Here is a 240,731-nt window from a genome sequence, read left to right as displayed (position 1 = left end):
TGCACCTGTGGGGGTCACTAAATGATCACAGTGGACAAAATGTTTTCAAGAAAACAAAGCATCAAGAAGCTGCATGTATAAAGTGCTGTGAAATCTGAAGCAGTCGAACAAAACAGTGTGAAACACATTTTGCTTTGCTAAACTGCTGCAATAGACTACACAAGTTTTTTTCTGCTAACATTGTTACCATAATAAGTTTCTCATCTGTGTTACACCAATTAAAAAATATGCAAACTAAAATGACAGAAAAGCTCCTGTGTGTGGTTACATATTAATTTATTTTCTTAATGAACAACAGCAAAAGAGTTTAAAAGTGAAACTCTTCTGGACCATTTCAAAGTAGTTTTGAAGAAATGTTAGTCAAAACTCTCACTGTCCTCTTCATCAGACAGACCTTATTAGTAGCAGATTTGCATGTCAACATAAAGTTGTTATCTTGCACATCCATTATGTGAAGCTCAAGTTTCACCAAACCTCAAAGCTGCTTTATTAGATTTAGGTCTAATAACTGTGAAGGCCATTAGAGTACAGTGAACTATTTGCTCTGTGCAAGAAACCAACTTTTAAGATTTTAGCACAGAAGCTACAATTGGAGCCACACTGTGATCACTAAAGGGTGATTACTGTCAGGGAGGACCAACAGAGCTCTCCAGTTCAGCAACACCTGCATTTGTGCTCATAATTTACATACTTATCACAACTCTGTTTTTTTTGTTTGTTTTTTTTTGTTTCATATGTGCACAAGCTATGAAAAAGGCTATGAAAGGTAACCATCCTCACCTGTGATCTGTCTGCTAGTAATCAGTGTGTATAAATAAACAGTCAGTGAGTTTCTGGACTCCTGACAGACGCTCGTGTTACTCATCCAGTGCTGACTGACGTCTTATGTTTTCAAGTCATAGAGAAAGCAAAGGAATTGTCTTACGATCTTCAAGAAAAGGTAACCGAATTACTTAAAACCGGTAAGGGACGTAAAAAATATTCCCCAAGGAACTGACAATGGTCAACAAAGTGCTTTGTTTCTCACCCTTTGGGGGAGTCTGAACTACAAGGCACCAAAAGCTTGTTTTACTGCTTGTCCGCTGTGCCTGGTACGTACCTGGATGTTCCAATTCAAAACACAAGGCCGAGTCGACCTGTCAGACCTGCAGCAAGTCAAGGTTCTGGTGTGACTATCTTGATTTCCTGACCTCTAAAACGCATAGGAGGTAATGCAATCATTTGAATCAGCAGCAGCAGGACAGTGGAACCGCTGGATCAGATGCACAAAGGTTATTTCCAATAATCAAATAAATTTCTATATTTTAGTTAAGGTTCAACTGGTAATGCAACAGAGATAATACCAAAGATAATCTCTTAGTGTCGTCAGTAGTGGTTACATCGTGGAGTGACTTCCTCTTCTAGATCACAAAAGAGCCATTTATTGTGTGTGTGTGTGTGTGTGTGTGTGTGTGTGTGTGTGTGTGTGTGTGTGTGGGGGGGGGGGTGTGGTGTGTGTGTGTGTGTGCGTGTTTGTGTGCGTGTGCGTGTGTGTGTGTGCGTGTGTGTGTGTGTGTGTGTGTGTGTGTGTGGGGGTGGGTGTGTGCGTGCGTGCGTGTGTGTGTGGGTGTGTGTGTGTGTGTGTGTGTGTGTGGTTGGGGCTGTTTTGCTTTTAAAATTCTGCACTGACTCCACCTATTCAGCATTACTGGTCAAATGGTGCAGAGCAACTCCTTTCTGACTTTGCAGGTATTTGTTCTACAACAAATGTAATCGTAGCAGGCACACCAAACTTCCAAACTAACTTTTAAGTAGCTTTTTAGTGAATCCTCAGAAGAAAGAAAGTGGCTGGAAAGGGAGTGTTTTCCGGTTATGTTTTCCCGCCTAACTCCTCATACACTCAGTTCATGTTTTTCTCTTGGTGAGGTAAAGCCAGAATGACTGACAGGACTGGACATGCCTGGCAGACTTTACTCAGGAATGTGTGGTGCATTGATCACTGCAGGAAGTGAGGCAAAGGCCGTTGAGTGGAAAACACAACAAAATAAAAAACACTGGCTCATCAGCTCCTCCTCCTCTTCATTTTGAGTTTCTAGTAACTGGAAAGCATGACTATGACTACACATTTAGTCACATGTCTTATATGCATTTAAAGAAGAAAAACCTGAACCAGTAATTGTACAAGAACTACGATCCTGAAACAGTAAATTTAAAATGAGGGAAAGCCCTGAAGGGCTTGTGTGAAACTCTCTAGTGTGTAATTTCTTTTTTTCCTAGAGTCAGAACACACTACTGATAATTTATACTATGACTAACTGTTTTGGTGAACTAAATGTTCAGAATCATTTTCTGTGCATGGGAGACTTAAACTTAAGCATCACCAAACTGTTAAAGACACAGACGAATAACAGGACGGTTTTGAAACTGGGAAGAAGAAAGAGGCTACAGACAAGCACACTAAATAGGGTGACTTGCAAAAAGACTCAGACAAAGGTCATCAGATTTTGTCACAATGTCAAACATTGATTTTTTGTGTACTCAAATATGCAGTCAAATTGAATGAATTAGATCTGTGGTTTAGATTAAAAGTATCTTTTGATAATAACAACCTTTAAGTATTGAACATATTTCTCTTTAAAAGCACATTTCTGGATTAAATACGTTTTTGTCTGTGGTCTGATGTAATCGTCATATTTTAAATGTCATGTTTCTGTTGCCTGTAAGTCACTAGTCATCATATTTATCAGAAATAAAAGCTTTCAAACATCCATTAGCAGATGTAATCTGTTCGGTAAAGATTTTAACATATCAGACATCTCAGGGATGACGATGTGGAGGAGCTCATTTATTATAAATAGAATAACTACAGACAAACAATTACAAAAAAAGCTAAATCAGAACACAAGGACATTTAACTTATACCATGTTGACATTTTCCTGGACTCATCATTGACAGGAACTGCAATTTCACATTTTTGCCTCTCTTTTACTTCTTATGCAAAAGTTTTCTGTCTCTTTAGTCTCTTAGTTTGTGGAGCTCACCTTGCTGTTTCTGCAGCCTCACATTAGGAATCTCATTGATTTTTTTAATACCTAGCATCAGAGAGCATCTATCAGCAAAGCGAGGCATTGCGTCTTGCATTGATGGCTGACATCAGCATTTAGCCTTGCTGTAAGAACACGGCACTAACTAATCTGTCTGAGTCTGCTACATTTACCCAGCAGAAGAAGATCCCCATGCTGAGGTGAGGGGTAGTGCTGGCAGGCTGAACTGTACCTGTGTGATTACAGGGTGGAGTAATGATGGCTCTGGGGAAAAGTCAACTTAAGGGACAGAACCTCGCTTGTTTCACGCAGACAGGTTGGCTGTAGTTGCTTCATTGGCCAATAAAGCTCGACGATTAAATTGCATTTGCAGTTTACTGTCATTACAAAGGGTAATGATTTATATTTTGATCTAAATTTGTTTATGAAGGAATTTGAATCAGTTTGTTTGTAAAGTACAGATGGCCTCTTACTAGGGGCTTCTGAGCACCACCTTAGATTTAAATGCTTGCGTCTTAAAAATTAATGGAGCGAGAGATGAAAGTGATATTGATTTTTCCAGCTAATTTCCAGGAATAAAAAAAGAGAAAGAGATGTCGAGCTTCCTTCTTAAGTTGTTTTGATTGAGGAATTGATTGATTTTTCATTCCCTGGCTTTCTTGTCAACAATCTTTTTTCTACTTGTACAAAACACAAACACACAAAAAGAATCAAGCACACATCCAAAGAAATATCCTGTACTTCCTTTTATGAATGCACTTCAGAAGTCCTGACATATTTGGTCTACTTCTCCTCTTCCTCTGTTTTTTCTGTTTCAGCCTCTATCACTTCGTTTTTGTCTTTGGCAGTCTCCTCAATCAGATCACCGCACTCACTTATCATAGCTCAGCTTACAAAACAACTGAAGTATATTTACACATTCTAGACTTGTCTTCATCAGATTGGAAAGTCTGTCAAGTTGATGTCTGATTTTTGCACCTGCCTCAGCTTTAAATCAAACATACTGACCTTTTCAGGGCATAAATAAAGCTTCGTCACCTTGGAACGCTCCCTGAAATCCAGATCAGAGTGTAGATATGATTATATGAACTAAAAGACAAAGGGGAAGTTTTACGTAATACTTTTAGGGTTATTTTTGTGACATCCCTTCCCTTTAAAAGCATTAGAGTCCCTTTGAATTTAAAACTGTGACCTTTCAGTCAGTTACAACTCTGTCACAAATGAAACTATTTGATCAGGAAACGAGTGTAATTTCCCCTTTTGACTGAATTTTGCATCTGTGACGTAAACATGAATATCTTTAAGGAGTCAGGCTCTGTGGAAGATACTGGCTACAAACTGGAACTCCAAATTGTATTGCATTTTAGGAAAAATTAGTTTTCTCTGTAGCTCTGCTTCCTGGGCAGATGGACTTCACCTTTGTACTCATATCTATAGGGCAAACGCAAACAGGTGAAGAAACATGCTTGACAGGGTTTTAGGGGGAACACAAAGAACTGTTTAGTCTGAAAATCCCTCCAGGAAAAAAAACCAAAAACAACAAACTCAGCAGCTGCTAATAGTCACAGGAGTGAAACACTTTCTGTATACAGTTAAAACTAGATATTTATATGCAATGTAGTAATTAACAAATGACTTTTTTTTTCTCTCACTTTGACATTAAATCACACTAATGGTTTTATGTGTAGGTCAGTTTTTCCCCATTTGCAGATTTTCACAATACTTTTATCTTTCTTCAAATTCAAGAAGGTTATGTGAATCTCCTTAGTTTTGGTAGAACTTTGTCTCATACTGAATGGCCTGAGCGAAACACATTGCCGTTCCTTCTAGTTTCTTACAATAGTTTGCTTAAATGGTGGCTGAAAGAAAATTTTGTTTAATTTGATGCAAGATAGTGATAATTTTATTGTGTTTCAAAACATTTGGATTCAACGACAGTGTCACCATGTGTGAGGTAAATCAAGAGTTAAAAAAACTCCAGAGCTCTCCAAAGACAATAACCCCGTTTCCTCCATTTCCATTTCAGGAATTGGTTGACATGGGGTACAGTTCACATGTAAGCTGCATTACTTTGAATTTAAAATAAAATATTTTTTACGACAGAAATTCTATTAGCTCAATCAAAACTTCTAGGCATATTGTTTTAAGCAGTTATTGTAAGACGTTTATAATTACGGATCCAATCATAACATGAAGAAAATACAAAAATACCCAATGATACAATTTATATGATGCACAACAGGCCATTGTTGCTATGGTGCAGATAAACAGAGTTGAACAAAACATCATCAAAACAACAAGAAGCAGTATAAAAGCTCCATCTACAGGGTTATTAAAGATTATTATTGAAGAAAAAGGGACATTGCTGAGTTCTATTTTTAGTTTGGGTGCATTTTATTAGTTATTGACAGGTTTTTATTGTTTCCTAGCATGGAATAATACATAGTGTTCCCACATTCCTCCCTCATTTTGACACTCGGTTTCATTTTCCTTTAATCGGGTAAGTCGGGGTCTGAGGAATTTCTAATTCTTTGCATGTTCCAACAAAATCAGATTCAAACACTGTATTTAAGAGATAAAGAGAAGAATTGAGAAAATTCATGTAATCTGCAGGGTGTGCAATTACTGGAATAATCCAACTGATTTGTCTGGACATGTCAGCTAAGAAGTCACAATCACATTAGTCAACGAGCCTCAGCAGAAACAAATGCTGATCTTTTGAATGAATTATCTTTGAGTGAAGTAGCTGAAGGTTTCAGGACAGAGAGAAAATGACAAATCAAACATAAACATAAAAGGAGCCGAGGTGTTTGATTTAGGAGCTTTCTGAAGGATTGAGTGGAAAAAGACTGTGGTTTAGGTGCGACTCCTGGGCATATTTGTGGTGTGATTCACCTTTTTAATGTCCTCTGTGTTAGAGGAGAAATACATGCTGCAGAAAATTTGAAGAAATGTTCTTCAGCACCCACAGTGATTAGCACAGAATAGAAACTGCAGAGTAAATATAGCTTCATAAAGACTAGGGAGCTTTCACTTTATTTTCATAAGAAATTGCCATAAACCATCATAATTATTAGTTTTAGTCAAACATCAGAGTTACAGGGGGGCTCTTCAAAACTGACGTTTCTTCATCCAGCACGTTTTCTTTTGCTCGTCAGACAACAGCTGCCTAATGTGGAAAAGAAGAATCACACATTTACTGGAATGTTGCAACACACAGACATCCAAAAATAAGACTGTCATTCATTGCACATTTCAAGAACATTTTGTGGATTCCACAGAAACCCACAAAATGGAAGAAAAAAAAAAGTCACATTTCTCAATATGATGCTTATGTGTTTTTGAACCGTTTAGACTTGGAAATCAATATTTTGGACCAAATATGTAATTTAAAACAATATTTCTTATGTCGTCTATAGAACAGATAATCTAAAAATAAGTGAATCTGTGAGAAAAATATGAAAAAAGCCCATCTGAAGGCTGTGGAGCTCTGCAAGTTAGTTTATTCTTCACATGCATGAACTCTTCATATTTGTTTGGTCATGAAAAGAAAAGAGGAAAAAGAGAATTATTACACTGTTGATCAGAATACTAGACACTGCTGATATGCTTGAATTTTTACATCAAAGCATTTAATAAGTTTACAGAGAATGACCAGATAAAGAGCAAAAACCTTGTTTATGTCAGAGGAGCAAACTGGGAAAACTGGTTTGAGGTGCAGGAAAGCAACTGTTACTCAAATAACCACTGGTTACAACTGCAGTGTGCACAACGCCAGCTCTAATTTCACAATGCATCAAACCACAAAGTAGATGGACCTCAGCAGAAGAAACCCACAATAGGTGGCACTCCTGTCAGTTTGAAACAGGAAACTGTACTTTGCACAGACTCACAAAAATTGGGCCAGAATTGGGTGTACACACAATGAATAATAAAACTGGCATTTGACTGTGTCATAGCACATTAGTCAAGCCATTTAGAGGGGAATTATAGAAAATTATAATCACACATTTTCACACTCACTTAAAAAAAACCTAAGAGACTGGGCCTTTACAGCAGCTGCACAAAAACAATGATGGTTTATTTACACACCGCAGTCAGGGAATTTCACATGAGCCACCAGATTTTTCCTACAAATACAAACAAAGTGCAAAGAAGTTCTTCCCCTTAAATTTGATTGCTTTGAAGACAACAATTTGTAAACAAAAAAACAAAAAGATGGGTAAAAAGCATAAAAAAACAACTAGTTCCACTTCTGAAACACATAATCAAAAACTGTGCTTATAATAAACACAAGCCTGGGAATGGATGAAGGGAGGACCTCTCCATAAATAGCAACAATGAAGGAGCAAATATTTGCAAGGCAATGTTTTGCTCCTCACCACTCATCACCACAGACAGGCTAGTGGTAATTGAAATCAAAGTATCAAACTATAAAAAGTTGTTGTAACTTTTCAATAGGGTTAGGTGACAGAAACAAGTAAATCGGCAGTACACTGATAAACAACCACTAAAATACAAAAAAAGTATAAAATATTAAAGTTCTACTAACTAAATGTCACTGCTCTGTCAATATACTCAGCCAAAATGAGCTTTTCATGCCAACATGAGCTACTTTATCATAAAATCCAGTTCCACCACAATGTAATCAACTTACAGTTAATAGATTGTGATAAATCAGCTTCTATGGAATTAGAAACGTGAGGCCCGTCAGTTGCTGGTGTGATTTCCACTCACTAGAAATTGAAATGTAATTATTTTCCTTAAACATTTTTGCAGAAACGGTTCAGTAAAATGCTATAAGGGAGACTTTTCTGGATCAAGAAGTGTTTCTCTGGTGTGATGAATAATATATGTCTTATGGAAGTGAGCTGAAGTGCAGAGGGAATGAAAAGCAGCCAGCTAATCTTTGAAGAATGTAAAAAAAAACCTTCATGGTAGCAAAAACTGAATATTTAAAACACATCTTTAATGTGGCGACTATTTTCTGTTCTGTGACACCTTCAGTTTTTGTTTAGTAGTTCAGTTTTGGGTGTTTGTGGTTAAAACTGCTTAGAGAGGAAGGATGTTGTTGCGTTTGGTTCTTAGGAAGTGCAGTGTGTCCAGAGGTGAATAGAGTAAGCAGAAAGCTGACGCACTGCTTCTCAAGCAGACCAATGAAGTCTTACAATGACATTAACGTCAACAAAAGTAAAGATCGGGAAGGGAATGACTCAGAAAATATTGTCAGTGACTCCTCCAGATGTTTCTAATGCAATCCTGTAAAAATAGTAAGAAAATAGTGTTTCTGGAAAAAGCTTCATGCATGACGTGTGAAAGAAGGAGCAGAGTGATCAATTTCAATGCAGTGATTCCAGTAAAGTCACAACTCCCAAGAAGATCACATGAATAGTTTTTAACAAAACTCCTTTGAAAATGTTAAGGCCACTTTAAATATATGTTTAAGTTTCTACCCATTTTTATTTGTTCTTATTAATGTTAGAAATTGAAAAATATATGTAATTTATTGGAAAGTGAAATAAAAATGAGAAAATTAGTCCAGAAAATTGCCTGAGGCAGCCTGTGTTTTACTGTCTTCTCCTGAATTAGACAAGTGCTCTACATCTGTTTGCAGAAATTTATCATTTTAGAACAGAAAACAGGTGAGGAATATAATCATAAGGGGGGGGGGGAAAAACTTTTTTGGATTAATTTTTTTTATTTTTCTTAGTTAAATGACAGAAAAAGAGTTTTTAAATCTGTGCTATTTTGACAAAATTATATAATTAAACCACTGACTCATTCTCACCATGCTGCTATTTGTGTCATTCATGCAGTGATGAATTTCCTTGAGTGACTTCAATGTGTCGAAACATTTTTTTATTGGGTAATTGCAACAGTGTCCAAATATTTTCTAATATTTGACATCTTGGTGTTAAGTTTCATTTTCAGTCATCTCACCTAATATTTTTTTTGGCTGCTGCCAGGTGCTGCTGTCTAAAAAGCTCAGATAAGTGCTGCAAAAACTGAAACCGTAACCATGTGGTTGTGCTGATCAAAGTAAGCAACAGATCAATTATATAAAAATTTTTTCACTCTCTAAGCATATTAGTTAGTTGGTTTTTGACATCAATTATTTTGTGCTGATTTGATTACAAGAAACATGGGGAAAATGGTCTTCTAATCAGAAGAAAATTGTTTTCCTCACTTTTAAATGTTATGAGCTGGAAAATGAGTTTGCCAATTAGTTAAAGGGAGATCCTGATGTCTTTCAGGTATCAGTTTTCCTTTAGCAAGAATCAATAATATCCTCTGATGTCCTCTTTGTCAAATATGGGGCCTTTCAGATGTTTCATTTTCACCATTTATTCGGAAAATCAGTGGATTCAATTTTGCTCCTACTGGTCGATTTTCTGTTGATCCGCACTGCCCTCTGCTGGCGGCTTTTTGCTATTAACGTTTGAGCAATTGATTTTGTTTTATAAATAAATCATGTTTTCTTTTTTTTGGGTCAATAATAGCTAAACTCATGAAAAAAACATTTATAATTGTTTTAATTATAAATTTAAAATCAACATATGGAAAGATGTAGGTGGAAAGATTATCTTTTCAAAATACTCCCAGTAACATCAAAGGTCTGATGTCATTTTTAAGGCTGGTGTTGAATTTAAATGATTAATTTCTTTTTGCAGATTTTTTTTCTTTTCTGCCTTCAGGCTTTCTAGTAAAGACAGGTATTGATTCTAACAAAGAAAGATGACACGTGTTGTGAATTGGCGCTAAAGAAGTTGCACTGAACTCTTAAAATTCCAAAAATCAATTTTAGGCGATTTGTTTGCTTTCGATCCCCTTTTTGAAGGAAACTTCTAAATATACCCTGGGGCGTTTCAGATGTTTCATGTTTTTGATTTTTAACTCCCATTTACAGAATACAGAGTGCAGATTTCCCTTTCTGATCTTCTTGCCTAAGCAAAATTTGTAACATCACAGCCAGTTTGGACCAACCCTGCTTACTCTGAAATAAACAGATTTAAAGGTTTTTAACTCCATGTGTTTGTATTGTTTTGTTTGTTTGTTTGTTTTTTTCCAGTACTGCCTTTGTTTTGCTTTTGTGTTCTGGATATTAGCCCGGTTTGTGTTTGTTGACACCTAAAATCCATCTGAGAGGAAAATAAAGTTTGAATAACTGCCAGAAAATCCTTAGAATGGTCTGATTTTAAACTAAGAGGTTAAATCTAAAACCATAAAAAATTCCAGTTTGCATTAAAGTCTGCATGTTTGATAATAAACCCAGAATTCATTGTGGATATGAAAGGTAATTGTTTTATAGTTCCTGGTATTTTTTACATTCTGGCACTAGGTTTTCATGTTTACAGAAAAAAAAAATCATGCAGCTGCACAGAATATGCATAATATAAACTAGGAGCAAGTTGGATGACACAGAGATCAAACAAACCCACAATCTGTGAAATTATAGTTTGTTGAAATAACAATTTGTGGACCTTTTCTATTTTAAGTAATTTACAATTTCTGCGTCCGTAGATTTTCAGTAAAGTAGCAGCCAGGTGCTGCCAGCTTGTTTCTGGGTCTCAGTAAATTAGAATATTATTGGCAAGTTTATTCGTTTTAGTAACTCAATTCACTAAGTGAAACACATTATATAGATTAATTACACACAGAGTGGTGTTTTAAGCCTTTCTTTATGATGCATTTCCTCTTTAAGCAAATAAAAGCATTTAATTTATTGAAAAACATTTTTAACCAGACTAATAAAATATAATATTCTTTAAAGGATGTTAATCCTAAAAGGTTCTAAAAATAAACCTTATTGAAACAGCATAGTCAATTTTACTGTCACGTTCGTGTAAACCTTAGTCTTTTAGGGTTTGGTTTGTGAAAAACATCTTTCTTGATTAGAAAATTATATTCAATTTATTTCTGTTTGATACAAAGTGTTTATTTAGGTTTTCTTTCTTATTTGTTCTATTTGTTTCTGTATTTATTCTCTCAGGTTCCCTAATTTGTAACTTGATTTTATCAAGTTTTTTCCCTCTATCTTAACTATTATAATCTCCTGTGTCCCTGTTTTTGTTCTGTTCCACAGCTGTTCCAAATGCCACTGATTCGCTCTCCTGTATCCAAATTACGTTCTTCCTCACTATGCTCTCTGAGTTCATGTCTTCATTTTTGTTCTTCTAAAAACATAGCAGCAAAATGAAAATGCACAGAAATAACTGATTAGCAGCAGGTCTGACCACTTTTATGAAAGCAAAATAATTCACAGTTTACATACGTGTTCAAATCAGCTGAAAAATAAACGTCCAGCTTTTTTTTCTTTGCTCTCTTGAAACATAGAGGATGAATCATGAAACTTCTCGAACAAGGCTGAGATGTTCTGCAAAGCTTCGTAACGCCACAACAAATCAAAACATCCAAGCTAGCTGCCAAGCTAGCAAGGCCGTCCAATCAGAATCAACTTCAGTTTGTAAATTCAGATGTGAAGATATTTGACTGACAGCTAAACCCTTTGTGAAAATGGTTAATTAACAAGACAATAGTCCCAAACAGCTAATCTTGAGCAGAATGGTTGAAAAAGAAAAGAACCCAGGTTTTGCAGTGGTCTAGTCAAAGTAAAAAAACATGTAGCAGAACCTTTAAAGAATTGTGTAGTAACAAAAGCTCACAAACCTTTATGAAGATCTGGTTAAATTATTCCCCAGTGATAAAGACAAACAGTAAACAACTACCAACTAAAAAATAAAAACATCGTAGTCAAATGCATTTTCAATACAATGACTTTTTAAAAGTTGTTTTTTATTCCAAATATGTGTCTATATATTGAACATCAGCGGGAGGAACCCCTCGTAGAGTCACCCGACACATCAATATTGATAATAATCATGATCACATCAGAATCATCAGAATAATGTCCTTCTGTCGTCCCTGTTCTGGTGTGAACAGCTGAAATCTGCTGGTACAAATCTGAGGGAGCAAAACAAAAACCCAAACATAGTCAAATGTGCAACAGACCAATGTTCACTCTTGCATAGCTGAGTTTGTGAGGACATGCATTATCCCAATGACTTAAGCCCCATTCAGACCCTGATCTGAAACTTTCAGCGCCTGAACTCACCTTAGTTCTCACAAAGATAGCCAAGCACACAGTCTTACACACACATACACACGCAAGCATGAACATACCTTAATTAGTCAGTGACATTTAGGTTTTCATCAACATTCTCCACATTTGCTGCTGCCTTGATGTTACAGTTTGTATGAAAAAGTGAAATAAGATCACAAAATGAATAAAAACGTACAGGCACTGCTCTTCAAAACAATGTTTCATTTTTCTCTAATCACAGTTACACAACCGTAAGCCTTTACATGTGGAACTGCTATTCATAACCGACATGTCGATGATGATCCAGGGTCGGGGAATTTGATTATAAATGAATCTTCAAGAAAAATTTCTATTATATAAAAAAATATAATAATATTGCAAGAAACACTCCAATTGGACACAATGAAAATACAATCACAAATTTAGTGTGTTGTTTTGCTTCAGTTTGTCCACCAAGTTTACAGTCAAATGTGTTTTTGCTTGTGTGTTTGTATGTATGGGTGTTCTTAGGTGTGTGTACAGTACAAAGTTTCCTAGCTCTTTTGAGCCACAAAAACAGCCTAAAAACAGCATAAACGGAATAAACTGACCTAAAACAGACGGAACTGCACTGAGGTAGTTCTTCACTCACTGTATGTTCAGTAAATTTATTTTTCAAGCATCTTTATAAGAAGTAAAAGGGTCCATATAGTCTTAATTAACACAACTTTGAATGTTTTATTAGGTTTGCAAAAGTTTCTGCAACGTTAAGAAATAAAAATCCCCAAACATTACAGTGCATCCTCGGTATTTGCTGGGGTTCAGGACCATACCTGCTTGGCAAAAGCTGAAATTTGCAAGTACTTGAGATCCCCGCCAAATGCTTACAAATGCCTAATTTAAGAGTTTAAACAACAAATACCTTACTACTATTATGAAACTGGACAACTTAACATCCATGGTCTTCCTTATCTTCATTCTTGGGGAACAGCAGCAAAGAAAATGAACGCCAAAAGAAGATGACAGCCCTAGATTGTTGCTTTGCAAACACCAGTCAATGGCATGTTAAGTATTGTTGCAGCCGGGCTTTTCTTCTTCCCGAGCTGCAATTTCTTTTTAATATCTGAGATATGCTCCACAAAAACTAAAAAAATCCACATATCCTGCACTGTGAATAGACAGCGTTCCAAGTTTCAAACTTGACACAACAATGCAGTTTTTATAATTGAACATCATTTGAAAGATCACAGTTTTCAGTTTTTTCTTCATTCATAAAACAAACAAAAAAAATATGACATTAGAAATTTAAATCGTAACAAGCTGCATTAGCTTGGTCACGTCTACACCTTAAAACATTGACTGAGCTGACCAGTTCGAATTGGTAAGTTTAATAACACGAACATTTTATGTGCAGTCAAACAGAAAACACTCGACAAGACCGGAGGATCAAATTGCGGTCCTCGAGGGCATCCAATTTGAGGCATTTCATTACTGTACGTTTTGTGGTTTTATTTTGATTGACATGTGCAAAAACACATGACAAACTTGTACAGGCATGCATTGCAAAACTGCATTGCATGCCAAGTACATAATTTAACTATTTCTGTCTTCCCTTGACAGTGATACTCGGAGTGAAAGATAATCTGCAAGCAGTTCCCATTTGTGTCATGTGACCCACTCCGCACTTTGTGTTCAGATGCTTCTCCATTTAGCTAGGAGATCTGACAATGTTCAAAGAACTTTCTCTGTAAGGTTTGTCTGCACAAGAATTACTGAAATTATACAAAAATGTTTTATGAGCTGAGTTACCAAGTCATAACCAGAGAGAGGAAACATGCAAGTGTTATGCTATCGTAAAAGAAAGACAAATAGGAAATATTATCGCATCTAAAATCTCTTTGGTGATACACAGTTACACTATGCCAATACATATTGGTTTTTGCAGAATTACCGATCTTAAATGACTTGGATCAGTATTAGGGGATAAAAATCTGGTACAACTCTGGTTACTGTATCTTCTGATTATTATCTGAAATAATATTCTCCAGTTTTAATGCACTTTAATATTATATTTTGTATTCCAATTGTGGCCATTTATTCATCCTTTTTTTAAAAACAGCCTAGTTAGCTTTAAGCTATGGGTAACGTTGTGGAAATAACCCTGCTATTTCCCTAATTAAGCAGCTTGGTTTTACATAAAATTATATAAAACTGATATTTTTTGGCTGGATCAAAAATATATTTTCTAAATAAGCTCTGAAGATGTTTCCCCATTTGCCTGCTAACTGGAACATCTTGAAATTAGTTTTCCATTCTTGTTAGCCTCACTTAGCCTAGCATGCTAAGAAAGAGTTTCAAACTGCTAACTTGACTCAGTATAAATTGTATACATCTGAATTTTACATTAACTTAATGTGTATAAAAATATATGTTAAAGTGACATCTTGAGGTGTATTTTTAATTCACCTGCTCATCCATTTTGTGACATCAGTGTCATTCGGTAATAGAAATAGCCTTATATGCTAAATTAAAAACTACAAACCAAAAGGCCTTTGCACAAGTATACATATATTATATTATCTTAACCCATCATCTAACAAATTTGAAAGTGTCAAAAGCTAGCAAATGTTGTCCCAACGGTTTAATTAATCAAACCTTTGTGGAAATTCTGCAATACAAGGCAGAATAGAAATGCTATATTGTCAAGGCGGTTTTGCTGTCATTTACAGTAGAAAAATAAGTAAAAAGTTGGTCCATCCAACCAACCATGAAGAAGACTTCAGCTGAAAAAACATATGTGACCACTGATTGATTCATGCATGCTGCTGATAATACTGGATCAGCACATCTAAAAGGAGACTGCACACTTCTATAAACAGTTACTGTTCTTTTTATCTGAATGGTTGATGCACATCAGAATTAATTTTAGACAATAACATTCATGTGCATGATTACTCTGCTGACATAAACTGAAGCACTGAGACATGGTGTGCAAAGGCCTTTAGTGATGTTCTTCTCCCCAAACAACGCTAAAAATAATACTTTTTTTTTTTTTTACCGAAAAACATTGCTATGCAACTGGTTGTCACATCTTGAAGTTGTGTAACATGACATCTCAAAGATTTCAAAAGTTTTTCTTTGATTTTTCTTTTCTTTATAAAAATAATGAACTCTTGTTGCTTCACAGCTCTTTACCATCAGATGCCTCACAGTGCATTTTTCTGACTTGATACATTTTCTATGTAACAGAAGAACTACCTCAGCACAGTTTTGAACACTTTAGGCAAGTAATAACTATTTTGTTTATCTGCTCTGTGGATCACAGCACCAGCCAGCAGGAATCTTTACAAACAGCAAAACAGTATGAGGAAAAAAAGCTACATCCTCCTTCCACAAACGTTCAAAAGAGTGACATAAGACCATGATTACTGTACAACTGATCTGCTACCACTTTTCTGCAGGAAGGTTTCCTCTTACTCAAACACCTACTTCAGTATTCAAATGGGGAAAAAAGAAAACAAAAAGAGAACAAAAACAACCGTGACCTCTAAGTGTTTGTGTCTCAAAGTCGTCTATTCTTGCAGTGGGAGGATTTGCCGAGGTAAGAGATGGTGGACTGAATCAAAAGTTGTTCCCTAATTCTCTGTTTGCCTATTCATGTAACTGCTTCAAGTTGCAAATTCCAGAGTTCAATTTATTTAATCCTCTCCGCTAAGGTTAGAGCTTAGAATCAATCATCACTCAGTAAAGGTTTATAGTATGAACTGAGCCAAAGGCTCCACTTTGAGGGTTCCGCCCAACAAATGGGTCCAAATAGCTTCTCCTCTCCTCTTCCTCAGGAGTTTGGACAGGTACAGCTGTGCTGCTTGGGCCAAAGGAAAAGTTTGAATGTTTTAAAATGTATCTTTTGAGTCTTTACTCAATGTTTTTAAGCACAACTGTGTCCCCCAAGTAAGTCCGTTGGTGGGTATGTTGGTCCTTTGGCAGGCGGCGGCCTGGGTGGAGGTGCGGGTCTGTTTTTTGCCCGTAGTGGGCTTGCTGTTCCCCCATCACTGTCGGCTCTGTCTGTCGAGATTGGGGGAGGAGGTGGAGGGAGGCGGGGTAAAGACATGGATCCGTGGTGGTAGTGGAGGTGGTGGTGGGGATTATGGCGATGGTGATGTCCCGACATCGCCAGCGAAGGAGGGATTCGGGAGCAGGACGAGGCAGAGGAGGAGGAAGAAGGTGGAGGAGGTGGGGGAGGGGTGAGTGTGGCCGGCCGCAGACTTTGGATCCGCCGGCACTCCTGGCAGATGCGGACATGGCTGCAGCTCTGCAGGAAGCTGCGTGGCGGGGCGGGCGGAGCCTCAAAGGCTGGCATGGGGGGAGGTGGAGGAGGGTTACTAGAGGCAGAGTTGACACCTAATGGATCGTCCAAGAGCCTCTGTGGCCCTGGGCCCAAATCAGGTCCGGTCGCCATACCTGCCCCCAGCCCTGCCAAGCCCCCAGTCAGGGGCCCAGTGCCACTGTAGAGTTTCCCATTGCTGAGTCGCATCTCTCGGACTAGCCGAATCGGCCTAGGGCCTGCTAAGGCTAGTCGGGAGGGGTGACGCAGAACTCCACCCCCAGCACTGCTCAGGGGGCGTCGCCGACGAGCCCGGGAACTTTTCTTACAAGAAACTGCATTTCGAAACTCTGTCAACATCTCCTGACAAACAGAGACCTGAGAGACAAAAGGAAGATAAAAAAAGATGAAAAAAACCCCCGAGAAGGATCGCTAAGAAACTGCAGCACGAACATCTTTTTTTCTGATTGCCACAGAACAATAAATAAATCTTAAAACATTCTCTCTCCATCTGCACATCTTCTTTTTTACTTGAATTGACTATGGCCTAAAATTTTACTTATGCATTTGACACGTCATGGTGACAGAACTCATATTAGTGACCCTGATACAATAATAATAATAATAATAATAATAATAATAATAATAATAATAATAATAATAATCATGTTTTTTTATTTCTATAATGTTATTTCAAGAACAAAACATACAAATTAAATTAGAAACTAATTTGTTATGTATCGACATATACAGTGTGCGTTCTGAAAATGTACAAAGTCAGAAGATTTTTTTTTTAAAAAAAAGAGCATATTTAAACAGAAAAAAAACTGTATTTTTATCAGTGTATGTCTGTGCAGCAGCTTCCTCTGAATCCACAGCCAACCAGTGCTATCTCTGCACACTAAAACATCCAAAAGAGAAAGTCAAATCAATAACAGATAAATTCAAGAGAACAGAAGCCAAAACAACAAACCCTGACTGCAGAGGACAAACAAGTGAAAGACAGCAGAATATAAATATGACTCTGCCTCAATCCATGTTTTGGATTTTTCTTGTCATATTTTTGAGTCACTTTCTTTTATTCAAAACCTTAAAATATAACTGTACTCTGTTTCTATGACTTCTAAAGTACGCTAATGTTATCCTCCAACTTGTGCAATCGTGAGTTGCATGGAGATGTAAAATAATACTGAATATCTTCAAGTGGTCAGCGTTTGAAAATGAATTACAGGCATATTTTGTAATTATATTGCTTTAATTAAAACGATGGCTAGGAAACTGAAGAGTTAAACATGTTAAACAAAGTAACTAATCATACCTCTCTTCTGACTCTGGAAGTGAACAAAAACATGGTTGTCCTTACAGCTCAGGTAGATGCTCTGCCTTCCCAGTTAATTTTATTCTAAGGATTTGTTTGAGCTTATGCAAATGGTAAAGGCACAACTTGAATTAAAAGGCAGCCTGTTGCGCTGCCATTTACATGGACTCTTACATTACCTACATAATAAAATTCAGGTAATATGCAGCCCTAGGAACAAAACATTCATGAAATTATTTTTGCATTTTGTTTCAAGAAAAGCAGAAGACAAATCTATGGAACATATTTAATTTTGGATGGACATGCAGAGCTGCATGATATTAGAAAACCTGCGACTGTGATAATATTAATAAAGATTGCGCTGACAATATCAGCTGTGATATATATGCCTAATTTGTTCCTTCTTATCTGTGCCTTCATCACTCTTGTGTTACACTTGGAATATATTAGCCAACAATTATTGCACTCCAAACAGTCCTTTGTAATATTGGTCCTGCAGATATTGCAATGAGGATATATTAGCTTTGCATTGTGTAGCCTTGCTGCTGAACACACAGCATTCATTAATGTCTCTGAGTTCTCTTAAGGGACCATGGTGAGATGTATGGTTGATTTGGTTGAGCACCTCATTGTGATGCGATTTGATCCCAATAATTTTGACCATGCAATGAAGCTACATGTGTGTCTGCTTTGCTCACCTGGCCCCAGATCTAACCGATCTAACGGACTCTGCATTGGCAGAAGCATAATCTCAACAGAGCAGGATAAGAATTGGTGACAAAAGGTCCTAATCCTGACAGTAACAATTACTTTATTTTCTCATATTTTCCTTGCTGCAAGAATGTAGCTTGTATCTTTTCTACCCATGTGCTTCTGTTTGTGACTGTGTAAATGGTCATAGGATATATTTATAGAAGTGAAGTTAGAGTCTGTAGTAAAAGGATGGCTGTTTGTGAACAAAAGCTGCCATTTCCAGTTCGATGTTTGTTTTTTAAAATAGAATGCGGCCTGACTGAGAATGAGGACAGACATGTTTATGCTTTTCTTTCAGTGCAAGAGAACAGAAGTTTATCAGTGCTCCCCAGCTTTCCTCTATGTTTACCAGACTTGAATCTCCCTGTTCACTTCCAAAGCTGCAAACTTACAACTTCTTGACTGTTTTCATTTGATTTAATGTCCTTGTTTGCACAAAACAGCCCTAAACATTTACTAAAGCTTAAATTGACTGGAAAGACAACAAAATAAAGACTTCGAACTGCTTTGATGTTTTTGTAACCCTTTTATTACAAGCCAGATGACAAATTCACATCACAAATTTATAGATAGTTTTTCTTTGTAAGGTTATGAAGTCTTTATGTGGCTATGTTGCAGAAACTGTGCTCAAAGCTCAGGAATGGTGCAGTAGGAGGAAAATGCAAGAGGAAGATGAGGATGCAGTTTTACCTCGCCTGTCTCAGCGGTGCGGCGAGTTGACCACACAAACTCCATGATGGCCACAAACACAGCTACGATGAGGCCACAGATCAGAACTACAAAGATCCCGCCAATATTCTCCATGCCGAGACCTAAAAAACACAAAAACAAAGGGATCTTTATGAATATTTTTTTTAATTTTGTTTTTGATCAGATGAAGATGACCCAAACTACACCAAATTAAAACGGAAAATTTGGAAAGGTCAGTTTCATGAGCCACACTTTGGTCTAATATTTTGAATTTTACAATCAAAAAAATTATATGAAATAAATAAGAAAAAAAAATCTCAAAACAACTTTTTATCCACGCCTTGATCCAAAGGAAGAAAGGAATCCAAGAATTACTCCAAAACAAGGCAGTTGATTATTCAATGTTTTGAGACTTTATCAAACCACAGCAAGATGCAAAATATAAGAAAAGATGGAAATGGTCCACAATAAGTACAGTGGTACATTGAGGACTCATTCATTAGGTCGCTGTGATGGACAATTACAGAACTTCAGGCAATTCAAATATTTCTGATGGAAAAAGGCATGACATTTCTTTCAATACCTTAAACTCAAGCACGTTTGGGTGATGGAGCAGTATAATGACTGAAAGCGCACAAGTACCACATCAGAAAGTCAAAAAATTACAGAGAAAGCTTTCGAGAGGCCTAGTTAAAGCCTAGGCTTTTGTTTGAGATGCGTTGGCATGACCTTTAAACCACCGTATTTGATGAAAAACGCTGCTGAATATGAACAATTCGGTTATACTGCTCTAACCATGTGAATCGCACACCGGTGGTAGTTCTTGGCACCAAGAATTAAACTAACAGCTCTGAGTTTAGTGGCCAGTCGCTGTTCACATAGGGCCCAGTGGTTCTGGGTAGCTTTTCTCTTCAGAATATGAACATCCTATGGGATGTGTGACTCTCTTGTATGCATAACAAGCCAGTGTTTAAATGCTGTGAGGTCCTGTTTCTGAATGTAGTTCATGTCAAGAACTGAGTGGAAAACTCAGGAGAGAAGCTGCCAGAGGAGATTTTACAGTATGAAGGCTCCTTTATGTTCCTTTTTTTTCTCTGCTTTCTCCTCAGTGATTCAAGTTTGGTGTCTTTAATCCCTCTACAGAAAGAAGGGATTGTACAGCTCTTCTTTGCTGGAAGCAGTCTTTTTGGGTTAGTCCTGCTAGAAATGTATTGTGGTATTTTTTCCTTTATGCCTTCGTTGTCCACATTTTTCTTTTTGCACAGTTCCAGTTTGCCAAAAGTGTGTTAAAAGAGGAAATAACTGAATATTTCTCAATAGATTTTATCAAATCGAAATTAAATCAAATCTTATTTGTATAGCACATTTCAGCAGCAAGGTATTTCAAAGTGCTTTACATCATAAACACAAAAACACAAAGTCATGCAACATAGAATAAACAATACATTGTTACGTATTACGTTTCAAATACAATTCTAAACAGGTGTGTTTTTAGTTGCGATTTAAAGAAAGTCAAGATTTCCGCTGTTTTACAGTTTTCTGGAAGTTTGTTCCAAATTTTTGGTCCATAGATGCTGAAAGCTGCTTCTCCTCTCTTGGTTCTGGTTCTGGGAGTGCAGAGCAGACCAGAACCAGAAGACCTGAGAGGTCTGGAAGGTTGATACAACAACAGATCTTTGATATATTGTGGTGCTAAACCGTTCAGTGATTTATAAACTAACAACAATATTTTAAAATCTATTCTTTGAGCTAGAGGGAGCCAGTGGAGGGACTTTAAAACTGGTGTTATGTCTCTATCTTCCTGGTTTTAGTGAGAACACGTGCAGCAGGTTCTGGATTATCGTCACTACCACTAACATCCCTAAATATTCAGTGAATAACTAATCAGATTTTGAAGTCCTGGAGTATTTTATCTTGTGTGCTCAGATTTAATTAAGGTTTTCTTTTTTATGTGCAGAAAGACGAGCTTTCGTGGAACTGTCAGCAGCATTTCTGGCTGCTCAACTTGACTATGGATGGATTCTGTCCTTAGATGCTCTCCTTTGACTACTGCAGGTGGTGGATGTTAGAATCAGTACCTTTCAACCTATCAATGAATCTATGACAGCAGTAAAAAGGTTTTCAAAGACAGACTATGGCATCCAAAACGGGTCAAGAAGTGAAATTGCAGTTCTTTCTTCCCAGCCACTAGAAGACTCTATAAACTAGCTACCGAGAAAACAAAGTCCTGCAATTGCCCGGTATGATAACAGCAACTGCAGGCGACTCTTTACTGAAATTGTTCGGCTGACTTCAAAACCACAAACGAAAAGTGTAAAAAAAAAAAAAAAACCTTCAAAGAAACCACTTCTTAGAAACTTATTCTACTATTTTCACAAGTTCACATCCTTGAGCTTCTCACTGAAGCTCTCCACAGATTGTCAGAAAATGTGTTCTTTTTTTGTTGCAGGATTTACCTGCCAGCTATTTCCTTTCTTTGTGAGCACAGAGAAGGGGAAACACACACATTCAGCTCCCTGTGTGATCATCCTCAAAGCGACATTTGACCATTCATAATGGACCTTTAATAGATTTATTTTGTCAGACTTCACACACAAACACAAAAACAAGCTTCCATCTCTTCCAAGGTCAATGCTTGATTTAAACAGTTTAACCAATATCACTATAACATCAATTTCTGAATTGACAGATTAACGCCATTGTGACTTGTCCTTTTTTCAGAAAAGGCAAAATCTGTGAGTCTATTTACAGTACAAGCCAAAACTATTGTGTCCACACTGCACAGAAAATCTAGGTGAAAATACGCATTTGGATTATTATCAAGATCTCATTCTTTTTCTGTTTTGGAAATAAAGAAAGCTACACAAGCAGATGACAGAGAGCTACTGATCGATTCAGCGGCTGGTCTCATGATTCCATTAAGATTGGCTGCTGAAGCCGTAATAAGAGGGAAAAAGTCAATGAAGACGAGCAATGTTGTCTTGTTGCAGCGAGATGTGCCAGAAGTAAATATTAGTTTACTGATGCTGGGGGAAATTTGAGTCTGTACAATCGATAAACGACAAACAACAAGCAAGATGTAAATGAATAAAATAGCAGGCGGTAATTCTTTTTAATGACGTGTTTCATCTCAGGAAAAATACAGCAAAGACAGGGTGAAAAATGAAAGAAACACATCCTATCACACTTTTTTGTTCCAGAAACATGACTGTCAGGCTAATTGGTCTCTCTAGATTCTCCATAGGTGTGTGTGCGTGCGTGCGTGCGTGCGTGTGTGTGTGCGTGCGTGCGTGCGTGCGTGTGTGTGTGGGGGGGTGTGTGTGTGGGTGTGCATGTCTGTCTCTGTGTTGCCCTGGGACAGACTGGCGACCTGTCCAGGGTGACCCCGCCTCTCGTCAGGAACGTTAGTTGGAGATCGGCAACCGCCTGACCCCACTAAGGACAAAGGTGTTAGAAAACAGATGCATGGATAGAAAAGACCTTAAAGAAAATCCTACAAATGCATTTTTCTTTTTAGCTACTAAAAAAATCCCTCTTTTAATTTGAGTTCACTTATGTAAGAGGGGAAATAGACCAAAAGGGAACAATTTATTTATTTATTTTTTAAACAAATTTCTCACAGAAAATTTTTTGACACACCTAACAATTATTATAAAATAAATATGTGAATTTCCTATGAATAGTCATCCAGATATAGGAAAAGAGTGTTTTTAGATAATTAAAAAAAAGAAATCCATGTGAGCTGAGGAGCATACAAACCACGAAGTGAGAGGAAGACACTACTAGGGAAAATTTAAGATTTTTAACAACATCTAAACCCAACAAACTTGCTCTCAAACCTTGTTGTTTAATCCCCCTCTTTCATCTCCACATCGTCTCCATCTGTTTGTGATGCATTTAACTGTCAAACATATCTGAAACTCCAAGATTTCCCCCAGAAAACCTCTGCAGGAACACGCAGTAACACTGCTCTGCAGAACATCTGGTGATATCCATCTTCCTGCAAAGTGTCGACTCCGGTGTTACTGGGACACATTCTGACCACTTAAAACGCTAATTGTTCCACATTTTTAATGACTGCACCATCTGTCACGGCAGAGAGTCTCTGCTTTATTCGAGTTTGTGACTGCACCTTGAATCATGGCGCCTGGCTGGTTTCATCTTGTGTATAAAAGACTAATCCATTGATCTGTCAGTCAATGACAGCTTTGATAACACAGCAAAGTACAAGTGTGACTGCAGTGGAATTAATCAATCAGTCAACAGACGACAAACGAACAGAAATTTTTGATGATCAGTGTCATTTAAAAAAATTTGAATGGCATTTCAAGTCATTTAGAATGGCGTCTTTGAAATGATTTCTTACTTGGATGCAAAATGTATTGGCTCTTTATTAAAATTAAGGTGACAGTGAATGAATTGCATTTCTATTTATATAGTCACATAAAGTTGACACTGAACTGTTTATCCATGCAAACTACAGCTGTTGTAATTTAGCACATAGTTCAAATGGACAGTGGGTAATAATACTAGCACTGTGGATAGAAAGGTAACGGTCTGCTGACCCAACCTTTGGCTCGGTGGTCCTCCTCTTTAGGACACTGGCCTCCCTCCCACCAGCGTCTCTTCAGAATCTCCAGCCTGTTGCTCTCCTGCAACTGCAGGATCCCCAGCGTGATCTCATCTCGGTATGGAGAGCCTGCAGGATGGGAAACCAGAAGAATACATGATTACTGTGAAATTACTCCAAAACAAATTCCAGGATATTTTATTTTATTTTAATTCCCTTTTCATCACTGACTGCAGCCTTTTTCAGAATTCTTAGTTCTTTTGATATGATAAAGATATTTTGCTAAAAAGCTCAAAACCGGTGAAAACACAAATGAAACATTTTTGGTGCTGTTTTAAAATTTGTGTTTACATACTTCATGTTCCAGATGACTGAACTAAATATTGATATCTAAAAAAAAACATTTATTTTGAGCACAAGTTATTATGAAGCCATACTTCACATCAGCAGCAGCAGTCTTCGCTCTGGCACAGTAAAAGGAAATATTCCCTCTGCATTAAAATTGAAACCTAGTTTGGCTACAAACAGCAAAATTTATATCGTTCCGACATACCATTCCTACACTCTGGGTTCCTTATAATGAGATGTCAGTGAGATATCACCATTTTCTTCAGCTGTATGGGGCACAGCAAGACCCCACACTTGAGTACTGCTGTGGACTGCTGGTCAGCTAGCTGAAAGTGGACTACAACATTTTTCCTTCATATCAGAAATGCCACTGATAATATTTAAAATGGAATAACAAAGGTTTTATTTTAAAAGTTGGATGGTTCAATGAAGCTCTTCTTTTGCAAACAAAAGCAACAAGAACATGCTTTAATTTATTGTAATTTTAGCCGAAGTTGTCATCCTGAAAAATGCACAGGATGAAAATATACAAAAATAATAATAATTTTAATTAACTTTTTCAATTAGTAATAGCTCAATTTTCTCATCAGAACTCTTCTACTTTTAAAAACGTTAATTTGTGTCTCAGGTTTTGGGTTTTTTTCCACTTGCCCAAGGGAAATATAGTTAATGAGGACCAAATGGCACCTTTTCACTAAACAGAAAAATAAAAATTTCATTCATAACCAATCACAGAGACAGGTCTTGGATGATGAAGAAAAAAAAACTGGTACTACACTGACAGGAGGAAGTGTAAATTAAGCTCTTTTTATGTAAAGCATCTGTTTTTATTTTTTTGCATCACCCCGTCAGCACAGACCGTCACAAACTAACAAACAGAATGTGGGATTTGAAAGAAGATATTAATGGATCCACCTTTTTACATTTTTTAGATAAACTTGTGTATTTACTTTCTCTAAAATCTAATTTTCATTTGGAACCCAATATCGAGTTAGGCAAAGAATGACTGAATAAAATCTTTTCATCATCGAAACAGATAACTATTCAAATCTCAAATCATCTACTTTATGAGGTACAAATGCGATACAGATTTAGTACTTCTAAAGGTGCCAGGATTATTTTTTTCTGTGATTAAAGAAGAACAAGAAACAAAGGGATTTGCAGAAGGACAAAATAATCCTATCTGGAGAAAATCTTCCCAGGTTTTTATAAAACTAGTGTAACATTTTTAAATAATATATTTTGGAAGAATTTTTTGCAAAAATAATTCCCCCATGAAAGGTCTTGGTTTTCCACCCTCACGTAACATTGCAAATTATCCATCTTATGCAGGCGGGATAATGGTAAATAAAGAATTTACTTAAATCCAGACTCGAAGGAAGTTATTCAGGATGTTGTGCAAAGATGGGATTGAACAGACAGTTGAAATGTATCTATTGTCCGTCACACCTGAACAAATCAGCCTTGTTGAGATTTTTGAATCTGAAATCTTAATACATTTTGCTGCACTGTGACTCATGTGCATGTAAATATCTAGACACTTTATTCTACTTCCCCAGCTGCCTCTTATTACCAACTTCATGATAAAATGTCTTGAAACTCTTCATCATCATAGTTACACTGATGCTGATAATAATGAGAAACATCTAAAGATGAAATGTGGGAACCCAAATGACTTTTCCTTTTAATTCTTAAGCTGATGGTAATTGCTTGCTGTCAGTTAGAGCGGTGAGCACGAGAGACGACATCCGTTGGGGTCACACCAGAGATCGTGCTGCTTATATTTTCATTGCTTAAAATGTAGGTTGATTGACAGACCAGTCTCCTGCAAATATGTTTTTTTTTTCCTTCCTTTGTTGTTTTTCCTGCTGTTCTCTCTTCTCTGGCTGCATCTGTTCCTGCAGCAGGTATTTCATAACTCATGCATGTCTATAGAGCAACACTTATCAGGAACAAGATGATGAGGTCAGGCCAGACTCTGGCAGGACTGACCAAAGTCTAATTGGAATCACTATGGATTTAATTTGCCAAGAAGAACAGATGCACAAATAATCTGGCCTGATTAATGGCCAAAGAAGACTTGGCACTCTATGCCTCCATGACAAGGTCTCCTTACAATAAAATACGTAATGCAGTTATAAACATACTGTAATGTTGCAGAAAAATCATAGTTACCAAATTCAGCTGAAAATAATTTTACTCCAAAAAGAAATAGATCAAAACTGAGAGGGATAGCAGAAGCTTTGCATGAGTTGTAAGGTTTCATTTTTTCATGATAGTTGGTGTAACCTGCTTCTTCAGCATCAAATCAAGGTGCCAGCCTGCCTGAGGAGCCATTTTTCTGTCAGTTAATGATCAACATGACAGGGAAGGACCCTAGTCTACATGTTCTCATACTGTGTAAAAAACCCTGGTGTCTTACCAATCACAGTCCACTCACCCAGCGGCATGCCGATGCCATATCCCTTTGTGTCCAGCAGTCCTCCGATCTGCGTGAGGTTGCAGTTTAGGCTGCGGTAATACTCGTTCATGGTGCTCTCCATCAGGAAGGCGTACTTGGAATTGAGGACACGGGCGATACCTTCTTCTGTGCTCTTCACAAACACACTGGGCTGCTTGGACTTCATGTAGTTCCACATTCGCTGGTACGTCTGGTACCGCGAGTTCTGAAGGAGAAATTGCAAAATGGATTATTGGATTAGTCACACAAGTCTGAATACTTTTTTCTATGAAATTTCTCTCTGTCTCACCATGAAGAAGGTCATAGTGGACCCTCCATGTATGGTGCCATATTGGATGTTGGTTTGGTCTGCCAGGTCATCGGGAGACTCGATCGGCACCTCCATTCTCTGTACGGTGAGAAACGCTGCCAGGTTGGCCGTGTAGGAAGAGATTATGATGAGAGTGAACGCCCACCTGAATGATGAGAAAGTAAAAGTTATAACCTTTATTTACCCTGGTGCCTGCACCACTCTCACAGTAACATCTCCCTCATGTTATTTCCTCTCCCTGATTTTATTAAGAGCAGAAAGAGGAAGGCAGTATGGGGAAGCAGATGGAAGGCACTGCAGGAAATGTCAGGAGTTTTAGGTAAAAATCATCAACCTAAACATGAACTCGCACTGCAGCAGAGATGAGCAGGATGCCTCTGCTGCACAGAAAATGAAAGCAAAGTTATGAAGAAATATATTAAAGATGGAGCCAAATTTCTGAAAGAAAAATGGAGGGAGTTGGGGAAAGTAGAAGCAAAGCAAGTGCCACATGCAAATATTCCCAGAAATTTATGTAGAAAAATGCTACACACCAACATAATTACAATAATTATACACATACAACTCTCAGAATAATGTTAGGAAGATTTAATTACTTTTTGTTCAACATGCATTTATTATTAAATAAATTTAACATAATGCTGAGTTTAAATTGGGCTAATTTGCAACTATGACTCTGCCATTTGTGAGAATAAACATTTAAATAGAAGCTAAACCAACGTGGATTTCTGAATTATTGGTTGCTGCAGCTCAGATGAACAGCTGAATGACAATTCTCAGCACATATTTCCTTTATATATTATTGTTTGTGGCAGCAATATAAATGGCAAGATATAAAATATTAATCGGTAACCTTTTGAGCTGTTTTTCTGTGTTTTCCAGCTGGGACTATTAGGCTGACAGGCAGACGTGAGCGTGATCTAAATGATTTTATCTCTCTGTCAGAAAGGAAAAGCTAATAAGTCTTGAATTATTTGTGCCACCAATATACTGTGGAGGGATTTCTGCACTGATCTGTTGATATGATGAATTAGAGCTGCTGTTTATTCAACTCATCATTATTCCTTAAGTTTGGGTTGTCATCACTGGTAAGCTTTAGTTTGGCCTTGAGGTTTTTCATAGAGAACAATGGTTTTCTCTTTCTGTGCCTCCTAAAAATGATTTAAAAAGTTATTTCTTTCCACATGACATATACATGGTTGCTATAAACACAATAGAGAAATTTTTGCCAACCGGCATTACCTGACTTTACCATATTATAGCTTTGGACTATCAAAACTGAATATAAATTTGTACAATTGGATAAATTGAATCAATTTATTCAATTGAATCAATTTATCCAATTGGGACTCATAAGTCATGAGTCTCCAATCTCATGACAACAGCCACTGAATCAAGCACCCTTAAGATAATTAACAATACACAAGTGAGTTAACAATTCTGGTTCATGCAGACCAGGTGAATCGTTCATAATTTAGTGCATTTGCTTCATTGTTCTGTGCAGTCAGTGGTTTTTGTCACTGTGGAGAACAGATTACATGTATTCATCTGGTTTATGTATGATGTCACGATGTGGTTTCTCTGTTCAGATGTTTGGACTTGAATATTAACTATAGTAAATGAGAATGAAATACTATTGTCTCTGTCATTATTATCATTTTGAAAACTGACAACAAAAAAGTCGTGCGCAATCTCAGCTACAGACTCCACTGCAGGTCAACTCCCAATAAAATATGAACAGTGTTTTTTTATTGATTTGCTTTATTTCTAAAGCCAGAACAAACCAGTTCTATACCATCTTAAGGTAAATGGACAAACATTTACAAAAGCAGCTTAATTAGAGTCAGACAGAAGGACGAGTTCAACCAAAGTCAACATGTGCAGAATTGAACCCTTTGAAGCGCAAGGTGAAACTAAATGAATGAAAGCGAAGATACACTGAACAGCTGGGGAGAAACTCGCACAGCAGGTCCAAAAGTTATTTACTGGGACTCTCAAAGTGAGCCTTTCCTGGAAAAGACAAAACCAGCTTATGGCCCTTTTGAAGTCAGAACTAAACTAGAAGACTCATCAACCAAATGGCCCTCTTCTAATTTACTGCTTTTATAAGACAGTTTTGAAGGGTTAGGAAATTTACAAGCATCAGTTTTGTTTTCTTTCCGTTTACAGCCTGGATATGACTGAATTTGTCCATTGTTCCATCTCTTTTAATTGTTATGCAACGTGGACATGGCAGCCAACAAGCCACTCAGACATACAGAGACAGACCTAAGGATGTTGCAACTTGTGCCACGGCTATCATTAGCTTTTATGAGACTAAGTGCCAGACTAGGCAGAGAGCTGTCAGGGAAAATCCGTCGATGGACCCTCCAGCCCCTCCAGTATTGCTCTACCATCTGTCAAGCTGCAGCTACTGGGACTGAGGGAGGAGAGATATGAAAGTCAACGCTACTCAGTCCAAAATGCAAATTACAAACTGAAACCCAATTTTTTAACTGACTGAAAACTCTGAAAAACAATTCTGCACTGTCCCTTAAAAATAAGATAAACCCTTATTAGAAGACAAAAGGCTTCTAATAACATAAAATCAGAAAACCCATATTTAATTTTTTTTCCCAACAATTTTGAGAAAATGAAACAATTCTACAAAAGAATGCAGTAATTTTTTTTCAGATTAAAAGTTTTAAAAGTAGAAACCGAAACGTTTTCAAACACAAAGAAGTAAAACTAGCGTCTGCATTATATCATCTACTAAGAGATCATTAATAATCTGTCAGCAAATTATTTTGCTAAAAGTTTGGAATAGAAACTAGGTTGAATTAGAGAGAGGACAGAGAGTCAGAGGAGTGGAAATAAAAACCTGAGGAAAAACTGACATCATCATTTTCACATTAGAGTCGATACCATCTGTTCACCTTCAGCTAATGTTGCTGAAGAGGAAGGAATGGGCAGATGGGAGGAGGGAGAAGGAAGAGCAATATCGAGGTCCGCTCTGGCGTTTCTTCTTGTCAGTTATTCTTCTTTCCTTGCTTTCTGAGGCAACCTTGTGTCTTTAATTCCTCCTTGACTCATGTTATAACGGCAATGACCACTAGGAGATGCTGTTCATTATCACCACTTTGTTCCGGCACATCGACAAATATTACTGCAAATGTTAGACATTACTTAGTATTTTTCTGGATTTTTACTCCCCGAAACAGTTATTTGTGATTCATTACGAGCAATGACATTTTAGTGATCTTACATGATGGCATAATTTTGCCAGTTCACTTGTTTCAAGAGGTGAGGCAGTCAAAGTGGTTTTCAGCTCCAGAGGACACACAGCAAACATGACAAATGCTCTCTGTGTAATAATTGCAAGCTGTTGCGACATGTTTGTGTGTCAACCTTTCATGCCTAGAGAAAACACACATCTCTCAATATAATTTCCAAGACACAAAGAATACTTGATATCTGCTTCGTATTCCATGTGTTGTGAGCATTTTACAAAAAAGGGAGAGTGTTACTCTCCCTTTCATGTTTAGAAGCTGGTGAGTAAAATTAATAACTTTCTGTGCCAAATGGAAGCAGGGACTGATCAAATACTGATCCAATGACACTTATTATCCTCTAGACCTCTAGAAAAAATGTGCAAACACCTTAGAAGACAATCTTTTATTAAGATTAATTTTCTATTGTGGTAGCATAATCTCAGAATTATAAGTATGGACATTCGAGTGTTGGATGAATTATATACCTTACAAAATTAACATTTCCAAACTCAATGTGACAAGTGGGTTCAGAATCACAGTTTCCATACCAACTGTTCCTGCTTCGGAGGCAAAATGGAAAAATATTCTTTTGCTCCTACCAACACAAATGTAAAGATATTGTGCTTGCCATACATTAGAAGAACTTTAATGTGAAACCATGCACTTATTTAGTTGGAATAACATAAAAGATTTTGCAATACTTCAGGGTAGTCCATAAAAAAAAGAATCAAGAATGAGAGAGGTTCTGTAGAGAGGATTGGTCAAAGACCCGTCTCTGTTTGCTCCAGTCTTGACAAAAGATTGTTCAAAGAACAGTCTTCTTCCTTAACTTTAAAGCAGAAATTTGGGACAATTTATTGCTACTGTAATTGCACATTAACATGAGACTAGATGTCAAAAATGCTTGCAGAGCAAAAAAAATAGGTGTGACTAATTAAAGGTTTCATTTTTGAAAAGCATAATTGCAAATGTGTCAGTAAAGTTGCTGAAAATTTGAAAAGCATAAAAGTGACATCTCACTAAAATAAACTTCTTAATTTCTTTTTTGTTTTCAGACCAGATAGTGCTTGGGACTATTAAATGATTGCATCAGTAACGTGGAGATCAAATTAGTCAAAATGCCAATGCAGGTTTACTTAAGTGTTACATCAGCCAAAAATATTCTTAAATTTAAGTAGAGCGGACCATGTGAGGTTTGAGCCCCGACTGAGACTTTTGCTGCATGTCTTCTCCAATTCGCTCTCTGGCCATTTCCTGTCTAGTGCCTGTCAAGAAAAGCTAATAGTGCTACAGAAATATAACTTGCACCTTTAGGTCAATAAGTTGCTGTAATGAATGCCAACCATGAAAAATGTTACAGTCTTGGTACCAACCAGACTCCGCTGACGCAGCGGGTGGACAGGGCCCGCGGCATAATCTCTGAGCCTTGCTGCATGAAGCCTCCAACTGGGAACCACAGGCTGTTTCCCAGTGTGTACTGGTTCTCCAGGATGTCCCGCCGCTCCCGTAAACATGGGTGAGGGTTGTACCACTCATAAGGACTGAGCCTTAAAGAAAAAAGAGCAAACATGCAAAACTATGTTAAAAGGTATGCATTACTTTGTAAAAAGGGATACATTGGTGATCAGTTTAGGAATTTTTTCCCAAAATGTTTGTAGTCAAATGATAGGGTGACTTAAAAACATTCAAACCATAGAAAACAGAAAGAAGTTGCTCTTTTGTCTTATTTAAATGTTTATCTAACACATTTTGACATTAGACAGAAAAAAGACTGTCATGTATTAATCTTTTAAGGGTAGTCATATAAAATTAATTGTTTGATTAAAAAAAAATCTACCAAAAAACAAAGAATATATCAGAAAAGAAGTTTTCATAAAATAGTAAAGGCTTAACACAAAATACTAGAGATTAAGCTCACAAGCTGATGTTCACTTCCAACCCAAAACCTTTAGAGTTTTGATCAGGATTAATTCTTCAACTTGTTATAGTGATTTTTTGAGGCACTGAAGCAGCAAAGCATTGCCTATAAGTGTACTAAAACTCACATTTGAATTTCAGCATGGTGTGCTTTTTCTCTGCAGTCTACAGAAATTTTTTCCTGAAGTCTGAGATCATTTATGTTGTTTTGCCTTTCAGCTCTCAAATGGATTATATTTTTCCCATCTCAGCTTTTATTGTTTAATTATAAGCTATCAAGTGAAGGAAGTGAGGCCTTCATTGCTGTAGATGTTGCTCTGGGTCCTGTGGTGACCAAGTCGTTCACATGCTCTACAGTACGTTCTGTGGCGCTGCCACTGGGAAAGTTCACCTCTGTTACTATTTAGTGGCTTCATTGTAGTTCACTGGATTCCCAAAGCCTTAGAAAGGGCTTTTATATTTATCTTTAACTTTGTATTTCTCTTTATATGCATTATTTATTTCTTTTTCTAATTGGGGCATTTTAGATCACTTCATATTGTGGTAATTTCTTCATTCTGTAGGTCTGGTGCTCATCAGGTGTGGCTGATGGCACTGAAACAAAAAAATTGGTTTTGCAGTTATTTCACAAAATAACATGGGAACAATCAATTACTCAGACCAAGATGTTTTAGATATTCATTTCCCAAATAAAAGTAATCATTATTCCGCTTATTATATAAAAGGGCCATTAAAATTTTAAACATCTCAGTACATCAAAAAAGCAGAAGCAGAAGGACTAATGCTGATTCACAGAAGAGTACAAAAATGAAAAACTTGAAGCGTCATTAAACAGCTACCAAACTCTCATTATATTCTTTGGCTTAATGGGTGCAATTCTAAAATTTTTAGGCACAAATACATGAAAGCATTTCTTTTTCCGAGTGGAATGTGGTTCACTTTTTGATATTCAAGATATTTGATATTTCTCATTTTAGGCTTCTTTTTGTGATCGTGATTAGCAATGAACCCTCAAGAACCCAGTAAGACAAGCCCATTGACAAGTTCTTCCGAAACAGGCAAAACTCAAAATGTGCAACGTATCATGTTTTCTGATGTGAAATTATTAGAAAGGTGTCATACCTGGCGGCGAGGAAGAGAACACAGCTAACAGCAAGGTAGGCCAGCAGCATGAAAAGCCAAACAGCAGGAGAAAACGGGTCGAGAAAGGAAAAGTAACCTGGTTTTCGAGCCTGAAAGAGAAGCACAAAGAAACGCTCTGAGGATTGACAGCATTTTTTCCCTCTCACTTTGCCTTCATGTGCTTAGCCTCAAAGAAAGCAGTGTTGGGGCCAAGTCTCAAAATGTCGTTTTCTCTGACTGAAGTCTGCCTTGATTATGACCGACAATCATTTAAAATAAAAAGCAGTACAATAAAATTTAATTCCACTGGATGGAAGGGAAAAATGTAAGGACAGGTTAAAGACAGAACCTTTAATGAGATCTTTACAATTTGTTTCCACCTTAGTAATTTCTAAACTTTATCTTCCTTATCTAATAACATCAAAATAACTTGGAGACAGTGTAAGACAATGTCGTCCCTCAGGTTCTTTGAATAGGAGAGCAGCAACACAATGAGTGCTGATGGAAGCAGCAGTAAAAATTAACTCAGGCTGTTCAGCACCAGGGGGCAAGGGTGCTGATAAACATGGAGATGTCTTCACTAATGTGTGTGCCAGTCAAGAGCTTAGCCAATTAAAAAGATTACAATCTTTAATGTGCTCATAAGCTTTGTAGACACATGCAGCATGTTTCTAATGTGTTTAAATCAGATTATTTGCTGCCAGACACAAATGTATTGTATTGATTGCTTTGCAAATCAAAAAGCTAATCTAACATTAAATTACTCGCTTTTGTTTGTTTGTTCTTTTTAGCTTAGAAACTTGCTGAATTTACAGTGAGTTCATTGAAATGTTACACGTAGAAAAAAAATAACATTTCTTTTTTGCTTTTTAAACAATACACAAAAAACTACATATCTGAAAAAGGTATAATTTATTGTGAAGATAAAAGAGTGGAACTTAAAATAGAGAGATGGCATTTAATTTTATTAAAACATGAGTTACAACGTTTAACTTTAAAAGGTAAACTTTATTTATTGCCGCAAATTGAATTCAAATTTTAGCTTAAATTAAATTGCAGGGTTGGAAATCAATCAAAACAAATCACAATTTAATCACCATGAACTGACAAAATAAACATTTTTAACAATTAAGCACTTTTGATGCTTAATCGTTTAATAAATATGCATATAAGCTCATCAAAAGAGATATTCATTGTTTTTAATGTTATTTAGGCTATTCAACCAGGAGGCTGGTGCAATGTGCTGCTGTATCTCTTCAGCTTCCAAGCATTTCAGGAACAACTGATCATTGATATAGCTTAGAAAAAATACTTATTCAGAACTGTGAACTGTGGATGCTGACATGAGGACTGGAAGCATCTGTGTTTCTTTCTCAAGGTAGGAAACCAGACCTTACCGATTCTTTCCCCTGCAAATAAATAAATAAATAAAATAAAATAGAAATCTGATCAGTCAGAGCCCACATATCAGCGGCATTCTACAGTAGCAGCCCCAACAAGCAGACAGCTGTGGGCCCTCCACTTCAAGAGCTTAAAGAGTCCCAGCTGCTCGGCAGCCATATGAAATATCAGAAATCTGTTTGCAGCTGACAGACGTTGGCGTTGCCATCAATAGAAAAATAAAATTCTGAAATCAGCCCAACAGTAAACTGCTGTTATTCTCCACCTCAGGGTGTGCTTTTCAGGCGAAGATTACTTCAGCTTATCTGTGAGATGTGATATAAAGCCTTTAATGTCTCTGTCGAGCTTTAACTGTGTGAAGTCTGCTAAATGCTTCCAACGAGTGTCAGTAAAGTCAGCACCAGTCCTAAAAAGCTCCAGGCTAAATAGTATACAAAAAGATTCAAGGCCCCAGTTTCTCCCATTTTGTTTTGGGTGAGTAATATAGGGCTTAGATATTGGCAAGAGACGCAAGGCTATGAAGTAAAAAAAATAAATTAATTAATTTAAAAAATGCTGTTCAGGAGACCTGATTCTAGTCCAGTAAAATTCTTCACTGCAAGTGTTACAGTGCTGGAACAAACAGTGTGCAAAAAAAGATTATATTAGGGTTCTGTCTGTTATTGAGTCCACACAAGACAGATGTGGGTATTTTTAAGCTTTTGTACTTCTATACATAACTTTCTAGAAGAGGAATATTTTATGTGAAGCACTGAATCCACAAGCAGCTTCAGAGTACAGCTTTATAGGCTATTCTGTTGCTTAATCTTTTAATTTAAACTCATAAAACAAAAACACATGCCGGATGACTTTGTGATGTTATGATCACATCAATAAATCATCACTTTTACAACATGCTGCATGCTGTAGTCCTCAAGTCCAAGAAAAAAAACCCTTAAAGGCGTTTCAACAGAAATCTTTTGTTGTGGAAAAAAATAGAAGAAAGGCTCTGGTTGTGGGGGTAAATCACTGGTTTGTGGTTATTCAGGATGACAGACGCACTGATTGGCAATTTAGCACTCTTCAAAGTTGAGCGATGAAAAAATATTAAGCAGTGACAAATATCAAGCGGTGTCAGACATTTTGTGAGGAAATCATGCAGTGTGACTGATATTTTTTGCCCAGCTATGAGATTTTCTGCACTGTCTCTTGTTCCTCGTCCTTCTCTCTCTTCTACAAGCATCTGGTTTTAAAAATAGGCAAATTAATGTGTAACTAGCTGCCAATGTGTTGCTGGACTGATTCCTTTACCAGTTTATCTGAGATGATACTGCTATAGCAACAGATTCTGCAGTCTGGCATCTTTCCATACACAATACCCTTAGAATTGGTTACAGTAAAGATGTTATCATTTTGAGCTTACAATGTGTAACATGTTCCAGTGTTTTAGGGATTTAGAAATCAGTGAGTATTAAGGCAAATAAGCAACAGGATGAAAAAAGATGTATGGAAACTGGAGGAAAAGTAGCATTTGTTGTCAAAACAAAATTATATTAATTCTGCAAATTGTTACTTCAACAACTTTCACATGAATTTGGATGAAGGTAATAGTTTGATACACAGTATTGGATTTGTGGTGGCAAAACACGATTTAAACAACATTGTTGAAAATAACTGAATGGTCTCTGTTTTGTTATTCTTAACAGGTTAAATATGTAAAACAAAATAACTGTATTAAAAAATATGAATAATGTAAATCAATCCAGTTCAAGTCTGCTAGTCTCTATATTCTAATTTATTTAACTTGAATCTAAAGAGTTAATGGTAATACCAAACAAATAAAGAAACCTAAGGAAAACAAGTTTACATAAAAATCATGATTGTATTTTAAGCAATCCCTTCTTCATTCAGGTTTGAAAAATTAAACTAAGCTAGATTTTGAATTAAAAAGAATCAAAACCATTTCAGATTACTTAAAACAAACTGTTCATTGGCCTCGAAACAAATCCAAAGCTCTTAAACTCATGGAAACTTTAGCAGCAATAGGTACTCAGAGGGCTGAGAAACGTTTTGAGTCTGTCACTCAAAATGTTTTGTCCCTGTGCAACGAACCTAATGCACACCAAATATATATGACAGCTTGGACATGGTTTGCTAAGCAACAGAGGTGCTTGTCATTTTTCACACCTTTTATAATGCTGTATTGATTAAAAAGCTCTGTGCCGATGATTCAAAATAAAGTATGATTAAGCCCTTTCAATAGTGAGGATCATTTAGCCTTTAGTTTATCATCAGTCCAAACAGCTGGGAAAGGAAATTCAACTTCTCAACTTTAGTAGACACTGAAAAATTGAAAACGCAAAACATCTTAACATAATCAAGAAGGTTCAATAGAAATCTTGAGGTTACTATTGCCTTGTGGTCCATTAGCAGACGACCCTGCCAATATGTGTGCCAAGATCAACATGGCCTGTCACCTCATCTGCTCAGGGTTGTGCAGTCAGAAGGTGTTTAACAAAGTGAATTTATGGTTCAAATCATCCAGTCCAGACTCATCCTGGAGGCAGGAGTTCCTGCCTTGGATTGAGACGATGGATCTCTCACAGCACATCAGTGTGAGAGCATAAATTGCCGCTGCAGGCCGTAACTGTGAGTAAAAACGTGCTCTCTGTCAACTTAATCTCTAAATAAACACTTAAGAAAATGCAGCTGGGACACTACTGTGTGAGCTGGGCTTTGCTGTACACACATTAAGCAGCTGACTGATCACTGAGTCAATAAACTGATGCTGTCACTGTGGACTGGATCAAACATGGAGGACAGATGGTGGAGGTGCATACTAATGAGCTGCAGATGTACATTATCTGCAGACAGGGACCATGCAGCCATTATAGTTCTTCCCGCAAGGAGACAGAAGTGAATCTTTTAATGATAATTGTAACTAAAAGAATGACTATCATCATTAATTGTTGCTAGACAAAAGCTTTGTTTTTCCATTTAGTTTCCATTTCCCAGGTCCGAAAGATGCAGAATTTTGAAAGGTACACAATGTGATTTTCCACAGTTCCAACTGATTAAGGTTCCCTTTTATACTTAACACTAAAAAGGTGAAAAAAGTTATCTTTTCCTTGAATATGATAAAAACTATAGTAATCAGTGATGATGATCTGGATTTCCTGTTTTCATTGGAGACATTGTTTGAATAATTGTTTTTAAAATTGCATGATTTTCCCTGTGCATCGTTGGGTTTTCTCCTGGTACTCCAAAAAACTGTTAAATTAATTGTCCTAAGGTCTAAGTGTTGCATGTGCGTGGTTGCCTGTCTCGAGTGTCCATGTGTTTGCCTGTAATTGGCTGGTATGGGCTTAATTAGTGCACATTACATTTTTCATCTAAAAAACCTGGGTTTTCTAAACATCTTTCACCTTTTTTGTGCAGAACTTCCATTTTAAGGAAGTTAAAGACTTCACTTGCTACGACTCGGTGGTTTTGCTCACATATCTCCATTATCACTCTGTGGAAAAGGGAGTGACGCAGTTATTACATTCTACGATGTTCAAATCAAATTAAGTTCACGAAACAAGAAAGTAACTTTTTCTGCAAGATTTGTCTTTACACATTTAAGTGTAACCTTATGGAGATGTGCTATGAGAATTATTAACAACTTATATTAAAATTGATAGTCTTTATTATCCCATGGGGATACTCTTTTTCACATGTCATTACAATCCGTGGATACAAATAACTTAGGCATATCAGAAAAAGTGGAACATTACATGCATATACAGCAACATTAATATTTCCCAACATGTCCCATATAGACTCCGTCGCAGACCTCTAAAATATGAAATTCATCCCTCTTTCTGTTTTTCTACCTCCCCATCTGCATAACATCACAAGAAAGACAAGGAAATAAATGATTGCCACAGGATGATAACTGATAAAGTCAATCTGATGATAGCTGAGGGGACAAAACTTTTCTTAAAATGATCCTTTTTCCAGCTCAGAGTTCTGTATTGTTTGCAATGCGTGGTGAACTTATGGTGAGTGTGTGATTTGTGTGAGTCAGACTTGGAGGGAGAAGGTGTACAATCCTGGATGCAATGGGTGAGATTTTGATGTTTTGTTTCTTGGTGGTGACAGTATCCTGAAAGAGCAGGGAGAGCAGCAGAGTAGAATGGGCTGAACAGGGTAACAGAGTGATTTCAGTTTATGTGCAACTACAATCTATAATGTTGTGCATGTTTTTGTGTGAAGGTGATCACTAAAGGTTAATTCTTTGTCCACGGTGAACCTCAATATTTGAAAGGGTGGATCTGTTTGACCTCTTCAGGATTATGCAACATGTGATAAAAGGCACAATATTTGGATGAAGACAGAGGCTTTATTATGTCTGATGAGATACAATTGTGATGAAACAAATGGCCTACTGCCTAAGTGTGGTCAGACTGCGAAAAAAAAAAAAAATGCATTAAGAAAGCCCAACAGAAGAAACTTAATAACTGATGAAATGTAGAGCGTTATGTTACTGTGCTTTAAGGACATTGAGTTTTAAAACTTATATATAACATTTATTTCATGATGATTTGTGATCAGATTGGGACTGATAATCATGACAATCATGACATCACAACTCCGTTCTGAAGGCAAATAAAGGAAACATAAACGTGTCTTTATATACCAGTTCTTTGTATACCAGCACTTAAATTAATGTTTAAATTAACATCACTTTAAGATGCTTATCAGTTTGTAGGAAGCTGTTAAAACAAAAATAGTAAATGCTTTTTTTTCTTGTTTTCCTTTTCAAACAAATTCAACCGTTCATTGTTCTAAACTCAAGCATACGGTTTACTTTAATTAAGGAAATAATTAAGTTAATGTGATAAATAGTCAAAGAAAGTTGATGAACAAAGTTAACATATGTTACAGATATAAATAAGGTATTGCAGGATAGTTGTAGAAACTCTATATCCAGTACACTTTTAATGTGATTAGGCATAAACCCTTTTTCTGCATCTGCTTTTTAGTCCAATCCTTCTTTTCAAGGAATTCGGCATCTTGACCAGGGAGTGATTAGAGGAATCTTACATGACTTTTGATTATGGTCTTCTCAGAAAATCCCCCTTTCAGCCTTTTATGTTAAAAGCTCTAAGAAATAAGAAGACAGGAGCCCATCTACAAAGCAGCTTGCAGCCTTATTGTTTTGTATTGCATCAGCCTCTTCGGTAGAGACGCTTCAAAAAGAACCTTTTTCATTTTTGCACCTGATTTTTGCTTGCTTTAGGCCTAAATTGAGCCAAGTGGGTTTTATTTGTTTTTGCTTTTTCCTGTTTCTTGCTGAAAAAAAAAGAAAATAAGAAAAACATACTTTTATTTTAAAATGTACTACGGATATTTTTTTCAGAATATGGAGTGTAGAAAATCTGAGCTGATTGAATTCACTTTAGCTTAAAAAGGCATGTGCTTGAAAATGTAACAAATTGTAGCACTTATGAAGTTCAAAAGCTTTCTGTAAAACTCAACTGTAGCTAGAATCAGACGAAGAGCACAAAACCCGTCACTAATGATTTGAGTGTTCCTTGGGGCACTGTGACCTCAGTACATGTTAGAAGTTTGTGTGTTTCTTCATAGATTTAAATCCATCCAGCCATTTGTTGTCTATAGCTTCTCCTTTAAAGGTCACAGGGGACCTGAGGCCTATTTCTACCAGTTTTGGGTACAAAAAAATACAGAAGAGAACCATATTATTAATTACAAATAAATCAGATTTTAATAACCTAATTTAAAAAGCTACTTTTAATGTGGCAGCTATAGTAACTACAGCCTGTTTTCACTGTTTTGGATCTAAAACACTAAAATCATGGCCTCCCTTTGTTTAACTGTGAGCCATGGCATTTTAAACAACAATTGATTCTCTGATTTAAGGATTCTAGGGCACAATAAGAGGCTTAGAGCTGGAAGGAAGTGGAGGCAAAATAAAGAGTGTGGATGAGCTTGTAGTGATTTAAAAGTAATCAATAAAATGCTTAATCAAAGGGGGGGCAGGCATAATTCAAGCAGGACCGGTGTGATGTATTCCCTCGGTGGAGTTGCTGGAGAGCTGATGCTGCATTTTGCTTCACCTGTAAATGAGAAACTGCTGCATTGTTTAGGTAAACACAAACTGAGCCGCATTATTCCAGTTCATAAAAAGTAAGATATGCAAAATGCACAGACTGGAATAAATATCGGACAGCATCATCAACTTGAATTAAAATACCAGTTTGACAGCATCTTAAATGTATAATATAAAATGTAGAATTTTATTGTTTTTATACAAAAATCAATTAGTCTTAATGTAGCTGATGATAATTACTAAGGCATATAAATGTCAGCACATTTTTTGTTATACACATTGTCTATTATTGTTGCTTCTTATTTGCCAAATGTAGTTTTAAGACATTATTATTATGAAAATTGTTTTTCTTTTTAGTTTTGACAATAATAGATTTTTATTACAGAAAACATTTTTTGAGAACTTTGTGCTCCTCCTAAAGCGTTTTCTTTTAAAGTAGAATAATTAAACATTAATTAACTTAATGATTGTTCTTCTGCTAATTATATTCATTAAGAAAGCAAACAAAGAACGCATTTCTGTAAAGATTATTTTAGTCAGATTTTGCTCTCTTTTGTCTCATTATTTACTCAAGCGCCAAATGTTTCTGGAGTCTTTTAATGGATCTACTGTCCATAAATTTATGCCATAAATGTCAAGTGTTTTGGAAAAATTTTTTTAGAAACTAGTGAAAAAAATAAGAGATGAAAGTAGAAAGCATGTCACCATAAATATGGAATAAATCTGACAATTTCCAAACATTGAATGGAAACAGTAATTTTGCTACTTCCTTTAGGGGGGCAGTTTTCATAGTGTAAAACACAAGTTTATTAAATTCTTTATAACACTGGAGCTGAACCCATGAAATCAACAACATAAATAAAGATAAAAGATTCAGCATTCGCTGCAATTGTTTTATATCTGTCTTCAGTAAAAATGACTGCAAAACAGAATAAAAAGGAAAATCCCACAAGAAATTTCAAAAGATATTTTTTTGTACATAAAAAGCATGCAGCATTTGAAAACTTCAGAACTGTCACAAATCCCATGTCTTGAATCTGCAGGTTTGTCAGACTCAGGAAGTGGGAAAGCAAAAAAACCCAAATTTTAGATTCCAGTCAGGAAGCCCAAGTCTACCATCCCCGATCAGAGGCTAAAAACTCACAATCTAAAGCAGCAGCTCCTGCCTCTATACCTTCCCTGCATAAAAAAATAAATAAAAACATGCCCTCTATCTGTGTTTTCAGCTTTGCTTTCATCTGATCTGCCCCCCAAAAGCACCCCGCCTCTGCTTCGTAGGTGTTTGTAGTAATACTTTCTGTTGCTTTGTTGGAAACTCAGTTTGACTGTGTGACCCGAGCGGTCGAGCGACTGTCGGCACCTCCAGCAGCACAGCTCCTGCTGAGAAGGAAGCCCCTGATGCAACTGCAGCTCTTTTTTTAACCTCTGAATTCCTCAAATCAAACACACAGAGAGGTTGCAGACATAAAATGATATCAGGTGCAGACACTCCATGCTCCAGTCTGTAGGATTTTAGTCCCAACTCTGCTGGCGGGATGAAAAAAAAAAGTGAACTTATTAAATTTCAAAATTGATATTAAGGAGAAAACTCCCATAACTTTAATATTTCAATGTTTAGAGTGTGCAAACTTTGTAAATGACAGAAAATGCTTATACATTTATTTTTGATGTTGCAAGAAGATTGTTAGTATCATTCTTTACCAATCAATGTCAGAAATCATATCTGTTTCCAAAAAGTTATTTTTAATCTCTTAGATAAGGGAATAAAGAATGGCGGCTGGAAACTCTAAAATATTTCCACTTTTTTGTTCTTTAATTACTTCCTAATTTGATTTGGAAATTGATGAAAGACAATCCTATGACTTCCAGACTAGAAAGCCTCAGATCAGGCTGTATGTTCAGGCTTGTTGTCTTGTTGAAAGGAACAACATGTGACCCATTGATAACTGTTTTGCAAACCCCAACAGGTATGTTTTAATTGTTTTCCAATTTTATCTCTATTTAGTGTCAGTTCCTCCCTCCTCTCATCAATTCTGTCTGGTTTTCCTTTCCCTGAAGAAAAACCACATGAAAGGGACAATTTGGCATGTTCTGTTCAGTATGTCAGCTTTGCACCTTCTTTCACAAGTTGGTTGGGTTCCTTACCCAGTTAGTAGAAAAAAAAAAATATATATATATATATATATATATATATATATATAGATATATATATATATATATATATATACACTTCTTATTTCTTGCTTCCAACAAATGCTTTTTTTGTCACTCTGCCACAAAGGCCATATAGAAAGGGAAAACAAATCATGGCATCTCCTATTTAAATTGTAAATCTTTTTTATTATGACAAATCATGAAACAGTTTCAGGAGTAATAGTTCCTTTGCAAGGTAAATGAAAAAATTACCTTATTCAACATGTACTGCTACAACAGCAGAAACATGTTGACATTCTAACCTAGTATTTCACTAAAACATAACAATGCATCGTGTTCTATTTCCAAACAACAAGCCAATACTTTTTCCACACACTTTGAACACTGCAATGCAGCCAATATATTGGTTTTTGAAAGGAAAGCACAAGCTCAAGAGTGAATTTGCCTTGAGATGAAAGTGACATTTAGAGCAACAACGAAAGAGAAACTGAGAAAGTGTGTGACCTTGGATTTACACCGAATGCGTCTCTGCTCTGCTGCACACTTCACCAGTGGAGAGAAGCCATTGCTAACCACCATGGTTTGCACTATGTGTGGCTCCATTCCACTGTGAACCCCAGGAGTGCTTTCTTTGCGACTGAGGTATAAAGTAAACATTAAATCCAAGTATCTAAACTTTATAAGCGACATGTTGTTTCTACATACAGTATGTTTTAAAACTGTCCCTTTGGTGTGACAGTATAACAGACAGATAATCTTTAGGTAAAATCAAGCTCCTCTGCTTCCAAATATGTGAAAAGCATTTTATCTATAAAAGTTACCTATGGCAGCTTTAATCAAAACTGAAAATGTGAAGGCAAGCTCACCAGATGCACTTGGTAGAGGATGCTGATTCCCAGAGTCATGAATGGCTTGGAGAAATCAATTACCTTCTCCCTCTCTGAGGTGATGGTGAAGCCGGCGACGGCCAGGTCAGCTTTCTAAGGCAAGAAACACAAATATCAGATATGATTGTTCAGTATTTGTAACTTCCAGGTACAGGAGAATATAAATGAATGAAAATGGAAAAGGATTCTCTTCTTTCTGTGATTTATGGTGCATGTGCAAACAAAATTGAAAAATAAAATAGATAAAGAATCTCAAACATAAGGTAGAGGAAAACAGAAATAGCAGAGAGTGTCAGTGGAGGTCTCATAGAAAATACAAAACAAAAACCACACAACATAAAAGAAAGGAAGAAGAGTCAAGTGGGTCAAGTCACTTCAAGGAAAGCAGATATCTGGGTAAAAAAACAGGAGACAATAATTGAACTGAAGAAAATAAAAAAACAAGAACTGGGGCCTTAACGCAAATTTCTATTCAGTGATATACCACCAGAAATGTTTAGTCCTTAAGTAAATAATGAGAGCAAAAAGAGCAAAATCTAACAAACATAATCTTTATAGAAATGTTTTCTCTGTTTGTTTTCCTAATTAACATAATTATCAGAATAACGTCCTGCAAATTGCATTCAAGTTTAACTATTCTGCATTACCAGAAAACACTTTGGGAGGAACATAAAGTTGTCAGAAACAATGTTTTCTGTAATGGTGTTCTAATAGCTTTTGCCTTCAGATACCAACATTTTCTCCCTCTGCAGGGTTGATGGTGTAGAATAGTTTCTTCTTTGCATTTTCAAAGAATAATTTTCCAACAATGAATTTAATTAATCTCTTACAAACACAAGAAGTTGTTATAAGGATCATGGATTCTTAACATACAATTAGATTACATAAATCTGAGAGCTTTTTTTTTTTTCTGCAAACTTTCTGCTGTTCATGAAAGGAAGAAAACAAGATCGGGTGAATTTTTTAGTGAAATTTGTCAGGATTTCTGGTCATGCAGAGGTGTGTCTTGGAAGTCCATGATGTATTAGGACATTGATAAGCAGAAAGACAAAATGGGCTGACAGGAAACAACAGATCTGTCAAAGGAGGAACTGGTGAAACAAGGGATATTTATGGTGGGGAGCTACACAGGTGAGTTAAAAAACAAATTGAGGAACAGCTTTGAGAGGGACAAGAAAAGGTGTAAACAAAAATAAACTCAATTTTCAAAAGGCTGTCACCTCTTTTTCCTCATAAAAAGTTAAAAGCAATCTCTAATCAGCGGAATATACTTCAATTGAAGTTTGACTCATGTTTATCTCAAATTATTTTGCTGTTTCCAGCTTCAATCAGTAAATTTAAAACTGTAACAAATAATTAAAAAAAATTTAGTATCCCCTGGATGCTCGGGGCAACAATTTCTGATCGATAACAGTCAGCCACTTGCAGTACTATCACAGTGTCTATACATCATGCATAGTTTTGTCTGCCAACCTGTCACTGATTTTTTTCCCGCCTCACAAAATGCTTCCAGTTAAATGGCTTCAAGATAGCGGAGGCTTCTTCAGGGTTTATGTAACCGAGTGTCCTCTGACAGGCGATGTTGTTTATCTGACTCTGTCATGACAATTACAAAATGACTTAACTAATGCAAAATAAGAGTCTTAAATGTACATATGGGGTTCATAACAACAGCTTAAGCTACATCAAACTCTAATTCATGCGTTGTAAAACATATTTCACTTTGTCATAAATATTGAGATTTTAATATTGCAAGAACCTGTCCGGTTGCATCTCCTTAAACATCTGACATTAAATACAAAATGTCAAAAGTCTAACAATTATTTCCTAGATTTCAAATTAACTGTTGATGAGAAGTATTAACGAATTATGTATTTTTGTTTTTTTAGTTTCACAACAGATTTTGCATGAATTGAAGGCTGATCAGTGGCTTTTTGAGGTAAGGTAAATTAAAGGAAATTTACATGTTGATGAAACTCCTATAATGTAACCTACAAAGAGTCACCATGGATAATGATGCTGTAGGCAGAAAGGAAATCTGGTAGCAGTCAGTCATGCAACATATCTGAAGAGGCCTCTGACTGAAGATTGTTGGTGCATCACACATAGGAGTATTACATACTAGCAGCTTAATTTCTGCTCAGCAGAGAAGAAATATCACAGAAATGTGTCCTGGATTCATCAGTTGTTGGACAGCACTGCAGATTCCCTTCTTTAGTTTTTATAATTTAGTTTTTTAAAAATCCTTCCTTTGCCACAACTTGCAAAACAAGGGGGGATAATTATCTAAACATGAAATATATTCTTGAATCCCCCAAAAAATGAACTACAGTTTGCAAAAAGTTCAAATCATTATGTATGTAATAGATCCAACATGTTGCCACCATGAGTGGAAGTGTCTTAGAAAAATATTAACAAAAGGAAACAGCAGCCTGGATGATCATCTCCTGCTCATTATGCCAGAAGCTTAGATTTATTCTGTAAGGACACCGATTATTCAAACACAACTCATACATTCATCAGACATAATTGGCCGTCTGAGTCTGTATGGGCAATATGTTGCCTAATTTGTGGAATCATGCTGTCAGACGCAATGATTAATAAAAGTTCTGTAGTTGAAGGTATCGCTCAACGTTGTGTCATGACTGAATGAATCCAAATGGAGGCCGCCTGTGTTTCTGAAATCACTGCTTTGCTGCCAAGTGATGAAGGTAATTTTTAAACCAGGAGTTAAAGCTACTGTTGCCAGTCTTGAAGAAAAGTAAATTAATGCTTAAAAACTAACTTCAGTTACTCCATCATACAGCTTCAATCAGTAAATTTATTTTCAGTTGCATTTCGTTTCTTCAAACCCAATTTAATCAATGTAAGGTTTAAATTAACTTCTATCATACTGATGATACACTGACTGTTGAAAGTCCTGAATTCATTATGGGATTCATAATAAGGGTCGGCACCTTACTCCCAAACATTTAAACCACTTTTGCACAGATTCTGGAGCTTTTAATGAAATATTGATTTTCTTACTGTAGAGGAGTCAATGCTGAAGGTGCAGCTGCCACTGAATGTATTACGAGTTAACAATGAATTGTTATTGTGCTGGTGTCATGGGACAATGAGAACCTTGGTCCCTAACAAGTGCCTTTTGTCCTGATTGCGTAAATAGTGGAACAGCAGGACAGAAGGTGACACCAGACACAAATGCAGACAAACAGATAAACTTCATCAGCATTAAAATAAAACACAAATTTCTATCTGGAGGGTGGACTCCACCTGTTTGATTGACCCAAAATCAGTTCTATGACGTTCCAGACTTCATTTGCTCTTTTTAGTTTTTGCCTAAAAAAGAAATCTGAACTATTTTAGAGTAGTGTGTGTGTGTGTGTGTGTGTGTGTGTGTGTGGGTGTGCGTGTGTGTGTGTGGGTGTGTGTGTGTGTGTGGGTGTGTGTGTGTGGTGGGGTGTGTGTGTGTGTGTGTGTGTGTGTGTGTGTGTGTGTGGGGGGGGGGGGGGAGGGTGTGTGTGGGTGTGTGTGTGGTGCGTGTGTGTGTGTGTGTGTGTGTGTGTGTGCTTGTCTAACATCCCTATAATCTGACTTGTAAAGTGAATTATTCACATTTTGAACGTGTGCTTCGTGCTGAATATGGATAAAGTCGTCACAAAGGAGAATGAATTCATGAAAATGTTATCTGTGAAATATTACCTGGAGTTCTAATTCAGACTCTCTATTCTTCCTTGTTAAATATACAGAAACCAGCTCTCTTCATCATGCTCTTGATCTCATTCTAATACGAAGAGTGGACTATTATTAACAACTATAGAAATGTGTGACCACGGAGACTGTGAGAGGAAATTTGAGTCTCGTATGCATCTGATCATGCAGATACAAAATTAAAAGCAGCAATTGTAATTTTTCCTTTGTTGCCAAGAGCAACTTTATTGAAAACAGCGATCCCAACTTGCCCACTTTAGTTTATCACGGTTTTGACAACATTATAGCCTGAACAATAAATGAAAATTATCTGAAAAAAGTATGATCAAGAGGAGGCCGTCCATTTGGTTTGACATACAGTTCTGTACTTAAGGACATAAAGCAACCCACTACTAAAAGAATCTTAGCTAGATTAGAAAAATGTGATAATGTAAGAGAAATTGAAGCTAAAACAACTTCTTAAATTCAAATAGTGGAAAAAGAGAGAAAAAAATCAATCCTCAGGCTGTAGGCAGACAGAGAGTTTTATCATTTTCCTTAAGCTTATGCAGACTTAATTTGCTGCTTTAATTGACATCAGTTTATATTAGATAAAACAATATGACAATATTTTTTTTTCCATGCGCCTTGAGACAACATGTGTTGAAGTGTGTCTGATTCAGTGCTATATAAATAAACTTAATTAATTTGAAATTTCACTGAGGTACTATTGGTCTATAAACTTCCTCTATTTCACTCTGTAATATTAATTTTCCTAATCCACTCAACACATTTTTCCTGCTTTTGAAGTTGCTCTGCTCCATCCCTAAAACCAGCTTTTTTTAGAGAAACCCATTGCTGTTGAACTTTCCCTGCTCACAGGTCTCTCTGCAGTGAATTGTAAAAGCACAACAAGCATGGCCTAAAGAAGGCAGGAATGTAAACACGCTGTTATTCTGCTGGCGTTAACATTTATCCAACCACCTTTTTGTTCCACAAGAAAGTAAAAAAAAAAAAAAAAAAAACATACTTTAGAGAGCAAGTTTCATCCCTGCAGAAAAAGTCTGCATCGATGTGCAATATACAACAGGAAATATTTTGGCAGGAGACATTACATGTAGTCATAGAGACATACTGCTGAGGAGGAATCGAATATTTTAGTAAAGGAGTGAAAACAAATATTGTGAGAGCAGCGTTTTTGAGCGAGAGGGGTTTAATCTGAGACTAGAAACAGTGATTACTTTTTTGTAAGTAAAAATATTTCTTATATGGAATCAGGAAATATAAATGCTTCAACAATAAGAGTGTAATTTTGTATTGGCTTACACTACCATGTTCAATTTGCTTAGCAAAAATTAATCTTCTAATTAATCTTCTATTCGTAACTAATTGTTTATTTTTACTCAAGAAGCAAATAGGTGTATTTATAAAAATATTTATCAGTCAAGTTAAGGGATTACTTAATTATGCATTACATATTTTTATTCTGTTTTTAACAATAACATTTTTTATTGTTATTGTAAAAATATGTTTGCAGAACTTTATTAAAATTGTTACAGAACTAACAATGTTTTATACATATATTTGCTTTCATATTTGGCACAAAAAGAATTGAAACAGTCTTTGTGGTTCCAGCTTTGGTTCCACTCACACCCCAGCTGATGAGACTGCAGTGAAATCTGTTGGAAAATTGGCTGGTCCATCTATTAAACTTTACATAATGCAAAAGCATTGGGCCTTTCTTCTTTCTGCCCTCAGTGGAGCGAGCACCAAAAATAATGAAGCTACTGCTGTCAAGAAGTGGTAGCAGAAGAGGGACCCAAATGTACACTAACACACAAGGCCAGAGCCAAGAAAAACAATGTTTTATTAAACAAATAGAAGAGCAGACACACATCCTGAACTCCAAAGTGAATCCCAAAAAAATAAGGTCCAGCACAGAAATAAAAGTGAGCAAAAAAACAAGAATGAAACACTGATGATCTGCCATTTAAACCAAAATAAACCAATGTGCATACATAAACTCAGAAATATATTCAGAGGGGTCAGAGATAAAAGGTGGCTGACTGAAGATGAGCGGACTGGAGGCAGAGAACAGGTGGTGGATTAGATACAATGGAAGAATATCAATAGAGACTGGCAGAGAGAAGCTATACAACATACAGTTTCCACAGAGCAAACAAGGAATAAACCAAATCTCTTAAATAGTGAGCTGCACATAGAAAATTGTCGGCTTTCGATGTCTTTCTTCTTGCATTTTTGATAATACAGAATGCAACTGTGGTTTTAAAAAAGTACGTCTGATTTTTCTTTTAATTCATAATTATGCACAACTTTGAGTTGGTCTGTGACAGAAAATCCCAACAACATAATGAAATGAAAAATGTCTGAAGGAGGATGAATGCTTTTGCAAAGCACTGTAAAACTAGCTAACAAAACTCATCAAGTCTATTATATATATAAAGCAGACAGAGAGCAAGAGCTGCATAAGGGGATAAGAAGAAGGATCTTCAATATCGCAATATTTAACCCATGATAGGTGGATATTTCATAAGGTGTCTTCTGAAGGGAAAAAAGCCTAATACATCTGAAAGGTCAGCATTGAATTGGATAATGCACATTTTCCACTTCTTTAAATTTCACTTTCTTTCCTACTGGAGGACACAAAGAAATTCAATTTACTGCATTCCAGTTGTATCAATTGGTAATATTGACTGGACACTGAGAGGGAGCTGAAATCCATCCCTAACACAGCCAGGACATGAAGCTTTCTTCTGGTGACATAAGCACGGTTTAAAGTGGGTTCCTGAAAAACCCTCTTTTAAAAATGCCCTTTTTATTTCTGTTTTTCCACACCAAAACTGCCGCAATACACTCAAGTTTGGATTTAACCTTGATGGATGAAGTCAGAAAGGTGAAATTAAAATTGAAAGATAATCTCATTAAGGTTCAACTCAACTGAGGCCCAGAGTCGAGCCATGGTGGAGTGTTTATCTGGACCCCAGACACCTCTCTGCTCTTTAATTAACACCTAATTGATTAACAAGCACACACTTCTTAACTAAATTTCTCCCACTTTCATCAGACTTCTCGGTCTTACAAACAACAAAGTTTATAGGAGTGTGTTTCTGTGTTTAGGTTGGACAGTTGTCATGTCTTGAGAAGCGAGAGAGAGGAGAGAGAGAAGAAAGAGTGACTGCTCTTTCGAATGCACAGTTTTGTGGCCACATATTTAAAATAAAGGGATAGCTGCTTGTGTGTCTGTCTGTCTGCGTGTGTCTGTGTGGGTTCATACTGAGGAATCCCACAGTGTAATTGAAACAGCTCTGTATAATTAGTAAGGAAAAAAGGCAGTTGATTAGCCTCTTAATGGCTCTACTGTGTTCCCCAGTTTCTCTTTCTGACACACACACACATACTCACACAACCATCAGCTACAATCACCATTACCATCACCATTATGTGTGGCCCTGCTTCCAAACACAAGAGAACAATTTTTGGGGTCGCTAACCCAGAGACTATTTTTGATGCTTTTTACTAGACCCCACTAATTAAACAAAGGTTAAAGCATCTTTTCAGGGTTAAAGTTAAAAGTACCACAGTGTTTTAGGCTGGGTTATAAGGTTTGGGGATGTATTATGGTTTCCTCATCACACCCCTTTCACACAGCACTACCAGGCTGGGCCTTCATCTTTTCTGTCTCAGTTAAGATATACTATAGGAGGAAGCCAAGTTTCCTGTATAGAGTAGTCTTCAGTCTTTAAACATATGGATCGGGTAAAACCTTTCCAATCTGAGCAACAACTTTTCAGTTTTCTAATAATTGTTACTGATACACTTAGCTTAGATTCAATGATCTTTACTCTCTCAACATACTTCAGTGTAACAAATTCTGTGAATAACACAGCACTATGAAAGCCCTGGTGTGTTTTTGTGTAATTGCTACATCACTTGCTTGAACCACCAAGCTGGGTAACTCTATCATAGGGACTTAGAGACTATGACTAATTCCTCTGGCATTTCTGAGGCAAGTCTGGCCACTGCTGTCTAGGAATTCTGCTTGAAAAAGATTCTTGTTTGGGCTTTCTCCCCATAACTTGGATCGTCTCTGGTAGACCTTCTACTGGGCCAATCAGCGAACACAAGGACAAGTTGTGAATAATGATTTGAATTTTCTGTGCTGTCTTAAAATGGTAGTCTGGCAGTTTTAGCAGTGGTAGCAGGGGCTGAGCTGAGTGGTTGCTTAACCCATCTCACTTCCTGTTCTGCTGTCGCCCATAATCGGAGCAGACGGGAACCACTCCGTGATTACATTACAAAAAAAAAATCATATTTGTAAAACTGAGTAATGCTAAACACAATGTTCATGAGTGTCAACATTTTAGACAAATTTACACAAAAAATGTGTGTAAATGTAAAAAAATTACACTTTCATTTCATACAAATTTAAAAACAAAAGTCAAAATTTGCAGAAACATAAAGATAGAATCCCTTAAAACCTTTGTTTTCTTTATCAGCACAAAAGAGTTGATTTTAGGGTTAATTAAATTTTCGATGTCAGTGAGAGAGTTTACTATTAAGTCATAAGAGAAACATAACTTTCTTTTATGGTTTTTAGATATATATTTGTACAAATATCGTATAAAAATAAAACTGCAGATGAAAGGACTAAAAGGTTCTGGTTTATTTGTTCCTTTAGCTTTTGTACATTTTGTTATTTTGTGTTCAACTTTTTAGGGTTCTGCTAGAAGATATCAGTTTGTACCCACCTGAAGGACATTTTGTCATTTCGGCATATTGCAGCACAGTTGTTCCATTTTATTCATTTGAATTATAGAGCGGTTCTGTCTCTGGTGAAATATTTAGAAATGTTAGCAGTTAAATCTCAGTTAGGAAAATAAATTCCCAGACTGCTGTTTGCAGTTGCAAAATTGTGCTAATAGATAACATGAGACACTAAAATTGTGTAAAATGTCAACTGTGTAACCATTTTGTCTTTGTTTCAAACACTAATTTTCTACTGACTGTGCTCTCAAAGTGGTTTCAGCCACATCTAACATAAATAATAAGTGACCATTCACATCAAGAAGGCTTGAAAAGAAATTATTTACATCTTGTTAAGTCTTAAAATAAAATTTTAACAGGTTTCAACTAGTATCTGCAAATGAAAGAAAATCAGATTTCAAAAAAAAAAAATTCCAGAGCTTTTCATATATTTTGTTTTAGAAAACCTTATGTTCCCAAAATTTATGATAAATACTTTTAAAAGGCTTTTATCAACATAAAATATTTAAAGCCGCTTCCAATATTTACTATTCAGAAAGCAATTAAAATTTTTGCTAATTTTCCATAACTAAAATAAAATTCTAACAACTTAAAAGGATTTTCTTAAACGCACAGAAAAGCACAAAACACTCTCACTGTCTCTTCTCCTCATCATTTTTACCTCTTCTTGCAGTTTTCATTGCACACAATTATCTAATTAGACTCGACTTAAAGTGAACTACTTTCACTGAGAAAACAACTAACTTGGGAAATTGAGCTTCAGCTGAGCCACTTAATACGTCCTGAGCTTCCCTGTGACCGCTGATCAGAGCTGAAAGGCTTTCCAACACTCCACCTCTTGTATAATTGGCTGACGCTTGTGTTGCAGTTAAGAGTGCCATCACTGTCAGTAACTCAAAGCCCATGTCTTGCACCCTTGCCCCTGCCTGTTGCTATAACAACTAATGCAGAGGTTAGAAAAATCAATTGGGGATGCTCGTGTTTGTGTGTACGTGGTGGCTTCGCCTGATTCAATTTGCTGCTTTTGAATGTGAAATGTGTTTGGTTTGGTCACACTTGAACTTGATGACGCTGTAAAGCAGTGGAGAATTTTCACTTCATCTTTTGCCAACTTAAAATCCAACATATTTCAGATATGGGATTTTCTCACAATGTACCCAGGCAGCTTTAAACCATGGCTACACTTTGTGCTTGCTTTTGGAAAGTATTCATTATCTTGGTGTTATTTTCATTCATTATCATCGAGGTGACCCTAAAGTATCCGCCAACTGAAATCCCAGGTGACGGTTTGTACTGGAAGAAGAGGAGTGAAGCATAGAAGCTTTTAATAAAGGAAGTGAAAAAAGCAGCTGTCTAGGAAAATGTAGCAAACACAGAGGGGATAGGAGTGCCAAAGAGAATGAAGAGCCGATAGGGGATCCATCCAAAAGAATGACAGAGTCTGCATTAAAGAGAAGGTGGCTGAGGACAGAGTGAGCAGCGGCATGAATCCAAAAAGAATCAGCCTGCGAGTGTTGCAGAACCACAGATGACATTGGCAGGTCAAATAAGTGATATTGAAATGGAAGAGCTGGAGGCAAGTTGCAAAGGACTCATAGTTGCAGAAAATAAGAGACCAGTTTTGTTGTGAATTTATTGGATTTTCATTTTAAAAAATTATAGAGCGGTTTTCCTGTTTCCACCGTTTGCTTATTTTCCCTTTCAGAAATGCTTTTCAGCTCAGAGTTTAGAGTCCAATCAGGTCAAATTCTTTTTTGTGAACAAATTGTTTGCCAAAAATAAAAATATGCACCACTTTCAAAGAGGCCAAAGGCTCCAAATGAAGGAAATTTCTTGCAAAATCAAAAGTGGTATTTTTAGTGAGTCTATTTATTTCATACTCACCCTGTTGATCAACTCCCCCACCATGCCGGTCCAGCTGCCATTAGGTTCAGGTGCTCCATACAACCCGTCATCCACCAGCTTAATCTTGAAGGAGAACTTCAGGATGTCTGCCAGCTCCCTCAGCATGTCCACACAAAAACCTTCATACTGATCATTTCCACGGAAGTCCTGATAATTGGACTTGCGCATTACATATGGGTTTTCCTATCAGACCAAGAACAAAAACTGTTGGCTGATGGCTGAAACATACTAAAAGGAAGAGAAACACAAACACGTGACACTGTAAGCTAGTTAATGCACATTATGTATGTTTAATAACACATTACCAGTATAGTGGTGACAATTAAGGACTTGTTAGCTAGTGTTTCTGAGGCATTGAGGTCCAAAGAAGTTGAGTTCATTGCCAATGTGTTGTTGGAATACCAAGTGCCAATCTGTAGGGAAGAAAGAGGAATTAAGCGCAACGTTAACTTTAAAAAAATGGAAATGCAGAAATGCTAACTTTTTTTAATTGAAAACCTCACTTTATTTCAATGATCTAATGTCCTTACAGATATTTTATTACATTAAAACTCCTGTATAGGTCTTCAATCCTTGAGTTCTTGCATTTTTACTGTTAATATGTGTTGCAAATTCTAGTTGCATGTGGACAAAAGTGACAGATCAAATGATTGAAATAGAAAATTCCTGTAAAACTATAAAATTTGCTTTGGAAAAATTTCAAAAAATCTTTTAGAAGATTTGTAGCTATAAACGTTACAGGCTGGCAGTTTACAGTAGTACCGTCAGAGCGGTCCAAAGCCCATGCTTTACAATATTGGTTTCCTTGTCCTGGTTCTTGAGAGCTACTATTCTGCAACTTTATGAAGTACCTCTGCTCTAATACACCAAAATCAAATGTCTGAATTCTCTCTTCAGCATGTCATTTAACTCTGCAGGGGGATGGTAACAAGCCATTCACTAGATTCAGCATTGTTGAAGTAGAAATGCATCTAAAAGTTACAGGATGGTACTTAGGCACAGCTTTTTTACAAGATTAAAAACAGACCCCATTAAACTAAAATCTAATAAAATAGAATATCAGAAAAATTAAAAGTGACAGGGTAATAAAAACTAAATACAATTGTAAGGTCATATAAGTAAAATGATTTTAAAAAATGAAAAATATGGAGTGCATCCAAAACACAGTAAAAGTAATGCTATTTTATTAAATCCCAACTATTCTATATATATATAAGTCCATTAAGAACACACAATTATGTTATGCCATAATAAGTATGATTCATTAGAACAATATAATCTGACAACCTTTTTAATGAATCAGACTTGGTTTGATTGGTTTGATTCCAGCCCAAACTCTCAGTAATTTGGGCTGGAAGCCTCTGCTTTGCACAATTTATTAGGTAGAATGAGGAATCGTCGTTTTGAGTTGCATTTTGAAGGGCAATAAGAAGTTGACCCCAACTCAAAAGCCTTCATTTTATTACTTGATTTACTTTCTGGTGGTCAAGTAGATTTGATCAAAGTTGATTGCATCTGATTAGTCTAAAGACGTTGAGTATGATTTCCACTCAGGGTTAATCAGGTCAGCTCAATACATTGTAAAAATTAAGATTGCAAGAAAAGGAAGGAGCTCATTATTTCAAAGAGAAATTTATCAGAAACTCACAGCAATCAGCCACTTAGCTTTCAGATTGTTTTAATGTTATATTTCCAGTAAAGGGTGTTAGGAAAAATGTTAAAAGGTGAAAACAAAGTCAGTAAAAAAGAACAAACCGTCTTTACCAGATATCTAATCTAAAATATTGAGAACCGCCTCCTCTAAACCTTTCAATACAAGTTAAAGACCACAGATAAGACCCACATTCACCAACAGATTTTTCATCTTTAAATAATTATTTTAGGTTAATAAGACCATTGTAGTTTGTTCACACACACTATATGGATAGCAGAACGAATTAATGTATGAAAGACCTGCTTAATAAACCCCTTTGGTTCTTTAGACATCTATTCTGTGATGCTTGTATGAGTGATGATCTTACAAATCTTTACATTTCAAATTTAGTTTCAATAGGGAGACTTATTTATTACTCCTTTAAACAGAGTAAATATAACATCAGGTTTATGTATTTAATGGCTAAGCTCTCCACCTTGTTCATATGTTATTGAATGAAAAGTGTTCTCTTACTTCTTTATGGCCTGCAGGGTGTTTCTCCAAGATCTTCAGGGTGTAGTTGGTCCTCTGTCCTTTACTGTTGAACTCAATGTGGCCTGTCAGACCATCATATTCCACCTGGCAAAATGAGAGATCACACAAAAACAAAGATAAATGAATGTGAAAGTTTCAACACACTTATCATAGATTGCTATGAGTGATAAAGAAAAAGAAAATAATCAGTGTAGCCTCCCTACTCTTTGTCTGGTTTTGGTGTTGATTTTTAATGGACCTTTGAAATATTTATGTACAAATAAACAGATTGAAATAGTCTGTGAACTGAATGGAACCAGTTGTTCCAATACCACACTAATGCAGCAGTTGTCATAATCTAACGCCATAATAGAAATTGAAGTGTGGAAAACAACAAATAATTTATGAAACTGGATCAATTGGTTTGAATTTGTCAGTTTCATCTGACACAAAACGTGTTGATTCATATGTTATTCAATGAAAAAACACAGAAACGTAATCACAAACTCCAAAACAAATACTTATTGGAAACGGAAACTGAGAAAACTGACAGTACATCAGATCAGTGACAGAGCTGCTGCAATACGTGCTTGCAGTAATGTGCAAATAAGTGTGAGACTTGTGTGATACACATGCAGCCAAGCATGCATTTTGTTCCTGAGTTTATGTGAGTTATGTGTTATGGAGTACACATTCAATATGAATGGTTATGTGTGTGTACATGACTCAAGATGAATTACATCCTAAAAAAAGTGGAGCGAGAAAGACAGAGAGAGGGAGAGAGGTCCCCGGTTGCTGCCAAACACAGGGCAGAGATGATGAAGTGATGCACTGTGAGCTACAAAAACAATATGGAGGGAGAAGCATCATCAGTGGATGGAAAAAACAAGAAGGCAGACAGATACAAACAAGGAAACAGGAAAATGAGAGCAAATCAAATTAATATTAAAAAAGATACAGATGTAACGGTAAGACAATCTAAAAAGTTCTTTATATATATATTGAATCTAAACATTTATTTTGCTCTTAGTCATGTTGAAAACAAGCATGTAATGCAGACTATTTTACAACACTAAGATTTATAGACAATTTATGAGCCGCCTGAAGAAAAAGTTCAGCTTTTTTTTAATGCAACTTAATAGTTCTTGTTAGAAAAGAAGACGACTACAAAGACAGTGGAAAATGAAAACATGAGTAACAGACATCAAAGCACACAGAAAATTCACAAAGCATCATTAAAGTAATGCAAGTAAATGTAAAATAATCAAATAATGTTGTTGCATCTATCAGACATCTTTAACATTACGCCTCTGAATGAAGGGAAAATGATAATGGGTGACTAATCAAAGTCTAATCTAAATATTTGAGTAGAATAAAATCTTATGTGACTCATGTAGACTGATTTAAATACAATTTCAAAGTGTTTCTTGATAATAACTACAACTAACTCCATAGTCTGGTTTTGCACAGCGGGATTCTCAACATGTAATTTCAATGTGCAAAATCATGTCCCAAAAGAATGAAGCGTCTCTATAAAGTTGGGACTTTGCTAGTTCGCTTTTTTTTTGTTACCTCTAAAACACAATCTATCATGCTAAAATATATTTTAACACATTATGGCAAAAGAAATTAGTTTTTTGCATTTCACCAACTATGTGAAATTTCCACATTACATTATAAAGCAATGCTACATCACTACTGCTATATTATCTCATTTAAATATAAAACTAATGGAAAGTGTTCAACCAACATTTTTCCCAAACCAGCTGTGGATGTAAATTTAGTGTTTCGGTCCTACTTGATGTTGTACTGTCTCTTAGAATCCCAATGTGAGCTGAAATGTGTCTAATTGGACAAAATGTGAAGAGTTCAAGGCATGTGAATCCTTTTGCAAGGCACTGGATCAGCTCATAAAAATCACTGAAATTAAAAAAACAAATTACCTAGAAATTATTCTTCTTGTTCTGCATTCAGCTACAGGGTTTATTTACATTTCCAGATTTATTTTACAGTTTTTGTTTCCAGTATTTTATTTTAGCTTATCTTAGCTTCTGACAGACGCACAGGGTTGCTGAAATTCTGTGTTTCCCCGGTCCATGCATATGAAATATGAGTATGTGAAGTAAATGTGTGTGTATGTGTTTACCATGCGTAGGTAGTTCATGAGGCTGGTCCCATGTTGCCAGATGAGGGGGGAGGTGCAGCTCAGTGGCTTCACGCCAATCTCCTGACTGCGATTCAGCTCCCGCACGGCGCTCACCACCACGTGAACAGCATCAAACATCAGGGCGGATGACAGCTGGGCATGAAATAAATGAATAAGTAAGCATTTTCCCTTCCATCTAGTTTGCTCAAAAAGGTGCTATGAAGTTGCAGTCACAACAGACCTTTCTTGCTATCATTTCTGCAGAAAGCATTCCAAGATTTCCCAGCTCAAGGTTACAAAACCATAATGAACAGTTAAATTTAAATCTAAGCACATTGGCTGATGATGTTTTTACTAATGAAATAAATTATCATTTCATCTCTGTTGACTGTGCAGGACTACATTTGAAGAGGAAAAGAAAGTTATGTTGTGTACGACATCCCAGTTACACCGTCAGCAGAGCTTTGATGAGACAAATAAATGCAACATATACAAGTTATGAGTAAGAAGTTCATACAAAATGTTGTAAAGTTGCTGCAGCACACAAAATACATATACACAGTTTCATAGAATTCTTCAGAAGACAATAAAATTCCTTGACATCAATAGCATTTTATTTAACTGCACAACCAATAACTTCCAGTTAAGGTTTTAAAGTCTTCAAAATAAGAAGGGAAGAAATGGACCAGAGACTTTAGCCCAATATTCCGTGGCATTTATTGTGATAATAAAAGCATTGAGAAAAATATATATTGCAAAATTCCTTGCTGTCTTATTTAGCTATAAATCTTTTCACTATATTTGGAGATAAATAAACAAACCAGTTTCCAATAAGCTACTTTACTGCACTGTATGCATTAAGTAAGTCACCAGTGCTCCAAAAAATACAAGTAAATGTAGCGTTTCCTATGCTTTTATCTAGGTAGTAATGGAGAGAAAGACTTTGAAGTGTAAAAATAATCCCAACCATACTCAAAAGGAGTTCAGTGGTACTATCACATTATGAAACAATTTTTTTTCTCCCAAAAGATGGTAAATGATGCCACATCACTTGCATGAAGAAAAATTTGTGACACCAAAAATTCTTAATTGGGTGAACAAAAAACAAACCAAAAAAACCATCATGAAGCAGAAAGCAATTACTTTAAAGTTGATTTATGGTGCATTCATACTTGATTACATTCTGTATAATCATCTATTCAACCAGATAACCTGTGTAGTGTACAGCCCGTCATCTGTCCTGGTTCAGTGGGGTCTGCCAGGACTTCCTGTGGAAGTCTGCGCAGGAAGACCATCAGTCAGAAGGCCCACACTGTACTGATTGTGCATCCTTACAGGGCAAAATCACCACACTGCCTGTGTGCATTTTTGTCATGCAGATGACAAAGTAGCACATCAACCTCCCTCCACTGAGGCTGTAGTAAGAGGTGCATTTTTCTTAATGGAATGCTGCATTTTGTATTTTTAATTTAGCCACCATTGGAAAAATACAGATGTGTGCAGGCAGGCGGCATTCATGGAAAAAAGCAAAAGTATGTTGAACCCATTTGAGGGTCAGATAAGATGGAGAGACAGAAAAACCAGTCCATAAATTAGGCAATATATAATAAAGTGGAATGACACAAGCAAAAAAGTAAATAGAAAAAGACTTGAAATGACAACAAGAACTAACTTAAACCTATAATAATCTTTCTTATTACCAAGGTACTAATAGGAAGTCTCGCAAGACCTTTCCAACGTTGTTGTTGCAAAACCTTTTGATGAAAATGGATACATGTATTTCTAAACTCAAAACACATAATTTCCAGGAAAACAGTAAACAGTGAACCCAACTGTAATGGCCTTAATGCGTAATAACTGTGAAGACTCATCTATTGAAAAACAGAACAATTTTAGATGAAGCACATCTAAAATTGGTTGTAAAGCATTTGGTCAAGGCAAATAAACCCATTAATGCATTATTATGTCTGATGAAGCTAAAATCAATGATATTCCACACACTGTGTATGAGGAGGGATGAAACTGGAAAAAAAAGCCACATATGGAGGTGAAAACATCATAGGATGAGGCTGTTTTTCAACATATGGTACCGGCACACTTCATGTAACTGAGTCATTCTTTGGATCTGGATTGGCGGATTTTTCACGATGACCTTGACTCTAAACTAGCTTTGGAGAAAGAAAAAAGATGCTCGAATGACTCAGTCAATCACAGAAGGTACCACCAATTAATAACCAATGTAAAGAGCTGAAGATCAAAGTTCATAGATGCGGCTCCCGAAACCTTTGAGGTTCTGAGGCAGTCTGAATAGATCAAAATTACTTCTGGGTGATGCAAGTACCTAGTCGGGAAATTGTTGAGGAAGAAAAATATTGACTTAATCAATATTTAGTTTCTCTTCTTTCACAGCAAACATCAAAGATGGGCAGGCACTAGAAGCTTGAAGTGTGTGAAAAAAAATCAGACCGTCAGTCAGAAAGCAATTCTGAAGTCAACAAGCGTTTTACCATAGAACAACGTAACGAAGTGGCGACAAAGAGAGAGCATTCACAAAATAGCTCAGAAGTTGTTCGAGGTGGGCTTCAAAACAAAACAAGAAAAATCTATGTATTGGCAGCTACAAAAATCACAGACAAAATAGCAAAGATGCTTTAGCACAGAGACAAGAAAAACTTCAAACACAAAAGGGAAGCAGACAAGTGAGGCAGAAAAGAAGGGAAAAAGGCTGAACAAAAATGAATGCAACTTAGTTGCGGATTTCTTTTCTTGTATTTGGCTTAAGGTATAGCAATAACATACATATTGATTGAATGTAGCTGTAAAGCTGTTTACTCAGTTATTGTAGAGCACAAATAACTACTTCAGTTTAAAACAAGAAGAAACTGCTGGCTATAGTGCTCTAGATCTCTGTTTCTCATTTACTGAATTTTATCTATAGAGCCAAATGATTAGTGGCAATGTCACAGTTGTGAAGCTTTGACTGAATTTGTGCAGAAAAAGAAGGAAAAGTTAAGCACACCTGCCTTCAGTTGCATTCAACTCATGGGACTGAATGATTCTATCAGAGTCTGTTTGGTCAGTTGTCTTTCAGACTGACACTCTTAGAGAATCAGATAAATTGCAGAGAGGCAGAGCTGTACAATCTGTGAAACCTTGATAAAAAAGACAGATGCTTGCAGATAGGGGTTTCTGGCAAGGTAATAGATTCAGAGCTTAATGACATCAAGTTAGAATGGTTTGAAATGAGAGACAGATAGATAAGGGAAAAAGGGAACGTGAGAAAAAAATAATTGGCAGCTCTCACCGGTTTTTGTCTGGAACCACAGCTGTTTCTACAAGCTCACATGAGCCACTTTGCAGTGAGTTTACTCATCATATATCAGTGTCAAACTTTGAGAACATGCCCTTTCTGCTCGTCAACATGGTATAAACATTCCTAATTAGCATTCAAGCAGACTTAGTGCGTTGTTTATTTTAACATAAGCATTGTGTGAAATTTGTAGGACCAGATAGACAGGAGGATGAAACAGAAGACTCAATTTATGAAATCAAATCGGTATATGAGACAAACCTTCCTCTAAATTATTTTGACTTTCTTATAAAATGGACCACGGTCATGATACAGTATGTGCTTTGTCTCATTATTTCTATATTTTTCCACAGTCAACATAAACAAGGTCAAATGTCTGTGTGAAGAAGTTAAAATCGACTGACGTGCATAAACGTAAGAATAAAACATCCAGAATTACAGCACAGTTATAATGATGATGAAAAAGTTTCTATGCAGATGAGACATACTTTAATTTAAAGCCACATAACTTTCTACCTTATGTTGTTGTTTCTTTAAGGTTATTAATGTTAAAGAAAAAAGGGAAATAGAGCACAAACATGGTTTGTGGTGAATATTTAGATCAGAATCAGGTTGCTGAAAAAATAAAAATAAAAACGCTTGTTTAGAATTTATCTATGTTGAATAATTGCAAAGTGAAATTCTCAAATATATAATTTTACTTGCATTGAAATAAAGACTAATATAATAATTTCAGAAGGACAGATATAACAGCAGACCATTAGGGACTATTTAAATAGTTTCAGCTTGATCAGTCTTTCATCATATTAAGTGCTACCATGTTCATCTTTGGTCTGCAAACAGCAGGGGGTGAAGAATTTTCTGTGAATGTCTCTCACCGCAGGTCCTGGGTATGGATTGATGTTGCACCCTTCTTTCCATGACAAGTTCAGGCTCCTGATGAAATCCAGGTAGAAAGGATGGGAAATGTTCAGCATGGAGAAACCAACGATGTTGGACTGGTCACCCACCACATCATCGAGCTGGAGCAGAGGGAAATCCTTAAGGCCACATGACAAAGAAAAGGAGAAAGAAAAGAAGTTTGTCAGCAATTTCTTACAAAAATATACAGCATGTCAGGCCAAGGATTGAGCAATCGAGATAGCAGAACAAATTAAACTTAAACTTTTCAGATCAGACATGAGAAAATAAAAATATGGAAATCAATGAAAGACCAGGATTGGATTTTCTTCAGGCTGCACTACTTTGGATTCTGTTTTAAAACTCTGAGTTGGCTCATAATGTAAAAGTAAAAGAGAGATGGACATCAAAAGCTGGGAAATTTCAAAGAAATTCAAATAGTCCTTGAAGGCAAGTTGATGTCACGCTGAGGTCTGCTGCTGAAACAAACCAGAATCAAAATGTTTGTTTTGCCCTCAAAGGGTTTGTGTTACACAACACATGCTGACACTGAAATATTTAGCCAGAGTTGTAGGGAGCAAAGAATGTAGGCGAGTGAACCAAACACTTCTCCTGCTGATTTGTCACCTGACGACAACAATCGGTGACACAAGCTGTCAACACAATTGTATTACACTGAAATAAACTAACCCTGCTGTTTGATTTCTTTTTTTTTTTTAAGTTGGACCACATAGGGAAAAAAATAACTCAAATAATTCATTTCATTTCCCGCCCATAAAACAATAACCAACAGTGGTTCTCTTACATCTAACTTAACCGTTAGAAACATAATTACAACATAGGCATTTCTAAACTACTCTAATTAAATTACTTTGGCATTGCTAAGTCTCAAATCGTGCCAAATCTAAAAGCAGCAGATGGCATGTCAGCATATGCCACTTCTGGTTTGGTGGCATATGCTGATTCTACAGCAATGTGTGTCTGCCATTAGATGGTATGCTGCTGATTTGGATCACTTTAAATCAGCGGGCGACGCTAGATCTTGCTGTTGGTTCGCACATTTATTAATAATTCTGCCATGTTTTTTTCTTTTTTCTAAATAATTATACTAAGATGTACACAAATAGATGATCTGATCTAAAATTCTATGTGATTCTATAAGGGTAGGGTCACTTTTTCCAAATGTTTGCTTATCTGAAAACTTTAATCATACTTTTGCATTTATGTCTTTATAAAGGAAGTATACATCTGCATACAAATGCTTAAGATATCAGATTAAGCAAGAGTTTCATTCCAGATAAGCAACAACAGTGATGAATACTGAGATCTGTGCAGCTTTAACTTTTGAAAATGATTACTTTGAGTAGAATTAACAACAGACACAATCTCAAAAGCCAGCCAACTAATTGTGTCATTTATGTGAATAAAAGATTTGAAATATGTCACCACTGTTCAGGCATTTGATTTTATTAAACTCACAGCTCTTCTTTTGGCTAAATTTGGCTAAACATAGAAACATCTGGTCAGCAGTTGTTAGTCTGAGCTTATGTTCCACAGCTACACTGCCATTATCAGTTTTTGGTTGTGTCTGTTCTCTCCATTGTTTTGGCATAAAATGTCAAATTAGAAAAAAACATTAGTCTATAAAAGATATAAACTACTTCAATTCATGAATTAATTTATAATGAAGATGCAGAGATTTTGAAGCTTTCTTTGCCAAATGGGACAAATATATGTATTTTTTTTTTACATTTATTCACTAAAATTTCTGTCTTTTTCTTATCTGTTGTATTTCCATTGTTTCTTGCGGCTGAGAAACTGTTGCTGTCATTGTTGCCGTTGCTCTTGCCGGATGCCAAATCAATTTCAGCAGCAGCCAGGCCGTCTGTCAGACTGTCGCCCTGCCAGCTCTGACAAAGAGCAGTTGGCTGGCCGGATTGCAGGGACCAGGCCAACACTGCTGAGGGAGAAAGCACTGCGACAGCATTCCAGAAGGACACCAGTGATGCATTGACTGCAGCAGGCTTCACGCTAGATGTTCATTTAGAAAGAAGCTGGTCTTTAGGCTATTCCATGCTGGTAACTAATGAGTTCAACTGTTTAAAGCCTAACCCTAAGGTATTCAAGAGGTAATGACCTTCACGAGTCCTTAGGTATTTGATGGGTAAATGAATAATGTTAATAACTTTCTGATTATTTTACTTTGATGTGCACACTTCTATGTTTTGAGTTCACTTCTATGCATTTATGTTATTAATGCACTTAAACAGCAAGTTTTTTCAATGTTGATGAGTCACTAGCTGCTGTGTGAGAAGTTCATGTTAGTGGTTAGTGGATTCATCATTGCCTCTGACCTGCTTTTACAATCACATTTTCTAGTATTGGAAGCATTTTCAGACCCTGCATTGCAACAATAGCAACTAATACCAACTGAGTTCATGGTCTGGCCTTTACCAGCAGCTGGTCATGGTTTGAATCTCAAACATGCTAAAAACATAATTTCACAATTATTTTCAGTCAATATTTGCACTTAAATCTTTTGAGGAAGTGAACATGAAAAGAGACTAAACATCTTCACATGCTTTGTCTACAGTAAATTAATACTGGCAGGAGCTAATCAAACAGAAAGACAGTTGAAAGACACAATATTCAGCTAATGCTGCTCAATAACAGCTTTTGAGCTTGATAACACTTATGTGATTTTAAGAACTATTTCTTGGAATAATATTTAGACAATCTGTTCTATGAGATTATAAACCACACAAAATTTGGCCAGAATCCTCATCAATCTGGGAAAGTTTTTTTTGTTTGTTTGTTTTTGATAGTTTGTAACACGTAGCTGGGGAGTTTCTCCAAATCCCTGCTGACCTCTCAACCCATTAACACTAACTGAAGAATCAACAGGTGGAACTTGAATGAGCAGGGTAACACTTTGATATTATCTTAAAGACTATTGGAAAAATGAATATTGAACATATAACTCAATAAAGTCTTAATCTTTAAAAGATCAAATTTTTCTTTGTTTTTGTTTGTTTGTCTTCAGTTATTGTTTCATCTCTGTGAGAAATTACACAAACTTATTGCTGCATACCTTCATGTGGGGAATAATTTGCTTTTTATGCGTAGAGTATAAAAAGCAAAGGAAGTGGACATTCCAGATTTAAGAAACCAGGACAGAAACCAGGAAGTTTCTGTCCTGGTGTCAATTTTATGTCAAAAATATTAGATTGAGTTAACCCCTAGCGGGTTGTTAGTCCTCCAAAGTGCAAACCACACACCCATGCATGCACACATGAACACTTAGGGATAATTTAAATGGTGAATTAATCTTTTTTTGGACAGTGAGAAGTAACTAGAGGCCCATATTCTTCCCATGGGCATACACAGGATGAACATACAAGAAAGGCTCTGCAGTTCTAACAACGGCATGCACCCGCAATCAGACCAATAAAAAAAACATAATCTCAAAACAAATTATTAGCTGTAATGAGTCTGTTAACTTTAAGCAGTTTAAATTGAACCAGTATGTAGTTGGCAATAAAAAAGACAGATTAAGCAATAATGATTCCTACACACTAGAAAGCTGAGCAGAATCATCATGCCTAATGATTGACTCCCTTTTCGTGTGATCTAAGAACATTAGGGTTAATATTGAAATCGTGCTTTTCTTCACCAGTATTTTTAGTCTGCAGAGCATGTTCAGTTCAAAGTTAAAGGTAGGTCACTGACACCGCTGCAGGTGAATGAAAATGCAAGAAAGAGGAGGCTGCGCTGAGATTGGGTGGGGAATGACAAATTTGCCCTTGGTTTGTTAGTGCTGTGTGAACGGCTCCGTTAAAGTCTCGTGTCATGCAGCGTTTAGAGTCAAGGCAGAGATCGAGAAACGTTATTATCCAAGCAGGTTCTTTGTACAAGGGCACGACACCAAACAGGGGAATTATAATGATGACAAACAGTGGAAGGAGCAGCATGCATCTTGAATGAGAAGGGAGATATGGAGAGAGGGAGTTTAAGGGGAAGGGAGGAAACAGGAAAGCTTTGCTTAAGGATGTAACATAAAAAAATATCCTGGAGGTGTGAAAAGGCTGCTTACAAAGGAAGACACCAGATATTTTGCTAACGGTAGTATCTGAAATAAATTGCTGTAGGGATATTGAGATAAAAAGAAATTTGCTGAAATAAATTAACAGGAAAGTTTGAAGCCAAGGGGGAAAAGTGCAGAGCAAATGATAGTAAAAGTAAGGAGTCCAATCAAATGAAGGAAAAACCTAAAGAAAACAATATAAGAATGGAACACAAAATCTTTCAAGGTTAGAAGACAAATAGAAAAAGAGTGAGAAGAAGTGAAGGTGTGACAAGGTGGGCACTTTTCATGCCCAGCAGGTCAAATGTAAGAAAAAGTTCTTCACAAAGGTTAAAACAGAAGTACAGATGTTGAACGTCTAAAGACTTTAGGGCAATCCAGGATGGCAGTGGTTCAGGAGGAAAGAGTTCACAGATTTCTCTATTCATAATGTACAATATAGAAAACAGATAAAAGGTTAAAAATGTTTACCTTTTAAATGTTGCTCCCTCCTATGTGAACCACGAGGAAATTTGAAGCTGATTATTAAATAGCTGACTGGGTGAGTATATCAGTTGATAGATATTGAATCAATTTATTAAATAAAACATATGCAACTCTGCCTCTGTGAAGTTTCTGTCCTGAGGCCAGGTTAAAAAAGGAGGGACTGAACGGTGGCATTAAAGTGAATCAATGCATCAACCTCAACCAAACTTTTTCCTATTCCACGGTCAAAAACAAATCAGTGTAACCACAATAACCTTGCAGGGATAACTTGATGCAATCGACTGATGGATGTATATTCATGTTAGTGATTACGTAAATATATATTTCCCATTTCCAAATTCCAAGTTTTGTCCATTAATCAAAAAATGGTGAAAAAAGACAAAAAAAGAACACTGAGATGAAGGTTTCCAAATATTGGCAAAGCAGAAAAATGAAAAAAATCAAGAAGGTAACAAGTATAAGGGAAAAAATACTACTGATATATGGCTAGAATGTGTAATGTAGATATGTTAGATGAAGATAAATAACCAATTGGAAATTCCTCTTGAATGATCAATAACTCTACAAGGCAACAGACGCTTACCATGGTGGTGAGGATGTACTTGTAGAAGGCTGACATCATCCCCAGCTCATTAGCCTGCAACACACAAAGATGAAAGAGGTGACGAAGGACACCTCAATACTAACTGAAGAAAAAAAAAAACACAGCTCAAACCACAACTGTTAAACAGTTTTTCATCAGGAAGTCTCATTTATCCATTTTTTAAAGTCTACCAACTCGTTTCCAGATTTAAGAAAAAAAAAAGTACAACGACCAGCAGGATGCTACATTAGAGGCAGAGAAAAAGTTTAAAAGAAAGAAGCTAAATGAGCTCAGTGTGAGATTTTTGATAGAATAAAATGACACCAAGAAGACACTTTGATTTAACCTGTTCCAAATCTAGCAATAGACTGAGGACACAATTGATAATGCAGTCCAATCTCCTGTTTATTTGCTACTGTTTTACATCTGTTATTTGAGTGATTTCAGCACCGACTTGAAAATGCAGATTTCACTGCTTATTTCTAGACAAATCCACCAGGACCAGCAGATGGGAGCAGTCAACACCTATTTTTGATTTAAGATAAATGTTATCCTTTCTTTAAACCCAAACACAAACAGCTCTTCATCAAAAAGATGAACATAGTAATAAAAAAATTTTTTTGTTTTTTTTAATTATTTTTGTTATAATTTTAATTAACAGAGAACTCCAGGTCATGACCTTATGTATTCATTAAAAAGGCTTCCCTTTAAATGATTCAGGAGGTGAAAGGCAATAACTAAAGTTAATTTTTCTAATTTTATTTAGAAAGAAAAAAAGAGGTAATTGATTTCCAAAGTTTCTCTGCTTCTCTGTAGTTCTTCTGCTCACCTTCACCTCAGCGCTCCAGCCATGAGCGCAAAGATTTCTCAGGGCGGCTTTCAAAGGTACAAAATACAGACATTTGTTAATGTATTTGATTTAAATTTATCAACATTTGCATGCAAATTATCTGTGGAAATATTACGTATTAAATGGTTTGGTTTCCATATTTGTACTTATTTGATTAGAAAGAAGAAATAATTCTCCTGCCTTGGATAGTTTTCAAGTACAAAGAACAAGATTGATGCAGTTTTAGACTCCATCAAGTGGTTTTGCAGAAAATAAACTAAGGGTTTAATCTTCTCAGTAAACAGAAATACTTAAATTGAACAAGAAGAGGGGATGTTTCACATAATGGGCTTTTAAGGTCTCAGAAGAGGAGTTTGTGATCACAGCAGCAAACCAAATGATCCAAATCAGATTTTGATTTATCCATTGTTGTCTTCTGCCTTCTAATCAAATTTTAAAAATTATAGATTATAGTGAGTCATAAAGTAAGAATTCCAGTGTGAGAACCTTTGAGCGCACTGGAGCCGACAGCTTCTTGAGTGCAGCGTTTCACATTATAAAGCTACCAACAGTAACAGGGTGGGCATTATTTTCTAACTGTCCAAATGTCAAGATATGTGTGTGGGATTTTGGTATAACATTGTTTCACAAGTCAACTTGCCAATGCTTCTTTAAATGTGGCTTTTCTCTGGTTGGCTCCAGTTGTTTAGTTGGAAGAATCATCAAGATCTACAACCAAAGTAGTTCAAATATTGAGTGTATAGATGTGGGTGAGTCCAGCTCTGCTCCTTTGGTCCACTGTAAAACTAAAACAGTCACAACTTAGATTTTAAAGCTACTGAAAAAAATGGCCTTAATCGATTTTACTTTCATCTTTCCAGTAAGTGTAAATGTGAGCTAAAAATGTTTGAATTTTCTAAAATTTGAAGAATAACTCTTCTTTGTTTTTTAATAGAGTTGCCATAAGACTGGTTTGATATGAGCCACAACTCATTTGATTTGCTCAGATATTTTGATTTTTAATTATGTTTGACATTTAAAGTGAAAAAGTGTGTTTTTGTACATGCTTGAGGAAAGATTTTTAATGATGTACAAGTTGTCACAATATGCTCAAATCAGGCTGCTCAGATGCTGTCAGAATTCAGCACTTTAAAAATAAATATTTACATATTTTGCTGATGTACATGACATGCAGTGCACAGCCTCACCTTCCTGAGAATATGATAAGATATAGAGGCATTAGCATCGATGATGATGGTAGCCACTTTGTCATCACGGATCTCCTTCAGCAAAGGGGTGGGATCCAGACTTTCATCCAGCATTCGTACCGACAGCGTCTCTCTGGAGATAAGGAAGTGGCGAACAAGCTCCTCTAGTCGGAGCAGGCCTGCAGAACAAGAAGAAAAAGAGAGAAGCAAAAGTCTCTAAGAATAAAGTACAAATATAATAACTGCTCCTAAACAGGGCTCTTAAAATAATCTCTGTTTTTTTGTGCAATAACTGTCAGATATTGTGAAGCTGAAAAAGTATGAGCCAGAAGAAACATTACAGACATAAACAGTGTTCGATTGCGTAATAAGCTTGTTTGCTTGTTAAATTATTACTTTGATTTGAATAAGAGAAAAGAAAAAAATTTAAATTGATGGGATTCAGAATCATTAGAGTGACAAATAACTGTTGCTGCTTCATTGCCCTAAAAGAGGCAATAAACAGACTGGGATAAAGGTGATTATGTAGAGAGGCCATTAATTTCTTTCCTCAGAGAATGCATGTTGTCCCAGGTGTCTTAACAGATGTAAAAGCTTTTTAGGCACCTTTGCATTTCAAACAATGTAAAAAATAAAGAATATCTTTACAACTGGTTTAAATGTACTTTTCTAATATCCATAATTTGTTTATTATGAATTAAAACTTATTCTCAAATGAAGCTTTATTAAGGAATACAGAAAAACACTAAAATAATGTTCACACACATCTCAGCTGATTAAAGAGAAATGGAAATTATGTACACATTTTTATCCTGTTTATGGTCACACTTAAATTGTCTGATTAGCTCAGCTAAAGAAATAACTTTTTTTGTTTTCTGTTCATTTAAATGTTCTTCAAAAGATTTAAACCGTTGGAAGTATTGACTGCTACCTACAAACATATTGAAATATAAATAAATCCTCCTGACGTTCTTCAGAAAATTTCTCTTTTTAACTTCAAATAACTTTCACCAAGATTATGAACTTAAAAAAACGCCACCCCAGTAACCCAGAGAGAGGCGTAAATAAAAGATTAACACTCAATTATCAGCAGGAATACACAGGGATTTCTCTAACAAACAGGTCAATTCCCTCCTTAACATATTTGGACACTAATTTTGTACCAACACATTTCTATCTTCACTCCAATATTTCTTTATTTTACACCTTAATGCCACTAACTGTGATTCTACCCAAAAATAATTATAATAATATAGTATCTCCTGCAGGTGTTATTTATCCGAGACACATAAGAAAATGTTCTTACTGTATACTGCAGGAAATGATTTAATATTAATGGTTTTTAAATCTAGCACAAAGTGTCCCCAAGGCAGCAGTGAATTGATGCATGGTAGGTAAAAATCGTCCCATGACAGATGCTGCCTATGGTTACTGAAGAGGCTCTATAAAAACATGGTGTGAAATGACAAATAAGCGTGATGACCATCACAGTTTAAAGCAAAATGGATGAGGTGCCTTTATGGACGATTTGTGCCCCAGAAACAAAAAGGGCAAAATGTTGCAAATACAAGAACTGATAGTGACTGAATACCAAGACGCAGAAAGAACGACAACTTACTAAATTAAAAGCTTATTATACTGAGATACCAAGCAATAACAAGAGACATAAAGAAGACAACAATATGTCTGAAAAGTTGTTCTAAATGGTTCACAAGCTTGATTTAACAGTTTAGTTATTTTTTTGTTTGGACTCAACAGAGATAGAAAGCATAAGTGTATATATATGTTTATATATATATATATAAATTTCACATAAAGTGAATTCTGAACTCAAAGAATTGGATGATAACTCTGATTGCAAAAATAATAACAAATCCAGGAATCTAATGGATTTTGACTCTGGGAATCATAGTTTGGCTATTTAGTGACAGATGTTTGCATCAGTTCTTTGACATGCTTTTTTCCTTTACACGACTCTGAAGCATTAAAACAGCTGGCCCTCTAAATTTGCAGTCAATTATGAAAACGATAGGAAGCTTCCCGTTATTATAACATATGGCAACCGTTGTCATTAGATTCCCAAATCAGACATGGAATAGCTTTCAAAACAATTTAATTTTTTTTCTTCTTCATGTCTGTGAGTATTTGCTGTTTTACTTGTAAAAAATTAACATGATTGTTTTTTAGGAACACATTTACAGGGGAAAGTAGATATACAGAACTAATAGGAAGCAGGAAAGAAGAAAACATAAAAAGTATACCAATGTATGTCACATATTGGTAAATAGTTTTCAAGTCCTCATTTTTATTCCAGAACCTTGCATTATGTTGACAAATTAACAAAAAGCCCATAAGGCTTGTGGGGTGCTCTGAGTCAGAAGACAACATTGGTTGCTGGCTGAGCCAAATCATGAAGCAGCCACATTATGTTGAAGGATCTGCTGCAACAAATCAAGTTCACATCAGCTCTGACTTTAAGGATCTGAAGAACTTTCTGGACACATTCCAGACAGGACAGGAAATCTCCAAAGGTCTTTCAGATTCATCGCCTCAGCAGGATTTGGCAAGCCCTAAGCTTACAATAAACTTATCGTCTAGACACATCAGTGAACTCTACAGAGTTTGAAATAGCTACTGCTTTGAAAACCAAAAACCTTGATGGATGCAATGCACTTGCTCAGCACAAGGACCTAAATCCAGCACAGTGGAAATAAACAGACAGAAAGAAAAGCAGATTGGAATAAGAGTAACTAACCAGAAACTCAAAATCAACTTATAGTGTTAGCAGCAAGTCCACTGCTGCTTTAAATGAGTTGTTTTTGGTCATAAATCAAATGAGACTGAATTATAAGAAACAGATGACAGGGTATTGATAATAAACTCACACTCTGCTTTAGCACAAATCAGGCTAGCTGTTGGGTAGCCAAAGGACCGCAGGATGGATCCGATGGCCAGGCTGAGGTCTTCATTACTCGGGTAGAGAGTCACCGAGGCGAAGCGCAGGTATGGCAGTTTTGGGGTTTCTTCAGGGCCGATCTTCACATGAGGAATCTGTGAATAGATGAAGACAAAAAAAGAGAGTAGTACAGAGAAGCTGTGCAACTCTTAACCAAGCTGAAGACCTAAACACTGTGCATGAAGAAGAAAATACATAAAAGGGAGGAAAGCAAAAGCGGGAAGAACTAAAATGAAGGTCACAGCAGCCAAAATGGTCTGTCATCAGTTACAGGCAATTCTGTCTTTATCCACTGTCAGAAAGAAAATCTGAACACCAAAGCCTAGGCTTTAAAAAAAAATAAACATTTGAAAAGTACTGCAGAACACCTTTATTTCTTATGCTATTTTGGTTTTGAAAAGAAAAAAAACAGAAATTTCTTCTCTCTTCTTTTCAAAGAAGCAGCTAAAATGACTTTGAACATTATGTTGCAAAACATCATTTTTGTTTTTTTCTCTGTTTTTATCTATAGGTGTATGTATATATTCTTGTTTTTTATTACTTCATAAATACCGATATAAAGAACATCCATGTCAGAAGGAAAGCTAGAACCAAGAAAAAGAAAACTCAAAGACTCTTCTCTCACAGTATAAACACCAGAACATGGCTCCTGTAACTTGTAGGTTTGTATAAAACTGAGAAATTAATGAGAGATTTAAAAATTATTCACTTCAGTCATGAATGATGAATGTAGTGACAGGAGAACTGACTGAGCTTTAGCCTTGACTAACACCAATAGCAATTTAAAAGCTAAGCTGTAATTAATTCAACTGGGCTTTGCTCTGGCCGGCAAAACATAATGTACAAAAGAAACTTAGAATCCAGTATTATGAGACATGTCAGGTACAGGGTTCAAGATGAGATGATGGCTAGAAGCTGAAAATGAAGAGTGAGATTGTGGCAATGTGGATTCACTGAAAGTGTGAACATGAGTTCATTCTTCTACTAGTTAGCATGCTTTAGCATCTGCATGAGAGCTGATCTGGCAACATTTGCATCGAAACGAATAATACTTGTTTCTCATAAGTCATTAAGCATTTCATCATGTTTCACTTTTTTACTGAACATTATTGGCAGTGACTTAAAACATACATACTATTGCAAATTTAAGAGTTGGCCATCTTGTTTTTAAATCGAATGTAACCTCTTACATTCAAGAACGAGTGCAAAGTTTATTACCGTTATTAATAACACAGTATATGAGAATAATTATAAAGTTTGCTTAAAATCTAATCTTGGTTTTTAATAAGGAGCCAAATGGGCTGTTAGAAATTAGAACAAAATGTACACTTATGCACTTACCGTGCGACCAAAGTAATTAAAACTCCTGAAAACTTTATTTTAATTTTGCTATAAAGCAACAACTTTTGATCTGATTGAGATTGCAGTGATCAAGCTTTTCCAGCTCTGGCATGTTTCCTCATTTTTACAGTTTATCTTAAGGGATGATATTCAAGATTGAAGGGCCTTCTTGCCATTCACCTAATATTTGAGCTTTCCTCACACTTCCTGTGTCAGATACTAGTTGGAACTTATAGTCAGAAGAAACATGCAAGAAAAAAACATCTAGGTTTGAACTCTTCTTCAACAATCCTGCAATAAATTAACCAAAAGAAACAGAGATGTATTTCACTTATGTGACTGAAGATTTCATCAGCTAGTTTGTTTGAAAAGAGTCAATAGTTGGTTTACTCCATAAAACCAAAATCACATGCGGATGACCTGAGTGTATTCTGACTTTAGAGCTGTAAAATTAGAAACGCATATGCAGGAAAAAAATGCTTTTGTCCAAGCAATTTTGAATTTCAGTATGTTATTTTGTATTACTGTGGGTGTTGGATTGTAAAATAATAGTTTTATAGACCACAAAACAAAACCAATACCAAACCTATCAGCGCTGGCTTAATGAGGGTCAAAGGTGAGCACAGAAACGTTGTTAGCCCAGTAAACCGTGGAGCGCATTCAGTCACAATTTAATTGCTTTTGATGAAACTATTAAAATATGTGAATGATAGCAGCTGTTTTATCATAAAATACATTTTATGTGAGCAAAGACAACAGGAGATAATCAAATGGAAAACAGACAGCAGCATAAACCTTGTGCTAATTTAGAAATGATGTCAGAACCAATATATTGCTGTGTTAATTTATACAAAACATGATAAATGAACAGGAACTTGTTCGTGTTGGAGTTCAGGCGGTGAACTATGAACATAAATTAATTCATTTCAACCTGTCTGAAGTGAGTTTGAAATTACCAAACACATAACTTTCCATGTAATGGATGAAAGACATGCAGGTCTCTTTGTTATGGATGGTTTTCCAAACACTTTCTGAAGAAATTAGAACCAAATTACTGACATTGAGAAACAATCTGTTTGGATTGATTGAGTTTTGGCTCTAAGTTGATGGGCCTGTGACGTTTCATCCACTGACATGATCAGATGGCTTCAGGCCAGAGACGGCTCACCTCTTTCTCCCCACAGATGTGACTGATGGTCGACCCTGAGGCAGGACTGGAGGCAGGGCCGATCACTGAGACCACGCCCTTAGGCAGGATCTGGCACACTAATGGGAACAAAGGATGCAGAAACAGAGGTCAGTGTTAAATTAAACTTTACTTTAATAACTTGAATATCATTGCTATAGTCATTCTAATTATAATATTATAGTGAATACAGACAAAAATATAAACTGTGGGTAAAATCTGACCATATACATTCTTATTATTGACAATAAACCTACAAAAATAATGTAGGTAAATTATCCTACTCTAATAGACCTACATTAGTGAAATGTGTCCTACAAGACATTAATGATTGACTTTGAATTCAAATAATTCAAAGTCTATCATTTGAATTTCTTTCTTAAACTGCAACCCACTTCCTCCATTATTGTTATTATTATTATTATTATTACTATAGTCACAGTCTGATTACAGACGCTCTCAGTTAATAATGTTATTTGGTGAATGGTGTGCTTTCTTAGAATAAAAATGTCATATGAAATGTAAAGCTGTACCTAAGCCAGACAAATAAATAATGTTGACATTTAATCTAAAAAGGGCTCAGTCATTTGCCGCCTGAGGTATCATAGGTATGTGATTTTTATCTTACTCTACAGAGATCAAGCTTTAGTTCTATATTTTTAAACCAATATACCAACTTTACTGTAGGTGTGAAGCAAAGTTCCCAGGTAACATGGACAGCTGGAGAATTTTCAATATTCTGGTTTAATTAGCCAGGTTTTCCCCTGCACACGGTGTGCCGTTTTGAATTCGTCACTGTGTGTCTATGTGCTCCACTCTGAAAGAAAACCTAACTGCCTGTCCTCTGGGAAGTCTCCTCTTATACCGCTGGCAGTTCATAATCAATAAACATCATCAGCAGCTGCTCATTCAGAATGCTGCAAGCTTTGAGGTCGCCATGACCTCGCTTCACACCAACGCTCTACACCTTGAAACGGAGAAACATCGCCATGAGCCATCCGTCCTTGTGTTCCTATGACTTGTTCTTTAATGTCCTGATTACCACCTGGAAAGAAAATTACTGCTCATCTGACGCAGTCAACATGCACAGTAAATTTGATTTAAACCAAAAATGTACTTTGTAAATCTAATTTAGCTCAGAGGAAGGTAAATTTCTCCAAGACAGACATTTTTTAATGGTAATTTTATGTAGCATTCATACTTGGGGCCAGTTCATTAATTTCAACGCAAGCCTTAACAAAAATACAATTTCCACATGAAGCTGAAAAAGAATCGCATACACTCTACAAAAATACCTTAGCATGTTTTAGCAATTTCTATAAATAAATCAGACTAAGCTTCTCCTGTTTACTAGGAAAGGATTATACATTTTTGCTAAATGGTAAGCTACAAAGAGAAATATTTGGATGGGCTAACTCTTTCAAATTCAGAAGTTTGTCCCTTCAATAATTTTTATATTTCAAAACATTTTTTAATATTATGACTTTTTATGTGGATATTCAAAACATTAAAGTGAAATGAAGGACTTCTATAGACGTCCTTCAATTAAGGACGTCTATAGAAGGACATCTTCCTTAAAGGCAACATTTTAAACATTTTGATGTTATATTAAGGGTAAATGAAAAGAAATCAACAAAGAATTGTGGACTGCTCTGTGTCTCATGTCGTGATGCAAAATGTGGTGGAAAATCATTTTTTTCAGATGTGTCCTGTAGTCTAAAGAATCCAAAATGTAAGTTTTGGTCTAAATTAACATTGTTACAGTAAAAAAGGGGGGAAGCTTGTAAGCCTCAGAGTAAAGTCTAAAGAAAACCTCTGTTTCGTATAATATCTGTGTCAGGGCCCAGAATATCTATTTTGGCTTATGTAACATTTCCCAACTTTACTGGAGGCTTTCTTTGCCTTTCCCGACACCTCCAGCCAAACTACTCTGTCAGTGTCTAATATTACAACAGCCAGTTAATTAAATTCACTTCAGTTTATTTATATAGCACCAGTTCACAATAAATAGCTTCAACCTGACATAACAGCTGCTCTGAGTAGAGTATGTTTTGTATTATGTTTGCCATTTCTAAACAAAAACAAAAGGATGATTACTTTCATTCAACTAATCTTTCTCAATGAAATCAGTTGCATTAACCTTAGTCACATAAAATGGATTTGGGTAAAACTTAAACATGTTTAGCATTAGCATTCAGCTGCACTGAAACATAGCGACAAAGAGATGTTGGGAATTACTGGACTTTCCTAATTTGTGATTTACGCCACTGGATCGAGAATCAAGAATTTTCTCCACCAAACTAACTTTGATTTGTTAGATAAAAAACAAACGGTTTTACATATTTGCACTCCATAGTCTTATGTATCCTACATGATACATTTATCTACAGTAACAAAATAACTTTGGCCTCTTCTGAAAGGAACCCAATCTTTTTTATGACTCTCGAGGAATGGCTTTACATGTACAAATATGTCACCTGCAGTCAGGGGGAATGACAGGGCTTACTGGTGTCAGTGGTGTCGTACTGGGAATCCTTCTGCAGTTCGTAGACATCCACCTCTACCCTGGCCTGGGCGGAACCCTCCATCTGATTGTTAATGTTCTCTCTGGCCAGAGCCAGAGCCAGACGCTCACCACGACCACACACAGACTGGTCATCCAAAATGGCCGCTGAAGGAAGAAAGAAGACCAGAAGAAGCAGTATGCAATCATTAGCTGGGTGTCTGAGTTTTGGCGCGCCGGTGCGTGTGACAGAACCAAAATTTATTTTTTTATATAGTTTTATATTCTGATTATTAATTGTTCTTAACACATTCAAGAAGATGTGGGGGATTTATCTGTTTTAAAATATCTCATGACCTTTGAAAAGTATTTTTGTACAGACATGTGATGTGATTAAAGTGTGTAATTACACAATTCTGTGATACCTCGTGAGTCCTGGGCTTTAATAAAATCTCTAAAATAATATTTCTTTCAAAAGAGAACCTTCTTGAACTTAGCTGTGCTGAAATGCTCAACCACTCATCAGACCTCAAATATTACATTTAAAATATAATAAATCCCCATCTCTCAAACTTGCACATGTGAGGATTAAAGTGAAAGAATTGCTCTTTTTTATTTCTTGCCTGAAGCAGCAGAAATCAAGCCTTGAAACCAACAGGGATTTCAGTGATTAACTGGAGCTGGTGGTAGAGCCAGGTCTTAAGTCACATCCCATTTGTTTTTTCACAGTGCCATGTCAACCCGTCATCATAAATGTTTGTGTGGAGGATCATAGAGCGTGGAGACAGTTTAACTGCACACTGAATATTATTAAGCTGATTTTCCTGAAAACAGGTGTCCTATAAACACCAGTTTTATTTTTAATCAACATTTTTTTTTTGTAAATATTAAGGAGTGGTTGTAAATTTCTAAAAACCCCATCAGTTGATTTGATCGCCACCAGGAGTGTTAAAAAAGTTTAACACATTTATAGCAATACATTAAAAGAACATCAGTATTGAGTGGAAAAATACTGCCTGTCACCACAACTCTTTAGGGTGAACTGACTTGAACTCTGCTCATAAAATTGTCAAGCTATCTTTGGATTAATGTTAGGTCTCTGTGTTTTTACAGGTTTTATCTTAAACTAAACAGAAACAGCTACATCTTAAACATAGAATTTAAATTGATTGTTTGTGTCTATAAGCCCACCAGTAGCTCCTAATGAGAATGCTTCTTGCCTCTTGTCTAAGAGAGTTAATGCAAAAAAAACAACTGCTTTTTATGATCAAAGTAAAAACTTTCAGGATGGAAATAGAAAGAGTTGGTGTATAGCAACCACTGACACATGTTTATTACTAAGAAAAACCTAAGATCACAGAGACCTTCTCCTTTCTCTGAGGTTGAGCAAACATCCCCAATAGGCATAGCTGATTCCAAGTGAAAGCTGGAATTCAGATGGACAGGTTAATCGCGCGCTTTTCATGTTAACCCAGCTATTAGTGAATTGACAACTACAAATAGAAGTGATAATATCCCTGACATCACTAACACATTATTTTTGTTCACCTAAGTACTCTTACTTCTTCTTAAGCAGTGCATATCTTATACTGTACAGGTATTTGCAAATTATTCATAGATAAAATAACAGATAAAATTAAAAGCCAATATTCTCAATGAAGAGCCAACTCGGCTGTTACGATAGGAAACTGGCCAGTAGCGAGTTAAATCAGAATTTCATTTAAAATGTATAATCAGGGTAGAAATATTTACAATATTAAAACACTCCTACATCCTATGAGAAAAGACAGCATCAGATGAAGCATCATGCCAAACCAAAAATAGAATTAATACTGCTCTGTGTCTCTGAACAAACAGCAGAGTAGAGTAAGAAACTATGTAAAGCTGCAGCGTGTAAAACCCACACATCATCGTCAAGCTTCCTACTATTAGAAACAGTAAAGTAAGAAGTACCCGCTGGCTGTGAATAGTAACACCTGCCATGTTTATTTTGGTTACACCCTCCCCACTGATTTGTCTGCTTTGCATGTTGAACCTGTGAGTGTGTTTCAGGATGAGAGCACTCACAGATAGCAGATGGAAATGCAAAAAATATGACCCGTTTTTTTCACTACACAGACAACATACCCAAAATGCAAAGACATATTTTAATGTATTTAAGCATGTAAAGTTGTGCAAATTACTTGGTTCTATAAAGACACTGTTAAACAGAAAAAAACAAATTTCAAACAAAACACTTTTAGAAATGTTTTGTTTTTTTTTAGTTTATTTAATTTTTTTGCTGTGCAACTTCACAGATCCAGCTGTAACACCGTGGAAGAGAGACCCGCCAGAAAAACAACTAAAAGTCAAGCGACCACGTTGCTGTATCTCAATAACAAGCAGGAAGTCTGCAGCTCAGGCATTTGTTCTGGATTTGATTTGCGTTTCTTGAATAATTAACCACTGTTGGAGTGAAGAAGCAGGCAATTTATCTTGTCCTTCCTCCAAAGGACTGTTGTGGGTTTTTACCAGTTCAGGGGAATTCAAAGAAAGCCAGATGGTTCATGCTGAGTTTTCTCATGTGCCTGGGAAAATTCCTTGAGTACAGAAAATAGACTTGGTATGAACTCCTAACACTTTGTTTTTTTGAGAAGCTAATGAAACCCACACCCATAAGGAAAAAAAAGGACCCACAACTGTCAGGTCTACAAAAAGACGGGCTTTCAAAGAGAACTACAGCCAAAGCCAAGTTTAATTTTCAAATAATATAAATATCAGCAAAAGACACCACCAATGAGTGCTTCAATGACAAAAATATACTGCCTTATAAAACAAACTCTGGCAGAATATGAGTCATCATTGAAAAACCTTTATCCTGGTCATGAGAAATTATGAGCCAGAGCCTTGGCAACACCAGATCTGAAAACCACTTGACAAGAGTCGGAGCCGCAATTAGCTGCCTACTTGACTACCATGTGTAAAAATGTAATAAGTGAACCAAGACTTTCCTCTTCACCATCTTTACTGCAAACTTCTTCATCGACTGTCATCTTCAGAAATCATTTGATAAGTGGAAATCTGCAGCCCAGGCATTTGTTCTGGATTTGATTTGCGTTTCTTGAATAATTAATTTCAGTCAATTTCAGTTATACTCCAACTTTCACAGATGAAAATTATGAAGTGCTTCATGGGTAAAACAGCCTAAAAAACAGACAAAACACAGTGACACAAAATAAAGCACCGAGGTCATTAATTAAAAGTGTTTCTGTACAACAGCAACTTTTAAACAGTTGCTGTTTAAAAGAGACAATGGAGTGAGTGAAACCAAAGGACAGTGGGAGCGACTTACACCATTTTGGTGCAGCTGCCTGAGTCATACAATCTCCATGAGTTTTGAATCGAGTGAATGGGAATACCAATAAATTCTGACAAGTGGTCATCAGTACTCGGGAAAACAAATGGGGTTCTATCAGGTCAGAAATATACAGCGGTGGTGGAACTGGGAACTAGGCCCTAAAAGTGAAGATTAAAATCATAAAATGGATTCTAAAATTTACTGCTAAATCCAGAATGAGAAGCTAAGCCTGGAGTGATGTGTGATCTTCTGCCATTGTTCTAGATTTGTGGTGCATAAGGAAAATCTGACCTGAAACTGCAGAGATGGACATATTAACATGCCTGATGAGTATTTATTAAAGATTTTGCATGATTTAAATGTTTTAAATGAAGCATAAATAAATACCGCTAACCTGCCCTCTCAAGCATAACTTTTTCTGTTTCAATGGTATTCTTAAAGAGATCTCAGAGTTTGGAGACTTACTTTCCGACCTCAAGATATTCTTGATGACATTTGTTAAAGACCAAAAAGGAGCTCAATAGAAAGTTTAGTAGTTTTCTCAGAAAGTCGAAGACTTAGCAAAGAAAGAGGCAATAAAAAAAGAGGCTGAAGATGAATCGACAGATAAAAAAAAAAAATTCTCTTTAAGAAGCACAGCAGCGTTGAGACACTATCTCTGTTTACACAGTTCCCAATTTTTTCTTCGGTCACTGAGACTACATCCACATCAGCACTCAAACAACTCGAGAGATAACCTCAAAGTCTTTAAAATTCAATGAGTTATTAAAAGGATTTTTTTTAAATTTACTTTTCCGGCAAGTCCTACAACATAAATACATACACTGCAGCCAGTTAGAACTACTGGAAAGACAGACAAAGCAGAAAACAAGCAATCAGAGAAAGGTCAAGCACTTGAACTCTATCCTTAAGGTTTTGGAGTGCAGTCAGTCTCCTGCCTCATTGTTTTTCAGTAAATGAGAAGCACAGCCAGACCATCTTTATTTGTAGCTCACTGGTACTCGTTAACAGGCTACCAGCGGGAGACAGAAAAAGCATGAATAAAAAGTGTGGGAGAAGAGCAGTGCTGGACCATTATCATCCATTATAATGAAAGGTGTGCAGGGACTTCTCAATTCTTATGAATATGCTTTTCAGAAGATACATTTTTTTCTGCCTAAGGTATTGTACTTGTGCAAGTGTGGGAAGAAAGTAAAACAAAATAAGGTACAAAGTTTAGTTTGCCTTTAGAATTTTGGAGATTTTGTGAAAAAAAGTGTTATTTTATTCACATATGTAAGGCAAAACAACAAATGCATATTTCTACTGAAAAGTGTGCAAGAAATTCAAAGATTTAAACCCTCTGATAATCAGAATTTCTGTTGAATATGTAATTTAAGTTACATTGTTTAGTCATTCTGAATTCACTGTCTGAACAAAACACTTCAACCTTCATTAGGTTGTGAAAGATTTGAAGATTTGCTTTAGGTTGTATTGCCTATGTTGTGATAAGTCCACACTTATCTGACCGAGCTGCACAAAATCTAGCAGATCAAGAAAAAGAAGATGTCATCATACAATCCAACTCTATGTTTTGGGCATTTGTGTCGATTTCAGTTCAATTTAAAATGTCCGGTTTCACTACAGTTGGGAAAGTAGTGCCAACAAATTTCACATCATTACTTGGTTTAATTCAATTTTACACCACACTTTTGAAAGTGAGCCAAACTGCCTAGACAGCAACATGCAGTTCTAACAACTGCAGATGCACTTTGAGGCTCTATCACAAAATGCTGCCCAGAATGAAAAGTAGGTGAGACAGAAAGCTACTGGGTATTTTGCAGAGCGGGTTATTGCAATATGGTGCGTCCTCCCTGTAGTTTCTCTATCTTTTTGGTTTGCAGCTAATTTGCTTCCTTACTTTTTAACTCAAGGTTTGCTGGCAAGTGGACTGATATCTGTTTTCAGAGTTCTGCTAAGCTATCATACCTGTCCAAATGAAGCACACCGTTTGGGTAAATAATCAATAGTCCATTTAAAGGAGAGCAAACAGCTCTGGTGAAACACATAGTCTGAATAGTTTGGTCTGATTTTAACAATTTTGAACTTAAAATATAAAATAATCTATATTGGCACCTAAGAAACAGGTCAAGTCAAGTTTTTCTGTACAACATTTCAGCAACATGGCAGTTCAAAGTGCTTTAAACCATAAAAACTTAATCATGAAATAGCAATAAACGTTGCTTTTTGTCAAATGACATAATCAAAATAATCAAGCAAATATATCAATACATGTTCAAGTTATGAATCAGGCTAGTTTTTAGCCTTGATTTAAAGAAACTCAGTGTTTTAGCTGTTTTGCACTTTTCTGGAAGTTTGTTCCGGATGAGCAGAGCACAGAAAGTGAATTCTGCTTGTCTATGTTTGGTTCTGTTTCTGGGAAGGAAACAGAAAACTTGAAAAGTAGGGTTGGAGATCGATCCTTTGATCCTGAAAATGTTCTTCAGATGAAAGAATGCAGACTGCACATATATATACACAGATATACATATGTAAGACAGCAGAACAAAGCAATAAAAATGGGGACACACAACTAAAAACAAGCATGAAAAACTAGGCACAACATCAACCAGTGGTAAAAATGACAATGTTGCCAAGAAGATAAACATATCATCTTGGTTTAACTCAAGATGATACATATATCATTTTGGTAACAAGACACATGAATATGTCCAAACTGTGATTGGCAGACTTGTGTCCAAAAAGCTACAAAATCTGATTAAATCCCCTTTGTTCACATGTGGCACATCCAGTATCAGACTTGGAAAAATATATTTTATTTGCCAAAGGATGAGAGTTATTGAAGCGGTCAGACTAAATGATAAATTCGGTATTTCCATCTCCCCAAAAACACTTTACTTTGACATGGGCAATTTCCCATGTGATAAATCGCAGTCATTTTGTGGATACAGCACCAGCTCTACCAACATCAATGCATTTCCCCCTCCTATTCAGACCTCAAAAGATGAGAAACATAACTGAGTGTAAAAACATCAAACTTTTTTTTTTTTTATGTTCTTGGAATTGAATGTATTTTTTTCCACTGTGCCAGTATTTCTTCAGCTACTAGGATTCCACTATTGCTTCCATATCCCCATTTGTTGCATCTAGTGGTGAAAACATTTACCATATTTAGCAGTTCTCTTTGTATTTTCAATACATTTCTTTCTGAAAGCAATGCTTACATTCATCGAGGAGCAAAACAAGATTCCTCCAAATTCAATATGAACTAATGTTGTTTGAACTTCACTTCTTATCCTGTTGACAAAACATCTTCACTCCCTTCTTCCTCCCTGGTGGTACAGAAGCCTCATGTTGTTTTTATAAAACAAGACTGTTTAGATCAAGTCAAAGTGACAGACCCACAATTTACCCCGAGACATGATAAAATAACTCCTTTTATCAAGGCAAAAGGAGTGTTGCAGACTGATTTTATTCAACCCCTGGAGACAGTGTACCTTCTCTAAAAATTGACTAGCAGGTTTTATTGTCACATCCTTCTACTGAGATTCATATTGTTGACAATACCTGTTATGAGAGTCGAAGTACGGACTCTGGAGGCTACAGTTAGCCCGACAAATTCAACAAGACAGGACAAAAAGATGAATAAAAACAACAGATTGCACCAGTGGCCTGCAGTTAAGATTACAGCACTGCTGCAATCCTCTGGTGGCCAGTGCCCTCTTGGAGGCAGACGGGATGGCTTTTCACTCATGTTTCTAAGAGTATATCACCACAAGTTCATGTTTCTACAGATATATTGATTTTGTTCTAACTTTTCTGTCACGGAGTTTTATTGGAGAATTGTGACACTGGAGTAGTTATTCTCCTTTGGGGATTAAGCAAAGAGATTCTGCATGTCCGTCCACCTTTTTTCAAAATAAATTCTTATTCTGAATTTTATCTAGCTATGTGTAAGCATAAAATCCTGTGACTTTGTCATGTGACTTTGAGTAAAATTATTTCTTGTTCTCAGCAATGATCAGTGTCTGTGAGGGCTTTGGAAAGATTCCTCTCAGCAACCAACTTATATTAATCTGTTCGTTTTTTCACTTACTATAAAATCCCAGTAGAGCTTACCATTATGGTCTTATTTTGATTCAGCATGTAATATACACAGCAGAAAAAATACCAGCTCTCCCCCCACCAGTGCTGCTTTGGTTGAATTTACCCACAATGCACTGGATGTTAATCCCCTTCCTGTTTTCGAGATGGTCTACCATCCGCTTGGCATTCACACATACATTCAAATTGCACCAGAGTTCACTTTAATGACCTTGACTTTGATTTCACATTCATATCTCCCTAAATAAACTGAACTTTCAGTCACACTGACTTAACTTAAGAAAATTTTCAAGAGTATCTGGGTTCCCAAAGCACACATCCTAAAGGACTTGTAGCCGGTAAATATGCAAAAATCTATTATAGAACATTATTAAAAATATTGTATGCCTTTACTTCAGCTTCAAAATCGATGCGCTACCTCGTGTTTCTGTGTCACATGAAACAGTGCTGAAATACATTTAAGTTTTGTAGTTGAGTTGTGCAAACTCTTTTGCAGGTCACTGCGGATATTCTGTCAATAGGTTTATCTTCGTATATGGTGAATGCACTGTCTAAATCAACAGCTCAGTGACAACTGCAACTGTGATAATGGAGACTCCTGTTTCTCTGAACACTAATTGGCACAGACACCTATTGATCTGTTAGCTGGTGCAGCAGCACGGTCGGAGACCTGCAACGTAAACACACAGTTCCACTAATTATAAGAACCGTCTCTGATTTAATCTGGGTCATTTCTCTACATGACAATTGAACTGTGCATCAGTGATTAATTAGTAGATGGTACGTTGTTGTTCAGAGTGTGTGCCGGTTAATGTCTTTTAGTGGTTTGTTGCAACAAATTAAATATAACATGGGGATTTGATGAAAACCCACAAGCTATTTAAAAATGTCAGAGTGGAGGAATTCAATCAGTATGATATTTGTATGGCATGGATGATATTTTCAGATGTAGTGTTTAGAGATACCTAAATATTAGGAATTTGTGGACTGTCATTTGCAGTCGTTTTCGGAGTTTCTAAAAAAACTGCTTTAATCATCGTACTCAACTAATGTATATTCATCAAAAGTTCATGTAAAGATAAAATTTCTAAAGACCAAATTACTAGATATGTTCTGTAAATATCCATGTGTTGTTTTTTAGTATCTTGCCGAAGCCTTGACAGATTTTAAATCAAATGACGATCTATTCACCTCTGTTCTGTCAGTTTTTATATGTCGTAATAATCAAAATGTCAATTCCTAAATGTTACAAAAAACACGACAAATTTGAGAATCACTTTTTTGCAGTTTTATTTACGGTATATATTTTTTATGAATTCCTATAAAAGGGAAAGTGCAATGCTAAAATTGTTTTATAGTGAAGTTATGTGCTGTGTGCTGACAACAGTCCGTCTTTTCTGTTGCAATTCACTGAATCCTTTTGTGCTTGAGTGATTCATAGATTAGTGCTAAGAATCTTAACACACAAACATCCTCTTCCAATAGTCAACTACTGGACTGAAAAGTACAAAGGTCTCCAAAAATACCCTCTGAAACTCTGTCAGACACCAAAGAGAACAATTGATCTAGACCACTTTAAACAATTACAGAGAGAGACAGAACAGAAAAAAAACAGAAAAGTCTGGATTCTTATTAGATCTGAAAATCTGAAAATAATAAACATGTGCCTACTGCTACTTTTGTTAACAAAACCATTACCTATCAACCAAGAAGGTCTTGTGAATATAAATATATCTCCTTGTTTCTGCTTGATGTTTGGTTACCTGTCACAACATCAGCTACATCTGGCTTCCAGCATAAACCACAACAGGAGTCCTTCAATTATTGAAACACTTTGACACAGCCTTTTTTTGATTTTCCACCCACTGAGTAATTAACCTTGAAATTTTGCTCAAAGCTCAGAGCATTGGAGTACAAGAAAAGTAAAATTTTCTACACCTGATGAGAGAAATGCATTGGAAACAAAGAAGCAATACATAAACTCTGCCAAAATTATTTATTTAGTTTTGAGAGTGAAAAACTCAAAGATCTTGTTTAATTAATGTGCAGCTATATGCAATCTGCTATAGATCAGATTCCTCTAACTGCCCACTGAAATGAACACTGCATCATATCCTGCATATGTGAGGCTCTTACTCTTATTTTAAGTCTAGTCACTGTTGTTATTGCTTCATAATATAAAGCAATTTTACTTCTGAAAGTAAAATTGCAGACAAATACAAAGACAAGATTATAGAGAGACAATGAACTGAGGTAAATTAAACTCTATCAGATTACACAATTATGACAAAGTCTACACAGATGTAATGCTGTGAAAAACATTTATTCCTTCAAAGATTTATTCAACTTTATATATTTTGTGGCATTTTATTTCCTTCAAACTAAAAATGTTTTAACATTCTCATCTGTTCTTGAGATTGTTCAGATCAGACCCACATTCTGTTTAACCAATTGCTGGATTATGCAGAGCTGCTTGTGTTGTCCAAAAAAATAAAAAAGTAAAGAAATGTGGTGATTATATTTGGTGCGTGATTAAATAAGGCCACATTTTCACCAGGTTACGTTGATTGGCACTGAAATCCAACTTCTCTGTAATACTATCTGTGAATATTAGCTTTTGGTTTCCACTTCATTTTCTGAAGCTCATCTGAAGATGCCTGAAATTCCCAGAAAGAGGAATTTTCTGGTATATAACATTATGTGTTATGTACCAAACGCATAATGTGTCAGCTGAAGCCGAGTGAGTGTTTAGCACTCAGCTTGTATTAAAGGAAGAGCAAAAGGTGAGCCGTGACAAACCACTGCGTGACCCGATTGCCATGGCAGCATGTATGTAAGTGCATGACAGTCTTTGTAAAGCTCTTCCAGTTAAAAGTAAAAGGGATTTGAACATGAGGTTACAAGGTTGGGATTAGAACAGGTAAAAGATCTTATCGGAGCGCAAGAATGCTGTACGTTTAAAGTCAATATTAAGGCTCTGCTTTTATGAGCGTTAACCTTCTACCCTTGGATGATGTGAGGATGAAAAATAAAAGGTCATGACCCCAGAGATCCACTCTGGTCCTGGAACGGTGAGGGGATGTCACCATATTTGGTTCTGCTGGAGTTTATTTCCTCTTGCAAATGATCCAACACGGACTGAAAACAAAATATGAAGAGAGCAATAAAAGAAGCACTAATCTAGAGAGTGAAGAAGCCAAAGGGAGGCCATGAGGGATTTTTAAATACAGAAACAAAGCCGTGTTTGTGTGAGAGGAATCAAAATGGGAGGGATACACCAGTGGCAAAACAGAACAAGTGTAATGAGTAGAAGAGGGTAGAATATTCAGAGGTGATCCAGAGGACATGCATATTTTTATCAGCAAAATCCATTTAAAAAGATAAGAAAAAACAAAACAGCAGCTATCAAACCTTTTGGTAATCAAATAATCCTAATGAATAGTCCCTCAACGAATTCAGTAATCTGACATACATATGCTCTGCCAGGCAATCTGAAATCTGTTTTCCCCCAATTTAGATCTACAATAACTGCAGAGTGTCCCTTTTCCCCGATCAGAACATGCCATCATTTCCCACCACTCAGCCAATTCTGTGCTTTTTTTAATAGAAGATGACCTGGAATTAAATCTAATGCAAATGTTTAAAAATGACTTGAGACTGAGAATGCACCCAGAATCTGAATCACTTTATTTTCTAGCACCCCTCCTGACCCCACTAGGGATAAGGGTGTGTCAATCTCCAGTGAACGCTTCAGATGAGAGGTGGGGTTCACTCTGGATAGGTGTACAGACAGGACAAACAATCATGCACACACACTCACACCTAGGGAGAATTTAGAGAGACCAATTCATCTCTATCTTAATTGCTCAGTCAATTTAGAGAGACAGTTATGTTTTTGGGCTGTGGGAGGAAGCAGGAGTACCTGGAAAGAACCCATGGATGCACAGGGAGAACGTAAAAACTCCATGCAGACATGGACCTTCTTGCTGCAAAGCAACAGTGCTACCTAATGCGCCACTGTGCAGCCCTTACATCAGCTTTTTTTTTTCCTGTATATTCTCATGCAGGAGTGTTACAGGAGACATTTAACCCTAACCTGTAGTCATTTTGAATAATCTCTAAACCCTTTTATTCACAGAGGGTTCTCAGCTGTTGTGGCTGGTGTTTACCTGTACTTTCATGTCCTGGAAACCACCACATGCCTACACATCAAAAGATGAACAACAGCCAGCTAAGCTGACGACAGACATGGATAAAAATACCCAGATGGTTTCACTTTTGTCCTTGGTAATTTTACCAGTGCAGACCTCTCAAATGAATTACCAGAAGAGATACCATCATGTAAAGCATTGCACCACCGACACAAACACACAAGACCAGTATTACACAGTACCCCCAGAAGAATACTCTTTTAACAGGTATAGACAGTGCCCATTGTTAATGTAGAGACATGCAATGATGCTGGTTGTCACATATTCAAGCAACAAAATATGAATGACCCATTTTAATACCACATCTTTCCTCATGTTTAGCTGGATCATAAAACAATGCATCCTCCAGACAGTGTTTAACCACCTCCATCTGAAATCTCCTATTAACTGCTAGTACACCTTACTATTCAATCCCACCTTTTCAATCAAAATCAAAAACAATAAATCTTTTTCAAACTGTAAACTATAATTTCTTTCTTTAAACAAAAAGTAAGAATTCCCCAGCATGCATCTCAATGAAGAGTGATCAGTAAATTTATGATGTTTATGTAAAATTGTGATTGAATAATTAGCGGTGAAGAGAGTTTTGTTCAAAATTTCCTCTTGAATAAAGACATTATTGAAACCAAACATTTGTTGCTGTACTCACCCATCCGGACGGCAGATAGGGTGTTGGCCTGGCTGAAGAAGAGAGGTGCCATAGTCAGCAGCAGGACAACAACATAAATCGACAGCAGCAGTGCTGGCAGAGCCGGCATCTTCCACTGCTCCTCATGGAGAATGGTCTGCTGGCTGCCTGTACCGCCACCTTCAAGACAAATGGAAGCGCCATTACTACTGATTACTCATATATATCATATATGCTAGCACTGTGGCATGTCACGTATTATTTAAGCAGTGATGTCACCCACTTTATTTTACAGAGTCGGTTATTAACAAGGATGGTACAAAATTTGCTGCTTGGAATCCGGTTGAAAACTTCACACATGCTTGACTCACATAAATAAGTTAAATGTCAGATGATGGTGATAAAATGGTAAAAATAAGAATGGTAAATTGTCAAAATGGAAAACACACAGTTGATAGTTGTTCGTTTGCACAAAAAAATACATAACATTTCTTCTCCATCTGACATTAAGCCAGATGAAGGTTTTTAGTTTTATAATTTCTCTGTGCTAAGTACCAGGACCAAAAATTTATTTGATCATTTTCTTCAGCCCATTTTATTGAGGCTGAGATCTGGACTTTGTGATGGTAACTCCAAAATGTCTACTATATTCTTCTTAGACAGAGGAAATGTAAAACTAAGCTGACATAATGCTTAGGGTCATTTGGAGGACCTAGTTGTGCCTAAGCATTAATTTCCCAATTGATGTATTAAGATGTTGCTTCAAAATTTCCAGGTAATGTTCCTCATGGTGCAATTTGTCAAAGTATAGCTGTTCTCTCTGTAGAAAAAGACAGCCACTTCATAATGCAGGCAATTTCCTTTTGGTTCTTATTAATTATTCTTATGATGCCACAAAAACAACTTTCAAATTCTGGGCTAAAGTAAAATTATTTTTGTCAGACAGAAGTCATTATTGAACGAATTTATCAAAGAGCAAGTCAAACATTGCTGCCTCTTTTCTGCAGCAAAAAAAATGACAAAACTATACAAATATAAAATCTCTAATCTTTCCACTTAATCAAATGTAAAAAGGATGAAAGATGCAAAATCACAAGAGTAAATCTACAACACTAGAGAACTAGATATTTACTTCAAGTGTTCAGTTTAAACAAACTGCAGCAAGACAGAGGAAATGTAGAAAATATCTTCAATCATTTTCCATCTGAGTCCATTGAATGTCTCAACAGTGATGAAAAGAAATTACACTCTTTTTCATCTGTGGGAGCCACCAGGCACTGATTTTGTTGAAGTTCCAAACAGCTTTGCCTCCAAAATACACCTCATGTTTCCCAACATCCACTGCAAGAATTTTAATCATTTCAAAGGAGGAATAAAAGAGATGAATAGCGGAGGAAAATACAAATTCAAAGAAGAGATCCAGAGGAACAAGTTAAGTTTCACAATCATGCAGAGACAGTTAGAAATTAAAAACAAAAATAGATGGTGGTCTAAGAAATGAAAATAGAGCAGAGATGTGATGTGAATGGTGACAGGAAATGAGAACTGACTGCAGGTAGGAAAAAAAACACACATAATGACAACAATTAATTAGGGTATTTCCTGTAGGAAACACTATCATGTCAGCAGGCAAACAGAGCCAGCGGGACCCTGCTGATACAAACCAGCACCACAGCTCGCTGCAGCAGCTCCGAGGCTAATCACAGGCGCAGCTCTATTAGCTGTTTTCTATCCAATCTCATTTTACATTGGAGGCATTTAGCTGACACGCATTCACTGCAATTTACATAGAGCGCACCAAGGCATTAGGCTTTAAAGCCTCACTTCATCAACTTCACAAGTGAAGATGGTGTGGGTCACAGCAGCCGCAATAAAGACCAAACTTATATTCTCAAAGACATAAGAGGTAATATTGTGGAAGAGAAAGTTAATGAACACAGCAAGTTTGATTTATGTTTAATATATGCAATAACACAATGAAGAAACACTTCACTGCAGCTCAGTTTTATGGAATATATCATACAGCAAACTTTCCTCCACACATACTCTCAGGGAGAATATGTTCACATGTACAGTGGTTTTAGTGGTTTTAGTCTCTCATGCAAACTCCAAGACATGCCTACGTTCCTGAATGCAACAAGAGTATTTGTTTTGCCAAAACCGTGTTACTTATCTGTAACACGGTTGCTATAGCACAAGACTTTCTGTTTTCTAAATAAATCTCCCAAAGCTGCTATCACACTGGTTTTTTTAAAAATCTTTTTGTGTATGTCGGTGAATCTAAAATGATATTCTTTAAAAAAATGATATTCTTTAAAAAAAAATAAATGGCTGAATTGGGAAAATGGACCAAATTAAACTTGCCAATTTGTAATTCTTGGACTGCACCACATAAGGCAAATCACTCAGCAGACAAGAGTTTAATAAATATGGAAACATTCTGCACATTATCAAATGATGAGACCAAAAATGTTACTATCTGTGCTGAGCAGATCCACATTAATTTAACACATGCTGAGTCTCCAGCTATCTTCTTAAAAACATTTATGTCCTTTTTGTGTGTAAAAACACCAATTCTTAGCTTTTAAATTAAACAATTGAGTTATTATTGAACAGCAACAAAACTGTTCCTCTGTCCATTACAGGCTTCACATAATGGTTGATAAAAACAAGATTATTAGATGGTAGTATCGAATCAATCAGTGGAGCTCAACATCAATTACAAAGAATACATGGGTCCTGTTTTGGCTCCCACAACTCACACACTTTTCCTTCATTCAAGACAAAAAATGCTTTAGAAATCAAATGTCGCAGAACATGATATTTAAAACCAAAAAAAAAAAAAAATTGAAAGCAAGCTTCTAAATATTCCAGATGCCTAAATTATCATCAGAGAAGTAGCATAAAGGTTAAATTGTAGATTAAAATGTTCTGCTGCAGTAGTGAGTCACTCTTACCTCACTGTTCAATTATAATGCAGGAGACTTTGCAACTCTTTCATAGAATATAAATGTGTTTTCTGCTAAGTTGTAAAACTTTATTTTAAAAAACGACCAAAAATAATGTTTTCATGACTGAGATTTCAGCTGCAAACTGCAGATTTATCTGGTGTTGATACAACTGGATCTGGCTAAATATGGTAAATAATCTCCCTAATCTTCATGGGTTTTTTGTTGTTTTTTTCAAACCCAATTTGTTGTTGGGCATTTGTGATAATCACAGCAACATTTATGTGACAGGTTAGGTCATAATGCTTCCATGATCTGATCAGATGCAGTGAGTGTAAAAGAAGAAGAAAAAAAAGGGGTAAAGAAAACTGTTTCACCCAACAAAAGAAGAGTTCTTCGAATTAAGCACCCCATCTGTTGGGTAATGGGCCTTAATGCTCACCTAAATATAGGATATTAGCTTTATTTTCCTTCAGGGGATAAGAAGATTTTGTTTTGCAGCAATGGCATCATGAAGCGCAGTGTTGCTGACTCAAACCAGTATAATGACATGGTAATCCTCTCATTTAGCTGTTGACATGCAACACATTTCTTCCTCTGAAAACAGCAGAGAGGGAAGTTTGATCTCTGCACGTAGCATAAATCATTCTTAAAAAACAAACATATGAAAATAAATATCTATCTATCCAGTCAACCAATCATCCAGGGTTTATTGTTTTAGTATAAAAAATAGAAAAAAAAATACAGTTTTGCGATGCTTATAATAAAAGAAAATGAATGGAACAAGAAACCAACATATAGTATACGTCTTTTGAAATGTTTATATTCCAGACATACAGCTAAAGCTTTTATCTTTGTTTCTGTTTTGTTTTTCCCTTTTGCTTCATTGAAGTATCTCATCAATTCTTCAATAAATAAGTTGACTGATTATTTTGCTTAAATTTCTGTCTTGAACATAGTGACTCGCTGATCTATTCTTACAGTCGAAGAGGTTAAAGTTATGACTACATAAATACTACGGAGTAAAGAGATCCAATTATATCGTAAAGTGGACTGAACCTCTGTTTCCATATATTCTGCACTGTCTTCACAGTGTGATTCCCGATATCCTTGAAATGTGGACTATCACTCTCAATGTGTTTAACTATCTAAATTTAACTGTAGTCATGTTGTCACCATAACATAAAATGTATAAAACACATATGTTCTGTATACATACAACAAAATTGACCCACATGACACTCAAATGTTATAGTATTGACTTAATAATACCATCACTCAATCCCATGCAGGCACTCTGTCAGCAATAACTATGGTCCAGTCACCTCGGCATGCTAAATGCTTGAACAGTCTCCACCTGATGTCAGAGCGACTCACTTTCTGAACAACTGAAATAAATATTATTTGACTATCAGGGCTCTCATGGGACGTTAATAAAACACCAAATGGATTTAGTTAGAATATGATAAGGAATCATGTTCTGAACATACCCTTTCTATACTCAGTAAAATATTTCTCACTAACTGGACCTTTATGTGTGAACAGTAATTTTCCAGAAATGTGTTTTACTCATGAGATCCCAAAAGCTCCAATTAAATAAAAAAGTACTACCTTCCCTCAAGTGCCCTTTTCTGGCTACAAGCCAGTAAATACACTGGAACTTGAAAGGGTAATTTAAATAAAAGAACTTCACTGGTTCTTGGTAAAAGTTTCTGTTGTTGAAACATGCCTAAAGAAACCAACATACCAGAATATTTTTTTTCAATCAGTCAGAACTTGTTTGCATTGATTTGCAGTAACCCATCCCTCCAAAATGACAAGTGGCTACAAAACATGCCAGCAAAATGTCTCACACCACATAACAGCTGTCAGATTCCCTTATTAAGGGATTTGATGTTTCTGGCTTCCCCTTAATTTGTCACTCATCCTGCTGTTGACATTTTGGCTTTAAAAGGAGAAAGGTTAAATTTGGACTGACAATGAAGTAAAATCCACAAAGGTGAAAGATCTGAATCATAACAGGCTAGATTTCAGACAGTTTGTTGCATCTTTGGATTCGATCAAGATCTGGAGATGTTTACTTCATGGTTAAAAATATCTTTTTCCTATTCTGTCACTCCTTGTACAGAACCTTATGTGCAAGTTTTAGGTATGTGGTATCTCCAATTTGCTTACTGGTTGGAACAACTTCTTGAAAAAGGTCTTACTCATAAAGGCATTCATACTAATGAGTCAGAGGAATATGGCGTGTACAAACAGATCTGGGTTTGGACTACAAATCCAGAGGGGTAATGACTCCTTTTCCTTCAGAGCTACAGCTGCCTTTTCAGCCAGTTTCTTAACTGTTGGTTGTGATTAAACTCCAGTATTTGATGCCCAGAGATAAGAATTAGCTTCAGCAGCAGATGCACACCAGATAATAAAATTTATACCCATTCTGAATCAAACAAAAAGGTCAGTAACTCAAAGTTAAATTATATTTGTGCAATCGGATAGCCGATTAGTGACTCAGGTGCAATTTGTGTTGACATTAAGTCCGTTCATCCAAGAGATTTTCAGGTTGTTTGTGTCATTAAAAAACAATCTAGTGCCATTTTCAAAGAGCGTGGGGAATGCAGTGAAGAGGCCACTTGATATTATACTGATTAGGCACCCTAATCTTTTAGAAATTTATAGATCCCACTTCCATGTAGAGTTTTACTGTGTTTTTCAAATCCTCCTGCTGTTGATATTAGACTTACCGATCTTAAGCCATGACTAATTAACGATTTGGTGTTTGTTTTTTTTTTTTTTTTTTTACTTTTTATTCTTTTTTAGAAGAATGTGTTCTTCATAAACTAATACGTCAGCCAGAAAAGGAGAACGTAATGTATCAAGGGACTAATGGCGTTTTTACACCGAACAGTCCTGTCGACTCGGTTGAAGACCAAAATTGCAATATTTGCAACATTTTCAGCTGGAATGTTTTTGTTTTCACACTTCAGTGTAAAATGAATCAAACCCTATGACCAACTTGTTTTCCCCTTCGCCTGTGGTGGTGCTGAACCAAGAATCACTAAAGGAAAGAACAAGAAAACCTCCAAACAAGACACTGGCTGTGACTTCCTTCCTCCGTTAAATATAAACATCATAAAAGCAACATTCAGCAATGGGATCGGCACAAGCTATTTCTCCTGCAAATGCTAGACCCATGTGTTTGTCAATATTTAATTACCCAGAATTCCCTATGCTTCAGTCCACTTCCTGCTTCTGGCGCAATCTGGAGTCTGCTTAGTATCATGTATTGGGACTACGCCAGAGTTCACGTCAATCACGCGCATCGTACTGAGACATAGTTTGTTTGTGAGTCAGGAGCTCAGCTTGGGACTGAAGCTCCACAGTGAAGCTTTGGGTACATAGATGGCACAATGTATGAGCAGTCATTAAGGCGCTCCTCAATGGCTGCCACAAGAATTTATAATACATGCATGAAAGATTCAGAGAAACACTTTCAGTATGTTTTAAATGAAGGAATGGCAATGTAAAATGCTCAAAAAAAGTGTATTTTGCATAATACCCCCCTTTAAATGTAACTGTCAAGAATGTCAGCTGAAGTAAGAGATTTCATATACATAATTCCAGACAAAAGAACTGTGTCCTTTATAAGCAAAATTTCTGGGTAAAAACATTAGTGTCAAGATTTTTTGCTTTTTGCTGTAGGAGTTGTTTGAATGAAAATGTTTTGATCTTTATATGATCAGAATTTGCAAATAACGTTTGCTAAATTTTTTAGATATTTGCTATTTTTGCAAATATTAAATGTATCTTGGAGACCAAAGAATAGATTTCGCTCATTTTAAATGGCTTTGCTGATGCTTTTTTTTTTTTCAAAGCACAGAAAAATCTATGGATATGATGGAGAAACAATGACAAACAGATGACGAAACAAAGACACACGTAAGCAGATGAGTGGAAGGGCCTGTGCAGTGGTGTGAAGGTGATGGCTTGACCTCCTTTGTCCCTGGGAGACTTGGACCGACCGGGTGAAATCTCCAGAGGCAAGTCAGCAGGGAAAACTACCAACTCCACTGTCAGCAAATATAGAGGAGTTGGAAAATGAAAGGATGTACGTGGGGAGAAATGAAAAGTAGAAATTAGAGAGTCGATTAGAGTGGGTGAGGGAAGGCTTATGTGAAGGTGTGCAGGAACTTAGCTGAGTGAGAAAGGAGGGAGAGGTGAGGACAAAATAAGAGAGATGAGGGGAAGAAGCAGGAACAAAATATATTTATCCATTTGTCTGACTCATTTTGCCCCTTTGTTGTCTTCTCATGGCATATAGAAACAATTAAAAAAAATAGGGATGACCTCAACTATATTTTTAGAGCACACAAGCATAATTTATTTTACCAGAATCTGTTTTACACAAGTAAAAAAGAAACTGTTGGGTAATGTTTGATCAGCTTCTATCTGTCAGAAAATGAGGCGCAGGTATTTATGTCTTCCAGCACTAATCATCATTGATGGGAATACCACACCTAGAGGAAATGCTAATTTTCTCTCAAGGTACTCCAAATGTTTTGCATAGAATCTCTGAAACTGACAGCAACAAATCACAGGCAAAAAGAAACAACATTAATCAATTTCACCTGTACAGAAGACAGCTGGCAACTCACTCTTACTCATGATGTGTGACGTTAACATCTGGGGCCCAGTCAAAAATAATGAATTAGCCTATTCATCTTGAAAGTCCTACTTATCAGAAACTTTTTCCCCATCAGAGCCTGTAAGATAAAGTGATATGTCATCCCTGCATGCTGTTTTGGCTTACAGACTTTTACCTGGAAGGTAGCGGTAATAAGTGTATTTTCCCTTCTATACATTTGTTGGATAAAATACTACCAAAGAAGCGTCTTTAAATTTGAGTTAGGACTGCACTACAATATCAATAAGTAGCCAGGCCTTGTGCATAATAAGAGTAAGAGCTACCCAGTTGTCGAGAGCATACATTGTTGTCCCTGGAGAGAATCCAGCTTTGAGCATCTACATCTGCCATAATTATCTCATGGCTGATTTAAAACTACAGGACAGTCAGACAGGCAAGCAGCACCCAAATTAAGTTCTTTTAACTTCAGAGGCTCTGCTTTGGCAACTACCAAAAAGATCTCCTTAAACAAACATTCTTTGCCTTTCATGCCAACACATATTAAGCCTAGACCATTCAGGAAAGTAGATATGATCTGGGCTACTACGCGGTACGGATTTCAGCTGGAGAGAAACACAACAACCCCAAATTGTCCCAGGGATTAGATGTGCTGGTTGCTGGGAGACTGAAGTATTTTTTTAATATCTTAATTTGCTGTTTAAATTCTATACTCATTAGATTAAAACCCAAAATTGTATTTAGTCTTGTGCAGCAATATGTGTGACTTTTAAAACTCTTGAAGGTTAGGGTTAGACTTATGAATTCCAGTTTTCTTTCAATACAATTCATTGTGTATATATGCAACAAAGTCTGAAGAGTTTATTTTACTAGACACATAGTTTACTTTGTCTTTTCACACATATTTCACATGTTTCAATTATACTTCCCATCTTCATCATAAGTGTCAACTGTTGTACTCAGAGGCAGTGTCATCAGTCAAGATAATGATGAGTGTTATTATTTTACTTCTGGCTACTGTTGGCTGATCACTGGAGAATGTTGCTCCAGGTGGAGGATTTTGTAGTTTTTGTGCATGATTTCTTGTTACTTAATTCTTGAAAACAATGCCACAGAGAGCTGTGCAAATCATGGTGTAAAACAGCATGCTGGATGGGGTTCAGAGCTCTGCACACAAACCCCTTCAACTAGATTATTTTCATGCTATCGCACTGAAACCAAGTTTTCCAAATTTTCTGTGATCCAGCCACGTGGTTGTAGAGAACAGGGATTGTATGCTCATACATAATCTGAAACACTCACAGTGTAATTAATCAGCTATCATAATGTCACAGTTCAAGATTATAACCAGGTTCATGCAAAAGAGCTGTGGCAGAATATCCAAGAAATGGCCCAAGCCTGATTTGGGCTTCGGTCTCTCAAGTCTTTGCAGAGAACAGAGGCTTACTCTGCTTTACTGAGGGATTAAATTCTTACTCAATTCTCTCTTTTGAGAGAGAAAGTGACTCAGACAACCAAATCTCAACTCTGCTGTGCTTTTGTGGAGAGCACATGCTTCAATGTCAAATGCTGACCTTCACCAAACAATGTAACGAGATTGAGCGAAAAAGATATTTGGGACAAATGACAGAGACAAAAAAAAAAAAAAAAAAAAAATGAAAAGAGAAGTAGATTGATAGACAAAAGATAACAGGAGAGAAAATGCACCACAAGCCGAAACAGTTATGTAGAAGAAGCCCATGATGTGAAGATAAGATTTCTTCTCTTCATAAAAACAACAATGTAAAAATGGAAATTGGAGAGCTTTGAACAGAACCTGTATCACTGCAACCACCGCTGTGTATGTGGCATAGTTTCTGCAGACTGTACAAGAGAGAACAAAAGTAGGTTGAAGTGCATTGAATGTGTTGTCAGAAATCCTCTTTGAGAACTCCAGATTCAGGACACAAAACAAAAAGAATATGAAGGATTTTGGTTGTGAAAACCCTGATCTGCCTGCACACCTGGGGCAAGAATGAAAAGTAGTGTGTAAATCTCTGCTAATCTCTGCATGATCCTCTCAGTGACACCAGAGTTTTGTAAATATATTCTTAAAATGTCAACGAAAACAGATGTTTTGTTCTGCATTAATAATTGCTTTGATCTTCTGATATTTCTGTTCATTGGAAATTATAGTTTTTTTTTTTTAGTTTAAACATTACACTTTTTTCTGATCTAAAAAAATCATATCTACAACTTATCAGAATATTAAAAACATTTATGTAAAACTGGAGTTTGATTTTTTTTTTTTTCGAAATTATTGATGACTGCTGGACTGCTCAGAAAAAAAAAGAAAGACATTAAGGATTCTACTCTCTGTTATTTGATCATATTAAGGATCACTGGAGCTTTTACTAACCAGGTTCTTTAGAGGGACAAATAACGTTTTTCAGTTGTTTTTCATCATGTGTGTCCAAACTATTATCTAGCAACTTTTAAAGAAATACATCCACATCTAACGCATCTAAATCCTCTAATCAACATGTCACTCAGCTCTGCGGAGGCATTGTAATGAACCACTCGGGTGATTCAGATAAGCAATCACCAGAGTTGCAAGATTGTAGTCGTCAAGGACAGGACAAGGGCAATTATAGAGAACAGCAATATTTGCCTTGAGTTTTTGAAATTAGTAGCAGGTTTGGTTTTGCTTCTCTAGTCCTGAAAACCTGATCAGTTCAATCAACCTGGGTGGAACAGCTGCAGACATGCTGGCGATTTGGACACTGTCTCAAGAAGGAACAATGTTTGGGAGGCCAGAGATAAAGAGCTGATGGACTGAACAGAATAGTTAGAGTGTTATCAACCGACTTGAGGGAACAAATCTACCTCCAGCTCCTTGTTGCAGACATGATTAATCACTTGAAGGTCGTTCTGACAGCCCTTGGTAGAGACAGGAATGACAAACAGGAAAGGGTGAAGCTGGTTCCCTAATTTGGGTAAAGGTACAGAAAGTTGAAATCATTGAATGTCTCCACATCTGAAACAGGAACTTGTGCTCCTTAACCATCTTGTCAATACAAGTACAAGAGGAGAAATATATTTGACGCCCTTATTAGGAGCAAGAAACTGAGAGGGCTCCTTAAGGAACAAATTTGTGCTCAACAGATAGGAGAACAGAAGATGAGAAGCAGGACATGAGGGAGGCTTACCCTCCAGGGACCTCCATAATTTTGGCAGGAGAAGATGAGCGAAGAGCTCATATAATGAGGCTGAGGCTTTGGAGATGTGGGATGAAGCTGAAAAGATCCTTAAATGAAGCCGGGGTTATGGAGGCAGTGGCGGAGTCAAGATGTCTCTGATTGGACCCAAGAAGACAGGTGTGATGTTTCCTGTCTGACAAGCGCAGAGATTGGTCAGACGTTCCCAGACAAAGCTGAGGTCAAACCATCCGAGGCAAAGTCTAAATTACATTCAAACAATTTGAAAAATCTCATTAAGGACTCGACATGAAAAAGTGGATTTTGTTTTTCTCTTTTGGTGTTACTGTTGCTATGTCTTTTAAAAAAATGACCTTGTTAAAAGAGTTTAATGGACAAGATAGCCACAGAATAAAAAGAAACGAGAAATTAAATTCAGCAAAAAAAAAAAAACCAAAAAACCACAAATATAACTATAAGTGAAAGGGAATAATATATTAGCCTCTAGTTACTAAAAACATTGTTGAATTATTGGAAGCTTTCCAGCACTGCAGCAGAGGAAGAAGAAAGAACAGACAACATGATGGGGGGAAAAAAGAGCGAAGTGGAGAAAATTAAATAAAGATTGAGTGTGAAAAGGAAGAGCAGAGTGATGAACAGAAGGTTTGTCTCCTGTGGGATCGTTCACACCTACAAGGTTCAGTATCCTCTGTGACTTCAGCTCTCTGCAGGCTAACACCAACAGAGAGGAGAAATCAACCTCTGCAGGAGTGTCTGCAGAGATGAGACACAGGAAATGCCAACAGGTCCCACACTGTGGAGGTGGGAGTTTGCCACCAAAATTAATTCAACCATGGGTTCAAGTTTCTTTTTAGCTGTTAACTCGCCTAAAATTTGTTCATTCATGTTATGTTTAATAGCCATTTTCTTAACTTAATATCCATAATTTTATATCTCACAGTGCACAGTTCAAGTGCAAATCGCCAACTATTTGGTATCTGCCCTTTAGGACATTTTAACTCACTGGGTCTTAATGAGAATGGCTGACACAAGTGGTATAATGAGTCAACTATATGAAACAATGTATGTTTGTGATCAGTCAAGCCTGATGTCCTGCTTCTGGTCTTTATATTATCATAGTGCTTCTCGACTGGGTCTAGAGACATTGGACCAATTCCAATCCAACCCCTTCACCCTCCTCTAGCCCACTCTCAGTCCATTCACTTTGAGGGTCTGCCACATTAAGCTGCACTCTAAACCAATTAGCCCTAAGTGGGAGGGGGGTGGAAGGCCCTCCAAAGCCAAGTCTGCTTCTGTGCAGGCTCACTAACAACACTCTTCAAAAGTGCACCAATTGCTTTGTGAATGAAAAGGACCTTACTGGACACATTTCTGAATATTAATTCCACTCTGGTCAGGAGACAGATCTGTCTCTTCTGCAGCTTATGTACAAAACGGGCATGTAAAAGGACAGACTAAAGAAGATGGTGAAGGTTTTGAATTGTGTTGTGTGTTGACCTGCAGAGATCATCAACATTCAATAACAGCATGTGAAATGATATAAAAATGCTCAACATGACAGATGCTTTTTTAGTTACACACAAGTGAAAAATATATTGAAGTACAGCAGGAAAAACATTTAAACTCAATTTACTGAAAAGCCAACCCGAGTCTTACATTTTTACTGCCTACTGTGGATTTTTACTGTTTCATTTACTTGAAGCTACAAGAAAGTCCTGAGCTTAATGAACCAATCTAGCCACATACGATTTTTTTTCCTTATGTGAGGAAGGAGACAATAACTGTTTGTATTTTTGTTGTTGTTTGTACCTCTTTCTGCACACAAGGCCAATGATTTCACTCAATATTGACTAATGTTCTAGTGTAGAGTGCAAAAACAAGAAAGGTACAGAGATTGGCTAATGATATTGTTTAATTTTTTCCCCTCCAGGGGTTTTTGTGGGCTCCAGTGTCTCTTATATGAGGGCAGGCTGACCGGAGGAAGGGCAAGCAGAGGAAGACATGCAGCAAATATTGTCGGGTCTGGGAATCAAACCCACGACAGCTGCGTTGAGGACTCAAGGCCTTCAAACGTGGGCAGTGCTATCCGTTACGCCACAGCACGCCCACAGTGCTCAAGATTAAATGGAGATCTGCAGATGAGGCAATGAAAAATGGCTGGTGAAAGAAAAAGAAAAAACCTGCCACACAGCTGTAATACAGGCATCCATTTAAGCGTTACAAGAGGGATCACAGAAGGTTGCTACTGCAAGGCAAAGCAAAGGCCTGGCAATACCAAAGCTTTGTTCAACTCTTTCAACTGATTCCTTTTCAAACATGTTTTCTTTGAGTCTCTCATTCCTTAGTTGACACTGAGCTTTGTCCTGTCTTGATTAGACCACATCACATAGTAGTGTCAGGAAGGATAAGTAATGCTTTGATAAGTTGGATTTACCTTTGCCTTCTTGCTTATTAAATTTTTAGAACCAACCAAGAGATATATATTAAATAAGATGAAGAAAACTAAATTATTTGAAGCAAAATAGTGTGATCTCATGCTGATGTCACACTGAAATTTCTAGAGCTTCCTATTCAAGAGCAATCCATCATATACGAATAGTATAAGCAACGAATAGGTTCAGTATGTATGGTATAGTTATTAGTTTGGTTACTCATAGGCTTAAACCCATAGCAAACTTGCAAAATCCCTTTTTTTGTTGTTTTTTTACTTCTCTCCATTTAATACAGTTAATAGCAATTAATAGCAATTAATGTTGCTGTTAACTGAATGTGTTTTCCTCGTTCAGATAAAATATACTTGGCCCATAATTCTCATCTATAATCATGTTGGTCATATAGTGTTTTAATTGTATTCCAAATTTACTAACTGGATGAAAGCTGAGCGAGTGAACAAAGAGAACTTCCTTTCATTATCTGAAAAAAGCAAAACTGGTCATTTTAAATTTTAAAACTCGGGTCTTGATACATTTTAAACAGTCCTAGACTTTCTGTTTTGGAAAACAGCAGAGGGTTTGTGAAAAGAGACCATCCCTTGTGACTGTAAAACCTGAAATTCTGCTACAAAAACTCAAAGGAGAAGAGTTGTCATATTTTTGATTAATAAAATATATATTTTCTTGGGCTTCAGATTTATCATTGATTCACCGCACTGTTTCAGCTTTTACTCAAGGCTCGCTATGGCACTCGAATGCCAATTGTGTCCAGGCCGGTTCACTAGCTTTCTCATAAATACTGATTTAAGGTCTTTTGAGCAATCATACATTTCATAATAAATAATAAATTAATGTGAGCTTAAATAAGAGACCCCATCAACATACATCATCTTCTCTTTATCTGTCTCAATCTTGCCTCTGTCCCTATCTTTCGTTTTTTACACAAGAAATAAAACAATGATTGACAGCAGGCTTTGTTTTGCCCTCCAATCTGTCTGACCCATTGCAACTTGTCGCCAGCAAGAGGCTAAGAGTCATAAAAAAAGGCCAGCAACTTGGCAAAACGTTAATCAGGCTGTTGCTAAAATTAAAACATGGCTCTCTCCGTTGTCAGTGACAGGATCATTCCTGTCTCTTGGGGAGGTGTTAAATGCTGGTGGGCACCCGGATGGCCAAAACCTTCCCTTTTCTTCTGTCACTGTCACTCTACATCACTGTCTGAGCTCTTGTCTGTCTGCCTGTGAGGTTTGTTTTTTTTAATCTTCTGAATGCCATTTTTATTAACGTGACCAGCTTTGTTTCACCACCTTATTTATTCCTTCTTTTTTGTTTTATGAAAACGTGAGAGCTGCAGGAGGACAATGTTTCAGAGTACAGGAGGTGAATATAGTACAGGATGAACGTATTATGCATACATTGCAACGTCGGCTTGACGATGCATAAGAGCTTCCACTGCATATACTTCACTGTATTGTCTGCGCCTCCTTTGGCACAGTTTTGTTTCCTTGGCAACACATCTTCAAAACTCTGTGGATGTGACTTGTGTCCGACCCGTAGGGATGCAAAAGCCTCCCAGTTTGGCAGTAAATGTTGATTTGTAGCTTAATGTCAGGGACCTTCCAAGGTGAAACGTAAAAGAATTAACCACAGACATCCTACTAAACAATACAGATGATGATGTGGTAGAGGGTATTTGAATGTAAATTAACGTTTTGCTTTTAAAGTTGGTGTTGGAAGCATGAAAAATGTTGCAAAAAAAGTGTGAGAATTTCAGTAGGTTTGTAAGGGCATAACTGGAATGGGAAGAAAGTGGGTCAGAGCATCTCCAAAGCTGCTGCCCTTGTGGGATGTTTCTAGTCTGCAGTGGTCTGTATCTACCAACCGTAAACCAAGGATGGAAAGGCAGTGAACTCTTGAATGCATATATCATGAATGTGGTTCATCTGGTCCACTTTAACAGACAAAGACGTTATCCCAGGTTCTAATAAATTGTCAGAATACAGTGCATTGCAGCTGGTTGCATTTGGGCTACCGCAGACACAAACCAAGGTACCCATGCAAGACATAGTCTTTTCTAATTAGTGTATGTGGATCAGTGTTCTTTATGATGTCATAAGCTCAATACAAAAGAAATGAATGAAACATTTTTTTTCTCTTCAGCTGTTTGAGTATGACAAATTGTTGAACAATTACCCAAAAAGGAAAAGTGTGGTGCTTTTTGAAATCCACCCCACTATAATAAATTTACCTTTTTTAGAGGGGTGTTCATGAAGCTAAAGACCACAATCTGCTGATACCAGCTCTGAACAAATTTTACATGTTTTAACCATGACACCACACCATCTACATTTTTCATAACATCTTTAGTTATTGTGGAGTTGGTTCAGGCTTTCTTGGAACAAAAACACCAGAGAAATCTGTTCCGCAAGCGAAATCTGACATCAGAAAGACCACAAAGAGCAAAAAAATAATAATCTAAATGTAGCATGGTCAAGGAAGAAAACAAAAAAACAGGAAATGCACTCAAGACGACAACAGCCTTACGAAAACTCCATCCATTGATGCGTCTGTACATTCTTTTTCCTCATCAAAGGGATTGTGCCAGTCTCCAGAAGTCAGTAGGGAAACAAATAACCAGTCCAACATAGGGCAAAGGAATTTCTATTGACAGATAACCTAACATGCATGTTTTAAACTGATGGAGTTTCTATTATCCAGGCATCCAGAAACGATAGGTATGTCTTTACACAGGCGGCTGCAGCTCATAAAAATTCTGTACTCTGTGCACTCACTCCCTGTTTGCAATCTTGTAATCAGTCTGTAAGGCACTGAATGTCCCTAGCCTTAAGTCTATTTCAGAGTTACTTGTCAAATTTGAACTACATAAACCCGTCAGGTCATCTGAGCCTTGTTCACTCAGGTCCTAGAACTGAGTGAACAGTTTCTCTTGTTTCTCTCAAACAAGAAAAATGGCATTCAGGTTGTCCTTAGCTCTGGAACAAACGCCTATAAAACCTGAGATGTGCAGAAACTGTTGGCTCCTTGAAACAGGACTGAAAACTTGGATGTTGGCTGCAACATTTCCATAATGGTAAAACATTACTTTTTCAGTTCATGGTCATTATATCAGATTATTATGTTTTTATGTTTTTCATCTAAGATAAAGTTGAAATTTCATCACTATCCTTAATGTACATTTCTTTTCCTCCTTTGCTTTATATAGTATCACATAGAACGACTGGCTCCAGTCATGTTATATACGTCTTATTTTTATTTATATGCCTTTTTCTGGAGTTACATCTTTAATTTCTCTTATTTACTCTTCTTTACAGCACCTTGGTCCTCTGGGGTTGTTTAATGTGCTTCATAATTTAAGCTGGATTTGCATAACAAAGACACAATATGAATACAAATACTGAAATTAAATATACAAGACCATGTGCTGTTCTCTGTCTGTTTTCATTTAAAAGATTTGGTACTTCATCAAACAGTCGAGCATTAATTTATACATTTGTGTTTGGAGGAGTTTGATACATAATATTCCATTCCTTCCCCTTTACAGAAGTCAGATGAACACAAACAGACTCTGGTGTGTCAGATGAAAACATGCAGAGGTTTGCTGAGCAAAGTGAGCTATATGACAATCTGACAACCTTGCATTTTCAAGTTGCTGTAGCATTAAATATTTACAGCCAGAGCTAATTAGAGGAGGTACATAGAGGAAACCGCACACACAAATGCATTCACACATTCTCACAGCAAAAGAAAATCCTGCACTGATACTTGCCCCAGCACTCACACAACAAGCCTTCCACTGAACCTCTGCTTTTTCTAAAAGCACACATCTTCACTTCTTTTGAGTAGATGGAGATGGGAAACCCTCTTAATTAATGACACACACTTCTTCACTGCCCACTCAGACTGTGACTTATTCCTGTTTAATGAGACCTGCAGTCGGCTTCTGAACTTAACCTCTGTTGCTAAAATGGTTGATGAAAGGAGATAATAATGCATTATAATAACCACACACCTAAGTATGTGAAGGATTTGGGTTGGCCTTATTTTTGCTTGGGGAAAATATAAAAGGTTTGCACATTTATTCAGACCTGATTTGTCCTGGGGATATTTAAATCACTCAATATTTGACTTGAGTGCATTGGGATTCATTTGAAAGGCAGCTGGATCATCCCAAGATTTAAGTGGTTTGGAAGGCTACAGCCACCCGAGAATCAGTCTTACCAGGTTTCAAGTTATTTCTGTTTAGCCACTTGAGAACTCTCTTTTGAATAAATCAGCCTTTAAAACATAGCTACAGGTGAGATAGCTTTTTTCTCTAGCGTTCTTTGGAGAATAATATGTAAAAAAAAAAAAAAAGGTGATCAAAAGTGAGCATGTACTGTATAGTTTCTTACTTGTGCCTTACCTACCTACCCCAATGTACCCATGTGAACATGCCTGAATACATTACATACATCACACATGCATTCATTTGAACAGTGGTATTTCCTGATGCTGCATTTATATTGATTTCATTATACTATACACTAGAACAGCTCAAAATATATTGACTTTTTGACCCAGTAAAATAAATTATACATGATTTTGTCATTTTAAGTTTGTGCAAATTTCTGTACATGTCATGTACGATTGGTATGAGGCATCTCCTAATTGACAAAACAAAAAACAACACTTCAAATAAATCTTTTCATCTCATCACAATGTATCTGAAATGTATGATTTCTTTATTTCTTAATTATCTTATCAATTTAGTCTTCATGTCCCATTTCTGTGAGTAAATGTGAGTTTCCATCTTTGTTACTTCAGGCAAATATTTCAAAAATACTTAGAATATAAATGACTATACAGGAAAAATTTGCTTGTGATTCAGTAATGTAGACCGGTTGCAAAAAATGTATCTGCAGAAAATATTTGTAAAATCAAACTTTGCATCAAACAGAACAAAAGTTATGATCCAGTAAAAAGCCAGCACATTTTCAGAGAAAAGAAAATGAGAAGTTTGAGCGAAGGTGTTAGCCCAAAGTAGTGGTGCTAACATTAATGCTGGTAGACAGGGAAGGAGACTGAAAAAAACAGGCATGTCAATGGCGAGACGCTCTTCATTAATCACATATGTCAGTGAGGAGAAGGGCTGCAATTTTACTTGGCTGCATGGCGGTGGGTAAATAGTCACTAGAATCTCCAGTTCTGATGGAGATGTGCTGATTACTGCTCTCTGATTGTCACTTCCAAGTCCAAGTATGCTGGTAATAAAGAGTAGAGGTTTTGTCAGCTAACAACTACTGAATAAGCCTTTACTAACCTGTATTACATAAACCCCAACAGTCACAAACTGTAGAACGTTTTAATCCATGTGTAACAATTGATCAAAGCCAATATTATATTTGGATATCACATCAATTTGGTCAGAGGTTTCCTCCATAGACTGTATAAGTGTCAGCTGGACATGCAGCCTGAGATTATACACCTTTCACTGCCATATTGAGATAACCAGTTGCTCCAGCATGTCCTGGGACTCCTCCCAGCGAGATATGCCTTAAGCTTCTCGCCAGGGCGGCACAGGAGGTGTCCAGCCAGGTGTCCGAACTACCTCAACTGGGTTCTCCCAATGTGGAGAAAAGGGGAATCCACTTTGAGCCCCTTTTCAATGACTGAACTTCTCACTATCTCTAGAGCTCAGCCACCCTGCAGAGGAAGATCATTTCGGCCACTTGTATCTGCAATTTAATTTTTTAGAAGTTCTTCACTAGATTGGCACATCCTCTTAAGTATGCAACTCCACTCACAGTGTAGTCTCCACTCTCATAAAGAGTCAACTATCCTCTTTTTGAGGTTCAGACAGATTTTTTTTTTTTTTGCATAATAAATTTGCTTCTTATCAAAGGTCTCAAAGTATTCTAAATGTTCAAGTGGCCCTGGAAATGCTAAACAGAGTTCCCTATTCAAGATGCAATGCTGACTGATAACTTGAGTGTCACATAAAAGTGAATTGAATGTTCAGGTTTTCAAGCTAATTGAATGGTCAAAACTAACATGGAAGCACAGACAACACAGGAAGGAAAGTTTTTTGGTCTTGTCATTTTTCTGTTTTTTTGTTACTATTCAACACATCAATACAATATAGTAATCAAACATTGTGGATATTTTGTTTTTGTTCTATTGGAACAAATGCAAGTGTGAACAGTTTTTATTATGATCACCTGAATGGAAATCTTAAGTTTTGTGTCATTTCATCGGGGTGGTAATAATTCTGACCTTTGCTTTATGTACTCATCCCACATTAAGATGGCAGTGCTTCAGAGGTAATGGAAGTGCATGACAGAATTTATCTTAATTGATAAATTATTCATACAAACTAAACACCAAGCAAAGAAAACTTGCAATCCTTGTCATGATTCATATTTTCTGATCTCAGGCACTTCAGGAAAGCAGGCAATACTCAGAACACTTATAGGACAGATGGTACTGGTAAAGGCTCTCAGCACCAACCAGCTGGTTAAATGCTTGTAGTATCTGTAAGAACAACAAACCATCCTTCACAGATATTGCTCCAGCCATGCTTTAAACCAACACCATGAGTCTGATCCAAAGACGTGACAATGAGTCTACGTATGCTGAAGTCAAATTACCAGGGCAAATCAAGCACTATTTTCTTTCGAAGTGTACTGCTTATTATAGATGATCTTTTGATGTTACAGCTGCTGCCTAAACCTTTCTAATCAGCAATCACTTTAATAACATTGAGTTATTTATTTTCATCATCAATTACATTTGAATAAAAATATTTTGTACATTAGTCTTGCATATCTCTTTTGAGCTACATCAGTAAACTCGAAAAGAAAAACAAGCTGTACATTTTCAACATAATCCATGTTTATGATAAAAATAAATAGTTATGTTTGCTTGTAGAAAATGCAGGTTAAGCATTTGAGAAGGTAGAAAAACTAAGTAGCACAGAAATGTACAAAAAAAGAAGAGATAAAACCCTATGTTTTGTAGACTATAGAGGTATGTTATTTTAATATGACTGGAAATGAGGAAACAAAATAAATAAATAAATAAATAAATAAATAAATAAATAAATAAAAGCATGCAAGATTTTTTTTCACCAGATTCTCACTCACAGTAATGAATTATGAATTGGTCATGTCTTTGTATTCTCAGACCAAGTCAAAAAAGGAAAATAAATTAATTTAAAATGTGCCAAATGTACAATACGTCAACCTAAATTTCCTCTTGAGTTAGAGGATAGCTCTAGCTGAAGCTATCCTCTCATCACTGTGATCATCAGAGACTAAACAGAAAGTAGCACAAGCTAGATCCTGCAAAACATGCTGGGCAAACTCTAAATAAAACCACTAATGTGGTTAAGGAAGAAGTAGTAACCGAACAAAGAAGCAAAAGTAATGCACGCTGGGTAGTGCTTGTATTAAACATAGCAGGAACTAACAATGCTTGTTTCCTTTTTTAAGCAAGAAGCTGCATGAGCTAAAACCAGTCAGGAAAAAAAAATGACGTATTAAAGGAAGACTTCCATGTTAAAAAGAAACTTGCACTGCAAGCTCAGTGGAAAACACAATGGAGGGAAAAAGGGCTGACTGGATATTATGGAGATTCGCTAAAAGTATGAAAGTGCACCACAGCCAACTTTTTTAAAAAAAAATTAAAAAATCTTTGAATCAGTTCTTCTGCTCAGGTTGAATGTTTTCAGGCTGCGGCTCCATTTTCTCTTACCTCATGAGGACATTGCGAGCTGAGCCTCACCTAGGATTGCGCAACCTCTGGCTGCCACTTTATGTGAGGATGCTCCTCCTATCTGTACGTCGCCAACGAAATGACTAAAAAACACTAAATATATGAACTGATTTCCCATGATGTATGTAATGTACAGTGGTTTTTGTCACCAACTGCGTGTGTAACGTGCTTCGTGTGCTGAGAAGCGATCAGAACGGCAGAGAACAGACTGGAGGTGAAGCAGGCAGTTCTCCTGCCTCATGGCAGGGGGCGCTCATGATCCCAGACATCGTGACTCCACAACTGCAGAGTAAGAGACAGAAACAGCGAGCTAGCCATGGAGCTAGCCATACAGTCAAGTGTAGCGACATAGTTGTAGTTTTCTCCTTTTCCCACAGCCATCACTTGTCAATAATCGCTAAATAAACATTGAGCCTAAAGCCATACTACTACAGCAGACTGAATGTTCTGCTTTTTGTGGGGGATGTTTGAGTGTTTTCTTTTTGTTTCGTTGATGTCCTTTGCTACGGCAACGAGCCTACTCGTAGCTGTGCTGACACGGAGAGAAAGAAGTGGTTTTGAGTTGTACTTTCCCTTTGCTGCGGAGCACTGCAAGATATTAATAATATCTACATGTCCAATTTTCATTGTGTTAACGGAATTATTCTAATTCCTTAGAATTATTCTATTCTAAGGAATTATTCTTGTTGCCCTCCGGCGTTGTCCGCATGCGCAAAATTTCCTTACGTAAACAATGACATGCAGGGGGTCTATATTTGTAAATATTTTTTATGAAGTCGTCAGTGGCTCACCAGCTATGAACATCACCGCACGTCACTGATATGCACTTATTATGGGACATAATTGCTTATTGAAATATTGAAAGAGAAACTGAAAAAAACCTTTGACAATTGCCTTTTTGTCAATTTGCTTATTCAACCCCGTTCTCTTGTAATACCTGTCTTACATTCATCTTCCTTTGCTGAAGCTCCAGCATTAATAACTTTGGGATAAAATATTACTGCAGGTGAACTGGCAAATGTTAATGTAGACGCTGGAGGTGGGGGGATTAAAAAGCCCCAAATGCACCCCCTCCTACTTACGCTTCTGAGATCCTAGCTTATGTTTTCTCCTGGTGTAATTATCCAAACCAGTCAGACATCATGCCATTAACTGCCAGCCCCTGTATCTACAACACATGCACATTCATCATTGAGATGTCACCCACCCACCCACACTCACACACACACCCACACTGACACATTTCCCGCATCACAATCAAAACAGCTGCAGGAGCCCAGTTTGGTTATAGTGTAAAAGTAAATTTTATGCTCATCATCTATTTATAAACTCTTTATTTTGCTCCTTCTGCTCCACATCTAGCCGTCATCTAAATGCCACTGCACTGTGGTTTGTTGTTAAAAAAAAACAAAGAATGAAGAGCTTCATACAAAAAAGTTAGGTTGAACTATTCCCCTAAACACACACACAGAGAGCGAAAGAGATACAGAGAGCAAGAAGATGGTTGTGTGCCTTGTCATGCCATTCAAACATGGATCATGAATACCCAGAAGGATCATCATTAATGGAATTATGGGTACAACATGAGGCCAAAAGGTAATTTTGAAAAGACATATTGACAAAACATTTCTATCCCGAGGGCCTTATGACTTCAATGCCATGCCTAATGATGCAATGTGACGAAGGATTTTCAGAACATGAAACCATAATACGGGTATATGTCTTTGCCACATTCACATACAGTAAGCATTCATTGGAAATAGATGGATAGTTTTGTCAGAAACCGTGAAGGACCTAATCTTGAAGTGCACTATAAATCCATTGCTGTTCAAAATAGAATAATAAAACTATAGATTATCATGCAACAAACAACAAATGTGTCAAGCATTACAAAAAAAAGAAGGCTTAGTCTCACCCACTGAATCCATTTCTGCAAATGATTTCTTTTACAGAGTGAAATGATGCTACAGCAATAAAGGATGCATTTTTATTTACATCTTTTATTTTTGGTTTGATTTGTGAAAATAATTTAAGTGTTATCTACCTGTTGAACTGAGCTCTTAATAGCTTTTTATTTACTTGCAACTAAAAGTAATACAATGAGGTAGAGATCTCTGCATGCGTCCTTTCCAATGAATGAACAAAAATGTGAGAATGACTGTAAAAAGAAAAGATTTCACTTTATTTTATTTAATTACTCTATCAATGGGACTTTTTTTTAGAGAAACAACTATCCTTGCTGAAGGAGGTTAAATGACTTATGTAAGAACTAGTAAAATATTTACTCTCCAAACGTTGCTTTTCTTGCATTTGCTGATCTCACTGTCATTTTTGCTGTGCTACATAAAATATAGGTTTATTAAAACATCCTCCCTCCTTTCTCTTTCTTCTTTCGTTGACCTAACAAAAAGACAGGAACTCCTTGAAAGAGCTATGCATAAATTATGTGCTTGCCTCCATGCCGTCTTCCTCTTGCAACCTGCTTTAGCTTACACTGTATGTAATCCTTTTTTGGTTAGCTCTACACGCTAGAGAATAACAAGCCAGGTCCTTCATATGCTGAAGAAGTGATAGGGATCATGGCAGGTGATGAAAGACTGATTTATCAAAAATAAAAGGGTTGCTAGTTCAAGAAAGAGAAAAACAGATGGAGACAGATATCCTCTAGGAGACAATGAAGGATGTGAAGGAGAAAACTTCTATTGCACTAAACAGTTGAAAAAATGAGAAAGAGATTATATAGGGACAAGTGAGAAAGATAGACTTCAAAATGTACATACTGAGTGTGACTGAATTTAATTTTCCTAAAAGTTTGCTTTCCTCTGGTGACATGTTTAACCTTTCTAGAGGGCAGAAGGATATTCTAAATTAAGCAAAACAAAGACACATTTTGAAGCGCAAGTGATTTTGTTTTTTAACATTAAACTATTTTGTGTGAAAATCTTTGTGGTATCTACTGCACACATTTATGCTCAAAACTTAGCATTTCCACTGAAAAAGCCTGCATGGCTCGAGTCTGTGGCACCCCACTCGTAAATTCTGACAAAATACATTTGTTTGTCTATGTGAGACATTTGGAACCAATTTATGATGACATACACTGTCGAATAACTTCCTTGTTCCTTTATCTCTATTATATTCCTACAGTAGCCAGTAATAATCAAAGTGAGCACACTGAATGTCAGCAGTGTATTGCAAGCATCAGGTTAGGGTTCTGACAACTGCATTTGTAGCATTTGTTGGTTTCCTGTGTTATTATGACGGTTTAACAACAAGTATGTTTTGGACAGACTTATTTTTAATGTAGCTTACTTTTTAATGTATGTAATTGTATTTAAGTATATTAAATCTGAGACTCTTTTACATTTCGGTGACATTCACCATGAAGAGAGACGGTGCATCTCATACTCAGTGTGTGTCATTTGAGATGCTCTGCCCGCTGTGCCCACATGCAGACATCCATCTATACTGGAAAGAGCCGTGCAGGGTTCAGCAGAAAGAGTCGTAATTTAATTTCACAATGTTTAAGAATAGTATTACGCTTATAAAGCAAGACGCTTGTAGCGCAAGAAAACTACTTTTTCTTTCTGGTTTGTCCAGACATTATTAACTGGAACAACTCTGAAGTATGCTACAAACCAAATGATCAAAAAGCCAGATAAAATAGAGATTTCTTCTACCGTGACGTTAGAAGAAATAGAAATTGTTCCACAGAGGGGAAATTCAGGTATACCAGCAGAAAGGTTCAGGGTAAATGGAAGCATATCTTTTTACACAGAGGTGACAGAGACCTGTTTAGCTGATGAAAAATTCTGAAAGGGGAATCCCAGATAAACTTGACGTCTTGAGTATTACTTTTTTTACAGCAACCAAAATTTTGCAGTAGCTATTTATTTACTTCTGCTGCAAGCCCATAGTTACAAATGAGTTTAGGAAATTAGTCCGACTTAAAACATCCATTCATTTCCGAATTAAAATAGCAGATCAATATCTGTATATTATTACAATTATTACCCATATAGAATATGTTTGTTTTAAATTAGTTCCTGTTTGGCTCATGACAAAGTAAAGTTGCATCATTTATAACACATGGAGGATGACAGACGTATGTTTGTTCTGAAACAAAGCTGCCACTTCTTAATGTGGTTTACAATGATTACAATAAAGTTTACTTTATTTATGAGAGTTATGTTATGTTTTGTATTGCTGCAAAGTTGTTTTGTCAACCTGCCTCAATCTAGGTTCAAAGGCACCTTTAACATTTTTTGGGAGCCCTGTTAGAAGTATGACATACAGAAAAACACTTTTATGACAAATGGGTTTAAATGAATATTTTACCTCACGGACCAAAATATTGAGAATAAAGAAACCAATATGTGACAGAAGGAAAATTTTAAAAGAAACTGACAGAAAAATAAATGGACAGAATATAATTGAGTTTCCCATCAGAATATGAATTGGAAGAAACATAAAAAAGCGAAGGGAGGAAAAACGAGGAAGACACTAGCATTGAGTTTCGAGTAAAGCCAGTATTGCAGTGGCAAAATGTCCTTCAGCGTGAAACTGAAGATAAGCATAGTTCAAACGAGATTACAGGAGCACAGGAAGCAGATTACAGGTGCAGGGGCAGTGAGGCAGACACAAAGCTGGATTACATGAAGGTCTGAAACCTGAACATAGACAGATGCATGCACAGCAGGGAGAGCACAGAAAACAACTCCTTTTACACCTGTACCATTTCACTTTCTGCTTTCTTTTGCCTCATCGGATACTTTTACCATCTCATTTATATTTTTGTATGCTTTTTCACTCCAAATTGCACTTTTTTCTATGTTTTCTAGACTATCCTGATAAAAAAACAAAACATACTCTTTTACTACATTTTTGTATGTTATCTCTGACCAGGGAAGCACAGCTGCAATTTTAAAATGCCCTTTTAAAATTCACTATTTCACAAAGTTCAAAGCAATAAGCCAGGATTAGGCAGGTCAGACTGGCCTTATAATAATTTCCGGCTGGCCTTATAAAAGATCTTTTATTTGTGCTTGGCTCAGTTGTGCTTTGGAAACCAGCTGGGTTTGTGGATTTAACATGACCAGAAGTTGTCTTCCGATAATACTTTTACAGGTTTGGCAGGTGGTATGTTGCTGTAGGACTGCATTGTTACTTGTCAAATGATTTCAGTCTCTAACTTCACATATATGATTTGAGATAAAAGTGGCCAGAATTGTTCACTTTCTGAAATAACTGTCCTTTTGATTTGTACTGGTGAATGCATTTTCATTAGTACAGACAGAGAGTCTGCATAGCATGGGACTAATTCATGTCATTAATGCTCCAAATAAAGCAGTTTGTTTGTTTTTTTCACTTGTCAAAAATGTTTGTAGAAGTCTGGCTGATCTTGCCATCAAATTATGTATGTTAGTTACAGTGACAGACGCACAAACAAACGGTTCTGGAATATTGTTTACTTAAATCTGTTCATCTTCCTAAGCTACAGTGTAAAAAGGTTCACAAGCTAATGATAAGATGTAGCTGCAATATGAAGTGGTCACATAGAAGGAATATAAGATTTTTTTTTTTTTTGTAATATTTTTTCTGTCATTATTTTTCTTCAAAAATTAAACGTTCTAAATCTGTATATTGGCTGATTTTTTAATTCGATATCCTAAAATGAAACTACAGCATCACAGAGCTACACAGTCTGTCTGACATTAGAAATCTAGTGAGTTTTCTTGAAGTAGCACAGGTGGAGATGAAGGAAACTGCGTTTTCCCCTTAAGGATTAGACAGAAAACATATGTGCTCAGTGCAAAGAACACTTAATGAGGCAAACTGCTATGCTTGACACTTCTTGTACAGGCTTGTTGCCCTCCATGTTTCTAAAGGGTGCATTTGACAACTACTTGAGCTCTTGTTAAGATAAATTATATTAAAATCCTTCAAAACATATACTGTATCACTACTTGCATAATATCACCTAAAGAGAAAAAAAATCAAATTAAAGCATTTAAAAGATTTAAAATCTAACTCAAACACTGCAATTCACAAGAAGAAGTCATTTCAGGACATGCCACATGAAAGGAACCCAGCCCAGTGTCCCTTGAGCAAGCCCTTGGAAATGAACAAAAATCACAGACTCAATCTACATACAATCCATCTAATTTCAGTCTGCTGATGAAGGTGTGGTATTGAATTCCCTTAAATCTACCATTTGTGCAGTTCTACAGAGTTGTCACTGGTTCTGTTGAGATGCACAGAACCTCACCTTTAGCCAAAGCAGCAGATGTTAGCATTTGAGGCACATTGGTATGTGAATATGATGGTAATATATGACTTCCTGGGGGAAAGCTGTGTTTGTGTTAGAGGCCAGCAAGACTTTTCTGTGGCGGGAAGGATCAGCAGATAGATGAGGGCTCAGCTGGTCTGACCGCTGGCACAGATCGGAGGGAGAATAGAAACACAAAGAGCAGATGGAAGGATCACAGAGGATGGGAAGGAGAGAGGAAGAAAAAGGTAGGGGAAGAAATGGGCAAAAAAAAAAAAACGATGATACGGTTAGCAATGAGAAGATTAAAAGAGGACTGAATTGGAGACCAAAACACATAAAATGCACCAAGAATGAAAGAAAGATGGGTTGATTTCACCTTGCATCATTTTGTTAAGGATGTTGGCTGGCCTATGGTAATCTAGAAAAGCAGCAAGCATTGTAAATACAGCAGCAGGTCAAAAGTTTTATCCACCATATCGGCTGGTGGAGTAGCAAGCAATGCTGTGGCGACTGGCGAGCATTGATGAATAGCATTACTCAGTTTTAAAAATGTGATTTATTTGGAATGTGGACACAAAGTGGAACATGTATCCTGTACGGTGTTGAATGGATGACTGTCTTGAGACAGTTTGAAGAAGCAGGAGAAGCTAATGGCGGCTAATGGCCGCTCTCACACAGGACAGACAGGCTGCCTACAGCCGAGCTGCAGAGTAATGTTGCCATAAAAGTTTCCAACAACAATGTAAAGCAGAAAAAAAATAAAGAATAAATCACTGGGTTTATCAGTAGTTTTGAAAAAAAAAGACACAAGAAGAACCTGAAACATTCATAAATATTGTGACAAAGTGGAAAAGTTAACAAGAGTTCGTCCTGATCACAGCTTCATCCCTGTGTCTCTTGGCTCTGCCCACCTTTCTGTATTTTTTCAAAATTCATCAGAATCAAGTTTAGCTTTAAGTAAGGTGCACTGTAAATTTATTTTATAATCATGATAAAATGACCCATAGTTTCCAGAGCCAGTCTGATTTTGAAAGATATTATAAGCTGAAGCTAACCTTGGGGCCCTCCTCCAGTTGAGCCCACGAGGTTTAACATCGCCGATTACCTCATTACTATGTTGCCTAAATTTTGCCTTCTAATTAAATCACATTTCGAGCATAAAGAAGTAATAATAAATTAGATTTAACTCCACACCTTCTTTCTGAACCTCATAAATGCTAATGACAGTGTCCTATAATGTACTCACCCCTGTTTTCAGACACTTTTAAAACATTCCCATGCAGAAAGGTGGACTTTCATCTGTGGTAATGTCAGGCAGTTTTTAACATGGAAACAAATAATGACACGTCTCAGACCAGATGGCTTTTTTCTTTGCTGTAACATATTTTGAGCTACGTAGGTTTTCAGCTGCCTAAAAGTGTCTGTGTGGGTGTTTGTGTTTAAAGATGAGGACTTTAACCTTTCAGCAAGTTGGCTTGTCTTTGAAGTGAACCCGCTTGGTGGAAATGTGTTTTATATCAAAGTGCGAAGGCGAAAGGTTTTGTCTTTCACTGGGAAGAGTGTTCTGAAAACATTAATGTCACCATTTCCCCCAATCTTCTTGTATTCCCTGCCTGGCTTTCTCCTCATCATTGAGCTCTCCTCAGTTTATTATTATTATTTTGTCTAGTTTTTCACATTACTTTTCTTTCATTGGTCCCTCCACATTTTTTCTTATTTTTGTCTTTTTGTCATCCCTCTTCTACCGCTTTCTCCTTGCCCACTTCATTCACTCTCTCCTCCCTGTGTGGTCAATTGACCCTGAGTAACGGAGAAGATGACAAAGTGTGAAAGGTTTCCTCAGGGCTTTAAGTGACAGCAGCAAGCAGAACAGTCATCCAGATGGTGACTGCTCTTTGCTTCGCCTGAAGGTGGCAAACTGCTCAGACTGGACTGAGCAGAAAAGGATAAACAGAATAGAAGTGCTACATGTTTTGCAGTCAATATTTGGAAAATTTCCAAAAAAATACAAACACTAAGACAGGTTTTAAATAGCCATCAAGGTTTTCTCAGTCAGTTAAGAGTAAGCATGCTTGTTTCCATTAGACACACTGGTTAAATCAAGTTACCTTCCCTAAAATAGAAAATATCCAATGACTTGCTTTTTCGCCTCTAGTCAAGATTTTAAGATTTGTCAAATATATTTGTCTCCAAAATATTTGTTTCATGGAGTATTATTTTTTCAGAAGCAATAAGATTGTGGGCTTATCTATGGTAGATTACAGGCAGACGGACAACACAGCACTTCTTATTTTCCGGGTAATGTGCCTGTCTGCTAGGTCTTCAAGTTCTGATGACATGAGTTGTAACCTCAGGAGGTGAGCTGATGCAAAATATCCTAATTTTAATAATGTAGTAGAATAATGAGTTTCACATTTGAAGAAAGAAGGTAATTGTTCGATTTCTGTCCTTTGGTCTTTCATGGAGTTTGCATGTCTTCCTTGTATGTGAGTGGATTTTCCCTGTGTACTCCAGTTTCCTCTCACAGTTCGAAACCATGACTTTTAATTGGTTTATCTATATTGCCCAGAGGTGTGGTTGTGTGTGTGTGGTTGTCTTCCCTGTGTCTCTGTGTTGCACCATGATGAACTAACGATCTTTTAAGGTGTAACTCTTTCACTTGATGATTGCTGATAGGCACCAGCCCCTCTGTCATCCTAAGTGGAAAAACAGGTCTAGACAATGGAAAGATTGTTGCAATGACATTAGACATTGTTTTATTGGAAATCAAAACATTTTCGCTTTCCTTCGTAACATTAATTCTTCACAAGTAAAAAGGTAAAAACAAAATAAAAAACCACAAAACACCAGAGAAAAATTTTAAATGCCTCCTTCCAGTTAGAAGTGCAGAATATCTTAAATCTTCTAATGCAGCATTAAACATGTTTGATAAAATTTATGAATCAAAACTCAATTGAAGAGACTAAAGACCCACAGAATATGCTGGAAATCTTTAAGTTATTTAATACTGAGCAACTTGATCTTGTACACTGCAAATCTAGTTGTATTTAGTATCAGCTTTTCTCATTACAGTGGGACCGTGGAGCTTAGGTGTTTTTATTCTTTGTTTCTGTGTGTCTGATCTTTTTAAAGCCGTTGCTAAAAATGAGGAATCCATCATCTGAAACATGCAGCTCTGCCTCTCAGAAAACAGCCACTGACAGAGACGTGATTCATGGAGGAGCGTTATTCAAGCCATTAGCCTGAGCACGCTCTCTCTCTCCCAGACATGCAGATACAGGCTGAAATATAAATATACACACATACACACGTAGCACTGCTTAACATATACATGTTCAGAGGCATAAAAGAAGGTCACTGTTTAATACAAAAGAGAGGGATTCCTTGTTTAGCAAAATTATAAAGCAAAATTTGTAAAACTTGGAGAATAACTTAATTAGCAAATCCAAATAATCAGGGCAAAATTTAGGGAGATACTCAGAAAAAAATGGTCAATTTAAGTCAGTGCAGGTTCCAAAACTCTAAAATAAACAATAAATAAACAAAAAAGATTAGTAAATATGTCACATTGTTTGTGAAGGTTTGTGAAGGGGAGAGTTTATCACAATCCCAAAAAGGCATAAAAGGAATCTGCCTTCTTAATAGATTTTTGAAAATTTCAAATGAAAAACATGTTGCATTAACAGTGTCAACTAAGAAAGAATCAATAAATGTTATCATAGTGTTTTGAAAAATGCAAGAAAAGCTTCCACATTATGACATTCACAGAATGTAAAATGCAATCAATATTAATGGAACCAGCCGTAACTGGTTTGTCATTTAAAGTGTCGTTGGTATTTTTTAAGAAAAGATTTAAGAAAATCTATTCTTTACAACATTGGTTTATATGTGGCCAAAGCATTTGGATGGAGGTCTGAAGGCAATGCAATAACTGCTTTCACACTGCAGCCCGAAGTGACCCAAATCGGATTTTTGTCAATCGGATTTTCTTGAATGTTTTTTCATCTCCACACTGTCCCAAACCCACCTGTTAGGTCATGCAAGTAGTGACAGTTGTGATGTTCATTGGGTTTTTGTTTCCCCCTGAAAATAGTTTACTTCTGGATCATACTATTTGCTTATCATTTACATCCTGCATTTTTACCACCAATTCATCAAGAAGAAAACCGGGGGTATATTGATGTAAATCGCAAAATATGATTGTGTCAATTTGCTGACGAGTTAATATCACATCAATGTTTTTTTTTTTTCTCTTTTTTGTGAAAATGCTGTTGGGCTACCAAAAAACAGGGTTTAGAGATGGAGCCACAATGAGTACTCAAAAAGGCAATACATTAAATAAAAGTTTAATTTTCTTCTAAGTATTAAGAAGTAAAAGTATCTGATAATGTAGTGAATATCTGGAAGTTCAGAGAAGTGAAGATAAACCAAATGAACCAGATAGAACTGCCTTAAGTCTTTTCCAAAGAAGTCTTCAGGCATAACCCAGTGATGAAATTAATAATTTGAGGAATCATATTCAGGCTTTCTGCTTCACTGATCTTTTTGAAATGATTCCCAAGCCAATGATGTTATAGTCAAGAAATGCCTCTATGCGTAATTAACCAGTGATAAGCAATCCAGTTCTGAAAAGGTTGTCAAAAAAATCACTATTAACTCATATTTTATGAAAATTTATTACACTCCCGTAATGCATGGGATGCACAGACGTTGTCTTGTTTCATATTTAATCCAGGTACTTTTTGTTTGCCTTTAGCCAAATACAAATTTTCCAATCCCGTTATTTTCAAAGCACACAGCAATGTCACTTTCGGTTGTTTAGCCCATCTAGGTGCAAACAAGAATCATCACAGCAGGAGACCCACAAATAGGAGATTTCAGTTTCCAGGACACTCGCATATTACATTTTCAAATAAGTCTTTCAGAAGCTCATACGATTATAAATGCATCCATAGTTCTCTCTTGTTTTCCCTATTTTTCTTTCTCTATCCTTAAAAATAAGGTTAGAGAAATTTTGACAGGAATGTCTGTTTGGTTTTATGAGAAATCAGATCAAGCCAACAGAACACCAACTGCCTGCATCCCTATATTTATCATTAATTTATCATCATGGCTTCTCATCTTCAGTTAAGTCAGATTGAGTCTGGTTTTCCTTTAGGGTCTATTGAATTCAATCTTTGCCAACCTGGGTATCACCCTCATTGTTTTGCCATTCCTTAGCCGTTTATCTTGAAAACAGCGCATCTTCCACCAACCTCCAGACTCAGATAAATAGTGACAACCTTTTTTCACTCCACCCACACAAGAAACATGAAACTAGAGGAGAAAAAAAGAGGCAGAAGATACTTAACGTCAATTCCTTCAAAGAACCCTATAGCCTTATATTCCTCAGTTCAGTTATTGTCAAGTCTTCTTTCTTTGCACTTTTCCCTTTGTAAATATGCATTCTAGCTCAATACGAAAAGTTTAGGGAAACTGCAATTTAACAATTACCCAAAAGTACTACCACAAAGTATTTGTTGTTTATGCCATAGAGCCTAAAGGTTCTGCTCAGCATTGTTATCTCCAAATACAATCCAGCCATCAGTTAATTTTCAGTGAAATGTAACAGAAAAACAAATCAGCTATATAGAGAATGGATCAATCAAAAACTAATGCTGAAAAAAACTCAGCAAGACACACCCTAAGAACTCTAAGCAAATAAGCAACACATTTCCCTTTCAGTCACTCGCCTTCATTTGTAAACCTTCATGAAAGAAATGAGATTTCCCTCACAATGAGATTAAGTAAAGTCCATACACAGACCTCAGCTGCCGAGCTGTTTATTTCATGCCTGAATAATACTTTTAATAAACTGGGAAATGCGAAATTGTTATCTTGCAAAGTTTGGAGTCAAGGATAGGACAAGGCATAAATAAATAAATATTTTTCAAAAAGTGTGACAGGTTATAGTGGAAGTAGGAGAAATTGGTCAGCAGACATGCGACTAATCTAAATGTCACACTACTGGAGTATAAACTTGTTGGAACACCTGTTTTCGTGTGTGGGGATTCAAAAGAGTGTAATTCTGACTGTCATGAAAAGGTCACTTTAACTAAAAATGAACTGGTTTCACACATACAGAGCAGAGTTTTCATCACTGTGGAGATGTATGGCATTATGCAAACACTATACTGTGGTGATTATAAGATTTTGCTTATACCTTATGAAATAACTCCAAGTAAACCTGAACTACACTTTCTAACCCGAAATTACACATTTATTCTAAAATATCTTCTGAGACATTCTTCTGAATTCTTAAAAAGCAGTATGAAATTGATAAAACATGAATTTGGAGTAGTTTTAATAGACAAATGTAAATTGGGACATGTAAAAAAGCACAAATGTGGAAATGTGAAACCTTGTCTTCTAAAGTTAAAACACACTTTAAGATGTGATGTTTGAAACCTTTACATGTGAAAACATACAAAGGTTAACTGCATAGCTTGATTGACAAAAGAATTTGTAGTGACAATATAATCCATCTATATCAAATAACACTGAATTAATATTAGTGATTTTCTAACAGGAACACACTACTTTTTTGTAGCCTCCAGGCCAGACCAACATTTAAAGAACTGAGAACATAAATTCAACTTCCCATAGAGGTAAATAAAGTACTTTGAATTAGAAATAAAAAAATCGCTGGGACCAGCGCGATTATAAATATAATATATATATATATATATATATATATATATATATATATATATATATATATATATATATATTATATATATATATATGAGAAGGGGTGAGAAGCCCCTACATGGATGTACCCACCAGCAAATAACCCAAGTGGCTGATATCAGTAAATCTACCAATGGCTGGAAAAAAGCTGGACTCAAGGACAGCACAGAGGCCCTCATCCTGGCCGCCCAGGAACAGGCCCTAAACACCAGAGCAATAGAGGCCGATCTACCACCCCAGACAAGACCAAGGTGTAGGTTGTGCAAGGAGGCCCTGAGGACAGTCCAGCACATCACAGCAGGGTGCAAGATACTGGCAGGGAAAGCGTACATGGAGCGACATAACCAAGTGGCAGGCATGTGTACAGAAACATCTGTGCAGAATATGGACTGGAACCCAGAGATCAAAGTGGGAAACACCCCCAAAGCTGGTGGAGAACGCCAGAGCTAAGATCCTGTGGGACTTCCAGATCCAGACAGACAAAATGGTAATGGCGAACCAACCAGACATTGTCGTAGTGGATAAAAATCAGAGGAAAGCCGTTGTGGTAGATGTAGCAATACCAAGTGATTGCAACATCAGGAAAAAGGAGCACGAGAAACTGGAGAAATACCAGGGCCTCAGGGAAGAACTTGGAGAGGGCCTGGAAGGTGAAGACCACAGTGGGCCTGTGGTCATCGGGGCCCTCGGGGCAGTAACCCCAAACTGGAACAGTGGCTACAACAGATCCCAGGAACAACATCAGACATCTCAGTCCAGAAATGTGCAGTCCTTGGCACAGCCAAGATACTGCGCAGAACCCTCAAGCTCCCAGGCCTCTGGTAGAGGACCGAGCTCAGAGGATAAGAACCACCCGCGGTGGGTGAGAAGGGAATTTTATATATATATATATATATATATATATATATATATATATATATGCATGAAATACTACATATGTTTATGTGTGAATATAAGTATAGCATGGTATAACAACACAAAAAACTTAATACATAAGGTTAAAAATCCAAACATATAATTCATTTTTAAAACTAAGTGTCAACAAGAACAAAGCCACAAACATACAAGCATCCAACTGCAAACACACTGTCTCACACACACATACAGAGGCGGTAACAAACTAGCCACAGACTAGCTACAGACTAGAGGTAATGACTGCAGGCAAAGGCAATGTTTGCTGACAAAAAATAAAGATAAAAACATAAAAAAGACACCATAAAATAAAAGAAAAATGTGTAGTGCTTCACAGGACCAACGTTAAGCAGGAACATGACTAATGCCAAGATAAATTCAACAAAAACATTAATTCAAGAAGCAAATTAACAAAATCAGATATGCATATCTGATTTAGATGTTGATGCATAACTTCATTGTACCAGATTTAATTGATCTGCCAGCAGGAGGTTTACATACAAACAGATACACACACATGCACCACACATACACAGACAGACGCATATGTGTACGCATATTATAAATAGGAACATACTCAAACTATGTCTATGTGTGTGATGGGTAGCTCAAGTATTTTGGGTTTTGATCTGCTCTCTTTTCTTTAACGTGACCTTCACTTAATTAGCTTTGGCGACAACATTTCCAGAAGACAACGCAGAATGTGACTAAGCTCTCTGTGAATAGAGCGTATAGAGGAAATCTGCAGCATAGCTCCTCCAAAGTGGGGGCTCAAATGAGGAAACAGCCTGGAACATCTTGGGAATCCACTTATGTATGATTCAAACCATGTGTCCTCAGCCCTCTTATCTCAACAAGATTCCTCTCTGTTTTTACAGATCTGCCTCATTTTTTTCATTTTGCCTTTAACCGCCTGTTCTTTCTGGTGCCTGTAAGGCAAAGTTATGAGTTAAGTAAACGACAAAAATAAAATCAATAAGATCTACTGATTGTGACGCAACCTGGACTAAGAATTGCACTGAGACACATGATTGTTTGCAATCACAAGCCAGTATGATAGAAAATGCTTTTAGAAACCTGCTGCTTCATGAATGTGAAGAGAAATTCCTTTATCCGCTAAGGTAGTAGAACAGAGAAAACAAGTCAATATACTGAGGTAAAAGATTGGTGGCCCTGAAAAGCACAACAATGCATCATTCACTTAATGGATTGCCTGGACATGTTCAAAATAAAGGTTTCAATCAATCAAATTCTACCAAAAAGGATTCTGGTCTTATTCCCACTGGGGCCCACAGTGCTGTTCCCTTATATTTAAAGGGTTATTTTTACTTTTTCATTTTCAGCTCTTGCTTGGCTAACTTTACACAGCCCAAAGAGCTGAAGTCTGGTTCACGCCAAAACCATATTTTTGGGGATTCTTAAACAGTGGCTGTCAAGTGTCTAAATTGAAGTGGTGGTACTGCCGGGTTTGGGCTCCTGACCCAGGAAACCAAATTTTAATGCAATAATTGACTGTGTTGTGTTTTAACATAAATTTGTGTTTTTACTTTCAGAAAACACCACAGTAAGCAGCATAAACTTGAAAAATAAGAAAATAAAAAGGAAGATTACAAACAGAAAACCAAATAAAGAGTAGCATTATGTCACAAACATGATAGTCATGAGGTATTCTAAGAGGTAATCTCTCACTGAGATGCTTTTCTAGTACATTTTAATCAGTTCATCTCCATTTGAACAAATAAAATTACTTCCACAAGGAAGAAAGTCGCAAACAGTTCAATTATTTAGCCATCAATTATTTAAAAATCATACAGCATGTTGAATCTTGTAATGTGTCCCTAAAAACTATTTTCTTGAGAAGTGCAATCCACCGTTGTCCCAAAACGGTCTTCCCCTCCCTGTTCATCATGATACTGTTGAGGTTATTGTGATGTGTGTAAGAGTTGGAGCAGACAAACGTATAAAACATTCAGAACATTGTGCTGTGAGCGCCACTTTAGCTGTGCAAACTCTACAATTAGTCTCAGTTAGCTCACAGTATGTCATCTCTATTTATCAGACACACATTGTACTTGCTAAAACAAAATTCTTTTCAATAATGCATTTTGTGCACAGGTTTTGGCCATGAACATTTCTTTTAACAACAATATCGTAAGTCAGCATTATGCATTTTTAGTAAACACATAAAGTTGCACATAACATTTTGCAAACACCATTTTAAAGCACAAGCAAAGTGAACTCCCAATTGTTTATGTCTATACAAGTAAGTGAAATACAATGTAAGATTTGTTTGGAGTAATGAATCGCAAGTGGACATTTTCAGGCTTCTGGATCAGTGATATGTCTGAAGCATAATATCCTACCAACACCAAAACCATGGTGGCTCTGCGATGCTCTTTTGTAGCTTTGCTTTTCGTAGCAGTGAACAGGCATTTAGTGGAGGGCACAATGTGTTAATAAATATAAAGAAATTCTTGGAGAAATCTTTAACAAAACCTACATTTGGTTGAATGTAATTTTTCAACTGTTTCAGAAAAAGACCCAGAAGATGTTGCTCTTAATCACTTGACTTGAACTTTTTCAAACATTGCTAGTAAGTCAGTATTAGCCAGATAAACTTTTGCCTCTGTGGCTAAGATTCCTCAGAAGCTGCCTGCAGCTGGTTTCTGGACAGGAAGAACATTTACACGAGGAAATCAAAGCAAAAGAATCCTTCACAAAGTTACCGAAGATGGAAAAGTGCAATACTTATGTGATTGCAGCCATTAAAAGTATCATTTTGTGTTTATTTGAAGAAACCACTTTAAATAAGAGTTGTGTTGGACTTTTAAATTGTTTTTGTATGATTTATTGCCAACAGTTGTCATAAATCTAACTTGCAGTGGCGTTCATTAACTTTGGTAACTGATTACATCCAGCATGCACATGCATAGCAAAAGCAAAATGAAGTATCTAGGATGTTAGAAAAAAAATTGACCTAGAACGGAAAATGGGTACAGATTATTACTTACAGCCTAATTTTAGTGAAAATTTGCTGTATGAGTGCTTCGCTTTGTTTGGGTTGAAAAGAAGAGTTTATTGAAAGTTTGGTGGTTAAGCAATGACATTACAAAAGAAAATGTAAACTAAAGATCTATCAGGTTTTAGCTTCATTCAGTGACTTGAGTGGAATTATGCAACTGAGCACAAAGACAAACAAACACAGACTCAGACCCACAATAGTCAATCTGCAGCCTGTTCTGTGTTTCTCACTGCCTCTGGTCCCAGACTCAGATTTCATCTTCACCAATCTTCTCTTTCTCTATTTCTGTCTCTTTCCCTCTCCTCTCTCTGTCACTGTCTCTCTCCTTTTTTCTCCTCCTCACTCACTCCCTTCTGCTCCCATGCTCCCCATTCTCTGTTGCCACGGCAGCAGTGCGAAGAAGAGGGAGGAGGGGGCAGCGCAGGAGCAGGAGGAGGTGGCGGAGGGCAGAAAATGTCATTTCAGTCATGTTGATGAGAAACAGAGAGAATAAAAATGTGACACCCAGTTTGTTTGGGTTCTCATGTAGCTAATACACATTCTTGATTTGAAACTAAAAAAGAAAATCCAGTGATTGGGATAAACCTGAAAATCAAAACACTGATATAACCTGTTGTATGCCCACAAATATGTTTTTTTTTTTTTTTATCATACAGCCTTTACCTAATCTAAACTTGTCAAGGTTTTGTAAGATTTTTGACCTTTATTCTGTTTCTGATCCTACTGAACACCTTAGATGTAAAACATGTTCCATCTTTCCTGATATTTTAATTAGGGTGTTTACTGTTTTCTGGGTGTGAGTTCTAATAACTTCAAACTAGACCTAGACAAACAGACTGCTGTTACAAACATTTGTGAAAGAATTCATTGAGATTCTCTGAGAAGCTGTACTGGTTAAGATGCCAGCTGTGAAGCCAATCCGGTTTGAAAATCTTCTCACTATTGAATATTCCATTGTCAATTGCTACTGGTTTTATGAGAGCTTCAGCGCTTGTAAAACTTAAAAAATGGTGCAGAGGGCACCAATTTTCTGCAGTCTGCAGCTAGAGGCCTCCAAACTTCAGGCTAGCTCAGCATCACAGAGATCTTTGTGAAATTATTTTCCCTTGCTGAGGAGCTAAAGGCAAAGCTTAAATCACCAGATGCAAAGTGTCAACTGTGAAAGAAGTTACCACATTATGAATGAAAATATAAGTCAGCTTTTATATATAACAATAAAAGTTTTGGAATCTGCTATTTCTCAATTTACTGTGTAAAAGTCAGTCATCTTTCAACTGACTTTTACACAGTAAAAAGTCAGTTGAACGAGTCTTGACAACGGTGCCAGAGGCACCGCTGAGGACTTGGGATTATATTTGAAAACCAGTCAAAACTGCAACTGTGGAAATATCACTAAACTTACAGCATACTGTCCAGTTTATTTGTTAACATGTTTGTTTTCACTGGACGCAAAATGCACCGATTGAAATCCAAGCAACAACATAACTTACCAAGTATGTGTTTCTGTTATTGCTCCCCCCAAAACTCCCCACTTTTTACTCGCACGCACCTGAGTGAAGTTGCCCGTCCCACCTTCTTCAAATTAGACAAAATTGGTGTCAAATATTTGTACTAAGTTTGTGCAGCAGAAATTTTCATTTGTGCTGCTTTGGCTTTGAAGATATTAATGAAATGTTAAAGGTCAAAAGGTCAACCAGCCCCTCACTTTTATGAAATCAAACAAAATTGGTGTCAAACATTTGTGCTACGTTTGTGCAGCAAAATTTTTCATTTGTGCCGCTATCATTTTAAAGATATTAAGAAATGATTCTAGAGGTCATTGAAGGTCAACCAGCCCCTCCACCTTCTTCAAATCAGACAAAATAGGTGTCAATTAACTCGACTCCGTTTGTGCAGCAAAATGTTTTGTTTGTGCTGCTTTGACTTAGAAGATATTAATTCAAGTTAAAGGTCAAAAGGTCAACCAACCCCTCCCCCATTCATAAAATCAAACAAAATAGGTGTCAATCAACTCGGCCATGTTTGTGCTGGTTTGTGCAGCAAAAATTTGAGTTCGTGTCGCTATCATTCTAAAGATATTAAGAAAAATGTTTCTAGGAAAACACATTTTATTGTGTTATGTAGTGTGGGATGCTGGTCTTGGGCTTGACTCGGTCTCGATACACTCTGGTCTTGGTCTTGTCTTGGTTTCTTGACTACACCTGCACTGCTGTCTGGCTTCTTTTAGCTTTTACATTAACTATATGACATGTCCTCGAGCGCAATTATCCTTTTACTGGCATAAATGTTTAGCCTGGTAAACCTTATGTTCCCATCAACTCCACGAATATTAGAACCAAAAAATATTGAACTGTGAAATATGCCAAACCATTGATTCTTGTATCATTACACTAATGTAAATTTAACATCAAACAAGAGCTGCAACTGACATGTTCAGAGAACAAAGAAGGTAATGAATGGTTGAAATTTCCTAGGAATTCCAGAGAAAAATGATGAATCCTCCAAAAATAGATTTGTAGATTTACTTATTAAAGGCTGTCAGTATGACAGCATATCTAGGATTCTCCAGAAACATCTGCAGGCTACAAAGTGATAATAAGTTCAAACGTAGGGCAAAAAGAGCCGGAGGAACTCAACACAAGATCAGTGGTGTCAGTCAAATGGCTGTTTCATACTTTACAGACCTCTCATTTGAACCTATAATGTGCCTTCATCTCAGCATGCAGGCAATATTACTGTCATTTTGCATTTGTGCTGATCATCCTGCATGTGCTGAATATCATATTTTCAACTTTACAATGAGTGTTCCAAAAGTACTATTCTTTGAGAGTCTGGTACTGGAGAACCACTACAAGAATTACACACATAAAGAACAGTCACAGAAGAACATCAGAAGGACAGACAGAAAGTCCTTAAGATACATGGTGAGGGATTCACATAAAGTAGATTTAAGGAAGATTAAACCACAATTAACAGAGCTTGTAAAATCCCTGGTACATAGCTGTGAGGTAGGAGATCATTTCTCATATGCAGAATGTTCTTTCAATGTGACCAACTGGAGATGACATTTAATAGACTAGAAGTGAAAAATGTTTGGATTCTCAGATCACTTTCTTTCATAGTGCTGCTAACCAGACTACACAGAGTCCTGCTGAGGCTGATTAAAATTACCCTTTAGAGGTTTAATAAAAGAAGCAAGTAAATATAAGCGGCTTAAAAGGTAGCAGTAATCCATCTTGTCTGTACTATAAAGGTACCCACAGGATTGATGGTGATCCAAAAATTGCATGCAGCCCAGTGGCTGTACATTCTGCTACAGAAAACCCCAACCTTTCTTTTTGATGGTACATGGCCACTTTAAAAAACTCACTAAAGAGCTTATTTCCATTACTGCTTTAGCCCGAGACATCTAATATTCAAACTTTTATTTAGATTCCTTATGTCACATTTACTGCGCCACTCAGGGAGTCCTTTACATGCTATTCATACCTACTACATTTATTTATTAAAAAAAAAAAAAGTAACTCCATGTACAAACTGTATGTGATGTGACATAACAGAGTCTCACTTATTTTGTGTAGATTTGTATTTTATGTGTTTGTGTTCACTTTTAAATATCTGTCAACAAAAACAAATAATTAGGTTTTAAACAGATTATATCTTCTTATGTTGAGTTATCTTTTGCAATGTTCTTGTGTCACTTCAGAAACAAACTTCTGGTTTGAATAAAATATTTAAATCTAAATCTGACAGAGGTATGATTAATATTGAGGACTTAACTTCATAATATAAGAGCACGTCTTTCCTTATGGGACTTTGTCATTGGATGTGCTCTGTACCTCCATATCTGTTGATGTTGTGATTTAAGGTACCCTGGGTATCTGAAGATGGCAATTCTGTGTGTCTGTTTGTCTTTTACTTAGTGAAGTTTTGATGTGGGAGGATTATTTGTTGTGCAAATACCACCATATTTTGAAAAAGACATCTTTCCTGTGACTCAAAGCACAAAATCAGACTTCTGTGCCTTGCCATTGATTTTGGTATTCTGTTGTTTCACAAAGTGAAAGTGAGAAAAATGAACTGAAGAGTGAAACTTCTCAACTCAGAACTGCAAAGCTCCATAACTCCTTGGTCCCATGAGGAAGCTCACGCAGCTGCTTCTCTTGATTTGTTATATAAAACTCACAGCACTTTTCTAAGCTGGTCCTTTGCTTTGTTTGCTATAAAGTTTTTTATTACTAAATATTTTTCTTAAAACATACATAGCTTGTTTTTTGAGTCTATCTTCCTGCTTAAAGGGCTTCTATTTGAAACTCTTTTTCTATTCCTTTTCATATCTCAAATTATCAGTCCCTTTATTTACTTTTATTTTTTCTCACACATTACTCATGTCTTTTGGTGTAATTTCCATCAAAGCCAAAGTGAGTTCAATATTTTTATACCTTGAAGCTTTTCTGTTTGACTAGAAAATCAGGGAAGTTTTTGACATCTCAAAACTTTTCCTTCATTGTTTTACCACAACATTACTTGGTAAAAGGTTTTTCCACTGGTATATACAAAGGAAACAATGAGACTAACAGGGCACTAATACATTGTTATCCTTCCCTCTGGGTCAGAGTTCCCTAGGTTGCTTAAATCTGACCTTGTTTGCAGTTCTTGATGCCTTTGTAAGACGTTTAGGAAGATTGTTTTCAAAATTGTTGGCTGTGGAGTAAATTTGTTTTAAGACCCCATGAGATTTTCTCACTTTTCATTCATTTTTTTAACCAGCAGTCTATTGAGACACATTAGGCAGAGTCCACTTGCGACAGTTTAACGGTAACGCTTCTTTTCACTGTGACTGGTATTCAACCAGTTAGATCCTGCTCAGTGTAATGTTCTGTTCATGAAAATACTAGCTCCATCAGGCTTGATGAAAAATATAAATATATGGTTTGCATGAGCATTCCAAATTATTAAATAAATACTGAAAATATTTATTTTTCAGTATAAATATTGTGTTGAGCAGACTCAACATATGCGTCTGTTCAACGGCTCAAATTTCAGTCTTGAAACACAGTAAACATGTTTGCCCTGATCAAGCCTATGTTGACAAATTTACACTCTTAAATCGATAATACTTGTAATAATATTTTTATCATCATAAACTTTTGATTTTACAAGTTTAAATAACTTTTCAATACCTTTTTAACTCCAAATGGCTATTCCAGCATCTAGTTATTCATCTCAGCTCTGCTCAGTCTACTGGATATTTCAGATGTGCATGTTCTTGGCTTTATGTTTCAGCTCTAAACAGAGGTGCATGACATTTAAAAAGTTGTTTCAAACCTATGGATTCTGTAATATCCAAGGTCTTTTCTTTTTGTGCGTACTCCTTATGACTCATTTCACTTAAAATGCAATTTGTCAATGCTTTTTCAGGAACCATGTTCCCTCCTATGTCTATACCTTGAGAACAAGTGCAGTGTGAAGTGTTGCTGTGCTCAGCTTATCTAGTTTTGGAACTGGTTCAATAATGTCTAAAATAATAATACTTTTCTACTCCCCCTCCCAAAGCAACCCCCCAAAATGACCTGGGACTGGCTGTCCTCCAGGTTTTCCTTTCCTCTGTCGTTTATAGCTGGCTGGACTCTGGCTGAACACACTGTCGTTCCAAGAACCACTTCATTCCAAGACTAACCTTGGTCCAAGGCTCACATTTAATTATGGCTCAGATTCATGGCCTCTTTGTTATTACTGTCAGGTTCACTTTCCACCCTCAGCCCAAACAAATGTTCATTTCCTCTACAGAGTACTTCTTTCTTCTTAACCTTACCATCTTATCCCTTCTACATTGTCGCTCTCTGTTATTTTCATGATGTCTCACCTAAGCATTCAGAGCTAATTTTAGACTTTGAATGCCAAGGTGTCTTTCAGACTCAACAGTAAGGAAGTCATCGGACACCCTGCAGCCTAAACTGATGCTAAAAACAGCCTCACCTGAGAAATTAGCACGATACATGTTCCTAAACTACAAGATCCACAAACAAAAATGCCAAGAAACAAACATTAAGCCAAGAGTTTGAAACTTTCTATATAGGTGAGAAGTTGCAGATGTGACAGAAATACTACAAATAAGCAAATGATACAAACACCCAAAGAAATACCAATTACATTTTCATAAAATTATTCTCAAATAGTTGCAACATTTTGCAGTTAAGTCAAACTGTAAGTCATTCATTAATACACAGTACTGAGATTGCAATTTCAGTACTATTGCTATGTATATCTACATATATGTTTTTCCTTACCAAAGTACAACCAGCTTCTTTTTATTTAAATCAAGCAGTTTTGTTTGTGAGATCCTTCAGAGGAGTAGCTCATAGGGCATTCACATTCAGAGTTAATTTTGTGCTACAATGTTCTTCAAGCCACTTTTAATGCAATTTTTCTTCTGTTTTTTTTTTTTTTTTGGTTCATTTAACTTTTTGGTTATCTCAAGAGGATGGCAAGCGTGCCAAACCTTCATGCGGGCCTTGGAGAGAAGAACTCCATCTCTCTTATTGATTCTTTCCTTGATTTGTTTCTCTATTTTATTACGTGTACTGGCTGAATATTTTATGACAGTTTTTAGTTTTCCCAGGATTATTTAAACCAGATATTTATGATGTTCTGTGCTCTCTAGAAAGTAGCTACTTATTTTTTTTTCTGCTGACATTTATTCTTCCATAAGAAACAACACTGTTGATATCAACATTATTTATTTATGGTGCTATAGGTCATGTGTAAACATTGCGATAAAGTGGTGTACTATTGCACACTGGTATGCCTTTGCAGCTTGTTTTGCTCAGAAAAACCTATTTATAAAACCTACATTTTAAAAACTTCTCTTAATCTCACAGGACTTACTGTTTGTCAGTGTTTAAATCCTAATATTAGTGATGTCAAGGTTTAAAAGAAAATATTTGAACTGACAACAGAAACGTTTCACAGTTTACAAAAAGTTTAAAAAAAGAAGTATAATTCAATTCTAACTTATTTTTAAGGAAGCTGAACATCAAAGAAAACCTTACAACAGAGAAAAACAGGAAAGTTTACACAGCTCGGTAAAAGCATGTATGGTGTGTGTATTCATGCCTTTCATCAGATGAAAGCTTGTCTTAGAGTTGTTAACATGCATAGCATCGTACTTATGGATACTGAGGTTTCTCCCAGGCTCTCTCATTCCTCAGTGTTTCACAATGTTTACTGGTAACAAACCACAGGCCGATGTTTTCCTATTGTCTGTTACAAACAACCTGTCAACATATAAAGATATTAACAGAACTATTATTCATTTGAGCTGCTATATACTCAGTAAATGCATTTAACATTATTCTTAGCTATTTTATTTTTAGCAGTGTATCTTGACTTTCCAAATCAAGAGTTGCAAGGATAAGCGCGACAGGTGCCTATCCCCAAAGAGGTCACTGAGACACTACTGGGGATAGGTAGTAGTTTGTCCATAGCTAGCTGCTATGGACAGTTTGCTAGTTCGTCACAGGTATTTTAAGGAGAATTAATCATTTTGTCTTTGGACTGTGGTAGAAAAACTGAACCACCAGGAGAAAACCAACACATACTTGGAAGAACATGCAGAAAGACCCAAAACCAGAATTTACCTCATTACTACTTAACAGTGCCACTCTGCAACTGTCAATAATATATATCTCAACAATAATTACTAAGTCAAGTGTAAAATATATTTTAGTTAAAATCTGTGTAACTTAACTATTAAGATGAAACTCAGAAAGCAAGTGACTTCTGGCTAAAATGCTACAGAGCCGTTTTTCAAAGCAACCAAAGTGTCAGCACTTTTATTGGTTATTTTTCACTCACTCCTGAAATGCTAGCATACACTCTATAATGTATCTAACTGCTGTATCTAATATGAGGGCCACTAAATCATTTTACTTTCTGCTGCAAAGTTGATTTTATTGTAAAATATGTGCAAAGCCAATGTTTTGAAGCAGTCTGTGTTGTTCTTTTCTTTCCTGTCATTTGCAGTGGATTGTTGAATGACTTCACTCATTAAAGCATCAAACATCATAGAAATATTATGAAGGCATTAGTGGGGATGTCTATTGCATTATGAATAAGATCTAGAAGATGACAATATGATCTAACCAGCCCCAGTGCATGTTCGTCAAAACATTTACTCTATAAAGCAATTAGAGGTTGGAAATCCTGCAAGGTATTAAAAATAATTAATTTGTGTTCTATTAAAGCCATGTATATCTAATTAAAAGACAGACAGAGTTAGCTAAAAACCACATCAAAGGATCAAATATGTAATTAATACCTGAAATAATACACTGTATACTGTCAGATCAAGTTTAGTCATGAAAAAAATAACCTAATTTTAGGAATATATTTGCAAGTTTTGACTTCAATTATGTCAATGATGTCTCAACACTTGTTTTAAAGCCATCAAATTACACAGACATGGTAGATGTCAGCTGAGATTAACTTTTACTCCATGTTCTCGTACATTTGATTTATGGACCGTTTGAATGTTCTGATTGATGTCATCCCCACTGGTGGCCTCAGACCTCTTTGAAAACTCAACCTGTCTGGTTCTGTAAAATAAAATAACTCAAAGTTTAAACACACGATGCCTTAAATGTAGATATCATTTGAGAGCCCAGTTTTTCCCTTATTCTATCATCATCTTTAGCTTCGTATTTTAACTTGTCTTACCAAATATGAATGTTTCGTATGTTAATAAATCCTTCTTGCATTTAGTCAAGAAGGATTTAAAAGAAGTCTTATACTCGTCCGATTTAATTTATTTGTTCGGTTATGAAACCACATATTATTACACTTGTGTAATATTTCAATCATTTTTTTTTAATTTTTATTAACACAAATACTAATACTTCTAAACAGATCCATAAGGCAAACTCAGGAACCATGAGCAGGGCAGAGCTACTGACTGAGAGAGATAAGTTGCGAAAAGGAAAAAGTGACATTAGATGGAAGTCGGCTCTTCTGATTCACGACAAGGTGACGTGCAAGACACACTGCTATCCTAAACTACTTTTTTTTCTTTGAACAAATTCAAAATATTTATATTTATTAAACTGCTTCTTGAAGGACTTGTTGGCAATGTCCTGATGAAGCTCTCAGTGGAAAAGAACACTCTGCCTCCAGCGATAAATACCACGAAGTGTTTGGGAAGGCGGACAAAAATAAGACAAGGCCACAGAGACGCTATAAATTCCAAGACAATGCAGCACTTCTAACAACTAGCAAAGCACTTAGAAATTGTCTGGTGTCCAGAATCTGGCAATTTTTAGGTTGACTGAGTTTGATCTGTGAACAGTCGACTAGAAACAAAAAATTCTGACGCTTTCCCAAGAAGTGAAGTCACCATCAGTACTTGACACAAGATTGATCAAACCACATCACTTTTCAGTGTGGAAGCTGGTAATGAAAGAAAGCTAGAGATTTACAATATCAGTGAAGTGTGTAAAAAAAACCTAGTGGAAGCATGGAGAGTATAAGAAGCTGTTTAAAAAGTATCTATTTTCTATATATATATATATATATATATATATAATATATATATAATATATATATATATATATATATATATATATATATATATATATATATATATATATATATATATATATATATATATATATATATATATATATATATATATATATATATATATATATATATTACAGGCTGCTCTAACAGTAGACTGGATCTGGGATCCCAACCAAAACAAGAACTTTGCTGGGTCCAGGTCAATTGTGATCAACTAAAATGGCTGAATCAGTCCTCTATTTAAGATAGTTTACAAGCCCACAGTATCTGGTGTTGAACCCCAATAAAGGATTTTATTTGTGTTTGAAAAATCTACACATTTTCTTGGTAGCAGGTGCATAACTTCCTTGACGACAGTTTACAGAACTTCTCAATTGGTTCTAATTAAATGCATTATGGGGAAACATACCTAAGGGAAGTGGAAAATGAAATTACTTAACAATATTATTCACAGGCTGTTTCATCATCCCCATATTTTTTTTTTCAAGTTCTAATGCTTTTGTCTAATTCCAGCAAGTCTCTCGCCAGACAACCAGTAAAACTGGGTTCAATTGTTTGTATTATATAAAAAAAAAGCATTTTTCATCAGTGAAAACAGCTCCACTCAAGTACACTTTAGCTTTAACACAGATGGCAAAATCACTCAAATTGACTTGTGTGCAAGTTTTTCTCAAGACAACAGCCTTCAACAAGCAACTTAAAATATTTAGTTTTATCCTCAATACCAGCAGAAAAAACAAAATCCTTTTGGTAAAGTTCCTTCCTGTGTCGAAGAACCATATTTCACTTTGTCCTCAGATCACAAACCATTGACATAATTTTTATGATTTCAGTATTCAGCTGCCAGGATTTTCAGGTCATAAAACATACATGCTTTATTATATTTTAATTTAAGAGCACAGAGCACATGTTGCATAAATAACTGTGACATTAAGATTTTATCAGTTATTAAATGATCCTGTTGGAATATTTGAAACATGTCTGAAGATGATCAATGCCTGCATTATCCAAAACAAGTTTGTAGAGTAAAACCTGCAATTCTGGGGATTTATTTACACACACACCTGTTTTATTTAGAAATTATGAATTGCTGTAGTGCAATATAAAGATAAAAAGTCACATTTATAGAAAAGCACACACTCCAGATACGTGGTGGACAGCAAATTTAGCTCATGAAACATGACTTTTCAAAAGGATGCAGTTACATTGCCGCTTTTCAAGCAAGAAAAACACAGTATGATGCATAGATCAACATCATGTGGTAAATAAAAAACAATCTTGTGGCACAATCCCTAATGGACATTGAGGCTGTCATTGTAATTGTATATAATTTGTTTTAAGATTTAAGAACATTTTACATTTTTAACAGAATCCCACTAAGTCACAGATACTGTGATTCTTTTTTTTCTAAGAAGACAGAGGCAGTGTAAAAAGAAAACATGGAAACAACTTAAATGGTCATACAGGAAAAGCAATACCGGTTATATGAAAGTGAGACTCCAAAGAGTGTCTGAATGTCTACTTCTCTGCAACATAAGCAGACTTTTTAGAAATTTCCACTGACTAAAACTTAGTTTTCATATAAGCAGGTGCTGCAAACACAACAGCATATCTCTGTTTTGCAACATATTCCAGTTAGTTTTGATAGGGCCTCAGACTGTGTCAAGAAGCAGCAAAGCGATTGAAAATAAACTCACATATTCATGATACACAGTCAAGGTGTGCAGCAACGTCCATTTCTGCCACCATGCTTCATTCATGACCCCAGTACATTGCACACCAAGGCAAACATTTTATGGAAGTTTCCTGCATGCTTAAAACCTTCAGCAAATTTCAACCTTCTGTCAGATAATGAGATCTACTGTGTTTTTAATTTGCTCCAGTGTTAAGCAACCATATTAACTGGGATACTTTTTGAACTTTGAACTCAACAATGAGTTCTGAATTATTTCACTTTCTTATAATATTTTCTTCCATTAAGCTCAATATCTGTACTTTTTCCCCCCAGCTCCTACATTTCCTTATTTTGTCTTTTCACCACTTGTAATCAAGCAGGGCATTTTAATGCTTCTTCACTTGATTAAAACTGTTCCTAAGGCAGCCATATAAATGCCAGTGCTTGCTGTCACAGAGCTGCCAGATAACACACACTCTTAAAGATGGTAATTGTAATGTAAAACTCAGACCAACTTATGAGCACATAAAGATAGATTTGAATACAGAGTCATGTTTACATACTTTCTTCTTGAATAAATCATTCCATCATTTTGTAGAATGTCAACTTGTCATTTTTAGTTTTTGTATTTAAGACAAAAGAGTAACCTTTTGTCAGTTCATCACATCAGTCCTATTTGTATTCTTTTATTTTATTCTATTTGTATATTTCAAAGGGAAAAGGCTAGCAGAAGTAATAGAAGGGATAAAAGCTTTTTTTCCTTTTCACTATTCCCTCTCTTTGTCTGCATGAACTTTTTTTTCAGTCACCTTTTCCTCTTTGCTTTTGATTTTTTTTCTCCTCTTGCTATCTATTCGAAGTAACACTTGTCTTCCATTAGCCTCTCCTCACCACAGCACTGGAAATCAAAAGAGTACAGCATCAGTTAGTCCCAGTGTCCAGTTTCATCAAACCATGTGGACTGTTGCTAAGCAATAGAAAACCCTTTGGACAAGTCTTGTTGCAGCAGTGCATTAACAGCCAAACAGCTCAAAAAAGACACCAACTGTCTTAAAGTTTCACTTTTTGTTCAAGAACTCTTACTAACTGAATCTAAAAAAAGATTACTCCAAAAAAGTATTTTATAAAAACAATGATAAAGAATCAAAGCAACACTTAAGGTATGTTTTTGATGAAGGAATCACATGATAACATAATGTAAAGCTCCACAAAGTAGATCTATCAAATTACCTCCCCTTTAAAGATGCTGATAATGATAATTAGAATCCAAATTACTTCTAGTACAATGTCATAAAAATCTAAATACTTTGTTTTACGGAGCTGCTCTTTACCTGCAGTGGAAACTTGAAGATAAAACTGCATTTCAGTACAAGATATTTTTGAAATCTCACTATTCCATATCTGCTTTTTGGTGTCAAAATAAGATACGCAAAAAGGTATTAAGTGGATAACACAGGAGACTACGAGACACCAAATGCACACCTTACATACAGTATTTGCCACTAATAAATACATGTTGATTTGACTGGTCCCAGTAATACCTTTACTATGCAATGCAGACACTCCATATGCATTGAAGAAAACACATTTAACTCTGCATGCTTGGAGAGGCTCACACTAACTGCAACTCACTTTTTAATTAATTGAGCTAATAAATATTTTTAACCACTCTTAGACCATTTTAGTTTCAGTTTGAAATCTTCTGGTCATCTATAAAAGAACTCAATTCAGGAACATTTAAACACTATGCTTCACAGAAAACCGGAAATGGATGTTTAAGTTTTGATGGTTTATTCAATATGCAGCATAAATGTGAAGTTCTTAATGACCTCTCAATGACACTTCAGAAATGAAGTGCTGCATGCCAATGTTCAGAAAAATTAAATGATACATGACATAAAATGGTTATTTTTGGATAATGAGGATGTAAGCCATTTTAACAAAGATATTGCCCAGGAAATAGTTTAATGTATTCACAGAAAAACAAACAGAAAATAAGCTTGTTTATGGAAAAACATAAAAAACATTTCAGGCCAAATTTATTTACCCCTCTAGAATTATTCATCTGCCCATTTGTTCTCTTAAAATTGAAACCATTAAACAGGCGATTATGCACATCACATCTGAATAGAACGACATAGCATATAGAAATTAAAATTATTCTGTGGAGAAATGCATGTATCAGCAACATTTACATGCCTCTGCTTCAGAATGGCTGAATCAAATAATGAGGTCATTAGATGTCTATGACAGATCTAAAAGTTGCATGACACCAGGCCTTGAGGCCAGGATTCAAAGACCTCTGATCTACACAAAGGTTAAGAGAAAGAAAGAAGGCAAAAGCTTCTTCTTGGCTATAAAAACCATGAGATGCTTGCCCTGAACACAATGGTGAGGGGAACTGAGAGCTTCCCTGCCCTCTTGTCCATATATACATGCATATTCCATTTTTTTTAACATATACGACTCTCTACTTAAGAAAACTGGAAATTGTAAAAACAAAGCAAACTTAGAGTCTGAAATTAATTATTTTCAAACTCTGAAAATAATTTTTGTTAATACCTTGACAGTTGCGTTTTGAGGGTTTCCTCATTTAGCTCCTGTGTTGTGAATCACAGGACATTAATAGATACGATTATATTTCTGAACTAAAACATCAAATCCATAAGCTCATGTGAATAAGCTTGAGTGAACCTTTTCTGCAATTTAAACATAGCAAACGTACTACATGCTGGGTTATGTGAAGGCTTGTAAACCATCCCATTTGCCACTTTATTGCTTAATATTACACTGAAGGATCTTTCTGATAATATAATTCAGGAAATACCTTCTGATTCCATTTAGCTGTTGGAGAATATAGATTTATATTAGAATAATTACTTTATCTGTTTGCAACCATTGAGTGTTATGTAAAAATTTATATATGACATTGTAATATAAAGATGACCCGCTGTGGTGGTACAAAGAATTTAGTTAAGTTTGATTATACATTTTGAATAGCTATGAAATTATTCTTCAATTCTCCAAAACTCTTTCCTCTCTTTACCACCCAAGGCAGTGAGAGAGAACACGTAAAGTATGTGGGTCAGTGAAGACAAGCCTTTGAATAAAAGCACACTGTATGTGACATTTGAAGATGTACTGCTTCAGAGTGTATTTATAATCCTGTATCACTCTGTTAGATTTTATTGCGTGAAACTGAGGTCATTTCACAATGTTAGTTACCTGAGGGAACCTGACATTTAAATAGGGCTCCTCGTTATCGCTTGCTCGCCCTTGCCCGCCTTGCGGTCTCTGCCTTGCTCTCTTGTCCTTGTCTGTGCACACTTGATATTCAATCACTTTTCCTCTTCATGTCCTCCATTCATTTTCTGTCCGCTCTGCTTTTTTTCTCTCCAGACTGGACTGTTATTAACTACTCTTGCATTTTTAGGCTTTTTTCCCCCCACCCTGTCCTCTCTTCTACAGCCCATCTAATGTCTTTCATTCTGCTCCTCATTTCTCAACGCTAAGCTTGATGACAATCACATTGTATCAATCCAGTAGACCAAACATCAATCACCTACTATAAGTAAATTAGAAAATGACACAAAAAAATAAGAAAATTGCTAAACATGGCCTACTGGTGTTTCAGGCATTAATGGCTCTTTTTTTAATCAAAAATAATGAAGTGCTTCAATCAGTTCCACGCCAGATATGAAATCATATTTAATTGGATTCAGTAGCAGGCAATGAAATACAAAATAAGCTTTTGGAAGAAACAACAACTTCATGATTAATTGTAATTCATAAAATCAATAGCAAATATTGCGCTGTTGACATTTTGGATCTAAACCTAGTTTCTTACTTCTGTGTATTTCATCAGCAATTCTTAATGTATTCTGGCTGTAAAGTGCTGAGTGAGCTCAGAGGGTTTGAATTTGTTGACACGGATCTTTTTTTTTTTTTTACAACATTCACAACAAACAGATCATGAACAGATGGTCACCATAATAACACACTGCCCTACATGCAATCGACGGGTAAAAATACAACGAACGCTTAGAGACGATCAGTAGGAATGTGACAGTTACACTCAGATTTGTTCTATATGTGCCTCATGCTGGATGCCAGAATGAAAGCAATCTCCTGGCTGCCCTTAAATAACCTGCCATCTTTCACAACACTTTTGCATCCTCCTTCAAAATTTGCCATTAAGATTATGTTTAAACCACTTGTAGATTCTATAAAGGCAATAAATTACCAAACTTTACAAAATATGTGAGCAAAAATCCAACCAAAATGTTTTAATAAACAAAGCACATTTTTGTTGACACTGATGTGCACTTCATATTTTAATTTTTATGGAATATTGAGACTGTTGTTGAAGATTGGTCAAAAAACTAAGCAAGGAGCCGTCCTGTTTGTTTCTCTTCAGATGGGACTTTAAAAGGTACAGTTCCAAAAACAACAGGGAATATATTTCTGTTGAATTTGCACTATCAGAAACATAATATTAAAAATAGTGGAATACATTTTTGAAAGCAGATGTTGACATGTGGTCTCCTGTTTAGATTAAGCTGTGAATTAATCTAAATAACAGCACCAGCCGGGGGAAAACTCTCAGATGTTTTCTCATGAATAAACAACCTAATCTTAAAGCACAATATCTATTAAAATGTAGAATTGTTTCATAGGATGTAGAGTTGTACAGATGTTAACTACTTGTGGCATCAGTAGAATAATATCTGTTTGTAGCTACTTTGTAATGAATAAGGGTACTAAGATTAAGGTTGTGTTTTAGGAAGGATTTCTGTGTGAGATAATGCTGTTGCACAAAAATGTTAGTTCCAATATTTTACATATCGTTTCCAAAGGAACAATAAATGTGAATGGCACTGTAACACTCCTATCAACTGCAGTCTTGTACTTTTAGGAAACCACTGACCTTTTAGTCACTACAGCAATGAATCTATCCTGAAGTCGCCACTTCTTCACTGTCATGAGAAGCAGCACCTACGTCAGAGAATATATAGAGCTAATGTCTCGATAAAAGTGCTATATAAAATGTTGAACTTTTGTTAACTGCTGTTAAATTTGGGTGCAGATCACCTCACTGCTGTGGAGCCATCATAAAAGTGTAGACTGAGCTTTTCAGAAAATAGGTTGAGATGTGGCTTCATCCTATTTTTATCATTTTTATGGGGATAAAGTCATAAACATGCATTTAGACTTAAACTGGAGGCAAAGTTCCTTTTATTTACAACATAGGGCTATCAAGGATAAACTGGTAAATTTGACATCACAATCAACACAACACAAACAAGGTAAAAGAATAATAATAGAAAGGTAGACCAGCTGATTACAGGATTGTGGTCAGAACAAACGTTCTTACAAATTTAGTTTTTTTATTTTTTTTAATGTAATTTAGACATAATATCTGGAGTAGAGGCCCTAAGAGCTGATTTTGGCTGTCCAAGAACAACCAAAATACAAGTAGAATAAAGCATCATTTTAATATGTTATATTTTGTCTCAAATGGATGTAGTTTCTCTAAGCTTTGGACATGAGCGAAGAGTTTTTCCACAGTGACAAATGTGAGTAGACAGAGAATCACATGTGGGAGACGAATTAACCATCTCACATCACCTGGCTGTCAATTCAGAAGATGGAAATTAAATTTTAATATGGCAATTTGGGCCATTATAACGAACAAGCCAAGGACTTTTAAAAGCCCTTTTAGCACAAAGAGAAAAGAATGACAGTTTTTTTTTCTTTTCAAAGTGAATAAAGTGTTTCTGCCTGTAACCTGCAGTGTCTAAAGAAGGATTGTTCTTCAGTGGACACCAGGATCTGATGGTGTCTCAAATATATCATCAAACATTATCAAAGTAGCTTCACTGTTAGTTTTTGGTAAGAGAAGTGATCAAAGACAAGCTTTCTTTTTAAGATCAACTTATCTAACAATCCGACCCGTATGAAAAAAAGAAATATGCATTTCTAATTAAAAAGGCCCCCAGGCTTAGTAGACCACAATGTGTTCTGTGAAAAAGCAGGAATGGTTTGAAGAACTGGTTTGGCAAGGACAGCAGAATTACAAATATGGTATCAAAAATTTACTAAAATCCTCAAGTTTACTTGAGGATTAGTGCTAAATTGTAAAAGTGGGATTCATTTTGTAATGTAATTATATCAAGGCCCTAAGAAACTGATTTGTAGTATTTAAATTTAAGATCATTAAATTTTTCAATTTTCAAGGGAAAATTGAAAAATGTACGTATGGCTCGAGACTCTTCAATTAGGAAGCATAGATTAAAGACAAATTAAGACAAAAACTGAACTCTTGACCTTTTGAGCCTCTGCTGAACGAACAGGTCAGTTTGTTCAGTTGAGCTGCTTCAGCTGTGGTCACAATAAGCATGTTTATCCACTGATTGTGATGTAATTACATACTTATTTTGTGCTTTTGACAATTCATATCCAACTTTTTTTTTTCAGGGAAGTATGGATATACAACACACATCGAAAAAACAATTTGCTCCCTCAGCAAGCTATTTCAAAACCACAAGCTAACTATAACCTTTAGCAAGCTTCTGACATGAGTCTAATAGAACATAATCTGACCAAGCACAGGCTTAAGGCTTTTCATAAAGCTTAATATGAACTTGTTTCATCCATTATAAAACCAGTTCTGATCTTGGTTGGGGGTCACTGTCTTGTTGGAACATCCAAACTGCTGATCAGAGATAAAGTTGAAGAATTAAAAATCAGGCACCCTCTATTTATATTTAATGTATTTTTTCCATTCAAATGCCCAACTGAGAGCAAAAGGCTATATGATGCAGCCGTCACCATGTTTGACAGCTGATACGCTATTCTTATGTTTGAAAGCTTCAGTTAATTCCCTCAAGCATACTTATATTCATATTCTTTCTTTTTTCTTTTTTTTTTTGGAAATGGCCGTTTTTGGTCAGACCCTCAGACCAAGACATTGTGGAAATAAATGGCTCAAGCAGTAAAGTAAGATCCCCAAATCAAAATGAAACAACTTCAGGCTCTGTTTAAAACATCTATCCACAACTTGAGCCAGGATCCTTGGATGATACGGATCATGTTGTCATTCACAAGTTTCAAGTTGATCCAGAGAGATCATGGGCTATATGTGCTTTACAATAACACTGAGAATTGAGCAAGCAAAGGTATGTGGCTTACATTTCTCAGGACTTACTTGAACTATAAACATAGGATATGTGTGATTTCTCCTATGACCAACTAGGCTCTGTGTCAGTCCTCATTACGACTGATATAATTTACTACAATTGATACAACAAAACTGGTCATGTGCCATCTTCAACATGTCATTATCTTTAGGTTTAATTACAGAGGTGGAGCGTAATATTGGTGGGCTGACCTTAATCCAGCAATACAGTTGTTTCTTGTGCTCACAAGGCACAAGAAACAACTGAATTCAGAGTAACAGAATAATCTTAAAAGGTGCTTAGCTGTCATGTTCATAAAGATAAAAGTACTGTTAGTGACGGTGTCAGTTTTGTTCGTTTGTCATTTGGATAAATACCTGTCTGGACATACCAGCTCAGTTTCTCCTCTCTACCCACAGTAGAGACATCCTATTTCAGCTTTTCACCCCTCACCAGATCAGTTCAAAGTTTGTAATAACTCCAAAAGTATTGTTCAGTGTATTATCCCCCCTGTCACTTAGATTCTAAGCATCTCTCCTTCCCAATTTGTGCTCCAGGTCCTTGGTTTCCCAATGTCTTGTCAGATGTCAGCCATGCTCAGCTGCACTTCGCCAACCACTTTCCAATAACGCTGGGCCTGGTCCCACACCACCTAATAACAACTCGCTGTCTTCTCTCTTGTCCTGGATTTGGTTTTTAGAAATCTCCCGAGACATCGGCAACTCTTACATGTCTAATCAATGTTGTTCAGCAAAAATGTTCAGGCTAATGTCACAGTTCACTCCACAAAATGACCCACAAAAAGACTTAGCCCAAAACAACTGACACACTATGCAGAATTATGCATTATTAATAATGCCTTCACAATTTCATATTATTTAAAGGCACCTAGTTTATTTATGCTACCCATATGACTAACTGAGCATCAACAAAATATTTAATAGCTGAATGATGATTTAATTCTCAAGATGTACCTACTTAAACGCAGTGATCTTCTAGTATACTTTTAGTCCCACAATTTTTATAACAGCTCCTTCTCGAAGTCATCCTCACTAATAACCATTTTCAGGTTAGCAGCCAGAAGCCACTTTGACAATCACATCTTTTGTAAAGGCCGGAGAAAGGTACAAATTAAACTGTCAAGAGCAAGGGCACATAAAGCTGATAAATCCTCCAAATCCCCAGTTACTGACCAAGGCGAAGACCTTGAACACAACTCAGAGTCCCTAGTGATAGATATGACTTCAGTTTGCATGCATATAACTCCTTATGTGCCACCATTAGACTGTACCATTTAAATGACATTATTTGACTTAATAGTGCGTAAAGAACATCAAATTCCTTCCATGTTCCTTCAATACAAAATTGAATTTAAATTACATTGTGTTAACTAAAGTAAAAGATAAACTATCAAATGTAAAATGAGAACAAACAATATACTGTTGACGTGAAAAAAATTACCTCAATATTAAAAAAACAAGTCAGGAACCTCACAGAAGTTTAGGGATTTCTGCCTGACAATACAGTCAGTACTGATAAAATGGCCTTGATCTCAACCTGATAGAGAAAATGTCTGTGACATAATGCAAACAATATTATCCTAGAAAAAAACAAGAATTTATTCAGAGTAGAAATTAAGTAGATGTTAAGAAACAACATCTACTTAATGCTGTATGTCTGAAGTACGCATATATATGGACTAAGAGCTTATCACCCAGGCTGAGTACTGTTATGAGTTTAAATTATTCACAATAATCATACTCATTAATTTACATTAACAATGACAAGTCAGGAGAAAATAAGAGTTCCGGTTGAAAGCTTAGGAAAAAAGCTGTTCATTGGACTGTGAGTGGAGATTATTTCCCATAGCTCATGTATGCAAATTAAAATAAAATAAAGTGAAAATAAAAAAAAAAAAAAAAAAGACAGTGTTTCAAATCCATTGCCTTTTCAGGAGAAAATCAGACATTAATGAAATGGCAAATGGCCTACACTTGTACAGCGCTTTATCAAGTGCAGAGTACCCCAAAGCGCTTCACTCTACATTCAGTCATTCACCCTCACATTCACACGCTGATGGTGGCAAGCAACCAGTGGTGGAGAAGGCAGGTAAGGTGTCTTGCCCCAGGACGCAATGACAGAAAGAGTGGGGGGGGGGGGGAGGCTGAATGTGCAACCGACCGATTACAGGACAAACTCCTACCACCGTCGGTCAAAAAGATCAAACTCCTGTGGTACTCTTGTTCAATGACTGTTCCTGATGTAAACTGTATTTATCTCTATAACAACCCCAGCTGTTTGGAAAGAGGACATCAGCAGGTGTGTCAAAACTGTTAAGTTTAAATAGATTTGGACAAGTCCACTTTCTTATTCAAGGAAACTGAACTCTTCAACATGTTTCAAGAAAACATTTACATGTGGGATCCGTGACACAATCCATCATTCAAAGACAAGACTTCTGATTTTACTGTTCCACTGAAACTGAAATAAACTCTTGGAACAGCCTTTGGACATGTGTCCTACCATTCAGACTTATATCTTGTTGTATCTAGAAGGAAAGTTATCAGGTTCTGCTGTGATTAACTGGTTTTAAATCCCTTAAAATGCTCAGCATTTTTCTCAAGAGCACCTCAACAAATGCTGAAAGAAGAAATTAGTATTACCCTCAAGATTAGCTCATTGCATTTGAGTGTAACCATTGTAGCCGTCAGAACAATTGACTGGCGTTAGGGTTGTCTGGAAAAGTGGTTATGAACTTTTGGTGAAATTCTCCTTTAAAGTTCCCCTATATATGACCAGTGTGTCTCTGTAGCCTTGTGGTTGACTGACAACCTGCATTATTGAAGCAGAAGGCTGATGATTATTAACCACTTAGTAATGTTTGGTAATTTCATAATCCTGAACCATGTGTTTCCTGCATTGAAAACACATTTCATCCTTTTTACCCAGATCATTTTGTTTGAAAACCATTAAGTTTTATTCAATAATTTCTTACAACTTGTAGATCAACCCAAAGTAAAAATTAATTATATGGCTATATTTTTTATTTATTTTTTTGCTGTGGAAATTATGTCTTTACATTCTAGACAGTGTTTCTGGCTGAAGAAAAATGTTATGAGGAAATTATGCACAGAAACTTCTTTCATTTTCGAAGTCTTAATGCAGGTTTACAACTTTTACTGAAAAAGAGAATACAAAGCAATCCCTCACAGTTCTGCTGTATCGTTTCAGTACAAATGCTAAGAGAAAAAACAAACCACTAAGCATCATTAAATCCTTTTCATCTCCCCTCTCCTTCCCTCTTGGAGTGCTTTGACCTTGAGTTCCACTGAAGAACAAAATGACACCAGCTCAGAGGCCTTTTGTCATGCTGTTACCACAGCAGTAAACCCATCAGCACGCTGCAGGGAGACTACGATTCCAATGGCCTGAATGATTTCATCTTGAAACTGATCTGTAACACATATCGACAGTGGGATTATAGCAAGTGAAGTGGAAGCCCAATATTACCTGCATCACTGCTAGTAGGATAAAAAGCTTTTTTTAAACCACTTATTCCATTTCATTAGGATGTTTACAGAAAAAAAACAACACTAATGCAGCATAGGTGAAGTGTCTGAACCCCTATCTGAAAGGCTCACATAATTTGTAATCATGCAATTAGTCAAACAACCTCTTTCACCTACATCTGATAAAACAAGCTCAATAACATCACAAAGCTTCTGGCTTATTACAGTGCTGAGGAAAAGTTAAAAGTCTAATTTTATTTGAATACAACTTTGTTTTTCTTAACTAAAGGACACAAAGCCATTCTATTTACAGCTGAGATTACTTTGTTTCACTCGCATGAGATCAGGGCTGTCAAGAGAGCACAGTCTTTCACAAATAAAAACCCTTCATCAGAATTACCATGCACAGCTCGCTTTATTGTAATCTCTGTGGAAAATTACACCCACATGTTCAGTAAATCTGTTGTGCAAACATTCTGACATTGAAAAGCCCTTAAAAATGAGAGATTGCAGGATTTGGCTAAAACATTTAACTGGTCTCATTGCCTGGGTGAACTTGACTTTGGCAGAAAAAGCCTGGCCAAATGCTGTTTGGTGATTACATTAAAAACTACTCCAAACATTAGGGGAATAATATTTCTGAAACCTTTATGGTATGGAATAGTTTATTGTGGCGTTATATCCATCTCATTAGCTGACCTGCAAATGAGTCGAGCTTATTGCATAACAAATATTTTAATGGAGTTGTGGATGCTTACATCCAAATTTACAGTAATTCAAATGTTATATATTTATTTATTTTCTTTATTATTATTTCTACCTGTTTTACATCACGAGTCTCAAAATGAAGATAGTTATAGTAAAAATATTTACAATACTAATAATTACATATAAATATTTTTTATTTACCTTCTTATATAAATTAACTGTTTTCACTATACTAAAAATATTTGCTTCAAGCCATAGATTCCCTCTCGGCCCACAATGTTACACTCATGGGCCGTAGACACCAATTATTTTGCAAAGCAAGTTATCAATGTAATGTGGAAACGGTGAATGGATAAGCTAATGAATTATTATAATCCCGAGTTTTATTTTTCCTTTTTCAGCCTTTCTGGATTTTAGAGAGAAGAACTGAAACTGTTTTTCATGCTGAGCTTTGAGGAAATGCAATGTTTACACACTGTGAAATCTTCAAACATAGAATGTTTTTTTTTTTTTTTTTGTGGAGTTGGATCCCTCTGACAAACAGAATAATTTTTGATATCTGTGTGATGCCTTTCCCTAACGTCCGGCTTGGCGGTATCCTGACATGACATCTTTGGATTTCCACTGGAATTTCAAAATGTATTCAAATTATTTCAGAGAAACTTGTTAAACAGCCTGTGGTGGTAAAGAAAGCTTTTTGTCAGCTATGTAGAGGAATGAAAAAAGAAAAAACAGAATCTCATTCACAGAAATTCCTCTCTGAACTGCTAAGAATCAGTTTAAAGAGTTTTCTTTGAAGTGTTTAAGTCAGATGCTGTCATTTCATTTTTTTGAAATTCAGTGAAGGACCTACATTTTTCTCCCTGAAAAAAATTAAAGGACAAATTTCTCAGGTTTTTTTTTTTTTCATTTACACATCCACCTTGCTGTATTGATAGGTTTTAAACAGCAAATGACTTGATTTCCATAACAGAGTCAGATTTAAGATGCAATGACAACAAATACCAAAGTCTACCCAGTTAATGACAACCCATTGGCCTAAGATCTTATTTTATGCAGATAAAATAAGATCTTAGGCTTACATATTGATGGCAGCCACCAGGAGGGCTGCCATCAATATGTAGTAAAAATCTGACCTTATCAGTATATTCCACAAGTTAGTTTCCTTTTCGATTTTAATTTTTTTGAATGAATGGGCTGTTTTCTGTGAGGGAGATCAAGGCTGAAAGCCATAGTGTTGTTGTAGTACAGTGATTGGAGGTGAGGCAGTATGTGATCACAACTAGGCTCCGATTTTTGAGGGTGATCACCACAGCATGACATGCCTACTAAACGGGAATCCCAAGAATTTCTTAGGCGGCTGATACAGAGTTATCTGAGCTGAAATGCATAATTTGCTAGCTGAGATTTTAAATGTACCCCAATGAGTTCCCCTCCATCACATGGCTAAAAATAGAACACAATTGTTCATACATAGGTTGTTTCTGTGTTATATTTAGTACCGATATTATCGTTTTTGTTCTATAATGCATGTAATACAGAAAGCTTTTGTTTCAGTTCATTAAAGATTTGATTGCTTTTGTGTGCCATTCTTCTTGAAGTCACAAGCTATTTTTGCTGTTCATTAGTCATACTTTCCCACGCTGTTACACTCATTTTATTCTCAATCCGACTGTCACAAGTGTCCAGTAATCTTCTTGCACACATTTGTGCAAGCAGCCAGTGCTATAAATATATTGGTGCTGCTAATTTAGCCTTTCAACTCCTCATTTGGGACACTGCTTTCCCATGACACCCAATCAGATTCTAATCGCCAGATTTTTTTCCCTCACTAAATGTTCATAAAGAATTTTACTTCTTTTAAATTGTGTCTTTTTATGGAGATATTTGTCACCATTGTAATCTAGACATTTGTCACGCATTGACGATGCAATAATGCATCAAGTGTACTGCATTTTGCTTTTACTCGGCTACTAACATAATGTTGACTTGACTTTGTTTTATCTCACATACGTTTTGCATTAAATATTCTTATATTTCAGTTCTGTTACTGTACATGCCACTGAACTAGACAAAGGAATCTCATTCCAGATGGTTCCTTTTAATATCATTTTGCTTAGTGTTCAGTTGTCTGTCAAGAACTGAATTATGCTTTTTGTAATCTGCAGACGAACAAAGTTTGAATCCATATGTTACGTGTCATACTCATTGGATGTTCTACGTTTTGATCATTTCTGAGCCATTTTATTGTTTAGGGGGCTTTTCTTGTTAGTTTATTTCTGTATTCATTAACTATATTACTGTTAGTCTTGTAATTCCTTCATATTGTGGTTTATCTCCCTCTGATTACTCGTCTCCTTTCCTCAACAGCTCAGTACTGTTTTCTTGTTCTACCTGATTAACCTCTCCTGTTTGCAATGTTAGAGTTCAATCTTTTCTCTGTATATAATCTTACTGGGTTCAATTGTTCTTTGCTGGTTTCCTTTCGTTACACTACTTTTCCATGTCCTCTTTCCCTTGTGCTCAATCTGCAAGTTTTACTGTTGTTTCACCATTAACCATCTATCATGCCTATTAAATAACCAAGTTACTGTTCGTAATTCGGTTCAGATTTGAACTTACAAAACATGACATTCTGTTGATAGATTACATATACATAAAAATTTTAATATGAACTAAAAAATATGCTGCAACTGCATTTTTTCTCCTGACTTTGTTCACTGGTCTTTCTCATCAGTATGCAGGAAACATGCATTTCAAGTCATTATAGGAGTCATTACAGCCTCTGTTTGTATAACTCTGAGCAGTATGCCTGATCCTGAAATCAAAATAGTTCTGATGCTTTGATTAATTTCAAGGTTTGCTAGTGCTTAATTTTTGAGTATTTGCTTTGATACAGTATATTTTCATGTGAGCTCTACCTTTGATAATAATTAACTGTCTGTAACGTATGAGAACCTGCATGACTAACTTCCATGGAGGCAGCCAACTGACCTCTTGGTGCTTGGTGATGGACGCTGCACCCATGAACAGATTGAAGCTAATCTTCAGGAAAACAAGTATGGCACTGCCTTTTACCATTATTACGCTACAGGACAACAATATAAATTATTTTAAGCTGCAAATAAATGCTCATAATGTCCACCTGCAAGTAAGAAACACTGTTTTGTTGCGGGATTTTTTTTCAGCTGCTCCAACAGCAACACCCCTAGCTCCATGTGAACATACCAGATAGCCAACGTCTTTTGACGGAGATGACAAAGTTGTGGCTCTCCTGTGAAACCTCCATCCTAATGCAGTATTGACTATGAGTTAAAGCCTAAAGCAGTATTGGAAGTATTGAATAGTACCACCACCCGGTGGCCATTGCAGCAATTTGTTACCATGGAGACTTAACACAAGCTGGTGGAAAGACATTTCTCATGGTGACGTTATGAGGATTTCTGTGGAAACTCCCATCTGCTGCTGCTTGGTTTAACATAGTGTACAGATCGAGAAGAGACCATTTCAAGGATATTGTCCATAAAATTGCAAGAGAAACAGTCTTAATTCATTTTATGCTTGGCAATGTATGAAAAGCCAAATAAGTTACTTGCTGCTATGGAAAAACAGTTTTCTGTTTTTTGGGGTTTTCTTTATCAAAAGTTCCCTGATTTTCAGTGACTTTGTCAAATTAAATGCTAACCAGCATCCATATCAATTCATCTATCTCTACTAGATGAAGACTTTAAATATTTACAACCTTTCTCAACAAATGCAGAATGCAGTCCCTAAGACCTTTAGTATTAAAAAACTTTCTGATTTTAAGGGCTTTCTCAACTCATTCTTTGTCCTTAACTCAGGTTGGCATGGAGGTTGATGAAGCTGACTGAAGTCATAACAGGGCAAAGAAAGAGTGCAAGGGGTCAAAATTGATTCAGATTATTTTGGACATCAATGGAGAGCACACTCTTGTGCAGAGTATAAAACATGTCAACCTGTATGAGGCACATTGCAAGTCATGGAGAACTTTAATTTAAATATTGTCAGTTATTGCTGCTTCCCTGCCAAGCCTAATTCGGTTCTTCTTTTGTCAACTCCTCTGTGTCATTTCTTTGGTTACCTTCTCACTTTTTGCTTCAATGGTACCTGTCTTTGCCAGAGAGGCAATTTACAATTAGTTCTGGGATAAAGAGATGCCCTGAGCTTACCATGAGACTCAACTATATCTAATCAATTTGGTGCTGTTTTTAATTTAATTAAATAAATTGAGATCAAAGAGCTGAGATAGTGCACGCTCTTTTTAAATGAAGATGAAACATTCCCTGTCACACATACTATTTGATATACATACTTATAAACTCATCATATTCTCTAGCATGCTCTCACTTACGCATACACACAGAGAGACAGAGAGAGAGAGAGAGAGAGAGAGAGAGAGAGAAGTCTTTCTGCTCTTTAAACATGCAACCTTATGTTTATTTATGATATGCCAATATGGAGCACTTCAAAGAATTGACCAACCCTGAAAAAAAAATAAATAAAAATTATAACCCATCCCCGAGGTCGTCTGTAAAGCATAGCCACAGTTCTTCCGAAGAAACAAGCACTCGAGTTAAAGTTGCTCAAACCAAACTGGACACAGAAATTCAATGACAAGACCATCTTTTTATTACTAATGCAGCAACTGATGCAACTGTGACAGAGGCTGCGTGTAAAGCTTTGATTCTGAAAGCACCCAGAGGGAAAGAAAATATAGACATTCAGAACCACATAAAAGAAAAATAGAAAGAAATTCTGCATTTTTTTTAATCAGCTCTTGCAACCTGTTTCGAAATTCTTAATTCTAATGATGAAGCATAAACAAAGCAACTGTTTTATTTTTAAGATTTGTCCACATGAGATGGATAAACAACAGAATTACATTAAGATATCTTTGATAAATAACTAGCAATTATACTTTATTTTAAATGATGAGCTTGGCATTTGAGAACAGAAAAAGAAAAAGATTTAATGTTAGCCATTTTAAGTTGCTAATGTTTCACTTATATTCTTAGTGTATAATATTAATCATAAGCTGAAAATTAGTGAATTTCTCAAAAGCAAAACTGAAAATAAGTCAATCAAGTTTATTTATATTAGGGGTGTATCAATACAATAATCTCACAATATAATATACGATATTCTGATCACAATACGGTATGTATCACGATATTTGGCAAACGATATGGTTTGATGCACAGTTACAATTTTCTCAAAGATTTTAGAAGGACAGGCTATATCTATATGATTTTGGCTATATCTGACAGTGGAAAAAAACTAATATCGTAGAATCAATATAATTATACAGCCACAATTTAGCCTCAATATAGCACATTTCAGCAACAAGACAGTACAAAGTGCTTTACATAATGGAAAAGATGTAAATGTCTAGATGAAAAGTTGCATTGCCAGTCAAGGTTTATATATATATATATATATATATATATATATATATATATGCCAAGAACTAACTCTTAAGCCGTGTTTTTATGTTTTGATTTCCTTTTCAATTAGCAAAATGTCCACTAAAATTTAGCTTTGCAAGATACTTTTTGGCCTAAAACTACAAAATTTGTTTAGAGCTGCAGCTACCTACTGATGACACTCCGTTCTTCTGTAATACTTCTTTGTTAACCGACAAAGGAAAAACATAGAAAATGTGGCACAAATGAGGGTACTGCATTTCCATCTTTGTCAGGGTTTGTTGCTGCACATCTCAACGGTGTGCAGAAGCAACAGCAGGTTTGTGCTGTTTACTAAAGTCTTTCACCCAGAGCAGAAGAGACATTTAGAGCTTGCTCCATCCTACATGACTCCAGAAGTCGCATTAGCTCCCTATCAGCATGTACGCCTTCCATATGAGCACAACATACAGTATCATCACTGCGGCGGTGCTTCCGCTTCAAATGATAAACTAACACTCTTTGAGTCTGCTTCATTGGTTTCTGGGAAAGAGGGAGGGGGTGAGTTGGACTTCTGTGTTTTTCTGAACAAACAATACTGGATGCTTTGCCCGGCAGACACCTGCATTTGCATTTATTTGCATTTGCTCAGCACACGATGCTATCAGCATGAATCAAATTCCCCCCAACTGAGGGAAACTGGTGAAAATAAGCTGAGGTATAAAGTTTAATCCAGAGCAGTGGAACACAGATTCTTGATGTGATTCACACTGGCACACTGAAATAATTTACATGTACCTATTTTTGCTGCAGCGGAGGTGACTACACTTCATATGTGGTGTTGTAGTTTTAATGATTAGACTTAAAATAAGTGATATGATCTCATTATGTGAGAATGGACTTGGTGCCTGGTGGCATTATCTGTAATCTTACTTAAAATTATAGACAAGAAAATTATCTATTGCTAAGGCCTTTTTCTAAGTAATAGTAATCCTATTCTATAGCCATGTGTGGCTATAGGATTATGTAAGTGATGATATAATCCTATAGCCACACATAGTAAAGTTGTCACCATGTCCTGACATAGTTAACATTACATAGCACCCTTTGTTAAAATACCAGAAGTATGAACACCATAATTTTTGCCACTGAATTTTACTACACAACTGAACTTCTACCTTGTTTCCAGACACAAAGAACACAAGTCCTTGTCTATATAAGTGAGAAGAAAAACTCTGGTGAAACACTAAAGATCAGTGATGTATTTGTCAAATTGACATATTTGGAGCTTTTCCACTGCATTTTAAAGTGTGCATTGTTTGTTTTTTTTTACAAAAAATTGCACAATTGCAAACAATTGTGCATTTTTGACTGCTCGACAGTAACAAAATGACTGTCGAGCAGTTATTTTGCTCGACAGTGAGGACAAAATGTCCTCACTGTGAGGTGTCCTAATTCAAACAGTTATGAGTTGTTCTCAAAAATACAAGTGAGGGTATAAATCCACATAAATGAAAAGGAGGGTCTCCTTCTTTAGGCCAATTTTCTCGCTTGTGAGCATCCTTCATAAGTCTGGTCATCATGACAACAAGCCTGCACCACCAGCTGCCAATGGGTCACCAGCCAATCACACAACATTGATTATATGTCAACATCTTGCCTCTCATAGCCCACGCTCACAACACACACACACCCACACACACACAATTCATGCCACTCTGTATGTGTGTGGATATGTGTGGCAGAGTCAAAGGTTCAGTCACATGATTAAGATCAGTCCTTTACTCAGATACTTATTATTGGAAGCCAGATATAAAGTGTTCGGTTTGCAATGGCCAAATTCTGATATTGATTCAAGAGGAATCATATTTGAGATTGTTTGTCAGTAGGAGTATTGGAACACAATATGTATGAAAATGACTCATTTACACAGATATGTTTCAGTTTTGTCATTGTCTGGTGAATTAATAACAAAATACAATATAACAATAAAAATATTTTTAAACAGATCAACCTGGCCATACTTTTTTTAGTGCATATTTTTATAAAACAAAAACTCAAAACAGTACTTAAAGAAGTCAACTCAGGATGGTTTTACAGTAAAATATCTTTGTTTCTGTTATTGAAAAACCCCAATTTAAGGATTCAAACATATTTTTTTTACAATTCTTTCTGTGCCCACTGTTGAGAAGTGGTCAATTTTAATGCACTTGTTTATGATAGACATTCTTTAATTCAATTATTCTATCAAAAACCATGTATAAAATCTTTAAAATAATTACATCAATGTTCAATGATGGCACAATGTGGTTGCAACCCCTTGGAGAAAAGGCTTTCTGCTGTAAATAGCCTTTATTTTAAATCATGAAATGTACAATTCAAGAGGAAACACAAAACTAGTCTGCATTAACACATGTTCTGTCTCAGCCATTCAATTTGTAATGCGTGGTGTGTCCCTTTACCAAATTTACTGGGTTTCCTGAAACCCAGTAAGCTGCTCTGTAGCTCCATATTGCCTGTTATCCTTCAACCACAGAAAGTGACTCACCAGCTGTGCAAATCGGAACTGTTGCCTGAAGCATTATATGACAGTGCTTACTTTTAAACACAAAACATTCAGTGTGTCAAAAGTTGAAAGGAGTGGAAAGAGGGGTGCAAGTACAATGTTTGAGCTAAGAGTGGAAATACTGCTGGTATTGATTCACTCACTTCTTTTCTTCAATTTATATTACTGCCAGACTTCCTCCATTTTATTACTACATTCTACTGCTTTCCTACTGCAATGTATTTCATCATTTTCACGTACTACATGTATGTATTACAGAGCATTCAAAGCTTAGTCTTACAGCAATTTTGGGATAGATTTTTATTTAGGGAAATCAGGTTAAGGGGGTCTAAATGTCAAACTTAAATATTTCTCTCTTTTTTTGAGAAAATAATACAACATCTTAAATCTTAAAGTGATACAATTGTGATTTTATTGAAAGGCATTTTACAGACTGTGGGCTGATAATCTGCCTCAGCAAGTTTTGAAACCTGGAACATTAAAGTAATTTAATCCAAATCAGCTAACAAGTCACTGTATGCCAAACATATATATAATGTTAGGCTGCTCTGCATTTTTGGGGTATTTTCAGCCTGTTTTAAAATTCTACCAGTATAAACTGAAGATCCAGTATACAAGAAGATCTTTGAAATTCAAAAAGCCCTTAAAAAGCTCCTGCAGCTTTGTCTTTAGCCAACACTGCAGCTCTTTGGGGATCTTGTGAGTTGGACAAGCTGATTAAGTTGCGTTTTTCTTGGCCAATGGAGTGCAGCGGCAGACAATTAGGACGAGGATGTGTCGCTTGCTGTGGTTGTTATTTCCCAGGCCCAGAATGACCTCCGGGAAAGACTTGTAGAGGAAGGAGGGGATGTTTGAAGATATAGCTTTCCCAGCATTGCTGCTCATCACAGCGCGTTTGATCTATTGCCCGCCACCGCTCTTTTTTCCCCCCACCCTTGCTCTGTCATACCTCAGCTGGTTGAGTGCCACCAGCCACCCATATATTAACCAGCAACACCCAGAATGTGATTCACAGAGGTAAAAATAACCATGCCTCTGCACTTCCTTCGACCCTTTTCCATCCTTCCATCTGTGTCGCCACACGTCCCCCTTTCCTCTCTGTCACCCCGCCACCTGCTTCTGGGCAAATCACTCGTATCCATACACCTGCACTTTGAGGCTTACTGCTGCTAAATGAACGCCAAAAGGCACATGGTGTTTCCTAGTACACAACTGTGGGGAAATGTAATGCTCATTAATGTAAAAAGAAAAAATATATATCATTTTACCAGAATTTGAAGGTTTTCCCCACTTGAAGTTGAGCATCCAGCTGCTAAATCTCATTACAAATTATGAAATGCCAGGGCTTATTCTCAAAATGTCACAGAGAGGCAAAATATGCCAATCCTAATTAGCAATTTCTTTATTCCTTCACAAAATGCCTTCGACTAACATGAAATGATTAATCCATCTATTAAATATTGTTAAAATGCTAATTATTTTTATTATGTCGCTGTTTAGCTTAAACATGGGTTCTTACTCATTTGACACAATTTGCAAAAAGACTATAACAAGGAGGCTTGTTTATATAAACTGACTTTCATTTGTAAAATGTTCTTTAGTTAATATTAGAAAATACTTTGGTATTGATGTTTGTGATGCTTTCCTTATCATATGGTTTTATAAATTTGTAAGTTGGCTCTTCAAAAACTGTCCTCTCTAAATCACAGAAAAAACATTTCAGTGAAAAGAATAAAAATTTGATTGACATGTCCGGACCCGACTCGGGTTTGTGGCACATCTTTGTAGATGTTTTTGCAGGAGAAACCAATTTTCTAGCTACTGTATGTTCCTAAGGCAAAAATAGTATAAGCAATAAATAAGTAAACATAAAAAAGGTGCAACTCCACTCAGAACTCTAAGTTGTCAGTCAAGACATCATTTTTCACCTTATTGTGCCTGATGAATCAAAAGGTATGCCTCTGCAGCCGGACACTGTAATATCAAAAAGAGATAGCTACTGGAAAAAAAAATCACAGTTAGCTACACATTTTGTATCTTTTGTTGCTCCTAAACTGCCTGAAAAGCCTAATTTATAGTGCAGGCATTTCTTCCAGGACTCAACAACAAGACTATGAAATATATTTGCATATTGCCTGCCTGGTAGCTAGTTTGGCACACCCTCCAAAGAACAAGAAGCGACTGCATCAAACTCTGACCAATCAGAGAGGATAGGTTAAGGTTTGCTTATTAACAAACAAAAGTTGAAAGTTTTCAATTGTAATCGGCAAAAATGGGCAGACAAAGCAGACTGTTGATCTGTTGTCTAGTTTGCATTTCCGAGGTGTGAAGAGTTTCAGAAAGCGTTATCATATACAATCATGTTCAGTAATTAAGATCATGAGGTTCATCTGTCAGATTAAAATAACATTCAGGCAGGTGAAAACTCCACTTTTTGTAATAAAAACTGATGTCATATTCTGATCTTAAATGTGGTCTTTAAGATTTTTCTGTCAGATTTCTCACTGAAAAATTCTGACAATTACAAGAAATAAAGAATTTCAGACCCCAGCCTTTGTGTAATAATCAATAAATAGTCGGCTTTATTTATTAAATCAAATTACTGACAAAGACATTTTTCAAGTTTATTCCACTTCACTGAATAGGTTCATACTTTCCTGAACATGGCTTATAACAACAAGCAAGGACAGCATGTGTGTATCTTCTATTATGAAAGGCGATCCAACGTTTTAGATTTAAAAAAAAAAAAGTTATTTTGTTCGTTGAGAGAATTTTTTTCTCTCCACCTCCAGACATTCAGTACAGACACCCGATCAGAAATTAGGTTAAAAAATCATGACCTCAAGAAACAGATATGTTAAAAGCAAAACTACCTGTCAAACAGATTCAATGATCATTTAAGAATTAATGTTTATCATGACACCCGCTATTGATAAAAATAATTTATCAAATGTCATGTCAACGGCCTCGCTGACAGAACACAAGTCCACAGGAGTCGTCCGATTTTAAATTACATTTTTGAAACAGACAATCTGTATTTTTCTCCAACCTGAAAAGGTTCTGGAAAAATTCAGACGTGGCAGTCTGCTCACTACTGGCAGCAAACCACAGAATGTACACAGCTCTGCGGGGTCTGAAAAGCAGCAGCCTGCCTGTTCAGGCTCGTAGCTATTTCCACTGACAGGCTACCTGGAATTCTGCGAGGGAATTTACTAAAATAAATAAACTCCTGCCCCTATTCGACCTCACAGCCATGTCCTGGGGTGAGGAAGAGGAGTCATGGTAAACATTCACCTCAGTGGGGACACAGCCATTGATTTCTGAGTGCCTCCGCAGCCTCTTCCCTCATTGAGATGAACGCCTCCACCAAGGCCACCAGTGATAACAGAGGACAGTATGGGAAATCAGGCCACAATTAAAAGGGCAGAGAAGCCCCAAGCAGATGGCAACAAGGAGATGAGAAAGGAGGGAAGGAAGGGGAGGAAGAACACAGAAAAGTAAACCATGAAAATGATGGGAGATAAAGACGAATGATTTAAAGGTGGACTGAGATTGAAGCCTAAAAGAGTAGAAGATGAAAGTAAAAACTAAAAAGAACAAATTTTTACAGGAAAAATAGGGGTGGAAGTGGTCAAAAAGTGGAAAGAGGATTTGTGAAATAAAGAATTGAAGTGAAAAGAGAAAAAAACGAGGAGAAAATCAAAGAACACGGAAAATCGAGAGAGCAAATGGATAATTGGTAAAAAAATGGTGGTGGGTAGATAAGGAAGAAGCAGAAATAACAGAACAAAACAACCGAGGAGAGAGAAGACAGACAGAGAGAAATTAGAGGGAAATGGAGACGAAGAATAGAGATGAGATAAGGAAAGGCAATAGAACAGGGGAGAGAAAATGAGGAGTCGGTGAAAAGCACAGAGAAGTTGGCATTTCAGCTTTTGACATGTAGAACTCAACAGGAATCAACTCTGATGACTCTTAATTTGATGTAATAATAAAGAAATAGAAATGTTCCTTTTCTTTCTTTCTACTAAATAAGAAAAAAAGAGAAAAAAAAACTGAATTTAGAAGCACAGAGTCTCCATGGAGATTCTTTATCTACAGAAAATCCTGTCATTTTGTTGACTGCTCTTGTTCAAAAACATGAAAAACATCATTTAAAAAAGTTAAGATCATTTTAGTAAACTACAATAGTATTTTTAAACTGATTTGGACTATTAGGTCCATTGTCATTGCAAAGTACTAACACATTGGTAGACATTTGAGAAAAACTCAAAATATCAGACTTTCTTTGCTAAAAAGAAAAATCCCTCAAAATCTCAAATATCTTCTTTAAATAAAGTCAAATTTTTCCTTAAATTGTACATTTTTAGGTTTCTAATTCTAATATGCCTACATTGAATCTAAAACCTGCCTGAAAAATTGAAAAAAGCAAACAACTATTCACCTCCAAAATCCAGCCTGTGCATGGTAAATGCACTTCCTGAGTTAAGCTTTGTCCAGCTAGAGCAAATTAGCTAAGCTTACATTAACCTTTAAGTGCATTATTATTACTGAAACAGACAAAAAGAAGAAAGATATCAGAGTACCATCAGTGGTACTTTTATCAATTTCAGAAATATGGCTTAATTTTAAGATTCTTTCAAAGGTATTACTATGATTTAACAATGAAAGTTACAATTTAACAATGAAAGTTACAATTTACAATTTTACAAAGTTTACAAAGTTACAATTTTAAAATTCATTCAATGAATTAAGTGATTACACCATTTAACTCCTTTTTGCGATAAAATAGTATTTGATAACAGGTCAAGAGTGTCATTATCTTTCCATGATGTTATTTTGAAATGACAAGCATGCACCGTCAGGGATTCTAGTAGACAGTCCAAGATGTCACTCCATTCTGACAAGAGGAACAGATGCTGACAGAAAAAAAAATCCTGAAAATATTATTCTTTCACATTCTCCAGTATGCTCAAGTCCACCTCTCCTGGTAAATCTGTGACCCCCCACTGACATGACTGATGTTTTCCACATTATGTCACCTCTAATTGGCCATTACAGCAACTGGTTCCCAAGGTCCAAATACAGTTTAGGCTGAACTTTTAGCCTTACTGATTAGTTAACATTAACCTTGTCACAGGAATTGGAACATGGACCTTTTTCTTTTTCCGTCAGGTTTCTGTGTAATATTGACTTAACATGGGAAGCATGTGATGGAGCGTAAACCTTTCTGTTTGAGCACTGCCGCAAAACCTCTGCAGAATTAGAAAAGGTGAGACAAATGTGGTGAATCCAAATTAGATTTATGTTCACAAGTACTGCAGAGCAGATCATTATTATTTTGACTTCTTGTTACAATAATAGCTTTATTTAAATTTCACTCCCACAGTAGAGTAGGAATACTTTCCAATATAAATCACAGTGATCCAATCAAAGGTCAGCAGCTTCATGTAAAGGCGTAAATGTATGAGCACGAGCATTAAGATGCAGTTGCTTATCATTGTCATCTTCGTAATAAGATCTTTGGCAAAGTTCTGCTAGATTTCAGAGTCTGACGGTTAACAACATCTATTTATTTTGCACTATACTGTCAGTTGTGTTTCTCTAAGTAAAGCATCAGTGGCATCAGTAAGTGGACTTGCAGCCTTACATTTATTTTAATAAAGGTTATGACTTGCATAGGATGCGAGTCAAAAGATTAAATTACTCAGGATGTATTACGTTAGTGTTACAGCCCCTGGCCTCTTAGGGCTGTGCAGGTTTTCTGTGCTATACAGGTTCATCAGGAGATGACATGTCATCTCCTGATTGGCCGCCTGGAAGCCGCAGGAGCTACACCCCCACTGGATCAGCAGAGAACTGCAAGCCAATCAGATGTTAATGAGACTCACCTGTTCCTATAAAAGGCTCCTGAAACATTCCTTCAGTGGGACAGCTTGTAAGAGGAGGTTTTGCTCTGCTGTTCCCCACCTTTGTTTGTAATTGCTTTTGGCAATTGTGGAAACATTTTGTGGTTTGCTCTGCTAAAGCAGTTTGCCTTGTTTGGGTTGTCTTCACAAGCTAGAAGCTAGTGTTTGGGAGGCTTGCTGCTCCCTTTGTGTGTGTTTATTTTTATTTTCCCTTTTATTTGAGTTACTTTAGACTGACTTGTCTGGGCATCTTGTAATTTACTTTACACTTAACCATTCTTAAAGTTGTCAGCCCTTTTCCTTCGTTTTAATTGGGTTAAGTTGTATTGTATCTTGTTTTTGTGAAAACTTTGTTTTTTTTGTAATAAATCACTTTTTTTATTATCCCTTATTTTCTCTGGACATTTTTATGTTACCGCCCTGAACCCTAGACCTTAGGGGTGTAAAGGTTAGGTTCAAACAGGGCACTTATCCATCCACTCATCAGCTCTGGAATATGGAATTAGGCATCAATTTACAGAAAAAGTTTTAAAAAGTAAGAATACATAAATTCAAAATAAAAATGATAAATCACAAATACATGAACACATTTTTACACAATAAAAGAATTATGCAAGAAAAGATTTGATGCTTCAAAATAAATGTCTGCAAATAATTGCCTTTATTAAAGGCAGTTCATTGGGTTTATGTTAAAATAAATACATTATTTTCAGTTTCTTAAAAAAAAAAACTGTTCAAGTGAAAGTGTTCAAACAGATGTGAAGAGGTTACAGCCTTAATTAAATTGCTTCTTGTGTTTGCTCGGTACCCAAACTGCTGTTTGCTGCCTGTTTATTTTCATGTCAATAACACTGAGGGGACTGAACACAAACAGCAACAACCTGTCTCTGAATACACTCTATTAACTTGGAGCAGAGCTGTGACTCAGAGCGGCTGATTTGCAATTTACCAGTTGCTGGGGGCCAGCGGTGGCTACATTCATTAACACCAACACTAACACATGCTGCAGCAAAACACACAAAATAGGCTTCTCCGGCAGCCTAGCAACAATGCACCTGATTGGGATAATTACACGCCATTATATTTTGTGTTAAGACTACAAGTTCTGAATTAATGAACTGAAGTGTTTTCTTTTGCCTTTGAAAATTAACCATCAAAAACTTTGGAGAAACAGACAAAACGTCTTAGCAACCTCTTCTGGCAGGATCTTAGACATGCCAGGGGATTTTACAAAAAGACACTTTCGACCAGCAGGGAAAGAAAGATAAGTTAAATTATGGAATAAAGGTGCAAACCATGTTCTTGATTTCCTTGTAGTCCTCTTAAAACTTTGTTTCCTTCCACTTCCCACTCTGACGTCAGACTGTAAGCCACTCTTGTTTTGCAGCAAGAATATCCATCAAACATCCAGTTTGAACAACAAGATACAAAAGAAGCAAAGTAATTTTACTAAACTATAATTCAGTATGTGTGAGTTTCTTGAATTGACTGCACAGCGAGCTACTCAACTCCTGAAAAGGTTACTTGAAAAGCTCTGCTGATGTACAACTTGATGCGAGATTTGAAAATAGTTTTTTAAATAATCCGTATCTGAGAGTTAATTTATTGGAACCTTTTTAAATCAAGTGTCATCACAGCACCTGCACCCTCTCAACCAAAAAAGCCTCCTTGTGAGTTTAGGTGAATTTAAAGCCTGCCAGAGCTTAATGAGCCATATTGGAAACTTGGCTAAAAAACAAATCCAGCTGTGTTGAAACTACGGATATCTAAAGCAAAGCAGCTTAGATGTGTTGATTAAAAAAAGGAACAGAAAATTAACTTGTCTTTTACAGTACAGGGTATTCTGGTCCTATTAGATTTCTGAAGTTAACCACATAATCATAAAAGTATTTAACTATGAATCTTGCTAGCCTTTGCCTGATGGCTTGGTATTAGCCAGGCTTTGACATCAAGTTTTCTTACCAGACCAAGCTCTCTGGAACAAAGTAGATTTCATGTGGTTTAAATGTTTGTAATGTAAAATATTTAAAACAATTAGCGCACTCAAGATAAAAAAAATAAAACTAATTCTGTATAATGCTGGATCTCACTATTTGAATTTGATGTAAAACATAGATTTCCAAAGGAAGTTGTAAGGATTTCTGTTTGCCTACAATACTGAAATGACTTTCAGAATAATTCTCATATCGGTTATATTGCTGTTAAAAATTACTGGAACCCTTGCATTGCAGTAGCAAAACCTAAACGTTTTAGTTTTAATAAATTTATGCAGCAGTGCAAAATCCCACATATGTACTTTATATTTTAAAGAACTATTGGTACATCACTCTTTTTTTATTTTTGTTGCATTTATTGAATGTTGTCAATTTCAATTTTTAAACTGTTTCATAAAGTAAAAATGTTCATTTGATGCAGATATGTCTCTTAGCCACTCATCAAAGTGGAGTTGGCAAGAGTATTCACTATATGAGGTCTCTGCAGAAAAGTGTCTGCAACTCAGATTATTGTGGTCTTGTTGCCTGAGCATGGGGACAGGCTCAGTAATAGTCCCACTCAGAGTGGGATCACTAAATACAAAGCAGATAAAGAATATTAGGGGCCAGAAAATTAGCAAAAGGACAAAACAACAACAAGCAAATCTAATTTTGAAGAAATTTATTGATTCACCATTCTGGACACTTCATCTCTTAGGGACAACAAAGACACAACATAATATTTGGCTAAAATATATACCTTTTCCTTTTCATTTGGTTTTCTTCTCCTCTGTTGGTCAGAGTATAAAACAGAGCATTTGTTCCCCCTGAAAGCCTGGTCAGAACTGAATATCTCTGAGTGGAGAGGGCTTGTTCTCCTGAGCTGAAAATAGTACAAATATGAGTGTGTACTTATCCGCAAGGTCCAAGAGGCTCACGTACATGGACCAGAGAGGTATGTAAGCCCTTATAGTAGATACATACTGATTCTCACAAGTCAGGAAAAGACTAGAAAAAAGGTGCAAGCCTAAATCTGTCCATATCTTGACTCAGAGCTTTTCAAACTTAAAAGTTTAGATAAACAAGGCTGTGGGAGAATTCAAGTTATCTAACCATGATAAGAAGGAAAAAGGTAAAAGAAACGTCCATAGATTACTGTGCTAGAACAAAACAATGTCCTACTGCAGTAAACAACATATATTAAAAGTTATTTTTTTTTTTTGCACAGCTAATATGTCAAAGCTGCAGTATATCTTTTACTACAGTAAGAAAATAACATTAAAAGCCATCTGCTGGATAAATAAATATCTTCTTGTTTTCTCATGCTCATTGTGATGCTTTTGGAGGAGAGGATAATGTGATGGAGGAAGCAGTCTGCAAGAGCTGCACACAAAGCCATCGGCTTTTTAGACAATGTTTACCAAGTGGACCGAATTGTTTAAAATAATGTAATCAATATACTGTAGTTTGTTTTCATTTTAGCTGAAGATTGAAATCCAATAATATGTAAGACAATAACGTTTTAAATACAATCAAGACAAATAGGATCCAAGTGATTTTAAAGTGAACATTTGCAACTAAATGAGTACATGTTGCCAGTAAGTTGTCAACATGCTCAAAAAAATACAGGATTTATGAAAACTAGAAATTCTTTACTTTAAAGGGCTTCATTTTTATTTATTTCTTGCACGTTTTGTTTCATCTCATGCAGAAGCAACAGTAGAAATCATGAACATGTCAAATGAAACCACACCTACATGCTCCTGCTGAGCAACGGCAGGGACGTCCTTGCTGCACGATTGACAAATTACAAAGAGACTAAGATCTTAAATAATGTTTCGGTGAGGAGCAGCAGTTTTCAGCTTCCAACTGCTCTCATATAGGTTAACATTAAGAAAAACAGAAAGAGGTGTGCTGGACACTGTTTCTTGTCGTTCTCCTGGAAACCACTGATAGTACTAATGTAGTAATGGAGCCTAATGTCATAAGCAATCAATATGTATTAAAATGTCTCTATGAATGTGAGGGAAATGTAATACATGTCTAATGTGCTGAAACAAATTGGCATATCATTTTCATTTCCTAATGATGTTATTACATTAAGAAGCAATTCATTAGTCTAAATAAGCTTTTTATGATTTTTTTAAACCAATCTTTGTGGACAGGTTTTTTCTATTATATTATTCATGATGAGGCCAAGCATAATACATTTTGTTAATATTATGTTTGTGCAATGTAATGTACAATTATATTTAAAAAACAAACAATAAAAAAAACAACTTCTCATAGCATTCTGAAGAAATTGTCCTCACTAGACACAGAAAATATAAAAATGGGCTATGAACAAACAGCACATTAAAATGTTCTATTCATCATTTCAAGTAACCAATCAACTGAGTATGAGCCTCAAAAGACCCATTTACTATCCTGGAGTATTTCAAAAAGTGTTAAAATAATAGTGAGAAAATACTTCAGCTTTAAACTTTGAGGAACAATTGTTGCTAATATTCCTTTCATGCACATTGCATTTCGGCAGCGTGAGGTTTCCAGAACCTCCACGGCCATTCAAACATCCCTGATTAGCAGCAAATATTGAAAACCTCCATTACTAAAATAAATTGTAATCCTACTCCTTCCTTAGTCTTATTAGTTGTTCCTGCTCTTTCACTGGCCATACTGCAATAGTGCTACAAACACTATAGCTGCTCCATCAGAATGCATCTTTCTAGACTTAGACCATTAGGTTGATCTTAAAACCAGTATGTTTATCAACATATCTGCAGCATTCAAGGATGTTTAATCAAGCTTCAGTGGATGATTGAATCCCAAATTCTATATGACAAAAATCCACACAAAGGAATACAAACCCATGTCCAATCACTTATACCAAAGAAAACGTTCAGCTGCTTAGGCCTCACACACATCTAACATTCATATTTCTATGTGCCTGGATGACAACTTGTGGAATTATGACCGTTTGTAGTTGTACAATTGGCAGCTAATCCGTCCAGATTCAGTGGTGAAACAAACCTGCAATGCCCCACTGAACATCAAAAAGGAGATTACTAAATTACATTTTTTGTTTTCCTTGTTTAATTTTTAAGCAGTCTTAATCCCAAGATTTGTTTGGTTGTTTGTATTTTGTTTTTTAGCTATTAATATGTGTACTGTACACTTGTCTGCCTTTGGACCTGGGCTTCCTCAAAATATAGATTTTATCTTAAGGGACTTCCTGGCAATATAATGGTTAAATAAAACAACAAACTAGCAGGTGTATAATGTTTGTGTGGTTGTGCCAAAATGTGTTTGTTTTTCACGTTTAAATATGTTAAATTATCATTAGAGCAAATGCAGAAAGTTTTCCTCTGGGAAAACTTTCATTTTCCCATAGGAAAATGAAAGTTAAATCTCAATAACATAAAGCAACTGTGTCAAAATCACCTAAGCATTAAATCTTGTGATTAAAGTATTAATAGTATTTTGGAAAAAGAAGAGATGTTTTAAAAAGCGCTGATTTGGCGCCATATGTTGTGGATAATTATCTTGTTGACAAAACCAATGCCAAGTATTTTTAGTTAATTTTTGGAGTTCAACAAATTTTCATTTTAAATGTCCTGATGCCATAAATTTTAGCAAAGCTTCCAGGAGCTTTGGAAGAGAAGAGGGCCCACACATTATCTGCATTATTTTAAAAATATTGAGCCACTGTTTCATACCAAACATTAACTGGAGTGTTTGCTCCTCAGTTCAAACCTATTCGCGGCTGACCAAATCACATGGTTCAGGTTGAATTTCACAAATATGGTGTTTCTATCTTTGTGACGGTAGGGCACAGGTGACTTCTTTTTGGCCTCAGTCAAAAACAACTAGTTAGCTGACATGTAGATCATGTTTAGTTATCTGCTTAGACTCAGTACCCACAAAATTATTACCCCAATGTTACAAAAAAATACTCAACATAGCTTTTTTTTACCTAATCTTCCTACTTATTGAGAGTCAGAAGCTGAATTATTTTAACACAAATCACAAACAATGGTGCTGAAATAAAATATAAATGTAATGTTTGAGATTCAGAAATTAGCCCAACACACTAACCCATGTGTGACATTTTTATGGTTTTTCTACTGTGAATAGCTGTAGAAAAAGCTACTGGGACTACTGGGGTTTTGCAGCAGACCTTAACACTTGGTGTGTCACTAAAATTCATAACTAGAAAGTATGCTGTGTTAGTGCTATATTTAAGACCAAAGAACAAAATTTATGACTCTTCATGTCACGCCAACAATGTACACTTTCAGAAAAATTCTAAAGAGGCCCTGAGGAGCGAAATAAAGAACGTAGTTGTGTACATGTGCTCTACTAAAACTCTGTGCCCTGCTCATTAGCCAACTGTGCCCTAGAAAATACCCAAATCCCAGAGGAAAGTGAAAACACCACCTGGTGTTTGTTTTTGTGATGCAACGCTGGAGAGATAGCTGACCCTGTCCAAGTGATTCCTCTTTGTTTCGCTGCTGTTTTGCTATAACTGTGGGTTGCATATTTTAACCTCAAGCAGAGCTGAGTAATTGTCATACAGTTGGGAGCAGAGACATAATGGTTCCCGAGGTCTGATCTGTAGCCTCAACATCTATGGATATTCAGCTATATTCAAATAATTTCAGCCCATTTTTCTAGTTACAACTCACTGTTCCACAAGAAACTGTATCTGAAGCATTAAAAAATAGCTTTCATAGGTTTATATTGTACTGTTCTACTGTGAGAAGAAAGAGAAAAAAGATTTTTTTTATTTAACACATAAGAATCTGAAAAGGTGTATTTGGCCTTCGTACCCTTAAAAGAAAATCAAGAACAATCAACAACCTTCCGAATTTGCCTAATTTATGAACAGATTCAAACTGTGTGAAAAGTCAAACACAGCTGTTATCTGAAGGACCCAGATGGGTTTTGGAGTAGATTAATGAGCAACGAGCTTCATGAAGAACATGGCACAGAGATCGGGAATAAAGTTAGGGGTTAGTGTGAAGCAGATTTAGGTGATAAAATTATAATTTACACAGACTAGAATTTATTCCATCAACTAAATGCAAAGAATATAATCCAATTTTGATCAGGTTGCATTTAATCCCCCTTGATATTTCAAACAAATTTCAATTTAATGGTATAAAAGTTTATTAGTTACTGTCATTCCAAAGTGGGATTTATTTAAATTTGCTTGCAAAGCATTTGTAAGATCATTTTAGTCAACTATATTAATACTGATTAGCTGCACTCCACAAACTTTTAAGTATAATGGCGTAAAAAAAGCAATTCTTGACAGAAAGCCAAAAGTTCTATTTGCAGTTTGCTAAAAGCCATTTGGGGGACACATAAAACATGGCTGACCCAATCTGGCCTTTTTGTCTTAAATCAAAATGCTGTGCATGGTTGAAAACTAACAAACATTAGTGGTGGCAGCACAACAGTTTTCTTTGGTAGTCACAGAGAAGGAGGTGTCAGTGTGGGAGCTCAATACTGGGCAATCCTGGTAAGAAACGTGTAGAGGCTGGAAAACAGTTGAGACATAATAGAACTACTTTGCAAAGGGCAAAAAATAAAATAGTATCGGTGCAAAGCTAAAAGGTTGTGCAGTTTGTTTGTTTTTTTTATGTGACAGCATCATTTTCTCTTTGCTTGCAAGATTAAATCATCATAAAATATACTTATATTTGGGTTTGTAATCTGAAAGAAAAAAAATTAAGAAGTTGTTTTAGCAACACACTGAAACTTACTGTCCAAACATACAGCAGAACTGGTTTTCTGTGTATCAAACTTAAGATTGCCTGAAATGTTAACAAGAACATTGCTGGATTAGTTTTACTTTTGCACCACATTACAAACATATACAGTAAGAAGATGAAAATATTGATGTTTTACTGCAAGCATGAGGACTGACTTTCAAACACGTTTTTGGTGGTCCTCCAAACATAACTCATAACACTTTTCAATCGTTTAAAGTCAGAAGCTGGCTCATTAAATTCTGTAATGTTCATACCTGAGTTGAGTAAGGTCAGATAAAGATTTCTTTCTACCAGATCAACACTGTAATCTGGGCAACTTTCCATATATTGAGCTGTCGTTCTTTCAGCTTACATTTTGAAATCTCTTCTTCTCCATCTTCCTTCACACCTGAGGCAAACTTAAGACGCAGGATCAATAAGATCAGGGCCACTGGGAGTTACCAGCGATTTCATGGTAAGGTTACGGCAGGCATATTTTGTGAAGGAATGCCTCTCCAATACATATAGCATGCATAGGCTGTTGCCTATAGGTTGATAATGCTGATGCACTAATGTTCATAGCAGGCAGTGGCAGAGTTTGATAGATGCTGCTATCATAGAGTGGTGATGGTGTATCTGTAGAAATAGATATGACATACAGAGAAAATACCCCAGAACAGATAAATCAAACAGGCAAACATCTTCCACCAGTCAGAGAGTTGTTCATTAATGTTTCTGCCAGTCGAAGTGAAAAATGTATTGAGTTGAGTTATTATTCATTCCAGAAAGATCACTTCATTGTTTTCAGTAACTGATTCATTGCACATCCTGCACCATGGTATCTCAATGAGCCGGTCCAACACAGAATTGTAGTGTCCAGGAGCTGATGCCATTTTACTGGAATAAATGTGCAGAAGATGGAAAATACAAAAGTGGAATTAAAAGAACTATGGTCCTCTGGGACTTTCAGAGCTATGCTCACAAAGAGGTAAACGCTAACAAGCAGAACAACATGGAAACTCAACAAACTACAGTAAAAGCCAATAAGGATAAAGAGGAAAGCTGAAGTGATAGAAATCTGTTATTTCCTTATAAAAGAAAATGACTGATAAAGCTGGAAGTAGAGAAAAGTGAAGCATGAAACATTTTCTGAAATGCTCTTTATGCGAGTTATTTGATGACAGCCATAACGTTACTGCTAGCATCTTCACATTTTATAGATTTTTTTATAGCTAGTCATATAGTGGAGAAAAAGACAGAAGGAAATCTTTAATCACAAATGTCATAGGTGTTCATTAAAAACTATTATTTAAAGTTTGTATTACATTTTTATATATTCTTTGTATTGATGTCTCACATTGAATCCAAGTTAAGTTAAACACAAATTTTAACAAAGCTGCTTGAGACCTTAACAGAAGGTAGCTTCTGCAGATTACAGAAACAACTTTGCAGAAGTATAACCAAATTAGTGAACCACTATTCACACCATCTATGATGATTTCTTTTATCTTTATTCCAGATAATAATACCATTTTACCACAGTTTTATTTGATCCTTGTTAAAAGAGACTATGGCATTTATAAGCTGACGTCTTCACTTTTTTTCATTTTACTGCATTCTATATTTAGAATATCAGGATCTTTTCTGACACAAAACCTTCAGGCAGACGCATGGCTCGTAAAATGCCCCCCATTCATCAACAAGCACAGAGGGATTTACAGCACCTTCCTGCAGTTCTACTTCTTCAGCCCGACTGAACCGATCACTCAACATACATCTTCCTCCAACACTTGTCAACAAATGGTGTGTGATTAAGATTGCACAGTTCATTGGATGTATAAACTTCAGCTCTCTACAGGACATCTGCCGTAGGCGCATGGAAATAAAAAATAAACTGTGCAAAACAAACTGGCCTAGTTACACTTCAATCATCTGGCAGAGACGAGGAGAGACGAGACAAAAAAAAAAACTACATTTTAAAAAGCCGTCCGATTGTGAATTTTCATCAAACCTATTTACTGATTTGAATATTTATCTGCAAGATAAGCAATACCTATTGTTTGCATGTGAAAGAAAACAAGGTCAAAAGGTTAGAGAGTGGAGAGGTATGTATCTACAGTAATAGTATGTTTATTGTTTGGTCTGGGGATATGTTTTTGGATATTCATAGTGATATGGATGGCTTTTGGTGACAGATGATGGTGGATGGTTTGCTTTGTGTGGTGGATGTGTTGTTGTCTTTTTAGGAGTTTGGGTACAAGGTTCTGTTTTTGACATATTAGAAATTCCAATAAATCATTTGTTATCTGTGATATTACTTCTCTCTCAGTAATTCACAACCATCACCTCACATTCTCTGTATTTAGCATCTGTACTGTGGAAACTGTTCTCCTCAGTTTTATGTTTAATGCAATATATATTAAACATTTATTTCATTTGAAATGCTGTGTCTGTGGAGCAAAGTAGAAATGTTTCAATGCATTTATGACAACAAACTCTGACCTCTTGATTACAGTCAAATCAGATTTTCAGGAGTCTCAATGAATAATTCAACCATGCTTCCACTATAGACACAATTCCTTGTAAGCAAAAAAAATGACCTTTTTTAAGGTTGACTATAAATCAACATCTGCTCTGAATTGGATCTTTTTTTCTGTGTTTTGGCACAGAAGATGACCCTTTGTAATTATCAACGCAGGAGCAATAAATGTAAGGTAATAACTTAATAATAATTTAAATCTTTCCAGGTTGACCTCCATCACTCAGCACAGCAAAAAAGTTTGCTTTTTTAAAATCTTATTATTCACTCTGTCAAGAACCAATCAAAAGCTTTCTGAAGGCTTATAATGTAACCTTGGGATTCACACCCAGACACAATTAAACAGAAACTGAATAAATGTGGAAGAGGAGAACATCAACACAAGTGTTAGGACAAAACACCACCATCCATGGACAAGCCGCAAATGTAACCCTGAAATGGGTAACGGAAATCAATATGTTGCATATTATTTGATGCAATTTTAATGAATCAGTGTAAAATTGGATGAGTATATGCAATATACACAGAATATAGACAAGGAATTAATGAGGAAGAGGTGGATGGACAACTGTGCATGAGCTAATGTTGAGGCGTTCTCGTTATCACATTAATCTTTAGTCTGCGTCTGCAGATTCTCCATCAGATCAGAAGTCAGGACTCCGGCCGCTTCAAATCAGAAATAGTACTTCCAGTCAGAAGAAGCGTATTGGTGAAATTAAGAGTATTTTCAGTCTGCCTGTTTCAGCCAATACTATCAAGAGCTTCAGCAAATATTTGATTTACTTATAATGAGCTTATGCACCCAATGACTGACTGCACACCTCTCTGTGATTCCCACATAGGGTCAGCTAACCTAATTAGTAGAATGATGTTACAGAAAATAGTTTATAGTATTCAAAGTCACCTTTCCTTGGATCAAATGTAGCTCCAAAGACAGAATTAAAAGCACGTTCACAAGTACTATTTGGCAAGAAAATTATTTTCCAACTACAAAGATTAATGCAATTCAAGTATTTTCAAACAGAATATAAAGAAATGTTATTACGTAGGTTACTAACAGAACGTCTTTGCTGAATAGTAACCTAGATAAACAGTAGTAATGATGTAATGAGCGCTTCCTGATGATTAATACCCTCTAAGTAGCAGTTTGATCCTTCTTGTCTTGTTTATCTCAGCTGTTACAGCAGCTCAGCTTCTGCAATGAATATTACTAGGGAAACATGAGGGCAATTTCTTAACAAGAGCACTTTTTGGTTGACTTTTTCAGAGTCTGTAATCCAACACAGCAGAAGTTAATCCTTCCTTACGTCCTTTGATTTAAATCTGTTGTTTCTTCTGATTTCACAGCGAGAACTCTCATCAAAACTACAATTCTGTCTGCTAAAGCCATCCACTTCCATTCTCAGGCATTAACAGTAAATTGGGGTGATTTTCCTTCATTGCAGCAGGGCAGGATATCAATATGGCTTCCTCAATTATCAATGCAATGCAGCACACAGCCCAGACAGAGTCGGTGGGGCTCGACTCCCTTCAGACCTCCATCTACCAAGTTCTCTCCACCGGCAGTATGAGCAGGAACGAAAGTAGAAAATATGATGGAGGATCCATAATCGTTATCTTTCTCCACCATTCCTTACTACAGGTAATACGTCCCCCGAGACAGAGGCTCTTTAGGGCCGCAACTGATTGCAGAGTCTAATCGAGTCAAGATGGATGTGGCTAACTTTGAAAGCAGAGACATTCCAATTCAAAGTGTCTCCGTCATTGTGAGTTTAATAGCTTATGGGTAACATTTAGCCACGACAACACAAATGTCCGCATTTCAAGCAGATTGGGTTTAAATATTTTACTTGTGGAGTTTTGACTGTTTAAAAGACAAAGTGCAAAAATGTCTGCAGCGGTTAGCGAAATAAGATGAGATACCTTCAGGAGAACATTTGAAAATATCAAAGAATTCAAGAAAACACTAAATCAAGAAGTTTTAATTTTTATCTAAGCTAATTTAAACATTTAAAGTAATTTATACTGAAATATGTTAAGTGTAAATGTGTTCATCAAAAAGTTAAGCCAATGGAAATACTGTTCCCTTTCAAATTGTGACCAGTTAGTAAGGAAAATGCATTTGAGGGCGGAGGAGGACAGGTACAAATGAGGATTGTCATCATTGATAACCTTGCGATCATCTGGTTCTGCAAAATGAAGCCATCATAAGTTGGGCATGTGGTCAAAGGACGTCCACTTTTATGTTTTTTTGTGGCCATTTCAGTTTTGCTTTATCTCAGACACTTGCTGATGACACTGAGCAGCCACTAAGCTCTGCGGCCACTTCCATCTCGCAGTGGTCTCGTGATTTTAAAATGTGAACAGCAGGATGATAGGGAATGTTTGATAACCAATTCTGATTGAACCAGAAAATTGATTGGCCAAATCATGGATTAATCACCTGTAGTAATTTTTTTCCACAAAGTTTCTTATTACCAATATTCAAGTTGTGTAAAAGTACTGAACCACTGAAGAACTGGACATCTGCGTTTAAAAGTTTAGAGATCACATCAACCTCATGTACAAATCTTGTGCATTTTAGGAGAATCTGAATGTCCCTAACTTTTTGTGAGTCCTGCATGTAGCTGCATAAGTTTTGCATTTTCAGTAAAAAGCAGAATATTTGCTAAATAATTTAATATGGTCTTCACTCATCTACACAGCTTTTACTGGAACTCATATTATCATTTAGCTCCTTACGATTACTTCAAATCAGAATTCTCAAACAAAAGTAATACTCACATTCCCTATAGCTCTGCAGATACGCTCAGAAATATTTGCTCATCCACAGAAAAAATAGGCCTATGCAGACTTCCAATGGCTGAAGAAAACCTTATTGATTCCATGTACCCACGCAGGAACATTACTTCCGATGCCTTTAGTGTTATCACACAAAGAAATGAAAGACTGAATGCAGTGAGTACAGTGCCTGACCAAACACCCACAATAATGCACCTCGACACACATTTACCGAAGGGAGCAGAGGCAGATTTAGGAAGAGAAGATCCATTTGGATGAAAGAGGCATAATGAAGGACATATTAAAGTTGGACAGAAGGGGAAACAGAGAAGGCAAATCAAATATTGTGCTAATGGAGGACAAATGGATGAATTATCTACTTTTTTTACTCGGAGTCAAATGGTTTAAGATTGTATCTCCACATTTGACAAGTCTCCTCACTTTTAATTAAAACTGATTTTCTCTTAAACTGAGAATTGTGCCTGCAATTTAAATTAAATATAAAGCCACATTGTTGGGTTAAAAAGAAAAGTTTAGGTTTTTGTCTGTAAGTGTGAAAAACTGAAAACTTTTTGGCCACACTGATGGCATTTAAATGAGCACCAAGTACAAATTAATTGGATAAGTTGAAGTCATGACAATACAGTATTAGTAAAGTAACTTTCACAAGAACAGCTGGTAAAAATCACAGATATTTTTATAAGAAGAACACATATTAGTGTAACTGTGAATAAAGTGTAGACTAAAAAAAAAAGCTTAATTTTCAACATAATAGAGATAGAATGTGTATGTTAGGATAACCTGTGCATATCCTACTTCTATTATAAAAGCATACATGTAAAACTATTGTGGGAACATGTTTCAAAAGTTCCAGAAGACATTGGTTCTACTTTAGACATCTTCTTTAAAAAAAATCAACTTTATTTTCCTGAAGAAACCATTAATTTGCTTTAAGCCTTAGTATGCTGACAAAATCTAAACTCTGCAGCTGGAGTTTAGATGCATTATGATTTGAGCTCAGAAAACTGTTTTTGATTAAAGCGTTTTTAGCTCATTACTGTTTTCATCAAGCAGAAGATAATTGTTCTTTGATATTCAACAGCAAAGAAGAAACAAGACTTTATTTATCTGCACTATTAATTAATTTGAATAAATGTAACTGCTTCATTTAAGCTTGTGCCCATTCATGCACTGGTGTGATACCAGTGCATGAATGTCTTAAAGATGTCTTAAAGAAAACTTTAAGACATTTTTCTTTCTTTAACAGCATTTATGCATTAAATGCATTTATGACGATTGTTAGACAAGGTGATGGTCTTCTCAGTTTACCTTGTTTTAAAACAAGCATCGTAACACTGCTCCAATTTGAGAAATTCCTAATGCACTTTACGTTTACAATCACCAGTAGCCACATTCTGAACAATGTTCAACTAAAAATCTTTGAATATAAGTGTTTTAAATCAATCTTATGTTTCATTTGTTATATTGTTAACTGAGTAAAGGCAGAGCTGGAGCCATAAATATTTGTGGTATTAGAAAAACACTTTCAGTGGCTGTTCAACTAATACATCTATGAATAAAGAACACAAAAAAGAAAAAAAAAACATTCAAAGGCTTCCATGAAATTGTAACACAGAAAGGAAACAATTGATTGTGAGACGAAGACGAATCATTCAGAAAATATTAATTGAAACAGAAAATATAAATTCTCAAAAGTCCTGTCAAATTTCAAGCCACAACCAAATCAAAATTACTGAAACAACTTTATATAAGAAGCACACCCACCTGCTAAAGACAAAAGTTTACTCAATTTAGAAAAGCCAGAAAATAAAAAAGGCAGAAAAAAGTTTGTTAATTATTTGGGAAAAAATTAAAAATAGAATGGAACATATAAATGTCAAGCTTAAAATCCATGAACTGCCACCATGTTATGGAGGCCACAAAAATCTGTATTCACTGAGACAGACTATCACCAACAATTGAAATTTTACAGAAATGAACACAAACCAGGAGCTTCCTGAGATGCTGAAAATCAGACTGGTGCAGAGGGCACTTGACTTTGACTCTGATCTAAAACATAATTCATAACATGGTCAGATTATGACAGTCAAGATGAGCAAAATCAAAGCAATGAAAGAGTGCTCTAAAGAAATGTTCTCATCAGTTGGCACACACCAGCAGTCTCCCCATTCACCTCAGGAAGGAATACTGTCCGACAGGTAGCGATCCTGAGCAACACTGTGAGAGAGACATGTCATTCAGAAAAAACACCACCCGTCTTTGTCGTGTCTGGTGATGCTAATGGTTAATACTGCTGCTCCTGGCACCATGTTATTTTCTCTCCCTCTATGCCTCTCAGCACAAATGAAAGAGACGGACTGGATTTTGCCAGCATGGCCTAAACAATGTTTGGTATTTTAAGCTTTCACACAGCAACTTTAGCAAATAAAAATAAAGCTACTACCCAGTTCTCTAAGAGGCATGCCAACAAAAGTCCTCCTCACATAAATAAGATCAGGTAAACGTGGAGTTTGCTAATTCTACTATTTAATGGGATACTCAAAACCTTCCACTTGTTGCCTTTGTTGTTCTCTCCAAATCAATTTTGTTGCATCTTTCTTCAAAGTGGCACATTTAATGTTTTCTATACACTTCAGAACTTATTTTGTCGCTGCTATTGTTTGCTGTATCATCATTAAAGATTGAAGTTTCCTGTCCAAAATGAAAAAGTAATGTAAACCCAATCCTTGTATAAGCAAGAGTAATCTGCAGTTCCACTCTTCTGTACTTTCTATGCTTTCATCCATATCATTTAATCCTGCTTTCCGGATATTACTGCTGTTACTAATAATTGTTTCAGGGATTCTCTCAAATTATCTTAAAACGTTTCCATCTTTAACTTCTGAGGTCTAACTTGGCGAATGTGCCTGTAAATTAATAGCGCATTTGTAACTCAGTAACCCAGGACATTTTAAATGACGTTATTGGCTAATATTCGTTCAATGAGTCTCATTGATGTTTTTACTGTCCACTTCACTTCGTTCTACAATTGCTTGTTTTTTAGCCATAGAAAAACATCTGCTTCTGTGATCTCAGCTGACTATAAAGGGGGATTTTCTGTGTCCCCTCAACTCAAGAAATTATACTCCCTCTTCAGATTATCTTCTGATAATCCCTTTAAAATAAGGGGATGTAATTTTTTTTTCTCATGCTAAGCAAATGTGTTATTAATGTTAAACGTCAGTGCTTTAAATGTTCTTCATTTTAAAATAAATTATAAACTTAATTAAAGCTGCAAGCAGCCGCCCTCGCAGCCAAGCGCCGCTCCGGCCTATTTGCCACCGCGGGGTTTTAGCAACCGCCGCCTGACGCCAGCCACCACAGAAGCTCTCACGCAGTTTTCAGCACCTCCGTCCGCACCGCGGAAGCTGTTGCTCAGTTTCCATCAACGCTGCCCACGTTCTAACACAGAAGTTCAACGCTGCCCACTTTCTAACGCAGAAGTTGTTGCGCAGTTCCTGCGCCCGTCCACCAGGCGGTACGCATCGATGCGTTCGGCGGCGCTCCTTGACGATGCAAAAAAATGTGGTGCAGATTCATTGGTTCTTGCTCACGAGCGTGGTTCGGATTTGCAGCTCCAAAACCCAAGCAAAATGTTGAGCGCAGTCCGGTTCTGTGGCTCCAAAAACCAGGCAAGATGTTCAGTAAAAGTTACCAGCACCAGCTGTCGCCGGCCGACTGCTATTATGTAGCAGCTCCAGGAAAGTTTAGTCCATCACAACCAATCAAATTGCTTAAATTTGATTTTACACTTGACTGACCAGGGACGAGGGGAATTGATGCATTTACTTGCGGTAGTAAATAAGAAAGTTATTGACAAAACGCTACATTTACTGCGTGTTTTAAGCCAACAAAAATTATCTCAGACATTTCTATCCTTTTAGAAATGTCACGGCAACCTCTCACAAAGTTTTCACGCCAATCCGCCCGTTGATTTGTTTGTCATTGGTGGAGTGACACTGACACCTGCTGGCGAAATACTGATATTGTTCTTCATCCTCTTTATCCGCTGTTTCATTGGTGGAGTAATACTGACCCCAAGTGGCGAATTATTGAAATGGTTTCTAAACAGTTACTGCTGATCGATAATTTCTAACTAAAATCAATTAATGTTTGTACTCTAACCACAAAAGAAAATTATATAAAAAGGAAAACTTATAATTATAATTAATGTATAATTACTTATTGCAATTAATCCTGTAATGACAATAATGCTATTCTATATTCTATTCTATTATGTTAACCTGTATAACAAAACCTATATTTAATGGGCTGCTGTTTTCTAGGGGGCGCTAGAGAGAAATTAGGCTACGCCTTACAAATATTGTTATGGATTTCTGTCGGGGAGTGGATGAGGATCCATCCTTGTGAGTTTAGAGCAGCTGGGCCCGAAAATGTGGAATTTTGAGCAAAACATATGGCAATGGCGTTACAGGTCACTTCGCCATGCCGACTGGCGAAATACTAGTATAGTTATTCATCATATGCTTCGGCAGCCACACCCATTGCAGAAGCTTTCATGCCGTTTCTGCACCTACCACCAGGCAATATGCTTCGATGCGTTTCGCAGTGCTTCCCAACAATACATCAAAAATTTCATGCAGATCTGCCGATGTATCCAGGAGATATAGCTGATGGATTAATCTTGGTGGTGCTTTGTATTAAAACACATCCAAAGCCGTCTTAACTTCTTCAAAGAGTTTATTTGTACAATAACAAAAAAACAATAACATTAACTTCAAACATGAATGAAATATTTCCATTGTGCTTATTTCACTGAAATACACTTCTTAACTGTGTGGAACAAATTATATTTTTCTCAGTAGCAAGTCCTGTCAATTTCAAAATAAAATAGAATGAAATTTATATTCGAAGAATCCTTTCAGTGTCCTTTATAGAGAAAAAAGAAAGGTAAAGAAGCTTGGTAGAAAAAAGAAAAAAACAAAAAATTCATATAGGGCTCTATATTTGTGTCTCTAATGCATTCGAAAAAGACGAATGAAAGAGGTTGAATCTTACTAGTATTTTAACCCAGAATGACGATGGCAGGGTCATATCGGCCACAATATTGCAGTAGCAGGTAAACATCATATGTCAGGCATAAAGAGTCAGGTGATATGCAGAAGGTAGGCAGAGACGAGCACATCTCAGTTCTGCAGCAGCTCTGAAATTCAGATGCCCGGGAATGTTGCCGTAAATTAATCTCGTACTTTCATCTTAAATGTACACTACCCATAAAGTAAAAAACAAATACAGAAAAGCAAATAACACAGAATAAGCAAATACATCTTTGTTACGTATGTGATGCTTTATCTGGTGACTTATGCAGATATTAGCTTAATTGTGTTTTCAAGAGCACTCCCAGGTGAAGCAATCAAAATCTGCAGATGTATTTTGTTTTGTTTCTTTTATTTCAGGTCAATGTATAAGAAGTGGTGTGTAATATACATTGTAGTACTTTTGGAATATATATAATTGCTGAATTATGAAGAGTCACCTCCAAAGTGGTAAAATACTTCTTTTTAAAGGTAAGAATTTTTGATTTCCAATCATATATAATTATTGATTAGAAAGTATCAATGTTTCTTTTTTTTGTCAGTAATTTTTAATTTATATGTTTTATAGTTGCGTAAAAATATAACGGTTATAATCATAAGGGTAAAAGCTTAAATGGGCGTTATCAATAAAAGAACTTCTGTCGTCCATCACCACATTTATCCAGTTAAATTTGTGAAGAAGGGTGGGCATTTCTGTTAGTACCGCCCATTTCAGCTTTTTTCTTACTAAGCTACTCAATTGCTTCTTGGACATTTTGTTTTTGTCTACCAGAGTTAAAGAAGTAGGTATTTTTTATGCTATTTGTTGATTGATAAGCTAAGGTTTTTAATTGTGTTTTCTCTTTATAAAGTTGTTATTAACTATATATTTTGTGCTTTCTAGAACATGGCAAATTCTCCTCACAAGCTCCCTCAATTGAGCGACCCTGAGCTCAAAGGCGTGCAAAAGGCGGCCCAGCTTGCTTGTGTAAGTATATTAGTTGGTAACTAATTTTAAAAAGTATTTTGCTTGGAAGTTCCTCTCTGAGGTTGCATAGTTTTAAGTAGTTCAAATTATGGTACAGAATGAAGAAAGTACGCAATGTGGCAGGGAGAGCGAGCGTAAGACCAGGAACGAAGCGGTGGGGTCATGAAAGCTATAAATCATGCTGGTATCCAGAAAGCTAAGTGCGAGGAGAAACACAACCTAAGTGTGTAGTGGATTTGTGTAGGTACTATAAATGTTGCGTTTTAATTTTCAGAGACGTTTGTTTTCGTTAGCGTTACACGATTTGAACTGTATAGCGTTCGATGCTTCGAGCGCCTCCGACACTCCACATATTTTAATGTAAACCTGACAACATCGGCGTGTTCTGTGCATAGGCTACTTTTTGAACTTCAGGCGTCATGCGTTTGATATAACACAGCTTTAAATGTTTTATGTAAGACTGTTTTCATTTGAAGTGAAGCAGTTGCATTCTTTGTGATATTCATTAAAGACACAATTCCAACATTTTGTTTAAGACATTCAAAAGTGCACAATTTCTGCTTTGCTAACATTCAACAATAAAGGGAACATAAATATTGATATCTAATAAATTATTTAAGTTTTGGTAGATTGTGATTAAAAAGAGAAGACCTATCAATTGATAAAGCAATATTAAAAATACATTGTTGTAGAGTGATAAATAATATTTAACTTTCTATTTTTTCATAATTTTATTTAATTAATATTTTGTTCAAGATGTTCAAGTTGTATAGTTTGTTTTGGTGAAGACTTCTTATTCATAGAATTGTTTTTAGTGATTAAATAGAAAATACTATTTTTAATTGTGTATTTTAATGAGGGTAGCTGTTCATGTAATATGCATTTCTTTCTTGGTGTTATTCATGGAATACATATTTTTCACCACATCGTGGTATTATGGTTTTTGTGTTCTTGTTTGATTTAAATGGACTACAATGTTGCTTGACAGCCAGGGTTCTCAATAACGCATTACAAAGTAACGCATTACCAACGTGGAACCACATTTTTCAGTAACGAGTAATGTAACGCATTGGTATTTCAAATCCAGTAATCAGATTACAGTTACTTTTCAAAATCACTTTGCGTTACTATCTTTTGTTATTTAATAGGCCTCTCATGATAACAGATTTTGCTGGGCGATTAATTCTCTAAAAAAATTATTGCGATAAACGATAATATTGTTTGAAGACCTTTTTACATTGATTTAATGGAAATTACGTAATAATACCTGCGATTTCCTTCCAAAGAGATGCATTTTACTTTCAAAAGAACACTTAACACTGGGACTGATACACAAAATAAATAAAACAACCAAAACCAAAAATAAAATAGATTCTCAGTCTCCATTAACAATAAATCTACTTGAATAAAACCTAAACATCATAAGGCCAAAGTGGAAATAAATACTGCATTCAACCAAAAGAGAGCAGATTATGAATTCTGTATAGTATATTGCCCTTCAGTAATCATTAGATTTAAATAGAGAAGAATCCGACTGCCTGATGCAATAGTTCAAACTACAGGATTTTTTACCCCTAATGACAATCTTAGAACGTCATTCATTCTGAGATTTTCACTTGTGTTGTGTATTATGGTAGATCGTTGTCGCTGCTCTGATCTAAATCAAGGATTTATCCAGACTGGGAGCTTTACGCAGCCTGTTTAATATGACTGGTAGCCAATCTTAAAGTGCGGATTCTCCTCCTGCTTTCTGAGAGGAAACAAGGAGGGAATCCTGAACAGCTGACACGGTGCAACCCGAAGTCCAGCAGACATCGGAGATGATATGTGGAAACATGAATGTTTATTCAACATTTCGTGCAAAGAAAATATAAATAACTAGGGGAAGAGTTGGAGCGAAATTTCTACCAGAAAACCCGGTAACTTTTCAACTGTTCTTCGTTAACGTGACATAAATACTTTCTAATGATTTTCATTCAGTCAAGACTGACACTAGCCACATGCATTGCAGGTAGATTGTAGTAAGGAATTGATTAATGCCTGGTTTCAAAACTAGTGAACTGGACTTATTATTTTGTGTCCATTGTAGGACACAACACGGTTTCGATCGAACCGTTATACTGAGGATTTCTGTCGGCTAATGTGTCTCTCGGGTTTGATAATGGGACACAATCCGCGACATAAGATCGTGCAGCGCGCGTTGGGCATTACACTAAGGAAATAAGGAAGGGAGGGTCAGTGGAGAGCACCGGAGTTGAGCCTTTTTTCATTCAGTGTCATCAACAGTAAGAGAAAAAGGCAGGAAGAAACAATAAAGCCGATAATTGAAATAAGGTTGATAGTTTTAATGTATTGTGGGATTAATTGATTTATCGTGACAGGCCTATTATTTAATTGTTTTCCCTCTATGTCTCTTGTTGAGTGACCGACAATATGTGACAATATCGGCGACAGTCAGTTTTCACATATTTAATATGTTACTATCTTCTTAAAGGGTTTATTTTTTTTTCTTTCCCAAGTTTTAAGTTATCTTTAGATGTTTTGTTTGTTTTAAACTTTTGCTTACAAACTAAGCATGTGTGGCATTAAGCATTTACAGTGATTAAGTAGTTTTCATATTAGATTTTTAATAGGTTTTATTATTTGGAGCTGTTCAGTTAAGTATTAGTTTTCATTTTAAAATATTTTTAATAATTAATCTTTTTTTTTTCTTACAGTACCATTGCAGAGATACATCTGTATCTCGGGAAGCCCTGGAACGCAGTGTACATGAGGCCTTCCAGGGAAGTCTGGAGACAATTGAAAAACGAGGAAGACAGCTCAGGGCAGCCGAACAGAAGTTAAAATATATCCAAAAGCAACTGGAGGATGAAAAAATGAAGCAAAATGATCTTCAAAAGGAATTGGAGATTTGCAAAGAACAACTGGCTGCTGCTCTGCAGCGCATAGAAGACCTAGAAGGCTGTGCTGTCTTTTATACTGATGGTAGGCATATTCATAGTACATCATGTTCATTTTAGCTTTTATTTGTCTTTTATATTGTAATCTTAATTAACATATGATACAATGGTATATCATGAGGTGTTTGTAGTGTTTACAGAAAGTATTTTTTGGTTGTTGGATCTTTATTATTTTGGTTCTTCTTAGAAATACATTGTGAATAAAAGGAAAGATCAACTTTTGATTAAAAAAAAGTAAAAAAAATAAAAATAAAATAAAGAGTTTTAGACATTCCAATAATAACATTTTGATTGACTGGTTGTTGGTCATGAGCCTGTCCCCAGATCCTGACAAAAGACATTCTTCCATTAGGCCAGGTAAGAAACGTTGCTTGGGAAGAACCAGTTGATCTGTACCCAAACTGGAGCTTGTGGTGGTGAAGACACAAAAAAACTGCTGCTAAACAAGAACCAGTTTAGCACTGGAGTTGGTTTGATGAAAAAGCCCCTATTGTGTTAGGTAAGCTCTCACTATGGAGCTAAGGCAAAAATAGACAAGAAAAAAAAAATTACAAGAAAAAACAAGCATAGCAACAAACTAAAAAAAACAGAGTATTTATGTCCTGTTTGATTACAACTGCCTTTCCAATGTCTATTCATACTGAAACTAATAAACTCTCAATCTGCTTGCTTTTTTCTCCCAACATTGTAAAACTAAGCAGTCTACATTGCTTGTGTGTTTGTAGGATTTCCAAGTGGTCAAATTTATATATGCAGACTTCCAAACACAACATTTTTGTGACCTTATTTGTTTTTATGGATGATGCTAAACAAGCTGTCTATAGCTCTGCATTTGTCTCACTGGTCATTTACCAAGGCTAACTGTTTGTCCTTCTGTTGAAAATGTACAATCACGTTGTCTACAGTTTCTGGACTGAGAGGTTTTTATATGAAGGGAAATTCAATTTGGTATGTAGTTTGAGATAGACAGGTCAAAAACAGCAACATTAGAAAAATGATTAAAAGGAAAAATTTAAATCACAGATGAACAGTATCTGCAGTATCAAACAACATTAAGACTCAGTAAGCAAACAGCACTAAAAATTAAAAAATTAAGACAACCAATGGTAGACAGTTATGGTGAAGAAGAAGAAGTCATTGAATGAAGCAGGATTAAAATAATAGAATGACCGTCTTTAGTACTCACAGAATTATGATGACAACACTGGGAGCCGATATCAAAGGATTCCCTCGGATAACTGGGGCCACTTTAATCTTGGTGAGGTCCAGGATGGAGCGTATGATCCAGGAGGGGAGCAGGGAAACGGGCTCCAAAGGAGACAAGGAAATTTAAAAAAGAGGAAGTGCAGTTTTGGGGACACTGGGCAGGAGCCTCGGGGTGTCTGAGATTGAGGAAGGAAATAAAGTCTGCTCTGTCCTCCACGGATTCAGTACCTTGCTGCTTCTTTTCCCTTCTATGCCTATCAGTTCCTCTCTTGCTTTTATCTCAAGCTCAATATGGAGATAGAGGAAGCTGCAGGGAAACTTCCAGAAAGGACAAGTCCAAGCTGGGATGATAAATCTTGAGGGAGGGATGGAAAATAGGTTTAAAGAGATAAAGGAGATAGAATACAGTCATTGTATGTCTCCGAAGGAAAACACAAAGTGTTTTTTCTCCCTCTTTTCCTGTTTTCTCTTGAAGAACCTCCACCACTTAAAACTCTTGTTTGGAGATGAGACACTCACAGGGGCAGAAACAAACTCAATTAGAGATGGACGGAGATAATGGTGTGTATCGGTGGCACCTGCTCAGCCTCCTCTTTCTCTGTCTGACTGCTTTTCCACCTGACTGCCAAGATTAAGGCATATAATCAAATTCTCCTAATTGGCCCTGATTGTGGCAGCCAGCCAGGAGTTTCTCCTCTCTCTCTGTGGTGCTATGCTTGACACAGCACAAAGAATGGCAATGAGTCCTTTGCCTGTCAGTCAAGACTCTGGGCTCCTGCAGTCAATCTTTCCCACTGACTCACAACTAGTTATTATCTTAGCGTGTTGGCACCTTAATCTGGCCATATCCTCCACTGCCCTCTGATCCTCCCTTTTATCAAATAGGTTGACCAGCGGGATCTCTTTCACCCTCTCCGTTCTCTTGGTCGCCTTTTACTCTCTTTGTATTTACATCTAATCACTTCAGCTCTTTTTGTGTCTAATGCACAACTAGATCAGTTGTAATTAATTGGTTTCAGGTGTCTCTAGCAGCGGTGAAAAGGGAAAGAGCTGAAGAAGGTGGCAGGGAGGAATTCACGCCTCTGTCGCCATTAATTAAAAAGATAATTACTCAGAAAACAAAGATTAAAGATGTAAATAGGAAGTGCACAGGCTGATAATAACCAGTGGCACTCTTCTCAGCTGATTGACTCAGTGTTGTGCATCAGCTTGTTAAAAATAGCTGAGTGTTTGGAAGAAAAGTTTCTGGGAGGTTTCCTCAAGTTGTTGTGACTACATGATAGGATGAAAAGCATGTCACCTTCTGTGACTCAGCACCGCGGGGAGGCTCGTTGGAAAAAGTGTCCAATATTTTTGTTTTTTTTTCAATTACATTTCACCCACTATGTCAAGGCTTAGGGTTGGTGTCAGTTCAGGTTTTTTCCACTTCACGAAATCAGAATCCGGAAAAAAAAAAAAGGGAATTCATAGAGGAGTAAGATTTTCAAACCCCAGCAATCTTCTTTTTTTTCCACTTTTCCCTTCTCTTTCTGATGTCCTCAAAGAAGCAGCTTGAGACTATTGAGTCTTTGAACAGATAGAGTCAACATGGATCTGCCAAAGATGATGTGTGGGTTGGCTGAATGGCAGCAGGCATTAACTGTGGCTGGAAGCCGATGCAGTGGAGTCCGCCCAAGGATTCAGGCTTCTGGGTAACTATGTATAAGACGCAGTGGCATCTGCAATGACAACAAAGAAGCAAAACCTTGAGGTTAACATTATGGTTCATTTTAAATTAAAATTCCATCTTTTTTTGACCAGGGTAAAAATATACTCCTTCATTCAAATGAGTTCAGGGTTTTTTTGTTTGTTTCGTTTCCTCATGGGAAAACACCCGGTGTTCAGAAATAAGTTTTTCACAAGATCAATTCTTAGACAATTGTGGGCACCTCTGAGGTGTTAAGAACAAAATGCAAATCATCTATAACATTTTAAAAGATTGAAGATTACGGAAAGCCTGACTATTCCTATTTGCACCATTTCATCAGATTGACCAGAACCTCACCATCCATTCCAATGTTTTCTTCTCTTCAGCAGAAGCTACAGATTTTTTTGGTCATGGGAGCAGGTTCATTTTATGTTAAGTAAACCATTTCAACATTGCTGTGGTTGCGTGTTTTAGATCTTTATCTTGCTAAAATTAGTTAGTTTTTTTTTCATTTTCAGTTTTCTGGCAGAGGCCACCAGATATTTATTAAAATGTTTGACTACTTCTGAGAGCTTATTATGCAATTCTCTTCTAAAAAACAGACCATAGATCTATAATTCTAACATTCATTTGTTTACTGAGAAGGATGCTGCCATTAGATGATTTAATAATTTAATCAGAAATTATCTTAAATTGAACATCTCAATTTAGGATTTAGGAAAATTGGCAAGTTTACTTTGTAAAAATGCAAAAAACAATACTCTTCAAGGTTTGAATGTTGTGTTACCATATATGCAATCTGATGCTATGAGTTAAATGTTTGTGTTTGGTTTGTTCACAAATACATCTCAGCAAACTTTATTCCTTGTTCATAAAGAAACGACTGCTTCCATCGTTGTGGTTTTTATACTTGAACAAACAGGAAAATGAAAGTAACTGTAACAAAGAATAACTAAATACAAGGATTAAATAATAAATGCAATCTAACTAAACGCAGACTGAACTTAGTAAAAAAAAAAAAAAAACATGGCTGATCATATCAAAATAAGAATAACGAAGGAAAACACAGAAATCAGAAAAAGAAAAAAACAAAACATAAGAGCCTGACAAATATTTGATGGTAGTGAAGTAAACATTGAAATGACATAATGCTGCTAATTTTTACCTCAAGCTGTTCTTTTCCTCTGTTCTATGACGCCTTCTTGGTAATAGAGCAGACACACAAATGAATCTCTCATGGGATGCAGCACTGCATGCAAAACTGGCTGTCAATGAGCAACCCAGCAAAAGGTTATCGTAACCCGAACCTTTTGATTTTTTTTTTATAGCTATGTCTTAAAGGAGAGATGCATTTAAACAGTAATGGGTCACCACAAAGACAGCAAGAATCCTCCATGTGGGAGTGCATAACCATAAAGTGCACACACAAGAGACAGCAACATTTAACCTACAGAAGAATTAAGCATTTTCATCAGAATTTGTTTGCTGAATAATGGACTTTCTTAAAATGTTGTCTGAAATGAGAGAGTTCTCGTGTTCTGTTAATAATCTTATTTCTTACAATATTTTCCATTTTTTTAGGATTTAGAAGCTCCTGAAAACAGGGATCCACAGTTATGTCAACAATTTGGCCTACAGATGTTGTAGTGTTCCTGTTAGCTAAAAAATAAATAAAATAAAAATAAATAAAAAATACTGTTTGTGATACGAAAAACTCAATTACTTAAATGGTGTAATTTTCACTTGTGGAGGTCGCCATTTTGCACATGCGCAATGCATGCTGGGTTGATAAATGTCGCGTACGTTCCGAACTGGCTAACTTTACCCGGGTTGTTGTTTATCGTGTTGCATTTGACTAATATAAATTTAGACAATGTCACACTGTGTCGCTGTTAGCTGTAATTAAAGAAGAAATTGTGCGGCGAGTCTGAAACATTTCCTACATAAAAAAAATGCATCGTGATAGAGCCAAACACAACTCCTGCCCTCAACACATCATCCAGAAAACGTTCATCAGTTTTTCTCATACACATATGACTCAAACAGGTGGTCGTTACCTTCAAACCCAAATGCTATGCCGACAGTTTCTGTCCACACGCGGGTCTGTGCAGCAAACGCTATCAGAGTCGCACATGCGCAGCGAGCACACATCCCTGCGCATGCGCTTTAAGAGGCCCTCTTCGAGTTCAGCATGCCGACACGATACGACAAAAAATAAGTCAATCAATAATAAAGGTAGTATATGTCATTTACCCAGAATGCAGTGCAGGCGCCAAATCTTTATTAAAGCTAAACAGTAAAGAGTTATTACTGTCTTTACATCTAAAATAAATATTTCTCAAATAAAGTCTTTTGTTGCAACTAATCGTGGATCCCTTTAACTCTGTAGTCAAAATTAAAAGTCCTCACATCCATCTTGACATACAAGCAAGGGATTTGTATGCAACAGTTTGTGCCAAATTTTATTTGTAATTCCTACAGGATTGGAATATTTGAAGTCTCAGAATATAGAAAATGAGAAAATTAATTCAGAATTTGCCAGTTTCTTGAATTTGTACATTGGAATTAAGGTGATATATCTGTTTCATCAGTTTAGCAAAATATGATTGGGAATGATTCAGTATTAAATACGGGCTGTGTAAAGCAGGCAGAAAATTATTTGAATGTTGGTTATAACTCACTCAGAGCCCAAAAGACAAAAAAAGGACAAAAAATAAATAAAATTGAACCATTCAGAACAGTCAGAATTTCTTGAGTTTCATATCTGCAACATCAACCTGACAATAAACACTTTTATAATAAAATTTATATAAACATAATTACTTTTATTTTGTTTTGTTGTCTTTGGAGAGTTATTTGTAAGAAATTGATCATTTGAAGGCCTTCTTGCTTTCTGAAATATTTAATAAATCAAATTAATTTTCTTTTTTACTTTGAAGATTAAGTATTTTAAACTTCTTCCAGTTGTCGGTTCAGCAGTCAGAAGCAAGAGACTTTCGTAGAGGACCAGAAACCCTTTGAAAAAGATTCCAAAATAGGTACTGTACTTAGCTTTTCTCAGTAAATATAGCACAGATAAGAAACAATCAGGGCTTTATCCAAATCTTAATTATTAACATTTTTAGAACCAGCAGAGAAACATTGCACCTTGATGGTTCATTCAGATTTATTATAAATTCAAAATGCCCTGTGTTTTATTTATACATTATGTTACAGGCAGTGCATAGCAGTGAAGTGGAAATCAAAGCATGGAGGGCATTTCAGATCTTGCTTCGGAAAACAAATCTAAAACAGTATGACAATTTGATAGGAAAATCTTTGTGCTATATGGACAGGACACAAGGACAAGACAGCTGATCAGAGTTGATATGAAGTTGGATGGAGCTGCTGGGTAAATCCTTGAAAAAGAATACCCTGAAATTGAAGTCTTGTGCCTGGAGCAAAAGTTTCTTTCCCAGAAGAATGACATTAGCTGTGAAACCAGCTCTGGCTGTTAGATTTGTTCAGTCGAAGTCTGCACCTTCATCTGCTGAAAGACTTTTTTGCACTTCACTTTTGCTCTCCACCTGGATGTCCAAAGCGAGCACAAAACAGACAACAAGAACTGACAAAAGTATTTTGATGTATTAAGCTAAATGTACACTATTAACTTACAGGGGCTTAATGAAACTACATGCAACTAACACACTTTTCAGATTACTGTTTTTTCTTGACTAAAAGTCGCAGTTTTTTTCATAGTTTGGTGTGACTTATACTACTGGGCGATTTATGTTTGGAAATTAACACATTATATCATATCACATGTTATTTTCACACTAAACCGCAAGAGGGCGCTCTAGGCCTGTGTTATTCTCCCTTTGGAGTTAGCAGAGTTGTTTACAAGCGACATCGAGGACGAAGATTTCATTGCGTTTAGTGATTTGAAGAGACACGGAAGGTTTGGTAAACTTGTTAGCATGTTATTTATGCTACAGGTATCTGAATAACTCTTAATATGTTATGTTACATACCAGGCATGTTCTCAGTTCGCTGGTCATGTGTCATGTAACGTTAGCATACCGTACAATTATTCAGCCTGTTGTTGCCTCTATTCTATTTTTATTGCCTTTTAAGATGACATGTCTGTTCTTGGTGTTGGATTTTATCAAATAAATTTCCCTCAAAAATGCGACTTATACTCCGTAAAATACGGTATATGCAAGTTTGATAATGTTGGGTAATTTTTCTTCAACTTTATGAATACAAGCTACTTTTCATCAGTCTGATCTGATCACGTTTGAGTTGTACTCATTGCATTGTACGGTGATGAAAATAATCTCGAACAACAAAAGAGGCTTTCATTGCTGGTTATGAGAGAAGCAAATGGCCCCACTGAAACACATTATCTAACAATCCAAATAGCAAAATTTATTCCAGCTGAAGACATTGGCCAAGAAAAGGGGCTTTTAAAGTGGACTACCTAAGAAGCTGAGCAAAGCACTAAGTGACAGTGGAGGGCTGAATGTGTCAAGCAGTCTGCATTTCAGCCAATGTAAAGGTTCCTAAGATGTCTCTGATGAATAGTTTGGTCTGATTCACATCAACTAAACACTGACCTCCTGTTGTGCTCTATTTCAATTTTATTGCTTTGTCCCATCGCTTGGCTCTAATCATCTGAGACATGAACCATCTGTGACAGAAAACCTTTACTATCCTGACCATTTAATATCCCCACAGTGTCAATTTGTTACACTTTGTGAACTACAGTCAAATCTGCTTTTCCTCTCATTCTTGTTTTTCTTCTTTCTTTTTTTACAAAGTGCACGTGTAGGTGGAAATGTGACCTCTTCAATGGGAGTCTCAATACGACTGACGAGGAATAATGTTTGCAAAAATCTAGAGCTGAATTGAACAGTTTTTAGAAAATTAACGTTCATTATTATATTATTATTATTATTATTATTATTATTATTATTTATTATTATTATTATTATTATTATTATTATTATTAATGTGTATAATCATCAGTTTTTTGTTTTGTTTATAAAATCAAGCATATGCTGGCTGTGTTTTTGTAGTTTTCTCAAAAGTGCAGTTCCATTACATCCATCCAGTCACAACAAGCGAAGATAGGCTCCAATTAAAGGCTAGCCATTTTATCTCCCTCTATGCACAACCTATCATCTCTTCTACATTCACTGTGTAAAAAGGGCTGCCCACACATGCTTTAATTACAACATAAAAGTGCAGGGCTTGACATCTTCCCCTTCGCTGGACATAAACTGTGACGGCTTGTTCTCAGCTGCAGATAGCAGCCCGCTCCTTCGTGTGAATGGCCTTTCAAATGGCGACTATAGAATTTCTAACTGATGTTGTCTGCTGTGTAAGACATGATGAATGTCCCTGCCTGCACAAAATAACTGCAGCACAGATTGAAGGGTGAGGGGTGCTGTATGGATGTTGGCATCAAGTAGGTTAATAATGTGCAAGAAAAACAAAGGTGCAGTGAAACATCAAAATATTGTCAGCTTATAGGATGTTGGCAAATGTCTTCAATTGTTTGTTTTTATCACTTCATTTCCTGTTCAACTACTTCCAATTGAAGTACATTCTTTCACTTTACACTCAGTCATTAGTTCCTTGTTAGAGTAAGTAAATCAGAATAGAAGTGAAAAGCTATGACTTCAAGGAAGAAATATTTAAGATAAAGCTAACAAAAGATTGTTGGCTTGTTGTCTCTTTTAGGTTTGTGCTTGTCCATATATTTGATAAACTATCCTTTACAGGTACAATGCAATAAAAACTCCAACAGATCTCTTCATTTTTGTTGTAATTTAAATCATTCAAATTGTCAAACAAATTTCATTATATGGCAAAAATCGCCTAAATTAGTATTTGGGAATTGTCTAGAAAAAGTCTGGGATTATACCTAATTGGAATAGGCCACTCATGCACAAACACTCTCATTTGGCTTAATGAAAAAATAAATAAATCTGCAAATATTCAGCAAAAGTTCCACCAGAGCTATGTACAAGACTAATTGCCAGTTTGCATAAATACTTGATAAAGTAGTTGCTAGTGCAAAGGGTTGCAAAGGGTTTTGATTTTCCACATATATCAAGATTAGTTTAGACAGCGTCTTGTTCCGTGAAAAAAAAAAAATTAGCAAGCATATTTTTGTCTTTTCTCAGGTTACCTTTGACAACAAATCATTCAATTGATGATCTCAAACAAAACATGTCTGCTATAAGGCAAACAGTGCTGAATACAGGCCCATTCATTAAATTGAAATATTCCTAAAGAGTCCATTTATTTAAGGAATTTTATCACTTTGTACAACAAATTAGGTAGATTAATTGCACAATGGTAGATGTTTTGAAACCTTTATTTCTATTCAATATGATAATTTTCAACTTACAGGTAATGGAAAAAAAAATGCCATTTAAAACTATAATATTAAATTAGCCCATAAAAAAACATATTTAAAGCAGAAATCTGGGCTCAAGTATGTTTAATGCTTAAAGTTTGTTATTTTCAAAAAGTGCTTTTCTCTGACAAACAGCCATCATATGAATGAATATTCTAATATACTGAATAGGACTGTATAACTCAGCTGCAGCTGAAAATTCTGTCATGCATCACTGGCTGGGAATCATCAGTAGTTCTATATGAGCAGGAACAACATTTACAGCTGTAATCAGTCAGCATGCTTTTTTGCCTTTTCTCGTATTTCTTACGGTCTTTCAATGCAGAGTGGCAAGGTTAGCGTGCTAGTTCCCCCAGCATGTGTTGCTTGACAAAACTCATAAAAACCTGAGTTGGCGAAACACATTAAACTCATGATTATACCTGAAAATATATATATATTTTGCCACATTCAAATTGTATAAGCCTCATTTAAATGTTTCAGATGGTGAAACTTTGCAATATTGCAGGGGGTGGTGCCATTGCTAAGGACGAGCCAGCTGCTGAAACACATCACCCACTCTGCTGGGAATATGATTGGCTGCAATCTGCACTCTCTGCAGGACCTGCATGTCTCCTGGACACTGAGGTGGGCAGTAAAGATTGTAGATGATTCTTTTTGCACTGGATATGGTCTTTTAAACCCCCTCTGACAGGAGTCTGAGGTTCATCAAGTTTCTTACTATCTGCAGCTGGCCTCATCAACAATGTGCACTGTACTTATTTTATCTACAGCATTGTGATGTTTTCTTTTTTTATGTCCCTTTCTTTTTTAGATACACAAAGGAGTATTATTAAAGTTCCTTCCACCAAGAAGCTATTTCACAGTAAAACAGACATAGATAGCCACAAATTTTATAAGTTGTTAACATCCTTTCTGTTATCTGCAGAGTTTTTAAAACAGCAACGTCCTCATAGCAGTGGAGATAGGCTCCAGTGCTGGTGCAATCCTACAAGTACAAGGGGATGCAAATCAGTGCTGTCACAAGAATCTGGGCTGCAAATTGATACCTGTGTTGAGTAATGGCAAATCCAAGTCTGCAGGTAAATATAGTCTGAATCCCCATTCTTTACATGACCACTTAACCTTATTCTTACATTTTGGGTGTTCACACTGGGTATCATACATCTATTTATGTAATGTTGAAAAGGTGGGGGTGGATATATTTTAACTTTTACACAATATGAGTATAAATCAAGGCCCTATAGATTAAAGGGCAAAATAAAATTCATCCTTAATCTTTAGTATAACAAATGTTTCTTACTTTTTATTATGTTGAGTATTTTTAAGTGGAGAGAAGAAAAGGTAGCAGGTGATTTTTAATATAATGTGAAAAATTATAAGAAAAATAAACTTACAAAAATATGGGAAGCCAGAGTCGGACAAAAATATACCATAACAAAAGAACCCAAAACAAATAAACAACACACACACAAGGAGAGCCAGGAGTCACAAGGAGAATGCAGGGAAACCAGGGGAATAACAGAAGAAACCAGCAAGGAATAACTGAAAAAAAAGTGCTAAAGTACTGTTGGGTTGAATGCTGAGACAATGGACCTGGGATGATTAGCAAACTGATCGCAGGTATGAGGGAAGAGAGCAAAAGACAGACTGAGGAGAGAGAAAGAGAGAGAGAAAGTAGCACAAGAGCAAGAGAATGTACACAGGGGATTAGGAAATTAATCTAACAGAAAAGAAAACTAGACATAATTAAACCAGAATAACTAAAAATAACAAGACACAAGAAACAAACATATAAAACAAGAATCACTAATAACAGGCTGAACTAAAGAAAAACAAAATCAAGATTTTATTAACCAAAATAAGAAACTAACACAATTTAATAAAGAAACTAGACTCAAATCAAACTACAAAACAACCTAAAACCCTAACACTTTTTAGTGTTTGCACAAATATAACTGATCAAATCAATTTAGTTTTATATGAAGAGAATCCTGATTAAATTTCATTTATAGCTCTTCAGTCCACCATCATAGCTAGGAAAACAACAAATGAACAGAAAACCTGTAAATGTAGAACAACATAGAACAGCAAATCATATAAAACATATAAAAAAAAATTTACAAGCTGTGTATGAACAAAATAAAACGTGACCTTGTCCCAAAAATGATGAAATGAAAAGGATAAAAGTAATAAACTATCACCTGTAAACAGCCTGTGTAACATTTTGTCACGATGGTGACTGAATCCAGGCCAGGGAAGAAGAGCCGCCATGACACCTTAGCAATGTCTCCTTTGGGGTGATGTGATGCAAAATGGCCAGCTCATTTCCAAACAGCTCTTTAATGTGATTACATTAGAACAAAGGCTTCACTAAGATGATATCATCTGGACAAACAATTGCAGAATAAAAAACAAAAAATCGAGTTGATCATTTCCAAAAAATGTTCATCTCTGAACTATGTTCAGAGAATAGTGAATCATTTCACTATTCTGAGCTAATTTAAAACTAGCAGGTTCCTGAAATGTCATATATCGAATCTGAATATTCAAGTACTGCTCTGTAGAAGCCAATATATTCTACATCTTAGTATATGCAAGCCAATTGAATGGATCTAGAGGAATTACAATTTGTCAGTGACGTATTCCCAGACCATATATTTACAAGGTCAATTATTTGTGTGAATGTCTTATTCTTTGAAAGCACTATTTATTATAGATCTAAAAAGAACTCATGGTTCCTGCTGTATGCAATTGGTTGGGAAAAGAATAGACTGAAAAGGACAAGTTCCTATGTCAATGTAAGTTAGAACTGACAGCTGATTGACCACTTTAATCATTATAGTTTCTGTCTAAAAGGGTCCAGTGATTCAAAACAGAATCAATCCTTCAAAATCGCTCGTCTTAAGCTAAGCGTTGGTAACAGCAAAAGATCGATTGCTAAAGTCACGCCTTGATTGTAATACTGAGAAAGCACAGTTGCTGCTTCTGTGTTACAAATTCCCAGTTCGTTGAGCCACAGGGCATTTGGCTGTGAAAAAAAGTGCAGCAGATGTGTGTGTCTGTGTAGGTTGTGGCAAATTCCCACAGGAGCAGTATGAAATGGACTGAATATTTTCCTCTTTGCATTGCCTGAAGTCTGGCACTAAATATATATGCATAAATGCATAAAATAAATACATACAGCTCATAGCGTGTATCTATAAACACAGAAAAGAAAAAAAAATCCCCCACACAGTTTCAAGACTGGAACTGAACACACACCTGCTGCCTCTTGTCACCACTGATGCTCATACAGAACAAAAGTCGACTCCATCAACTGTCACCCGCAGTGACAGCAGCTCGGTAACTCACTCTGGAATAAAGCATGCATGTATTAAACATCAGAAACTAACCCGTGCCACAATATCATTGTCTTTCTATCTGCTATAATAACATCTTACTACTTTGACTATCGCAACGGCAAACTGTTTCTTATAACTCAACTACAAAGACACAGAACAGAAATTATTATAATTTTGATTCTGGCTGAAATATATTGCTTTATTAAAAAGGACTTCAATACACTGATCCATTACCCAACCAAGCCTAAAGGCTAATTGAGAACAGTTAATGAGTTTATTTTTTAGAGCAGGCTATTTAAGTACATTCAAGTGGATTCATTGGTTTTACTCCAAGAAACTTCCCGTAAATGCCTACTTCTGGAGAAATTGAAGAGTGAATTATTCTACTATATACAATGTGGTTTGGTTGTGAAACATCTTTGGCAAGGCCTTTTTCTTAAAGGGTTAGTTAATAATACAAAATACACGTAATCACAGCAAAGAATGTCCTGGCCTGTTCCAGTTTCATACTTCTCTCACAGACACCAGTGTAGTACTGTGTACAAATCTAAACTATCAGTTATTTATACAAAGGAGAAAGAAATGGACAACATCCATGTAGTTCATCCATGTAGATGTAGTTCACTCTAGAAGATAACGGTAAAGTCTCAACCACTTTAAAGCTGATAGGAAAATGAAATTGCTTCACTTTTGCTATTATGTATCTTGCCACTTCTCTGGGATGTTGGCTGTTGTTAAATAAACAATCTTTGAGTAAAAGAAAATAAAACTGCTACCCAAGTTCACGAATAAAAGCAAATCTGCTGAAATTACAAACTAAAATTTGTGAGACATGGGACTTAAGTGGATACCACACTGTATCTAAAAATCTGTTTTTAGAAACATACATTTTGTAGTTTTGAATTGAAGGACATAAATAAAATTTTATGAAACATTAAGTCCTACCAGATCTGTTAAAGCTGCAGTTGATATATGTGGCCGGTAAAAAAACAATCAAGTTTCTCCTCCTCCTCCTCCTCCCAGTGCTTCTTTTGCAATCTGCAGAATGCACTGCTTATGGTCAAAAACAATCAAGTCAGAGCCAGCAGGAGGGTTTCATTGCTGTCAATTAGGACCATGTATGCAATGCTCAATGTGCTAATGGTAGAGAAACAACTTACTGTTGCAGGAAAACTGTTTATCCTTCATCCGTGGCCATGCTAACTTGCTTGAGCATGTGTGGCAGGCTGTACTATCGGAGAGAAGATGTAGCATAGCAGAGACCGGGGGGGGAGCGTGTGAGCAGCGTACACACAAGGATGATTCACAGCACTAAGACTGTCCTTTTGGATCTGCTTGCTTGTTTCTGACCAAGCAGTTTAAGTTTATTCTGCATTCAGCACTGGGAAAAGCTTGATTTTCTTTTTCAGATTATTTGTCTCATACCACTTATGTAATCGCTCATGCTTCAATGACTGTGACAGGTTTGTAAAATATGTTTTTTTTATGCTTACGTATTACATGACCACCTTAAAAGTGAGGAATTTGAAAGACAGTTTATAAGTGTGACCCATATTAAAATAACTTTTAGATTGGTATTTTGAATATGTATTTAAAACTATGATGTATGTTCACTGAATTATTTAAAATACCTCCTGGTGCAAACATTCCTTTCCACAGTGACACTCTTACACTCATTTTGGGGAATACCAAAACATTTACTAACCAGAAGGTTCATTGTCCCTCCAGTTAGTTGTAGATCAATTTCGGACTCCCAGTCAGTCAGACATGTCCATAAAATCCCCAAAGGGAGGTATCCAGATTAGTTGTCCAAATCCCCTCTGTTGACATCCTTTGATGTGGAGTGGCTCTATTGCAAACTCCCTCAGGATGGTGGAGATCCTCACCTTATCATTAAGGCTGAATCAGGGATCTTTTCTTCTCGTCTTGAGTCACATGTTCCAATCATCGCTGAGGCTTTAAACGTAGACACTACATATAAGTAGTTACTTGTAGTTTAAGGGTGAGCTATTTTTTCCCTTCTATTTTAATAACAAATAGAATGGAAATCTAGCTCAAAACCACTACATTGTATAAACTTTGATATTAAATTAAAAACAAATCTATGTGGAACTACTCTCTCTCTCTTGCAGACTTATTTAACCTATGGAGATGAGTAGAGCCAAGCCAGAGACTTTGCTTAGCCATAAAAAGAAAGCTCTTGAAAACAGTTCCAAATAGTATAAAATGAATTTAAGAGCAGTAATTACTGGTCACGTAAATAAAAGGGCAATATAAAAACATCTATGCACTGCTTTGTCTTTGTTTCACAAGGTTTTATGTGAGAAAGACTAGAATGCATTCAGCTGTGGTTGTTTGATGTTCCTACATTTTCTTTATTTTGAAATAATTTTGTAAAAATAATAATAGTGGGCCATTATAAGATAGAACAACATTCAACTTTTATACAGATTTTCAGTTTTTTTTTTTTTTTTTTTCTGCAGCTACATTTGCAATGCTACCACCAGTTCTGCACAACAGCTGTTTTATGTCATTGAGTTTACTATCAAAGATTTAAATAATATTTAAAGAAAGACTATTTGGCTATTTTTAGACTCATCTACAGAACGTGTCATGTACAGGTAATTCACTTTAACTTGACAATTGACCGCTAAGAAATGATGGAAACTATTTTAGCTCACAACAGAATCATTAGCAGTCACTGCATCTGTTTCCTGCTCATCCAAACAATAAACAGTTTGGCAGCAAATTGGACCACATGGGATGGTTTTTAAGGATATGAGCTCTGTTCATGCGTTGAATAATTTATCACGTGAATGAGTCAACTTCCACCCTTGTTTCTGCATCTGAGCAGGGGGCAATAGGATTGACAGTTAATTTTCAGCTCTCTTCATGGGGCTAACTTGTTGCTGTGTGAATACTGTTTTTTCATAACACAGTTAAGTATTTAAACCTTAACATTAAAATGTCTTTAACATCGTATCATGAAGTAAAGTGCGAACTTTGAAAGCTATGACATTAGCTTTATGTCTTGAATATTACAAGATTTGTCAGTTTGTAAGTGGGAACCCCTGGACATAATAAACTGCAAGCAGTGATCAGGCTGAGATCTGTGGCCTTTTGAAACCAAATTATTGCTTTTCCTTTCTTCTATTTAAAATAGAAGAAAGGAAAAGCAATATTTTGTGACTTTGCCAGAAAGTACTGTTTTATTTGGCATGAAGCAGTGCTAGGCTTGCTGATGATAAAGGAATATTTTTTTAATAGCAGGAAAAAAAAATACTTCAATTGAAACATGAATTATTAAAAATCGTTGTCTACCTTTTCCCTCTGTAGTTTTATGTTTTTTTTCTGATTACACACATTAATATCCATGTCTATCAAAGCATTCACTTGAGAGGCGAAGGGGATAATGATGGGTCAGAAGCCTCTGTCCAAAGTTGCGGAGGTGTTGGCGTGTTTCTGAGAGTGTCTTCGAGAAGCTAAGGAGGCTGGACAATGATGGATGGAGAGATGGATTCAAGGATTATCTGGGATAAACCTCTGACTGTTGATTTTATGTCGAGCCCTTTGCCTCTTAGCTACAGGCATCAGAGTATGGAGGATTTTCTGGTTGTGGTGCACAAAAAGCAGGAAAATCTGTATGTGTATCTTTAACCTGATGGTGCAGCTCACTGACAGTTGTAGGGAAGGAAAGAGACGAAGACGAGAAATTTGCAAAGCGGTGAAAGAAACAAAGCGAAAAAGGTGACAGATTGGTAATGAGGGGCACAACATGCCTAATGGATAGTTTGTCTGGAAATGAAGGTTAGATATTGTTTAGGGTAGAAGCAACGATAAATAAGAATGGGCAAATTTCAAGCTCAGCCACAAAGAGAAAGGTAATGAAAATGTGATTTAAAGAGAAAAAAATGAGTAAAATCAGAACACAGCAGGGAGAAGAGCAAATCCCTGTACTATCTCCCCAACACACACCCCCACCACCCATCCAATTAACACACACATTAACAAACTCACCCATATGCTTTTTCTGTCTGTGGGGGAGCCACCAAACCAGACCGCCAATTGTAGTCCCAGAACAGTTACTAAAAAGCCGGTAGAGGGCTGAAGAGAAGCGAGGTAGGAAAGGGGGAAGCAGAGCGCAGCAGCAGTTCCTGATCAAACAGGCAAAGCTTCTTGTACAGACGAATGCACCAAAGGAAAAAGGGGAAGAGGAGGGAAAACGAGAAATGTTCAACTGACACCTGAACGAAACTCTTCCAGCTCACAAATCCCAGATTTACTCCACATCCACCTGATAGATGAACTCTCAGCTCTTGATATTTAAACAGACACACCAGCGCGCTCACACAGCTCCCTCACTGAGCGCTGTCGCAGTGACACCATCAGCAGCAAAGCTCCTCAGGCGGACGGTGCGAGAGGAGAAATAAGCATGGACGGACCTCTGGCACCTCCTCCCTCTCCTCCTTGTTATTCCTGTTGTACCTCCTTGTCAGCTTTATCCAACTATTCAATCAAACAGATGAGAGGGTGATGCTTTTCTCCTGCTTCTTTGCCATTTTAATTCAGTTAATTATTCCTGCACTGCACTGCTGCACAATCTCTCCTCTTTCTGTGTCCTTCACTATCGGACTGACTGGTGCTCCACAGCGCAGAGAAGCTGGACTGCACTTAGATCCCTCCCTTTCCTCGCTCTGCTGCTGAATGTCTCTCCATGCTTCCTCAGCCCCCTCCTACAGTTCAGTCTCACATCTCCCGTGACTTCTCTTTCACAGTCAACGCTGCATTAACAAGTGGAAAATGGTTTTGGACCATCAGATTTCTTTCAGCGAGTAAAATTTTTTAAAAATCAGAGCTGTATAAATAACCATTTCAATAACAACATGCAATTCCTTTTGCTCCACACATTCAAATGTTGTAGAGTGTAAATTGTACAAATAGCAACTTACTGCATGCTATATCTCAAAACATTCTGAAAGTGAAAAAAATGCTGACGTACTAAAGGAAGTACATTTGTAATAGAAAAATTGGTTTAGTTAGCTTTGGTCCAGAGCAATCTAGTGAAACATGAAAATTCACAAACCACAGTTCAGATTCACCTGAAGGCCACAGCTTTCACATTGTACTGATCTAACATTTGGGGTACCCCGAGGCTCTGTTGTGGTACTCAATAAACGAGACTGCTATTGAAAATTGTATTTATTTGAGTAACTCAGTTCACTACACACTTCACTACTTAGTTATTCACACCAGTCTTAGCACCTGTGGCAACTGTTAGATCACACCACACACTACAGGATACTTCAGACAAACTAAAGCCAAATGAAGTGACAATATGAAGGAACAAACAGACCACTGGGTGGTAGTAATGGAAGACACTGTATTTTCAGAATGCAAACGGTTAGATTTATTTTACCCGTCCCCATAAAATGAAAGAGGAGCAGTTTAGCCTATGTGAATCTTAAAGGACAAGTTAATATAATATGGAAAGTGTCAAAGGTAACGTTAGTATATTTATGTCAAGAGTGTGGAACATGTTATGGACCGAGGCCTTGTGTGGTGGGTAACGTGTATTGCCTGCTCTTTTTGCATCTTTTCTGTGGAGGGTGTGGTGCGGCGGATGGAGAGCAGAGTATAACATCGTCTCTTTCCTACTGGGCCTCATTTCATCTTCATCAGGCACATTCAAGTTTGTCTTTATTTTTGAAAGTCAAGTTTGTTTGCGTAGCACATTTAATCAACAAAGCAATGCTTCACATAATAGAAATGTTATACTGTAATCATTTATGAAACAAGCTATAAAGGTAGAGCATTTTGTCAAATGCTTTATTCCAAATCATCATCAAACGTCCGTCAAAAATATTAATCATTGTTCCAACTCGAAACGTGGAGTTTTAGCTTTGATTAAAAAAACCTCAATGTTTTCACTGTTTTGCAGTTTTCTGGACGTTTGTTGGTGTATAAAAACTGAATGATATTTCTCCGTGCTGGTTCTGATTCAAGGAATGCTGAACAGACTTGAACCAGACCTGTTGTAATGACAACAGGTCTTTAGTGTACTTTGGTCCTAAGTCATTTGGGGGTTTATAAAACTATCAGAATTATTTCAAAGTCTATTCTCTGAGCTACTGGGAGTGTAAGAAGCATAGAACTGGGGGGATGTGCTCTATCTTCCTGGTTTTAGTCAGAACACAAACAGCAGCAATATAGATCAGCTCCTGGTGTGATTAGACTTTGTTGCAGAAATCCATTCTACTAAAAATAAACTCAAGAATGTGTTTCTCTAGATTTTTCTGCCACATTAGAACCTTTTGTCCTGGAAATGTTCTGCATGTTATTGAAGTATGACTTTGTAATTGTTTTGTGTCTTTACAGTTTCAGGTCTGAGTCCCTCACTACACTAACACAAAACATATAAATTTAGAGTGACTTTAAATGGTGGCTATATTCTAAAAATGTAGTAAATTATATTTAAACAAACATCAGTGTCATGTTTCAGTTGTGGACCACTTTGTTTCATTGACAAGCTATATTTGTTTAGGCTTATTACAGAAAATAAACAAAGGCCAATTTATAGTTGATTTCCCTTGGTTGAAGCACTGGCTAAGCCAAATAAGTCATGAAATAGATGTTGATCTATGTTCAGTAATCAAAGGTAAAACAATTATGCTATTGAGTAGTGGATGAGTCGAAAACCAGGAAGCATTGTCTTTGAGGAAGAAATGTGGTCAGAAAAAAGCAAGGGAACATGATTTGAAAGTGGAATAATGAAGGTCATGTGATTTGATGTGTCCGGATTTACCCTGCTCCAGATGGATGGAAATATGAAGCTAATAAAAGAGGCAGAGCTCCAGTAGACGGCTGAGGAGGCAGTGCTGTGATATGGACTTAAGGTTCAGCAAAAGTCGGTGCCCAAGGAATGAGTCAGCTGACACTGGAATATACTGAATGGCAAAGTTATTCCATACATTTTTATTTTTTGTTGTTAGGGGCATTTTCAACGACGACAATGCCAGGAGTCATCAGGTTCAGATTGTGAAAGAGTGGTTCCTAGAGCCTCAGACAACATTTTCACTCCTGGACTGTACCGTCACCCCTCTGAGGACCTTTGGGTTCACCTGGAGAAGGTTGGATGCTCAATACCAATTCTTGGTGAAAAATTAATTCAACACTGGATGAAAATAATTATTTTGACATTGCAGAAACAGTTCCCCAGTGAATGCATGCTGTAAAGGTGATCCAACAAAACATTACTGTGTGTTACCTTTATTTTTATTGGGGACTTTTTTTTGGCCAGCAGAACATTAGATATAAAAAGGAGCCATTTTACAACAGACATGTCTGTGTTGCTTTGAGATAATCTAAAATAAGTCATTTAAAACTCCTTTTTAGACACCTTTAGGGATCTTTTTCTGCTCTATGTTGATGATAAAGGTGAGGAGTGTAAACTTGATCCCATAAACTCAACAGACAAATTTGAGGCAAACATGCCAAGTGAAAATGAAGAGGCTCTTCATTTTGTGTAACAGATGTGTGGATGTCTGTTAGCTGAATATTGTTCCAGCCAGAGTTCTTTCCAACTGCTTTTTCTCTCATTGTTTTCTTCTTGCTTTACCCCTCCTCCTGTGCTTACACTGCATCTGTCTCACTGCATTATCTCGCTCTGTCCTCATCTATCTCTGCTGTGTTCTGCACCTTTTTTTTCTAAACAAAGGGCTCCCTTGGGTCAACAGTGTACTGAACACACCATCCCTACACAGCCTAGCTACACAATCCTTTATGAGCAAAATATCTGAAGAAAATATTTGGGTTTGACATTCCCATGTTTGCTGATTCATTGTTGTTCAGTATTGTACATACATGTAAACTAATTTCCAGTGAGGCGAATAATTAGGAGTGTAAGCATTTAAAGAAACTGAAAGGAGAGAGTTTTTACAAGGAGAAGCGAACAAACAGAGACCTGTACTTCTTTGTCAACTATTCAATGTTTCGAGTGAACAGAGACAGTGGAAACTTTTCTTCCAAAGATCTGCAAAGCTTAATATGGATTATTAAACAAAATTATGACCTACTGTTTATTTAAAGAACATGCCTATCTGCTGAGGTGTGGTATTATGCAAGAACAGATGAAGAGCAGAATCCACTTGAGTGTTATCAAGCAGAAAGCACTAATGAACACTGAATAAACACAAACAACTTCTCCACTTAATAATTTATTCACAAAATGCTTTACAAGAAACTCTTTATCTGAGTTAACATTTGACTGAACTATCAAATAAACATGAAAAGAAGAATAAACTGAAGCCAATAAAAAACTGAAACCAATGCAGTGATATCACATTTTACCGTGAATATGAATGTTTAAGATGCAACGCTTTGGTTTGAAGAATCGGTTATTTGGCCGACAGACGATGCCACATTTGGTGGCTCAGTATAACAACAAGGAAAGTGGTGCTACAGTATCAGTACAGGATGCCTATTGTCAAGGGATTGCTAGGTAGCTACCGTCACAGTTCCTAGCTAGCGAGCAAGGGTTGAAGCTATCTAGGTTTTAACATCCATCGTGGGGAAATGCTGGACGATGTCCATCTTAGCCATTGACTGACTTCTGTTCCTAAACAATATTGTTTATTTTTGATTTGATTTTGTATATTTCTGTCTTGAATAAGGTCTTGTATTCCAGTCAAAATGATTTTAAAAGTATAAAACCTGCAGAAACCCTGTATTATTAAGCATTAATGCTGTTAATGCTAATCAATTAGTTAATTAGGATTAATTAGTTAATGCTGATTAATTAATTAGTCCTAGACCACTGATGGTCTAGGCCAATCTCAGTGTGAATAAACACTTTCTTTCCTTTTTTTCCTGTCCAAAATAAAAATTTGTCAGAACCCTAAGAATTTTGTGCTTAACTGCATGTACTCTTTAATTTTAAAAAATGTGGTGTTTTTTTTAGCTGTCTTCTAAAATCACAGTCATGGCAGATAGATCTTGTCCATAAATTGTTTCCTCCTGGAGGTTAAAAAGGAATTGTTTCCTTCCACTGTTACTCCATGCTTGTTAAGGTGGAGGTATTGCTGCAAAGCCTCAGACTAACTTGATAGAACCCTTTTTTTCATCCAGCTGGATACCCAAGCATTATAATTGGGATACATGACAATGTATGCAGTTGAATTTTTATTTGTCTATATAAATGGCTGGATGGATGCTCATAAATCCATCTTGTTAAGTGCCCTGAAATTAAATCTGTTCTGAATCAGTGCCATACAAACAAACCGAAGTGTTTAATTACTACAATTATGAATTTAAAATATAGCTATTTTTGTTCCAATAAGCCTATCCAAAACTACAGGCCATTTTGGACTTTCCTATGACCACAAATCTAACATTCCACACAATTATTTATCTGCTGATAAATCACAGCCTGGACAAACTGGTGAAGAGCATTGAGGCAACATTTTTTACAGGCTTGGTCCCTGGCACTGCAGCTATGATGACTCTCGAAGGCTTACTTAAAATATATATATATATATATATATATATATATATATATATATATATATATATATATATATATATATATATATATATATATATTATATATATATATATATATATATATATATATATATATATATATATATATATATATATATATATATATATAAAGCAAGTTCCAAAGGGGAAGGCTTGGATCATGGAAGAGCATAATGATTTATTTCAGATGCCAAAATATTTAATCTGTGAAAAAGCAGCCATGAACCAAAGTGTAATTTGTAAATTCTGGCTACCCACACCACCCCCTGGAGTCAACACTACAGGTCAAAGTCACGGAGGCATCTGCTCTCTTCCATCCTTTGGATGTGTGCTGTAACATTTCTATTTCCAAATTTCTTTGACACAGTGGTTCTCAAAGGTCTACACAAAACTCTGATTATTATACCAGAGTTTTTGTATTGGAAAAAAGCTGATCATAGTAAGTCTTTTAAAAAATTAATGTGCCATTTAGCCTGTGCAGTTTAACTGAAGAACAAAAGGTGCAATAATATGGTTTATTATTAACCATATTATTGGTTAATAATATGCAGTTTCTGGATAGTGTTCTGGGACTTGTCTGCAGACAGGTAGACAGAAATCCTACATGACAGTAATGATTTAAAAAAAAATTCTAAACTTAGAAAACAAAGAACAGGCAAAAGAGGAACACAACAGAATTGGAACGAACCAGGGAAGAATCTTAAGTAGAGTCAATGAAACATTTTGTCTTTAGCTGCTGGAAAAGGTAATTGAGTGACATTAGAACCAGTGGAGGGAATGCAGAGCAGCTGGGTGATAAATTAAACTCAGGAACTGATGAAAAGTTACTAATTACAACAGAAATGAACACAGAGAAGAGGATGCACAATGATCTAACAAAACTAATTTAAATATTGACGTTCAATAGTAAATTAAAAATAAAATGGGTAGAAATGAAAAGAAATAAAAAAGAGCAAAAGATTATAAAATACAGAGTGAACTAATTCTTAAAAGATTAATAGTGTTAAAAATAACAGCCCAATAAAGCAACATATTACACCAGAAAGCATTACACCTTATTTCCATTGACTGTGTTGGGATCCTACATTAGCTATATTTGCCCTCTTTACTTTCCAAAGATTCTCAAAATTGATCGCACTGATGAAATACCTTGAGAATAACATCTCAGATCTTTTAAAATATGTCATGTTTGAACCCTGATATTCACACTTTTGCATCCAGATTATTGAGTCTTTCTTCTAAAGCTTCTCATAGCAGATTTGGTCAGTCGGCTTGAATGGAAGATATTTCAAAATAACAATAGAATATTGTTGAAATGATAAATGTGGTCTCATTTTGTACAATGTGAAAACATATTTTTCAACATGGGTACATACACACACAAAATCTCAGTAAAAGCCATGCACCTTACTTTAATTCTTCCAGGTATTAGGAGTTTTACCTTTTCTTTACACTATTAGAGAATGAGTGGAGAGTATTTTCTTGGTTTCGTTTTTGTTTTTTTAAGTAAGTATAATACATTTGTATGGCTTACACCTCTTGTAAATAGAGGACTGAATTAGAGCTGTAGGTTGAACAGATCATGTAAGATGGATGGTTCTTCATTAATGGACGCACTCCTTGAGGCATTAATCAAGGTTCCTTAATGCAATCATGCAGTGTGCTTAACTACAACACAGAAAAATCATGCTTTATATCAAGGTTGCAAAACATATTAGTGTTAATTAACAATAAACAAAAGCAGTGCTAGATATATGGATTGAAAAGCTATTTCTTTATTAAAATGTATTCACCTTCAGTTTGTCTTTGATTCTGTAGACATTGGCCTGATATTCAGTTGTTTTGTTACTAAAAGAGAGTAAATCTTTGCTTTTGTTGTACAATAGTTCCTGTGTGATGCAGACAATGCAGATAGAGGAAATGCATTCAACAAATATGTAGAAAATGCATTACTTTTTATTTTATTTTACCTTATTCCAAATTGTAAACACAGGTAATTGGTTAAATAAGAGGAAAATCAGTGAACAAAATTATTTTTAAAAAATTCTTCAAGTGGTAAAGAATCTTATTTAATCTATATACATTGACTTTACAGGTTCTTTCATACTGAGTGTTGCTGAATATAGAAAAGGACACTTTCCACTTTCACTTTCCAAACCAGTTTTGTCCTGTTAAGTGTCACAAGTGAGGCTGGAGCCCTTCCCAGTTGCCAGAGGGAGAGATGCAGAGCAAAACCTTGATGGGTCACCAATCCATCACAGAGCCAAGACAGAGACACACAAGACAGACGACAAAATGCGCTGCAGTTCAGTTTTGTCACAATTTGTACTTGAAAAACTAAAATGAAAACTTCTAACAGCTTTATCGTTCCCCGTTCAATTAGGGTGACAAAAATAAATGTTGATATTTGCTTAAAAACTCAAGATCCAGTCTTGTAGATATTTTTGTCATTTAATTTCCTACAATATCACATACATGATGCAGGATGTTATATTTCTAAATCTGCCCTCGTATATACTGTAGTTCAAGACTGTCATACTGTGATGGGTTATCAGTGAAATTTGACATGATGTAGTCAGGCAAACAAGATGCATTTACCACCAGAAGCTTTTACTTCAACTTTAGCATTAAATCAATGAAGCAAAGCTATTAACAACTTATTATAAGTTATCAAAATTGTTATTACGTAACTGCACATATTGCAAATAATGAAGTAATTGAAAATTTGAATTGACTAACTCATTTAAATCATCTCTGATTTTACATGAGATAATCTGCATATAAGACAAAGACCAAGAATCCAAAACCAGAGGACCCTGAGCTGAAATACTACTCAGGTATTTCTCTGTGCTGCGCAGAACAAAAATGACCCTTCAACGATTACTAAACTTGACTCCAAACCGGTACACGTCACACTCACTGACGCTGCATTATCTGTGCCATTTTGTTATCTCAGTGGCACTCTAGTGTAGTTTTCATCATCCCTTGCTGTCGTCCTGTTGCCACATGATCCCGCTGCTCACACAAGAGAGAAAGAGAGAGAGAGATGGAGGTGAATTGACACTCCACCCTGACTCCAGCTGCTCGCTGGCAGAATAATGATCAGCCGCTCGGCATGCTGGTCACATCGCCTACACTATCAATGAGTGAGTGTGCCAACCAGCGAGGGAACGGGGGGAGAAGCAGAAGAGAGGAAAGAGGAGGAAGAGAGAGAAAGGCAACAAGGTGAAAAAAAAGACGGGAAAGAGTGGAGGATGGGAGAAAGGGAGGGAAAAGTGGGAAATGAGGAATAAGAAGGGGAATAGAGGACAAGAGGCGGAGAATAAGTGAAGGATGAAAGATGAGTGAGAGAAACAGAGGGCGTGAAAAGGATAGAAGCAACAAGGTGAATAATGGACAAACGATGGAGAAGGATATGAGAGAAGAGTGGAAAATGAATAGGAGGTGGCAAGAGATGGAGGGGGGGTCGAAGGGAAAACAAGATGAGGGTCTGAAGAAATGAAGATTAATGTGATTCTACACATACATGTAATAAGTGCACAAAATAACCTACTATAAGATCAAACTTTTATTTACATTTGTCTTATTGTTTTTATTCGTTCCCACAAGATGAAAAAACAAACACAAAAAATGAATGTTAAGAATATATGTCTATTTCTCACAATATGTATCCTGAAATTGAGCCGTAAGACTTGACCACACAATTTCAATGTGTGTGAAATAGAAAGTCCGACTTTGCCCTCAGCCAAAAGCAAGGCAGCTCTTGCTAATTCAAGCTCACCAATAGACAAGCTAATCAGATTTACTTAAAACTGATGCCTCCCAAATCATTAAATATATAGACTATTGCTGCATGGCACTCGTTCATAACAAATCATAATCAATCACTCCAGTAAAAGTCATCTCTGTAGCAGCCAGGAAAAATCAAAGAGAAGCTTCTTGTACAAGGAGAAAATATTGCAATATTTCTTCTAAAAACAACATATCTGGTTTATTGTGCAAACAAATAAATAAAATACAAATAAAAAAATGTGGATGGTTTACAATAATGTCAGTCATGTTGAAAATGTTTAAGAAAGCAAAAAGGCTTTTGTTTTTAAAATCCTATTGTGAGAAAATGAACTGCAAACACTGGCTGAAGCCTCAGTGCCCTTGCTTTAATGTGTTGGGCTGTGGCTCATTTACTGGTGACTGTTATAATTAGCTTCTTTCACATTTTGACATGTCACAGCAGGAAGACGATGCCTGCAAATTATGAACTTAATTACCTGGACCCTGGAAAAGAACAGGGCTCAGGTTGTCATGAACAAATATTGAATTTCAATAAACAGTTTTAATAAATAACGTAGTTGTACTTTTTTCAGTATGGTTTTGTCTGAGTTGAACTGACTCTTCATTCAGTCAGAAAAAAAAAATAGAGCTAAAAATAGGAGTGTCTCTCCTGACAGGGTTGGGAACAACTTCTGGAGGTCAATTCAGTTAATTTGTGTGAATGACTGAAAGTGAATGCTCCAAGCAAAAATGTGTAAAATATTCTTTAAATTTGTAGAACAGGCAGACACATACTATAAAAGAATTGTAATAGTAATTGCAAAAGAGGCAAATGTTTTTGATTGTAACATGACAAAACTGTTGCAACCTGGTTTTAAAACGTGCAAGCCGCTTTTCCTCACATTTTCTAGTGTTGAGCTTAATAATAGCAGACTTCATGTTACAGTTTTGTAGCTGCAATTGTCCAAACAATTGTTAATCATTTGAATACTATTAAGGATACAATTATTGCAATTATTAAGATAGTGACATCATCTGTAGCTCCTATGCTACTGTCATATTATAAAGGAGAGTAGGACCTAAATTGAGGAATAAGGAATGTTTATTTTCACTTATTCCTTTAATAAGTGAAAATAAACAGTTTCACTGATCAACAACTAAAGTTTTTTTTTCCCCCCCGAAGGAAAAAAAAACTTCCTGGTGTGAGTAAGCTGGAGAAGTAACTCTTGAGTAAAGACTGGGTGGTTCATTAGAAACTGGGTGTAATCTTTCAGGTAAAGCTACAACTGAAGTTGAACTACAGTAATTGGATAGGATAGACAGGGAACATCTCATTGGCTAAAGGTTTATTTCGACAGGATTTCTTCTCTGGTTTTAAATAACTCACCTTGAGCTCCTCAAAAAGCTTTTGCCTGACTCATCACACTTCTTTCTTCTGTACTGTGGAGAGAAAAGGTCATTAATGACAAAGACATACATCACAGTGGGGTGTCATTGCAGCTAAAGCCACCTACCAGTGGTGCTTTGGCTTTTGATCCAGGGATCAATAATCATCATCAATGAGCACATTTCATCAGAACACTTTTGCTTATCTTGAAGTTTTTAAACAAAATACAAAACAGATAGTGTTTCTGCAGAAATCAACACATGTATGGAACAGGTAATGAAGGTATTGTGAGCCGTCAATGCATGCAAACCGGACAGGTTTGTCTAAACAGCAGGCTTTGGGGTTATAAAACTTTGGGATGCATGCTCAGGTGTCTGTTCAGGGGTCACTTTGTGCTGAGCAGAATCAGCTACTTGCTGTGCTGAGCAGTGCTCCAACTGACAGATAAATGAAAATGTATGTGCACCTGAATATCCAGGATACTTTCCTTAAAAATAGTTTAATAGAGCAGGCAAAACAGAGATACAAGTCTGGTGACATATGCTGATGAAGCCAAATATATTTTTCTGTAAAATGTGCACCAAGTGATCTTTGGCTAGCAGCTATCACCTTGTGGCAAGGGCATTACAGTCAAGCACAAGCAGGAAGTCAGTGGTGATAAATACTGTAATTAAGCTTTTAATGTCATTACGCATGTATGAGGCTAATAGATTTGGATCGATAAAGCGTATCATATCCGTTGACCAAACAGATGATTCAGGTTTACCAGAAGATGGCAGATATTTCATCTTATTTTAAGAACACAAAGTCTTTTTAAGTTAGCAATAAAACCAATCCCCCCCAAAAATTATATAATAACATGTTTTACATTTACATTTTCCTGAGATTTTGTGCAACTCCAAGGTATAGCAGTAACCACAACATAACTATGGTTTAAAAGCTGTTTCTTGTGAGAGGGGAGTGCCTCTGCACCCAATAGCTCTCTCCACTCGTTTATGAAAAGCTTTGAGAAAGCATAAAATATTTATTTGATATGTCCCTGCAGTTTTATTTTACGGTTGAAAACATAAATCACAAATTATTAGAGTGTTTGAGATAACACAGTATCCCTTGATAATAGCATCAGTTTACCTGCGACAGCGTAATGCAGATGTGATGAAATGAATGAACAGTTACATTTTGGCCTCAAAATTCAATTTAGATAAAAGAGTGTGGAGAGCCTCTAATGTCAGTCATTTGGCAGCGCTTACCATCATGGCCATTATTTGCAGCTTTTGGCTCACAGTGAGCTGATAACTGCATGTTATGAGTGAGTAGGGACAAGAAACATCAGGATGCACCAGGTTCTTTATTGTAAAGTCATTCAATGATGAATGAAAAAGTGAAAAGTGCCATATTTTTTTTTTTTGCATGAACTTGGAGAAATATGACACTGCTTATTCTCTTTCACAAACAATCAAATGTTGACAGAGTGAGCAAGGAGCAAATTCTGTTCAACAGATGCTTCAGAACAGCAGGTCAAAGGTCACACGTTATACAGAGCCTACAGTCCTTGATGCGTCCTTCCTGGGTTCAATTCCCAGCCTTCATGTCTTTCTCTCTTCTCTCTCTGCCCATTTCCATTTCCTGTCTGATAACTGTGAATAAAGGCCACTGGTGCCAAAAAAAGAACAGAAAGTTAAAATTCTGCATCAAGAGGCAAGTTCTGCAAGACCAAGGTCCTGTCGACCAAGGTCCTCTCTGATAACAGACTCTTTTCAGGAAGCATTTTTCCACCTTTCTTTCACATGCAAGCAGAATCTTTTATAAACACTTTAAACCATGATAATGTTTTTCTCAATTGTTTTTTTTGGGGGGGGGGTGTTTTCTGTTGGCTGTCTCTTTAACAACCACAGGCTACTGTAGTATTTGAAGAAATGTGCAATGAAATTGTGTTAAAGCCTGGAGATTTGGAACAAACTGATTAAAGAGGGGATTGAGGTAGTTTTAAGCCACATTACAGCTTCCTCCAGATCCACACTGTCGCGCTGAAAACTCCTGTTGCAAAACCAGAAACACGTTTTAAAATTTCCTGCTGGTAGAACAGGAACTCAGACAGAATGGAAATTTAAATAATACCTCTTAAAAAATAATAAAACTTATTCTTAAATCTTATTATTGTTATTTTGCAGTTACATAATTTTACCTTGAATGAATATGCATGTGTAATTTACATTTAACTTGCATCTGCTACATGTGGGGTCGGGCAGACTTGGACAGGCCGAGTAACGAGCGACTAAATTAAATAATGACAAACACCAGTTCCATCTTAACATTCAGGTTCACCAATTATTTTGCATTATTGTTTCTTGTTGCATTTTCTGGTCACAGTAATTGTCCAAATGAATTAGTTTCTCCTGCTGTTTTTGGATTCACAAAAAGAACTACCCTCTGTTCAGTAGATACAGACACACACACGCACACACGCACACGCACGCACGCACGCAATCAGCCTGAACACATGAACTCTTCCTATCTTTTTGCTTTAAATACCTTCATTCATCACTCTTCTTCACTCACTGTATTTCCGGCAAGATAGTAATATATGTTTCTCTTTTTCATGGCACCAATTACACCAGCCAGTCGACTGTTTCCTCATGCTACAGCATATCTAATGTTAATTTGTGTGTTCTATTCTCAGTCTGCAAATAATGACTCGTTCTCTCTGTTTTACTGGAGCCGCTTCTTCTATCTTCACGGTTGTATTGTATGGAAATACATACCGTTTCCTTCATCATTTTGCTATGGCTTCACTTTCTTTCAAAATCTCATTTTAATATTAATGTTTTATCCATTGACAGGTGTCAAACTATCTGCTTTCTCATTGCATAGCATCCAGACACAATATAAGCAGTTTTCATTTATTTATTTTGAGGAAGACTGTCTGTTTTCCAGGATAGCACAAAGTTGTCCCATGTTACTTGACAAGTAGAGCAAAAAAAAAGATAATAATAATTAGAAGTCCAGAAGAAATAATCAACTTCTGGACAGATTTAATCAGTAGAAATTATCTAAAGTATTAGTTTTAAAGTCTCTGCTACTATGCAGTAGTCCAAATGAATAGTGAAATACATATTGATTGTGCTTTGAATTGTGCTGTTTTACACCTCGAACTGTTTTCCACTTCTTTAGATCCACAGCTCCTCAGAGGAAATTGTTCCCAGTCTGTTGGTTTACACACAGAGTTTCATGCCTGCATTGAGGTTTGTGGAGGAATTACACATCCGCACCTGGAAGAGGAAAATAAAAACCAAAGATATTAAATGGAATAAAAAGAAACCTCAGCTCTCATAAACTTGTTTTTAATTTTGTGTTGTGAAAATGAATAATTCACATATGACTCAAAATCATTTCAATAAACAAGCATTTTAATGGATATGCCACACACAATATATACAGAAACAAATGTATATATTGTGTATGTGACTTAATAGCCAATTAAGTCACAGATACCTTCTACAAATCTGCAGATTAGTAAAACTGCAAAAGCAAGATATTTTTTTTGTTATGGACAGCATCACCATGGATAATTTCCTCTTTAAATACCCAGCAAACTTCCTTCTGTGAATTCAAGCCCTTGTGTGACACTATTGTGATTAACCTTTCCTTTACTTATAAATATTTTAAACTACCTTGCATTATTATTTTTTAATGTGGAGATATGATGACAGTCCTTGTTGTTTAATGGCCTAGAAGCAACATATGACTTTTGTTATAGCTACAATTTTAGAAAAACATAATCAAGCACAGAAGGATCAGTAATGAAAACTTGAATAGCTAAAAGTCTTTGTTGATTTAAAAAAAAAAATATATTCTTAACCTTGAAAAAAAGTTGCCAGAAATAAATTCTTTAGTCAAATGTTACCCACCCATGACTTAATTTTTCTGTGTAGTGTAATACAAACATGTTGGGAAATCTGAGACATTTTTTAATGGGAATGTGTCTGCCTTAATGAGATGATCATTTATTCATTCAGTTGTTTGATTCAACTTTTTTTTTCCTCTAAACCTTTGTTGTTCATGCCAAGCTGTTCTACCCGTAATGCATGACTCAGACTGCGATAAATTTATATGCAGAGGTGTTTAGTTTTCTGTGGGTGTCTGCCTTTCTCTTTTTCATACTGGACTCTGATTCTGGTACCAGGAGCAGTCTGATACACAGGAGGATTCTTCTTTTCTTTTTATTGATTCAAGCATAAGAGTGAAAGAAAGAGTTAGAGACCTGTTGCAACCAAAGACAAAAAAACAACGCGTGGATAGACAGTAAAAGCAGACACACACATACACATATACACTCTCAGCGAGTTTATGTGAGCTACATTTTTATGAGATGTTTTAGGATTCAGTCAGGAGTACTTAGTGTGTGAGTATTGAACCATTTATGTTGTAGAGATAAAACCACGCTTTACATACAACACTACTGCGGGAAATTATCTGTTATCTGCAGGCAAACTGTTACTGTTGTCAGAATCAATGCATTTTATAGAACTGACTTCATGTCCACAATAAGCTACATGGATCTTATGTAAGTTACACTGTAAAACCACTTGATTTATGTTTACCACCAAAAGAGGTGGAGGCCAAATGTTTGTTTTTTCCGGTTACCTCCTGATTTTGAGTAAAAACAAGAACATTTCCTCTGAAGTCTTCTAGACGTTCTGAAGTTTGTGTGTACAAAACCAGAGTGAGACAAAGCAAATCTGTGTTCCTACAGTTTCCTGAACAACGACCCAGAACGAAGGGCGAAACGGTTTGAGGTGGTTTAAAGTGAAAACTGGTTGGCCAAGCTGTTGTTTCTGTATTTCTTTTCTTTTAAACTTGCCCGCAATGCGTTTGCAAATGTAAGGGTTTGCTAAAGTGAAACAACATGAGCTTGTTCAGACTCTCTTCAACAATTCAGCTCTTCTGGCTTTGCTCTGTTAGAAGAGCATGCAGGCTTTTCCATTTTAGCCTAATTCAGCTCATAAATATCAAATCTTTAAACACCCAACTGAATGGAAACCAACAGTAAATAAATGAAAATAGGCTAAAGTCCCGATAGCAAGCACATAAATGTCTTCTGCTTTTTTTGTACTATACTTGCTGTCCTTCTAGCCCTCTGTCATCCTTCACATAATGGATTCATCTGAGTCTCTGTGAGACTGCATGTGATTGGTTGCATGGTGGGCTCATCAAAGTAATATCTTGTCCCCACCTGCAGATATTCTTAGCAGGAACTGAGCAGAAGTGTCAGAAGATTTGGCTTTCTTCAGTGGGAGTCCACCCTTCCCATTTACAACAAAGAGCTGGCTCTTAGACCCAGCTTGTTCACTACTCACTATTTCACATAAAATTCAAGAGCAGCTTTCTGTAGATCCGGTCTTTGGTTGGAGCTTAGACGTTGTCTTTTTTTATTTAATCATATTCACATTAAGGATTTCACATTAGCCTTGTCACATTAACCTTCCAAACATGTTTTCTATCAACAACCACCAGAGACAGGAAATGATTTTAAAGCCAGTCATTATGCAAAACCTTAATCCTTAACCTACGTAAAGCTGGAGAAAGAGCAGAATATTTTACACATTTCGTGGATTCAAAAATATGTCCTCACTGAACCCCTCAGTTGAGGCTTTAAATCTGTTTTTGTATGTTTAGGTCACTGACTTCATTCTGAAATGTCTGTGTTCACTGGCGACCTAGATACACAGTCAAGCTGAAAATGTGAATAGTGCACTAATTTCAAACTTTACAGAAAATGTTTGCATTTCTTGTGGACAATTAAAGACTCACAAACGGCTGACTTTCACATGTTACAGTTGAGAAAACTCTCTGCCATGAGTGTTTGATAGACATAAACATGAACCACCACTCAAGTCCTTTTAAAAAATGCTTTGCTATTATGATTACATTCAGTTCATAAACATACTGCAGTGTCTTACACAGGTGGGATTCGATGATAGAATTTGAAATTAAAAAGCTTAAATTTTATTTGTTTTGGGGTTTTTTGCAACCCCCAAAAAACATAATCTATCATGTTTTTCTTAAGAGACAGATAAACTGCATGACTGAAGCAAGTTACATTTTTGCTTGTTGAAGATACTTTGACCTTATCTCAGGTCCTAATAATGTTACATACATTCACTAAGGGGCATTTTCAAACTTCTGCACTTAAACTAAGTAAACTAAGACTTTCTTTTCCTAGGATAATAATTTTCTTCATTAATGATTTAACATATAAATTATATAAATCAGCTGGGTCTGATTTATAATAAAACTACAGAGCAAGTTGCATGAAGTGTTATATTATGGGGACAATAGAAAGTAATTAAATGTGGAAAGGATGCTGTGCATTGGCTTTACATTGCATTAAAAATTAAAAACACATTAGCAAAATAGATATTTATGTCATGTCTTTGTTACACCAACATTAACACTGAATAAGGATTTTTATTGCTATCAAATTTTCTGTAACTTGATGTAATAAAAGCAGTAATGGACAAATGTATGTTATTCGTGTAAATACATGGCCATTTATGGAACACCACCAAAAAGGAGTTTCAAAACACATTTTCTCAACTTTTGATTTAGTGGTTGGTTCCACAAAACAACCAGTTAATTTATATGCACAATTAACTCAAAAAACAATTTGAAATGTGAAATCAAAAGCTTAACTGAGTAAAATTTGCATTTTAGTGTTTTAAGAAGGCAACATAAGGACTCTAAAGTGTCTTTATGAAGGAGGAAAATGGTCCTGCAGATTCAAATTTGACACTGAAAGTTTACAATGATTCACGTTTTGTGCAAAGTACAGAATTTCATGAACATCATTTGGAAAACCCAAATATTCAGAAAAACACAACAAAACACATTTCTTCTGTAAATGAGAATTTCTCCTTGTAGAATTTCCCCCTATTTATTCAATAATCACCCTCCTGCTAATGTTAAACTCTCTGTTTCAAAAAGCTGTGTGAAAAGCATCTGTATTCTTTTGTCTGATATAAATATCATAGAAATTCTCTGTTTGACTTCAGCTGTCAGGTGGAGTGTCATATCTGCAGATATGGAGGTTTATGAGTTTCTCTGAAATGGGTGATAATCCACCAATGTGTGCCTCAAATTCACCAGATAAAAATGACAAAGTGATTCAACAAAGGTTGTTTTTCACATTTCCTGAAATTTTGACATGTGTCAGATGAAATCTGAAATGTGACATTTTGTTAAGCTCTTCACAGGCTTTGTGAACAATTCAAAACTACAAAGTTACGTATCCCCCCAAAAAGTGACAAACGAACCATTGCAGTAGAGCTACAGTTGAAGAGGAAAAAGTGTGTTATGTAGAAGAAAACATATTTTGTTTTTATGTATTTCTGTGAAATTTTTGAAAAGAACATCAGACTTGTAGGAAAACAGAGATGACTTGAAGGGGGAAGGTCCAAAGCTACACAGATTTTCTGCCGATAGGTAGGAGATAATAAGCTGACACAGTTTTAACAAAACAAATTTAAAACAAAATAGCTCCTATTGAAGGTTAAATAGTTTTAGGAAGTGAAGCTGAGGATAATAGTGTGATTCTTGGCCCATTTTGAGGATCAAGCCAAGTTTTGGTTTAATTAGTACTTCTCATTCCAGGGTTTTCTTCTTCTGCGTCTTTGCAGTTCCAGATTCAAGAGTGAAACATGTCTCATATGCAGTCATGTTACATCCAAGCTTCATGTTTTTCAGTGTGAGGACATGAAACACGAACTGCTAATTCTTGAACCCTTCAACTTTATCATACAGTTCAAGCTGGAGGAGAATAAAATAAATCAAAATATAGTGCAGTATATGCCCAACTCAACTTCAACACAGAAATAAGTCTATTATAATATGTCCATATCTTTTTTTGACACATTGCTTGTATGTGTTTGACGAAATTATATTTTTAGATCTAATCCATTCAATTACTGATTTCTCTGTGAAAAGATACAAAACATCTGGCAGTGTGTTCATTTATACCAGTTTGAAACCCGACACATGTTGAGTTGCCTGATTGTGTCTCGCTGGGTGAGAGAAGGGTCACCACTCTTCTAACTGCTGTTAATTAAAGCAGCATTGTGCTAAAAATATATTTTACATTCAGATGTAGCAGTTATCCTCTTTCTCTGGGATAATCTGAACTGTACTTCTACTTTTGTGAAACTGTTTCTCATGGACAAACTTGCAAAGTGGCAGCTGTTTGTCAACCATGTTTTCATAAAACATCATTATTTTTTCACATGGATGCACTAGGCTGACTCATGCCTTGAATCATCACAAAATAAAAAAAAGTAAAAACTTTTAGAAACAATGGAAAATATAACAAAGATATAAAAATATCCAGGCTCGTTTCTAGTTTACTCATCAGTCAGCATCTGAGATGGAACATCATTTAGGCCCTTTTACCTTAATTAAATCAAATGCTGTGTTTGTCTTCACACATGTGATGTGAAATTCATTTAAGATGAAATGTTTAAAAGTCACACCTCCTAATATTGCATTTTTAATAATTCTTCTGTCTTTTATTTCAGTGACATATTAACTAATTTCTTGTGTCAAATAACAACCAGACATTTTTTCTTTGACTTCAGTATTTTGGAAATGTGAGCCAGTAACTTTGAAGTTGTTAGTTACGCAAACAGAAGGCAGCAATTTGTTTTCCTGAAGTTGACAGTCAGCAGGACAAAAATTGCAAGACTGTAAAAGCTTGTTTTTGTTTTACAAATCATCCAAATTGCAGTCAAAGCGTGAGGTCAAAGGGCATTTATTCCATACTTGACTCCACTTGTCAGAAAAGCCCTGTAAAATTTGATTGACTTTCATGCAAAAACTTTATAGAGGTTTTAACAATTTTATCAAAAATGAACATACAGTATGTGGGGTCAAATAGGTAGTCAAGAAGCATTGTATATTTTATAACAGAGCAACTCATGGGAATTTAAGACTCCCTGTGATGAATCAGATCTATCTCGATGCTCAAAGCAGCAGAAAATGACACTACGAGTCACTGTTGTGTTCTGAGCAACAACAAGAGAAACTATGGTTATATTTAACCATGTAAACAAGCTGAAATTAGTTTCATATATTGGAGATATACTGATTCATCTAAGTCTCAGTCAAAGTTGTCTGAAAGTTTTTCTTCATTCTCAGCTGCCTTAGTGCTTCAAAACTAACTGTTCAGCAAAACCAGTCCATATAAAGATGAAGCAGCTGTTGATTTATTGTGTTCTTCTTCTTCATATTTATCCTTCAACGTCTTTCGTATATTTAAAAAAAACTGTTTTTATCAAAGACAAAATTAACTTCTCATCATCACTTTGCTGAGTATTAACACTCACTCTGAAAATTAGCACAACTGATTTTTCAAATTTGGGGGTTAAATGAAAACAAACAGAAAGTAACCACAAGATTAGCCAGGGATGTAAAAATTGTTTGGTGAAGATAAACAGGGATAACAATGACAAGCCAGGCAAGTCAAACTTATAAAAATGTCAGGATTCACTTAGCATGTTTTATTTAAGTAATAATCTCACTTAAAATATCAGACTCTTTCCCTTTCAGTGACTATTTAAAGATGATAATTTTTTTTTAAAGGAAGTGTTACTTTTTAAAAATCCTAAGAAATAACATGCTGCACTTTTCAGTTATTACAGGGATTGTTTATTGTGTAAGAAATTCCCACCTGGGTTATTGCTGCCTGCCAGTCTCTCGAAAAGAACTGAGAATGTTAATGACATGTTTATTGCACTGTTTTTTTCAGAATTGGATAGATTTTCTTTTGGCAGTAAATAAGTCAATATTAACTAACAAGGATTCCAATGACCTTTATGCAGAATGTCACTGTCAATTTAATTTAATGTAGTGTAATTTAACCTTTACAATATTAACAACTACCCGTTAAAAATGCCAGCCCTTCCAAATATGCAAATTTGATCATCTTTCTTTCCACAATTTAACATTATACACTGCTTTTCAGAAGTAATACTGTGTGTAGCTCTGTTGATTCTTTTTTTTTTCAAACCAGTGTTACTGTAGCATCTGTGGCTCAGTGAGGATGAGCACTGACAGGAATCTGCTGGGGGTTAAATAGTTTCTCTTCCAAGTGTCGCCTCCTCTCAGCCTCAGCTTTTTGCAGCAGAGCGACCAGCGACGGCCTTGTCTGCCTTCCTGCCTCCGCTGTCACAGGAACGGCTGCGTGCTCAGTGCATGTTTTAACCACCGGCCTCATCTCCTCAACCGCCCATCCTGCCGTGATTCACTCGCTTCAATTGGCACGGGAATTATAAAAGTAGTTTCATTACTGATATATGTCTGGTTCTGATCTCCTCCTATTACAAAGATGTGCATTGTTATGAAGAAACAAGCAGGATTTAGGCAACACATGAACAGAATTAGACTGTATTTTTTGGGTAATTTGAACATCATAAAATCAAACAATAAGTCATTGATGGGTGAGGAGCTGGATGTCTGACCTCCTGTTTGACTCAGGACTCTCTGATTAATCTAATTATTCACTGTGAAAAAGGTTGATTGGATTTGCTGTATTCTGGTTCAGGGCCCTCAGAGGTTTCGCATAGTTCATGTTTAAAAGGGAAATTTTCAGTCACTTTGATTGAATTCACTTTAATTGTCTCATATTCAGAGTATGTAATGACCTTTTTAATCACAGGAGTCAGTCAGACTGAGAAACACTGAAAGCAATTCTCGGATTTGCTTCCCATGCAGTTGCATCCTATCTTTAGAGCGTGGTGTGAGGCAGGTTGGTTGCATGCTTACTGAGACTGGTTTCATGGGTCATTTTTAGTTTCAAAAAAATGTGGCACTGTGATACAGTTATTATGGAAAAGCAGCTAATCATTTGCCCTCCAATCTGTTATGTACAAATAAATTATATTCTTTTATCGCAGATTAAAGAACATCTGAGCAATTTTCTTAAATTAGATTCCTTTTTTTTTCTTCAATGTACTCAGCAAATAACTGCTAATAAGAAATAAAAGGAGTAATGCTGCTTTTAGTAGCTCCAAATCACTTGCCCCTGGGTTGTTATGTGGTTTGCATTGTTAGTGATCAAACTTAATTTGTGAATTAACTTTGTGGCTGTTAAATGTTGGCTAAATTACATAAAGTGTTGTATATTGTGTTTTTTGTTTGGTTTAAAAACATGGAAGTTTAGCTGGAAGGATGCACAATAATTTCTTCTCTTTGCAAGCTTGGTAAAATATATATATTTTCCTTTGCCTTGTGCATAGATTTCTCTAAATCAGATTGTATATTTATTCACCAAGTCTTTTTGTATTCATTTATTTTGTCTAAAATAATTTGTCTGCTTTCTCTGTTCTTTCAAGATGATTTTGTCACTCAGCGATGCAGACAGTATTCCCTCTGGATTGTCTAAGAGCGTCTCAACCATATCATCCATCCGATAACTCTGCTCCACCCCCAGCAATGTAAACACTCTGTGGGTGATTCTCCCCCTCTCTCCTTTCATCTGGAACTGCATTATTTTTACAACATGATGTCAGTTTGCATCCAACTTGCCAAAGTTGCGATATTTTCTGACATTTCATGTCACATATTTGTTTTGCATTTCAATACTCTGGCATTGCCTTTTAGAATATGAAACTGTATTGTACATAATTTGATACATAAGCCTGCATTGTACCCAAGTTTCGGCATTTAATGACTGAACTTATCCACTGATGAACTGTCCATAGCATCACAACAAAGATTGTTTTGTTGTGATGTCACAACAAAACAATTTTACAGTTGCTATGCAGTGGCAAACTGCATATTTTATCTCCTCCATCCAGTACACACTCTGTACAACTTGTGGTTAATCATGGGGAACACATACATGACAGGATTTGAATGTACTAAATGCTTTCTGTTTTTTTATGCCTTAAAATAATATAAAACCAACATGCAGGGGAAGATAAGCAACACTGTAGCAGCAGCTTAGTAATCTTCTCCTGTCAGACTAAATTTGTTGTTGCGCCTGTTTCATCAATGTGACCCCAATGTTTACACTTCTTATTTCTTTTGTTTTACCATAAATAAATTACAGACACCAGCAACAAAATTTATTAAAAAAACTTAAGGTTTGGTGGAAGACAAAAGTTCTTGTCTTCTACATGTCTTGGGCCTTCAGTATTGTTTATGATGGACAAAACAAGTAGACTACAAGTTGTCAGTGCTTTTTCAAATGTCTCTAATAACTGTGCCTCTGTAAGCCTGGGAGGCTTTTATTTCTCTTGACAGAAATTACATTTATCATTTTGGAATAGTGTTTCCCGTGTTGCCTGAAAAACTTTGGATGCTGACATAATTTATGTACAAGGTCCAGCATCCCTCCATCTTTTGTGTTGGCTTAAACGTATGTAGGATTGTTGGGTGAGAATGGAGGTGATCCCAGTTAAAACACCAAGTAGAACAACTAAGCACACAAACACCAAAAGACAATTTGGCATTTAATTAACTGAACATTCATTTTTTTGAGCTACGAAACTAATTTTGAATACCAAAGAAAAGCCAACATTTTCATGGGGAGATTAAATAGAAATGCCCAAGATTTGAATCTGAAATGTCCTTGTGCTCCTGGGATGGTACAAAGCCTAACAACAAGATATATTTGATAATTGTTCCCACATGTATACAACAATGATAAAGTCATGAGCAGAAGCTTAGGTTAAACGTTAATTGTAGCAAACAGTGATGCTGAACATTTTTGATGGAAAGGCTCCACCTGAGGGAATAAGGTAGGAGGGCTGCAGTCTTTCTTAAAGCAGATCTGTAAACAGGCTTCATGATGATCTACCAAACAGTGACCATTAATGAGGGCTGGCTCAACCTTATATGCCCCAAGTGGCAATCAGGTGGAATAGAAGCCACCTGGGGACATTAAGACCCCAATCTTTCCCTCAGGAATCCTCACTGATGCAGCGTCTTGAATCAGGGAATGTCCGCCTGTTGGAGTACAGATAGAGAAAAGTCTATGGGAAGTAAAAAGAAAGATTTAAAAACTACATTTGCAAAATACTTTAGAAAGAAATAATCAGGTTTTTTCTCAATGTGTTCTCATAATACTGCCAAACACATAACCAGTGTAGCACTTTTCCTTTCAAGGACATACAAAACCAAGGCTGTGATGAACTTGCTGTGATGAAATCTGATTCAGAGTGATCAAAGAAGGATCTGATGTGATCCGACTGACAAAACATAGAGAGGTAATGTTATTCTCCACTTCAACACATACATATTAATGGATTTGAGACAAAAGCAATATTTCTGAAACCCAGTTCTACAATCATGCTGACATCAGACCAGATCCAATCAAACTAAATAATTATAATTTAGACTAACATTACATGGAATGTTAATAATATCATTTTCTATCATTTAAATTTATATTTAGTATTTCAATAATTTATTTAAATGCAATCCTTGATTGCAAAACATATGTATGAAATGGATAAAATATATGATATATGTTGATATTCAAAACCAAAATAAAATGGTATTGGTATTAGGAAGTTATTCTATTGATGTGCATGAACCCAAATGTGAACTGTGGGGGTTTCTTTTGGTGGGACCTACTGGTTTAAAAAAATAAACCAGTACAACAAAAAGACCACAATAGCTGATATATGTGCTTTTATGTTAAAATTCTTCTTCAGGTGAATGTGAGGCTAGGCTCATCGCTGTTACATATTAATTGACTGTCTGAAAATTGACCCCAAAAAGATGTCAAAGACATATCCGGCTGTACTGTAGAGTACTTCTGCTTGTTATCATCCTTATTGCAGCACAAATATAAGTGCAGAAAGCTCAAGAGGCCCTCTGTCACTGCCTTTCAAGTGTTTTACAATAGTCATCTGGCACAATGGGATCAGTGCAACACCATTTGGCCTTGGCAGCATGTCCCCCACAGTAAAACCAAATGCCTACACATATTAAAAGAAGACACTGACTCAACACTTTAGATGACAGTGTTGTATTACAAATCTTCCTGGGTGTTGGACAGATATCAAATGTACTATGTCACTCATTTCAGTTGATAAACTGTCCATAGTATAGATTGCACCAAGAATAATTTTTGCATAATGTTTTCCTTCACTACTCTCTTTTAAAGATATTTTTCAAATTTTTTCTGATTCTCTTGAGACAATCACTTTTTCACAAAGGACCATTTTTGACCCCAGGATTTTTTTTTTCTCTCTTAATAAACACCTTTTCAAAACTGCATTTTGTGCTTACTCATGCTGCCTTTGACTCACATTTAAATTGGTTTCATGTTCTGAAATTCTGAAGTGTGACAAGCAGGCAAAACAATAGGAACTCCAGAAGCAGGCAAACACTAATTTCACTTGTCTGGGAGTTACGGAGAAAAACCTTTGGATTTATATCTTGAAAATGCTACCTATGACCAAAGCCTCGCCCTATGGATTCCTGCTTTCCTGATTCATATTATTTTGTAGATCATTGCCTGGGGAGAACAGAATGATAGAGTAGCTCATTATAGGTGGTTAATGTGCAGCATAAAATAGATGGCTTTAATGACAACAGAGACTTCACAAACAACTGGCTTTGAGTTTTCTTGTATAATAAACAAAGGTCAGTTGTTTGTGATCAAAATGTCAGAAAGAAGAGTTAACTGGTTTCTCTTTTTGGTTTAAAAAAGCTAAAAAGAACTTCTACATAAGTTTTACTTTAACATAAAACTGCTTTTTTAAGATAAGTATTGCCTAGTTTTCAGATCTGGGATTTTGTAACAGTTTTCATTTCCAGCGATGTCCAGGCTTTCCACATAAGTATCATAAACAGGGTAAACTCCACTTGTCAGCTGAATATGGCTGTTTTTCACCAACTTCTACTTGAAGACAAGACAGTTGCGCCTGTGCAGCTTTAAAGTATATTCTAGAGGATTTAAAGCAAAGCTGTATCATTGTTTAAACAGAGACAGTTCTGGAGCTAGTTTTTTACTGAGTCCACGTTCCCACTGCTGTGATCCACAATGCTTTGCATGAATTTTCTGCACAACTTCATGCCACTGGAACAGAAATAGCTGTCTCATATGTAACCAAAAGCTTATTAACAGATTAAATATGCATAAAAAATTAAAACTTTAATCTATACCTTGAACGAAATGAACAATGTTTGATAACAACATGCAGAGTCCAAAAAAAAAACAACATATATTAAGTATTTTAATTAATTTAGACGCATAACTAAGACAGAAACCAGCAAGTTGACATTTCATTGCACTTACAGACATACAGACACAAACATGCACTCACAACGTTTTTCAACAGGGAGAATGGAATAAGAAGGTTATCATCTCAGCTGTATGTAGCCATAAAATTGGATGAATCTTTACGGCTGTGTTATCCCATCAAATAGTCCTTTTGTTCTATTTTCATCCTATAATCAGCACTGCATATTAGTTTTTGGCAGTTCAGTCATTCAATGCCCCTCTTCAAATTGTTTCACGGATGGAAGCCAGTGAGGAAACACCTCTGAACTTTTATAGGGTTCTTTTTATGTTGCAATTGAGACCAAGGGATGCATGTGACAGTAACCTTTAAAAGTGGATAGTGAAAATTTTTTCTCAGTATCTTGAATAATTTCACAGAATTTTGCAAGGCTCAATTTTGTCCTAAATTAGAGTTTTTATCAGACAACGTGGAAGTACACATTTGTCAAAAGATGCACAAGTAAAAGAACAGTTGTTTATCATGAATGCAAAAACAACAAACAAATCAATGTGTGCATGAATGCTGAATCCCAAGCAGAGGGCCTTGATGGGTCTGCAGAACAGCTTTTTAACAAATGCTATTCCTACTCACTCTGCTAACTCAGCATTTTTTACATCTTTTTGTGTATTCACAGGAAGGTTTTATCATTGTTCATCAGCATAGAATTATGCTATTTAATTTTTGTGGTTGAAATAAGGCTCTTTTTAAAATTTTAAATGTTTTGGTTTTAGATTTAATATGCTAACTCAATACAATATTAAGATTATGTCATCTATACTGTTTTCCATTACAGACTAATTTGGGATTGAAAAAACAGAAAATAATGTTAACACTGTGAGATGCAGATTTTAGGAGGTATTGTAGTATTTAGCTGTGGAAATGTGTGCAAAAATAATTACTAAGTAGTTTACTGTCACTTTTAATCATACAACTGGATACAATCATGTGAGATACCAACAAATGAAGTTACTCAATCCACGCATGTAGTCAGTGATATCACAACATATAGAGTTTGTGTTCTGCATGTCGCTCTACACTATGCAGGCTGTTGTTTGAGTGATTCAGCTGCGCTGATGACCAGCTGCCTGCTGAGAGCTTCTCTAAGAAGATGCTACAAGCTGGTCTCTGGCTTGACTGCCCTCTGCCTACTCCAATCATTTTGTTTTTCTAATTCTCCATCTACTGGCTCTGGGTGCATCTGTGATTTAATCTGAGCCATTTTGTCTGGGTGGTTGTTTAAATTAAATGACCTTGCTTGCTATTTGCTGCTTAATAGTGTTAAGATGAAGCAGAGTCCATTTTCCTCTAATGTTTTGAGCTAACTAAATGCCAGTCATGTCTTGTAAAAGTAATAGCAATGCTTATTTTGTTACTAAGTATGGACTCTGACTCTGACCATATATATGAATGAATGAATGAATGAATGAATGAATGAATGAATGAATGAATGAATTAGAGCTGGTGAACCCCTGGTCTTACCACTTGCAAGCTTTATTGCATTATTATTGCAATAATAATCGAACAATAAAGTCAAAAGACTTGACATTCTTGTCAAGTTTAAATATAAACTTAGACAATGTCTCCCCAATAAGCTTTATTGTGTATATTTTCCACAACTCAGTGTTAAAGTAACAAAAAGAGGTAAAATGCATTTAATAAATATGTTTCGTTAAAATGAACTAGCCACCATTTCACTTCAACATAGACCTGCATGTATAGACCAGGAAGGAGGATGGGGCTGGTACTCTATTTTGTAATGTATTCAGGAGAGCATTTCCACTGCAAGCTGAACTTTCGGTGTGCAGGCGAAGTTGACACAAACAATACCACAGCTGGATACATCCCCAGCTCTTGGAGATGTGTCTGATCTACTGTGTCCTCGCGTCCCTGGAGTTTCTCACCGAATGGGACCGCATGGTGCCCTTCCTCCTTTGGTCCTGAGTTTCTGGTTGCTGTGGGGAGCTGATGCCTTTAGGGTGTTTCTCCTACACAAAGCAGGGATATTTTGCTGCTTGGGACTTGCCTGTCTGCCTAAGGCTGCTGCAACCTTCAGGGTGTTGCAAGGTTTCTACTCTTCTTACTGACCTAAAAACTTTGCACCTCCAGGTGACAAATTCACACACACACATAATAAATACACATGCTATATCTTTCCATCTTCACAGAGACTTTGCATTGACTTCAATTAATTTTTCATTTATTTTTATTGCTTGACCCTGACCTTTACACTAAATCTAACCATTAGACTCGTTCAATTCAGATAAATAAAATTTCAAATAAATTTTCCCCTTTTGCTTCAAATTTTAAATGAAGATTGTCATTGAGAATTTCATGCAATCCTGAAATCAGTTACACTCTTCACTTAGTGAGACATCACATTGATAGCAATCTGTTAGGCTGTCTGGTCTCAAGTCAGCTGCCCTCCATTGCCATCCGTGTTTCCGCTGCAGGAAGACAGTCAGTCCTGGCTCATTTAGAAAACCTCAACCTAACAAGGCAGAGTAATGATCCACCGTTACAAGGGTGTGCGGGGATTTCATTTTCAGATACTTTGAATTTCTGCGCAGCATTGAGCATTGACAAAGGACCAACATTAACAGAGATTAATAGAATGATAATTTGCCATTAACAGCTTGAACCCGTGCACCAGCTGGCCTGGAGGAGCACCAAATAGCCGCCTCCGGCTGGGCAATGCACAACAAACTGTTGCGGACTGAAAAGAAAGCAGCCAAGCGATGCTTGATCATTTGGCATGGGGCTTAATTTATTCCACCACAAACACAAACACTTAGTATGTTGTCATTCAGAACAGCTTTCATTTTCAGCCCACCTCCCACCTCGTCTGAATTACAGGCAGAATTACAGCTCATTATTAACGTGCTGCCAACTTTGCATGTTAATGTTAAGTGAAGTGCCAGTGTTCAACAGTTTGAAATGCTTATGCTTTTATCTTACCCTATGTTTTGCTTCAACTTCTTAAAACTTGGTCAAAGATTACAACTATATGTCTACTGTCTAATTACGTTTACATTTATTTCACCTATGTTAAAAGTAATAATTCATTCATTCATTCAGTAATCCAGCTGACTGAAATCAGACTTGCAGATGTAGTTATGATAATCTGAATTATTTACATTCGCAAAACCAATGTTTCTTGTTGAAATGGAGAAAATAACATTGCAGATAAGTGTTAAACACATTGCAGCTTCATCCATAGCATTGGATAATTCAATCTGACACAGTGACTGTTATTCCGACAATAATACTGCATGCCGGGAATGTGGATTTTGACAAAAAATAAAATGGAACAACTTGAGCCTTTTCAAAATAAATCTTTTGTTATTTGTTCATTTTAGATTAATTACATGGGGCTCACTGCCCTCTAAAGGGATCATTTCTTCTTGTTCTCATGTATAGCAGGACGCAGGATGCATGGATTTTGAGGAGACATCCAGTTACGTGCTGGTTAGACGCAAACATGGTAGAGAGCTAGCAGTGGGTAGAAGCACACAGTTTGCAGTAGAAAACCTGGATTTGGAAAGAAATAAGTGTTTTATAGGGGCTGGAGAAGTAGGAGGGCAAAGAGAAAAGAAAAGCAGCAATTATTAGCACTTGACGAGGGGGAAGTTTGGCAACCTTAGAAAATCAGAGGTCTTGACATGGACTGAACAGAATACCTGAGCACAGAAGAGGTGGCTTTTAAAGTCAAACCTGTTGTAACCTGACTACTACCTGACAACATGTTGCATTAAGGGAGACTCATGAGCTTTATTCTATGTATGAATCATTGTGTTAGAATTGTGGCCTGAAATTAGCCACTTTTCTATTTAGTGGATCGGCACATTGTTATCTCATAACCTAATATGGCCTGTGAAGCTTGAGTAACTTGTTGCAGCTCATAAAAATATATTATGAAGCAGTATTAGTGGTTATGGAGTTATTTTTTGGATAAGTTTAGGATTTTGAATATTGTGATGCAGGTTAAGTTTGGGATTTGCAGCAATAAGAAGCAGGTTCAGGTCTTAACCAGGACTATATATGGCAATTCATGTTAAAAACACAAACATCACCTGAGCAGATGAAATTTCATGACTGAGCCATAAACCCAAACAGAACGGGTGAGGACTGCCATGACCCTTTGAACTACACAGAAGTTGGTTAAAATGGAGACTCTGGGAGCAGGCTGGTGGAGAAACACTGCTTCAGACAAAGAGTTGCACTCATTTAATTTTTAGTCCTTGTACTAATTGCACATCAACAGAAGCTGATCATCTGACATCAGAAGGGAGGTACTGCTTTACAGCAAAATTGTAGGTATGAGAAATGCAATTTTGCATTTTTTTAATTCAATTTGATATAATTTAGAAAACAATTTGCTTGTTACTTTAATTATTTGATTACTGTGTTTTATAAAAACTTAATTAAACTAAACTAACTGCAGAATAGCAAATTTCAACTCCACTGGGGGTATGACATCTAAATCAAATCACACTGAGGCTTGCATACTTGAGATTTTTGTGCAATACATACGGTTTTAAGGAGCTTTCTCCACTATCCCACTCACACAGTTACTTATGTTTATCCATCCATCCACTCCATAAGTTTTCTCTTAAAATAACATTTTAATGCCTTCTATTTTGCAGATAAAGGAAATACAAAAATCAATGGACTGAAAAGAGACAGCCAGGTGGATCTGAGAGGAGCCTGAGTGAGCCTCTCAGCTGCTTTGTGCAACAACAAAAGCCACAACGAGCCCTCTTTACTGGTCCTTGGCCAGCTGTGATCAAATAACTGGAAGTCTGGAGCTCCCATCAATCCACAGCTAATGGTCTGTGGAATGGCCTACAACGACTCTTATCACACGGGAGATGGAACTTGAGGATCTTTGGGTCATGCCCAGGCAGGAAAAGGTTATTTGGCTCCTATTTGCATCGCAGTGCTCCCACAATCATATGATGGTTATTGAGGGCATAATTTTTCTCCACAACAGGTTCAGAGAGGGAAAAGGAAGATGAGATTGACAGTGAGTCATTCTGCCTGGGGTCTGAATTTATCTTGACTCTGTCTGTTTTATGAAACTTTCAACTTTTTCAAGCTTTGAATGGCCTAGAGATAACATTTACTCTAATGCATTTTAGGTCTGAATTCAACCACAGAAAGTCACCTTAGTGCTGAGACAAATTACGTTTTATAAATGAATCTGGAGCTAAATGATACTGAGTGACAAAGCTTAAATAAAAGCAAAAAGAGATCTTACAAGCTGAAAAACATGTCCCAGTGGGACATGAACACCTCACCAGGGAGGCGTCCAGGAGGCATCCTGACCAGATGCCTGAACTGGCTCCTCTCCACTTGAAGGAGCAGTGGCTCTACTCTGAGTCCCTCCCGGTTGACTGAGCTTCTCACCCTATCTCTAAGGGAGAGCCCAGCCACCCTATTTTTGCAGTGTATGTTAATTTTCAAAACTTCCAGTGTTGCTGATTTTCTAAGGGTCTGGATTCTGTTAAAACATACAAAAAAAAAAAAAAAAACAACAAATTTGTTATGGAGCAAAAACTAAAGAAAGACTGCATGTCCATCCCTCTGACTAAATGGAGAAACGCAAAGGTAGCAATTCTGCAGAGCTGCAACTTCATCAAGTTGTAGCTGTTTCTTCTTAATTATTATTTTTTCTTTCTTGCTACTTTGCAAATGAAAATTTACAATTATATAAGGTGTGTTTCATTATGTTGTCCCTGTCAGTATATTGTTTATAGTGATAACCAAAGGGCAAATAAAAAGTCTTAACTTATCAATCTGAAAAGAAAGTTATATCGATTGAAAGACAAACTTTGTAGCATTCATCCCCTCAAAGCTGTTTATATTTGGAGTTTCTGATGTGTTTTTATTTGTGTAAAGACAAAAACATCCTTGCAAGCATACAAAGCGAGGATCACACTGAGTGACAAAGAATAAGCAGTGTGTGGCTAACGTGTTTTAAATTGCTTTTAAAAATAAAAAGTGGAGAGCTTTTCTCAACATTTTCAGAAGTAGTCTTCCACAATATTGCATTTTATATTTAAAGTAAGCTTGAGACATATAAAAGTTTCTTTATACTAGTCCAAGTGTTTGTATCACACATTTTTGTGTTTAGATTAGAGATGTGCATAAAATTCGTGTCCAGATAAGTAATATGAGGGGTTGGTAGTAGCACTATATATCATGCTATATTTTTGGCATGAAACTTACAGTAGAAATGAAGAAATAAAATACTAATTTATTGCAACAGTTTGGACTGCGAGAGGAAGCCGGAGAACCCGGAAAGAACCCACAAATAAAGCTATTTTTAGGCACCGTAGTCTATTTTTGTAATGTTCGTAAATGTTTTATTGCCAGATGTTACTGCTATTGTTAAAATGAGATTCTTAATTTCGGGTATGACTACCTGGTCAAATCAAGGTTAAATCAATAAAAACAGGGCTACGTCAAATCTTTCTCTCTGCACAAGAACTGTCACCCGACACACTTTGCAAATTATATTTTCTGTTCCTGGTTTGACTGTTTAACCCTCCAATGGTCTGAGGAGATGGGGCCCATTGGAGCCCGAAAGCTTTAACCCTCATGTGCTTCCCAGCGGGGTCTCACTGACTTTTACAAGGTTTTTTCTGTGTGGCTTCTGGAACTGACAGGCTGGTGGGACATCCCTCTGGCTCTCCGCCACTCCTCCGCTGTCTGACTCACATCTGCTCCTCCTGTGTGTCGCGCTAAGACTACAGCAGGGTACTTTATACCCGAACCAGGTCCAGATAATTGCCGTTTTTGCACATGCCTTTTTAAGAAGCTCTTCCTCTGCACTCTCTGTTGCTTCCTGCTTGCTTTATATTTTGATGCCAACTGATTATGTCATCAACAAGCATTGCTGCGGTTTGCCGCAGTAGATACTGTGATAGAGATAGAAATCTGTATCACAGACCAAATGTCTACTGCTTCTAACTACCTATTTGGGATATGCTATTTGTGTAAACTAACATTAAATTATGAAAAAAAAATTCCCTCAATGTCACAGTTAATATGCATTGCGGTTCCTGCAACAGTCACAGCGGTAAAGGTCAACCGGACCATAAGGCTCTCAGTGATAAAACATGAATTCTGCTCTTTTGTCTGGGTCCTTACTAATTTCTCTACCTTTTATCTACTAATAAAGGCCTGGAAGAGGTTTGCAAATTGAAAAGTTTATTTACACAATTATGCTTAGTTAAGCAGCACCCTGCAGGGTGTAGATGTGGTTGGGCAGAGGCTGAGCAGGGGACATTACTAGGCACTGTGCAACAACATTATTTTTAATTCTGTATGTGTGTCGAAACATATGCCGGACAAAGGCTTTCTGCCAGCAATCACAATAAGAATATGAGCAGAAAACAGAAGATCCAAGACACTGTAAGTTTAAAAGACATGGATACATGTTGTGCACCGTACACAACATGTCTCTTTGATATTCAAGAAGATCAAAGAGAGATGCATATCACAATGACAAGTGGTTAACTGATTAGAAACTAAAGAAGTTCACATTTTTATATGTAGTGGTACCTGGTTGCACATTGCTGAAAAAGATTTAACACAACCTATTTTCATATTTAATAGGGGCTTCTGCCTTACAGAGAAGCCCTCCCCATAACTTTCTCACTCAGCTCCTTCAGACTAGCCAGCAACAATTAGCAAACACCCAGAGGAACTGTACAACTGCTGAAATCATACAAGCTACTTCTTAGTGCTATGCTGATTGAAATGCAGTTAAAGGGTTAATAGAGGAGAGATGTTGATGACTTTCTGAAGGCAAAGTTTCAGAATGAGCAGGAGTTTTTAAAGAGGCCCAATTTCAAGCCGTTAAATTACTTAGTTACATTTATTTAAATCATATTTGACTTAAAATATATAGCATTTGTATAACAACTTTAGATAACATAGTTTCTTGACTGAGCTACAAAAGGAACCACATAATACTGCCCCTTCAAAAATCAAATGCCAAGCAAATTGTTGGATCTGCTGCTCCTGCAACACGGCTAGTCCGCAACCAGACGGCATCTGGAGCGTTGTCGGTGTAGCATACTACACAAGTGTGTTTTTTGCGCACCTTCGGGTCACCAGCTTCAATAGGGGCAAAAGAGGAGTCGGCTGACAGCACTTCGACACCACAGCACCTGGTACTATAGGCTTCTGAGATCACTGTTTTCTCATGTTCTTGTCTCAAGTATTTACCTGTTCTGTGCTCTCTTGCTGAAGGTGATCTAGATCAGAGTTTGAACCCGGTTCCAGGTCTTTCACCTGAACAGTTTTGTATACCTTCAAGAGTTCTCAGGATAATCTCACCCATTTGACTGAACGGGATTAACTCGTCATCCTCACCGAACCTGCTCTGTCCTCCACTGTGCTCCGTGCAAATATTGAAATGCTGCATATTTTTAATTTCTTATTTTTTTAAGAAAGGCCTTTGCCAAAATCAAATAAACATCATATATCTGTCTCATTCATGCCATCTAATCAAGTTAACACCTTGCAAACATTGTTGCCATATCAGAAACACGTTTTTCTTTTTCTTTCTTTCAATATGTCAGGAAAGCAAAGGTAACAATCCCATTTCCCTGGTGAAAATTAAAACTTTAAGCTATTCATGAGATTAAATAAAATCTAAATTTGAACTAATAGATGAGGTTAAAAGACAGAAATGTTGAGCTTCATAACTTATCTATTTATTGCTGCTATAACTCACCCATTCGACCTCCATTTGTCTCTGCAAAGTGAGGTTTTAATAGAAATTAGAGGGATGCAGTGGATTCATAAAGCACAGTGTGAATGGCGTTTACACTTCAGCTGTTGGTCAGTGCATGCAATAAATAACTGTGGCTGCAAAGCAGAGGAGAGGCACATGGCCATATAAAAAAACATACGCAGCAGTAACACTCTTAATCCGCCATTGACATGACAAATAACACAAATTCACTGAATCTATAAAACTGTAAGTTTCTAAGCCTGGTGGAAAAACATGAACTCATATAAAGATACTAAGCATCCAAGCAATTAGTTTTTGGACAATAATGGTGGACGAAAATAAATTTGCAGAAATTAGAGGAAAAACTAAAGCCCAAATTTATATTTTATCTAACAAAACTCTATAAAAAGTGTAACTAAACTCCAAGTCAAGGATTTTTTGTATTTTTTTATGACCATTTTTCCAACTCTCTTCTTCTTTTGCTCCTACTGACAGTCTCTCAATTCTGCTCTCAGCTCCTCAAAGAGCCACTCCAAGTAGAAGAGCGTTTTATGATCATTTCAAGCATGCCAGATGAAATCAGTAAGTCTGTGGCTGTTCTTGGAGTGGGTGACCATATGCTTTAAGTGGCCATAAATTTTAGGACACAATGAGTGTCTGAGTCTGGGGGGAGCATCTGGGAAAAAATCTGATTTTCCTTTTTTGCACAGACAAGAAGACAGATGTTAAAACATTTCCTCTACAAACAAACACAAAATACTTTTCAGTTGTGTTACAATGTAATGTGTGACCATCTGTTAAGTCATGTGTTGAAGAAGAGGTCTTTTTTTATTTTATTTGGAGGTCTGGTTTTTAGACAAGGTTGAGGTCATCGTAATGTTTTAAAACTGACATGTCCTTTCAAGAGATAAACAGTAAACAGAGATAAATGAATAAACAGACATCTAAATACCATGGACATGTTTGCATATTGAATAATGCTTCCATAAATACAATTCACAAAAGCAAATGTAATGTTTGATTTAAAGAAACAAGACACATAACTGCAGTTTGTAGACCTCAGATAAATTTAAAAAACAGTTAATAAACTTCTCTAAAGACAAAGAGCTGGGCACCCACTGCAGGTTTTATCATTTTAACTTTTAACTGATCTAATTGTTTGTTAATGTAGATTTTCAGTCATTCAGATTATGCTAATGCTTGATGCTTGAACATAAATGAGCTTCTTATACTTTTATCTGATGTAGCTTATCTCAGTTCTAGCTGACAGAAGACAACACACCTTAGCAGTCCCTGCTAGTTTCAAGTATAATAAAGACATTACTGCCCAGAAAAGAACTGTATTATGAACTCAAAAACATTTGTTAAAAAAGGTAAAGTGAGTGAACTCTTTTGCTAAAGTGAAGCTTTTTGAACCTTACTTTTTCTTATGAAATGACCTCTTTATAGTGGTAGTATGTTATCAGTGTTCCTCCTGAGGTTTGTCTAATTTGCAGGTTTGTATTAGTGAGCGTGTTAATGTGACTGTGTGTCCCTGTCTGGGAGGAAGGGGCTAATAACAATGATTCGACTCATTACCTTTCATTGAGGAATCTCTGATTGTATTACCCTCTGCAGAATATGCACACAGCTGTTAATAGTGCTCAGGCTGCTTGATGGACAGCCAGGCATTATCAGACTTTAAAGAGGAGTTAACCATCACCACCATGCTAATGGATGAGCCAGGAGGGAGCCCAGCACAATGATGCATGAGTAACAAAGGCCAAACATGAGAAAGAAATTAAAAAAAAAAAAACACACAGATATCTGATAATAACTACACTCACACATATAGTATATATTTTAAGGCTCCTAAAAGAGCTGCTTTTGACAGCAAACTGTATCCATAGCACAACAGTTTTTATGAAGTCCATTTTCACTGAAGTGCAAGTAAAAATATCAAATAGAAAAATAACACTTCTAAAATATTTAAGGATGCAAGGTGTCACCCTCCTTTAGACTTTTTCAGTTTTGTCATTGTGGATTCACAACTCTTAATATACTTTATTGAGGCAATGGACTACCAAGAAGTAGTCCATATTTGGGATGTGGAAGGAAAAGGAAATATCTTTCCCAAATTAGTTTGACTTTTATCATTTCAAATGAATTAAAGAAGAAAACCACGAGTCAATGGATTGAAGGACAATTTTAAAGCTGAAACAATCCAAAATACTAAAGCTGTGCATCCTTGCTATACAGCTGAAATTTGTTTGACTTGGTTGGAAATCATCTACAACCAGAAATTTACAAGTCTTGCAGCTGATCCTTAAGCTTGAACTTTGACTGGACCATTCTAACATATGTTTGGCTTTAGGTTTTTACTATTGTCTTGTTGGAAGATGAAACTCCACACCACCTCAAATCTATTGCACTATCCAACACATTTATTTCCCCACAGAATGATTAGCCACAATCATCTTTCACTTTAAACATGATATATTTTGATTGTTAGCGTTACTATTATTTCTCATGGATTTATTTCCACAGTTGCTTTCTTTCTGACATTCTCTGATGGACTCAGAAGTTACATCTTTAAATTCATGATTTACAATTGTCCTGTCGACAGATTCTCCCACCAGAGCTGCAGCAGCTTTCAGTGAGGTACCAAGGGTCTCTTGGTCTCTTTTTTAGGGGTTTCGGGATAAAATTGGTCTGAATTCATATGCACCACACTTCTTGGGTTTTTATTTTTTGTAGGA

The 240,731-nt window shown here is 36.3% G+C and overlaps 1 protein-coding gene across 1 annotated transcript; it reads right to left on the bottom strand.

The window, feature by feature from the left end:
* Positions 1-11,304: 11,304 nt before the first annotated feature.
* LOC129353315 (glutamate receptor ionotropic, kainate 5-like) lies at positions 11,305-188,953 on the bottom strand. The gene is made up of 20 exons (XM_055022595.1): positions 187,809-188,953; positions 90,084-90,242; positions 77,786-77,950; positions 75,262-75,359; positions 72,682-72,847; positions 69,797-69,975; positions 67,760-67,813; positions 62,585-62,746; positions 58,397-58,549; positions 56,251-56,355; positions 54,389-54,496; positions 54,063-54,266; positions 43,683-43,796; positions 33,168-33,277; positions 31,502-31,675; positions 26,857-27,022; positions 26,547-26,772; positions 23,759-23,887; positions 19,189-19,310; positions 11,305-16,805 (listed from the first exon to the last, which is right to left on the bottom strand). Exons 2-20 carry the CDS (start codon positions 90,190-90,192, stop codon positions 16,032-16,034), a joined length of 3,318 nt encoding a protein of 1,105 aa, XP_054878570.1. The 5' UTR covers positions 90,193-90,242; positions 187,809-188,953; the 3' UTR covers positions 11,305-16,031.
* Between the last annotated feature and the right edge of the window lie 51,778 nt (positions 188,954-240,731).

Source organism: Poeciliopsis prolifica, unplaced genomic scaffold (genome assembly GCF_027474105.1).
Source record: "Poeciliopsis prolifica strain line A6 unplaced genomic scaffold, Auburn_PproV2 SCAFFOLD087, whole genome shotgun sequence".
Lineage (NCBI taxonomy): Eukaryota > Metazoa > Chordata > Actinopteri > Cyprinodontiformes > Poeciliidae > Poeciliopsis > Poeciliopsis prolifica.
This window is presented reverse-complemented; position numbering and strand designations above follow the sequence as displayed.

What these genes read in the sequence shown, in the direction of transcription:
- LOC129353315 (XM_055022595.1), bottom strand. Translation starts at nt 90,192, where the DNA reads ATGCCGGCTCTGCCAGCACTGCTGCTGTCGATTTATGTTGTTGTCCTG. An exon ending in CCACTATGACCTTCTTCATG is followed by an intron (nt 26,773 to 26,856) that starts GTGAGACAGAGA and finishes TTTCTCCTTCAG; the next exon opens with AACTCGCGGTACCAGACGTA. An exon ending in GCACCGCTGAGACAGGCGAG is followed by an intron (nt 16,806 to 19,188) that starts GTAAAACTGCAT and finishes TTTGTCTCTCAG; the next exon opens with GTCTCTGTTTGTCAGGAGAT.